A 288,358-nucleotide genomic window follows, 5' to 3' on the forward strand; every position below is an offset into this window, starting at 1 on the left:
GCCAGCAAAGTGGTAGTAGGAGGGTGTGGGCAGGTGCCCACCAGCTCAGCGACAGGGGAGGAGGCTATGACCAGGGCAGAGGCTCTGGGTCAGTGGGTGCACATTGACAGGGGCCAGTATGCTGGAGCTCTTCAAAGGCTGGGTGTGGCCTGACAGTGAAGGAGCTATTGTGACGGCCCTCAGGAAGCACTGTGTTTTTCCATCTGAGGCTGTGCTACAAGAAGCTGTGGCCAGGGTGGGGCTCTAGGAAGGCTAGCAGACATGGGGAACCTAGATCAGACTGACTCCATCGCATAGATAAGACTGTACTGCGGTCACCAAAGGATAAAGCCACCTAGGGAAGCATGGCAAGCCTTGGGAGATAGGCATCCCTGGTCATGCTGTCCTGAAACCATTTCCATTCTAAACCCTCTGGGCTCTATAGAGGCTGGAGTCCTCCCCATGCCACCTCTCCATGTAGTTTAAGTGTCCATGGGAGTTGAGGTTTCCTCAGCCAGAATTTCAGAGGTCCATGGTAAAAGCATGCCATTCCTTGCCTGTTCGATTCAATTCTTCCCCAGTGTCACTGGGGGCCAGGAATGAGTCCCGTTGCTAAGCAGCCTCTTATGGGGTTCCAAGCTTCCTCCCCCTTTAGCCCAGTGTCTGTGTCTTCCTTCCATTCTCTCAAGGTCTTCCCTCCAAAGATCTGCTCAGAGTATGCCAGTCTCCCCAATGTCCTGGTCTCTTGGTGGGAGATGTTCTTTCTGGCTGTGTCTAGTTGGCCATCTTGGCTCCTATACCTCCATTTTTAATTTCGATCATGCAATTCATCATTAAATTGATAACCTGATATGTTGCTTATTACATTAGTTAAGGTAGTTTATATGTGGATCATTATTCAGACTTCTGGGATCTGGTCCTCTTTTACTCTGTGACCCACTTATAAAACACCTAATGAAAACATGTGCAGTATAATTATAACAAAATATTCCCAACATTCTTTATTTGATTGACATTTCATGAATTTAATGAGAGCTCAATGAGGGGAATGATTGGGAACCAAAGCATCTTCTTTCATTTATCTCTGTATTCCAACTCAATAAATATTTGTAAACCAACACTTTATATTGAACACTTTTGCCAGTTCAGGAAAAATTTTGTGATTCTCATGAGAGAAGGGTATGTGTATATAGGAGTGGTTCAGAGAGAATAATTCTGATTAGAATCAGGCTCATGTCCAGGCTCTGAGGCATTTTGGTGGTACATCAGTTTTTTCACATAAAGTAATCACACCAATTTTTGGCTTACCCAATTCCATTCAGCTAAATAGATGAACCAGTCCCAATGGAGTTCCTTGGTGGTAAACAGACACAAAGTCTTTATAGGCTTTGAAGACTTCTTTGTAGAATTTTAATGGGGAATTGGGCATATGGAATTTCTTAGCATAAGTGTCTCTTAAGATTCATAAATAAATTCACATTTTAGTTGCAGGCCACATATCTTGCAGTGGATGTACTTGGGGAGGAAAAATCAGAAATACGCATATGCACCATTTACATAGAAAGGAAGGGACTGTATGCAGAAACATTAGATATTTTCTCTCTAGTCATTTTTGAATTAGTCTAAATTGTTACTTTTGGCCACCAAAGATACTTATTTTTCTCTTTTCTTTTAAAACTGTTGGTATAATGCATTTTAATATGATAATTTAGTGTGTTTTCATTTATTTAAAATAACAAAAAAGATATACTGAGGAAAGCTGTTAAAACATGTTAAAGCATCCGTCATGAGTAGATTATGCCATTTCCACACTTCGTTTCCATTATTGGTTTTATTTATAGACAATAAAACTGATAACCTAAATCTCTGTTTCTAGACAAAATGAATGCATTGAATGTAGAAACTACCTTATTAAGATTTAGTATATGAAAATGGATTTTTTTGCTATTTTCGAAAGTAATTATAGTGAGGCATGCTGGTTTTTTGTCATAATTTGGTGGTGTGAAATCTCAATGTGAATATAAAATCTAAGCAAAAAGAATAAGACAAGGAGACATACAAAAGCTGCTCTGCTGGAATATATAGCATTAGAAGTTGGCCTAGCACTGGTGACAAAGGAATCCAATTCACATAAAAAATAATACTGAAATGAAATACACATCCTACAAAGTATGAGACATGCTATGCAGCATATGTTCACATGCTAAACATCATTGTAAACATTAAAGTTATGTTTAATGAGCAGACACTTGGGAGCAAGGCTGGACTGTTATTTAATCACTTATTCACCCAGCAATCAATCAGTGCAGTGATTTTGGAGACATTATGTGTTTTGAGATTCAGTTAATGCTTTAAGTGGTCTATCGTTAAATATACAAAATGTTCTCTGTTGTGAAAGAACTTTATCTAATTAGTGAATTGAGACTAATGTTTGAAAAGGCAATTAACTTTATGTTTATACTTTAAGTGTCAAATAAATGAAAGGGACAAAGAGGTTAAAAGGGGAAAAGAATTTTCAATTGAACTAATCAGGAAGGCTTAACAGAGGGTTCTCTTAGTTCATCTATAGCTTAAGGATGGCTAGGATTTAGATGTCTTAAGGAAGTCAAGGGAGAAAAAGCACTTTTGAAGAAAATACTGTTGACAGCTAAGGAGCTAACATAGAGAAGCTCAATAAATTTGAGAAAAAAAGACAGGGAAAAAACAATGCTTGAAGGAGAGGCAGTAGCATCAAGGTTTTTATTCTTATTGGCTTCATTTTGAAAGACAGAAACAGAAATATAATGGTAATTTTTTAAAAGACCTTTAACTCTGGCCCATCTCTAATATGCAGCTGATAATAAGGCCAACTCTAGGTAAATTTTGGAAGAAGGGCCCATATCCTTAGTATGTTTCTGAATTCTTAATGCATTAAATTCTTCCCTATATCACCTCAATTAAACTCTTTTGCTTCAAGCTTATTTTTTTTTCCTTTCTCTCTTTTCTCAGATTTTGACCAATCTCTGTTATTTGAGAAAGGAGACAAAACAAGATATGAATGGCTGATATCCCTGCAACTCACTTTAAATTTAAAAACACTCCAGGAAGGGTGTTAATGCCATTTTTTACTTCAGGAAAATGAAAGTTTAATTATTAATTTGAAGGCTCAGGAGGAAGGCCCATCTGCATCATTCATCTCTTTCAGATATTTAGTTTCTTCAAAGGAACCCCATGACTGTTCTGCCCAGTCCACTCATCACATTAGCTTCATTCAGACAAAACCCGATTATGCTTTCTTCACTGAACATTTATAGGCCCCTATCCTGACCCAGAGCCAGGCCTAGGATAGTTTTCTTTTTTTTTAATGAGTTGGGATACAGTGTGTTAGACGATGTATTAGTTTGCTAGGGCTGCCATAAGAAAATGCCATAGACTGGGTAGCTACAACCACAGAAATTTACTTTTTTACTGTTCTAGAGGCTGGAATTGTAAGATTAAGATGCCAGCAGGATTGATTTCTCCTGAGACCTCTCTCCTTGGCTTGTAGATGGCTGCCTTCTTACTACGTCCTGACAGAGCCTTTCTCATGCACACATATCCCTCAGGTCTCTTCCTCTTCTTATTAGGACACTGGTCATATTGGATTACCACCCTTATGATCTCATTTAACCTTAATTACCTCTTTAAAGGCTGTTTCTGCAAGTAAAGTCACATTGGGAGTTACAGCTTCAACATATGAATTTTGGGAGACACAATTCAGTCTATAACAGATGGGAACCTTTCAATGGATAATTTCGAAAGAAACAGTCTTAAGTTTATGCTGTGTAGTAGCCTAGAGAAGTGCACAAACAAGACCCAAAATATTTCAGTTTAATAAATATGTGTTCAGCACTTATTTGGGACAAAGTTCTAGGCTAGACCTTAAACATAAAAAGGCAGTTAAGATACTATCATACCCCTTGCTTCCTCAATTTAACAGGTGAAACAGAAATACAAATACATAATTACAAGATATAATGGTTAACTTTATGTATCAACTTGGTTGGGCCATGACGATGCCCAGATTTTTGGTCAAACTTGATTCTGGATGTTTCTGTGAGGGTTTTTTAGTGGATGAGATTAACATTTTATTTTATTTATTTTTTTTGAGATGAAGTCTCGTGCTTGTCCCCCAGGCTGGAGTGCAATGGCGCTATCTCGGCTCACTGCAACCTCCGTCTCCCGGGTTCAAGCGATTTTCTTGCCTCAGCCTCCCAAGTAGCTGAGATTACAGGCGCCTGCTGCCACACCCAGCTAATTTTTGTATTTTTAATAGAGACGGGTTTTCACCATGTTGGCCAGGCTGGTCTCGAACTCCTGACCTCAGGTGATCTGCTCACCTTGGCCTCCCAAAGTGCTGTGATTACAGGCGTGAGCCACCGCACCGGCCAAGATTAACATTTTAAATTGATGGACTTTGATTAAAGCAGATTGCCCTTCATAAGGTACATGGGCCTCATTCAGACAGTTGAGGTCTTCTTAGAGTAAGACTGACTCCCAGAGGAATTCCACCAGCACAGGGCCTTCAAACTTGGACTGCAGCACCAGCCTCTCCCTGGGTCTTCACAATATTGGCCCACCCTGCAGTTTCTGGACTTACTCATGTGAGCCAATTCCTTAAAATAAATATTTCTCTCTCTATATATATACACATCCTATTGGCTCTGTTTCTCTAACGATCCTTGGCTAATACACAAGTAGCTTTAATAACAGGGTGTACCCTGCTCCTTCAGTCACCTGCCTTTTCTTCTATGGGCTTTACCTGTTCAGAATATGTCTCCTTTGGGAAGTAGGAGAAGATGCAAGGAGCTAGAATGTCAGTTTAATTGAACTCTGTTCAAAGAACCAATGAGAACTGACCCATGTGGCCTGGTTTTCGTATTATGGGATTTGATTTTATGGCCAGCAATTCATAACTTTATGAAAATTAGAATAAATAGATGATCAAATTATTCTTTCTGATCTTAATTGGGCTGACTCTAGTGCAGAGATTTCTCTGTATGAGAGTCTGTTGAAAATTGTGCATATGGACATGGTACAGCACCATAGGGAGAGGGTATATATAATACAGGCTGGGCTAGGGCCTGCACAGTTCTTTGTGTAATTGTGTTCTAAGGGTAGCACGAGGCGCCATATCGCCAGAGCATGTTTTTGGTAAGTCACTAATTTATAGTCTTTTCCAGTTAGCCTCCTAACCTTGCCTGAAGGGAACTGGTGATAAGCATTATTAACTCCTTAGTGGCATCTAGGGACACTGAAATGCAAGGAGGAAGGTGACCTGCCATATTTCATGCTGCAGCCTTGGAGAGAATTTCACTGCACAAAGCAATCTTCTCCTGTGTTAATCCTTTGAAGCCACTGCGGGGTCTGAAAGTTCAGTAATCACAGAAAACAATATGGCCCTTCTTCTGTTCTTTGGGAAATATTGTTTGTTGCAATATTTTATGTAATGAAAGAGAGAAAAAAAACTTCTCAATAAGTACATAAATAGATGTTATACTTTTCATTCCTGAAATGGCAAAGTCAACCAGTATAGGACTGTATTGACTTGAAACAAAATAAAAGGGAACTTTCAGAAAAAAAAAAAAAAAACTTCTCGATGAGTACATCAATAGATGTTATATTTTTCTTTCCTGAAATCGTGAAGTCAACCAGTACAGGACTGTGTTGACTTGAAACAAAATAAAAGAGGGAAATTTAGCAGTTCACATTATTGTGATATTTATTTCTCTACTCTGCATACAGTGCCACATGTATGCGTGTGGCTCCATGGGAGCTGGAAAAAAAAAGATAATTGCCTTATCTAGAGATTGCTTATGGGGGGCAAGGTGCAGTCACCCATATTTTCACTCCTATAAATGAAATATATAATTATTGCCTCTCAAAGTATTTTCTTTCACCTCACTAGAAGCAGGATAAACATATTGCATTTTAATATTTTAGCTTTCACCATCTTTTCCAGCACAACTGCCTTTAAGAAAACTTGAAAATTGTTTTCTTTCTCTTGTATCCCATAATCCTAGCATCTTTCCAAATACTCATGAAGGTTAAATGACCAACCATTTATTACACAGCAGTTTTAATTTTATTTTATTTTGAGTATGTATGTATGTGTGACTGATAAGGCTGCCTAATTTTCATTTCCAGTATAGTGAAAAGATTCCACATGCAAAAGCAAAATATGTTTGCTGCCTTGTGTGTTACTTTCACTTAAACTTCGTCTGCCACAACTCTGTTAAAAATAAAAAGTAATTGGTAGAGCCTAGTTTTGAAAGTGACTACTGTTCTGACTGAAATGAGAGGTGCAATTGAATGCAAGCTAGTGGTTGGAATGGGAATTAGGGGGTATAAAGACTGGAGTGTGCTTTTCCTTTATGAGTGTTCACTCATTACTGAGGGAGTAAAAATGACTCCCAAGCTTCCACACTGTCTTCTCAAACTATTGTACAGTAGATAACAGCAAGAATTTTTGTGTCAAAATAAACCTAAGTTTCAGTTCTTGCTCTCCTATTTTCCTCCTACGTGAGTCTGGGAATGTGAATTAACTTTTTGATGGTATGGTACCTACTTTATAGAGTATTACAGAGATTGAATGGTATAGTGTGTGTAAAGTACTTCCATGGATAGCTTCTAGTTTTTATTTTTATTGTTACAATTATAAACTTATTAATTTTCTTATTTGATCTCTTCTTATATACTTTTTTATTTCATCTCTGTCTTTGTCATAAAACCTAAAATGCCTACTAGCAGACAGAACTGTTATGGTCTATGTAAAAGCCAGGAGATAGGGTATATCCCAGGGAAGATGGAGGAGTCAAAATCCACATTGGTGAAATAAATTATCTCTGTTTACCTTCTTCCAGATAAATGAAAATAATAGCATCATAAAACCACTTGTGTTTATTAAGTAGTTATTCTATGCAATATTCACTGTTAAGTATTTTGGATAAATTAGCTCATTTAATCTCTATTATAAATACTATAAAATTGTTATTCCAATTTTTTAGATAAGAGAATTGAGGCTTAGAGGGTTAGGTAATTTGCTTATGGTAAATTAATTAGCTAATTTCAGAGTTTGAATTCAAATCAGGGTGTGCCTGATTTTAGTACTTTAAATATCTTTAATCATTATCTTGAGTATTCTGGAATAAAAAGATGAGATTGGAAATTTATAAAACTTAGATAATGACGTGCTCAGTTGCATGAAAACCATATTCCTCTGAGTCTTTGCCATACACTTTCATCTTTGCTCTACTGATAAGCTCAGGAAAACATGTAATAACTTGTCAGCAGAAAAATAAGGATTTTTCGATAAGTGAAATGGAGACAAAATAAAATTAAAATAAAAAAGTGTCTATACCTTCCTTTAGAGAAAAAAAGGAAAATCTTTATGACCCTAGAGAGAGAATTTCTAAAGTAAAAACTGACTAAAAAGGAAAGACTAATACTTTTAATTGAATAAAACTAAAATAACTATTACATGAAAAGAAACTATAAGTAAAATAACAAAAGTCACAGAAGTTTTTGTAGCACATATGTAGCCAACAAAGTTTTATATACAGAGCATGTAAAATACTCTTACAAATGAGTAAGACAATGACAAAAACCTAAAAATAACCTGAAAAATAGACAAAATATATCAGAATTACTTTTGGCTACATGTGCCAAAAAGCCTGAAAATAGTCAAGAGAAATTATTTTTTTCCTCACATAAAGGAATAACAAGATAATCAGTCAAGATCATCAGTGAGTAGTTCAAAGGCTCATTGATAATTTCACTGTCATTTCACTATCATGGCTGATAATGATTCTATCATCAGTGATTCTTTTAACCTATTGCTCTGCAATCTTCCACTTGTGACTTCCACCCATTGGCCCAAGATGGCTAGTCCTACTCCAGAAATCATATCCATATTTAAATCCATAAGAAGGGGAAAAGGAGAAGAGATGGGCAAGTTCTCCCACTTTATGGACATTTGCTAGAATTCACACATCATATTTTCTGCTTATATCTCATTGGCCAGAACCGTGGTGCATAACCACACCTAACTTCTATAGAGACTCAGAAATAAAGTCTTTATTTTGGGTGGCGATGTGCTTAATTACAAATAGAAAGTCCCATTTCTCAAGAAGATAGCTATTGAGTGTCCAGTAGTAGGCTTTGCTGAAGACATAAACAAGAAATTCACCAAAGTAGAAACACAAAAGGGCAATACGTATTTTAAAAGGTGATCAACCTCTTCAAAAATCCAGAAATGGAAATGAAAAAAATTGACATATAATTCACACACATTAGATAGGCAAAAATTTAAAAGCCTTAAATATTTATGCAGATATAGAGCAATAGAAATTCTATTTTTTATTATTATTTTACTTTAAGTTCTAGGGTACATGTGCATAATGTGCAGGTTTGTTACATATGTATGCATGTGCCATGTTGGTGTGCTGCACCCATTAACTCGTCATTTACATTAGGTATATCTCCTAATGCTATCTGTCCCCCCTCCCTCTACCCCATGACAGGCCCCGGTGTGTGATGTTCCCCATCCTGTGTCCAAGTGTTCTCATTGTTCAGTTCCCACCTATGAGTGAGAACATGCGGTGTTTGGTTTTCTATCCTTGTGATAGTTTGCTCAGAATGATGATTTCCAGCTTCACCCATGTCCCTGCAAAGGACATGAACTCATCCTTTTATATGGCTGCATAGTATTCCATGGTGTATATGTGCCACATTTTCTATATCCAGTCTATCATTGATGGGCATTTGGGTTGATTCTATGTCTTTGCTATTGTGAATAGTGCTGCAATAAACATACGTGTGCATGTGTCTTTATAACAGCATGATTTATAATCCTCTGGGTATGTACCCAGTAATGAGATGGCTGTGTCAAATGGTATTTCTAGTTCTAGGTCCTTGAGGAATTGCCACACTGTCTTCCACAATGGTTGAACTAGTTTTCAGTCCCACCAAAAGTGTAAAAGTGTTCCTATTTCTCCATATCCTCTCCAGCACCTGTTGTTTCCTGACTTTTTAATGATCACCATTCTAACTGGTGTGAGATGGTATCTCATTGTGGTTTTGATTTTCATTTCTCTGATGGCCAGTGATGATGAGCATTTTTTCATGTGTCTGTTGGCTGCATAAATGTCTTCTTTTGAGAAGCGTCTGTTCATATCCTTCACCCACTTTTTGATGGGGTTGTTTGATTTTTTTCTTGTCAATTTGTTTAAGTTCTTTGCAGATTCTGGATATTAGCCCTTTGTCAGATGAGTAGATTCCAAAAAATTTCTCCCGTTCTGTAGGTTTCCTGTACGCTCTGATGGTAGTTTCTTTTGCTATGCAGAAGCTCTTTAGTTTAATTAGATCCCATTTGTCAATTTTGGCTTTTGTTGCCATGAACAATAGAAATTCTTATAGCATTGCTTATGGAAGTGTGTAAGTTGGTAAAAAAACAATTTGACAGTATTTATAATAGCTAAAGATATATATACCCTTCAACCAAGTATTTCTACTTTTAAATATATTAACCAGTAATACCCTGGCATGGGCTCAAGAAAACATGCTTAAAAATGCCATTGCAATTTGCAATATTATACATATATGTGTGTGTGTGTGTGTGTGTGTGTGTATATATATATATACACACATATATATATGTGTGACATGTATATGTAATAGAGACTAAATAGAAATAATCTAAATTTCATTGTCAGGAGAATGAATAAATTCATTGTGGTGTATCTATAAAATAGAATATATGTGTAATATTGAAAATAAATTAACTAGAGCTAAATGTATGAATGAACATATTTCCCAAACAATGTTGAGTGGAAAAGGTAGTTTTAAAAAAATGTGTATATTGTGATAAAACTATATTAAGTATAAAAAGATATGAAAATGCCAGCTGTTATTTACAGATATACACGCAGATGTAATAAAACTATTTAAAAATGCATGAGAATGATGAACACCAAATTCAAAGTCGTGGTTACCACTACTCAGAGCAGGAGAGGAAGGGGACTGAAGAAGAGGATATGGCCACTTCAATTTTATTTGTAATGTTTTATTTACTAAACTGAGTAGTGGGTACATAAGAATTCATCATATTTTCCTTATATTTCTGTGTGATTGAACTATTTTGTAATAAAAAATACATCTAAACTGAGTAACTTCAATCATTAGGAGAATAATGGATAAAGAAAGGGGAAAAGAATAGCCCGATACCCACCTGGCAAGACATCTTCTACTTGTTTAGAAGATATTAGGGGATTAGTCAAGAGGTAAATTTAAGGAGAGAAAAATATCTGGCTCTTTTTCCTTTTTGTCCTTAAAGTCATCAGCGAAGTGGTGATTATTGCAGTATCTAATACTATTTACAAGAGCTTTCTGACATATTGTGTTTCCTCAACGCAATTTCTAGTAGTTAACTTGGTTACCATACATGATACCTGCAGTCCCTTCTTGAAGGGTGATGGTTGTAAATGTGTAGGGTTGTTGTTTGTCCTGTTGAGGAAGGAATAACACCGTCATTTGGTAGACAAGGACCAGGGATCTCCATGTACTGTGCATACAGCTCAGTACTGCACAAAATGCCAAGAGCTCCTCTAGTGGGCTGAGGTGAGTGACAATACTGGTAGAACTACCTTTAATCTCAAGGTGTATGTTTTGTGTGTGTGTGTGTGTGTGTGTGTGTATGTGTGTGAGAATTACAAGAAATTTATCTCCTTAGAACTTTATTTCCTATCAGAATGACAGGTATTTAAAGAATAAAAACCCCTCCATAACCTCAAGAACCCCTCCATAACCTCCATTCCATTCCCTTCTGCACTAAAGATGTGTACAACTAAACTGTAGTTTGGTTTCACAAAGGGTTTGTTCACCCTAACTTCTTGTTCTATCCTTATAAACTTGAAGTTTCTAGATAGCTAGTTTTTGAATGCTTCTTCCTGTTCAAAATAAAAGATAATGACAATAGAAAAAATCAAGGAAGAATATCCACATAAACCATAATTAACTGAAACCAGGTAGATCTGATTTTGTGTCTCAACCCATCAATAACTCTCTATATTATCTACCATTCTAGTTTTTATACAAGTGATCCTACGGTATTAACCTTTAGACCAATTGTTTAAAAGCTTTGTTTGGGAAAAGCAAGTAATACTTAATATGAAAACTTTGTCTCCTAAGTGTTGCCTGGAAGTGAGTTCTGTATTGTCTAAGTGTCTATTACTGATGTCAGAGAACTTCACATCTGCAGATAGAGCAATTTACATTCACTGTGGCTGCTACCAAACAGGCTGATTCTTAAATTATTTATGCAGAGAAACTAATTGTTCTGTTCTTTATCTGAAATTATGCCAATTGCAAACTTAAGGCTAAACTTTTCACTGAAAATTCAGCTTCATTTTCAAGCTTGTATTTTTTATCTTGTCACAAACTGTTCACCCTTATGAAGATGGATCACGATCACAAGGACAATGCTTTGCCCAGGCTCTTGAGAGGATAACCGAAGCCATGACAGCAGATTCCACAAGCCAAAAGTAACAGGTTTTACTCCAGTTGACAGGCAATTAATGTTTCCTGAAGTTATACTGCTGAATAAACAAGTTTTGAGCATTGTTATTTTTGCTCAGCAGAACGTATTCGTAGTCAAAAAATTGGAGATTAAAAGACTGTCATTCAAAATCCGTTTGCTATAAAGCTAATGAGCTTCATGTGCCAAAGAAAACTCAGATATATCAGAGTAGGGATTTGGTTTACTAAAGAAGTTGAAAAGAACACAGCCCAAGTGATTTATAAGAAATATAACATTTTAGAAAATCAAAATTAGTTTCGACATTAATCAATAAACCCAAAGCAAAACAACACATTGGACATTCATATTAGCTTGATATTATGCCCAATATTTTTTGTGTAAGTGGTCTTATGTGTAGTTTGCAATCCTCTGTGTAATACACATGATTATCCAGACTCTGACAGGAGAAATGGCTTAGTCACAGCCAACAATTAGTAGATCACAGTATAGAACTGGAGTGCTGAAGTTTGATTTTTCACAGTGGGCCTCTGACACATTACTTGAAAATTTGTCATTTTCTAGGTTTTCTGCAGTACAAGCAAGAAGTTTAATATTTTCCTTTGTATTTCTGTGAATCATTAAAAGAATATGAATTGATCCTCATAGATCTTTTTCTTCGGATACCTAAATTGAATGTGGCTAGCTCTTTGTCATAAACCGCATGACCTCTTAACAACATAACTTTGCCTAAGCTCACAACAAGAAGCAAAATTATTTGGAGACAAACCAAAAGCAGCCTCTTTAAGTATGGTTCAACAAACCTAGCTTCATTTTGGTTCTTGCTCCATTGGTCTATCTACTTTTCTCTTTCTAGGCCAGTACCAAACTGTTTTCATTTCAGTGGCTTCAGAGTACTTTTAAATTGTATTTAGAGGTAAAGCTGCTATTTCTTCCTTTCCTCTGTTCTTTTTTCTCTCTTTGAACATTCTTGGCAATTTTTGCTAGATTTATTCTTCTATATTTAATTGAATATTTTTCTAGTTCTGAAAATGAGCAACACATAGCATCGAGTTTTTAATTGAAATTGCATTACTTTAATATTAATTGGAAATTAATATTAAATTGGAAATTAAACTTTTTTTTAAATTGCAGGCCTTCTCATCCAAGAACATATTTCTGATTGTTCAATATATATGACTTTATAGATATTTTTCACCCTTGCAAATTAAATATTTAATAGTATTTCCACTTCTAATTGGTTACTGCCACTAGGAAAGTATTTTGATAATGTATACACTATCACCTTTATTTTCTTACTAAATACAGTAGTTTTAATAGTGACTCATACGACTATAGAGGAAGGAAGGATTTACTGAGAAAGTTCACCTAGGCATTGCAATATGACGAATGAAAGAGAATATTTTAATAAAGAGATTTTGGTCAAGTGTGTTACATATTTTCAAGAAGTGAAGGAAACTGAGGATTAAGAAAACCAGAATAGGATTGTACAACTAGAGTGTAGTTTTAAAATTTATATTAGGAATATCATATGATACCATCCTCTTGATTAGTCCAAAACTAAATTACCTGACCACAATTTTTAACTAGAATATTTGAATTGGAAAACACATCAGTAATATATATATTAAAGTCTTACATCATTTGTTGATTATCTCTTGACCTTTCAAACTGACTTCAATGATGTTTTTAAATAGCAGAATTTTATGCAGGTAATTATTTTTTGGATACAGCTAGCTGAATAATACTTTGATCACACACACACACACATATATATATATATATTTTTGAGATGGAGTTTCACTCTTGTTGCCTAGGCTGGGGTGAAATGGTACGATCTTGGCTCATTGCAACCTCCATCTCCCAGGTTCAAGTGATTCTCCTGCCTCAGCCTTCTGAGTAGCTGGGATTACAGGCATGCACCACCATGCCCAAGTAATTTTGTATTTTTAGTAAAGACAGGGTTTCTCCATGTTGGTCAGGCTGGTCTCGAACTCCTGACCTCAGGTGATCCACCCACCTTGGCCTCCCAAAGTGCTGGGATTACAGGCGTGAGCCACTGCACCTGGCCATATTTTTCATTTTTAATAAATTGTTTTAATATCACACAGGATGTTTCATGTCAACTTTAGGCCATCAACTGAACTTAAATGGGCTTTTCCATGTGCCAAGCATTGTTCTGGTGCTTTTGGTTGTCCTACTTCATTTAAATTTCATAGCAATACTATGAGGAAGATAACATTACTATCCTTGTTTTATAGATGGAAAAACTGAAACACAGAAAAGTTAAGGAATATGCCCAAGATTCTACAGCTAATAAGTAGCAGAGCTGGCATATGAATTGCTTGAGTCTGGCTCCAGTGAATGTACTTTTAACCAATACAATTACCGCCTCATTTTAACTCCTAGCATGTTTATATATAACAAAAGAGAAAATATTCATGATAAAATGGGATAAACATGTTTGGAATTTTGTGGAAGATTGGAACATTTTTATTAAATACAGCCATAGTACACAAGTATCTCTCCAGTTTGTGGGTTTTTTTTTTTTTTTTGGTAGAAAGTTTTTTGGTTTGTAATGATCTACTTTATATAATGTACTACATATTTTATGTACATAAATTTGGTATGTAAACTTAAATTTGGTATTGAAAATGTATGTTTACAAAAACTCAATACAACGTTGCAACACAACAACGTATGGCCATTCACTAGGATGTTTCTATATTACAATTTTTCTCTCTGTAATGTTCCTTCTCCGTGGTGTCCCTATTGTGAGAGAGGATTTTATGTCCCAGCACTACTGAACTCCATGAGTAATCATGAGACTTGCTCTAGCCAAAGAAAGATGGGTGGAGATGACTTGCATAAATTATAAGTAGAAACCTCAAGGGCCTGTATATGATTCTCCATGTTTTGTTTCTCTCTGCCAAAGACCATCAATATTTCAGATACAGAACTTCATCTTAGAAAGAATACAACATGGAACTAAGTTTTAACCACCCTTGACACATATATAGCTTCAGTGAAAATTGACTGTTGTCATAACTCACTGAGATTTTGTGTCACTTGTTATCTAGCACATTTTAGCAAATTCTGACTAATAAAGAGTTACAACTTGTTGATGATATTGCTATGGTTTTGCATTAAAATTACATTTTGTGTCATTACTGAGGATAGTTTTGGAGCTGTCTCAGACTTAGTAACCCAGTTTCTGAGTACATTGAGTTTTAATCAGGCCATTAAGCAGCTTTAAAATTCATAACCAATATCAAGATGATGAAATATCCTAAAGGGGTATGTTTATTTTGTGTGTGTGTGTGTGTGTGTGTGTGTGTTTAATTTCTGGTGTCTTTTAACCTTACTCTGCCAATGAGACTTCAATTTGGTCTACTTCATCTCTGTATTTATTTCTGGTATGAGATAAAATTCATAGTTGATAAAGTTCTCATAAAAACATACATCAATTCACAGATATTGTTTTACTTTCTATCTCAATAACATAATTTGACCCACTTTATTTGCAAAAATTCTTGGTTAATGAATAAACTAGACCCAGTTAGTTTAGGCATGAACTTTGATTGTCCCTAGGCAATTAATATTTGATGACCAGCTGTCTACCCATTGTTTAGAGAAATCATCTGTAATTGTTTGAGTGTAAAAAATTCTGTTGCTATTCACCTTTGAGCAGCTAGCTAGAGCTCCCTATTTGAGAAGTCATTTGGTGGCAAGGCACTCTCAATTTTAAATGTCTACTTTTATAATTTTGACTTGGAGCTTAAATTTTAAACTATCTTGTTTTCTCTGACTTAAAATGTGTGAAATGTATATAGTCATTATCAATTAATATGTGCCTCTCTTGACATATTTAAGTTCCCTGAAGGAGAATGGCTTTTTTGAGGTGGCTGCTAACATGGACATCCTAAAAGAATTTTGCATTTGAAAAAAATATTACCTTATAGAGCCCAATTCACCAACTTGGGTAAAAAAAAAAAAGCTTTTTTTTTTTTTTTTTTTGGCTTTAGGAACTAGCATGAGCTTACTGAAAATAAGCCAGGTCAAAACAAACTCTTGACCAGGTGCAGTGGCTCATACCTGTAATCCCAGCATATTAGGAGACTGAGGTTGGAGGATTTGCTTGAAGCCAGGAGTTTCAGACCACCCTGGGCAACATAGCAAGATCCTTATCTACCTTTTTTAAAAATTTTTTTTAATACTTTAAGTTCTGGGATACATGTGCAGAACGTGCAGGTTTGTTGCATAGGTATACACGTGCCGTGGTGGTTTGCTGCACCCATCAACCCGTCATCTACATCAGGTATTTCTCCTAATGCTGTCCCTCCCCTAGGCTCCCACCCCCTGACAGGCCACAGTGTGTGATGTTCCCTTCCCTGTGTCCATGTGTTCTCATTATTCAGCTCCCACTTATGAGTGAGAACATGCAGTGTTTGATTTTCCGTTCCTGTGTTAGTTTGCTGAGAATGATGGTTTCCAGTTTCATCCATATCCTTGCAAAGACATGAACTCATCCTTTTTTATAGCTGCATAGTATTCCATGGTGTATATGTGCCACATTTTCTATATCCAGTCTATCATTTATGGGCATTTGGGTTGGTTCCAAGTCTTTGCTATTGTGCTGCAATAAACATATGTGTGCATGTGTCTTTATCGTAGAATGATTTCTAATCCTTTGTGTATATACCCAGTAATGGGATTGCTGGGTCAAATGCTATTTCTGGTTTTAGATCCTTGAGGAATTGCCACACTGTATTCCACAACGGTTGAACTAATTTACACTCCCACCAACAGTTTAAAAGCATTCCTATTTCTCCACATCCTCTCCAGCATCTATTGTTTACTGACTTTTTAATGATCGCCATTCTAACTAGTGTGAGATGGTATTTCATTGTGGGTTTGATTTTCATTTCTGTAATGACCAGTGATGATGCTTTTCATATGTTTGTTGTTTTTCATATGTTTGTTGCTTTTCATATGTTTGTTCGCCTCATAAATGTCTTCTTTTGAGAAGTGTCTGTTCATATCCTTTGCCCACTTTTTGATGGGGGGCGTTGTTTTTCCTCTTATAAATTTGTTAAGTTCTTTGTAGATTCTGGATATTAGCCCTTTGTCAGATGGATAGATTGCATAAATTTTCTCCCATCCTGTAGGTTGCCTGTTCACTCTGATGGTAGTTTCTTTTGCCGTGCAGAAGCTGTTTAGTTTAATTAGATACCATTTGTCTCTTGGCTTTTGTTGCCACTGCTTTTGGTGTTTTAGTAATGAAATCTTTGCCCATTCCTATGTCCTGAATGGTATTGCTTGGTTTTCTTCTAGGGTTTTTATGGTTTTAGGTCTTATGTTTAAGTCTTTAATCCACCTTGAGTTAATTTTTGTATAAAGTTTAAGGAGGGGGTCCAGTTTCAGTTTTCTGCATATGGCTAGCCAGTTTTCCCAGTACCATTTACTAAATAGCGAATCCTTTCCCCAATGCTTTTTTCAGGTTTGTCAAACATCAGATGATTGTAGATGTGTGGTGTTATTTCTGAGGCCTCTGTTCTGTTCCACTGGTCTATACCTCTGTTTTGGTTACCAGTACCATGCTGTTTTGGTTACTGTAGCCTTGTAGTATAGTTTGAAGTCAGGTAACATGATGCCTCCAGTTTTTATTGAGATGGAGTCTTGCTCTGTCACCAGGCTGGAGCGCAGTGGCATGATCTCGGCTCACTGCAAACTCTACTTCCTGGGTTCAAGCAATTCCCCTGCCTCAGCCTCCCTAGTAGCTGGGACTATAGGCATGCACCACCATGCCCAGCAAATTTTTTGTATTTTTGTAGAGACAATGTTTCACCATGTTGGCCAGGATGGTCTCTATCTCCTGACCTCGTGATCTGCCTGCCTCGGTCTCCCAAATTGCTGGGATTACAGGTGTGAGCCACTGCGCCGGGTCTGCTAAATTATTTTTGTTTTTGTGTGTAAAGAATAACAATCAAGACATAATTTTCATTTATTAATGATTTGGATGTAGAGATAGATAGGAAGGTTGGTAGGTAGGTAGATGATTGATCAATAGATTGATCGGTAGTAAATAGTTAATAATGGTATTTATTTCAGATGGAAGTACTATGTTGCCTTGTGAAAGTTTCCAATTAGGACCATCAATTTAAAGCTGCTTAGAATATTTGTCTTGGTTTATACTTTAGGCAAAATAATAATGAAAATTTGTAATTGACAGAGTGGCAGAAAACGTTTTAAATCAGAGGGACATAGTTTTACTAATGACATCCTACTTTTTAACTAATGTAGGCTCTATTTTGTCTATTATTCTTATTTGCAGATTAGTAAATAACATTTATATTCTCCAAACAGTTTTATTTTGTACAATTATAAAATGTTAAAGCTAGAAGGGTTGGTGATTATATGGCTGAATCTGTCTTGTTTATAAGTTAGAAAACAGATGCAGTGAGTGACTTGCTAAATGTCTCCTCGTTAATTCAGGACAGACTGGGAGATCGGACTCTTAGTCCACTTTCTTTCCCCTTTGTTATTAAACTTTGCCTCTGTATAGGTTGAACAATTTGTAGATTATGGATTTTCTATAATTTATAGAGTGATCAATTTATAAATAATGAATTATTACTTGCAATTGAATAGTCACTGGAGGAGAAGTTTTGAAGGAAACTAAAATATGAAGGGAAATAAAGTGAGGAAATTTGGTGTTGCATCTGACTTTCAATGAGAAAAGCAACTTGGTAGAGGGATGTGAGAAATCATCTCATATATATGTAAATCTAATATGTGAGGGACAGAGTCAAGAGGGACAAGTCTGCTCTCTCGGCTTTTAAGAAAACCAGAGTGACTCTGTTTTTCGTTTTGTTTTGTTTTTGTTTTTGTTTTTGTTTTTGGAGATGGAGTCTTGCTCTGTCGCCCAGGCTGGAGTGCAATGGCATGAACTTGGCTCACTGCAACCTCCACCTCCCAGATTCAAGCCATTCTCCTGCCTCAGCCTCCCGAATAATTGGGACTACAGGCTCGCACCACCATGCCCAGCTAATTTTTTGTATTTTTTAGTAGAGACGGGGTTTCACCGTGTTGCCCAGGCTGGTCTCAAACTCCCAAGCTCAGGCAATCCGCCCGTCTTGGCCTCCCAAAGTGCTAGGATTACAGGCGTGAGCCACCACGCCCAGCCCGCAGAGAATCTTTTAAAAATTGCATAAACTGGTATTACAGACTGGGTTGGCTTTTCCCAAAAGGTGGGATTCTTTCCTGTTAAAAACATGTATCTTGAAACCAATACATGAAACCAAAGGTAAACATGAAGCAGTGCAAGCTTTATTCCTTGGCCATTGAATTGAGAAGTGGGAACACAGCTCACAAATCAACTTCTCAGCTCCTGAGAGCTGCGAAGCCACAGACACAGGGCATCTGGTCATTAAAAGCAAGGGAGGAATATTCATGTCTTTTTTGAAAATGACTGGAGAACTTCTTAAAATCAGAGTGCCACCTTCCTTTTTTGTCTTTTTATGGTTTCTTCATGTTGATGTCATGGTGATTGTCAACTGTCATGGTGCTGATGGGAATGTTGTTTAGCATGGAAATTAGATTATAACGAAGTTAGAGGTTCTTCAAAGATCAAGTCAACTGTCCTCTTGGATCCCACCAGTTTTAGATGGTTTGGTCATGAGGGGGAACTTCTGACCTCAGATGTCTTGTTTCTTAAAGATAAGCAGAGTTCAGGTGGGGTAGGAACTCACTTTGGACATGTAGATATTACACTGGGTAACACTGGCATGCAAATACCTACGTTTAGCAAGAATCTTCCCCCAAATATCAGTATGTGTACAGGTTAGAAAGAAAAAAATCAAGATAGGTTTTTCAGATCTTATCAGAAAGAGTAAAAGGCTAGCCAGTTTGATTAGTAGCTCTAGACCAGTAAGGTATATCACACTTCTAAAGCCAGGATACAAAATCACAGGAATCCTTGCATTTGGAAAGACTCTAGATACACAGTGCAGTGATATTTTCCTTATTTGAAGACTAAGTGACCCCTTCTAGACAGTTATAAGGTGAGATGTTTCTCATCCTCTAACACTGAAATAAAAAATATACACTTTACCTACTTTCCAGGGCCCTTGGGAGGTCAGGATGAGCTATAAGATCTGAGGTGGTTTTAAAAAGGTAAAAAGCATGCAAATGTTAAGTCAGTGTTTTGTAAATCACTGAGTTTGGAGTAGTTTATTGCTTCTGTAAAGAATACTCAGTTGCTCTACCAGGAGAAGAAAGTAACACTGGCAGGTGATTTATAGTTTAGGTCAGTAAAGGTAATTTTTGTGCGCTGCACAGCCCTTGACCGTAACAGTAAAAGCTATCTCTGACATATGCTATGAGTTTTTTTATTACACATTTTACATAAGTTTGCAAATAAAATATTTCAATGTGATATGACCACAAGCTAAAGTCTCAGTAGTGAAGCTTATTAAAGAAGCATTTCTTATTAATCTGTAGCCTCATTATTATTGAGTGCATACAAAAGAGAAGAAAGTTTAAAACAGCAATTGGTGCCCATTTAGGAGTAAGAGGCAGAGATTACATTTGCATCCAGTTTTATAAATCGATGGTGATGAAAATTGCTTTTGGATGTAACCTCCTCACATTCAAATACTGCTTTTAGTTTGGTGTTTAATTACTTTTTTAAATTGTTAATAGCCTCGTTCATTTGGAACATGTTTGTTTTTTATAACTCTGTGTATCAATATCATCTATTATATTGTTACAAAAATATGGGTAAAATTCCATAAACTTTTTTTTTATACTTTAAGTTCTGGGATACATGTGCAGAATGTGCAGATTTGTTATGTAGGTATACATGTGCCATGGTGGTTTGCTGCACCCATTAACCCGTCATCTACATTAGATATTTCTCCTAATGCTGTACCTGCCCCTGCCCCTCACTCCCCAACAGGCCCTGATGTGTGATGTTCTCCTCCCTGTGTCCATGTGTTCTCATTGTTCAACTCCCACTTATGAGTGAGAACATATGTTGTTTGGTTTTCTGTTCCTGTGTTAGTTAACAGAATGATGGTTTCCAGCTTCATCCATGTCCCTGGAAAGGACATGAACTCATCCTTTTTTATGGCTGCATAGTATTCCATGGTATATATGTGCCACATTTTCTTAATCCAGCCTATCATTGATGGGCATTTGGGTTGGTTCCAAGTCTTTGCTATTGTGAACAGTGCTGCAGTAAACATACGTGTGCATGTGTCTTTATAGTAGAATGACTTGTAATCCTTTTTGTATATACTGAGTAATGGGATTGCTGGGTCAAATGGTATTTCTAGTTCTAGATCCTTGAGGAATCACCACCACACTGTCTTCCACAATGGTTCAACTAATTTACACTCCCACCAACAGTGTAAAAAGATGCCTATTTCTCCACATCCTCTCCAGCATGTGTTCTTTTCTGACTTTTTAATGATCACCATTCTAACTGATGTGAGAGGGTATCTCATTGTGGTTTTGATTTGCATTTCTCTAATGACCAATGATGATGAGCTTCTTTTCATATGTTTGTTGACTGCATTAATGTCTTCTTTTGAGAAGTGTCTCTTCATATCCTTTGCCCGCTTTTTGATCGGGTTGTTTTTTTGTTGTAAATTTGTTTAAGTTCTTTGCAGATTCTGGATATTAGCCCTTTGTCAGATAAATAGATTGCAAAATTTTTTTCCAATTCTGTAAGTTGCCTGTTCACTCTGATGATAGTTTCTTTTGCTGTGCAGAAGCTCTTTAGTTTAATTAGATTCCATTTGTCAATTTTGGCTTTTGTTGCAATTGCTTTTGGTGTTTTAGTCATGAAGTCTTTGCCCATGCCTATGTCCTGAATGGTACTACCTAGGTTTTCTTCCAGGGTTTTTATGGTTTTAGGTCTTATATTTAAGTCTTAAATCCATCTGGAGTTAATTTTTGTATAAGCCTTAAGGAAGGGATTGAGTTTCAGTTTTCTGCATATGGCTAGCCAGTTTCCCCAACACCATTTATTAAATAGGGTATCCTTTCCCCATTGCTTGTTTCTGTCAGCTTTGTCAAAGATCTGGTTGTAGGTGTGTGGTGTTATTTCTGAGCCCTCGGTTCTATTCCATTGGTCTATATCTCTGTTTTGATACCAGTACCATGCTGTTTTGGTTACTGTAGCCTTTTAGTGTAGTTTGAAGTCAGGTAGCATGATGCCTCTAGCTTTGTTCTTTTTGCTTAGGATTGTCTTGGCAATGCGGGCTCTTTTTTGGTTCCATGTAAAATTTAAAGTAGTTTCTTCTAATTCTGCGAAGAAAGTCAATGGTAGCTTGATGGGGATAGCATTGAATATTGGCTGTGGGTTTGTCATAAATAACTCTTATTATTTTGAGATATGTTCCATCAATACATAGTTTATTGAGAGTTTTTAGCATGAAAGGCTGTTGAATTTTGTCGAAGGCCTTTTCTCCATCTATCAAGATAATCATGTGGTTTTTGTCATTGATTCTGTTTATGTGATGGATTATGCTTATTGATTTGCATATGTTGAACCAGCCTTTCATCCCAGGAGTGAAGCTGGCTTGATTGTGGTTGATAAGCTTTTTAATGTGCTGCTGGATTTGGTTTGCCATTATTTTATTGAGGATTTTCACATCGATGTTCATCAGGGATATTGGCCTGCATTTTTGTTGTTGTTGTTGTGTCTCTGCCAGGTTTCAATATTAGGATGATGCTGGCCTTATAAAATGAGTTAGGGAGGATTTGCTCTTTTTCTGTTGTTTGGAATAGTTTCAGAAGGAATGGTACCAGCTCTTTTTTGTACCTCTGGTAGAATTTGGCTGTGAATCCTTCTGGTCCTGGACTTTTTTTGGTTTGTAGGCTATTAATTACTGCCTCAATTTCCAGAACTTGTTATTGGTCTATTCAGGGATTCGACTTTTTCCTGGTTTAGTCTTGGGAGGTTGTATGTGTCCAGGAATTTATCCATTTCTTCTAGATTTTCTAGTTTATTTGCATAGAGGTGTTTGTAATATTCTCTGATGGTCGTTTGTATTTCTGTGGGATCGGTGGTGATATCCCTTTTATCATTTTTTATTTTTTCTTCTTTATTATCCTGGCTTTATTTGATTCTTCTCTCTTTTCTTCTTTATTATCCTGGCTAGTGGTCTATCTATTTTGTGGATCTTTTAAAAAAACCAGCTTCTGGATTCATTGAATTTTTAAGGGTTTTTTGTGTCTCTGTCTCCTTCAGTTCTGCTCTGATCTTAGTTATTTCTTGTCTTCTGCTAGCTTTTGAATTTGTTTGCTCTTCTTTCTCTAGTTATTTTAATTGTCAGATTAGGGTGTCAATTTTAGTCATTCAGGAGCAGGTTGTTCAGTTTCCATGTAGTTGTGTGGTTTTGAGTGAGTTTGTTAATCCTGAGTTCTCATTTGATTGCACTGTGGTCTGAGAGACTGTTCGTTATGATTTCTGTTCTTTTGCACTTGCTGAGGAATGTTTTACTTCCAATTATGTGGTCAATTTTAGAATAAGTGTGATGTGGTGCTGAAAATAATGTATATTCTGTTGATTTGGGATGGAGAGTTCTGTAGATGTCTATTAGGTCTGCTTGGTTCAGAGCTGAGTTCAAGTCCTGAATATACTTGTTAATTTACTGTCTCATTGATCTGTCTAATATTGATGGTGGGGTGTTAAAGTCTCCCTCTATTATTGTGTGGGAGTCTAAGTCTCTTTGTAGGTCTTTAAGAACTTGCTTTATGAATCTGGGTGCTCCTGTATTGGGTGCATATATATTTAGGGTAGTTAGCTCTTCTTGTTGCATTGATCCCTTTACCATTATATAATGCCCTTCTTTGTCTGTTTCAATCTTTGTTGGTTTAAAGTCTGTTTTATGAGAGACTAGGTGGCAACCCCTGCTTTTTTTTGCTTTCCATTTGCTTGGTAAATATTCCTCCATCCCTTCATTTTGAGCCTATGTGTGTCTTTGCATGTGAGATGGGTCTCCAGCATACTGATGAGTCTTGACTCTTTATCCAATTTTCCAGTCTGTGTCTTTTAACTGGAGCATTTAGCCCATTTACATTTAAGGTTAATATTTTATGTGTGAATTTGATCCTGCCATTATGATGCTAACTGGTTATTTTACCCATTAGTTGATGCAGTTTCCTCATAGCATCGATGGTCTTTACAATTTGGCATGTTTTTGCAGTAGCTGGTACTGGTTGTTTCTTTCCATGTTCAGTGCTTCCTTCAGGAGCTGTTGTACCGCAGGCCTGGCAGTTACAAAATCTCTCAGCATTTGCTTGTCTATAAAGGGTTTTATTTCTCCTTCATTTATGAAGCTTAGTTTGGCTGGATATGAAATTCTGTGTTGAAAATTATTTTGTTTGAGAATGTTGAATATTGGCCCCCACTCTCTTCTGGCTTGTAGAGTTTCATCTGAGAGATCCGCTGTTAGTCTGATGGGCTTCCCTTTGTAGGTAACCCAACCTTTCTTTCTGGCTGTCCTTAACATTTTTTCCTTCATTTGAACCTTGGTGAATCTGACAATTATGTGTCGTGGGGTTGCTCTTTGTGAGGAGTATCTTTGTGGTGTTCTCTGTATTTCCTGAATTTGCATGTTGGCCAGTCTTGCTAGGTTGGGGAAGTTCTCCTGGATAATATCCTGAATAGTATTTTCCAACTGGGTTCCATTCTCCCTGTCCCATTCAGCTACACCAATCAAATGTAGATTTGGTCTTTTCACATAGTCCCATATTTCTTGGAGGCTTTGTTCATTTCTTTTCACTCTTTTGTCTCTAATTTTGTCTTCTCACTTCATTTCATTGAGCTGATCTTCAATCTCTGATATCCTTTCTTCTGCTTGATTGATTTAGCTACTGATACTTGTGTATGCTTCACGAAGCTCTCATACTGTGTTTTTCAGCTCCATCAGGTCATTTATGTTCTTCTCTAAGCTGGCTATTCCAGTTAGCAATTCGTCTAACCTTTTTTCAAGATTCTTAGCTTCCTTGCTTTGGGTTAGAACATGCTCCTTTAGCTTGGAGGAGTTTGTTATTGTCCACCTTCTGCAGCCTACTTTGTCGATTCATCAAACTCATTCTCCGTCCAGTTTTGTTCCCTTGTTGGTGAGCAGTTGTGTTCTTTTGGAGGAGAAGAGACGTTCTGGTGTTTTGGAATTTTCAGCCTTTTTACACTGGTTTCTCCCCATCTTCCTGGATTTATCTACCTTTGGTCTTTGATTATGGTGATATTGATACATTCCTTTGTGTTTGTTAGTTTTTCTTCTACTAGTCATGCCCCTCTGCTGCAGGTCTACTAGAGTTTGCTGGAGGTCCACTGTAGACCCTTTTTGCCTGGGTATCATCAGCAGAGGCTGCAGAACAACAAAGATTGCTGCCTGTTCCTACCTCTGGAAGCTTCGTCCCAGAGGGACACCCGCCAGATGCCAGCCAGAGCGCTTCTGTATGAGGTGTCTATCGGCCCCTACTGGTAGGTGCTTCCCAGTCTGGACACACTGGGAGTCAGGGACCCACTTGAGGAGGTAGTCTTTCCCTTATCAGAGAGAGCTCAAACACTGTGCTGGGAGAACCCAACATTCCTTTAACTTTTATAATATTCTTTTGAGATACACTCATGAGAGAAAAACAATTTGATAGCAACCTTAGTGATTTGAGAAATGTAAATTCTGCCAGTTGTTATGTAGCTATAAAACAAGCACAAACACACTATTATTTTTTCTATTTCTCTGAGGTACTGAATCTTGTGAGTATAAATTTACATATATCCTAGACATAGCATTTTGAAAGAAAATTTTAAAAATTGGTATTTTTTGTATAGAATAGTCACAAATTGTAGACAAAAATTGTTGACCATACCAAAAAGTTATATAATAAAACATGAGAGAAAATAGCTGACTATATAATATTTATAATGGGTGTGTATAATATATAAAAGGGACCATTTTTAGTAGTCCATTGCATACATAGTTTGTAATTATAGCTACCAATAATATATGCATTACATATATCCATTTCTCTCTCTGTGTGCACAGACACATAAACACACACATACATAACATTAAATATTGTGAGAAAAAATTATTCAGTTTTTAGCAAACTGTTATTGAATGTTTATTCATCTATTCATTCAAGCATTAATTTTTCTATTCATTCAATGTATATTTATTAAACAAAAATATTTGCTCTTCAATTTCTAAATTTCACTCACTTTACTGAATTTTTGAGTAAAAAATTTTATTCTCTCTCCATATATTCATGTCTGCATCATTTTCCAAATAATTTAATACATGTAAATTCTAATCTGTAATGAATTTTCATTAAGAAAACATATTAACTCTTGCTTGGCATAGTTCTTCCCTGGTAGGATTGCAGCAAATCAGAGCTTTTTATGGGTGGTCTTTTGCGGGGAGAATCAAACCTAATAAAATATTTGGATACTTTTCCAGAGAGAAAAAAAATAAATCTCAAGATGTGTGATATTCATCCACTGTGTTATATGGCAGTTTTTTAATGGCTCCTACTACAATGTAGTCATTTCACAATTTAACCTGGTATAAGTGTCTTTCATGAAAATATATATTTTAAAGATACGTGCATGTATGTAGTAGTCCCCAAAACACAGCCTATGTATATTTCACCTTTTCTTACAGATTTCCATTTGAAATTTGATGCTTAGATCCTTAATAATTCCCTAAGAACTTTTATTGACAAACTAGTCTGCCATTAGGGTCATTCACTGTAGGTCACTTCTTCCCTCCCCATTTTTTTTTTTTTTTTGCAGGCCTTTTATAAAGCATGTATTTTATAAGTAATACTCATTGAATAGATTCTTCTTTCAATAGGCAGTAAATTCCAGCTGCACATCTACTCTGAAAATAGACTTACTGAGATAACTGTGAAAGTATTCATGAAAAATTCAGCTTTTAAACACTGAAATATCTGAAGTTTTCTAAGAGATAGGCCAAGAAAGGACTGAGAGAATCACGGAATTTAAAAGGCATGATTAACTGAAATTCTAGTAAGAGTCAGTGAGGCTGGGTGTCATCCATCACACTCATTTGACATGAGGGATATGGGATTTCAAGGTTAGGCAAGGTGAGGAGGGAATTTCTTGGAAGCAGTGCTTTTCTTTATTCTCTTCTGAATGAAGATTGTCAACCCATAATAATCAAAAAGAAAAGAGCCCTTAGTGAGACTACACTTTATGACACTAAATTCTGTCTTTGGTTTATGTTTCAAATTTATTCTTATTCTTATTCTACGTAAAAGATTTTTGAACTTTAAACTATGGGTAGAGAAAACAAGATTAGACAAAATCGTTGCTCAAATACCTTAAAGTCAAGCTACTTTCATAAGAGGATGCAGGTAAATACTTACTGATCAAACTATCTTACCCTGTAGTGAATTACAAGAAAAATTGATATGGTTGTTGGTAGGTTGGTAAGTCAAGGTATAACATCAGTCTCTCTCTGCTTGTATTTAAAAGCACCTAAGAAACAGATGTGTGAATTGTGTTTCAAAACTGTATTTGGAGAAGTGTGGCTCAGCCTGTAGCATAGAAGGCCTGTCATTACTTGATGTTTGAATTTAGCCTGCAATGTAGTCACAGGCATTTCTAAAAGCCACTGACCTCCCCTCTAGATACCTGAATGTGTAACATTTAGGGCAAGTTGTGGGGGATAGAGATTATGTGCTTCCTGTGGGCAGCTGCCTCTCACAAAGAGAAAGGAGAGATGAGGGGCATGCTGACTCTTTCCTCTAAACTCACCAATCAGATGAGTGATTAGTCTTCCCTATAAAAGACTGATTAAGGGTGCATGTGGATAAAGGCCAGAATTTTACTTCAGGGAAGTCCCTCTGCATGGAATTCTGAAGAGTGGAGAATGAGAGTACCCTTTTACTGTGGAGAATGTTTGTACTCCTTTACGTCTTGCAGATCTGGAATGATTCAACCCCATTAAACAATTAAATAATGTATCATATTATGTTAGTTAGAGTCACAAGAAAGTATATTAATTTAATTTCTGTTGCAAGAGACCTAGAATTTACTTCCATTGGTTAATATAAAAGTTTTAGCAAAGTTTCAAAAAGGTGAGATTTGCATGATTTCTTAGAGCAAATAAAATATTTTCTTTGTTAATTCTTAGCATGGAAGAAAAATAAACCAAAAATCTCACAAACATTTTAAAAGCATATTTAATTCAAGTATTCAATATGGTGTTTGGCTATGAGTATATCTATCTACCACTTAAGGCAGGTTCAACGAAGATTTTTCTTGCAATGTTTTGTTAGACAAACTAGCGATACTATATAAGAGTAAAAGAAGTCTCCCTTAAAAGTATCCTATAATCCAGATTTAAGTAAATTAACAGTGAGTTCAACTCATCATATAGATCAATTTATTTTACTCCTCAAGTATACTTCCCATGTATTCATGTGGTCAAGATAACGTGTTGGCTTCCTTTTGGAATATTAACAAGATTTCCTCATGTCTCCCTTTATGGTGGGTGACTTTCCATTACCTAAGAAAGACTTGCATTCTTAAAACAAGCGTTCCTGTAGCTTCATTTAAAATGCTGACCACTTTGTTTAAGATGATTTTTGTTTTTTACTTTTTTATAAACTAATTTATTTATTGAATAAGTAATACACACAGATCGTAAAATTTTCAGACGTTCCAAAGTGAAAAAATTTGTTTCCTCACTCTAAGGCCCCCAGTTATTCTCTCCAGGGGGAAAAATTCAGTGGTCTCTTGTGTATCTTTCCAAATGTGTCCTATGCTTATAAAATATTATTCCCCTCCCAAGAAAAATACTAGTCTATTTTCACTATTGTTATGTACCTTTATAGGTAAATCCTGGTCTATCAGAAGAAGAGCATCAAGAGAACTTTTAATTAACTGTCTATTGGTAAATGATACTGTAAAATAAATGCAATAGAACATGAATTTCTCAGGTATAGGCATTGCTGGGAATAGTGATGGTCAAGATAGAAGGGTGTGCCTACAAAGAGTGAACAAATACTTCAGTGGGGGAGTATTTGCTTTCATACATAAGCAAAATTGTACCCTAAAAAGTGAGTTCATTGTGGAAGACAGTGTGGTGACTCCTCAAGGATCTAGAACTGGAAATACCATTTGACCCAGCAATCCCATTACTGGCTATATACCCAAAGGATTATAAATCATTCTACAATAAAGACACATGCACACATATGTTTATTGTGGCAGTATTCACAATAGCAAATGTCCATCAATGATAGACTGGATTAAGAAAATGTGGCACATATACACCATGGAATACTACACAGCCATAAAAAAAGATGAGCTCATGTCCTTTGCAGGGACATGGATGAAGCTGGAAACCATCATTCTCAGCAAATTATCACAAGATCAGAAAATCAAACAATGCATGTTCTCCCTCATAAGGGGGAGTTGAACAATGAGAACACATGGACACAGGGAGGGGAACATCACACACCGAGGCCTGTTGGGGGGATGGGAGGCTAAGGTAGGGATAGTATTAGGAGAAATACCTAATGTATGTGACAGATTGATGGGTGCAGCAAACCACCATGGCACATGTATACCTATGTAACAAACCTGCATGTTCTGCACATGTAACCCAGAACTTAAAGTGTAAATAATAATAATAATAATAATAATAATAATAATAATAATAATAATAATGATAATAATAAAAGTGAGTCTCACAAAATATTTGGGAGCAGATTAAATTGCAAAACACATGATATGCTTACAATCATTAATTCTAATCCTTTCCTTTATATAGTAATCATGGGTCCTTTTAGGCAAAAGCTTCTGTTTACTCTGTGTGTAATTCTCCTCTGCAGAGAACATTATTTTTAGTACTATCTATGGCATGTTTTGCCAAAGTGTTGCTTCAGCATTTAACATCAATAAAAACAGAAGTTTTACACTGTCTGTTGAATACTAGACTGTCTCGGAATTCAATGATTTCATCATATTCTAAAAACGTTTTGGCTACTTGTAAGTCCACAACTAAGGAATGCCTTGCAACAAAGGTGATAAGTCATCTTGGCAACAGTTTTATTTTATAGAGGAAAATACAGTAAAAATAGTGTGTTTCTAGGAAATCTTGAAAATCTTGCTCCATTTTTGTTGCAAAGTAGTTAAAGAAATACTAGTTTGAAATAGTGATATCTCAGTGGTTTAATATTATTTAACTATATTTCTTACTCATATGAAGTCCAAAATGGGTATTTGTATTAGTTAGGGTTCTCCAGAGGGACAAAACTAATAGGATGTATATATAAAGGGGAGTTTATTAAGTTGTATTAACTCACACAATCACAAGGTCCCACAATAGGCCATCTGCAAGCTGAGAAGCAAGGAGACCCAGTCTGAGTCTTAAAGCTGAAAAACTCGGAGTCCAGTGTTCAAGGGCAGGAAGCATCAAGCACAGGAGAAAGACGTAGGCTGGGAGGCTAGGCCAGTCTAGCCTTTTCACGTTTTTCTGCCTGCCTTATATTCTGGCCTTGCTGACAGCTGATTGGATGGTGCCCAGCCAGATTAAGGGTGAGTCTGCCTTTCTCAGCCCACTGACTCAAATGTTAATCTCCTTTGGCTACAGCCTTAAAGACACACCCAGGATCAATATTTTGCATCCATCAATCCAATCAAGTTGAAACTCTGTATTAACCATCACAAGTTCACTCATTGTCAACTTGAACTCATACACATCTCCTGAGATCATACATAATCTTCAAATAAAGACAATAATAAAGTCATAATTATTCCTAACATAATACAACTATCCTTTGTATATCCAGAAACACACCAATTCTCAATCAAGATGCTATTACATAAAGTTAACAATACTTAAATGCTGATATGAAGTCAATAAATCTTACGTCACATGATAAAGGAGAAAGGAAATACAATGAAGATATTTTCTTAGTACAAATGTATATATGCACAAACATGTTTTTAACAAAAGAAAGAAGAAATACTTATAACAATTACAGTCCTCATTTCTGCAACTAGTCATGTGGTCATAGCTGGTATTGATGACTACCTTCTTCTACTACCCATTCTGTATTCCCTTTGCCTTCAGTAAGCACCTCAGCAGGTCATGTTTTTTTTTCCTGGTGGAGTGACCCAAACCTTCATTCCTGAAGGTCTGGGCCATTTGTAATCCTGCCTGGATTGGGCTGTTGTAGTTTCTTGTTGATGTTAATCACAGGGCATGGTAATGCTGAGAGATGCTGTAATGGATCTCCTGTATTCCATGCATGCTCTTCCTTACTTCTGTTGTGGAGTAGTAGACTAATTTCATCTTGACAGTCCAGGCAAAACACCCCAGCCAACACTGTAACTCCCTTCTTAGCCTGTTGACTTAAAGTCGAGAGGAGAACAAAGTGTCCAGGTGTCAATCTTAACTTCCAGTTTAATGTAAACTTTGTTGTGTCTCCTGGTGGCAGCATTACTCCCTCTGGAAATAAAACCTCTAGGCCAGCAGAACATAATGTGTAGGACCAGAAAGCAAAATTTTTGCTAGTGGATCACTAGGGGTGATGGTGAGTGGTGCCACTCCCACTTCCACCCCTTGATTCCTGGACCTGTGAATCCTGGCTGTGGGAGAAACAGTACCATATATTGGATGCTGATTCAGAGCATACATGGTCTTCTGGAGAACTTTGCCCCAGCCCTGCAAAGTATTGTCACCTAGTTGGCATTGTAATTGTGACATCAAAAGGCCATTCCATTGTTCTATCAATCCAGCTGCTTCAGGATGATGGGGAACATGGTAAGACCAGTGATTTCCATGAGCATGAACCCACTGCCACACTTTAGCTGTAAAGTGAGTGCCTTGGTCAGACACAATGCTGTGTGGAATACCATGATGTTGGATAAAGCTTTCCATGAGTCCAGAGATAATAGTCTTGTCAGAAGTATTGCATGCACAATAGGCAAACCTGTATCTGGAGTAAGTGTCTATTCCAGTGAGGACAAACCTCTGCCCTTTCCATGATGGAAGAGGTCCAATATAATCAACCTGCCATAAAGTAGCTGGCTGATCACCCCGAGGAATGGTGCCATATCAGGGGCTCAGTGTTGGCCTCTGATGCTGACAAATTGGGCACTCAGCAGTGGCTGTAGCCAAGGCAGCCTTGGTGAGTGGAAGCTCATGTTGCTGAGCCCATAAGTAACCTCCATCCCTGCCACCATGGCCATTTTGTTCATGGGCCCATCAGGTGATGACAGGGGTGGCTGAGAAAGAGGCTGAGTGGTGTCCACAGAATGGGTCATCCCATCCACTTGATTATTAAAATCCTTCTCTGCTGAGGTCACCCGTTAGTGAGCACTCACATGGGATACAAATATCTTCACAGTTTTTGACCACTCAGAGAGGTCCATCCACATCCATCTTCCCCAAATTTCTGTCACTGATTTTTCAATCATGCTTCTTCCAAGTCCCTGACCATCCAGCCAAACCATTGGCTACAGCCCATGAATCAGTATATAATTGCACATCTAGCAATTTCTCCTTCCATACAAAGTGCACAACCAGGTGCACTGCTCAAAGTTCTGCCCACTGGGAAGATTTCCTTTCAGGACTGTCCTTCAGGGATGTCCTGGAAAGGGGCTATAGTGCTGCCGCTGTCCACTTTTGGGTGGTGTCTGCATATCATGCAGAACTATCTGTTGTGGAAGGGATCCAGAAGGAGGTAATTTTATCATGGGGGCCAGTCTTTCCTATACTGTTCTTGTGATAGTGAATAAGTCTCATGAGATCTGATGGGTTTATCAGAGGTTTATGCTTTTGCTTATACCTCAATTTTCTATTGCTGCTGCCATGTAAGAAGTGCCTTTTGCCTTCTGCCATGATTCTGAGGCCTCCCTAGCCTTGTGGAACTGCAAGTCCAATTAAACCTCTTTTCCTTCCCAGTCTCAGGTATGTCTTTATCAGCAGTAGGAAAACAGACCAATAGAGTAAATTGGTACCAGTAGAGTGGGGCATTGCTGAAAAGATACCCAAAAGTGCAGAAGCGACTTTGGAACTGGGTAACAGGCAGAGACTGGAACAGTTTGAAGGGCTCAGAAGAAGACAGGAAAATGTGGGAAAGTTTGAAACTTCCTAGAGCCTTGTTGAATGGCTTGGCATAAAATGCTGATAGCAATATGGACAATAAAATCCAGGCTGAGGTGGTCTCGGATAGAGATGAGGAGCTTGTTGGGAACTGGAGCAAAGGTTACTCTTGTTATATTTTGGCAAAGAGACTGGTGACATTTTGCCCCGTCCTAGAGACTTGTGGAACTTCGAACTTGAGAAAGATGATTTAGGGTAGCTGGTGGAAGAAATTTCTAAGCAGCAAAGTATTCAAGAGGTGATGTGGGTACTGTTAAAGGCATTCAATTTTGTAAAAGAAGCAGAGCATGAAAGTTTGGAAAATCTGTAGTCTGACTATATGATAGAAAAGAAAGAAATTGTCAAAGTACAGGACTTTGACAATTTATATCAGCTACAATTCAGGAGAAAAAAATACACACAATTCTCAACAAAGAGCAGCCTGACACTGTGAAAAATAGCAACCACTTCCTACAAATATTCTTGTTCTATAAAGTTTTTAAAATATATTCCTAAAAGTCTGATTACAAGCATGTTAATATCACTGCTTTTAAGAACACAGATTGTGTTTTGTGATATATTTGGGTCATTCAACAAAGAAACAAGAAAATAGTTTATGCATTCATTTTAGCATACATTTATCAGGCATGTTATATAACATATGTCTTCTATTGCTAAAATAGTTGTAAAATTTAAATTTTAATGACTTTGTGACTTTTTCTGTAACGTTATTATAGGATATTTTTAATAAAGTGGATATTGGGAAAAAAAAAAGAAAGAAAAGAAAAACCCATTTTCTGGGGAGAAATTCAGGCTGACTGCAATTTGCATAAGTAGCAAGGAGCCTAGTGTTAATTCCCAAGATGGTGGGGAAAATGTCTCCAGGCCATATTAGAGACCTTCATGGCAGCCTCTCCCATCACAGGCCCAGAGGCCCAGGAGGAAAAAGTGGTTTTGTGGGCTGGGCCCAGGGTCTCCCTGCTGTCTGCAGTCTAGGGACTTGGTGCCCTGTGTCCCAGCTGCTCTAGCCATGGCTGAAAGGGGCTAGGATCTACATAACATATTGGAAATTGCAGGACCACAAAATTATGACTTGAAATTATATAAAATCAGCTAGTGAATAACATACAAGAAACTTTCTCAAATAGCTTACTTTCAACAGGATTGAAGAGTTTGCTTCACGCATAACTAGATATGAGTACTTCTGAAATTCAGGTGCTATAATTTCACCAATGCTGGTCTTTCTAAGCCTTATTTACTATTAAGCTTTATTTCCATAACAATTGGACTGATCTTTCAAATTTATGTTTGTTATGAGGACACATTAGATTAAATGTTACTTGCTTTTGTTTATCCCTAAATACCAGAAAAAGTCCCTGCCTTCAAGTTACTTGCATTTTGGTAGAAAGGACACAAAGAAAGGACACAAACAAATACATCACGAATCAAGTAGCAATAAGTGTTGTGAGGAAAATCAAACCTGGCTACAGGGCTAGAAGTTGACAGAGGAGGCTAAATTAGCTTGTCAGATCTTATAAGTCCTCTCCGAGGTGGTGTTTTAGAGATAAGACTTGAGTAAAGCCATGTGAACATCTTTGTAGAAGAGCACTGTAGGCTAAGGAAAGAATGAGTGTCAGATATACTGGGTGTGTCCAAAAAAACAGAGCAAGCCCATGTGGCGGGGATGGGATGAGAAAATCAACCAGAAGGTAATTATGATTGACAGTATCCAGGGTCTACATCACAAATAGCATCATAAGAACTTTGGATTTTAAGTTCAGTAAGAAGTTATTAGAATATTTTGGACTCTAATTATCTGATTTAAATTTAGAGGTATTACTCTGGCTGCTGCATTGAGACTAACTTTTTGGAGGGTAAGGGAGGAAGCAGGAAGAAAATTCATTCAAAATATTTATGTAGTGCTTATTATATTTCTACTTTAGCAGCTGAAGCTACATCCGTGAATAAAATGGAAAAAGTCTCTGCTTTCATGATGCTTACATGAAAATGAATATATGATATATAAAATGACACCATGTAGAGAAATAACACAGGATAAAGGTATAGAAAGTGGTAGTGGAGGTGTATGGGTTATTTTAAATAAAGGTGATATTTGAACAAACACTTGAAAAAATTGAGGATATTTCAGGGAAGAAAGCTTAAGAAGAGGAAGCAGCAAGTGCAAAGGGCCTGGTGAAGCATGTCCCTGGGAAGGGGTTGGATTGGAGTAGATAAAAGGGAAGTGGTTAAATGAAGTCTGAGGGACAGTGAAGGAACAAGTGATGTAGTATCTTCTAGGCCATGGATCTTATGTTGAGTGATATGAGAAATATTGAAGGCTTTTGAGCAGAGGAATGACGTGATCTGACTTACATTTTAAAAGTAACATCTAGCTGCCATGTGTGGAATAGACAGTAGAGAAATAAGAACAGATGGGAAGAAAGGTTTTCTGGCAGAGAAAGACTTGTATCACCTCAATCCCTTTGAAGAAGGGCCTCACTTTCCCAGATGTAAAAAGTGTGGTTAGCTGACTGCCTCCAGTTGTTAGCTTCATGAGGGTTCTACCTTAGTTTTTCAGGTGTAGTCAAACACTTCTTAAAGTGGCTCCAGTCACTTTAAGTGGCTCAGTCAATCATTGAGCAAGTAGAGGTACAACAGGCTAGCCATTTCCTTCAAATGTGGGGTTTTCCAATGGGAAGTCTTTGCTTCAGACTCCTGTTGGCCCAGCAGACACTGTATCAGGTTGGCATCACTGTCTAACAGCAACCTCTGCCCAATCTGGCTTTCTTTTCAAGATCTTACTCCCCAGTAAACTTTTTTCACTTTTTATGCCACGTTAATATCTGCTTCCTTGAGAACCCAACAATAATAGATGGGAAGAGGGAGATGAATTAAGATGCTAATTCAGATGAGAGATGATGGTGCCTTGACTAGGTTAGTGAGAGTAGAGATCTTGGGGAAAAGATTGCAGTTACACTCTGAAGGTGGAATCAATAGTAATTGTTAAGAAGTTGAATTCGGGATGTGATAGAAAGATTAGAGTCAAGGTTGACTTCACATATTTGTCTTGAACATTTGGAAGCATAGAGTTGTTTCTCTTTACCAAAATGAAGAAAATGGTCAAAGGAATAGGCTAGGAGGATCTTAGAAAAAATTGAGCTCAATGGTAGCTTATTAATATTGTCATGTTAAGTTGGATTTTCCAGTCTGGATTTTGGGTGAGTGGTCACTGATGAATGCATACATTTGGAAGTTACCAGCCTACTATAGTATTTAAGCCACACACATGGAAACTCATGTAGGAAATGCAAGTAGATAGAGAAGTATTGCACTTTATGACACTTTAAAGTTAAGAAGTCAGTTAAAAAAACTAGGAGAAGCCAGTTAAAAGAGAAGGCATAACTGCTTGGTTAGTGAAAGAGGCAAGAGAGCTTATACCAAGCAGTAACTGAAGGAAGTGTTTCAAAAAAGAAGGAAAGATCATTTGATTCAAATGTTGCTGAAATATACAGTACAATGAAAACTGATGAATCACTACTGGATTTAAAAAGATGGAATCAGTGACCTTGATAAGGTTGTTTTATTGAGGTGGTGAAGAATGAAAGCTGAGTGATGTGCGTTCAAGAGCAAATGTTAGATATGAAAGTGTACAAATGCAAGCACATAGCACCACTCTTTAGATAAATTGAGCAAGAGCTACAGATAGGTCTAATGCTAAAACAAGGTGTGTTAGGCCATTCTTGCATTGCTATAAAGAAATACCTGAGACTTGGTCATTTATAAAGAAAATATGTCTAATTGACTCACAGTTCTGCAGGCTGTACAGAAGCATAGCAGCATCTGCTTCTAGGGAGGACTCAAGAAGCTTACAATCATGGCGGAAGGCAAAGGTAGAGTAAACACATCACATGGTGAAAACAAGAACTAAGAGAGAGGGAGCAGGGAGATTTCACACTTTTAATTTTTTTTTTTTTTTGAGATGGAGTCTCGGCTAATTTTTTGTTTTCTTTCTTTTCTTTTCTTTTCTTTTCTTTTCTTTTCTTTCTTTCGACAGAGTCTTGCTCTGTCACCCAGGCTGGAGTTCAGTGGTGCGATCTCAGCTCACTGCAACCTGTGTCTCCCAGGTTCACGCCATTCTCCTGCCTCAGCCTCCTGAGTAGCTGGGACTACAGGCACTCTCCACCATGCCTGGCTAATTTTTTTGTATTTTTAGTAGAGATGGGGTTTCACCCTGTTAGCCAGGATGGCCTCAACCTCCTGACCTCGTGATCTGCCCACCTTGGCCTCCCAAAGTGTTGGGATTACAGGTGTGAGCCATGGCGCCCAGCCGTTTCACACACTTTTAAATGACCAGATCTTGATGGAACTCATTTTCACATGGACAGTAGCAAGGAGATGGTACTAAACCATTCGTGAGAAATCTGCCCTATGATCCTATCACTTCCTACCAGGTCCCACCTCCAACACTGGGGATTAGAATTCAACATGAGATTTGGGTGGGGACACACATCCAAATCATAACACAGGGACTTATCTAGGTGATTGCTACAGTTGACGCTTGTACAACATAGGTTTGAACTGCCTGGGTTCACTTATGCATGGATTTTTCTTCTGTCTCTGCCACTCCTGAGAAAACAAGAACAACCCCTCCTTTTTCTTCTCTTCAGCCTACTCAACATAAAGATGACATGAATGAAGACCTTTATAATGATTCACTTCCACTTAATAGTAATTATATTTTATCTCTCTTATAATGTTTAACATTATATTTTCTTTTCTCTAGCTTATTTGATTGTAAGAATGTAGTATATAAGATAACTAATATGCAAAATACATGTTAACCATTTATATTTTTGGTAAGGCCTCCAGTCAACAGCAGACTATTAGTAGTTAAATTTTAGGGGAGTAAAAAGTTATACATGGATTTTCAACTCTGTGCTCCATATCTTCACATTGTTCCAGGGTCAGCTCTATTATCTTAATAAACATTTATATATCAATAACAGTGTTCCAGACATTTTTAATGTACACTAGGACATAATTGATTTAATGCTCATAACTACTCTAGGAGGGATGGACTCCTATTTTAGTTGGGAATTTGAGGAGAGAGGTATTAAGTAATATATATTGCCTAAGGTCACACAACTAGTAATGTGTGAAGATGGTAATTGAACCTATGTCATCAGAATTAAAATCTTCTCAATAATCAATTCTTCTAACTCTAAACCCTATGGCATAGGCAGTTTTTTATATTGGAGTTTAAATACTAATGTGAATATGATTATAAGGAAAATTTGATGATGTGAGAGTGGAAAAAATTATAGGAAAAAATACTTAGGTATTCAGAAGGTATATAAATGCAGTGCATAATTGGAGGATTTGGCTTTAGATAGAAGCAGGAATATCTCATTTATTGTGATTAGTGAGAAGGCTAAATACTTGAGTGCATACACACATACATTTTTATCTTTGGTTTTGAGAGAATGAGAAAGTTCTCTTTTGATTGTTTCTATTTTCTACTTAAATGTGAAGGGAAAGGAGAAGGTATGAAATAGTGCTATTTTTTGGATGGGAGAATAAAATGACTTGGAGAATATGAAAGGACTGCCTTGGACCAGTTACAGCCTACTTGATATTTGTGGTCCTAAAAATAAAGTGATTCATTCAGCACATTTATCATGTTGTTTTTCTATAGCAAGTTCAGCTGCTTATACATATCAATAAAATAGGTGAAGAATTCTATTTAACCAGATTTGAAGTTTTGCCAGATGAGTGTTATAAAGGGAGACAAGGATGAGGGATTTGAGGTTTTATGAAACGGACATGGAGTTTTTGTTTGTTGAGTGAAGAAGGAAGGACATGGGATGAGGAAGCTGATAATGACAAGCATGTAAGGCACTAGATCACAGGCTCTAGTGCTGAAAAATAATTGATGGAAATGAAAGTATTAGAAGGAGTGAACTGGACTCGAAGGTGGCAACATTAAGATTGACAAAGAGCAGACTCACTCTACTTATAAAGTCAAAAGTAACTTCTAAGTTTATTAGAAATTGTTTCTCTATATGAAATGCAGTTATTCAATCTCAATGAACAGCTGTTCTACTAGAGTAAATTACTGTAGTGTTAAATTTGAATAAGACATAAGAATGCCTCTCTGTGTGTTTAAAACATAAAATGATTCTACTAAATGAATATTTGTTACTTAGTAGTGCTGATGGTGTAACAGGCAAAGTCACCATTTGTCTCTATTGGTGTGTGAAATTTAAACATTTAAAAGTAATAAAAGTTATGATTTTATGTAATATTATTAAGCACTTTATTATACACCATCACAGTACTGTGCTTAATAATATTACATATGCTATCTCTGAACTAATTGTTGGTACCAGTGGGATGGGATTCTCTGGTAGCTAGATCTGGGCTTGGAGGGGGTGGTATTAGTCCAATGTGAATTTTATGAGCTGAGTTGAAAAGGGATTGCTCCTTAAATGAAATTTGAGATGTCCTTATTACAAAAAGGGGAGCTGAATGTGAGGTAGGCCCAAACCAAAAAATCCATCATTATTACTGACCACCTTTAGTAATCTCATAAGATCACTTGTAGATTTTCAGATCATCTAAAGCAGCCTAATGAAAGACCACTGAATGTTTGTGTTCTAGACTACAAACTAGGAGAGTCAGCACTATGTATATTCTTACTAGTAGACGATTGGTATCATTTGAACTAAATTGTCAAAATTTTGACTTGTTCTTCCTAACCCTTTTTAGTTAAATCCTAAACGTTTGCCAATGTGCAAGGTTTTGCTCAGTGTACTTTATCAAATTGTGCTCTACTTTTGTTTTATTTATTTATTGAAATGGAGTTTTGCTCTTGTTGCCCAGGCTGGAGTGCAATGGTGTGATCTTGGTTCACCGCAACCTCTGCCTCCCATGTTCAAACTATTCTCCTGCCTCAGCCTCCTGAGTAGCTGAGATTACAGACATGTGCTACCACGCCTGGCTAATTCTTGTATTTTTGGTAGAAACAGGGTTTCTCCATGTTGGTCAGGCTGGTCTCGAACTCCTGACCTCAGGTGATCCGCCCGCCTCAGCCTCCCAAAGTGCTGGGATTACAACTGTGAGCCACTGCGCACGGCCACATTTTTGTTTTATTTAACTACAACTTGCACTTGTATAATGACACCGCTTAAGGAAAAATTTTTAATGGTGCTTGGAATAAATAATAACTGTAATTTCATGCACTGGGAGACTGTTCTGAAAGATTAAATAATTCATTCCCAGATTCACATAAGCTGAGATATAGAAATCAGTACTCAGCTTTGACTTTTCATTTTAATTATTACCTATTCCCATTTTTCCTTCAGTGATTAATTTTTCTCTAGGAAAATGATGAAATTTGATCCACCAATATGAGTGACTGGGATGCCAATAGAAGACTAAACTGGAGGACTAAATTCCTGAATCTGTTTGACTCTAGGCAGAGCCTTTAACATCAATATATATCTGAGAAACATTATAATATGGAATTGTCCCCATCTCATTTTATACTTATGCAGTTTTTGGGAATTATTTTAATGTATATTTTCATATATATATATATGAAAATGCAGATTATAGTATAATAAACTGTAACTTACATATCATCCAGCTTTAAAAATTGTTAACTCAATGGCCATTTCTATCTTTCATATCATAATCAAATTTGCATTTTATAAAAGTAACACTTTTGTGGTGACATTAACACTGGTGGAAATGGTTTGAAATATAGTGAAGCTCATGTCAGAAAACCATTTAGGTAGCTATGGTGTTAATCCAGGTGAGAATCTGAATTTAAGTCAACAAGAGATTGGAGTTATACATACACACACACACACACACACACACACATATACACACATATATGGTATCCAATTCTTATATATATAAAGATCCAGGATCTGGAGAGGAGGTGGAGCAAGATGGGTCAAGAGAAGCCACCACTGATCATCTCCCTGCAAGAACACCATATTTAACAACTATCTACACAACAAATCATCTTCATAAGAACCAAAAATCAGGTGAGCAATCACAGTACCTGGTTTTAACTTTATATCACTGAAGGAGGCACTGAAGAGAACAGGAAAAACAGTTTTGAGTTGCAGACATTACCCCTTCTCCACCCTCTGGCAGTGGCTGTGCAGCACAGAAACTCTGCACTTGGGCGAGGGAGAGTGTAGTGATTGTGGGGCTTTGCATTGGAACTCAGTGCTGCCCTGTCACAACAGAAAGCAGCACTGAGCACTACTCAGTCAGTGCCCATGGAAGGAGCATATAGATCAACTGACCCAGAGGGGAATAATCTGTCCTAGCAGTCAGAACTTAAAGTTCACAAGCCTCGCTACCACGTACTAAAGTGCTCTGGGGTTCTAAATAAACTTAAAACACAGGCTAGGCCACAAGAACTGCAATCCCTGGGAAGAGTAAAGAGGACTTTATCTTGCAACTTGGATACCAGCTCAGCCACAGTAGAATAGGGCATCAGGCAGAGTCCTGAGCCCTCCATTCCATGCCCTAACTCCCAGAAAATATCTCCAGGCATACTCTGGGCCAGAAGGGAACCTACTACCTCGAAGGGAAGGACCAAATCCTAGCAGGATTCATCACCTTCTGACTAAAGAGCTCTTGAGTCCTGAATAATCAGCAGCAATGAGCAGGTAGTACATGCTGTGGGCCTTGGGTGAGACTTTCAGATATGCTGGCTTCAGGTGTGACCCAGCACATTCCTAGCTGTGTTGGACACAGGGAGAGACTCCTGTTGGAAAAAAGGAGAGGGAAGAATAAAGGGAGCTTTGTCTCGCAGCTTATGTACCAGCTCAGCCACAGTGGAGTAGAGCAGCAAGCAGACTCTTGGGGTGTTTGATTTCAGGCCTTGGCTCCTGGATGGAATTTGGACTGTCCCTGGGTCAGAGGGGAACCCACTGCCCTCCTACGCCTGTCAGCATTTACCGTAAGCTTACTGAAGAGCCCTTAGGCCTTGAGTGAACATCAGGCAATACTTGCCGCAGGCCTGGGGTGTTGGTGGCCACAGGAAGAAACTCCTTTGCTTGTGTAAAGGGGAGGAAAGAATGGGAAGGACTTCGTCTTGTGGTTTGGGTGACAGCTCAGCCATAGTAGAATGGAACACCAGATAGATTTCTAAGGTTTAAGAATCTAGGCCCTGGCTCCCTGATAGAAACTCTGGATCCATATGGGGCTTAGGGGGAACATGCTACTCTGAAGGGAAGCACACAAGCCTGGCTGGCTTCACCACCTGCTGATTATAGAGTCCTAGAGTCTTCAGCAAATATAGGCAGTAGCCATGCAGTGGGCTTTGGGTGAGATCAGTGCTTTGTTGGCTTCATGTTTGACCCAGAACAGTCTCAGTGGTGGTGACCACAGGGATGCTTGTTTCACCCCTCCCCCAGCTCCAGGCAGCTCAAGACAGAAAGAGAGACACCCCATTTATTTGGGACAAAGTAAGGGAAGAGAACAAGAGATTCTGCCTGGTGATCCAGAGAATTCTTCTGGGCCTTATCCAAGACCACAAAAGCAGTACCTCTATGAGTCTGTAAGTGCCACAGTGTTACTGGGTTTGGGGTCCCCTCTAATGCAGATATGGCTGCAGTGACCAAAAACTTAGATCAAAACACCCAAGTCCTTTTGAATACCTGGAAATACTTCCCAAGAAGGATGTGTACAAACAAGCCCAGATGTGAAGACTATGATAAATATCTAACTCTTCAATACCTAGACACCGATGAACATCCAAGTGTTAGGCCATTCTCACATTGCTATAATGAAACACCTGAGACTGGGTAATTTATAAAGAAAAGATGTTTAATTGGCTTATGGTTCTGCAGGCTGTCCAGGAAAAACAACGTTGGCATCTGCTCAGCTACTGAAGAGGTCTCAGGGAGCTTTTACTCATGGCAGAAGGCAAAGAAGGAGCAAGCATGTCACATGGCAAAAGAAAGTGCAAGAGAGAGAGCAGGAAATTGCCACAAACTTTTAAATGACAGGATCTTGTGAGAACTCACTCACTATGGTGAGGACAGTACCAAGGGGGTGATACTAAATAATTCATGAAAAACTGCCCCTATGATTCAATCACCTCTCACCATGCCCCGCCTCCAATGTTGGGGATTATATTTTGACATGAGATTTGGGCAGGACACACATCCAAACTATATCAATCCACAAGCACCAAGACGATACAGGAAAACATAACCTCACCAAACAAAGTAAATAAGGCACCAAGGACCAATGCCAGAGAGAGAGATATATGTGAGCTTTGAGACAGTGAATTCAAAATAGCTATTTTGAGGAAAGTCAACAAAACTCAACACAGAAAAGAAATTCAGAATCCTATCCGATACATTTAATAAAGAGATTGAAATAAAAAGAAACAAGCAGTGATTCTGGAGTTGAAAATGTGATGACATACTGAAGAGTGCATTGGAGTCTCTTAATGGTGGAATCAATCAATCAAGTAGAAGAGAGAATTTGTGAGCTTGAAGATAGACTATTTGAAAATACACAGAAGTGATAAAAGAAAAAAGAAAAAAATGCAGAAATGATAAAAGAAAAAAGAAGAAAAAAATGAAGCTTGCTTACAAGATCTGGAAAATAGCCTCAAAGTGGTAAATCTGAGTTACTGGACATAAAGAGGAGGTAAAGAGAGAGATAAAGGTAGAAGACTTCAATGTATGAAACTATTAAAAGAAAACACTGGGCAAAGATTTCTCGAGTAATACTCCACAAGCACAGGCAACCAAAGCAAAAGTGGACAAGTGAGATCACATCAAGTTAAAATGCTTCCACCCAGCAAAAGAAACAATCAACAAAGTGAAAGGACAACCCAAAGAATGAGAGAAAATATTTGCAACTATCCATCTGACAAGGAATTAATAGCTAGAATACATACAGAGCTCAAACAACTCTGTAGGAAAAATCTAATAATCTGATTTAAAATGGGCAAAAGATTTGAGTAGACATTTCTCAAAAGAAGACATACAAATGGCAAACAGACATGAAAAGGTGCTCGACATCATTGATCATCAGAGAAATGCAAACTAAATTACAATGAGCCATCATCTCACCACAGTTAAAATGGCTTATATCCCAAAGATAGGCAATAATAAATGCTGGCAAAGATGTGGAGAAAAGGGAACTCTTGTATAGTGTTGTGGGAATGTACATTAGTACAACCACTATGGAGAACAGTTTGGAGGCTCCTCAGAAAACTGAAAATAGAGGTACCATACAATCCAGCAATCCCACTGCTAGGTATATAACCACAAGACAGCAAGTCAGTATATCAGAGATACCTGCATGCCCATGTTAGTTGCAGTACTGTTCACAATAGCCAAGATTTGCAAGCAACATAAGTCTCCATCAACAGATAAATGGATAATGTGTTACGTATACACAATGGAGTACTATTCAGCCATAAAAAGGATGAGATTCAGTCAGTTGCAACAACATGGATAGAACTGGATTTCATTATGTTAAGTGAATGAAAGAAGCCAGTCATAGACAAACTTTTTATGTTCTCACTTATTTGTGGGAGCTAAAAATTAAACCAATTCAACTCCTGGCGATAGAGAGTAGAATGATGGTTAACAGAGGCTGAGAAAGGTAGTAGGTAGGGAAAGTGACAATTGTTAATGGGTGCAAAAAATAATTAGATATAGTGAGTAAGAGCTCGTACTTGATAGCACAACAGGGACTATAGTCAATAATATATTATACATTCAAAAATAACTAATGGAATATAGTTGTATTGTTTGTAACACAAAGGCTCAATGCTTGACGTGATGGATACCTCATTTACCCTTATGTAATTATTATGTATTGTATGTCTATATCAAAATATCTCATGTACCCCATAATACAGAAAATATCTGTATGTACCCATAAATATTTTCTTTTAAAAAGAGGCAGAATCTACCTGGCCACTGGTTAAAACATTCTGACAAGGGAACCCTTGGTGTCATTTTATTATTTTCTTCTTCAGTTTAAACATTACCAGTATACTATTAACTATTTATAGTACTGTAAAACTTTGTTTTGCAGTCTTAAAAATCACAATAATATATTTGTTTTCTGGTTAAAATTTATAATCAGATTAAAATTTGTTACAAAATTTTGTTGAATGTAAAAATTAATTTTTGTTTGATCTCCTGGTTTTTGAGAAAGTAGAACTAATAGAAATGTACTTGACACAAAACAGAGGATTAATTAATGTGTTTCTGAGACCCAGTAAGTATATTGTCCATAAATACTTCAGAAATGGTTATTTTATTAAACTAAAAAAAATACTCACCAACTTCTAGAAATCGCTTGGATATGTTTATAGTCAGAATACAACAGAATAACACTATTAAAGTAAAACTTAAAAAAGGAAAAGCTAAGTTATAAAAAGAGAAATAAACTAGTAGATAATTCATTGGCTGTTTTAGTTATGTTCCTGCTGAAAGTAAGAAGGTTGGGCTGATTCTATTATTGTATAATGCTATAAGTAAATTGTTTTTTTTTAATTAAATGCAATGTGTGTGTGTGTGCTTGTGTGTATATTAGTATTTAATGACACTGGATAACTTACAACATATTTGGTTTAACACGTAAATATCACAAAGAGAAAAAAATAAACATGACTTTGATTTCTAAAATTTTTATAGAAGACCATATTGTCATTTCAAATACAACAAATCATGAAAAATGACCCCACTTCTACTCTAACTTTACCACTTGTAACAACATTGGGGAGGAAGAGAGAAATCCTGCACTTTGATCATTCATATGTAGTGTCTATATAAATTGAGATCTTACATGATGACATTATGAGAGCTGATACTTGCAAAAACACACTGGGATAGATAAAGTTCAACCTTATCTTTTCATCTAGAAAATTTCATAATTCCCACTTCAAGAAAAGTTCTTCCTACTCATCCTTCTCTGCTTTTCCCACCATCACTAACATGTTCAAAAAATGTAGAACTTTCAGTAATATGTTTTGTCTCCAAACTGCCAGAAGTTGGAGTGCAATATTGTTTATATACAAATCTGATTAGTATTCTTTGGAGAGTTTTTACTTCATTAGTTCTACTTTGTCTGACAGCAGATAGAGCCCTAAAGTGAGACTATTATTATTTTTCAAAAGCATAACCTATTCTGGAAGTGTTCTCTTTTTGATGAAGTGAGCCATCAGAAATAGAGAAGAATCTCTTACTTATCTTATGACAAATATGCATGGATAATTGATTTCCTGGTGTGAAATACATAACCTACTTTGGAAATCATGTTTTTCTCCTTTTTCTCCAAAGCTGTGGACAAGATTTATTTTAAAATTGAAAATATCATCTGGTATTGTCTCCCTTTTAATTATATTAGGATTTTATGAGTCCTTTCAGTCTGGACACTCTGCTGTTTCTGAGTTCATTGTTTTGTTTGCTTTTTGCATCTAAGGAAAAGACAACTTGGGTAAATCATGGAAGAGGTCCTTACCATGCCATCCAATGCAAAAAATCCTTTTCCAATTCCAATAAATTAGCAAAACTTTGAGATTTCCTGTATTCTTAAAACCTTTCAAAAGCCACAAGAACAATGGGCTGATAGCAATGTAATTTCTCACTTGTGTTTGCAAACATTAATAAAAATTGCCATATGATTACTGCCTTTCAGTTTGGTTAATTAAACTATTCTAAGTAGGAAATACGAGCTCTGGGAGAAACATGAGCATTTATTTGTTCACTCCTTCAATATTTAATTCAATAAATATTTATTATCAATAATATGTTGCATACTGTGTTAAGATGCTAAAATTAACATTTTGGGTGAGATACACTTGTACTTTATACCATCTATTTACCATAATGAAGTCTAAAATATGACTCAGTATAATGGCAACCAAGAATTTGGTTTTGTGCTTAAAGTAGAACTCCCCAAAAGTAGAAGCCAACTGACTTTATGAAACACTGTGCCAATAAAATTTATGTAGTAATTTTATAAAAGTGGCAAGTGCTAGTATAAGTATTTTTTTTTTTAAGATGGAGTCTTGCTCTGTTGCCCAGGCTGGAGTGCAGTGGTGCAATCTTGGCTCACTGCAGCCTCTGCCCCCGGGTTTCAGTGATTCTCCTGCCTCAGCCTCCTGGGTAGCTGGGATTACAGGTGCATGCCACCATGCCTGGCTAATTTTTGTATTTTTAGTAGAGATGGGGTTTTGCCATGTTGACAAGGCTGGTCTTGAACTCCTGACCCCAGGTGATCTGCCTGCCTTGGATCACTAATTAGCTTTTGACATTGCCAGGCATTGTACCATTTTACCTCCCAAAGTGCTGGGATTACAGGCATGAGCCACAGCGCCCGGCTGTGGTATAAGCATGTTGAACTCAAAAAGAACTTATGGCAGTACCATACTTAGCTATTGAGAAGATGTTTTTATCACATTCCACTTTCTGTATGTATTTTTTTGCAATAGTTTTAGAACCTAAAACAGAGACTGAAAGTAATAAATATTAAGTGAGTGAATGAAGCAGTAAGTTATCAGTACCTCAGCTTTAGATACCCATTGGAAAATTTGTCATTAGATAGGATTTTTGTTTTGGATAGATGGTCTCTCTTGCCTCAAATTAAAGAATCAAGTTGACAAGCAACCAATTAAACTCATAAATAAAGCTTTCTACTTTAAAATTCAAAATTGATGATGTAGTGTCAGGAATACAACATGATCTATAACAATAAATTATGTTGTCAACTGAATTTTAATGGTTGTATGGTCTTTTCCCACTTAATATATAAATTTGTTTTGGTTTATAGTTATATAGAGTTTCTATAAAGCATTTATAAGTACCTATGGTTGTTAAATATTGTTCTCCTAACCTGTCTAGACTTACTTTTGAAGGTCACTGCAGATTGTAAAGGGCAAAGAGTGACATTTATTGTGAGTGCATGAATGGAGTGGCATAGCCTTCAGAGGCATGAATGAGGATGAAGAAAACTCAGTAAACCATATTGCTGTTTGCATGGTCTGCCTCTGCTTCCTGAAAAGCATTGGAGCATTTCTTTTTTACTTTTCAGAGATTGTATAAACTGAAAGCAGAAGGGAGCATTTTTCCTTATTGTTCTGCTATCATTAGAAATAATCAATTTAGAAATGGAGATTGAAAGCATTAAAAAATCATAATTTAAAGGCAGAAGTATTCATAATAAAAATACAGTAATCCAGAGTATTTTTGAGCACCAAATGTGAGCCTGCTGCTATTGTAGGCACTTGGATCTGGCAGTGTAGACAACAACCCCCCTCACCCTATGGATTAATATTTCTTTCTACCTGAAGAAAGAGAGAAGGGAGGAAAGAATACTCAAATGATAATTTGGAATTGTGCCCACTCTGATGCTAATTAGCTTTTGACATTGTCAGGCATTTTACCTTTGCTTACTCATTAATAGAATGTTTTGAAGTTGTACTTTTTATTTGGAAATAATTTCAAACTTATAGAAAAGTTATAAGAACAGTACAGAGCATTTGCTGGCAAGATGGCCGAATAGGAACAACTCTGATTTGTAGCTCCCAGCTAGATCGATGCAGAAGGTAGATGATTTCTCCATCTCCAATTGAGGCACCTAATTCATCTAACTGGGACTGTTTGGACAGTGGGTGCAGCCCATGGAGGGTGAGCTGAAGCAGGGTAGGGCATTGCCTCACCCAAGAAGTGCAAAGGGTTGGGAGATTTTGCCCCTCTAGCCAAGGGAAGCCGTGAGGGACTTTCCCCTGAGGAATGGTGCACTCTTGCCGAGATACTGCGCTTCTCCCATGGTCTTTGCAGCTTGCAGACCAGGAGATTCCCTCTGGTGCCTACGCCACCAGGGCCCAGGGTTTCAAGCACAAAACTGGGCAGTCCTTTTGGCAGACATGGAGCTAGCTGTAGGAGATTATTTTTGTACCCCAGTGGCACCAGGAACACAAGCAAGACAGAATCGTTCACTCACCTGGAGAGGGGGCTGAAGCCAGGCAGCCAAGTAGTCTGGCTTGGTGGGTCCCACCCCCAGGGAGCCCAGCAAGCTAAGATCCACTGGCTTGAAATTCTCACTGCCAGCATAGCAGTCTGAGGTTGACCTGGGACACTTGAGCTTGGTGAGGGAGGGGTGTCTGCTGTTACTGAGGCTTGAGTAGGCAGTTTTACCCTTACAGTGTAAACAAAGACTTTGGGAAGTTGGAACTGAGTGGAGCCCACCACAGCTCAGCAAGGCCACTGTGCCCAGACTGCCTCTCTAGATTCCTCCTCTCTGAGCAGGGCATCTCTGAAAAAAAGGCAGCAGCCCCAGTCAGGGGCTTATAGATTAAACCCCCAACTCCCTGGGACAGAGCTCCTGGGGGAAGGAGTGGCTGTGGGTGCAGCTTCAACAGACTTAAATGTTCCTGCCTGCTGGCTCTGAAGAGAGCAGTGGATCTCCCAGAACAGCGTTTGAGCCTTGCTAAGGGTCAGACTGCCCCCTCAAGTGGGTCCCTGACCCCCATGTATCCTGACTGGGAGACACCACCCAGTAGGGACCGACAGACACCTCATACAGGAGAGCTCTGGCTGGCCTCTGATGGGTGCCCCCCTGGGATGAAGCTTCCAGAGGAAGGAACAGGCAGCAATCTTTGCTGTTCTGCAGCCTCTGCTGGTGATACCCAGGCAAACAGGGTCTGGAGTGGACCTCCAGCAAACTGTAGCAGACCTGCAGCAGAGGGCCTGACTGGTAGAAGGAAAACTAACAAACAGAAAGGAATAGCATCAACATCAACCAAAAGGACGCCCACTCAGAGAACCCATCTGTAGGTCATGAACATCAAAGACCAAAGGTAGATAAATCCACAAAGATGGGGAGAAACCAGCACAAAAAGGCTGAAAATTCCAAAAACCAGAATGTCTCTTTTCCTTCAAAGGACCACAACTCTTCACCAACAAGGGAACAAAACTGGATGGAGAATGAGTTTGACAAATTGACAGAAGTAGGCTTCAGAAGATGGGTGATAACAAACTCCTCTGAGCTAAAGGAGCATGTTCTAACCCAATGCAAGGAAGCTAAGAATCTGGGAAAAAGGTTAGACGAATTGCTGACTAGAATAACCAGTTTAGAGAAAAACATAAATGACCTGATGGAACTGAAAAACACAGCATGAGAACTTCATGAAGCATACACAAGTATCGATAGGCGAATCGATCAAGCGGAAGAAATAATATCAGAGATTGAAAGTCAACTTACTGAAAGAAAATGAGAAGACAAGACTAGAGAAAAAAGAATGAAATGAACAAAGCCTCCAAGAAATATGGGACTATGTGAAAAGACCAAATCTACATTTGATTGGTGTACTAGAAAGTGATGGGGAGAATGGGACCAAGCTGGAAAACACACTTCAGGATATTATCCAGGAGAACTTCCCCAACCTAGCAAGAGAGGCCAACATTCAAACTCTGGAAATACAGAGAACAGCACAAGGTACTCGTTGAAAAGAGCAACCCAAGACATACTTGTCAAATTCACCAAGGTTGAAATGAGGGAAAAAATGTTAAGGGCACCCAGAGAGAAAGGTCAGGTTACCCACAAAGCCCATTAGACTAACAGTGGATCTCTCAGAAGAAACCCTACAAGCCAGAAGAGAGTGGGGGCCAATATTTAACATGCTTAAAGAAAAGAATTTCCAACCCAGAATTTCATATCCAGCCAAACTAAGCTGCATAAGTGAAGGAGAAATGAAATCCATTACAGACAAGCAAATGCTGAGAGATTGTGCAACCACCAGGCCTGCCTTACAAGAGTTCTTGAAGGAAACACTAAACATGGAAAGGAACAACTGAGACCAGCCACTGCAAAAACATACCAAATTGTAAAGACCATCAACACTATGAAGAAACTGCATCAACTAATGGGCAAAATAATCCGCTAGCATCATAATGACAGGATCAAATTCACACATAACAATATTAACCTTAAATGTAAATGGGCTAAATGCCCCAATGAAAAGACACAGACTGGCAAATTGGATAAGGAGTCAAGACCCGTCGGTGTGCTGGAGACCCATCTCACATGCAAAGACACACATAGGCTCAAAATAAAGAGATGGAGGAATATTTACCAAACAAATGGAAAGCAAAGCAAAAAAAAAAAGAAGAGTTGCAATCCTAGTCTCTGGTAAAACAGACTTTAAACCAACAAAGATCAAAAAAGACAAAAAAGGGCATTACATAATGGTAAAGGAATCAATGCAACAAGAAGAGCTAAATATCCTAAATGTATATGCAACCAATACATTAGAATCCAGATTCATAAAGCAAGTCCTTAGAAACCTACAAAGAGACTTAGGCTCCTGTACAATAATAGTGGGAGACTTTAACACTCCACTGTCAATATTAGACAGACCAACAAGACAGAAAATTAACAAGGATATTCAGGACTTGAACTCAGCTCTGGACCGAGTGGACCTGATAGACATCTACAGATCTCTCCACCCCAATTCAACAGAACATACATCCTTCTCAGCACCACATCACACTTATTCTAAAATTGACCACATAATTGGAAGTAAAACACTCCTCAGCAAATGCAAAAGAATGGAATTCACAACAAACACTCTCTCAGACCACAGGGCAATAAAATTAGAACTCAGGATTAAGAAACTCACTCAAAACCACACAACTACATGGAAACTGAGCAACCTGCTCCTGTATGACTACTGGGTACATAACGAAATGAAGGCAGAAATAAAGATGTTCTTTGAAACCCATGAGGGCAAAGATGCAAAGTACCAGAATCTCTGGGATACATTTAAAGCATTGTGTGGAAAGAAATTTATAGCACTAAATGCTCACAAGAGAAAGTAGGAAAGATCTAAAATTGACACCCTAACATCACAATTAAAAGAACTAGAGAAGGATGAGCAAACAAATTTGAAAGCTAGCAGAAGAGAAGAAATAACTAAGATCAGAGCAGAACTGTAGGAGGTAGAGACACAAAAAACCCTTCAAAAATCAATGAATCCAGGAGCTGGTTTTTTGAAAAGATCAACAAAATAGACCGCTAGCCAGACTAATAAAGAAGAAAAGAGAGAAGAAGCAAATAGATGTAATAAAAAATGAGAAAGGGGATATCACCACTGATTGCACAAAAATACAAACTACCATCAGAGAATACTATAAATACCTCTATGCAAATAAACTAGAAAATCTAGAAGAGATGGATAAATTCCTGGACACATACACCCTCCAAAGTCTAAACCATGAAGAAGTCGAATCCCTGAATAGACCAATAACAAGTTCTGAAATTGAGGCAGTAATTAATAGTCTACCAACCAAAAAAAGTTCAGGACCAGACGGATTGACAGCTGAATTCTACCAGAGGTACAAACAGGAGCTGGTACCATACCTTCCGAGACTATTACAAGCAATAGAAGAAGAGGGAATCCTCCCTGACTCATTTTATGAGGCCAGTATCATCCTGATACCAAAACCTGACAGAGACACAAGAAAAATAAAAATTTCAGGCCAATATCCCTGAAAACGTTGATGTGAAAATCCTCAGTAAAATACTGGCAAATTGAATCCAGCAGCACATCAAAAAGCTTATCTACCACAATCAAGTTGGCTTCATTCCTGGGATGCAAGGCTGGTTCAACATATGCAAATCAATAAACGTAATCTATCACATAAACAGAACCAATGAGAAGAACCACATGATTATCTCAATAGATGCAGAAAATGCCTTGGACAAAATTCAACACCCATTCATGCTAAAAAGTCTCAGTAAACTAGGTATTGATGGAACAAACTTCAAAATAATAAGACCTATTTATGACAAACCCACAGCCAATATCATACTGAATGGGCTAAAATGGGAAACAATCCCTTTGAAAATCGGCACAAGAAAAGAATGCCCTCTCTCACCACTCCTATTCAACATAGTATTGGAAGTTCTGGCCAGGGCAATCAGGCAAGAGTAAGAAATAAAGTGTATTCAATTAGAAAAAGAGGAAATCAAGTTGTCTGTGTTTGCAGATGACATGATTGTGTATTTAGAAAACCCCATCATCTCAGCCCCAAATCTCCTTAAGCTGATAAGCAACTTCAGTGAAGTCTCAGGATACAAAATCAATGTGCAAAAATCACAAGCATTCCTATACACCAGGAACAGACAGAGAGCCAAACAATGAGTGAACTCCCATTCACAATTGCTACAAAGAGAATAAAATACATAGGGATCCAACTTACAAGGGATATGAAGGACCTCTTCAAGGAGAACTACAAACAACTGCTCAACAAAATAAAAGAGGACAAAAACAAATGGAAGAATATTCCATGCTCATGGATAGGAAGAATCAATATCGTGAAAATGGCCATACTGCCCAAAGTAATTTATAGATTCAATGCTATTCCCATCAAGCTACCATTGACTTTTTCACAGAATTTGAAGAAACTACTTTAAAATTCATATGGAACCAAAGAAGAGCCCACATTGCCAAGACAATTCTAAGCAAAAAGAAGAAAGCTGGAGGCATCACACTACCTGAGTTCAAACTATAGTACATGGCTACAATAATCAAAACATCATGGTACTGGTACCAAAACAGATATATAGACCAATGGAACAGAACAGAGGGCTCAGAAATAACACCACACATCTACAACCATCTGATCTTTGACAAACCTGACAAAAACAAGCAATGGGGAAAGGATTCTCTATTTAATAAATTGTGTTGGGAAAACGGGTTAACCAAATGCAGAAAACTGAAAGTGGAACCCTTCCTTACACCTTATACAAAAATTAACTCAAGATGAACTAAAGACTTGAATATATAAGACCCAAAACCATAAAAACCCTGGAAGAAAACCTAGGCAATACCATTCAGGACATAGACTTGGGTAAAGATTTCATGACTAAAACACCGAAAGCATTGGCAACAAAAAGCAAAATTGACAAATAGGTTCTAATTTAACTAAAGCATTTCTGCACACCAAAAGAAACTGTCATCAGAGTGAACAGGCAGACTACAGAATGGGATAATTTTTGCAATCTATCCATCTGACAAAGGACTAATATCCAGAATCTATAAAAAACTTAAACAAATTTACAAGTAAAAAACAACCCTACTGAAAAGTGGGCAAAGGATCTGAACAGACACTTATCAAAAAAAACATTTATGTAGCCAACAAACATATGAAAAAAAGCTCAACATCACTGGTCATTAGAGAAATGCAAGTCAAAATCACAATGAGATACCATCTCATGCCAGTTAGAATGGTGATCATTAAAAACTCAGGAAACAACAGATGCTAGAGAGGATGTGGAGAAATAGGAATGCTTTTACACTGTTGGTTGGAGTGTAAATTAGTTCAATGATTGTGGAAGACAATGTGGCAATTCCTCAAGGATCTAGAACCAGAAATACCATTTGCCCCAGCAATCTCATTACTGGGTATATGCCCAAAGGATTATAAATCATTCTACTATAAAGACATGTGCACATGTATGTTTATTGCAGCACTGTTCACAATAGTAAAGACTTAGAACTTATCCAAATGCCCATCAATGATAGACTGGATAAAGAAAATGTGCCACATATACACCATGGAATACTATGCAGCCATAAAAATGGATGAGTTTATGTCCTTTGCAGGGACATGGGTGAAGTTGGATTCCATCATTCTCTGCAAACCAACACAAGAACCGAAAACCAAACATTGCATGTTCTTTCTTGTAAGTGGGAGGTGAAAAATGAGAACACATGGACACAGGGAGGGGAACATCACACATTGGGGCCTGTTGGGGGTGGGGTGTTAGGGGAGGGATAGCATTAGGATATATACCTAATGTAGATGATGGGTTGATGGGTGCAGCAAACCACCATGGCGTGTGTATACCTATGTAACAAACCTGCACGTTCTGCAGATGTATCCCAGAACTTAAAGTATAATAATAAAAGAACAGTACAGAAAACTCTCATGCCCAAACTTATTTAAAAATGTCTTCACTAACTATTGAAATAATGTCTTTTATAACAAAATGATATAATCCAGGATCTCATGTTGTATGAAGTTGTCATGTCTTTTCAGTACTCTTCTATATAGAACTGTTCTTCAATCCTTCCTTGTCTTTCTTAAGTGATATGGTTTGGCTGTGTCCCCACTCAAATCTCATCTTGATTTGTAGCTCCCATAGTACCCAAGTGTCATAGGAGGAACCCAATGGGAGATAGTTAACCATGAGGACAGTTTCCACCGTGCTGTTCTCATGATAGTGAATTCTCATCTTCTGCCATGATTGTAAGTTTCCTGAGGCCCCCCCAGGCATGCTGAATTGTGAGTCAATTAAACTTCTTTCCTTTATGAAATACCCAGTCTCAGGTATGTCTTTATAGCAGTGTGAGAACAGACTAATACAGTAAATTGGTACCCCAGAGAGTGGGGTGCTGCTATAAGGATACTTGAAAATGTGGAAGTGACTTTGGAACTGCATAACTGGCAGATGTTGGAACAGTTTGGAGGGCTCAGAAGAAGACAGGAAAATGTGGGAACCTTTGAAACTTCTTAGAGACTTGGAGGCCTCAGAAGACAAGAAAATGTTAGAAGGTTTGGAGCTTCCTAGAGACATGTTAAATGGCTTTGAGCAAAATGCTGGTAGTGATATGGACAATGAAGTCCTGGCTGAGATGGTCTCAGACAGAACTTATTGAGGACTGGAGTAAAGGCCACTTTTGATATGCAAAGAGATTGGCAGCATGTTGCCCTTGCCCCAAATTTGTAGAACTTCAAACTTGAGAAAGATGATTTAGGATATCTGGTGGAAGAAATGTCTAAATGGCAAAATGTTCAAGAGGAAGCAGAGTATAAATGTTTGGAAAATTTGCAGCCTGATGATGCAATAGAAAAAATGTCCCATTTTCTGGGGATAAATTCAACCCTGCTGCAGAAATTTGCATAAGTAATGAGAAGCCAAATGTTAACAGGGGAAAATGTCTCCAGGACAGGTCAGAGACCTTCATAGCAGCTCCTCCCATCACAAGCCCAGAGCCCTAGGAGGGTAAAATGATTTCCTGGGCTTCATCCAGGGCCCCCCTGCTGTGTGCAGCCTGGGGACTTGGTGCCCTGCATCCCAGCTGCTCCAGCTGTGGCTAAAAGGGGCTGAGGTACAGCTCAGATCATTGCTTCAGAGGATGCAAGCCCCAAGCCTTGGCAGCTTCCACATGGTGTTGAGCCTGTGGGTCCACAGAAGTCAATAATTGAGGTTTGGGAACCTCCACCTGGATTTCAGAAGATGTATGAAAATGCCTGGATGTCCAAGCAGAAATTTGCTGCAGGGGCAGAGCCCTCATGGCGAACCTCTTCTAGGGCAGTGCAGAAGGGAAATGTGGCATTGGAGTACCCATACAGAGTCCCCACTGGGGCACTGCTTAGTGGAGCTTTGAGAAGTAGGCCACTATCCTTCAGACCCCAGAATGGTACCTCCACCAACAGCTGGCACTGGGTGCCTGGAAAAGCCACAGACACTCAATGCCAGTGTGAAAGCAGCCATGAAGGGGCTATACCTTGCAAAGCCAAAGAGGTGGAGCTGCCCAAGGTGTGGGAACGTACCTCTTGCATCAGCATGACCTGGATGTGAGACATGAAGTCAAAGAAGATCATTTTGGGACTTTAAGGTTTAGTGACTGCCCTACTGGACTTCAAACTTTCATGGGGCCTATAGCCCCTTTGTTTTGGCCAATTTCTCCATTTGGAATGGGTGTATTTACCAATGCATATACCCCTGTTGTACCTAGGAAGTAACTAACTTGCTTTTGATTTTACAGGTTCATAGGCAGAAGGGACTAGCCTTGTCTCAGATGAGACTTTGAACTTGGACTTTGAGTTAATGCTGGAATGAGTTAAGAATTTGGGGGACTGTTGGAAGGGCATGATGTGTCTTGTAATGTGAGGACATGAGATTTGGGAGGGGTTGGGGGTGGGATGATATGGTTTGGCTGTGTCCCCACCCAAATCTCATCTTGAATTGTATTTCCCATAATCTCCTTGTGTCATGGGAGGGACCTGGTGGAAGGTAATTGAATCATGCAGGTGGTTTTCCTCATGCTGCTCATGCTGTTCTCGTTATAGTGAGTGAGTTCTCACAAGATTTGATGGCTTTATAAGGGGCTTCCCACTTCACTTGGCATTCATTTCTCTCCTGCTGCCCTGTGAAGAAGTGCCTTCCACCATGATTGTATGTTTCCCGAGGCCTCACTAGCCACGTGGAACTGTGAGTCAGTCAAACCTCTTTTCTTTAGAAATCATCCAGTCTCAGGTATCTTTTCACAGCAGTGCGAGTCCGGACTAATACAATGACCTTCAGATATTTGAAGATTACAGGCTAATTATTTTGCAGAATTTTGCATTGTCTGGTGTTTCCTCTTATTATATTCAAATTAGGAATGTCATAGGAGTGATTCTGTGCCCTTTTCACTGCATTCCCTCAGGTGGTACATGAGGTTATTTCATTCTGTCACTGGTAATGTTAACTTTGACCACTTGAGGAAGGTCATAATCATCCATGTTTCTCTACTGCAAGGCTGTTCTTTTCTTTTTTAAAAATAAAAAATAAAAATTGACATTTTTTTCTTTTCTTCTTCTTATTTTTTATTTTTATTTTTAAATAGATAGGTGAGACTCCAACTACTGGGCCTAGTGATCATCTCAGCCCTCAGCCTCTTGTGTAGCTGAAACTCCAGGTGCACACCACTGTGCCTGCTTTGTTCTTTTCTCTTTCATAATTTGGTCGTGTTTTGCCGAAAAATACTTTGACACTACATATACATCCCATTCTTCATTCCACCCACTAGTTTTAACACCCACTAGTTTTAACAAGTTTTGTCATGTGAATTATTATGATTGTAGTTGACAAGCAATGATTTTCAAATTTCATCATCTCTTCTACATTAATTAGTTGTCATTTTACTATTTGGTAAACCTTATCCTCCCTTCCTCCCTCCCTCTTTCTTTTATCATTGTAGACTAATAGATTCCTATTTTATTCAGTGGGATATAATATATTATTATCACTAAGTATTTCAATAGTAAATTATCCCAGGTTTGGCCAGTAGAAACCTCCTTCAAGCTGGCTTCTATGTCTGACAGGGTCCTAACATTCTTTATGTATTTCCTTAATATCTGGCATAACACATTCCTGGCTTATTTTGTGATTTTCTTGGTCTCATCCTAAAATTAGCTATTATAATCCAAAGAGCCCTAGCAGGTCTTAGTGATGTGTATACTCATTGCTATGGGGTATCACTGTTCTGCGACCCTTTCAGTGTACAGTGGATCTCTATATCTTATCTGAATTTATATCTATATCTTCTAGGCTTAGGCTTTCATATTTATAACATTTCATTTTCAGTGAGAAAATTGGACTCCATTCTCATTTTTTTTTTATTTGCTCAATTTCAAAATCCTCATGGGTTGCCATCCCACTTGGGGGCCTACCTTCCCTCAATTCCTGCCAGTCCTTGCTTCTTTCTGACTAGGACCTTCTTATGGCTTTTTGACTGCATTATTAAGAAGAAGAGAAGGAAGGAAAAAGAAGGAAGAATGGAGAATACTAATTTTGCATAAGGACAATAGGGGCTGTGAGGATTTTTCCAACTAGGGTAAAAGGTATTTAATTTTGCAGGGTTATATAGTGATAATGGGTTAATAATGTGATGCCATATTAATAAAGTGAAATACAGAATATATTTTCAGTTTCTATATGTGTACCTTCAGCTGCCTTTTTCCTCAAAATCTAACATTCTTTTCTAGCGCCAATAGAAATGTCTTTGGATGCCACATTTTCTGTCCACACTGTTTTTCAGTCTTTAAAGCAGAAATAAATAAATACATGGAATTCTTGATTCCATCTGGCTAACTACTAAGGAATATGCTATCCATTTTTTAAAACATGAACATTTTTAATTAAAAAATGGGTAAATTAAAAATAGACTTCCTAAGAAAAAATGAATCCACAATCTCCTAATAGTTTGTAAGCCTTGAAAGAACTTAAAAATGGAAATGTCTTGACATTTTTATTTTCAAAGGTTGAGCTTAAAGATAAAAGTAACTTGACAAAAATAAATTGTGATTAGACATTGTACTGCAGCATTACAAAAACAAATAGGCTGAAACCAAATAAGTCTGAAAAAGACAGAATAATGCTGAAGGAAATATCCTCCCAAGGGAAAAGTAATGAATAAAATCTAACTGTATTTCACCAGACATTTATGATTCGATAATATTCCGAGTTGGAGTGGGCTGGCATATTTACTGTTTTAAGTAATGAAATAACCACAACTTGAAAAACTTGCTTCTTTGATTTTCTCAGCTATTATTCACTCATGTAATCTTTCTAACACCTGGAAACACACCACTTTGACTTACAGGAGCATTCCATTTTGAGTTTTTCCATAGGCACTTCTAAATCTTCAAAGCCTGGTTCTTATTTTAAAAGAAGCTAGTTTTTAAATAAATAATGAGTTTCTCCAGCTGTTTCCAAGGATCCCCGCTCCTGATTTTCCCTTCTGCCATTATGAAGATGTATCAGAGGCATGTTCTTGCACTGGCTGGTGGGTATCAAGTTTCCTGAGTGAGAACATTTATTCAGTCATTGACAGTGTTTTCAGAGCATCTACTATGTGCAATGACCCCCAGAGACAACATTGCTCCATAAAATTTATTTGCATTTAAGGAAAATTCTGGAAAATACATACTATCTATAGCATCTCAGAATTCTCCTTATTTGATGTCGCTACTTTAATAAGGTTCTTAGTTGCAAGTAACCGAAACTAATTCTACTTAAGTAGAAAAGGAAGAATCCCAGAAAGAATCAGCAGGAAGTTGAGAAAACCCAGCTCAGGAAATCATCAGGAACAAAGGTGGCTCAGCTGCAAGATATACAGCCAAGAATTTGATAGAACTGATCTGGATAATAGACAGCATATACGGAGAGAGCAGGGTTAGGTAATGAAGTGTTGCATGGGGCTTTGTGTTTATAATATGATTATAAGCATCTACAGTGACCGAGCATTCGAGTTTGCTTGAGGCAATCATGGTTTGAGCACTGAAAGTCCTGTATTAGGAAACTCCTTAGTTCTAGGGCAACTGAGATGGTTGGTCACACTTTCGGAAACACTTGCTGGAAATTCTATCCTTATACAAGTAAGAGATTTAATATATCAATATTATAGAAAAGTATTTTTCATAGTCAATATCCAAAATTCTGAAAATATAAGGTGAATTTGACGAAAACAGCAATTCAACCTAATTTACAATAAGTTAGTGCTTTAACTTAATAGGCCACTATAGATAGCCTTATTGATCCATAATTTTATGTAGACACAGCCACATTCGAATTTATATAAAATCTTTCCACATACTTTATGATCTGGATTAAGCTCCTCATTCACGTTAGAATCATTCCTAACAATTCTAGTCTTCCTCCTACTCCAACTTTTGTATTTTTTATCTCAAAATACAGATATTACACTCTTTCTTATTTGTTGACTTCCTTTGGACAGGTGCTTTGCTGAGTATTCTACCTACATTATCATTTCATTTTCACAACTCTATGAGGTATTACGGAATCCGTACTTTACAAATGAAACAATTGAATCAGAAAGGTTTAGCTTGCTCACAGGCACCTACCTATCTAGTAAGCAGCAGAGCCAAAATTTGAATGCACATTTATTTGACTCTAGAACTTAAGAACTTCATCTAAATTGTCTCCCGGTGGTCAGGGAGACAGTGGTCACTGACTTTTTTTTTTTTTTTTTTTTTGAGATGGAGTCTCACTCTGTTGCCCACGCTGGAGTGCAGTGGCACCATCTTGGCTCACTTCAAGCTCCACCTCTGGGTTCACACCATTCTCTTGCCTCAGCCTCCAGAGTAGCTGGGACTACAGGTGCCTGCCACCACACCAGGCTATTTTTTTTTTTTTTTTTTTGTATTTTTAGTAGAGACGGAGTTTCACCATGTTAGCCAGAATGGTCTTGATCTCCTGACATCATGATCTGCCCGCCTCGGCCTCCCAAAGTTCTAGGATTACTAGCATGAGCTACCACGCCCGGCTGGTCACTGAAATTTTTTTTTTTTTTAATTATACTTTAGGTATATCTCCCAATGCTATCCCTCCCCCCTCCCCCCAACCCACAACAGTCCCCAGAGTGTGATGTTCCCCTTCCTGTGTCCATGTGTTCTCACTGTTCACTTCCCACCTATGAGTGAGAATATGCAGTGTTTGGTTTTTTGTTCTTGCGATAGTTTACTGTGAATGATGATTTCCAATTTCATCCATGTGCCTACAAAGGACATGAACTCATCATTTTTTATGGCTGCATAGTATTCCATGGTGTATATGTGCCACATTTTCTTAATCCAGTCTATCATTGTTGGACATTTGGGTTGGTTCCAAGTCTTTGCTGTTGTGAATAATGCCGCAATAAACATATGTGTGCATGTGTCTTTATAGCAGTATGATTTACAGTCCTTTGGGTATATACCCAGTAATCAGATGGCTGGGTCAAATGGTATTTCTAGTTCTAGATCCCTGAGGAATCGTCACACTGACTTCCACAATGGTTGAACTAGTTTACAGTCCCACCAACAGCGTAAAAGTGTTCCTATTTCTTCACATCCTCTCCAGCACCTGTTGTTTCCTGATTTTTTAATGATTGCCATTCTAACTGGTATGAGATGGTATCTCATTGTGGTTTTGATTTGCATTTCTCTGATGGCCAGTGATGGTGAGCATTTTTTCATGTGTTTTTTGGCTGCATAAATGTCTTCTTTTGAGAAGTGTCTGTTCATGTCCTTCACCCACTTTTTGATGGGGTCGTTTGTTTTTTCTTGTCAATTTGTTGGAGTTCATTGTAGATTCTGGATATTAGCCCTTTGTCAGATGAGTAGGTTGCGAAAATTTTCTCCCATTTTGTAGGTTGCCTGTTCACTCTGATGGTAGTTTCTTTTGCTGTGCAGAAGCTCTTTATTTAATTAGATCCCATTTGTCAATTTTGGCTTTTGTTGCCATTGCTTTTGGTGTTTTAGACATGAAGTCCTTGCCCAGGCCTATGTCCTGAATGGTATTGCCTAGGTTTTCTTCTAGGGTTTTTATGGTTTTAGGTCTAATGTTTAAGTCTTTAATCCATCTTGAATTGATTTTTGTATAAGGTATAAGGAAGGGATCCAGTTTCAGCTTTCTCCATATGGCTAGCCAGTTTTCCCAGCACCATTTATTAAATAGGGAATCCTTTCCCCATTGCTTGTTTTTCTCAGGTTTGTCAAAGATCAGACAGTTGTAGATATGCGGCGTTATTTCTGAGGGCTCTGTTCTGTTCCATTGATCTATATCTCTGTTTTTGTACCAGTACCATGCTGTTTTGGTTACTGTAGCCTTGTAGTATAGTTTGAAGTCAGGTAGTGTGATGCCTCCAGCTTTGTTCTTTTGGCTTAGGATTGACTTGGTGATGCGGGCTCTTTTTTGGTTCCATGTGAACTTTAAAGTAGTTTTTTCCAATTCTGTGAAGAAAGTCATTGGTAGCTTGATGGGGATGGCATTGAATTTGTAAATTACCTTGGGCAGTATGGCCATTTTCACGATATTGATTCTTCCTACCCATGAGCATGGAATGTTTTTCCTTTTTTTTTGTATCCTCTTTTATTTCCTTGAGCAGTGGTTTGTAGTTCTCCTTGAAGAGGTCCTTCACGTCCCTTGTAAGTTGGATTCCCAGGTATTTTATTCTCTTTGAAGCAATTGTGAATGGGAGTTCACTCATGATTTTGCTCTCTGTTTGTCTGTTGTTGGTGTATAAGAATGCTTGTGATTTTTGTACATTGATTTTGTATCCTGAGACTTTGCTGAAGTTGCTTATCAGCTTAAGGAGATTTTGGGCTGAAACAATGGGGTTTTCTAGATATACCATCATGTCGTCTGCAAACTGGGACAATTTGACTTCCTCTTTTCCTAATTGAATACCCATTATTTCCTTCTCCTGCCTAATTGCCCTGGCCAGAACTTCCAACACTATGTTGAATAGAAGTGGTGAGAGAGGGCATCCCTGTCTTGTGCCAGTTTTCAAAGGGAATGCTTCCAGTTTTTGCCCATTCAGTATGATATTGGCTGTGGGTTTGTCATAGATAGCTCTTATTATTTTGAGATACGTCCCATCAATACCTCATTTACTGAGACTTTTTAGCATGAAGCGTTGTTGAATTTTGTCAAAGGCCTTTTCTGCATCTATTGAGATAATCATGTGGTTTTTGTCTTTGGTTCTGTTTATATGCTGGATTACATTTATTGATTTGTGTATATTGATCCAGCCTTGCATCCCAGGGATGAAGCCCACTTGATCATGGTGGATAAGCTTTTTGATGTGCTGCTGGATTCAGTTTGCCAGTATTTTATTGAAGATTTTTACATCAATGTTCATCAAGGATATTGGTCTAAAATTCTCTTTTTTGGTTGTGTCTCTGCCCAGCTTTGGTATCAGGATGATGCTGGCTTCATAAAATGAGTTAGGGAGGATTCCCTCTTTTTCTATTGATTGGAATAGTTTCAGAAGGAATGGTACCAGTTCCTCCTTGTACCTCTGGTAGAATTCGGCTGTGAATCCGTCTGGTCCTGGACTCTTTTTGGTTGGTAAGCTGTTGATTATTGCCACAATTTCAGCTCCTGTTATTGGTCTATTGAGAGATTCAACTTCTTCCTGGTTTAGTCTTGGGAGAGTGTATGTGTCGAGGAATTTATCCATTTCTTCTAGATTTTCTAGTTTATTTGCGTAGAGGTGTTTGTAATATTCTCTGCTGGTAGTTTGTATTTCTGTGGGATTGGTGGTGATATCCCCTTTATCATTTTTTGTTGCATCTATTTGATTCTTCTCTCTTTTTTTCTTTATTAGTCTTGCTAGCGGTCTATCAATTTTGTTGATCCTTTCAAAAAACCAGCTCCTGGATTCATTAATTTTTTGAAGGGTTTTTGTGTCTCTATTTCCTTCAGTTCTGCTCTGATTGTAGTTATTTCTTGCCTTCTGCTAGCTTTTGAATGTGTTTGCTCTTGCTTTTCTAGTTCTTTTAATTGTGACGTTAGGGTGTCAATTTTGGATCTTTCCTGCTTTCTCTTGTGGGCATTTAGTGCTATAAATTTCCCTCTACACACTGCTTTGAATGCATCCCAGAGATTCTGGTATGTTGTGTCTTGGTTCTCGTTGGTTTCAAAGAACATCTTTATTTCTGCCTTCATTTCGTTATGTACCCAGTAGTCATTCAGGAGCAGGTTGTTCAGTTTCCATGTAGTTGAGTGGTTTTGAGTGAGATTCTTAATCCTGAGTTCTAGGTTGATTGCACTGTGATCTGAGAGATAGTTTGTTATAATTTCTGTTCTTTTACATTTGCTGAGGAGAGCTTTACTTCCAAGTATGTGGTCTATTTTGGAATAGATGTGGTCTGGTGCTGAAAAAAATGCATATTCTGTTGATTTGGTGTGGAGAGTTCTGTAGGTTTTTATTAGGTCCACTTGGTGCAGAGCTGAGTTCAATTCCTGGGTATCCTTGTTGACTTTCTGTCTCGTTGATCTGTCTAATGTTGACAGTGGGGTGTTAAAGTCTCCCAGTATTAATGTGTGGGAGTCTAAGTCTCTGTGTAGGTCACTCAGGATTTGATTTATGAATCTGGGTTATCTTGTATTGGGTGCATATATATTTAGGATAGTTAGCTCTTTTTGTTGAATTGATCCCTTTACCATTATTTAATGGCCTTCTTTGTCTCTTTTGATCTTTGTTGGTTTAAAGTCTATTTTATCAGAGACTAGGATTGCAACCCCTGCCTTTTTTTGCTTTCCATTTGCTTGGTAGATCTTCCTCCATCCTTTTATTTTGAGTCTATGTGTGTCTCTGCACGTGAGATGAGTTTCCTGAATACAGCACACTGATGGGTCATGACTCTTTATCCAATTTGCCAGTCTGTGTCTTTTAATTAGAGCATTTAGTCCATTTACATTTAAAGTTAATATTGTTATGTGTGAATTTGATCCTGTCATTATGATATTTGCTGGTTATTTTGCTCGTTAGTTGATGCAGTCTCTTCCTAGTCTCAATGGGCTTTACATGTTGGCATGATTTTGCAGCAGCTGGTACCGGTTGTGCCTTTCCATGTTTAGTGCTTCCTTCAGGAGCTCTTTTAGGGCAGGCCTGGTGGTGACAAAATCTCTCAGCATTTTCTTGTCTGTAAAGGATTTTATTTCTCCTTCACTTATGAAGCTTAGTTTGGCTGGATATGAAATTCTGGGTTGAAAATTCTTTTCTTTAAGAATGTTGAATATTGGCCCCCACTCTCTTCTGGCGTGTAGAGTTTCTGCCGAGAGATCTGCTGTTAGTCTGATGGGCCTCCCTTTGAGGGTAACCTGACCTTTCTCTCTGGCTGCCCTTAACATTTTTTCCTTCATTTCAACTTTGGTGAATCTGACAATTATGTGTCTTGGAGTTGCTCTTCTTGAGGAGAATCTTTGTGGTGTTCTCTGTATTTCCTGAATCTGAATGTTGGCCTGCCTTGCTAGATTGGGGAAGTTCTCCTGGATAATATCCTGCAGAGTGTTTTCCAACTTTGTTCCGTTCTCCCCGTCACTTTCAGGTACACCAGTCAGACGTAGATTTGGTCTTTTCACATAGTCCCATATTTCTTGGAGGCTTTGGTCATTTCTTTTTATTCTTTTTTCTCTAAACTTCCCTTCTTGCTTCATTTCATTCATTTTATCTTCCATCACTGATACCCTTTCTTCCATTTGATCGCATTGGCTTCTGAGGCTTCTGCATTCTTCACGTAGTTCTCCAGCCTTGGTTTTCAGTGCCATCAGCTCCTTTAAGCACTTCTCTGTATTGGTTATTCTAGTTATACATTCTTCTAAATTTTTTTCAAAGTTTTCAACTTCTTTGCCTTTGGTTTGAATATCCTCCCATAGCTCGGAGTAATTTGATCGTCTGAAGCCTTCTTCTCTCAGCTCGTCAAAGTCATTCTCCATCCAGCTTTGTTCCGTTGCTGGTGAGGAGCTGTGTTCCTTTGGAGGAGGAGAGGCACTCTGCTTTTTAGAGTTTCCAGTTTTTCTGCTCTGTTTTTTCCCCATCTGTGTGGTTTTATCTACTTTTGGTCTTTGATGATGGTGAAGTACAGATGGGTTTTTGGTGTGGATGTCCTTTCTGTTTGTTAGTTTTCCTTCTAACAGACAGGACCCTCAGCTGCAGGTCTGTTGGAGTACCCGGCCGTTTGAGGTGTCAGTCTGCCCCTGGTGGGGGGTGCCTCCTAGTTAGGCTGCTCAGGGGTCAGGGGTCAGGGACCCACTTGAGGAGGCAGTCTGCCTGTTCTCAGATCTCCAGCTGTGTGCTGGGAGAACCACTGCTCTCTTCAGAGCTGTCAGACAGGGACATTTAAGTCTGCAGAGGTTACTGCTGTCTTTTTGTTTGTCTGTGCCCTGCCCCCAGAGGTGGAGCCTACAGAGGCAGGCAGGCCTTCTTGAGCTGTGGTGGGCTCCACCCAGTTCAAGCTTCCTGGTTGCTTTGTTTACCTAAGCAAGCCTGGGCAATGGTGGGCGCCTCTCCCCCAGCCTCGCTGCCACCTTGCAGGTTGATCTCAGCTGTGCTAGCAATCAGCGAGACTCCGTGGGTGTAGGACCCTCTGAGCCAGGTGCGGGATATAATCTCCTGGTGCGCCATTTTTTAAGTCTGTTGGAAAAGCGCAGTATTCGGGTGGGAGTGACCCGATTTTCCAGGTGCCATCTGTCACCCCTTGCTTTGACCAGGAAAGGGAACTCCCTGACCGCTTGCACTTCCCAAGTGAGGCAATGCCTTGCCCTTCTTCGGCTCGCGCTTGGTGCACGCACCCGCTGACCTGCACCCACTGTCTAGCACTCCCTAGTGATATGAACCCGGTACCTCAGATGGAAATGCAGAAATCACCCGTCTTCTGCATCACTCATGCTGGGAGCTGTAGACTGGAGCTGTTCCTATTCGGCCATCTTGGCTCCTCCCCCCTCACTGAAATTTTTTTAAACTGCATTATCTCTTCAGAGAGATAATAATACTTTTGAGTGCTGGTGACATCTCCTGAAATAGCTGGTATATCTGATAGAATGATGGTTCTCAAACCTAGGGCACTTTTAAAAGTATTGATGCCTAGGTTTTCCCCACAGATACTCTGATTTAACTCACTTGGTGTGGGCCCTGGTCATTTAATATATTAAAAAAAAAAAAAACCTCACCAGATGTTCTTATATACAACCAGTACTGAGAAACCATTGGTATAGCATATTAACTAATATCTCTGTAACCATAGGGCTATAAACCATTGAGAACAAAGAGCTGATCCCAAGGAAGCTGAGGTAGATTTGAAGAATCAGATAAGTATCTAAGCAAACTATTGAGCCTTAATTTTGGTATTCAAGCTACATCAAGACATACACAGAAAATCAGGGCTTAGATAAGCTCAAAGCCACCTGGAGAGGCAATAATCAAGCATATTAATTTCTTCATTCCAATAGATAAGATTCATAATTTTATTCTTAAGATGCTTCAATCAGAAAGAGTTAATATTATCTTTTAGGCTCAATTTACAGCTTAAGTATATATATATATATCAAATAATATGTGTGTATATATATACTTAAGCTGTATACACAAGTATATATACACACACATATATATCTATACTTTATAGATTTATATATACTTAATTATATATGCATATACAAATATATACAATTGAAGATTAAATATCACTGAACTATTAGCGTTTGATTTTATCAAGGTTTTCCTGAAAAATAATGATCTGTCTTTTCATATCAACACCAGCACTGTATTTATTTCAGCTGTTTTCATATTTTATTACATCCATTCTCTTGGTCACCCACTGTTAAAATGAAAATGCATGGAACCACTGAAACAAACAACTTGTTAGCAAATCACCATGTTGGTCCCTTAAATTAGGTATGTTTCCTAAATGAAATTGCATTGCATCTGATGATGAGTGAGTACAGCATAGAGTACATCCCTAATTTTGATTTTTAAATATCCAATTCCAGTTTTGAATTCTTCTCAGGTAAGAGAAATAGACTACTGAGAAAGAACAAGCTGGAGATTCCTAGTCTAGATAGCTGGGAACTGGAAAAGAAATCAAAATTCTGGGCAGATACTTAAGTGACATACAGGCACTGAAAGATAAAGCAAAATAGCCAGGAAGGGAGCAGAGGTAACCGGGGGATTGTCATAACTGGTTCTGTCCTAGAGCAGTAGCATTTCTGGAATCCTGTTAAAGCAGGACTTTATTCTTAGTTTAGCTAGTTTGATTGTCAGGTTGAGTTATTTGAATGTTGTAAACTGAGAGACATACAAGTGAAGTGATTTTTGACAGCATAATGTATGACCATAAATCCTTTTTGATTGAATTATGTCATGGTTAAACATGGTGCCAGTATACTCTCTTGAACAAATTAACCATCTTAAACTAAATTATCTGCATGACCATAGCTATTAGTAGGTTAAAAAAAGGCACATTGGGTTCTTTGCGTGTTTTACTTCTGGATTTGAAATGACCACATTGAAATCTGAGTTGAAAATGCTTTCTTGTAGAGGATTATATTTCTCACTTTATAGGAAAAACACAAACTCAGTTTGAAAGCAGATGTGGTACTTCAGAATAGCACCAACAGTGTAATATAGTTGTTAAATTGGCCCAAAACACCAGCACATATATTTAAAAAAAAAAGTTGACAGAAAAAACATATCTCTTGGGAATGTAGGCTAGACCATCTGTCAAAGGGAGAATTGAAACCATATTTCCATTAGAAGTGGTCATTGATCATTTGGTGAAGATTTCTGTAGACAAATTGTATAGACTATGTCATCTTCTAGTATCTTATCTTATGTGTACAGGCCTCAGACATTCTTCAAGGAAAGGCAATTTGGTGCTTAGAATTTGAGCAGGATTGTTAAAAATGTGATTCCAGGAAAGGGGCTCTACAGACATCAGCTGGAGAAAAACGTAGTTGGAGAAAATGGATACAGGCTATATGTTAGACCTGGGAATCAGTAAATCAGCTATAGTATTCTCAAAGGTCAAATCCCAGAAGTAGCTCTGATTTTAAGAAAAATTTCTTTTGATTTACTTATTTGATATATAAGTGGGAAAAATCTATAAAAGAATTAACTGAAATACTAGTGAAGAAAGATCTGTTTTTTTCTTTCTGGTGGGGATACCTGGAGATAAACATTACCACATTACATAGAAATGCCTTAAATCATCGAGTGGTTTTTTTCCACATATACTTATGCATACAGATAGTGTGTTAATAGCATTAATCTTGAACAATGATAGCGAGTGACAGAAAATTTATATATCCCATCTCAGAAAATAGAGTTATCTGCTAATTTCTACAGTAAGTTTGGGGCATTTTGTTTTTAGCAAACAGGAAATCCTGGCACTTCCTGTGTTTAAATCCCTTATATGTACCATAATACCACCTTAGTGTCTACATAGTATACACATCTTGCAGGTTTGTGTACAGATCAAATAAATACTGTTCACACTCATTATCATTAATATATGATTATTATTTAAGTTTTCCCATGTATGTACATTATTTGTTCCCTGGGAACTCCATGAAGCTGTGGATTGTTAGCTCTACTTCCATATATTCTCTATTGCATTTACCACAGGCCTACACACTTAGTCGATGCATACACTTATTTATTGATCATATGTAATATGCAAGTGAATAATATGTATGAAATTGCCTAATGGAATTTTAAGTATTCAATATACATAAATTATTAATGCACTTATTACTTAACCCCATTTATTCACATCTTCTGCTATGGTCAATACTGTCCAGTTATTAGTAAACTAAATAGACTATGTCATACTTTGGAAGCAGTACACAAACATTTTTTTTCTCTCTCTCACTGTTAGTGTTCACAGATAATGTAAAGCATTTAACAAATGTTAGTTTTTATTTGTCTTGAGAAGTTGTCTCAAAAACTTACGGCAAAGCAATATTTATATCCCACTGTGAATTGACTTGCTGTATGTATGTCACTTGACTACACATATAAAGGAGAGGAACTTTTTACCTGAAAACAATATAACTGGCTAACTTCTGATCCTAAGTGAGGAACACAAGTAGGTTCTTTTGTGGTTGTTCAGCCTGAACAATTTATGTTAACCTATGTTGACATGTACAAGAACAAACAGGGCTATGTGTATTGAACAATGTGGGAGTTGAGGGTGAGGGGGAGGATGAGGTCTGAAAAAGATAGGAAGGTGTGATGATTAATGCTGAGTGTCAACTTGACTGGATTGGAGGATGCAGAGTATTGATCCTGGGTGTGTCTGTGAGGGTGTTGCCAAAGGAGATTAACATGTGAGTCAGTGGGCTGGGAAAGGCAGGCCCACTCTTAATCTGTGTGGGCACCATCTAATCAGTTGCCAGTTTGGCCAGAATACAAAGCAGGCAGAAAAACATGAAAAGGCTAGACTGGCTTAGCCTCCCAGCCTACATCTTTCTCCCATGCTAGGTGCTTCCTGCCTTTGAACATCAGACTTCAAGTTATTCAGCTTTGGGACTCAGACTGGCTCTCCTTGCTCCTGAGTTTGCAGAGGGCCTATTGTGGGACCTTGTGATTGTGTGAGTTAATACTTAATAAACTCCCCTTTATATATGTATATATCTATCCTATTAGTTATATCCCTCTAGAGAACCGTGACTAATACTAAAGGGAGCAGGTACAACATCTTCCTGCGATTGAATAGATGCCCTCTTCTTCTGTCTACCTCTCTGGGAGGTGATTGATAGAACTTTAGCTGCTGTGCAGTGAATATTTTTAATCTTTACTATATTAAGGAGAATCTTAGAGATAAGTTTTTTTTTTCCAATTGTCTCTCAGTGATCATTCTTGCTTGTGTATATTCATTATGTCACTATGCCTTAGTAGACCAGTGTTGTACTTCTCCATTCTTACACTCCCATAAAGAAATACCTGAGACTGGGTAATTTATGAAGAAAAGAGATTTAATCGATTCACAGTTTGGCCAGCTGTACAGGAAGCATGGCTGGGAGGCCTCAGGAAACTTACAATCATGGCAGAAGGCTGAAGGGAAAGCAAGTACATATTCACATGGCGGCAGGAGAGAGAGAGAGCGAAGGGGGAAGTGCTACATACATTCAAACCACTACCTCTTGTGAGAACTCACTAGCACCAGAACAGCAAGAGGGTAATCCAACCTATAATCCAGTCACCTCCTACCAGGTCCCTCCCCCAACATTGAAGATTACAATTCAACATGAGATTTGGGTGGAGACACAGAGCCAAACTATATCAACTCTATTAGGAAAGAAAATAAAGTATATTTAGAGTCAAATATGATGGTAATTTAGAAGCACTTGCCTGATCATGACTTTGACTTAGAGTGTTAGTGTAGGAGGTTTCAAATTATTCAAAACTGAATATTTTAACTCATTATTATCTTCATAAATCTTATAGATGGCTTCCTCATCCCATTATACATAACATTTTAGCAGTCTGCATATCCATGAAGAATAAGAATTTTTGAAATGTTCATATTTTTCAAAATATGAAAATTTGGACAACCATAGTATAAATATTATGGTAACTAGAATTCTTATTTAATCATCAGATATATATATTTTTTCTTTTATATTTAGACATTTATGTAATGGGCAAGCTGATCTTTAAAAATTATAAAAAAAGATTCCATCACATACCCACCTTTCTTACATCTACCTCAGCACAAACTTTAATAATTCTAAAAAATATTTGACAATGTGATAATTTCCATTGTTTCAAAATTTTTATAATTAACCATAGACCTTAGTGATTAATTGGAATATTTTTAAAGCTTATTCTAAGATTACCTATTTTTGTGAAATAAACTCAAATGCTTACTCCTTAAAATGTGTAATTTCTCCCCATCCGATTACAAATAACACATTTTTAATTATGATTACAAATTTCTTTTCACTCATTACTCCTGTTCCTTAACTCCTACTGGCTTTTAGATAAAATCTTATTTTGTAACACACTTTTCTAATATACAGTAATGACGGAATATCATGTTTAATGTCTCTTTTAAGTGCAAAGATGTATTTTACATGGCAATAGATTTTAGTCTTTGCTGGGAATGACTTTCCTACAGACTTAATCAAATCTGACTCAAAGTGTAGCATTTCCCTGATGATCAGTTAATAGAGCTAGGATGCATGAGAATCTATCTGCAGGAAATATAATATGAATTTCATTTACATTTTCATTCAGCTACTCAAACTATACAGTGATTTCAAAATAATGTAAAAAGCCACAGATTTCAGAGTTTTAAAAATTAACCTAACTAAAGAGAGTCATTCAGATATTTAAAAACAAAATCATTTCACTTATATTTTACAGCTCTCCTAAACATGGTTAGTTATAGAAGACTTAGGATAGCATCACATCATTATTATTATTGTTTCCATGATAAACATGTCAAATTGGAAGATATATTCACACGACATATCCAAACAGCATTTCACTGAATGAACAAAGACAAGACTGTCATAGCATTTCTCTTTGGGAGAACTCCTTTCCACTGCTCAGGCAAATGTATCACATTTTGAAGGGCTAGATCCTGAGGATAGACTAAAGCATAAAACATGACTAGGAAGAGCCTTTTTCTCATGCTGTTATTAACATCCATCAAAAACCCAGGGTCTTTTATAATACTGCTTTCAAACTGACTCTTTCCCATCAAAGAAAATTACTTATGACTTCATTCACGAAAACAGGCTTTTGGTTTCCCATTTATAAATGACAACATGTTTTTGCCAACCCAACCAATAACTTGGTCTATTTTACATCAGATGTGATATGAAGTTTCAGTCAGTGAAATCATTTATAGGTATAAAGCAGGAGAAGAAAGCTCAAAGTAGACGGGGACTAAATATATTTAATCCACCATGTGTATTTTGCTATCCCAAAGGAATCAGATGTAAAAGTATTTCCCTCACTAAGCCTTCCTTCACCATTTAGAAATAAACTATGAAGTATGTTTATTATGAACTTTTGAACCATCTGAATTTATTCTATCCACTGAAATATTGCCTTGAAAATACCTTTTTTGTCAGCTAGTGACATGACAGCTAAAGCTGTTATGTGCTGTATTATTCAGCAGGAAACTCTGAAAATTATATTTGTTAGCATTATCCCAAGTTCCCTGAAAATGGTAAGCTGCATAGTGAATAATTAATATTGGCAGAGTCATTATAAACCTCTGCAGATAGACTCCATTGTACTCTACTGGAGTACATCCCAAGTACAAAGCTGCTTTGATTTAATTCATTGTCCATTCCAGATTTGTTTTTCTTTTACTAGCCTGCCCTCTATGCAAGACATCATATAAATAAAATTACTGCTTCTGGCTTGAATCATCACTAGACTTGAGTTAGTGGTTGCATGAAAGGCTAATTTAAACAACAGGCAGGGCCACTGCCTTATACAGAAGACAGGAAGGAGCTCTATCCACGACCATCTTTGGCAGTAAGGCTACGTGCAATTAGAATGAGTCATATTCACATTACGTGTAAAATATATCATACTAAGGTAAACTAAGAATTGCTCTTATGGAGTCAAGAATGAAAGAAAGCTTCAAAGGTCATTAGCCTGTCTTCTGGCTTTCACAGGGCTACAATTAAAAAGTCCTTGAGAATTATCTGCCAAGTCCTTAAAATTATTCAGACAAGTAGGCACCACAATCTCCTTCTGTAAGTCATTACCAGGTCTGCCAGCCTTTATAGTCAATAAGGTCTGCCTGCTATTTAACCCAGCCATGAAAATAGTCTCCGGCCCAAGTACAGGGGTCCCAGAAAAGATAGGCAGTGGATCTAATTTTTAAATGGTATGGAAATATAAAAATTTAATTTTTTTTCTCTCTACCTTCCAGCACTTTTCCTTTTGGTTTTCTTGGTAGTCAGTCTTTTTGAAAAGCTTCAGCGTGTTAATCTGGCGATACAGGCTCTTATTACAATATGGAGCTCTGTCTGGATGTAAATATGCCCCCAATCAAAGTATATTCCTTCAAGAAGAGCGCACAGTGAAGAGAAGCCTGCCTGAAACATGGCCCCTGTTCCATATCCCCAGATACCAGCAAAATAACAATAACATGTAGAGAGTTAACTAGGTATCAGGCATTGATTTAGGATCCTACATTACATAAAATTCTCAAAATATTCTATGAGATCATTCTTTCCATTTAACAAGTAAAAGCATGAGATTCAGAGGTCAGTAACTTGCTTAAGTCATCCACTAATAAATGGCAGAACTTGGGTTTGAACTCAGGCATTTTGGAATCAAAGTCTATTTAACCCCAACAAAGTAAATGCCATTAGATAATTAGGACTTTTCTTGTTTCCAAGTATTTAAAGTGAAGAATGAGATAAGAAGCACAGAATAAAGCAGGGAGGGTCATAGTAAATGTTAGAAAAATTTGAAGAAAAATTACTAACTTTATCATATTTATCATATTAAGAATTATGAGAGAGCTTTCAATATGGTAGGAAGCAACTTGTCACGTGCAGGAGAATTATGAGAAGTATTTCTGGCAAACTGTAACTTGCTATTTATTTTGATTATCATAATTCCTGAGCCACAATGGATAGAAATGGGCTATTCCAAGGTAAATTTTCAGATATGATGATATAACTTTTTGTGGTTTTGAGGAAGATCCCAACAGGGAGTAACTCATTCTTTGATGTAATAATCCCTCTAACCCCTAATCCAATCAGGAGTTACTTTATGTCTCCAAACATTTTTGTTTGCCTATTTGTTTTTCAAGTCTGTAGTCTTTTTCCTGATGTTCATAAAATATGATTTGGAACCTTCTCTTCAAACCCTTGACTTTCCTTTTCTTCCTTCAATTTCAGCAGATGGCTGTATATCTTATTTCAATGAGAACATGATGATGTAAAATCGAAACTATCTCTTTCCCACCACTAAACTGATAAATATGCTTATCTTCTCTGATTTTCACTTCTCCTTTCCAAGATTTATCTTTCCATTTCTACTTGTTTTCCTAGGAATTCCTCCCTCTCTTTTTTCCTTTGCTTCCTCTGTTTCTTTTTCCTTTGCAACAATCTTTAAATAGAACTGTCTCTTATTATCAAACTAAACAAGTAAATTACACAAAGTAAAATAACATTGTCATTCACCTATTGTCTACCACCAGTTACCTTCCTCTTTCTTTCTTGTCCTTTGTGTGCAACTCACTTGAAATAGTTGTCTACTTACTTTCTTAATTTACTAACTTCTGATTCATTTCTTCCTTCTTTCTGGTTTCTAGCCCCCAGCATGCCATTAATATTTCTCTTGACAAGTTTATCACCTCCTTTTTTGAAAATGCAATGGGTGTTTCTCAGCCACCTTTCAGCATCATATACTGCTACTGAGTATTCCCTTCTTGAGGCTTTGCCTCTCCCGCGCTTCTGGGACACCAAACTAGCTTGGTTTGTTTCTTCTTTCTTTACTCTTAAAAATTTTCCTTACCTGTACTCCTTCCACTTCATAATGTAATTTTCATATTTCATTCTCTTCTCTCTTGAGGGAGAAGTCTTCCCAACAAATTGCATCTAACCCAATGACTCTAATCCCAAACTATATGTTAATAATTCCTTAATAAATAATTCTAATCAAATACTCCTCATTAACATCAGATCTACTGATCTAACTTTCTATAGGACGCTATATGTGGTTATTCTGACTCCTCAAATTTAACACACAATTTTCTTTTCACTCTCATTTTTTTAAGAGCAAGTTCTTTACCTAGTTGCCCAACTATAAACTTGAGTGTTAATCTTGACTTCTGACTTCCTCGTCCCTCATATCCATTCAATTTCAGTGTCCTGTCTGTTCAGTCTCTTGCATATCTTACAACTAGTCAGCTTTTCTCCACTACCACTACCCAGATTCAGGCTGCCAACATCTCTCACCTGGATTCCTGAAATGGTCTCCTAATTTGTCTCTTGACCTTTAAAAGTCATACCTGACCATGTCATGCTTTTTTTTTTGGTATTATTATACTTTAAGTTCTGGGATACATGTACAGAATGTGCAGGTTTGTTACATAGGTATACACGTGCCATGGTAGTTTGCTGCACCCATTAACCCGTCATCCACATTAGGTATTTCTCCTAATGCTATCCCTTCCCTAGCACCCCACCCTCCAACAGGCCCCAGTGTGTGATGTTCCCCTCCCTGTGTCCATGTGTTCTCACGGTTCAGCTCCCACTTATGAGTGAGAACATGCGGTGTTTGCTTTTCTGTTCCTGTGTTAGTTTGCTGAGAATGATGGTTTCTAGCTTCATCCATGTCTCTGCAAAGGACATGAACTCATCTTTTTTTATGGCTGCATAGTATTTCATGGTGTATATGTGCCACATTTTCTTTATCCAGTCTATCATTGATGGGCATTTGGGTTGGTTCCAAGTCATTGCTATTGTGAATAATGCTGCAATAAACATACATGTGTATGTGTCTTTATAGTAGAATGATTTATATTCCTTTGGGTATATACCCAGTAATGGGATGGCTGGGTCAAATGGTATTTCTAGTTCTGGATCCTTGAGGAATCACCACACTGTCTTCCACAATGGTTGAACTAATTTACACTCACACCAACAGTGCAAAAGCATTCTAATTTCTCCATATCCTCTCCAGCATCTGTTGTTTCCTGACTTTTTAAAGATCACCATTCTAACTGGCATGAGATGATATCTTATTGTGGTCTTGATTTGCATTTCTCTAATGAACAGTGATGTTGAGCTTTTTTTCATATGTTTGTTGGCCATATAAATTTCTTCTTTTGAGAAGTGTCTATTCATATCATTTGCCCACTTTTTCATGGGGTTGAAATACTTCTCATTTGAAACACCTCTAGTTGTGTGTAGAACTCAAGAACTTCACTTAGTGATGACATCTGTTCTGGGCCAAAAGGACATATCTGACACAGAAAGGAAGTAGCTGAGAAACTGCTTTCAATTTCCTAGGCCTCTGTGCTTCCTCTGAGACTTTTGATATGATTTTATCTGGGAAAGATCTCTGGCTTTTGTAAGTCTGATTTGGCAGTCTGATCATTTGTGTTAGCTTGGATGCAATACTTCTTTAGACTCATTTAACAGTATTCTGTTGATATTTATAATAAAGTATATGACTTTTACCAAGGCAGCTGAATTCATGCCTCTCCCTCTCAATTTCCTTAGGCAGAACACTTTAGAACACTTTATTTTCCATTTGATTATAAAATATTTCAAGGAAAATTCAAGCTCAGCTTTACAATCCATTAGTAACTCAAACTGTTTGCGTTTTAAGCAGATTTAAATTGCATCAGTAACTTTTATTTCAAAAAACATATATATTCTTTTGGAGAACAATGCTAACTAAGGACATAAGTGGGTAATTGTGGAACTTAGCATTATAGACAGATGATTTCATTAGATATTATAATCACATATCTGTGGATAAAGACTCCATCACACATTGCACTTGGCCTTATAGTATAAAAGAGCCAAGTATCCATTTATTACAAATGGACTGTGGTGACATTAGCGTTCTGAGAGTTCCTGGAAATATGGTTATTCTATCTACCTCTTAAGGGAAACAATTGATATTTACTGCCTCAGAGGCTCTGATGAGTAGATGGAGGAAGGCATGGAAGCTGGGTAGTAGAATCGAGTTATGAGAACAAGATGTATTGCCATGTTTGCTGCAAAGGCAGACTGAACACAATGAGTCTCAGAAGATAGCATATAAATCATGATATTCTGACATAAGAATATAGGAGAGATCTTTAATGGAACTGATTTCATAGGCTTGGTGAGTCATAAAAAGTCTACTTGAAAAACTGCAATAATAATTAGACATCTGCCAAGTTTTCAGTGTTGATGTTTGCTGGAGGACTGCAAACTTTCCTGAAATCTGTTTTTTTGAAAACATTTTCTCAGCTAATTACAAAAGTTTTTTTTTTTTTAAATCAGAATATGCTATGTGAATCCTTTCAATAAAAATATAAATATGCTGGGAAGAAGAAACATGGTATAGTTCCCTGTTGGAATTTCTCTTAAGTTAAATATTTCAACTCCATTGAAATGCAAGTTGTAATTTTAAAATATCTAAATTGCTATAAGTGTTTTAAAAGTTCTTGTGACAGTCTTGCTAAAATTTTGCTTTGTAAAAATCAAATAGGAATTTGAATTTCACAAAAATAACTTTTAAGAAAATAGCAAGCAAGAGTGGAAAGGAACATATTTGCTCAATTCATCACACCACAGATAATTTTACGCTAAATGCATTAGGTTTTGAGAAGTGTGAAAATTCCATTTTTTTTGCCACCCATCAGCAGAATTTCTTCATTGCTTTTTTTTTAAAAAAAATGAATAAATTGGGCTTTTCTGAAATAAACTAAAGAAATTTTCTCATAAATTAGAATCCTGTGAAGGATATTTTTTCTCCGCCCACTCATGTGCAATTACCACTTCATTTTAGCAGCATGTTTTGATTTGTTCTTACGTGTGTGTACAACATGTTCAGAAATAGTGAAAGAGATGCCTTTATAGTAGTTTCAGAAAATTCTGTGAATTTAAGAATATTTCTTTACTTCTAACCAAATTCTGGAGAAGTAAGTGTGTACAACTAGTATTCTGGCTTACAAGCAAATCCTAAAATGCTTCTTGTGTGCAGTATAGCTGTTAGGTTCACTTTTTTCCATGCCTTCCATCTAAAAGCAATGCAAGCTATCTAATCATCTGGGAATGAAGACCAGTCAGGTAATTAAAATAAATGATGACAGACAGAAGTCACAGATCCAAGCACTATCTAAGGCGGCAGTCTCTATTCAGTCCCAGCTGATGGTGGCCATGCCTGTATTCAAGCCCAGTCTGGTAGATTCTGGTAGAATCTTTGTTTCAAGGGGATTTGTGAGATATCACTACTGATATGTGAATTCTCTCCAATTTAAATGTTGACCAGGAAAATCATAAATGTGGATTATCTGTGGCCTAAGAACTTCTAGTTTTCCAAATCTCATATAGGGGGTGTTTGTATTATATGTTCCTACCAAGCTGAAAAAAACCCTGAGATGTATAAACCTAAAATTAATTAGCTTATCTTGTTGATGTAGCATCTTCATTAAATTTTATTTAATGTTATATATTTGGTTCCCACTGAGAATTGGTATGCAAAATGACACTATGAAGAATATATTTGAGTATGCTAGAAAGCTTATCAGTAGATGTGGTTTATTAGGTGTTCAGTGTTATTTTTATAAGGATTCATGAGACAAATTCATTTTAGATTTTAATACTAGTAAAAAAAGTTTTTTTAATGTAATGAGAATTACATAATACGTAATTCCCTTTAAAAATGTGCAAATATAAAAGGAAGTGTACTTAAAATTTATTCTGAGTAATTACATGTATTTTAGAGAGTGATAATTTCTGTATTTCTCCATTTACAAGATTTTGGATTTCTTACTCTCTCAACAGCTTAATAGATATAGATATATAGACATAGATACATAGATATAGATATATATGTATTGATATACGTATGTTTGTGTATGTGTTTTAAGTGCTTTAAGTCATTATTTGGGTTGTAATATATAATTTTAAGTAGAAATAAAAATTTTGGAATTTTTTCTGTTACAGTATCTGTAAAATGTTGATACTTTATCAAAATCTTAAGACATCTGAATAAGAACCAAATTTCGTAATAAACTTGGGAAGTGGCAAATTACATTTAAATGCTTTTTCTTTTCTTAACTAATTCACAATAATTTATTAATCAATGATAATGGTTAATATTACCCATCTGGAAAAGGCTTATTATTTTAGCAAGTATACTTCCACAACCTATAGTAATATGAAACAAAAATAACAGTATACATCATCAAAGAAGATATTTGTGGGGTAGTATACTTTTTAATACCATTCTGTTGTATCTCTCTCTCTCTCTGTATGTGTGTATGTATATATATATGTATATCTCACTGGCTTTACTCTGTGTTGTTATTTGTATAAGTTCCCTCTTTAGGTAGGTCAACATACATGATATATAAAATAGTATTTATTGTTGAGGAAATTATGCTAGGTAATTTTAGACGGGAAATAAACCTTCCACGGAAATGTTAGAATTTTTGGATTGCATTAGTTTTAAAATTAGCTTTCTCTGGGCTGGGTGCGGTGGCTCAGGCCTGTAATCACAGCACTTTGGGAGACCAAGGTGAGTGGATCACCTGAAGTCAGGTTGAGACCAGCCTAGCCAACATGGCGAAACCCTGTCTCTACTAAAAAATACAAAATTACCCAGGTGTAGTGGTGCGTGCCTGTAATCCCAGCTACTCGGGAGGCTGAGGCAAGCGAATCGCTTGCCATGAGCCAAGATCGCACCACTGCACTCTTTGTCATAACGAGACTCTTTGTCATAAATAAATAAATATTAGTTTTCTCTGTTTATTAAATTCACTAGATAAACTCCTTATCAAGTTCAATTAGTCCGTATATTTTGTCGGGGATGGTTTTGGGTATGATTACCGGTGGGTTTAAACTTTGTTTTAGAACAGGTTCCATTTCTTTTTAGCTTTTGTATCCTTTTGTAACCTAAGGAAAATAATAGGTGTATTTTATGTTTTCTACAAAGCCTTTTTGAACTCTATTAAAGATATACCATATTTAAATAATTTTGAAAACAGTGACATCAGAAAAATATTTTGCGCATTACTGCATACTTTTGAGTTAAGCTGACATAATTTGTATTGATATACTTATTTCAGGTTAGAAACAAAGCTTTCTGAATTATTATTGAATAACTGCCTTCTTCCTATATTTTGATCATAATAAATGGTATTAAATAAATATTGTTTTAAATTCCCATTTTTAATATAGCCAATATAGGTTCATTGTTGAGATGTTCATAAAGTCCAATGGTAATGCTCTAAATTGGTCTTGAAAAATATTAAGAAATTGCACATTTTCAAATTTGTTTCAAAATTTATGCACTTAAGATACTTTTCATGTAAGGCCTTTATTTTTGCAAATATTTCTGCTGGGATCACACTGATCACATGACCTTTCATTCACTCCAAAGGGGAACATTTTCTTTCAATGATTCAGAGAAAATGCTTTTCCTAGCAATGCTAATTTAACATAGTAAGAAACAGAGTTTTTTTTTTTAATGTCTAAAAGAAGCCTTATGTTCTCTATCAAAGGCTTTTTTCCCTGTCCTAAGTAAATAATGGATTAAAAGATAGAGTTGCCAGCTTCCCCACTTTGCATTTCTAATCTTCACAGTAGAAAAATATATACTTAGTAAAAAAAGGCTCAGTAGTCATAATTTTGTAGTACTTTTCAGAAAGTTAACACAACTTATATTTCTAGGTTTCCAAGTGGCTTCAAACTTGAGTATCTGTAGGGAATTGGTGGAGTGCATATTAATTAATTTGTCCCAAATACTACTTGTAATTAATATATGAGACCTTAGTTTCATATATTAAATTGTGTTGCTACTTCTTTGGTTTGCTTTGCCGCTGAGTCCCTTACTCAGGTTCACACATCATGTGAAGAATATTGCACTTTCAATTCTTGATTCAATTCCATGTTTCTCTGCCAAGTCCCATCTAGGCATCTGACATGTAACAAGCATACATAATTGTACAGACTAATAGCTAACGAATAATTAAATTTTCTCTTTTCAGTTTAATGAGAACATTTCTATGGTAAAAGTATGCTACTGTTACCAGAATGCAATAACATTTTGTGTGGGGAAGGGAACTGAATGCGTGGATTCATCATTAATATCTGGGGATTAATTATTTTCTAGTTAAAGTGTATTAAGAGCTGGCCGATGAGTTTCTAGTATATGGCTTATTTGAGGTTCTCCACTGTTCAGGTCTACTATTCATAAACATGTATAAAAATGTTCACATTTCCATGTGGTATAGTAAAAGAATCAAATTGTCCTGTGAAGGTCTCTATTTTCATGTCAGCTTTGCTATTATTTGCATACTATTTTCATGACTTTGAAGAAGTCGCTAGACTTCTACAAGCTTTTACTTTCTCAGTCATGCTCACCTTCCTTTATGGAACTAATAGGAGATTCAAGTGAGATAATGTATGCAATATTATTTTGTAGTTTAAAAAATATTATGTAAAATGTCAGAGCTTTTGCCACTGTTGTTGGTAATCATTATTTATTTGATTAAACATTCTGTGAGATAGTCAAGGCAAATTCATTCATTTATTGAACAAATAATTATAAATCAATCATAGTGCTTTAGATCTTGATCATTCAACAGTGATTAAGTAAAACAGGAACTCCTGCCTTCCTGGAGTTCCTATCGCAATGCCAGAAATAGAAAATATGTAGTTAAATAGATAACAAATAGTTAAATATATAGTTAAAATAGTTAATACATAGTTTATAGTTAATAAGGAAAGATTACTTCAGTCACTTATACATGTAAAGATGAGACTAAAACAAGGTGATGTGTTTGCGACTGCTTAAGATAAGAATTCAGAAAGCTCTCTTTGAAGCACAAATGTTAATTGAGATTCAATTGATGAAGAGGAGCCACTTACATGAAGAACTAGAACAGGAACACTTCAATAAACAAAGGTCCTGGGTAATCAAGGAATAGAAGGAAGTTCTGTGGAGCTGAACATAATGAGCAAGAGGAGCGGGGAAGGAAATCTTAGATGCCACTTAATTTGTGAAATCTTCCTTGCACTCCAGCTCCTAGATCTTCTTGAGCATCTGTGCTATGCATTCTCACTATAACCCCTACTTCTTCTACAACATCACATTTAATTGTCATTATTCTATTAATTGCCTATTATTTTTATTAAACTGTAAGCTGGGAGGAAGCCAGGGATATTTTTTGTTTCTTGTTATTGTATCCCCAGTACCCAGAAAGACATAGTCTCTAGTAGATACATAAAATTATTTGATGAAATGGAAAAAAAATATTCAACCAGTTAATGAAGTGTTGTCAAGGCCAGTTGTTCATGGGGTCAAGAACATTTACCTTTAAAAATTTTTTAAGAATATATTTTAAAATTTATTTTTATTTTTGTAGAGACAGGGTCTTGCCATGTTGCCCAGATTGGTCTCAAACTCCTACATTCCAGTGATCCTCTCACCTTGGCCTCCCTAAGTGCTAGGATTGCAGGTGTGAGCCACTGTGCCCAGCAAAGAATACTTTCAATATTCTTTCCACTACTCCTCAACTACTGTCTTTGTTTGTGCTGCTATAAAAAATACTTCAGTCTGGGTAATTTATAAAGAACAGAGATTTGTTTCTCATAGTTCTAGAGGCTGGAAAATCCGAAATCAAGGTGCTGCCAGATTCAGTTTTGTTCTTTTTTTTTTGAGACACAGTCTCACTCTGCTGCCCAGGTTGGAGTGCAGTGGCACCATCTTGACTCACTACAACCTCCTCCTCCTGGGTTCGAGCGATTCTCCTGCCTCAGCCTCCAGAGTAGCTGGGATTACAGGCACCTGCCACCATGCCTGGCTAATTTTTGTATTTATAATAGAGATGGGGTTTCACCACGTTGGCCAGGCTGGTCTCGAACTTCTGACCTCAGGTGATCCACCTGCCTCGGCCTCCCAAAGTGCTGGGATTACAGGTGTGAGCCACAGTGCCCAGCAGATTCACTTTTGGGTGAGGGCCCATTCCTCACAGCTGGTGCTGCCTAGGTGTCCTCACATGGTAGAAGAGATGGAAGAGAGCTCCCTAGTCTCTTTTGCCTTTATGCCTTCTGCCATGTAAGGATGCAGCAAGAAGGTACAAGACCTCACCAGACACCAAATCTGCGGGCTCCTTGACCTTAGACTTCCTTGCCTCCAGAGCTCTGAGAAGTACATTTCCATTATTCATAAGTTACACAGACTGTGGTGTTTTGTTATAACAGTGGTATTGGACTAAGACAACCACCTTCACTAAAAGGAAATGATCTCTGTCTTAAAAGTCTGATAAATATCTTCTATTCTCTAATTTAATATATACTAGTGAGGATATGTAATTATTGGTTAGTGAAATATTTGAAATAATGGTATTTTCCATTATTTCAAATATTTTTCCAGTTGGAGTTGCATTTGTGGAGAACTTCAGTGAAACAAAATAAGAGAGATTCCTAGGGTTTGTGTGAATTAACATTTGCTATTGAGATCTTGTGCCTTTATAATATTAATTATATTACTGATATGAATACATATGAGTAATCATATTATACATAACATCCCTTAGTGGCAGATATGCTCATTTTTACAAGGAAATGGAAGTGCACAGTATTTGAGACACTAATTTAAATCAAGTCTTCAAGTTGCCCATGTTAGTTTCAAACTTAGATTTTCTAACTTTGGTAACATTCCTGTTTTTAACCCTACTTACCTATGCTGTCCTTTATATTTGCATAATGCTATATATCGCTACTGAACTATTATCAAAAAGTCTCATGTTTTGAGCCTTTTTTTTCTTTTTAAGATTATAAATGTGTAAATGTTGATTTGTTCACTTACAGTCTCTTGCTGGTTTCTCTGTTTAATTTTACTAAGATACATGTGGCAATATTAGTAGAGGTCCAGGAAAGATTCTAGTCACAAATGCAAACAAGTTTAAGTGGAAATTGACCCTATCATGTTAGATTTATTAACATCAAGTTCTCATTAAAGAAAGTATGGAAGACAACTGATATGGTTTGGCTGTGGTCCCAGCCAAATCTTAACATGAATTGTAATAATCCTCACGGGTCATAGGCAGGGGCAGGTGGAGATAATTGAATCATGGGGTGATTTTCCCTCACACTGTTCTCCTGGTAGTGAATAAGTCTCAGGAGTTCTGTTGGTTTTATAAATGGGAGTTCACCTGCACAGGCTCTGTTGGCTGCCGCCATGTAAGATGTGCCTTTGCTTCTCATTTGCCTTCTGCCTTGATTGTGAGGCCCCCCAGCCATGTGGAACTGTGAGTCCATTAAATCTCTTTCCTTTATAAATTACCCAGTCTTGGGTATGTCTTTATTAGCAGCATGATAACAGACTAATAAAACAACCAAATTTATAGTGTCTATGAATGAAGATGAAAGGAATAGCTGACTTCTATAATTCTCCAAACCAATAAAGAATGGTGCTGAGAATTTGGAAGAAATGCAGAAAATGATAGTGATACGCTACTAATTTGTTTTGTTTTCTGGTTGCTGCCAGGACATTGGCTTAATGTTAATCTTTTAATAATACAATATGAAACAATTATTTTTATAATAAATTCATTATGTTTCAACAATCAACTCTCAATTTTTTTTTTTAGTGCATGTTCATTGTAACAAATTTGAATAAGTCAGAGAGGTATAAAAATGAAGCTTTTATACATTAATTCTAATGGTTTAATTATAAATAATTTCTACTTCTGCATTATTTTTATTATTAGAGAAAGTATTCTATTAATCTGTTTTTAATAGAGAATCATTTAACTAGTCAATTTGAAGAAGGAAAATTGATTTTGGAGAATGCATTGATATTTGAAAAACAAAAATTTGAAATTCAGAGCTGTGAAATGGAATTAGTATCATAAACTACTCTCATTACCTTTTAGAAACTAAAATGAAGAAAGACATATGTAGTAACTCAAAATAACAATATGTTTAAAACATATTTAATAAAAATATTGTTTAACTATTACCTTTCTCGAGAGTGAGATCTATCAAAGTAATTATCAGAGGATAATAACCAATTTGGTCCTTATAGTTTCTAGAAAAGTAAGTTTATTGAGAAAAATTTAACTGTAGCATTATATATGCAATATAATAATTCAGAATTACTGACTTTACTTTGGATAATAACATGACTAATAATTGATATTATAATACAATATAAAAAGTTTTTCTGACAAGTTCTGCTACAAATACTTTCAACCAAAATCTATGAGTCACAAATAATGAGGAAGAAAGAAAGATGAAAGTCTTAACCATCTTGCATTTGAGACAGAGAAATTATACAGTAAACATCAAAGAGGTGGAAGCATACTTATTGAATGGGAATTTTCCAGTTCTTTTTGCTGATTATACTTCAAGAGACAGCCACAAGGTATTTCATCTAATTTAAATTATAGTCACAACTTATAAGCTATCTTTCTGATGATTTTGTTTAAAGTTAACTACAGAAAAAAAAGAGAACGTCTGAAGAATTTTTATAGCATCCAAAAAACTTTGTACAGTGAAAGCCAGCAAGAAAGAAGAACTTTAACTTTCTTTGAAACTAAGTGCATAGATTTTCTGATTTTTCTGTCATAAGGCCTGGATATTGTAAGTGGGAGATCCTATATCCAAGAAACAGAGATCTTTATTTTTTTCTCATCTCATTTACAATGTTGTAGATGAGATACGGACAGAGTTAGTATTTGAACTAAGAAGGCTCATCTTCCATGTTATTGTGCTTATCTGTCCCAGGCCTTCTTGATTAGATCCTGTTCTCAGGCTTACCTGCCCTTTCCCCTGTTCAATTTCATCTTGCCTCTTTTCCCTGTGTCCCTCTTACCTGAAACCACAGTTATCGGCCAGAGATATCTGCTTTGCCAGTATTCGTTCTGCAGCATCTTCACTGACTGGCCACATGATTACCTATCCCATCACAGGCTCTTCATTTAGAAAGGGATGAGGAGGCAGTGACTGGTGTGTTGTGCACATGGATAGGCAATGGTGGGCTGTCAAGTGTTTAACAGCTTGCTCTCTAAAAACCAAAATTCTGATCTGTAGTATTTGCCAGTTTCTGTAGTGTAAACACTCTCACCAGTGTTGATTTCAGACATTACTTAACGCAGTATTGGGAAGAGATATGCAGCAGTCTTTCAATATAATATAATATTTCCATTCTGCAGATACAATTGAGGCAAATAAACCCAAGACCATAAACATAGAAAAATGTAGAAAGTGGTAAGGGATACACAATTGTTACCTTTATTTACAATACAATTTATTTAAGCATAAACTTATATATTTCAATATTTAATAATTACTTTGTTTAAAACCAGCTGGCACAATTCCTGAAAATGTAACAACCTACTCTCACAAACTGGTACAGACTTGCTGCATCACATCACTGGAAGAGGGGCAAATAGTGGGCTAGGAGGCTGTTTCTTCAATTCAGATGTAGAGCCTAGGCCATAATGGTGATGGAGACCAGGAAACGGACGAAAGCTTGAGATGATACTAAGGACAGTGGAGAAAAATGAGAAACTTTTCAAGGCAAGAGAGATCTCTTCTTTAAGAGACGGCAAAACTATAATCAAATGTGAATATGATATCTGGAATTGAGAGCAAAATTGGAAAGTCCATTTGGTCTGGATCAAAGTGCTGCTAAATTTGTAAGAGTTTTGGTAAATTAATAATAGATAAAGATGGTGGTAAAAGAGGGACTCAAAGCTAAATACTTTAACCATATGGGAGTCAAGGCTATGAGAGGGAAGTTAGTGAATATAGACAAGTCTTTTAGAAGAGTGTGCATATTTTGAATGTTGGAGAGACTTGAATTTATTTTAATAAAAAAAGAAACCAGTGTAAGAAGTAAGGTTAAGGTTACTAGAATGGTATAATTTGCTGTGTATTGAATCTAATGTTTCTGTTAAGAACTCAGAAGATAAAAATCAGTGCTTAAAATGAGCTCTTTCCAATATGATGTTGTATCATCTGAAAACGCAATAACTAATAAGAATTTCTTATTAAAAAGACAAGATTAATTCCTAGAGAGTTTGGAAAAGCTGGCCTAATGACCACAATTTCTTCTTCTTCTTCTTCTTCTTCTTCTTCTTCTTCTTCTTCTTCTTCTTCTTTGCTCTTTATACTTTAACCTGGTGAGCCTAAATAGATATTTTAAAATGGGCTCAGTTAAACTTATTGGCTGTTAATTTAGAATCTGTTCAGCATCATACTCTCTTTCTTAAGAGAGTTTTGTTAGGTGAATTTAAAAAGAACTTAGTGTTGTAGAACTGTTTATTGGCCCACACTTCAAAAAACAAAATGCAATTTCTTTTGAGACTCTATTGTTGAAGAGCCCTGGAGGCCTGTTGTGTTGTGAAGTCCTCTGTCTTTTTTCAAAGACTGATGTTCCACATCTTCCATGATTGAGCAAGAAAGTGACAGCAGGCTTGTTGTAAATTTACAGGTCAACAGACACTCAGTAGTGTAAATTACATTACTTTGAAGGGTACATCTATTGCTGATCTCTTTGGAAATCTAATTTTACTCAATAAATTCCTTCCATCTTACAAATATTATTTTCAAAGAAGAGGTGACATGGCTTTAGAGAATAGAAGCATCCATAGCAGGATACACCAAAGGGAAGAAAAATGTAACTTTATTTTAACTATGTGTTTAAGGATCTAAGTCTCTGTTATTGTCACTGAATATCCACATCCAAATTAGCTTATCATTTTCACCTACTGTGAATGAGGGAGGGTACAGAGCAAAGTTAGAGATTCCATTAAAGTGCTGAATAGGATTGGTTATTTAGAAAGCAATATCAAGAAATTACTGAGTTATTTGTATAGACCCAGATTCCATCTTTCTCCTTCCTTTATGTGGTGATTTCATTTAAAAGTGGTGTGGTACATTTCTAATTGATGCATATTTTTGTGGTGAGTGTGTTAAAAAAAAAACGGTAGTTATCTATCTACTAATTTCTAATATGGGAAAGGAGGGTTAAAGAGTTTGTTGGTTGTTCTCTCAAAAGCCTCCACTGGTAATTCTTGCAAACTTTAAGGAAGGAAAGTTCCCTTCTAATGTGAGGAACATTAGACAGGTTAGGAAATATGATAGGCAGCATCTAAGGTGGCCCCCTATGATGTCTGCCTCTTGATGTTAATGCCCATGGGTAATCTTCTGCTCTTGACTGTTGGCTGGACCTATTAACTTCCTTTTAATGAATATAATACAAAAAAATGATGGAATGTCACTTCAGAGATGAGTTACAAAAAGACTCTACTTCTGTCTGTACTATTTGTCCTCTCTTATTATCTCACTTGCCCTAAACAATTAGTTTCCTAGTTATGTGTTGTCCTATGAAGAGGTCCATGAGAAGAAACTGAGGGTGATCTCTGACAGCAGCAAGAAATTAAATTCTGCTGATACTCATATGAGTGAGCCTGGAAGCAGATTCCCCTAGTCGAGCCATAAAAGATGACTGCAGCCCCAGTTGACACTTTGATTATAATCTGTGAATGACCCTGAGCCAAAGGAACCTCCTAAATAGTATCCAAATACCTTACCTGCAGAAACTAAGAGATACTAAATTTTTTAGGCCACTCAGTTTTGGTGAATATGTTATATAGCAATAGATAGCTAATACTGAGTCAATACCTATTTATTTCTAGTTTATGTCCACCATCTTGCACAAATAGGGACCTAGTAATTTTCTGTTGAACCAAATTATTTCCTCAGTAATGATTGTATCAACCAGGGGGTAGGTGGGAAATAGAAGATAACTCAAAATGAATAACTGAGAATGGTTTAATAAAGGGATTAATGAATGAAGAATGGGAAGAGTTATAGAAACTAACAATGGAAAGTGAAATATTCAGAATCTAACCTTAGTGGAAGCTGTCAACAACCTGAAGGCCTAAAGGGGCCAGAGGGAACAGTACTATGGAAGCGGACAAGGATTTCTGTTCTTCTGTGTGTATGTGTGTATTTAAATTAAAGGTGAGAACATTTTGTAAATGTTGTTTTATTTCTTGCTTGTTGCCATTTGACTTTCTACTCTGGATGTGTGAATATGTATATAACAGGAATATATGAGCGATACAGACATATATGCACATACTCCTGTTAAAAGCTTTTAAAATGCCATTTTAATGACTGTATTCACTTCAGATGTTGTTTTACTTGATGTTATTAGCTTGGATTTTGGAGTATAATACATTTACATTAATAATGTTGATGCAGGATTTTTCTTGGCTCCTTTGCCAGAATTGTGACGGGGTGCCCCATTTACTCAGCCCGCCATGCTCAGCCCCTTGCAGGAGCGAGCATGTGGGTGAGTGAGTGTGAGATCCTGCTGGCCATTGCAGGTACTGGCAGAAGCAAGCTCTGTGCAGGGCTCATGGTGGTACCCAGGTTGGGGAGCCTACAACCCCAAAGCCCCAGAGGGGTGTTACAGTGCTCTCTTAGCTCTGCTGTCCATGGATGGCAGTGTGTTAGCAGCTCAGATGGCCCCTTGCCTCATCACATGGGGTGGCTGCCCTCTGCCAGTGAGAGCAAAGGGCTGGTGTGACAGCTTTTTTGGTACCTGCACTTGGTGGTTCCCAAGCTCTTGTCCGGCATCCAAGAAGAATGAGGTTGTGCAGACAATTGAAGGATGGTGAAGGTGGAGAATTTTATTGAGCAACGAAAATGGCTCTCAGCACAGGAGAGCTGGAGAGGGGATGGGAAGGGCAGGTCGTTGTCCTCAAAGTCAGATCATTTCTTTCCCAAAGTCAGTCTGTCTGTCTGTCTGTCTGTCTGTCTTTCTCTCTCTCTCTCTCTCTCTCTCTCTCTCTCTCTAACAATTGAATCTGGGGTCTTTATAGGCACAGGATGGGGGTGAGGTGGGCTGTAGGCAGTTTTGGAAAAGGCAACATTTGATTGGTAAAAAGGCATTATTCAGAAAGAACCAATCAGGAGAGAGTGAGCAAGCCGGATAGAAGTTCTCACTTTGGGCCGCAGGTTTCAGGCTGTTTTTTCTTTTTTTGGCTTGAAGGTGGGGTTTCACCAGGGACCTTCCTTATCTGCCTAGACATTTGGATGCCTCCTGTCATTATCAGTGTGGCTCCATAATCTACTACCTACATGATTTTGAAAAAATTGTCTAAATCCTGGAAATAATAATTGTTCCATTTTATTGAATGCTTGCTATTAGCTGGTCTATTCTAAGTGCTTTACAAGTTTTAAATCAATTTTTCTCTTTTGACAAATAAAAACTCTGAGGCATAAAGAAGTTAATAATTGCTTGAAGGCATAGGATGAGAAAATGGTGAAACCAGGATTAAACTTGAGGCAGTTGGCCTCCACAGCCTGTGCTGTTGACAATGCCATTACACTGCTACATAGTATTAAAATAGCATACTTCTCAGACTGTGAGTATAAGGTTCAAATGAGATAATGTATAGAGTAAGCAAACACTAGATAACATTTTATCAATAGTTTGCTACCTTAAAAATCAATTGTGGTAAAATACACATATTATAACAATAGAATTTTTAAGTGTACAGTTTAGTGGCATTAAGTATATTCACACTGTTGTGCCATCACCACTACCATCCATCTCCAGAACTCTTTTCATTTTGTAAAAGTGAAACTCTGTATCCAATATATAGAGTTTAACAATACCTCCTCATTTTCCTTTATGCCTAGACCCTGGCAACCACTTTTTGTGTCTATGAATTTCATTACTCTAGGTATCTCATCTAAGTGAAATTATATATTAGTTGTTTTTGACTGGCTTATTTCACTTAGCCTAATGTTCTCAAGGTTCATCTGTATTGGAGCATGTGTCAGCATTACTTCCTTTATAAGGCTTAATGACATTCCATTGTTTGTATGTACCACCTTTTAAAAAAATCTATTCTTCCATCAGTGGACACTGGGTTTCTTCTATCTTTTGGCTATTGTGTACTCCTCTTTTGAATATGGGTGTACAGATATCTTTTTGAGATCTCATAATTGCTGAACTGTATAATTCTATTTTTAATTTCTTGAGGAAACAGCATACTGTTTTCTATAGTGGCTGCACCATTTTACATTCCCACCAGCAATAAACAAGTGTTCTAATTTTTCCATTTCCTTGTCAACACTTGTTATTTCCTAATTTTTTGATAGTTGCCATTCTAGTGGGTGTGAAGTAGTATCTCATTGTGGTTTTCATTTGCATTTCTTAATAAGCACCTTTTCATATGCTTATTAGCCATTTGTAGATCTTTTTTTTTTTTTTGAGAAATGTCTATTCAAGTCCTTTCCCCATTTTTTAATTGGGTTGTTTTTGTGTGTGTGTATGTGTGTTGAGTTGTTGGACTTACTTACGTATCCTGGGTATTAAGCCTTATTATATATATGATTTGCAAATATTTTCTCCCATTACATGTTTTGCCTTTTTATTCTGTTGATTGTGTCCTTTGATCTACAGAAGTTTTTAATACCGATGTAGTCCAACTTATCTATGTTGTCTTTTGTTACCTGTACTTTTGGTGTCGTGTTTAAGAAATTGTGCCATATTTAATGTAACAAAGCTTTCCTCTATTTTTATTTTAAGAGTTTTATACTTTTGGCTCTTAAACTTACATCATTAATTAATTTTAAATTAATTTTTGTATATGATATAAAATAAATATCCAACTTTATTTTTATTATTTTTGTTGTTTTCATAATGGAATTGTTTTCTTAATTACTTTTGGGATTGTTCATAGTTAGCATATTGAAACACAACTGATTTTTGGGTGTTGATTTTGTGTATTATAACTTTCCTGAATTTGTTTATTAATGGTCTACTTCATTTATGATTTTTAATGTATGATAATACTTTATTCAATAACTTAAACAACTTTAAACATATCTAAAAATTTTTGTCATTGTATATAATGGTGAAATGAATATCATTGTACATATAAATCTTACTATATCTTTAGGACAAATTCCTAGAGGTGAAATTATTTGAACACAAGACTTGAACATTTTTACAACTATTGGTAACTACTGACAAATAACTTTTCAGAAAGGTTTGTTGAGATAATTTTTAGAAAAGGTAAAATCATAGGTCTTAATGCAGATAAAAAATGAACACCTATTAAAGAATTTATTTTACTTATAAGATATTAGGGAATCAGGAAAATGTTATAACCAATTCAAATGAAAAGTCAAAATAGGACAAATTCATATGGAGTAATGGAATACTGAGAACAGCACATGGAGACAAGACTGGTTTTTCATGGTGCAGTGGTGGTGAAGAAGCCAATTAAAATCACTAGCAGGCAGGATAGCACTTGTATATCTATTAGTTACCTACACTTTTTTAAAAAGTTGTTTTTTTGCTTCAAGACAACAAACAGGATTAGAATGTGATAACTCAGAAAAATGTAGTACAAAAGATGCAATTTTTACTGAAATACAAAAAAAAACTCAGCAGGTCGTTCATACAAATTTATGCTTTTGGTAGCAGTTTATAATAGTTTCTGTCTCACTTTATTCTTGGCATTAAATATTATTTTAAAAATCTATGAATAGAAGAAAAGGGGTTATATAATTTTTGATTTAATTTATACTTTTAATTTAATTTAATGACTACTATAAAGGGGAGTAAATATTTTTAAGAAGAGAACCTTAAAGTAAGAATAAAATTCTGGATTGAAACTAAAGACTGGAGAGTGGAGCAAAGCAGTGGAATAGAAAGCTCTATCAATCATCCCCTGGGCAAAGACACAAATTCAACTGTCTACACAAAAAAACCACCTACCTAAGAACCAAAAATCAGGTGAGCACTCACAGTACTTTGTTTTAACTTCATATCCCTGAAAGAGGCACTGAAGAGGTAGGAAAATGTCTTGAATTGCCAATGACACACTTCCCCCATCCCCCAGTGGGAGTGGTGTGGTGCTGAGAGCAATTCTGTACTCTGGGGAGAGGGAGAGCCAGCAATTGTGAGGTATGGAACTCAGTGCTGTCCTTGTTATAGTAGAAAGCTAAACCTGATCAAACTTAGCGAACGTCCACCCACCGGAGGAATATTCAAACCAGCTCTTGCCAGAGGGAATCAGCGAACCAAGCAGTCAGAACTTGAGTTTCCACAAGCCTCGCCGTGGTGGGCTAAAATGCTCAGTGGCTCCAAATAAACTTGAAAGGCAGTCAGGGCCACAAGGACTATAACACCTAGACAAACCCTAGTGCTAAACCGGGCCCAGAGCTAGTGGACTGGTAGTGGAGCTGGTGGGGAGGCAGGCAACCTACTCAGATACCAAGTGAGATGGCTAAGGGAGTCCTGGCATCACTTCTCAACCATAACAGTGGGCTGCACAGCTTGTGGATTCAAAAGAGACACTTTCCTTCTGCATTAGAGAGGAAAGGGAAGAGTGATGAGGACTTTGCCTTGCATCTTGCATGCCAGCTCACCCACAGCAGGATGGGGCACTGGTCAGAGTTGTGAGGGTCCATGTCCTGGCCTAGCTCCCAGAAGACAATTCTAGACATACCCTGGGCCAGAAGGGAACCCAATGCCTTGAAAGGAATGATCTTGTCCTGGCAGGATTAAGCACCTGCTAAGTGATGAGCCCTTGGGTCCTGAATAACCAGTAGCCATAGCCAGGTACTATGTTGAAGGCTTTGAGTGAGACACTGAAAGCTGGCTTGAGGTAAAACTCAGCACATTCCAAGCTGTGGTGGCTATGGTGAGAGGCCCCTTCTGCTTGAGAAAAGCAGAGGGAAAAGTAAAGGGAACTTTGTCTTGCACCTTAGGTACCAGCTCAGACACAGCAGGGTAGAGCACCAGGTGGCCTCTTGGGGTCCCCACTTCCAGGACTTGACTCTTGGATGGCATTTCTGGGCCAGCCCTGTACCAAAAAGAGACCACTCCCCTGAAGGGTAAGTCCCATGCCAGGCAGCATTCACCACAAGCAGATTGAAGAAGGCCTTGGGTCATAAAGGAACATTGGTGGTAGTCTGGCAGTATTCTCCATGATCCTGAGGTGGCAGTGGCTATGGGGTGAGGCTCCTCTGCCTTTGGAAAGTGGAGGGAAGATGGGAAAGGACTGAATAGTGTGATTTGAGTGCCAGCTCAGCTGCAGTACAATAGAACAGCAGGTAGACTTCTAAGGGTTTTCTAAGGTTTCTTTTTTTTCTTTTTTTTTTTTTTTTACAGAGTCTTGCTCTGTTGCCAGGCTGGAGTGCAGTGGTGCAATCTCGGCTCAGGTTCAAGTGATTCTCCTGCCTTAGCCTCCTGAGTAGCTGGGACTACAGGTGCGCACCACCACACCCAGCTAATTTTTGTGTTTTTAGTAGAGACTGGGCTTCACCATGTTGGCCAGGATGGTCTCGATCTCTTGACCTCGTGATCCACCTGCCTTGGCCTCCCAAACTGCTGGGATTACAGGCGTGAGCCTCCGCATCTGGCTGACTTCTCAGGTTTTTAACTCTAGTTCTTTGGTTCCAGAAGGCCCCTCGGGACCTTCCAGGGGCTGCGGGGAACTCACTTCCCCAAAGAGAAGGACATACATCTTGCTGACTTTGTCACCTGCTGATTGTAGGTCCTCAGGGCTATGAGTAAACAGAGGTGCTAGCCAGGAAACGGTTAGAGCAGGCCTTGGATGGGACCTAGTGCTGTGCTGGCTTCAGGTCTGATCCAGTGCAATCCTATGTAAGGTGGTGAGAAGGGAGCTTCTGTCAGTATACCCACAGGCTCCAAACGGCTCAGAACAGAAAGAGAGATTCTATTTGTTTGGAAGACAGTAAGGCAAGAGAACAAGAATCTCTGTCTGATAATCCGTAGAATTTTTCCAGTTCTTGTCCAACCAAGACCATGAAGGCAGTGCCCCTACGAGTCTGCAAGAACTACAGCATTACTGAGCTTAGGATCCCCTCTAAAGAAATTACAGCTTAGATTATAACACCGAAGTCCTTTCAAATATCTTGGAAGCCTTTTCAAGGGGGTTGGGTACAAACAAGCCCAGACTGCAAAGACTACAATAAATACCTAACTCTTCAATGCTCAGATACAGACAAACATGTGCAAGTATCAAGTTGATCAAGAAAAACATGGCCTAACCAAATGAATTAAATAAGTCACCAGGGACCAATCCTGGAGAAATAGAGATATGTGATCTTTCAGACAGAGAATTCAAAATAGCTGTTTTGAGGAAACTCAAAGAAATTCAAGATAACACAAGGAAGGAATTCAGAATTCTATCAGATAAATTTAACAAAGAGACTGAAATAATTAAGAAGAAACAAGCAGAAATGCTGAAAAATGCAACTGACATGCTGAAAAATGGGGCTGAAAAATGCAATTGGTATGCTGAAGAATCTTCAGAGTCTTTTAATAGCAGAATTGATTGAGCAGAAGATAGGCTATTTGAAAAATACACAGTCAGGAAGATAAAAGAAAAAAGAATAAGAAACAATGAAGTACACCTATAGGATCTAGAAAATAGCCTCAAATGGCAAATCTAAGAGTTACTGGCCTTAAATAGGAGGTAGAGAAAGAGACCGGGGTAGAAACAAAGAACGTCCCAAACCTAGAGAAATAAGTCAATATCTAAGTACAAGAAGATTATAGAACACTAAGCAGATTTAACCCAAAAAAGACTACCTCAGGCATTTAATGATCAAGCTCGCAAAGGTAAAATATAAAGAAAGAATCCTAAAAACGACATCTTAAAAAAACTAGAAACCAAACCCAACATTAGCAGAAAAAAATAAATAATAAAGATCAGAGCAGAAATAAATGAAAATGAAATGAAGAAAAAAATACAAAAGATCAATGAAAGAAAAAGTTTTTTAAATAAGTTAAACAAAATAAACCTTTAGCCAGACTAAAAAAGAGCCAAGATCCAAATAAATAAAATCAGAGATGAAAAAGGAGACATTACAAGTGATACCATAGATATTCAGAGGTTCATCAGTAGCTACTATGAGCAACTATATGCCAATATAATGAAAAATCTAAAAGAAATGGACAAATTCCTAGATACATACATCCTACCAAAATTGAACAAGGAAGAAATTCAAAACCTGAATAGACCAATAACAGATAACAAGATTGAAGCTTTAATAAAAAGTCTCCCAGTAAAGAAAAGCTGGGAACCCAATGGCTTCACTGATGAATTCTACCAAGCATTTAAAGAACTAGTACCTACCCCACTCAAACTTTTCTGAAAAATCAAAGAGGAGGGAATACTTGCAAACTCATTCTACAAGACCAGAACTACCCTGATACCAAAACCAGACAAAAACATAAAAAAAAAAATACTGTAGGCCAGTATTTCTGATGAACATTGATTCAAAAATCCTCAACAAAATACTAGCAAACTGAATTCAACAACACATTAAAAAGCTAATTAATTATGACCAAGTGGGATTTATTCTAGTGATGCAAGGGTGGTTCAACATATGCAAACCAATTAATGTGATACATCATATGAACAGAAAGACAAAAACCATATGATAATTTCTATTGATGCTGTAAAAGCATTTGACAAAATTCAACATTGCTTTATGATAAAAACCCTACAAAAATTAGTTATAGAAAGAGCATACTTCAACATAATAAAAGGCATATATGACAGACCTACAACTAGTGTCATACTGAATGTAGAAAAACTGAAAGCCTATTCTCTAAGATCTGGAACATGAAAAGAATGCCCACTGTCACCACCATTATTCAATATAGTGCTGAAAGTCATAGCTAGAGCAATCAGACTAGATAAAGAAATGAAGGGCATCCAAATTGGAAAGGGAGATTTCAGGAATTTCCTGGAGACTAGTTGAATAGTTGTGACCAAAATGCTGATAGTGGTATGGGCAATGAAGGCCAGGCTAAGGCCAGGTTCTCAGATGGAAATGAGGAACTTATTGGGTACTGGAGCAAAGGTCACTTTTGTTATGCCTTAACAAAGAACTTAGCTGCACTGTGCCCCTGCCCTAGGGATATGTGGAAGTTTGAACTTGAAAATGATAATGTAGGGCATCTGGCAGAAGAAATTTCTAAGCAGTAAAGCATTCAAGATGTAGCCTGGCTGATTCTAGCAACCTATGCTCTTCTGAGTTGTTGGAACTTACATTTTTTAAAAGAAAAGCAGAGTGTAAAAGTTTACAAAATTTGCAGCATGGCCACATGGTAGAAAAGGAAAGCCCATTTTCAGGGCAGGAATTCAAGCAGGCTGCAGAAAGTTGCATAAGTAAAAAATGAGTCAAGTTCAAAAATCCAAGACAATGAGGAGAAGTCCTTGAAGGAATTTCAGAGACCTCTGGGGGCAGCCCTTCCCGTCACAGGCCCAAAGGTCTAGGAGAACTAAATAATTTCATGGATGAGGCCCAGGGCCCCTCTGCCCTGTACAGCCTCGGGACACAGTTTCCTGCATCTCAGTAGCCCCACTTATAGCTGTGGCTCAAAGGGGTCCAGATACAGTTGAGGATGCTGCTTCAGAGGGTGCAAGCCATAATCCTTGGTGACTTCCACGTGTATGGAAAAGCCTGGATGTCTAAGCAGAAGCTTGCTGCAAGGGAAGAGCCCTCATGGGGAACCTCTATTAGGGCAGTGCAGAGGGGGAAATGTGAGGACCAGCCCCCACACTGAGTCCCCACTGTTTTACTGCCTAGTATACCTGTGAGAAGAAGTCCACTGTCCTGCAGACACTGGAATGGTAGATCCACTGACAACTTGCACTCTATGCCTGGAAAAGCCCCAGGCACTCAACACCAGCCTGTGAGAGAAGCTATGGGGACTGAACCCTGCAAAACCACAGAGATAGAGATGCACAAGGACTTGGGAGTTTACCCCTCACATTAATGTGCTCTGGATGTGGGACATGGAGTCAAAGGAGATTATTTTGGAGCTTTAGGATTTAATGACTTTCTGCTTGGTTTCAGACTTGCATGGATCTTGTCATCCCTTTCTTTTGGCCAACTTCTTTCTTTTGAAATGGGAGTACTTACCCAATGCCTATACACTCATTATATCTTGAAAGTAACTAACTTGTTTTTGATTTTACAGGCTCATAGGCAGAAGGGACTAGCCTTGTCTCAGATGAAACTTTGGACTTTGGACTTTTGAGTTAATGCTGGAATGAGTTAAGACTTTGGGGATTATTGGGAAAGCATGATTGTATTTTGAAATATGAGAAGGACATGAGATTTGGGGGCGGGCAGGGGCAGAATTATATGGTTTGGATTTGTGTCTCTGCACAAATCTCATGTTGAAGTGTAATCCCCAGTGTTGGAACTGAGACCTGGTGGTAGGTGATTGGATCATGGAGGTGTTTTTCATGAATGGTTTAGCATCATCTGCTTGGTGCTGTTCTTTTGATAGTCATTGAGTTCTTGCAAGATTTGGTTGTTTAAAAGTGTGACCTCTCTTGCTTCTGCTCCTTCCATGTAAGACTGACCTTCCATCATGATTGTTAGTTTCCTGAGGCCTCCCAAGAAGCTGAGCATATACCAGCATCATGCTTTTTATAGAGCCTGTGAAATCATGAGTGAATTAAACTTCTTTTCTTTATAAATTACCCAGTCTCAGGTATTTCTCTATAGTAATGCAAGAACAATTTAATATAGGAAGAATCATATTACCAGACTTCAAATTATACCACAAAGTTATAGTAACCCAAACAGCATGCTACTGGCATAAAAACAGACACATAGACCAATGGAACAGAATACAGAACCCAGAAGCAAATCCACACACCTACTGTGAGCTCATTTTTGACAAAGGTGCCAAGAATATACAATGGAGAAAAAACAGTCTCTTTAACAAATGGTGCTGGGTAAACTGGATATCCATATGCAGAAGAATGAAACTAGACCTCTATCTCTCACCATATACAAAAATCAAATCAAAATGGATTAAAGAACTAAATCTAAAACCTCAAATTATGAAACTACTACAAGAAAGCAGTGCAGAAACTCTCCAGAACATCAGTCTAGGCAAAGATTTCTTGAAGAATACCCCACAAACACAGGCAACCAAAGGAAACATGCACAAGTAGGATCACATCAAGTTAAAAAGCTTCTGCACAGAAAAGGAAACAACCATCCAAGTGAAGAAACAACCCACAGAATAAAAGAAAGCATTTGCAAACAAATTATCTGACAAGGTATTAAAAACCAGAATATATTAAAAACCAGAATATATAAGGAACTCAACCCTATAGGAAAAAAATCTAATAATCTGATTTTAAAATGAGCAAAAAGCTTGAATAGACATTTCTCAAAAGAAGACATACAAATGGCAAACAGACATATGAAAAGGTGCTCAGCATCACTGATTATCAGAGAAATGCAAATCAAAACTACAGTGAGATATCATCTCACCACAGTTAAAATGGCTTTTATCCAAAAGACAGGTAGTAACAAATGCTTGCAAGAATGTTGAGAAAATAGAGCTCTTATTTACTGTTGTGGAAATGTAAATTAGTACAACCACCATGGTGAACAGTTTGGAGGTTCCCCAAAAACTAAAAACAGAGGTACCAGATGATCCTATACCCACAATAAAGGAAATCAGTATATCAAAGAGACATCTGCACTCCATATTAGTTGCAGCACTATTCATAATAGCTAGGGTTTGGAAGCAACTTAGTGTTCATCAATAGATTAATGAATTAAGAAAATGTGTTACATATATGGAATGGAGTACTATTCAGCTATAAAAAATGTGAGATATTTTTTTCCATATCATATTTTTTCCATATCATATTCCATAAATATATTTTTTCCATATCATATTCCATAAATATATACACCTACTATGTACCCACAAAAATTAAAAATGACAAACTAAAAAAATTAGGAAACTTTTGTTGCATCTCTTTCTCTTCTCACTATTTGAAAGGTACTGAGAGACATACATTTAGAAGAGAATTGTGTTGAACAATGCTGAATCCTTGTTCATAGTTAAGTGGCTGAGAAAATTTTGAAGATTAAATTAAATACTATAAATTATAAATATCAAATATCCATTTGCAGCCAGTTTTGAAAAACAGTGCAAGGCCAGTTCAATTATTTTTAGCACTACATCCTCATAATTAGAATTCATTTCCCTTTCAGATTATACTTTATCTTGGAAAGTGTGCTTGCTTCAGAATTAGGCAAGGAATACTGAATGTTTAATGAAAAAAATCTGTGTAAACCCATTATTAAGAAATAGTTGTAATAGAAGCCAATTTCATTACTGTGTACTCCTTTTACATATACTAAGTTTGTTAAAGGAGGAGTGCTTTTCCTGATAGTTTAATTTTTTCCTTTTCTATTTCAAGCTTGTTTGACCTTTAGTCAGGACATTGGACCTATCCCTTTATTAGCACAAAACATTGCTATAATTCTATGCAGGGCTGTTTGAGAATCAAATTAATCAACATATATGAAAACATATAAATATATGGTTCTTTAAAATGAGAGTGGAGAAAGATTTTAACATAATACTTTTTCAATTATTTTTACTAACTTCTTTTCCCTTCCTCAGGCAACAGTCTACTCACAAGCCTCCTCTCCCCAATGCCATTTGAGTAGTAATGATGGCTTTCTCTCACTGCCTTTAGACAGAAACACTGGAGAGCCAACAAATAATTAAGGTTTTGACTTTTGACCCCTTAAGAAGATTACTGGAAAACTCTAGAAAAGGCCTTACGCTGACAGCCATGGCATTGGGATGCCATTATTTGTTGGGAAAAAATATGCCTGTTAGTCTGGTTTTAATTCCAAACTCTTTGCTTTAACTTTAAGCATCAAATTCTAGAGAACACAGAGCTTAGAATATACTCTATAAACCTAAGAATGGGAAAAAATTTGGTGTAACTTCTACTTTCCATTAAAAAGCATGTAAGAATGAAAGGAAAAGTAATTGGAGCATGAGTTCTTAAAAAAGATCTAGTGTCCCATTTTCTATGCTAAGTTCTTGAGAGAATGTAGGGTGACACAAAGTTCAATGGAAATGCCAGAGAAGTTGGGAGAGACAAGTTCTTTAGTACACAGGACTGTTGTCTAGCTAGCCTTGGTGTAACCTGGTCACAGCCTTATTGAGAAGGCTGGAGTCTGGCATGTCTGACAGCAGCATTTCAGAGCCCACTCCATATCTCATTACATGCCCTAGGAAGGGGGCAGAAATGGCTAAGAGAGACAGATGCCTGGAAGAGACCCTTCAATGTGTTTGGAGGTTATGGAACTACAAGTGAACATAAATATTTTTAGCTGGGTCAAATGATGCAGCCCAACACACTTGAAGACAAACAACAACTCAGCAGAGGCCTGGAATGGCAGAAAACCACCTTGGGTTAAATGTAGAGATATTCCATATACAAATGGACAATAGCCAGACTATATATAAAAATAGAAATCTGACCCACAACCTTTGTAGCAGCCAGTCTGTGAAGCCAAACCACAACTTCTATAGCAATCAGCCCCCAAAAGTTAGAATTTGGATCAACAACTGCAAACTTCTCTATTTTTTGCGTTGTTGCTCTCCCCACTTCCAACCTAGGATAAAGCTGAATGTGCTCTGCTAACCAATCACATAGGATGCCCTGCTTCTAGTTAGCCTACCTCCAGCTTCCCCATGCCAAAAATGTCTAATCAGGGCATGCCTAAAGCCTTCCTCTTTTTTTTTTCTACTATAAAGCTTTCCCACTCTTCAGCCTGCCTTTGAATTTCTGCCAAACATAAGCAACGGTGACTATCTCCTTTGCTGTAGCAAGCAATCTCTGAATAAACGCCCTTTGCTTGTTCCTGTTTGGGTGTCTTTATTTCCACAATGCACATTTTCCTTCTGATGCCATGAAATCATTTATAGGCCTTTCCCAAGTCTGGATGCCACCTGGAGATATGGCAAGAAGGGGTAAAATAAACCTAAATTGACTGATAATTAACTTACAGAAACTGAGTTTTAAACCAAATGACACTGAGTGTTTTGCACAGGTACGATTCAATTTTCTAAAACTAGGCAGAAATGTGAAGTCATGAGCTAAGTTTAAATTTGAAAAGTTTTTTATTTGCTGTTTTTAAAATTTTCCAATGCTATAAAGTGCGTGGCTCCACACACTAATATGCTGGATGAAATATTAATTATATTTTATTTCTTTTGTCATTTATTTTATACCAAAGAAGATCTAGCATTCGTTCTTCATTCATCCATTCATTCACCAATAATTTATTGAGATTTTACTGTTTTCTGGATACCACAAGCACAAAGAATAATGACGACAGAAACATGGACTAACAGCCCCAGTGGGGACACAGCCTCTGGATACCACAAGCACAAAGAATAATGACGACAGAAACATGGACTAACAGCCCCAGTGGGGACACAGCCTCCTCCCACTATACACATGTGACACAGGGTGTGTGCTAACACAGATGTGCTAACAGTATTATTTTTGTCAGATGTTATTTACTCGGGTCCTCATGGCTATTAGAAGAAATGGTGGGTGGGGGTAGTGGTGCATGTCCAAGTGGACCACTACAGCTCTTCTCTTAAATTCCTAAGCAGCTACAATATTTAAAACTTTTAGAAAATTAACACATGGTCTCATGACATTGTCCCAATAGGTACGATTGAGTGCAACAGAATATCTGAAACTTTTGGTTCCAAATATCTAAATAACTCAGCACTTAAGTTGTCAGTCAGTTCAGCTCACAATCTTATTGGAAGTGAATTTAAGATGAAAAATAATTCAAGGAGTTATAATAATAATAATAATTATCATTGCATTATTATAGGAGTTGAACCTACTGTATTTACTCAAAGGTAGTAGTCAAAATAATTAGGAAACAGATATGTAATTTGCATAAAACCTCTAAAACATGTTTTTTAAAGTGCAATTCACTTTTTATAGGCAATGAGAAATTCAAATTTAAGATTTGGAGAGTCTAGCCCTTTTTACTTCTAACTTATACTTTCTGCGTCAGGTGCACTGGATTGCCTTTCTCTTACAACACTTATTTTCCCTTCTCCTTGGATGGCTTCATGATTTTATCTGTGATGTAATTCTTTACATTGGCAAACTTTGAAGAGATGGGAGCTGTCAGATTTTAATATAAGTAACACATTCTGTAGGGATTGGGAAATAATGGTTAAAATAATATAAAATTATGTAGGTTTAAATGTGATTCACCTGTTTGAGCATCTAATATATGCCAAACATGGTACCAAATCCTGAGGGAATACAAGCTTGAATGACAGCTCTTATTATCAAGGAACTTACAGATATCTCGATATCTATAAGATAATATATGAATGAGAGAAAACCCAATAGTGGTTCTATTTAAAACTTCTTTAATTCCTTTCAAAGTTTTTCACGTATTTTACTATATGTTCTTTACTACGTATTTGATAATATTGTAAATAAGTATCAATTAAAACATTTTATTTTCTATTTGCTTATTTACATAGAAAAACAATTTATTGTTATATATTGGCCTGTTATACAATGACCTTGCTACATTCACTTATTTGTTTTGTAGATTCTTTCGATATACAGTAGTTAAAATTTATATCATCTGTGAATAATGACAGTTTATTTCTTCCTTTCTGATGCATATGCTTTTATGTCTTTTTATTGTCTTATTGAGTTAGCGAGGAATTTTAGTGTCATATTGAATAGAATTGGTGGTGGTTGGCATCTTTACTGATTCCCAGTCTCAAGGGAGTTTACAATGTTTTACCATTATGTTTCTTGAAGTTATTATTTTGATTGGCTTTATTTATCAGGCTAAGAACAATTTGTTATCTTCCTAAGCTTGAAACAATCTAGACATTTTAAGCAAAAAAGACTATAATAATGTGTTTACAAACACTGTGCTTAAGTAATGCTGTATTTACAAAATTGTTGGAAGTCCTAGAGGAGCTGGATTCAGGAGGCTAACACTGGTGCTATTGATTTCAAGAACATGTTGCAATGCCTGTAATACAGGGATCAGGAAATTGTTATTGCTGTACCATCACAAACCACCTCTTAATACTCTTGTCTCTGCTAACTTAATTTCCACAGATTCAGCAGCAGCAGGTCCACTGCCTTACTTCTGCTTTCCAAATGTCCCCTGAGTACTTCTACTTGGCAGAAACAAATTTGCATTCAAATCCAAGGCTGCAAGTAGAGGTGAAAATGCCAGATTTCTGCAATATAGATGTGTGGAGGGAGGTGTAAAATGTTCTGGGTAAACACCATTGACCAATGGACGTAAGATCCAGCACAGTTCTTTGATGTCTCAATATTTACCCATATATACCCCTTTATCTAGTCTAAGTCTTTTAAATAGCAAAAACAACAATCACATGCTTCTGATTAACACAATGTAGCTTTCTGTTATAGGAAGAAAAATGCACTTACCCTTTCCTGCACATAGCCCGTCAGTCACTGTATCTATCTCTAGGTGGGCGATGTTCATTATTTCAGTAGTTTATTTATTGTTCTAACTAGATATCTTTGGTAGAAGTAGTAAATTATTAAGTTAATAGCCATCAACATTTAGTTATGTATTAGTTTCAGCACATGTGCATATGGAAGAATGAAAATATAGGTAGTTACTTCCATCCTCATTTTTAGGGTCATGAGACCCTAGTTATGTTCTATCTTTCTTTCCCCACTACTCATTCCATGTGTCATTTATCATTAGCAATCCCTTTGTTTCTTTAGGTTTCTCTTCTGGTGTGAGGACACATGTCTGCATTCCTCAGAAGTCAGAGCCCTTTTTGAGCTGGATTGCAGTAGCCTCCTGTTAACCTATGATACTGGATGTAAACTCAGGTGGCTTCAGATGTAAACTGCCCTTTCCCCACCCCTTCTTTTGTGGAAGTAATATTTTTCCCGTATGATATTCAGAATCAAATCCACCAGGCACTATAGTCATCTCCTTTACGTGACTGCTGCTTTGATGGCATGAGTAACCAAAATAGGGCTGTCTGAAATTCCAGTTCAGCAGAATAATTGCTCCGTCCCCAGGAGGTAATCAGATTTCTAAAACCTCAAAACTAGCCAACCTGGAGTTCTGTGGTCAGGAAATAAAATTGTTTGCTGGGCTTATTGGGTGCAATAGTAACAGGTAGTACTCTCATCATCTCTACCTCTTGATTCCAAGTTCCATTCATCCTTGCTATGTCAGTAACCCCACCATAAATTGATATGTAGTTCAAAGCAAATTGCAGCATGTAGGGAAGCACCAACCACATGAGGTACTATCTCTCAGGTGTAACTGAATTGTCAATAAGACCTTGAAGTTGAGCTACTTTGGGGTGTTAAGGTATATGCTAACACCATGAATCTTCAGGGCAACAGCCTATTGGCAGATTTATGCTATTTAAGCCCCATATTCAGACACAATATTTTGTTAAATACCGTGAAGATGAATAAGTCATTCATTAAGCCCTCAGTTGTTGATGGTGGTAAGAGCATGGCAGGTAGACTAAACAACATACCTAGAATGTATCTATTCCAATGAGGAAAAAAATGCTTTGTCTTCTGTGAGTTTTGTTTTCTTTTTTGTTTTCTCTTCCCTTTCTCCCTCCCTCCATTCCCTCCTTTGTTTGTCTTTCTTTTGTGCCAAGACTGGAATATATCTGTTTTGTCATAGTATCTAGGGTACTTTCTGATTATTAGATCCATCAGCATGGTGTTATCAATGTAGCTGATCAGTAAGATAATAATGGTTTCTGATGATAACATTATGTTGTCATTGAAGAGAGTTGATGTAATCCTGAGGAAAGAGTGTGGAAACAACCTATTTTTCTTGTCAGGTGAAAATAAACTGATTCTGGTATGTTCTATGTTTGTTGAGAAGGAAAAAGTTGTTTCTGTTGTGTAGCTGCATGCCAGGTTCCAGGGGCTGTTTTGTTTAAAGAGACTATACCTGGAATAGTGGCAGCTGAAATTGGAGTCGCTGAATGGTTAAATATGTAAAATTTGACTGTAATTCTCAAAGATCCACCCATATTCTGTCAGGCCAAACAAGTGAGTTAAGGATATGATAGAAATCACTACTTCTGCATCTTTGAAGTTATTAATAGTGGCAGTATATTCGATTTCACTGAGAATTTTCTATACCTATTTTATTTTAATATTTTGATAGAAAGAGGCACTTGTATGGATTTACATATGATAATTTTGGTTTTCTGATCATGAGAGCTCTCACTCCATGGATCAGAGGGTAAATATAGCAAGTTTTCCAAACGCTGAACAAGTCCTTTCCAGCCATGCACTCTGGTTTTGGAGAAAAATTATGGGGTGACTTTTTAGAATTCTTTAACTTACTGTGAAGAAAACTTAGTTTCAAAATGGCAGTTGTTACCTGATACACATAACCTGTTAGTCTAACCAGTGAATACAGGGTCATTTGTGGTAGAATTACATAATTCTCTTTCTGGTGTAGCTGGAACCACATTCATTCAAATGCAATGTACAATGGCAATGACACAGAAATAAGATTTGGATAAAGGGTTATGATTCCAGATGATGTGGAATCAAATAAACCTCATTTTCTTAAACTCAGACTTTTTGTCTGTTTAGATCAGACAAACCTTTCTTTTTCTGTTTTTTAAAGCTACTCATTTATCTCAGTCTTAGAAATCCTATATTAGTAACTATTATTGCATAATAGTTACTAATGCCACAACCATCCATGTCAGAGAACACAGACGTACTATCTTACAGTCTCTATGGATTGGGAGATGGGGCACTGTTAAGTTGGGTGTGCTGCTCAGGGCTTTGCCAGACTGCCATAAAGGTATCAGCCAGGCCTGTGTTCTATCTAGAGGCTCAACTGGGGCAGAATTAATTTCCAAACTCATTCAAGTTGTTGGCAGAATTTATTTCCTTGTGCCTCTATGGTTGAGATCCTCAGAATGTTTTTCAGGCTATTGGCTGGGGGTTGAAGTTAGTTCCTAAATGCCTCCTGCAGTTTCTTGACATGCAGAGTTCTCTAACATGATTATATATTTCAAGACCTCAAAGAGATTATCTAGCCTGTCTTCTAGCAAGACTCTCTTCTAGCAAGTGTGTGTGTGTATGTGTGTGTGTGTATGTGTTGGTAGTAATTGTGAGAGTGACTTCTCATAACCTTTGCCATATAATATATAATAATGATAGAGACATCCATTACCTTTGCCATATTCTATTGGTTAGAAGCAAGGTCTTACCTGCACTCAAGGGGAAGGAATAAAACTAAGGCATGGAAATCAGAGATAGAGATCGTTGGGGTCCCCTCTAGGTTTCTCTCGCACAGATGTCATATTGATTTAGCCATCACCAAAGATCAGTGCAGATCATATCTAGTTTGTGATCAGTACATAAAGGTGAAATGTCTTCTCTCCCATTGAAAGGTATTATGTTGAATGCAATGATGCTTCACATACCAAAATAATTTGAGATAAAGGTATTGCTCACACAAGGGACTAGGGAGACCAGGGCAGGCACAGGCATGTCCAGGTTAACCAGAGCTTATGTGATTTGAATTTCCTCTGGTGCCAAAGGCAGGAGCACCCAGTCTGTCTTATCAGCTTGCCCAGGTAGGGGGCAGAAAGGAAAGAGGGACAGATGGGCTTAAAAGCAAAGAGGGACAGATGGGCTTAAAAGCTGACAGCAAACATCAATAAATGCAGTCATACTCTTTGTCATAACACCATATTAATTATTGTCTGGATTATATTATAGTAACAGCACTTGACTTGCTCTGGTGGTTAAGAGCTGCTGTTGTCATTCTGGGATTTGATTGTACTTCTCACAGTCAGGGAGCCCATTTCAATAGCATCATTTCTCTCCATGAAGGTCTAATTTATAGAGGACAGTTAACTGCAGTTTTCAGGGGTTTTAGTACTTCCCTTCACAATGAGTTTCTCAATGCTTTGATAAAGAAAGTGCTCTGAGTCATCTCGGGGATGCCTGAATAGGTCTAAAATGGTAAATTCATGTCAACTATCCTATCTTCCTGAATCTTTGAATTATTTCTTCTATGTTTTATCAAAGAAGTTCTAGAACCTCATTACTAAGCCTAGGCCACAGTTGAGTTCAAGTTTTATGCAGCTAATTGAGCAAATATTAGATGCAGTCCCAGTCGCCCTCTTTAATGCTTTCAATTCAGAATTTCTGATCAGTGTATCTGTATGAATAACTTTGGCCTGACCTAAATTTATGTTGTTTATTTCCTGGACTAACATCCTTTGAATCCATTTCCATATACTTTAACCAAGGTTCTACTGATATTGTTAAAGTAATGGAACTCTTCAGTTCATAAGTTTTAGGACAAAATTTGGCTTTTGGTTGAGGCAAATATTCTAAGATTTGCATGGTGAATGTGATAATGTATCAAACAACAGAATACAAATTAAATAAACAGTGACAATATGTAACAGGAAAAGTAGGGACATTTAATTCAACAAAATCAAGTAAAGTTGATTTTACTGCAGAATAATACAAAAGCTTTTTCTTTGCTAACATGCTTAGTGAGTTATCCAAAGTGATTCTGGATAAGTCCCTTTATCTGAATGTGCTTTGTTGTTTTTGATCTGTAAATTAATGAACGTGGGTTACATGGAATCTGAAGTCTCTGCTGAACCAAAGTTATATAATTAGAATGATCCTTAAAGCAGTCGTACAATTATTCATGACATTTCTTGATTTTCATCTATTGTCTTTTTTAGTGAAATATTTCAAAAATAATAAATGAAGATGGATAGAAAAACCTGATATTTTAATTAGTTTTGTATTTTATATATAAGGAACAGAAAAACCTTTCCCCATTTAGAGATAATTCAATTGCAGACAACTAAGGACAAGTAAAATCCTAAATCATTTTTTTCTCTAGCTATTACTGGCTTAATATTTGAACTGTTTATACTCTTACACAATTTAATCCATATGTTAGAATAATAATACTTAAAATCATTGAAATAATTTATAAGAACTGTTTGAAGTCTAATTTATAGAGGACAGCTAAAGCTCTTTGAATTGTCTTTAATCAGTTAAAATTTTCTTTCCTTTAGATACTGAAGAGTATATTTTTGTCAAAATTAAATCAATGTATTTCTAGTCACTTGGCTTAGGAAATAAGACCCTGAGTGATTCTGAATGCCTCTTGTAAATTCTTTTATTTTCCTGCTTGTTTACCAGAATAGGCTTTTCTTTTTATAAACTGCTCAATAAAACTAGTTGTAAAAAACCTTCTCTGATTAATCTGGAATGAGAGTCTTCAACTAGTTAAGGAATTTAGAGATTGCTGAGTATAATAGACTCCTACTAAAGGTAAGGAATTTAAGATTCAAAGAAGGTAAATGAGATTCCAGGTCATGCAGCTAGTTAGTAGTAAAGTTAAAACTAGAATCCGTCTCTTTACCATGGTTTTGTAAATAGGGCCTATTTTAGACAAATAATCCCCTGGCTATTAAAAATCCTCTATTTCTTCCTATAATCTCTTTTTTTTCCTATTTAATGGAAAACTAGAGATTTCAATACAGAAGCTTTCTTATTCTTAAACTTCTGTGTGTATTCTAAAATAGAGCCATATTAATGTTTAATAGTAGCATTTATATATTTCATTAGATTAAGTCATGTATTCACAAAATTTAAAAGACAAATCAAGTTTGTACAAAATCCTCATTCCAACCACTGGAACTTCACCTTGTCTACATTTTGACAGGAAAAGTAGAAATACATTTAATGTGCTTGATGAAGTCCTTGTTTCTTACTACCAATTTTGGTTTCTATTTAGTATGATTGGAAGGAAAAGAAAAATCATTATGGGCCTCCTAAGTAAGTTCTGGCAAAGCTTAACCTCTTCAGAGAGGCACGATTGTGAAAAGAAAAGGCACACTGAGATGCAGTATTTGTTTTCAATTCTCTTGATGTTTGTAAAACACCTATGTTAAGGAAAGGAAATGGCTCTAACTGGTTTTCTAAGTATAGACTAATTAGACTGAAGAAATGAGCTGGACCTGAAATGGAGCTTATTGGAGGGATTTGTTTTTCTAAAACTTTTCTTATAGTAACTACTTATTTGATTACTACTCATAATGTATTCTTTTTTGTTGCATCTTTGTAAGTGAGCAAATAGGACCCAGAAGGCACATAATGGTGTTCACTTGGTCCATTATTATTTTTTAACAAACAAGACATCTAATATTGAAATTAACATTTTAGGAGAAAAGGTTTCTGTTTTTATTGGGAGTCAGAATTGGATGATCTAGGGAAAGTATTTCTCTGGAGATCTTTATTTGAAATGGTCTTTCCTAATCTAGTGAAAGGAAGTGTCAGCCCAGCCTAATTGTTAGTTTGTTAGTATTAGCATCAAGAATGGAACACGGGCAGTTATATTTTCCATTTATCTTTGCAATGGCATTTAAGGCAGAGAGATGTGTTTGTGGCACTGAGGGACCTAGCTGACAATATGCACTTATCCCAAGGTCTCCACCATTTCCTTAAGTTCGCCATATAATTCTCCAATGTTTGAGTTGAAGAACCAAAATTATAGTTCCAAAAGTGTGGTCCAAATGCTACTTGAGGTGTTTTTTGAATGCAGATTACTGAGCTACACTATCAACTTATTCAAACAGAATCTATGAAGTTCAGATCCTGGAATATTCATTTAAAAAAAAAAACCCTGCTATTTATTGTGCTTCCTAAAGTTTGTGATCACTTGTCTAAAGGCCTATCCTGGCATGCTTCTATGAAGAGCTTTTTAAAAGTCCTTCTTTTCTGTAAACAATTATTAGGTTTCTTAGTTAATTTTTTTCTGAATAGGTTATGTTCTCCTTCTAAATTATGATCATCTGGAATTCAAGAAAAAATTTTTCTAATTTCTCACCTGTGGTGTTGAAAACTTATGATGTTATTGATGATGATTTGAAAATTCTATGTGTGTAAAATTTTACCTTAAACCTTGCTTCACCTTTTTTTCTGAAGATTTTATTGATAAGGAGCTAGAAATAAAGACCAAGCATGACAATTCTGCAAACCAATAATGCTTTTGAAAATATTGTTTCAAATAAAAAGAAAAAATATTGAAGTAGTCATTATAAGAAATAGTTTAGTTTATAGGACAGTACTTTTTAAAAAACTATGTTTAGAAATAGTTCATTTTTAAATGTCTTTTTTTTTCTTCTTTTAAAGAAGATAGACAAACTCCATGAACTTAAAACTTGAATATGAAGTTAGCATAACTCTATAATTGAGCATCTGTTGAGTGGAAGTAAGCTAAATTTGAAAAAGTAAACATATTTGAATTTTGGCAAATGAATGTGAATTGCTAATACTCTCAAGCTTAACTACAGATAGTTTAGATTTTTATGAGATTAAACTTTGTTTCTAACTATAGATTCTGAGAACTTTCTTTGAACCCAGAAAACTCAGAGAGAGAGACAGAAAGAGAGAGAGAGAGAGATCGATCTGTGGTTCAAGTATAAAATAATGAAGTGTTAATGAGAAAGCATTTGTCTTACAAATTGGAGAGTGACAATATGAATTGTAGTAAATTTTGTAGTAAATTTGCTACACACTGTAATAAATCTTGTAAGTTTTTGTTCCTCACTCGTCATAACAGACCTGAGAGCAAAAACGGTCTTTTAATTATCACCATTGATTGGTGATGAGACCAAAATAAATGCAACTACCTGATCATTATTGTCTACTGCTCCCCAAACTGGCTTAACTATAATCATCTGGAGTATAGACTTGAAAAATAGATTTTTAGGTTGTTCCCCTGCAGATTCTGATTTATTTGTTCCATGATAGGCTTTAGGAAATCTGATTTAAAAAATTATGCCACTCTTATGATCAGGTAAATCTGGGAAACACTGTTATAGTCTATTTTCTTCTTGGTCAAAATTCATCTTTTTTAAAAAATGCAGATTTACTTCAGAATTGACTAATTCTTATCATTCTGATTTCAGCTTTTTACTTCTTTGTATTATTTAGTTTGCTGTGACTATAAACCAGATTTGTGTTCTACTCCTTACTTTGCCCTTTAGTCTGAATTAAAGCAAGTCACATAAACTCTTGCCTTTAACTTTATTCATTTTATTCCACAAATATTTTTTTATCACCTCTTATGTGCAGGACATTTATAGAAGGATGGAATCAGGGAAGACAATCTTTTAGATCCTTTTCAGCTCAAAGATACTATGAACAGATTTTTTTCTAGCCTTAGAATTAGTTCTAAAGATAGAATGGACTTTTTGTTTTCTTTTACATTGGCAAGGTGTGTCCATAACACACTTTTGGCCTTTGACCTGTGGTTTATTTCAGTGATTCTTATGTCTAAATAATCCAGTAACCTTGAATGGAAGTTCTTCTGAATGTAGGTTAGCTTTTGGACAGCAAACATTTTGTATATCACAAAATCCCTGGCCTTATACAGCAGTTTTAAGAAGTCAGTATGTTGCTAACGTGTTCCTTAGCAGCTGGGATGCCTGTCAGGTATGATTCAGTTTCTGTCACTGACTGAATAAAGGGTAGAACTTGGACTCACAGAATTTCCCAGTCCTGCTTTTGTCATAGAGTATTTTTGGCATTTAAAAATAAAAGTAACTTGGTCTGCAAGATTTGTTAATTTTGGAAGTGAATATAAAGGAATAATTGACAAACTGCACCTTCAGAAGATCTTCGCTTCACAAGAACAAGAAAAATATTTTTGAATCTCAAATTTGTTTTTTTTACTCCACAATCTTCCCAATTCAGCATTCTATAAGATACTTTTCGAGTGTTTTCTCTGTGCCAAATGTGCTGGGGATACAAGAGAGTAAAATGCAGACTTCTCTACTCTTCCCTGAAAAATTGCCATTTTTTAGGAGCTTAAAGTCTAGTGCAAGAGTCAGGCAATAAATTAAAAACAAAGAAAATTATATACTGCAGTAGAGGTGTATTATGCATTAGAGAGAAATAAACAGAAGAGGAGGATAGGGAGTGCTGGGAGGTGGGATAGGTACTTGTGGCTATGGATGGTCTCACTAAGAAAATCTCTTCAGCATACTTGAAGGAGGTGGCTATTTGAGCTATAGTGTTATCTGTAGCAACAATGTTCCAGGCAGAGGGAAGAACACGTGCAAAATCCTGAAGAGGGAGCATCTTTGGTGAGTTCTTAGAACTTCTAGGATTGCAGTGGGACTGGAGTAGAGAAAGCATGTGGAGATTATATGATGTGAGGTCAGAGAAACAACGGGGTCAGATCATGTAGGATGTTGTAGGTCACTGTAAGGATTTTAGCTTTTACTCTAAGGGATATGGGAGCCCATTGGAGGGTTTTGAGTGACATTGACTAAAGCTTGCTAGTCATTTAATAAGATTGCTAGGACTACTGTTTTGCTCTGTGTGCTCCTCACTGCTTTTTGCCCATTTCTGACATACATAACATGTTATACCTTTGGAGAGGATTTGAAGCTCACTAATAACAAAATGTTGCAGGATAGTTTCAGCCATGCCGTAATGGTGAAATCATGTGACAGTGGTGAAACTGGTGACATTAATAAATTGGAGATTTTTTGTTAGCATAAATAACCACTAATGTATTATGTGTACATTTGTGTATTTTATTTCAAAGCATCTATTAAGTTGCCACTAATATAGATGTATGTTTTTGTACTTATATTTTGGTTGTTTTTGGTTGCATTCATGATTAGGAAATGAGATGATTAAAGGAGAAATGAAAAACTAAATTTTATTTTTAAAATAAAAAACATATTCACTTGAATTGCATATTTTAAATTTTAAATGCTTGAACAGTTTTATGGCTATTAAGTTCATTTTTGAATGTGTTTAACACAAGATGTTAATACTAATGGACAATTTAATCAGATTGATTTAGAGAACTCTTAACTGCTAACAGTAATTTAAGAAAATATTCTGTTACATCCATGATATTCAAACTGGGTTAAAAATTTAGCATTAATTTAGAACTGAAGTTTTTCCTTTATTTTTAGAAATATTATAACCACAGTTTTCTTAACCTCTTAGTAAGGATTTGCAAGGGCATACTAAATTTAACATAAGCTACTGGATATACTTAAAAATCTGTAGAGCAATAAAACTTTAATATATTTTCCGACATGAAAAGCAAAGCCGCATATCTATATAAAGTTTAATAAAAAGGATTCTTAGATTGTATAAAATGAATTCACTTCATTACAAGATTTCTTTCATTTTTACTAGAAAAATGTTATATGGGTTGGAATAATGACTCATTTAATTATTAGAAATATCTTTGTTTGTAAAACCATATCCTTTTACCTGAACCACTATGTATACTAACATACAATAAGGCATACAATACTAGTTTTAAATTAAGACAAACATCCAGGTAAACTTAGAAGGTTTATAGGCTTCATTTCCATTGTTTAGTTTTACAAAATAATAGCTTATTTTTTTAATTGACATTAACTCCTCTCATTTTCAGCTTAAACTTTGCCATTCGTTTGGATACCAAAACTAGGTCTAGGAGGTGATATGGTTAGGTTTTGTGTCCCTACCCAAATCTTGAATTATAATCCCCATAATCCCCACATGCCAGGGGAGAGTCCAGATGAAGGTAATTGGATCATGGGGACAGTTTCCCCCATGCTGTTCTCACAAGTAAGTGAGTTCTCACAAGATCTGATTGTTTTATAAGGGGCTCCTTCCCCTTTGCTTGGCACTTCTCCTTCCTGTCGTCTTGTGAAGAAGGTGCCTTGCTTCTCTTTCATCTTCTACCATGATGGTAAGTTTCCTGAGGCCTCCCCAGCCATGCTGAACTGTGAGTCAATTAAACCTCTTTTCTTTATAAATTACCCAGTCATGGGCAGTTCTTTATAGCAGTATGAAAACAGACTAATACAGGAGGTATAAATTAGTAGGGCATATCAGTAAAGTAAACCAAGTTGTGTGTGTGTGTGTGTGTGTGTGTGTGTGTGTGTGTGTGTGTTTATGTGCATATATACAGCCATTTTCTAGGAATACATCTTGTTGCACAAATATTGTCTGATCTCACCATATGTTGTTTTAAATGCAAAGCACATTTTTCTGTCTGATATTTCCTAATCTTACTACAACAAAGTAAAATGCTTCCAATTTTTATGGACTTCAGAGAATGTTTTTTAGAAGCACCCAGTAATTTATTTTTACATTATTTTGCAGCATAGCTAGATTACTTCACCATTGTTAACAGATGCTTTTTCTCCACAACAGTTTGTTGTTGTTTCATCAAACACAAAGATACAAAGAAATGCAGTAAGAAATACATATATTTTTCTTTCATATCATTTATCACAGTCAATACAGTATTGAAGCAATACTAATACTGCTGTGGTCCTTAGAGGCTGGAAACATTTGTAGTGTAGCAGTGGTGCTATGAGCTGGTGCCAGGATAGATTCATGGAAACACTTAACAATAATAATACTGCTTCAGTAGAGGCAGTAATGGTATAAACAGGGCAAAGGAAATACCAGGATTGCAACAGATGCAATTGATTATATGCCTTGGGGAATATTCCACTCATTTATTTTAAGGCCAGTCCATGTACATCAAAAGGCTGTGATGCTGTCAGTAAGACATATCACAGTCATTGTAATATGCAGCGACAGTGCTCCTGCGTTACTGACGCAGCAGCTCATGCCTTTGGACACGAGAAGCCATCTGAAGCATAGCTCTTACGCTGTCAATTGTAGAAAATAATCTGACTTAAGCATCTGAATCACTGCAAATGGTGATATGGCTTGTTCCCAAAATATAAAGTGGTAGAACTGCTTTAGGTAAAGTTTACCTATGTATTTGAACTTGGTCTTACATCTCTTTCTCACTAAGGAAACATAATAATTTTCAATAACACTCATACTTGTCATTCTACATTACAGCAATACATCAGGCAGCAAAATAGTTAACTATGGAAAATAATTCTTAAAATAAAGGTTTCCAATGACATGTTCTCTTGGAGATATGCTTTCAGCACAGGCGAATTTGCTTCCTGAAGACCAAGTGTCTTTTTCTTATTCCTTCATAGTCAACTTAGTGAGCATTTTCAGAGTTAAAAATTTTGCTTGCTCTGTCAGTGTTCATCTTGTAAGTATGAGAATGGCCAACTGGTTCTTTGAAAGCTGGAGCTTAAAGGGGATTGCTAAGCATTTCAATAGATGAAGGAATGGGAAGTCTTGTAATTAATGCTAATTTATGGCCTCACTCCTATGAAATTACACATTACATGCACATTAATTATGATTAGCATTCCTTCAATGAATAGCAAAGGAAATCATAATGATTTGTCACTTATTATACAATGCTGTCACACAATCTTTTGTAAAGATTGGGCTTTACTTGCCCTATGGATAATAAAGGGATGCTAAGTTCTAGTGCGATGACTCCTTTCACTAGATAGTTCATAAAATACACAAGCAGTGAATGATTTAGCTTCAACTCTGAACTTTTTTGTTTTTTAAAAATCACAGTTTGGCAATTTAATTTCTGACTTTTGAAAAGAAACCTATCATTTTCTTTAAGTGGAAAATAGAAGGCAATCATCTTTTTATTATTACCTATATACTACTTTTGATTCAAAGACTTAACATAAGCTGTCATTCAATCTTGAAATAACTTGGGACTCATGGAGATAAAAATTTGAAATTTTGCATATGTGTATATTACGGATACACTTACTTCTGCTCATATACAATAATATATTATTATATTTTAATGTTATACATCATTTTCTATAAATTCAGATTGGCAAGAAATGTCATATATACATCTGTACCCACACACATATACATGACTAGATCTGACTTGGAGCTAATAGGAAATTTTAGTTATTTGATTATTGAGAGCAATAAGCTTCTTGGAGTTGCACAAAAATCTGGCAAACTAAGGTGAGGCGGCTTCTCATTGGAACTTGAATTAATCATCTCTGTTGCTTTTTTTCCCCAAATGTGGGCACAGAAATCTTTTCAGTGTCCGTAATTCCATGTGGTAGGTTCAACGTCCCCAAATGCAACCCACAGCTGAAATCCTGCCACATCATGGGGTGCTTCCAGGGACAGCAAAGAGTAGTGAGTTCCCACTACTCTCAGAATCCAATGACCTCCATCACCCTTAGCTGTGAGGAATCTCAGCTTTTTCCTTATTTTTCCTTGATCCTGTTCCTGTCAAAAGTATTCTCCTCTTCACCCTATTATAGTCCTCTCATCCTTGAAATCTAGTTTTCAAAACACAAAAATTGAGAAAGGAATCACCAGGCAATTATTGCTTTGGGCCCTATAACCACAGCTTTCCCTGAGATAAAGAGGCAGAAAAGACCCAGCACACTCTGTAGAAATGTGGGGAGGGAAAATACAGTAAAAATAAAACACAAATTAATAATTCAGTAAATTATCCTGCCTCACATTGCTTGAAAATTCCACCTGGAATTTTTAATGTATCAGTACTCATAGTTAAATTTGGAATTATTCAAAAGTAGGAATGGAACACACACAAAGGGGAAAATGTGTATTGGTTCAATCATTTCCAATCCAGAGATTCTGTGTCTGATTCACAGAGAAACCTCAGCAGGCAAGTTAACCACAGAGGAGGTGTAGATTATGCAGTTTCTAGTACACATATATTTCCAAATAAGGTCTACCTTTCAGCAATCCTGATTTTATCAGGGATTTTGTGGCTTTTAGAATTTTGAACCACGTATTATGAAATCTGGTAAATAATAGTCCACCATCCAATTTCCATCCTATTCAGACTGTTAAAAAAATTCTTCCTTGGTTACAAATCTAGTTTCACAGAGCATTTAAAATTTAGTTGCCAGTTTGGTCTGACTTTACTTATAGTGCCATTTACCACTGTGACATAATGTTCGTAACACAGTTTCACAACCTAGTATAAAAAGAAAGTGAAGCCCAAGTTTGAAACTAGATGTAGGGAGTTGGAATAAATGACTCCCTGAGGATTCTGTCAATTCAGTAGAGTGGCGTTAGTAGTGATGCTGATAGCCAGCACTTATATGTGCTTGCTATGTGTGAGGATGGTTCTAAAGGTTTTAGAAGTATCAATTACTTTATTCTTTACAACTTAATGAGGTCACTATTATTATTATTCCCACTTATAGGTAGGCGAACTGGGGCAAGAAGTTTAAGTGATTTTCCCAAGCTCATGTAGCTGATAAGAAGTCTGTTGCAATTTGAGCCTAGTAGTTTGATTCCTGACTTGCTCTTCTTAATCATTCTACTATATCATAATTTCTTAGAATGGAAGGAGGATACCACCACTTTTAGTCCCACCATATCTTTATCAGTTCTTCTAATCCCTCATCAATTTTTATAGTTTTTTCACTCTATTCTTGTAGGTTATACAAAGGTTGTAAGTTATTCAAAAATAGAGTCTTGACCATCTAAAAATGAATTTTATTTTCTTTCTTTTTAATTTGTATACATCATTGTTTTGTTTTATAGTATAGGTAGAACTTCCTTTCTTCTTTCTGATAATAATTGTTTTAGTCTTAAGGAGAGTATTTGCTACTCTTGAGATAATTTTAAATATTTATTAAGCAACTAATTTGTGCCGAGTATTCTTACAAATTCTAGAGGAAGAGGCAAAGAATAAACAAGATGAATAAGTAAATTTATTAATTTAGTTAATGACATACGTTAAGGATAAAAAATATACAAGAAAGGGGCTGAGCTGTTTGGGTCAGTTAATTTCAGATAGTATAGCCAGGGAAGAACTCACTGAGAAAATAATTTTTGAGTAAAAACCTTAAACATGTGAAGGAGTGAGTCATGTTAATATCTGGGCAAAGATCCTTCCAGAAAGAAGTAACAGCAAATGCAAAGGGCCAGAGGTAGGAATTTGTCTTGAGTACTTAAAGAATAACATGAGTTCTTTATAGATGCTGGCTATTAGGCCTTTGTTGAATGAATAGTTTGCAAATATTTTCTTCCTTTCTGTAGATTGTCTGTTTACTCTGTTGATAGTTTCTTTTGCTGTGCAGAAGCTCTTAATTTGATCCTATTTGTCAGTTTTCACTTTTTATGCAATTGCTTTTGGTGTATTCGTCATGAAATCTTTGCCAGTTCCTATGTTGAGAATGGTATTGCCTATATAGTACCTGGGTGATGAAATAATCTTTACAACAAATCCTAGTGACACGAGTTTATCTATATAACATACCTGTACATGTACCCCCGAGCCTAAAATAAACATTTAAAGTAAAAGAGTAACATGATGGCCAGTGTGACTGACTCGGAAAATTGAAGATGAGATCTGAAAACGAATGGAACACCAGACCATGGAGCCTTAGAGGTTACAATAAAGTCTACGGCTTTTATACTGAGTGAGGCGGGAAGTTGTTAAGAAAGGACTCTTAGCTAGGTGGTGATGTGTGCTTGTAGTCCCAGCTAAGGGGAAGCCGAGGTGAGAAGATCACTTGAGCTGAGGAATTCGAGGCTGCAGTGAGCTATAATCACACCGCTGCACCCCAATGACACTCCAGTCTGGGTGACAGAGGGAGATCCTGTCTCTTAAAAAAAAATGGGGGTCTTGGCTTATTAAGAAGTTTTTTTTTTTCAATTAGAAAGTGATATTCAATAAACTTTAAATCCAAAGGTTTTATTATGAGAATTTACACAAAATACTCACAGAATCCTCTATATCTGTCTTAGAGTAAAAGCAAAAAGTGAAAGTGAACTTCAAACAGGTTAGTATAAATGAAAGACCTTTCACTACAACAATGTGCTGCACACTTTGGGGAAAACAACAGCACACTCTCCTTAAGGATTGTCACATACTATTAGAATTATTTGTATATAAGTTATATAGCAAGAGCATTGCCATAAGAATATATGCAGTATTGTTTTTTAAAACCCCTAAATTTGACTTTTAACATAGAATTAAACTTTATAATAAAGTCGTAAACATTATTCTTTAAATTTCTAGTCATGTAATTTTAGCATGTTTCCTTAATGATTGCTTTAGCCTTATAGCAAATCTGCCTTTGCTTAAGGGTAAATCCTAGGTACTTTTAAATATTAAAATGTGGGCTGGGAATCTAGTCTCTGGCACTCAAAAACAAGCATGTTAAATCAGGAACACACTAACTCATTATTTTTGAAATCTACCCTTGTATTGCAATATTATGTATCCAAGAGAGAAGATAGCAAGCTTTTCTATCTTGAAAACGTGGAATTTTCCTAAATTTTCTGTGTCTCTTGGAGATGGTAAGAGAGGAATGATAATAATAAAGGTGTGTGTGGGTGTGTTTGTGTGTGTGTGTGTGTGAATGTGCAAAGTCATTTGGGCATTAGATGATTTCTGCATTTGTTGTATGTCCATATATTCCATGAGCTGCATTGCAACCAACTTCACAAAGAAATATTTCAGGATTCATCAGAAAAATGAGAATTAGTAGACTCACTTTTAGAATATCACATTAACAGTTTTCTTTGACAGCATTCTAGCTAGTGGCACCCAAGTCAGCCTGAATCAATGGTTTGTGAAGGTGGTTGCTCACTTTCTGAAGGTCTGCCCTTGATCTGGATTTTATTTTAAAGTGTTTTACATTTTCAAGCATTCTTAATGGGTAACTTACCTTCTAAAGACAAATGAAATAAGAAAAGTCTGTTTTTATTAGCCTTTGTGAGACATAAAACACGATAAAGGATACATGCATTAGCTCTTCTCTCACGTTGGAGGGCTTTTGCTGCAAGTTAGGTCTAAGCTGAAGTGACAAGAGGGTTTATCTCTTGGTCTCTTATCTAACACTAGATAAGAAATATCTTTAGTTGTGCAGGTATATAGCAGTTTCTTGCATTGTACCCTAAAAGGAAAGAGATCTGAGGTAAACAATCCTCTCTTAAGATCAACCTAAAAAAATAAAAAGAACAATTATTTTTCTTATTGCAAAAATTCTAAGGGGAAGATAAATTATATGATCAGAAATATGAGCATTTATGAAATTATATTTATTAATATATTCAAATACTTCAAATTTCGATTGTGTTTGTTCTTGTAAATTTAAGGTGACCAGCTCCATAGATGAGATCCAATTTCTATTCACAGATCACATTCAACTGAACTGTGCTTTAATGTTAATGGAAGTTGGCATCTTGTGATTTTCTGTTGCTCTACTTGCTTTTTGAATAGTTTGAGGTTATTTTCCACATGACTTCTTAGGGTTGTGGACTTTGAACTACTATATAAAGCATTTTCTTTACAATTTAATACTAACAACAAAAGAGACATTCTGAGGTATACATTTACATAATTGATCATATTTTTCCCTTTTCACTTTGATTATCAGGGAGCTTAAATGCAAAAATGAAGCCCAGTTTTATAAACCTTATTACAGTTTACTTACTAGAATACTTTTCAAGTCTTAACTTTCTCTGCTAATAGTTTTTTGGTTTTGATTTTTAAATTGTATTTCTATTTTCTTATGTGTGATGAATTGCTGCCCTAAATTTGTGTAGGTACGTGTGTGTGAGTAAATGTTGTATATAAGTGAATGGATAATAAATGTTGCATGCTCAAATTTTCTAACTTTAGAAACTTTTCAAAATTGCTTCTACTCAGCCAGTAGGATCATCCACAGAAAATTAGACTCGTTGGAGACAGACTAACAATCAGTCCTAATTACCGAAGAATTAAATTAGGAAGCTATACCAAGTAACAGCTGAAGTGCATCAACACTTCAAAATTAGCACACAAAGTAGTTATAAATTGATATAATTAGTCATTTAAAAGGTTTTTCTCAGAATCATATTTTGTAGTAAGCTAGTAAATGATAAGGAATATAGTAATGTGTTACCGTAGGTGTGATACTTGGAAGTACACAACAACCTCTCACGATAACCTCTCAATAACCTTTGAATTTTTGACAACGAATGAGTATCTTAATACATGTCTTTCTTTTAAGATAATCACTATTACTTTAAGATACAAAATTTGTATATATTTTAACAATTTCCAAAAATAGTCATTTTTCCTTCATAAAACACCAATTCCTACAAAATCTTTGAAAAATAATTTTACTTGAATATTGTGTTCAATTTGAAATCATGCTTCTAGAAAAGGGAAAGTCTAGAAAACATTTAACATAATTGAGGGACTGCAGAAATTGAAAGGAGTTGGCATTATTTATTCTAGAAAGATAAATCAGGAGTTAATAACTCTCTTTGGATTTAAAAGAAAAGCTATTTATAAGGTGACATTCTCCCCTGCTTACTTCTGTGTCTTCTCAGGTGTAGACTGAAGAAAGACATGGACTACATTTGTTGTTAAGGAAGACTTCACTCATAGAGAAAATGTTTTTGACTGTAAGGTAGATCAAATGCTGACATAGGTTACCAAGGGTTGTTAGGGTGTTGTGAATTCTTAATCTCTAGGGAATTGCTAAATTTAAACAGACAGCTACGTGATTGAATGATTTAGACAGTGGCGCTTGGTATTGAATTCCTAGATGGGATGAAAATTGTGTGTGTTTTTTAAATCTTATAATTCAATAATTTTATTAAGGCACATAGAGCATATCCAAAGAAGTATTGCTGCTTACTCTTAAATTAAGTACAGAGACAAACACTAAATTTCTAAAACAACTTAATATATTAAAAACAGTCATTTATTTTTTAAAAAACTGTGTCTTCCTCCAACAAGATCCTATACCATGTTGGTTACTCATCTATTGAAGCATTTAATATGTTACATTTGGGGTTATGAATTCCTTTCTTTCACTAGATAGTACTGTTTCTTTCTTTGTCAACTGAAACCATAGTGAACATTATTTGCATTTCCAGAAACTTGCACAATATTTCACATGACACCTGTAAGAAAAATGTGGTAGATGAAAGGGAAAAGTAAAGAAGCAAATAAGGAAAGGAAATAAATTCTCTTTCTGGCTCATATCTTAAAAGGAAAGAAGAAATATAAATTCACTGAGGCCAGGCACAGTAGCTCACGCCTATAATCCCAGCACCTTGGGAGGCCAAGGTGGGTGGGTCACTTGGGGTCAGGAGTTTGAGATCAACTTGGCCAACATGGTGAAACCCTGTATCTACCAAAAAAAAAAAAAATCATTCTCTCATTCTTTCAGTCATCTTATAGGAGCTTTCCCTGTTCCTTTTCCCTAGGGCCATGATCTTTTCAGAGTGCTAGTAACTACAGAAGGTAGTGAATAATCTAAAAAGCATCTAACACAATAAATATTTGTTCACTGAATGACTGAAATCTTAGGAAAATGAAATTATATTGATGCTAAAAATGGAGCATTCTCTTATAATTTTTTCTCTCACATTCTTGCTTTTTAGGTACTGGATGAACTATTTTTCTTGAGAGTCCTAATTTCAAGTTAATCTAATGAAAGTATCCCAGTTTAGCCGAAAATATTCCTTCACTTTCAGTGTTTCTCTGTTTTAAAATTTATGTAAATATTCACTTGGTAGTGAGGCAAAGACACTTCCATTATTGTCACAATGGTTATCATTCATTATGGTCCCATGAGATATCTCTCACTTCATCTCTTGCTTTTTTATTTGATTGAACAGATAAATTCACTTTTATAGATGAGGAAACTGAGTTACGTAATATGTAAAGAACTTGCTCAATGTTACATGTAAAGTTAAGGGAAGAACTAGGGATTTGCACATACTTTGAAGTTCTCACATCTTTGTGCCCACCCATCAGAATGTACTATTCGTATAGAATGTTTTTTAAAAAATTGTATTTGCTTAAGTCACAGATTGTATTTTTATTTCAATGCACAATGTTTTGATGACCCAGTTGAGTACTTAGAGTTCTTATCACAATGTTTTATAATTGTTCATTTACCGGTCTGTTTAATAAAAAAGATTGAGTTCTCTGAGGGCCAAGATTGGAACTTCTATCTTTGTATTTCCAGCATCTGGTAAAGTGTATGATAGGGAGAAAATGCTTGATAAATATTTGTCAAATAATTGAATAAATAAGAGTTCTCTTATAAGCGATTCAGGCTTCTTTCTTTCCTCAAACTCTCCCTTCCACTTAAATGCTCAGAAATATTTTTCTTAAAGTCAGAATATTCCTGCAGCAGACACTGTTGGTTATAAATATTCCTGTCTTTTTTGAATTTTGGTTTGTTTTGGTGTTGGGAAGTTTTGTGTTTCAGGGAAGTATTAATCCGAGAGGGAATGGTTAAGGTAATTCTATCCCCTTGTCAGTGGTTGAGTAAGGAGGATATATGTGCTACAATGCAAATAAGATAAAGCCTGTTGGGAGCTTACTGAAAGAGTTTTGGTTACATTTAAAAAGCAAAAGAAAGGAAAAGATTCAAGTTCTTCTCCTGTGTATTTCAGTAAGAGGATATGATGCTTGAAGCTGTTTCCACTTTTAAGGACAGAAACCAAAATAATGGCAATAGTAGAGCAGAAAGATAAAAAAAAAAACTGACTATATTGTAGATTTCTGAATTAATAGCCTTCAAAATATTCTAATCCTTTCTTTTGAAATGGATCATTTAATCATAAAAATTATCTGGAATTTGTCTATCTCAGTTTATTATACATTTTTCTCTAAGATCAAATGTAGGCACAGCTGTGACATATAGGCACCAAGCCTTAAGAAAAGATTCGTCTTCCTAACTAGCAGTCAGGGACTTCTATCGCTGTTAGAAAAGATTGACATGCTATTCACTTCTGAGAGATAAAGCTGCTCCATATAGCTTTAGAACACACTTTAAACAACTACTTATTCACCTATGTCAGGTCAATATGGTGACATAAAATTTGTGATTTGCTGGTAAAAATTTAACAACTGGCTTTCTAAAAACAAAAATGTGCATATTTATGCATAATGAATTTATTATGAATTGTACTGATATAAAAGATGGGCAGCAAACAATTTACAAATAATAGTAAACATACAATATCCTTTTGTGAGTTCCATGTAGCCAGTTGATTCTCATATAATGCTTGGTTTAATTTTTACCAAATTCACATATTCATAGACAAGCTACAGTTGCTGCTGATGAATAATTCTATTTCCAACAGGACTGTTGGTTGATATTTTCATTTGTGTTAATAAAAATATAAAATGAAGCAAAGACATATGTTGGAACTTCACTCAATTGCCAATGACATGACCAACTTTTTTGCTGAATTGGATAAGTTTTTAAATAATGGAAAAATATTTCCTCAATTTTTTGTGCTATTCACAATGTAACAGATATAACCATAATATACTTCATTTACTCTTTTCTATTAACATTTTTTCTATCCCTTTTGTTAATCTAGACAATTAATAAAACAATCAATTAAGTCCTGATATGCAATGTTTTTCAATTACTGTGGTATAAATATTCTTGTGATAGCTAAATTCAAGCTACCGGCATGATGTCAAAGAATAAGACATTGAGTAGAGTTGTGCAGTGGAACACTATTTTCCTCATATGGAAGCAAGAGAATCAGTAATCTCAAATGTAAAGATAATTGTGAGCTATAATAAAATAAATAAGAAGTGATGAGGTTTGAGTATTCCATATTTACATAATTGATTGAACTGTATATTTATATAATTTAATAATAGCTGTGTTTAACAACTAGCAAAATTCCTGAAATGTAATAATTAGTTCTTGAAAGCTGGTATGGACCAACTCAAGCACATCACTGCACCAAATATTAATACCTCATCCCAGAAACAAGTGATTCATTTTTCTAGTTTAGTTCAGCTAGATTTGAGTAACAAATTGTCTAAAATGTCTTGTTGCTACCCGGTGTATTTTTCTAGGCTAACAATTTTGACAGATTGTCTCCCTCTCCCCAAGAGTTAATACCAGAAGAAACTTGATATATTAATTTGAGGAATAAGATTTAATTTTTAAAAAGCTGCACGGGAGTGCCATATTCCCAAATTTACCTATAGACTTAAATATTATGATTTCTATTGTAAGTAATGGTAGAACTCCTCTTCAAGGAAAATATGCTAATCAAATCAGAATTGAGAATTTATTTTGAGGGTTAAGATTTGGCAAATTATTTTTCTGTGACATTGGAATAAATATAAATCTTACTTAAGTTATATATTATTAATGTCTAAAACTTCATATAATTTCAGTTTTTTTTACAGAGTTAAGGCTTTTGTGGTTAAATTTGATGAATATGTGAAGATAATTTTCTATTAAGCCCAGACAAATTAAGTGATTGAATATTAATATAGCCTTCACTTTTCAGGTTTATTTAAATCAGACAGGGAACAAAGTGAAGGGGTTGCAAAGTGATATCAACATTTTCACAAACTGTCTTATAATTTGTCTTCTTCAAATTTATGTTCAGAAATAACATCTCATTATGTTCCTTCTGTACCATTCCTTTAGAGAATTCTTGATATTTATAAAACATTCTTTCTTGGGGTTGTCTTCTGAAAGTCTTGATGATATGCACCATTTCATTTGTTTTGTTTTAAAATAAATCATTGTAAAGAAAAGAAACTATAGAAATTAGCTCTCACTCTTTAAATTTCATATTCAATAAAAGATGTATTTTTTTAACCTGAGCAACCAGCTGGTATAGATACATAAATTTGGCATTGGATAAAACAATATCTACTTCCACTCCAAACTCTTGAGAAACACAGGGAAATTAAAGAGTCGTTGAAATTGTGCCTTCTCTTATCTCAGTAGGGTAAGGGAACAGATAAATGGCTCTTTTTCCTATAACTTCAGAATGGGATCTAGCTGAATTTTGCCTACCCCAGCTTACTGACTTATGTTCACAGATACAATACAGCTGAATGCATGAGAAGCTGCCTATATGGATTGTCAAACAGGAAAAAATAGTTTGGCTGTACTGTTATAAATGTACTCCAATTCCAATAAGACTGTTAATCTCAGGCAATTTTAGAAAAGTGCTTGGGCAATTCAAGAACAATCTTTCCTATAACCTAATTATTCACATAATTGAGAACAAATGGGGCTATTATGCTGACCTCTGTATCTAAATCCAACTCTACATTTTTGTACTTGCAAAGAATTAACTTGATAATTTATTTTTAATATTAATTGTATACATGTTTTTTCTATTTTTTATCTTTATAAATTTATAAAATAGATTTTCCCCTAAGAATTTATCTGCTTCTAACACCTTGGTACTAAAATCGTTATGAAATGCTTATGCTATTTCCTCAGTAATAATTTGTCAATATCTCTAATTGAGAAACCTTAAATATAAACTAAGATTAAGAAGTCTGTTTTTGAGTATCTCTACTACTTAGAAATTATAAGATAGAAGGAAAATGCTTAATGATTTTTTCAAAAGAGAACTATATTGATACTTTAGAAGTCTTTTTCCACCCAAATCATTCCTTTAGAATATGTCTTGATTGAAAGAATATACATCCTGGATCCATTTTTACTTGTCAAGCTTATGATATATAATGTGCATAAAATTTTTGATAATTTCCAAACACTTAAAACAAAAATTTTATTTATTAATAATGACAATTTGACATAAAATGAAACAGTGAAAATTGGTACACTGAAGAATTATTCACAGATCCAGTATAAAAAAATAGGACATTTTTAAATTTTGTAAAGCTTTCTCTTCTTACTGATAGCTTGATACAAAATAAGCCAAAAACAGACCTAATAATTTAGGAAAACACTCCAAGATATGAGGTTACCGAGCGCCAAACTGCCTTTTCCCTTTTCTTCTCATAAAAAAGCCACAAGACGATAAAATGACCTGATTTCATTTCACTCTTTGGTTAACAGATAACAATTAAATCTAGTTAAGCATTTGTCAGATTTCCAGCACATTTATTGAATAGAGGATCCTTTCCTCATTGCTTGTTTTTGTCAGCTTTGTTGAAGATCAGATGGTTGTAGGTGTATGACCTTATTTCTGGGCTCTCTATTCTGTTCTATTGGTTTATGCACCTGTTTTTGTACCACTACCATGCTGTTTTGGTTACTGTACCCCTGTACTATAGCTTGAAGTAGGGTAACATCATGCCTCCAGCTTTGTTCTTTTTGTTTAGGATTGACTTGGCTTTTTGGGCTCTTTTCAGTTCCATATGAATTTTAAAACAGTTTTTTGCAGTTCTATGAAGAATGTCATTGGTAGTTTGATACTACTAGCATTGAATATGTACATTTCTTTGTACAGTATGGCCATTTTAATGATATTGATTTTTCCTGTCCATGAGGGTACAATGTTTTCCATTTGCTTGTGTCATCTCTGATTTCTTTGAGCAGTGTTTGGAATCCTCATTGTAGATATCTTTCACCTCCCTGGTAAGCTGTGTTCCTAGGTATTTTATTCTTTTTGTGGCAACTGTGAAAGGGATTGTGTTCCTGATTTGGCTCTCGTCTTGGCTGTTGTTGGTTTATAAAAACGCCAGTGATTTTTTTTGTGTGTGTTGATTTTGTATTCTGAAACTTTGATGAAGTTGTTTATCAGCTAAAACAGCTTTTGGGCCGGAACTATGGGGTCTTCCAGATACAGAATCGTGCTTATAGTCAACATGATTTAGTCATGAATAGTCAACATGGTTCTATATCTAGAAAACTCCATAGTCTCAGCCCAAAAGGCAAACTAAGGGATAGTTTGACTTCTTCTCTTTCTATTTGGATGCCCTTTATTTTTTTTTCTCTTACCTGATTGCTCTGGCCAGAACTTCCAATACTATGATGAATACAAGTGGTGAGAGAGGGTATTCTTGATCCAGTTTTCAAGGGGAATGATTCCAGCTTTTGCCCATTCGATATGGTGTTGGCTGTGGGTTTGTCATAGATGGCTCTTATTATTTTGAGGTATATTCCTTCAATACCTATTTTATTGAGAGTTTCTAATATGAAGGTATGTTGGATTTTATCTAAAGTCTTTTTGCATCTTTTGAGATACTCCGGGGTTTTTTGTCTTTAGTTCTGTTTATGTGATGAATCACATTTATTGATTTGCATATGTTGAACCAACCTTGCATCCCAGGGATAAAGCCTACTTGATTGTGGTTGATTAAATTTTTGATGTGCTGCTGGATTCAGTTTGCAAGTATGTTGTTGAGGATTTTTGCATTTACGTTCATCAAGGATATTGGCTTGAAGTTTTCTTTTTTAAAATGTGTCTCTGCCAGGTTTTGGCATCAGGATGATGCTGTCCTCATGGAATGAGCTGGGGAGGAATCCCTCCTCCTCAATTTTTTGGAATAGTTTCAGTAGGAATGGTATCAGCTCTTCTTTGTACATCTGGCAGAATACAGCTGTGAATCTGTATGGTCCTGGGCTTTTTATGGTTGGTAGGCTATATATTACTGATTCACCATCAGAGTACATTATTTGTCTGTTCAGGGAATCAATTTCTTTCTGATTCAGTCTTGGGAGGTATATGTGTCCAGGAATTTGTCAATTTCTTCTAGGTTTACTAGTTTGTGTGCATTGAGATATTTGTAGTAGTCTATGACAGTTGTTTATATATCTGCAATATCAGCAGTAACATCCTCTTTGTTGTTTCTAGGTGCATTTATTTGGATTTTCTCTCTTTTATTCTGTAGTAGTCTAGCTAATGGCTTATCTATCTTATTAATATTTTCAAAAAGCAAACTCCTGGATTCATAGATCTTTTGAATTATTTTTTGTGTCTTAGTCTCCTTTATCAGTTCTGATGTTGATTATTTCTTGTCTCCTGTTAGCTTTGGGGTTGGTTTACTCTTGCTTCTCTAGGTCTTTTGGTTGTGATGTTATGTTAATTTGAGATGTTTCTAACTATTTGATGTGGGTATTTGGTGCTATAAACAATTTTTCTCCTAACACTGCCTTAGCTGTGTCCCAGAGATTCTGATATATTGTATCTTTGTTCACATTAGTTTCAAAGAACTTCTTGATTTATGCCATAATTTTATTATTTACCCAAAGTCATTCAGGAGCAGATTGTTTAATTTCCATATAATTTCATGGTTTGAGCAATATTTAAACACTTGATTTCTATTTTTATTTTTCTGTGATCTGAGAGTGTGTTTGGTATGCTTTTGGTTTTTTTGCATTTGCTAATGATTTAATGATTGTTCTATGTTCAATTGTGTTGTCCATTTTAGAGTATGTGCCATGTGGTAAAGAATAACGTATATTATGTTTTTTTGGGGTGGAGAGCTCTTTAGAGGTCTATCAGATCCATTTGGTCAAGTGTGGAGTTCAGATCCTGACTATCTGTTAATTTCTGCCTCAGTGTTCTATCTAATACTGTCAGTAGGGTGTTGAAGTCTCCTACCATTATTATGTTGGATTCTAAGTCTCTTTGTGGGTCTCTAAGAACTTGCTTTAGGTATCTGGGTGCTCATGTGTTTGGTGCACATATATATTTAGAATAGTTAGGTCTTCTTGTTAAGTTGAACCCATTACCATTATGTAATGCCTTTCCTTTTTTTTGATCTTTGTTAATTTAAAGTCTATTTTGTCTGAAATTAGGATTTCAACACCTACTTTTTTCTGATTTCCATTTTCTTGGTAGATTTTCCTCCATCTCTTTATTTTGAGCCTATTCATGTCATTGCATATCAGGTGGGTCTCTTGAAGACAGAAGACCACTAGGTCTTGCTTTTTTCTTTTTTTTTTTTAATCAGGCTTGCCACTCTTTGCCTTTTAAATGGGGGCATTTAGCCCATTTACATTCAAGGTTAGTATTGATATGTGTGGATTTGATCCTGTCATTGTGTTGTTAGTTGGTTATTACGCTGGTTTTTTTTTGTGTGGTCACTTTGTAGTGTCACTGGTCTGTGTTTTTGTATTGACTGGGACAGTCTTTCTACATTTAGTGCTCCTTTAAAGATCTCTTGCAAAGTGGGTCTGGTGGTAACAAACTCCCTTAGCATTTGCTTATCTGTAAGGGATCTTATTTCTTCTTTAAAGGGGAAGCTTAGTTTGGCTGAATATGAAATTCTTGGTTGAAGATTTTTTCGCTGAGAGTGTTGAATATAATACCCCAATCGCTTGTAGGGTTTCTTCTGAGAGGTCTGCTGTTAGTTAGCCTGATATGGTTTTCTTTGTAGGTGACTTGCTCTTTCTCTCTCACTGCCTTTAACATTATTTTTTCATTTGAACCTTAGAAAATCTGATGATTATTGTCAGGCCTCTGAGCCCAAGCTAAGCCATCATATCCCCTGTGACCTGCAAGTATACATCCAGATGGCCTGAAGCAAGTGAAGAATCACAGAAGAAGTGAAAATGGCCGGTTCCTGTCTTAACTGATGACATTCCACCATTGTGATTTGTTCCTGCCCCACCTTAACTGAGCAGCTAACCTTGTGAAATTCCTTCTCCTGGCTCAGAACCTCCCCCACTGAGCACCTTGTGACCACCGCCCCTGCCTGCGAGAGAAAAACCCCCTTTGACTGTAATTTTCCACTACCCACCCAAATCCTATAAAACGGCCCCACACCTATCTCCCCTCGCTGACTCTCTTTTTGGACTCAGCTCGCCTGCACCCAGGTGATTAAAAAGCTTTATTGCTCACATAAAGCCTGCTTGGTGGTCTCTTCACACAGATGCACATGACAATTATGTGTTTTGGGGATCATCTTATCATGTAGAATATTGCAGGGGTTCTCTGTATTTCCTGATTTTGACTGCTGGCCTCTCTAGTGAGGCTGGGGAAGTTTTCATGAAAAGTATCCTGAAATACGTTTTCCAAGTTGTTTACTTACTCTTTGTCCCTTTCAGGGATGCCAGTTATTCATAGATTTGGCCTCTTTATGTAATCCTGTATTTCACAGAGGTTTTGTTCATTCATTTTCATTCTTTTTTTTTACATTTTTTTAATTTTTTTAATTTTTATTTTATTATTATTATACTTTAAGTTTTAGGGTACATGTGCACAATGTGCAGGTTAGTTACATATGTATACATGTGCCATGATCATGTGCTGCACCCATTAACTCGTCATTTAGCATTAGGTATATCTCCTACAGCTATCCCTCCCCCCTCTCCCCACCCCACAACAGTCCCCGGAGGGTGATGTTCCCCTTCCTGTGTCCATGTGTTCTCATTGTTCGGTTCCCACATACGAGTGAGAATATGTGGTGTTTGGTTTTTTGTTCTTGCGATAGTTTACTGAGAATGATGATTTCCAATTTCATCCATGTCCCTACAAAGGACATGAACTCATCATTTTTTATGGCTGCATAGTATTCCATGGTATATATGTGCCACATTTTCTTAATCCAGTCTATCATTGTTGGACATTTGGGTTGGTTCCAAGTCTTTGCTATTGTGAATAGTGCCGCAATAAACATACGTGTGCATGTGACTTTATAGCAGCATGATTTATAGTCCTTTGGGTATATACCCAGTAACGTGATTATCTCAATAGATGCAGAAAAGGCCTTTGACAAAATTCAACAACCTTCATGCTAAAAACTCTCAATAAATTAGGTATTGATGAGATGTATCTCAAAATAATAAGAGCTATCTATGACAAACCCACAGCCAATATCATACTGAACGGACAAAAACTGGAAGCATTCCCTTTGAAAACTGGCACAAGAGAGGGATGCCCTCCCTCGCCACTCCTATTCAACATAGTGTTGGAAGTTCTGGCCAGGGCAATTAGGCAGGAGAAGGAAATAAAGGGTATTCAATTAGGAAAAGAGGAAGTCAAATTGTCCCTGTTTGCAGATGACATGATTGCATATCTAGAAAACCCCATTGTCTCAGCCCAAAATCTCCTCAAGCTGATAAACAACTTCAGCAAAGTCTCAGGATACAAAATCAATGTACAAAAATCACAAGCATTCTTAAACACCAATAACAGACAAACAGAGAGCCAAATCATGACTGAACTCCCATTCACAATTGCTTCAAAGAGAATAAAATACCTAGGAATCCAACTCACAAGGGACGTGAAGGACCTCTTCAAGGAGAACTACAAACCACTGCTCAATGAAATAAAAGAGGATACAAAGAAATGGAAGAACACTCCATGCTCATGAGTAGGAAGAATCAATATCGTGAAAATGGCCATACTGCCCAAGGTAATTTGTAGATTCAATGCCATCTCCATCAAGCTACCACTGACTTGCTTCACAGAATTGGAAAAAACTACTTTAAAGTTCACATGGAACCAAAAAAGAGCCCGCATCACCAAGTCAATCCTAAGCCAAAAGAACAAAGCTGGAGGCATCACACTACCTGACTTCAAACTATATTACAAGGCTACAGTAACCAAAACAGCATGGTACTGGTACCAAAACAGAAATATAGATCAATGGAACAGAACAGAGCCCTCAGAAATAATGCTGCATATCTACAACTATCTGATCTTTGACAAACCTGAGAAAAACAAGCAATGGGGAAAGGATTCCCTATTTAATAAATGGTGCTGGGAAAACTGGCTAGCCATATGTAGAAAGCTGAAACTGGATCCCTTCCTTACACCTTATACAAAAATTAATTCAAGATGGATTAAAGACTTAAATGTTAGACCTAAAACCATAAAAACCCTAGAAGAAAACCTAGGCATGATCATTCAGGACATAGGCATGGGCAAGGACTTCATGTCTGAAACACCAAAAGCAACGGCAACAAAAGCCAAAATTGACAAATGGGATCTAATTAAACTCAAGAGCTTCTGCACAGCAAAAGAAACTACCATCAGAGTGAACAGGCAACCTACAAAATGGGAGAAAATTTTTTTACATTTTTGTCTGAATGTCTTGTTTCAGAGAGCCAGTCTTCAAGTTCCACTATTCTTTCCTCAGCTTGATTCATTCTGCTGTTAATACTTGTGATTGAATTGTAAAATTCTTGTAGAGAGTTTTTCAGTTCTCTTTGATCAGTTAGGCTTTTTTTTTTTTGTACTGGCTACTTTGTCTGTCAGCTTCTGTATTGTTTTACTGTGACTTTTAGTTTCCTTGGATTGGGTTTTGCCATTCTCCTGAATCATGATGATCTTCATTCCTATCCATATTCCGAATTCTATTTCTGTCACTTCAGCCAGTTCAGCCTGGTTAAGGACCCTTGTTGGAGAACTAGTGCATTCATTTAGAGGACATTAGACATTCCGGCCATTTGAGTTGTCAGAATTCTCGCATTGGTTCTCTCTCATCTCTGTGTGTGGGTGCTCCTTTAACTGCTGGGCTGCCTCTGATTGAAGTGGTCAGGCAGGGGCACTCTGATTGAAGTGGTCAGGCTGGATTCCAGGTCAGCCATCCCTGCCCAGTGAGGAGAGGTAAGAACCAGGACCTGAGTAGAGAACAGTCTGGCTACTTTTCTATGAGGTGAGTGCTCTATGCTAGGGGTCTAGACCAGCCCCTCATCCCCGTGGACTCTCCATAGCCCAGAGGCAGCAAGGGCAAGGGCTGTGAGATAGCACAGATGGTGGCCTGCCTCTCCCACTGGGAGGTCTGTCTTAGAGAGTTGCAGAGCTGCTACTGGCTCAATAACCCTGGCACAAGGTGGCTGGACACCCAGACCAGAAGGGCCTGCCCAGTGAGGAGATATGAGATTGGAGACCCATGTAACAAACAGTCTGGCCACATTTCTGTAGGGCTGCTTCAGTGTGCTGGGGGTCTGCCCCAGTCCTTAGTCACCTCAGATTTTCCGGCACCTGAAGGTATCAATGGTGAATGCTGTGAAACAGCAAAGATGGTGGCTTTCCCCTCCCTATGGGAGCTCTGCCCCAGGGAGGTATGGATCTGTTGCTAGTTCAGTCACACTCGTTGGTTGCAGAACTTGATCAGGAGATTCTGCCCAATAAAGAAATGCCCAATAAAGAAAAATGGGATGTGGAACCCACGTGAACAAGTGGTCTTGCTGCTTCTTCATAGAGCTGCTGTGCTTTGCTGGTGAACCGCTCCAGTCTATAGTCTCCCTGGACTCCCTAAAACCCAAAGGCAACAGCTAAGGCTGTGAAAAAGCCAGTAGGAAAATTCTTAATTGCACTGAGAAAATGTGTTCTGCTATAAAAGAGAGAGAGTATAAGCTTGGAGAGGACATAATTGTAAACACTAAAATAAATGCCAAGGCTGGGGAACTTGTGAGGCAACTATTTTCTTTTTCAGTTAATTATATTTTGGGGGTATATGTGATAATTTAATATATCCATATAATTTGCAAAAGATCAGATCAGGGTAATAGGGATATCCATAAACTTAAATATGTGTCATTTGTTTATGCTAGAAACATTAAAATTATTCTCTTATAGCTATTTTGAAATATATGAGGTTATTGTAAACTATAGCAAACCTACTGATCTATCAGACACTATGTCTTATTTCTTCTATTAAACTGTATATTTGTACCTATTAATCAACTGCTTCTATTTATTTTCCACTGTATTCTATGCCCCTCTCTGATTTTCTTCCCTTAATATTCAAAGGATCTTAATAACATAAAACGGAGGTTCTAAGCTTTTATTGATACTGCTTATTTACAACATATATGGAATAAAAATTCACACATTTAATATTCATTAAATATTAAATATAAACTTTATATTATTAGGGTTATTATTGCAATTTTGTTTTATGTATATAGAATTAGGTCCCATGTGATATAGAAATAAAAGACAATATTTGATGAGTACCTCTATTTCTGGTATAATCCATGATTCATTCTCATTGTTTCACTAAATCAGTTAAGATATCCAGGATTTATCCTCATTTTCTCTGTAGCCATGACCTTAGGGTTTTAAGTTAATATAAATTAAAGCAGAGCCCATTTGGATGAAGAAAATAGGTAATGATGATGACAAGGTCCATGATTTGGTCCCATTTTATATGCTACACTATAAAGCTAAGTGGAGTTTGATTTAATACATTATCACAGTTTTTTTTCAGTTTCCTCCCAATTTTTCCTCCTTTCTTCATAACTACCAGATCCATAAGAATGTAAGGGGAGTGTAGAAGAAAACATTTTAGGGGTTTCTTTCTTTGAATTTTATCTTGTATCCCAAAGAGATTTCAGATTCCCTCTTTTTCAGTGGCCTTGCTCATCCATTGATTTTCCAAATACAACATAACTTTATGCCATATCTCTATAATATGAAACAAATAAAGAACAGCTGACATTCTTCATCTCTCTAAAAAACCAAATGGGCATATTTCTACAATCAGTGGGCCAGTCGGGTCACAGTTTGGAGGCAAATTAGTGTTTCTGGGGAGCTTTAAAAAAATTAGTGTCAGCCAGGTGCCATGGCTCACACCTGTAATCACAGCACTTTGGGAGGCTGAGGCAGGTGGATCACCTGAGGTCAGGAGTTCAAGACAAGCCTGGCCAACATAGTAAAACCCCGTCTCTACTAAAATAAAAACTAGCCAGGCATGGTCGTGGATGCCTGTAATCCCAGATACTTAGGAGGCTGAGGCAGGATAATCACTTGAACCCAGGAGACAGAGGTTGCAGTGAGCCGACACAGTGCCACAGCACTCCAGCCTTGGTGACAGAGTGAGACTCCGTCTCAAAAAAAAAAAAAAAAAAAATTAGTGACTAGGCACAATTGGGATTAAATACAGTCAGAAACCCTGGAGGTTGAACATAGGTATCAACAGTTTAAACCCCCTCTCCCAGTGATTCCTATGTACAGATAATTAGAGATCCAGTGACTCATCCTTGAAGGTACCACTTTATTTCTTGGTTTGTCTGTACTTTCTTCCTTTACCAACACTGTTTCTCCTGACTTGGAGGTCATTCAGTATTCTTGAGGTGACTCTGTATCTCTGTTCCAAGTTACTATTAGTTGATTTATAGGCTTACTTTAAGAAGGGTACCTTGTTTTCTTTAGGCATAGTTGCTGGATAAGGAGAAGAGGATGCATTTATGTTGCCAGTTTTTTTAAAAAATGCAGACAAACAATGATAACAAAAGTTCAACAATATAACCAACTTTTGGTAACAAAAGTTCAACATTTTTAAGTACAGTAATATTTAAATGATACCCAGAACATAGGATCTCATTGAATTTTTATTTTATTTTATTTTTTAGAAACAAAGTCTCACTCTGCCACCCAGGCTGGAGTGCAAGTGGCACCATCTTGGCTCACTGCAAACTCTGCCTCTCAGGGTCAAGTAATTCTACTGTCTCAGCCTCTGGAGTAGCTGGGACTACAGGTGCATGCCGCCATGCCTGGCTAATTTTTTTGTGTGTTTTAGTAGAGACGGAGTTTCACCGTGTTGCCCAGGTTGGTCTCAAACTGCTGAGCTCAGGCAATCCAGCTGCCTTGGCCTCCCAAAGTCCTAGAATTACAGGTGTGAGCCACCATACTCGGCCAAATTTTAATTTTTTTTATTACATCCCAGAAGTGTAATTGGCTGAATAGATTGTGGGAAGAAATTTATCTGGTATTTGTCTCAATAGAATCCTTCAGACTGCTATAAAACATGCTTAACATGTTTTCATGGGGAACTTTTAATGTTTTCTAGAACCTTCAAAAATTGACTGTTTTGTACGAACAAGATACACCTTATACAAAAATTAACTCCAGATGGTTTAAAGACTTAAACGTAAAACCTAAAACTATAAAATCCCTAGAAGAAAACCTAGTCAATACCATTCAGGACACAGGCATGGGCAAAGACTTCATGAATAAAATACCAAAAGCAATTGCAACAAAAGCCAAAATTGACAAATCCGAGCTAATTAAACTAAAGAGCTTCTGCACAGCAAAAGAAACTACCATCAAAGTGTATAGGCAAGCTATAGAATGGGAGAAAAATTTTGCAATCTATTTATCTGACAAAGGGCTAATATCCAGAATCTACAAGGAACTTAAACAAATTTACAAGAAAAAAAGCAACCCCATCAAAAAGTGGGCAAAGGATATGAACAGATACTTCTCAAAAGAAGACATTTATGAGGCCAACAAACATATGAAAAAAAGCTCATCGTCACTGGTTATTAGAGAAATGCAAATCAAAACCACAATGAGATACCGTCTCATGCCAGTTAGAATGGTGATCATTAAAAAGTCTTGGAAACAACAGATGCTGGTGAGGATGTGGAGAAATAGGCACACTTTTATACTGTTGATGGGAGTGTAAATTAGTTCAACCATTGTGGAAGACAGTGTGGTGATTACTCAAGGATCTAGAACCAGAAATACCATTTGACCAGCAATCCTATTACTGGGTATATACTCAAAGGATTATAAATCATTCTGCTATAAAGACATATGCACATGTATGTTTATTGCAGCACTATTTACAATAGCAAGGACTTGGAAGCAACTCAAATGCCCATCAATGATAGACTGGATAAAGAAAATGTGGCACATATATACCACGGAATACTATGCAGCCGTAAAAAATAATGAGTTCACGTTCTTTGAAGGGACATGGATGAAGCTGGAAACCATCATTCTCAGCAAACTAACACAGGAACAGAAGACCAAACACTGCATGTTCTCATTCATAAGTGGGAGCTGAACAATGAGAATACATAGACACAGGGAGGGAAACATCACACACTGAGGCCTGTCAGGGGGTGGGGGGCAGAGAGAGGGAGAGAATTAAGACAAATACCTAATGCATGTGGGACTTAAAACCTAGTTGACGGGTTGATAGGTGCAGCAAACCACCATGGCGCATGTATACCTATGTAACAAACCTGTACGTTCTGCACCTCTATCCCAGAACTTAAAGTAAAAAAACAAAACAAAAAGAAATTTAAAAAAAAGAAAATTGGGATCAAATTGTCTGTAATCTCCCTGCTTGGCCATCTTAAAAATGCATATACCTGTGGAAACAGCTTTGCCACATGGGTAGGTGGCTATGAAGACATTATCTCTCATCGTAGAAGGGAAACTGATCCATTTCTCTCACTAATGAGAAACTGTATGCTCTATTTTTGTTCTTATATCTTTCAGGATGTAATTTTCTTTGATTCTCTTAGATAATGTAGTCTAATAGAAATTTTTATTAATAAGTCGGGGAATTAGGTGGAAAGGTTGTAATATAACATTTTTTGCAAATTATTTGAAGTTTACGGAAAATGCTATACATAATTTATACAGTTCGAAAGTTACTTAAACTTCCATTTAATTTCCAAACCTTTCTATATAGGGGATATTATAATTTTTCTATTTAATAGATGTTCCAGCTTATCTTCAAGCAAAGTTGGCTTTGAGGTACTTTATGCTGCATCTTCAGAAGCACCTTTTTATATGTATTGACTTTGATGTTTAATTATTACAAAGCAATCATAATACAATGAAATTGTGTTGATGCTTTCTTAAATTGCTTATCTGACTTTTTCATTATGGTTTATTTATTTCAATTATTTTTTAGCAAATATCTAGTTATAATATATGCTTTTTACGATTGCCACTGTTGTTGGAGATATATTTTATCACTTAATTGGAGAAGGTTTAGGGTGTTCTTTCATGCCTTTTAAAATTCTTAATTTGAATTATTCATATATATGAGGAATGTGGAAGTTATGTCATTTAGGGTGATTTTAGTGCTGCATATTAACAGATAATTTATTTTATCCTAGATTATGTAATATTTCATTTAACTGGAAAACTCAGAGCTATGCTAGCTTCGAGCAAAGTTGGATCTAGTATCTAGTAATGTTATCAAGGTCCAAGTTTCTCTTTGTCACTCTCATTCTTGGATTCAAGTTCATTTTAAGGTTGGCTCTTTTGTGGTTCCAAGATGCCTACCAGGTACTCCTAGGGTTATATGACTCCTTAAGCATTGTTCATCAACATTCCATGCAATGTCTTAAGATTCACTGTAAATGTGCAGTTTAGGTCACATGTCTAAATTAAACCAATCACCATGTATCTAGAGATGAAATGCACTGATTAACTTTGCCTGCATCATGAACTATATCCGTAGTTCTAATGATGGAATCAACTTTCTCAGAAACTTACTACTCCCTTTATGAGTGCTCTATTGCTACACAACAAAATATCTCAAAACTTAGTGGCTTAAAACAACCACATACATGATTTCACAGTTTCTGTGGGTTAGGGTATAGGTGTGACTTAGCTGGGTCCTCTGTCTCAGGGCCTCTCACAAGCTGCAATCAAGGCGGCAGTGCTGTAATCATCTCAAAGCGGCAAAAGTACCTGCTTTCAAGCTCACTCACATGGTTGCTGGCAGAAGTCAGCTCTTTGTGGATTGTTGAATTTAAGAACTCAGATCCTTGCTTGCTATTGGCTGAAGGCCTCCCTCAGTTCCTCATCACATGGGTTTCTACAATATGGTAGCTTGTTTCATCAAAGCTGCAAGTAAAAAAGGCAATAGAGGAAAAATGCTAGCAAGACGTAATTTATAGTTTTTTTTTTTAAATAACCTAGTCGCAGAAGTAATATTCCATCAATTTTGCTGTGTTCTGTTTATTATAAGCAAGTTGATAGGTCCAGCCCATATGCAAAGGGAGAGGGTTATACAAAGGCATAAATACCAAGAAGCAGGGATCACTGGGAGTCATGTCAGAAACTGTCTACCACATTCCCTGAATTCACTTTTGCTGACTAGACTTTAGCTGTTTTACATATGATTGCCAAAGAATTTTGAAGTTATATCCACTCATAGACTCGTTTATGCTAACTTGAGTTAAAATGTCAGCTATGTGATGCTTTTTAAGCTTAAAATATTTCTCTCCTTTATATCAGGCATTACATTAGCTAACTAGAAATCAATTACAGCACGAAGAAAAGGAATAATCAAATTTCTGAAGGTGGTAGGTTTGGGAAATACACTTTATTTAATTCAGTTTTGCTGTAAGTTTTAAATTGCTAATTGTAGGCATCTAAAGGCCTTTAAGTGGATCCCAGGCAAATATCTTGAAAGTTGGGCATGTTTCTTTTAATCAGTTTAGGGCATCCAAATTATAGCAAAATAAATGGTTGATCTGTGAAATGAAGTAGCCTTGATATCTATCAGTCATTTGCCAACTCTGGCAACATAAATAAGAGACTGTTTCTTCCTTACTTAGCAATAGTTGAAGTTTAAAGGCTGCATTCCATTAGAGAAGTGAGGTAGGATATTTTAATCCTAATATCCTCCTTACCAAGATCAAGAATAAATAATTTAATGATTTTATAGACACACACAAAAATAAAACCATGTGTCAACACTAAATGCCTTACTGTCTATGTTCCCTGACTTTTCTTTTATTGGGACTGATTTTCAGTGGGTACATTGACGTACATAAACTACTCAAATAAAAACAAAAAGGGTCTGGGAATAGTGGCTCATGCTTGTAATCCCCGCAATTTGGGAGGATGAGGAGGGAGGATCACTTGAGCCAAGGATTTTGAGATCAGCCTGTGTAACAAAGTGAGACCCCCATCTCTAAAAAAAATAAAAAATTAGACAGACATGGTGGTACACACCTAGAGTCCCAGCTACTTGGGAGGCTGAGGTGGGAGGATCACCTGAACTTGGGAGGTCAAAGCTGCAGTGAGCTGTTATAGTGCCACTGCAATTGAGACTGAGTTACAGAGAGAGCTTTGTCTCAAAAAATAAAAAAAAAGTATGATGGAAGAGTTCAGAACCACTTTGTTGGAAGCTTAGAAATAGCTTCTTAGAGATATTACAGCTGAGTGAATGAAGCAGGTGATCTGAAAGTTGTCAGCTCTAATTCTACTTTTAACTCTCCCCTGTGACTTGGATAAACCATACAGCCTCTATGCATATATCCTTTCTCATTTATAAAAGAAAGATGCTAAACCCTCAGCACAGCTTGTGGAAGCTTCTGAACCAAATATGAGTGTGTCAAATGAGTTATTATTCCATTCTCTTCAATTTAGCATCGAGATTTATAAGAACTATTTTTTTTCCAGTTTAAGGTCTATCCGGATGTGATATATTTAGATCAAAGTTTAAATAGATGAAATTTTCCAACATCTTAATTACCATTTAATTTCATTGGTATTTTCTAAACAATCATTATGCATAAGGCAGTGATTTTCAAATTCCTTATATTCACTTACAGATGCCTGTGGTTCAAGAAACAAAAATGTCTAAGAAATGAAGACAATTCCGGGCAGCGAGTATTCTGAATATTATTAGGCTTATGAGAGGGTTAGAAATAAGGAACCATAAGAGGGACAGTTTTTAACAGCTAGAGTGATGAAAGAAGGCTTCAAAATGGAAGGTACGTTTCATGTATGACTTTTAAATTGTGGAGATGATGGATCAGAACTTTTACTTTAAAAGGAAAAATAGGGTCAAATATGGATGGCAAAAATGTACAAGCAATGTGGATAGCTAAACGTCTCAGTGTGACTTGATTTGGATGTAAGGTACATATAGTAAATTACAGAAATTTAAAGCTACTAAGTGGGCTTAGAGTCACACTGTGGAGAACCTTAAAGGCCACTTGAAGGATTTTTCATGTTATTTTGTGAGATAAAGATGGTTATTAGGGGTTCTGAGTGACACGACTTATAGGGAGAGGCAGAGTTAGAAAGCGATGCAATGGTCCAGAAATGGTTTACCACATTAAGTATGGTTTCTGTCACAAGCAGCTGCTCAGTAAATATTTGAATGACTAGCCCGAAAAAAGCTTCCAGCTTTAAGTGGCTGACATCATTTGAAATTATTTTCTCATTAAATTTCTAATAGGTCATTTATAGCTTTCAAAATAGATTTTTTTGGAAAAACTCAATATTTTTAAAGAAAATTTACTTTTGGTTGTTTCCTGTATCTTCCTTGCTCCTGCCACAGAATTTTCTTTTCAAATAGGAATTCTTGTTTTTTTTTTCAGGCCAATGTAGATTTTCTTTCTTCTTTGTCTTTCATCAGGCAGCAAATTTATAATCCAGTGACATCTTGTCTGTTTCCATGGGAATGGATATAATAGAGCATATTTAGCACTATGGACTTGATCCAACTAAAAATATTTGTAAGAATCTGAAATGTGAGGCTGTATAAGGCCATGGGTGTTGTTGGCTCTGCCTTGCTCTCAGTGTTGATGTCTTCATTGAAAATGTCAGCTTTTTGTGAAAGTCAGAAAATAATTAAAATGGCACAGAGGTAACAACCCCCAGCCTTGCAGAGGTGGCTTCTCTGCCACCTGATCTAGGTTGGAGGGTTTGTTCCAGGGTTTGTTTGTTAACAAGATTAAGATTAAGTTAAAGATTCTTCAAGATCCCTGTTTCAGTTGGGGTGATTTTTAACTACAGTGGAAATAAAAGTGAAAAATACTTACATGGAGATGTAGCATGCTCCTTCTTTTAAGAAATTCTTTCCTTCAAATTATTTTAAAAGCAAATATGAAATCTACAGAGAAATAGAGTCTTCTGTAGATAACACTTTTCAACATAAACAGTATGAGTTTGGGTGCCCTAATCTATGGTGTATTTAGATGATCTATGAAATTTTGGACAAGAATATGGATCGCAATATTCCTTACGTTTAGTTCAAGTGATTATCCTTAAGAATATCTTTAGGAGTTTTGTAATTATAAATTTAAAAAATTAGAAAAATATTTTTTAAGGACAGCCAAAACTTCATTATGAAATGAACAATGATTTCATTAGTTAGCAATTAATTACAGTGGGCATCTGTGAGTCATTGCTCCTTGCACGTTACCTTTTTTTACCGTGTAGCTATATCTTGAATTTCTTCCCATCTAGTCAGTCATGTGATTTATGTAGGATTGTTTCCATCCCCAAACCTTGATGAGGGCTTTCAATGCTTATTCCAATCTCATTGCTTAGTAATTTAGTGATTGCTTCAGAGATTTACAGAAAAAGGTTAGTAGATTATATTATTTTGACAAATATTTACACACTACTACCCACACATGAAGATACTTCCTCACACCACTGATGTTTGACTTGGCCATGTGATATGTTTTATCCAATGCCAGTGGAATATGAAGAGTGATGATCTATGTCACATTCAAGCAATCAAGTGTAACCTTCTTGTCTACCAGAGAACAGGTGTCAGTCAGGATTCAAAAGGGAAACAGAAACAGTATAAGTTTCACAGAATAAGGTATTTTAGAATTACAATTTATACAAATGTGGAAGGAGATGAAATAATTGAAAGTCTAGAGGAGATCTTGAGGATCAGAAAAGAAGTTACTAGTCACTCTGAGAAGTCAAACACATCTTGCCACAGTGGTGAAAGCTTGTGGGGTGGATTTTCAGCATGTAGATCCACAACCAAACATCTGGTGATGATCCTGAAGCCACTATTGGATAGCATTCAAGAAGGATAATTAAATGCCAAGCAAAAAAGAACATAGATAAATCAGGCGGCATATTCCCTTCTGTCCCTCATAGCATCTTATTTTGATAACCTTCAGAGAGTAATGACCACTGCTTCACTTCTGCCAAATATTCCTCTGGCCAGCTCTAACATGGAGCTTTAGAGGGAAGGGCATTGAATCTAGAAAAGATTTCCCAGCTTTAACAAAGATACATAGCACAAGCTACAAAATGGGCAAGTGCCATATTGGGACTACTCCTTCAACCTGGATTTGAATAAGAAGTACGTGGTGTGGAATCCCAGCTGGAGCAGAGCCCCAGCCAACCAGCAGCTCTTATATAACATGAACAAGAAATAAATATTTGATGTAGTAAACCACTGAGAAGTTGAAGTTGTTTATTATTGCAGTACACTTGACTAATAGTAAAACTGATATTGAAAGTAAGGGGCAGCTCAAATGAAAAGCCAAAAATATCTATCATTTCTTTTGTTGTTGGCTAGGAAGGAAACAGGAATTTGGGGAAAGTGAGCAACCTGTGTTTTCAATGTTTGGGATATTTTGTAAAATGTCAAAATGGATAACTTGGAAGACATACAATTGATACACGAGTGCTGGGAAGGGAAGAGCGTGGTCCCTTTAAATGATACAGAAGGGAGGAAGGGAAGTGTTGGGTAGAGGAGGCGTGGTCCCTGGCTAGGACCTAGGTGAGGACAGGCACTTCTGCATTCGCACCCAAATGTTGCATTTTCCAAGACCACCCTGGCCTGCCATGCCTCCATCCTGGGCCTATAAAAACCCTAGACCCATCATTTAACATTAGGTATATCTCCTAATGCTATCCCTGTTGTGCACATGTACCCTAAAACTTAAAGTATAAAAAAAAAAAACCTAGACCCTAGCAAGGCAGAGAGAGAAGCTGCTGGATGGTGAGAGGAACACATCGGTGGAAAAAGACAAGAGACTAGACCTCAAGAGGACGTGAAAGGGAGCACGCCAGCAGAAGTTCACACCAATAGATGTGGGCATGCCAGCAGGCCATCAACTGTCAGGGCGAGGTGGAGTTTGGCTGGGGCAATCAGAAGAGAACCAGGGCCACCTCGCAGCTCAACTCCAGGGGAAAACCATTTCCCTTCAGGTTCCCCCATCATGGGAGAGCTATTTCCACTCATTAAACTTTGCACTCATTCTCTAAGCCTATGTGTGATCTGATTCTTCTATACACCAAGGCAAGAACCCAGGATATCTTGTGACAAGGTAGAGGGTCTAACTGAACTGGTTAACACAAGCCGCCTATAGATGTCAAACTAAAAAAGCATTCTGTAACACATGCCCATTGGGGCTTCAGGAGCTGTAAACAGTCACCCCTAGACACTGCCATGGGTTCAGATCCTCACAGCCCTCCATCTGTATGCTCCCCTAGAGGTTTGAGCAGTGAGGCACTGAAGAAGCGAGCCACACCCCCATCCCACGCCCTGCGAGGGGGACAAGGGAATCTTTCCTGTTTCACAGTGACATGATGAGTTGAGGCTTTGGTTGAAAACATTTTGAAAAAAGAACGTTATTAGCGTGATCTGGTTATCAGCTGCATTTAATAAGGTTCTATGAGAAAGACGTGCTCATAAAAGAATTGTTTTTTTTAAATGATGGAAAACACAAAAAAGAACTTTTGAGGCTTGCAGATTGGAAATATTTGTATTTAATATTTATGCTTATATTCTGTTATATTTAAAATAAAATATTAATAAATTGTGCCGACAAAAATCTAATTCATACTGAGATTAAAATAGTTTTCTAGCGAAAAAAATCATGTTGTGGCCACCCTACCTTTTATTAAATCTTTAAAATCTTTTTATTAGATTAATGTGACCCTGAGTAACATTATTTGAATTAAACAAAATTGCTTAGGAAAAGAGAATAATAATTTTCTCATGGGACCCTAAATAATGTAGCTATAATTAAGTTGAGAGAGAGAGAGAGAGAGAGGGAACCATATTTTGCAAAATATTATAAGGGTAGCTATTGCTACACAGACCTTAATAGAATCAGACAGATAATGAAGCAACAAATTTTTGAGAGAGCTATATGGCCAAAAGCAACATCAGTCTGAATTAAAACCTGACTTTGACTGAGGTATTAAATAACTTTTAAAGTTCATGATAAGACCAAACAATTCTAAATGTGCGTGGACCTAATAACTGAGCTACAAAATACATGAAGCAAAGCCAGACAGAACTAAGAAAAGACAAAAAAATTACAAACATACTGGCAGAATTCAGTAACCATATTTCACTAACTGAGTGAACAAATAACCACAAAATCAGAGTTAAAAGACAAGATCTGAACGGCACTATCAACCAACTTGACCTAATTGACATTTAACAAACACTACCAACAATGGCATATCCTCTCTTTTTGGTATATAGGAAACATTCATCAAGATAAAACATGTCATACAATAAAATAACTGAATAACTTTCAAAGCATTGAACTCTTTCTTACAGAGTATTTTTTAAACCAATGGAATCAGAGATAAAACTAAATTTGTAGAAAATCTTCAGATATTTAAAAATGAAATACACTCCTAATTAATATGTGTTCCAAAGCAGAAATAAGCATGGATATTACTATATAACATCATTTCAAACTTTATGATAATAATAAAATTCTGTGAGATGCAACTAATTGGTGTTTAGAGGAAAATTTGTAATTTTCAATTATTTTATTGAAAAATAAGAATTTAAGAAGTGTTTAAACTGACCTTTATGTTCACTTTGGAAGCTAGAACAAAAGTAAATTAAACACGGTAAAAGAAATGAATAAGTAAAGATAAGAACAAAAGTAAAAAAAAAGAGAGAAATAAACAATAGAGAACATTAATAAAGTTAAAAATTTGATTGTTGAAAAATATTAATAAAATTGATAAATTCATAACAAAACTAATCAAGGAAATCAGAGAGACAATATAAACGAATAATACTGGGGAGAAAGAGGGAATGTTACTACAGCTTTTACAGATAAGTAACAGATAATAAGGAAATATAATAAACAACTTTATGCCAATAAATTTAAACAGTTAGATAAAGTGTACATGTTCTTAGAAAAGCACAACTTATTAAAACTCATTGCTAAAATTAAATTATGAAACAATATCACAATATCAAGTATGTCAAGTGTTGGTGAGAATGTTGAGCCACTGAGTTTTCATTAATTGGTAGTAGGAGTATAACATGGTGCAAATGCAGTGAAAAATAGTTTGAAAGTTTTTTGGTAAAGTAACAGGTACACTTACCATATGATCCACGAATTCCACTTCTAGGTATTAACCAAGGGAAGTGAAACCATAGATGTGTAGTAGATGTTTATAGCATCCTATTCATATTATGTATAATGTATATACTATATAATGTAATTTTTAATAACCAAAACTTACAGATTTTAATCCACAAGGGAGCTGATAAATTGTTATATTTATACAGTGGAATAAAAGAACAACAACTGCTAGACTGTAGAGCAATGTAAAAACATGGATTAATTTCTAAATCATGCTGAGGGAAAGAAGCCAGATACAATGAATACATGCTGTATGATAAGGGTTGGCAATTTTTTTCTGGAAAGATTGTAAATATTTTAGGTTTTCTAAGCCATATAATCTCTATCACAACGATTCAACTCTGCCACTTTAGCATGAAATCAGCCATAGACAAGATGCAAATGAATGGATGTGGCTGTGTTCTAATACAGCCTTATTTGTGAAAATAGGTGCCAAGCTAGATTTGGCCTATAAGCCATAACCTGCCAACCTCTCCTTTATGATTTTGTTTATTAAAAGTTCTAGAGTAGGGAAACTAATCCACAGTGACAGAATTCAAAATAGTGCTAGCCTAAAGTAGGGTTATGGTGGTAAGTCGATTGCTGAGGAGCAGGAGAGGATTTTCTGGTGTGAAAAAAATGTTCTATATCTTGATTAGAGTTGTGGTTACACAGGATACATATTTGTCAAAACTCATTAACTTATTCTTTGTAAAAAGGAGGCATGTGCACAGGTGTAGAGACAAGAAACAACTTGGAGAGTGTTGGCGTTGCTGGAGCACCAAGTAGAAGGCATGAAGAGTCAGAGTCTAAATTTGGAAAGATTAGGAAAGATTAAGGAACTGGTCATGTGACACGGAGACTATGAAGTAGTGAATGGTGCATATATCATATTAATGTGTATGTGCCATATTATATATCATATTGGTGTTTATTTAAATTTTTATATTTTGGACTTCTGCTTTAGTTAGGTCTCCTATTGAATATTAAATTAGAATTTACTGTTAATTTCTAGAAGATTTGAGACAATTTTTGCCAAATATCTTCACATTTCCAAAAAAGAAAAGTCAACAATACTCATAAAGGAAGAGTGATCTAAAATTTCTTTTTTAATCCTCTGCTTCTTATCTGCGACAAGTATATTAAAGAGTTGTCATGGAAGTGATCAAATTTTAGGGGAAAATTTATTGGAAAGAGTTGCTGTAATGCTGTTGACATTCTTCCCTACCTTGAAAAGGATGTATCCACCTCACTTAAGTCTAAAAGGCTTCAAGGAGACCAGCTGAATAACTTCACTTGTGTCTATGGTAATTTATGGTTTGCAAGGAAGGTAGTTCCCAACTCATACCTGAGAAATCTCAGAAAGAAGAGATTGTGGCTGGGTGGTTGCTCTCATGGTCAAGCAATGAGACAGTTGCTTTGGGATACCTTGATTGTCCAGAGTTATTACAGGCCAAAGATCAGCTGAGGTGGGTCAAGAGGTCAGGAGTTCAAGACCAGCCTGGCCAAGATGGTGAAACCCGTCTCTATTAAAAATACAAAAAATTAGCCGGGCGTGGTGGCAGGCACCTGTAATCCCAGCTCCTCGGGAGGCTGAGGCAGAAGAATTGCTTGAACTCAGAGGGCAGAGGTTGCAGTGAGCCGAGATCATGCCACTGCACTCTAGCCTGGGTGACAGAGTGAGACTCCGTCTGAAAAAAAGAAAAAAAAAAAAAAAAAAAGAAAAAATCTAAGTTGTAATCAAGAAGAGACATGATGTGACCTCAAAATAAAGTGTCAGCGTAGAGTTGCTTAAACAGAAGCTTTAAAACAAAAGACTGAGGGAGCAAGAGCTATTAGCTGTCACCCATTGGAGATAGAGCATGGGCTAAGACAACTGTGAGATATGCTATATATAGATATCTCTATATAGTGCATATATAGATTTCTCTATATATAGCATATATGTATATAGTGCATATATAGATATCTCTATATATAGCATATATATAGTGCATATATAGATATCTCTATATATAGCATATATATAGAGATATCTCTGTATAGCATATACAGATATCTGTATAGCATATATAGGCATCTCTCTATATATGCTCTCTATATAGTATCTTTATATATATATGGCATATATATATCTTTATATATATGCCATCTATCTATCTATCTATATATATGGCATATATATATCTATATATATATGGCATCTATCTATCTATCTATATATATGGCATATATATATATAGCATTAGCAAGCCTAGGAGAAATCAATGCCAAATTATATCTGTGCCAGTCAAGTGAGATTTTCATGTCCTTGCACCTCTTTGTTCCTTCTCATGTTTCAATCCTGAAGGACCTAGACACAGCCCATGGAGTCAAAAAGTAGAAGTGGGAGCCTCAGTGGGGAAAAGAAAAGAAACCTACCAAATTGCCTTCTCCAATGTGGCATCAAGCCTAATAGAAGTCCCAATTTGAAAATTGAAGACATTTATTCAGACCATACACAATTATTCTATGGCATATATGGATTCTTGGACCTCTTGCAAAAACTTTGCCAAGTTTCCAGGATCTATGGCCAAAAGGTTGGGAATCGCCTCTTTGGCAAATCTGTATTTTAATTTAGTCTTAGATTTTTTTTTAACGAATCTGGACTGATTTTAATAAATCTAGACTGATTTTTTGGTAATTTCTTAAATAAATCATAATCCTTTAATGCCTCGTCTCTCCAATGTTATCTCTTACTATGTTTTGTCATCTCTCAGATATATCAGAATAATTCAAGCCCTTCTACGTGCTAGTCTTATCTCTCTCATTATTCTACGTCTTTTGCTCCTGTTAAACAGTTCTTTCCTGTTTCCTGGAATTATCTTGTACTCCTTTTCTTGCCCTTTTGTCATTCCTTTTGTGGCTCTTTGTGTTGAAATACCTTCCTCCCATTTCTACCTTCTGAAATCGTGGTCATCTTTCAAAGCCTATCTCAAAGGCCTCCTCCTTTATAAATGATTTTGTTATTCAGTGAGAATTAATCTTTGCCTTCTTTCAAGTTTCAATTACCACATTATGGCATATATTATTTAATACAATCTGTTTTGTTCTAAAATTATTTTGTACTACTTTCTTTGTTTTTAATTAGCAAGCTAATATATGCATGCTTTTTATTATGAATTCTGATACTATAGTAAAGACAAGACTGTAAATCTATCTTAACTTGGGCACTGATTCTCTTGTCCTTTTGTAGTCCACGTGTAATACTGTTAAAACTTTTATGTTTATCTTCAGTTGCCATATGTCTGAAATAATACTTCATGGTCACAAGATTGCTGTGAGGATTAATTGAGATAATCTATGAAAAACTATATAGCAGAGTAACCGGCATTTAGTGATTACTCAGTATTATTATATAGTGATTACTCCATATTATTAGTTATCTTTATCATTATGCTGACATTATTAACATCCTTTCAGGTCATTCTCTATGCATTTGAAAATCTTTTTACCTACACATCTTTATATATATGCATATAGTATTTAAAAAATATAATAACACAAAATAATTTTCATAGATTATGGGCAAATTCCCGTGTCAAAATTAGAGATTTATAGTTCAGATTCTTCAACTGTAAAAACATACTGTAGTGAATCTACTTTCATATTTTTTAATGCAAAGTTCAAATATTTCTGAAGACTAGGTTCCTAATTATAAAATTACTCTCAACACGAATTTTTTTTTTTGACAGAGTCACGCTTTGTCACTCAGGCTATATATAGTGTAGTAGCATGATATTGGCTCATTGCTGCTTCCTCTTCATGGGTTCAAGTGATTCTCCTGCCTCAGCCTTCTGAGTAGCTGGGATTACAGGCACGCACCACCACCCCAGGTTAATTTTTGTATTTTTAGTAGTGATGGAGTTTCACCATGTTGGCCAGGCTGGTCTGCAACTGCTGGCCTCAAGTGATCCGCCTGCCTCGGCCTCCCGAAGTGCTGAGATTACAGGCGTGAGCCACTGCGCCCAGCCAATAAACATTTTAAATTGGAAAAGGTACTCCAGAACATTTCTCCATTGGAGCCTATTTCACTACACCTCCACCAGCATTGCATATTGTCTTTTTTTTTTTCACTATTGAATGAATAAATGACATCCCATTATTGTTTTAATTTATTATTCTCTAATCACTGGAAAGTGTGAGCATCTTTAAATGTTTGGTTTTTTATATGTTCCTTTTTCTATTGTGCCTCTCTAATTCTTCCAATGTTAAATAACATAGTTATTTTTTTCTTATATCTAGAGTATTCTCCCATGTTATTTAGTAACAGATATGCATCAGTCACATCTTGTAGTTTTATAAGTAAATATCCTTAGGATTTTGATAATAACAGGTAGATTTATAGCATCATGGGCAGAATTAACTTTTACATAATATTGAGTCTTCCCATCCAGGATTCAGAGATTCTCTATCAGTCATCTGTGTTTTTATTTCAACATTTAACTAAGTGCCATAACTATTGTTTGACATTCTTTTTTACTTGAATTGTATGAAGTGATATATTTCCTGGATCCTGTGTTTGTATGCATGTATATATTTCCAATTTAAAACATTCAGTAATTTGAGCCCTCCCATTCTTTTGTTGGGGGAGGAAGGAAGATGAGATACCAAGTTTTAAATTTTGGCATCAGTTCTTTTTTTAGGCCTGGTATTTTTCCCTCCAAAATAAGAATGGGGGAAAAGATAATTGTGATAAATATGAGTATGAAAAAATTTACCGGTATAACAATTTTAACTTTGGCATGATTTAAAATAAAAATATGGCTGTTTCTTAACCTTCTATGTCATTTATATAATAGCAAGAACCAGTGATTCTATGGCTGTATACTACATTTCTTCTTTTCATTATATCTGTGCATGACAAACATGATTAAATTGAGTAAATGTGTAGAAGTGCTATATAAAAACATTATTTTAGCTGTCTTTTTAAGAAAGAACTAGTATAATTTTAGTGATACCTGAACATTTGGAGTCTTTTTCTCTGGAGTTTTGCTGACTGCATGGGGAAAGGATTACAAATAGGGCGATAATTAGCTGCTTCCCATCTTTATTGTGGAGGGCAAAAGACCTAAGCTCAAGATATGGCATAACTAACTTTGAATTGACAACAGAAAGTATTTCTTTACCAATGAAAAGGGTAACCCTCATGAAAAGATTTCTCAGCATCCCTGCTTGTGCAAAAGAGGATGCATATATAATATTTAGAGGCGCAAGTTTCCCCTTATTGATTTCATCATGATCCCTGTAAAGCAAACAATTAGATCAGAACTGAAGGGTAAATCCTCTCACACATACCTCTGGAATTTGGGTATACTGTATTTGGTAACTGGCCTTTCTTTTTCAGATCACCAACTTTAATAAAGCTTGGATAGTTATAGGATACGAAATTTCACAAATATATAAAAGCTGCATCGTACTAACATAGAGTCTGGGATGATTTAAAATATTTCCTTTGATATGATTCCCAAATTCTATATAAAAGTAAAGTAATAGTAGAGAAATAAAATGTGGTGTGGCATGTTTAGAACTTTTATAACTAGCCTGACTTTGAAACTGGGTGAAATCAGTAAGAGATCAAAGTTTTCATGACTTTAGATTTTTTTTTTTCCTCTCTCCTGTTTTTCTCCTTTTGGAAAGGCTGGTGTTCTCTAAGGAGACCAGAATAATCTACACTTCAAAACAAAATAATATATTTAGTCAAGTACATAACATTGGTCATCTTTGTAGTGATGATTCATAGGTACTATGAGAAAAATTTCACTTATTTTTATTGCATTTTTCAAGGTAGTTTAGATAAAGCTGGCTAGACCTGTGCTGAATAAACAGGAGTAGAGCAGATCTAAGTATAATAATAAAAAAGCATACCATTAATGCAATGGTATAGAAGCATATTCTTCAGCTTCAATATTCTGAATCTCTAGGAAATTATTGCTATATGTTATGATGAAGTAAAAAATATATAAAATACCTCTCTTTTCTCTCTTTATATAATTTTTTCTCTCTTTATATAATTTTTTTTCATTTTAATATAGCAGATGGTGTCTTTAAGAAGAGGATCTAGCAAGAGTAATCTCAAATAAAGAGAAATTTAAATCAAAATGACTTGGCTATGTAGAGTACTCCTAATTTTGATTTTTGTAATCATTTCATCTTCCTATATATGTCCTTTTACGGGATCATTTATAATAAAGTTGAATTGTTTGGGCATGTGCAAACTGAATGATTTAATTACCCCTGGGTGATCAAATTTTAATTGTTAACCAGGCCTCCTTTCATTAAGCCCCTGCAGATCTCCATCTGAAACTAATGATTTCTGCTACATCTGTAACTCTGGCTGTATCAGTGGCTCTCAAACTTGAGCCTGCATCCGAATAATCTGGAGAGCTTGTTAAAGCACAGATGGCTGGGCCCAAGCCCCAGAGTACCTGATGTAGTAGGTGTAGGGTAGTGCCCAGTAATTTGGAGATCTAACAGTTTCCAGCTGATGCTGATGGAGCAGCTATAAGAACCATTGGTTTACGTGCTCTGCTTGGTTTCTAGTAACTTCTCCTTCCTCTCTTCAAATTGAAGATGTCTGCTTCAGAACCTAATGCCTTGGAATTTTGTCTTTAGGACCAACTGAAATCTAAGCAAGAGGTAAGTACTAATCCAGTCCTCAAGAAGTCAGCGTCAAGTCTACCATCCTTCTAAATTTTGCTCAACTTGTGCTGCAGCTCTGAGGTAGCTTTATAATTCTTACTTCCTTTCCAGTGTACCCGCCTTTTTCCTTTGAAGTCATCTTCAGTGTTTTACCTTGTTTCTAGTTTTACTATTATGCACCTCCGGTCTCTAATCTTTTCATCTTGTAACAGATTTTGTAAGTCTTATCCAGATGAATTTTCCACAACACTGCTTTGTCTACACCACTCCTTTCTGGTTAAGTGAAATAATATATATGAATGTTTTTGAACTCTAATGTATTATTTAAGTTGTTATTCTTAAATCCTTCACTTCCTTTCAATGCTTAAAAACGTTTCTCAGTTACTGATCTGCACACCAGAGGAGCGCGACTTTTTCCAGTGTGTCCAGTCCTTTACCTTGGAAGCCTGTGGTAGTTGTCGCTAAGATTCCCTCTATCCCTCTGGCATCCATCTAAAGGGATTTAGTTTATATATTTAGTCACAGTGGAGCTAAAGCTGGGAAATGTGAGTGGAAAACAAACCTCTAAATCCTGAATGTGAAATATAAGTCTCCCTCTATTTTGTCTTTTACTTCTCAAATTCCCTTTTATTCTCTAGGCAGGCTGGATTTACATTTTCCACCAACATACTTCTAAGTCTTTGTATACCACCTTTCTGCTGCATAAAGATCACTCTTGAATTTTATTCCTTGATTTACCTAAAGTTCTAAGTTATACTCCTCCTAAGTTCTATTCTTCCTTTGAGTCTCTTCACTATCCTCTACGCTGTGAAATTATTTGCTGAGCAAACCCTGCGGATTTTTTTTTTTCCTGCGCCTGCCCAAACTCCTAAAATATATCCTTCCACAGCTCTGCTGTGGTTTTCTTATGCAATCGTTCAGGACTTATCTTGATGTTCCTATTCTTTGCATACAGTAGACCGCCCAATACAAGTTAGAGCTGTGACTGCTGTCGTAGTCAGCGTGTCCTACAAATTATGTTTGGTAATGATGTTTAATACTGTAAGAAAATAAAGCAGCAAAGACTCAGCACCCTGTTGAAACACGGAAGTGTTTTGGGCTTTTTAATGGAAAGTCAGCTGTAGTAATTTTATTTGAAATGGAAGAAGGCTTAAAGAGAATATTGTATGCAAATATCCTTTATCATTTCCGGAGAATGGTTTCATATTAATGTGGTTTGACCACCCTGATATACAGATATCAAGCTGCTGATACTGGACACACGCCATGATGTCTTACCGCAACCTTCTTAATGACTTTCTCAGGCTAACATTACAGGAGTTAAAAACTTATGAACATAACCTTTGAAATTTCTCCCAATATAATGAAGGTTTGACTTGAGCTGTGCCTAAGCTTCCTTTTTCTTATTAGCTCATCACTTTTTGTTGGGAAACTGCTAATTATATTTTTTAAATAATTATGTATTGCTTTTAGTGTTTATATTCTTAAATATGTATAGACCATTAGATCATTAAAAAACACAATACGTATTTCGTTCATTTAATTTAAACTCATAAGTTCTAAGGCCTTAGTGAGTTCTGTTTTTTCCCTCCTCAATTTTGTATTTATCTTTAAAAAAAAATCAGTTTGGGGCCGGGCCCTTCTGCCATTACAGTGTTTTCACAAAAAATTTACCTAGAAATTTTGCTAAAGTAGTTGCCTAAGTGTGGACTATCATCTTACTACCTTTTTACCTCATAACAATAATGAGAAAAAAGAGAAGCAAGTAAGAGGAAAATAGGGCAGTTTTCTAACAGATTGCATCTTGGGAGGCATCTATGCTCGCAAATGGTTTAACTAATTTGACTTGATTAGTCAAATTAATTGGTCAAAGGAAGAAGAAAATTGCATGTAGGGCTGGTTTGAGCAGTGTTTTTGTTTTGCTTTTAATTTTTTTTTTTTTTGGTACCAAATCTAACAGCAAAGCTATAAAGTACAAAGCTCAATCACTGTGAAAGTGGCAAAGCCCCAATGTGTGAATGCTATGGTAGCTTGACTATATTTAGGGATGTCATTTTGTGTGTCAAAAAAAAAAAGAAAATCTTCTTTTAAAAACATTCAACATTGTGTGTGTAAAGGCTGCACTTTTGTCACAAATGTCATGATCAGTTTGAATTACTGGCCTGATTCTTATTCTTTCTGCATGTTGAGAAATAGAATAGTTGAGAATTCTGTGGGACTATAAGCCCCATAAGGGAACTAAGAAAAGTGGCAAAATTGCACTGCCCAATTTACCTCACAACCCAGCATTTTAGAGCCACCTCTTCTAAAGTCAGCCATAAGCAAAAAATCTCTAGCCGGTAAGATCCTTCACAATATTGCATATTCTAAGATATAAACAGAAATACTTAAAGGTTTTATGATCATTTCATTGTTTGAGATGTGCTTGAATATCTGCATAGAAAATGACCTGGCAACGTTACTTCTTTGACCAACTGTGTCCTTGGGCACTGCCTGTCTGGTTCACTACTCCTGTAACTGCTTGGCAAGACTTGCAAAGCACTGTATTAAATGGATGTACAACACATGACCAATGTTCATGGACTTCAACTTTTTTTTAAATTTTTTTTTATTATACTTTAAGTTCTAGGATACATGTGCACAACATGCAGGTTTGTTACATACGTACACATATGCCATGTTTGTGTGCTGTACCCATTAACTCGTCATTTACATTAGATATATCTCCTAATGCTATCCCTCCCCGCTCCCCCTACCCCACAACAGGCCCTGGTGTGTGATGTTCCCCTTCCTGTGACCATGTGTTCTAACTGTTCAATTCCCACCTATGAGTGAGAACATGTGGTGTTTGGTTTTTTGTCCTTGCGATAGTTTGCTGAGAATGATGGTTTCCAGCTTCATCTATGTCCCTACAAAGGACATGAACTCATCCTTTTTTATGGCTGCGTAGTATTCCATGGTGTATATGTGCCACATTTTCTATATCTAGTCTATCATTGATGGATATTTGGGTTGGTTCCAAGTCTTTGCTATTGTGAATAGTGCCGCAATAAACATATGTGTGCATGTGTCTTTATAGAAGCATAATTTATATTCCTTTGGGTATATACCCAGTAATGGGATGGCTGGGTCAAATGGTATTTCTAGTTCTAGATCCCTAAGGAATTGCCACACTGTCTTCCACTATGGTTGAACTAGTTTACAGTCCCACCAACAGTTTAAAAGTGTTCCTATTTCTCCACATCCTCTCCAGCACCTGTTGTTTCCTGACTCTTTAATGATCGCCATTCTAACGTGTGAGATGATACCCCATTGTGGTTTTGATTTGCATTTCTCTGATGGCCAGTGATGATGAGCATTTTTTCATGTGTCTTTTGGCTGCATAAATGTCTTCTTTTGAGAAGTGTCTGTTCATATCCGTTGCCCACTTTTTCATGGGGTTGTTTGTTTTTTTCTTGTAAATTTGTTGGAGTTCTTTGTAGATTCTGGATATCAGCCATTTGTCAGATGAGTAGATTGCAAAAATTTTCTCCCATTCCGTAGGTTGCCTGTTCACTCTGATGGTAGTTTCTTTTGCTGTGCAGAAGCTCTTGAGTTTAATTAGATCCCATTTGTCAATTTTGGCTTTTGTTGCCATTGCTTTTGGTGTTTTAGACATGAAGTCCTTGCCCATGCCTATGTCCTGAATGGTATTGCCCAGGTTTTCTTCTAGAGTTTTTATTGTTTTAGGTCTAACATTTAAGTCTTTAATCCATCTTGAATTAATTTTTGTATAAGGTGTGAGGAAGGGATCCAGTTTCAGGTTTCTACATATGGCTAGCCAGTTTTCCCAGCACCATTTGTTAAATAGGGAATCCTTTCCCCATTGCTTGTTTTTCTCAGGTTTGTCAAAGATCAGATAGTTGTAGATGTGTGGTATTGTTTGTGAGGGCTCTGTTCTGTTCCCTTGGTCTATATATCTGTTTTGGTACCAGTACCATGCTGTTTCGGTTACTGTAGCCTTGTAGTATAGTTTGAAGTCAGGTAGCGTGATGCCTCCAGCTTTGTTCTTTTGGCTTAGGATTGACTTGGCAATGCGGGCTCTTTTTTGGTTCCATATGAACTTTAAAGTAGTTTTTTCCAATCCTGTGAAGAAAGTCATTGGTAGCTTGATGGAGATGGCATTGAATCTATAAATTACCTTGGGCAGTATGGACATTTTCACAATATTGATTCTTTCTATCCATGAGCATGGAATGTTCTTCCATTTGTTTGTGTCCTCTTTAGAAAAACCCATTGTCTCAGCCCAAAATCTCCTTAAGCTGATAAGCAACTTCGGCAAAGTCTCGGGATACAAAATCAATGTGCAAAACTCACAAGCATTCTTATACACCAATAACAGACAGAGAGCCAAATCATGAGTGAACTCCCATTCACAATTGCTTCAAAGAGAATAAAATACCTAAGAATCCAACTTACAAGGGATGTGAAGGACCTCTTCAAGAAGAACTGTTTTTTTTTTTCTTTTTGAGATGAAGTCTCGCTCTGTCGCCCAGGCTGGAGTTCAGTGGTGTGATCTTGGCTCACTACAACCTCCACCTCCAGGGTTCAAGCTATTCTCCTCCCTCAGTGCTGGGATTACAGGCATGCGCCACCATGCCTGGCTAAGTTTTGTATTTTAGTAGAGACTGAGTTTCACCATGTTGACCAGGCTGGTCTCATACTCCCGACCTCAGGTGATCCACCGACCTCGGCCTCCCAAAGTGCTGGGATTACAGGTGTGACCCACCATACCTGGCCAGACTTCGCTTTTATGTGGTATCTTTTATGTGAATCTGACAGGCTCAAACTCAGCTTACTAGTTTCATGAACAACTTCAAGGTAGCATTGGTTAAAGATCAAACAAGGTTCCAGTTAGCCCATTTCCAGTAAACCCTACCTAGGTAATTCCCTACTCCCTTCCAAGCTGTTCCAGTGTTGTTTCCATGGTTAGCATACTTCTAGGGTGAGACAGAAATATAGGGAAGAGTAAAATCAGAACAATTAGGGTTATTGGGCTAAAAGACTCTTTTTATCCTTTTTATGAACCCTGTTTCTTCAGTAATAAATAAAAACATTTGGAAAATACAGCATTTTGAGTCTCCTGGTTCTGCAGTTCTGATTTGATGACATATTTTGAGAGGTGTTCTGAATGTTAAATACTTGGTTTTGAAAACAAATTTATTCATACCAAGAAAGTGATTCACTCATGAATATAGTGAGTGAACTGCGAAGACATGAAATTTATTTTTTAGAGAAACTTCAATTCTTAGTTTGAAAATTCCAGTAAGTTTGATCACATTGAATAAATGCATTCTAATTAAGTTACCTGCAAAGTGAACACGTAGAAATGTATTGACTAATATGGTTGATTCATATATACATATTATGTATTAGGAACCTGTAAGGATGATTACAAATATTTACAAAATACTTGTTAATTTTTCCAAGTCAATTTTATTACAAAAGAGAAAAAGTATTCATCTATTAATACAGAGACTGTTTCCATAGTGATATCTCTAAAAGTGTATATACAAAAGAATAAATTGACTCATTGACCTGGCATTAGATTTGGCTGAGTAGCATGATCATAGGAATGCAGTGGCCAACGGAACTTTCAGATCTCTAAAGAACCCATGCGAATCTAATGCCTTGCTTTGGCTCTTAGTTCTTTTCCTCTTACCTTTGTCCCTTCTGCTTCTATATTAGTCCGTCCTGGCTGCTATAACAAAATGCCATAGATGGGCTAGCTTAAAAAACAAAATTTATTTTCTCATAGTTCTGGAGGCTAAAAAGTCAAGATCAGGGTTCTAGAAGATTCAGTTTCTGATGTGGGCTCTCTTCCTGGCTTGTAGATGGCCACTTTCTTACTATGTCCACACGTGGCCCTTCCTCAGTGCATGTGTGGCTCTGTACAAAGAGTGTGCACATATGCACATGCACCATGGGAGTTCTGTGGTGTGTCATCTTATAAAGACACTAATCCTATCAGAGCAGGACCCTACCCTTATAATCTCATTTAACCTCAATTCCTTAGAGGCCCCATCTTCGAATATAGGAGGTTAGGGCTTCCACATATGGATCTTTAAGGGGACACAAATATAACACTCTTTTATCTCCTATTTCTCTGATAATAGCTTTTTCTCTCCTGCTCTGTGACCACCTACATTTCCTTGTAGCTATATGTGATGTGTTTTTCTTTCTTCTGGTTTTTTCACTGTTGAATTTCACCAGGCTGCAACTAACATTTCATTGTATAGGTGCTGCTTTTGATGCTGCCTTCAATAGCCTTAACATTCCCAGGAGCCTTGTCTCACTTTGTCTTCTCCTGAGTCACCATTTTCTTATGGTTAAAGAGAGCTTCTCTGTGGGTATAGCAGGTGGAATAATGGGCACCCCTCACCCCGCAAATATCTAGGTGCTAAATAAGTTGATTATCTTTTAAAGCCTCCAGAAGGAACACAACCTTCTTAACACCTTGTGAGACCCATTTCAGACTTCTGACATCTAGAACTGTAACATAGTAAACTGTGTTGTATTTTAAGCCACTAAATTTGAGGTAATTTGTTATAGCAGCAACAGGAAACTTACACAGTGGGAGACCCAGTAGGCAAGTAGAAATGGTTGCCAAATGACCAGAACCCTGAACTGACCAGATGAGAACTCCCTGGATGGGAGCACCTTCTTTACATCTAACTGCTAAACACAGAATTTCCCTGAAAAGTCTTTATCAAGAAACATCGCATCCTAGAAGGTAACCAGACTTCTTTTCAAGTCTCAGACCTAATTGTTGACTATACTTGGTGGTCAGTAGAACCCACTCTCTGCTTCCTGGAGTCTCCTTGCTGTTTGGTATAACACATGACATACATGTAATTATTGCTTTAGTTGAGAATTGCTCATTTATGTTTCTGGACTATCCTCATGAGAATACCTTGGGGTGCCCCACCCACGACTTACTGAGTCATTATCTTTGGGGATGGACTATGGTATCAACTCATTTTTAATGAGCATTTTAAGGGCTTTTAATATATGCTAAAATTTGAAATCAATTGCTCTAAAATATAGATTGTATATGAGAACAGTTTTCGTAGATTTCATAGAAGTTAAAATATGTTTAAGAATAAAATAATCCTATGGGGATACATACCTAGAAACAAAAATTAATGATTTCTAACTTCCACGTGGTTATAAACTAGCAGCCACATGTTTCTCAGAAACCATTTCCATCAAGTTTCTATCTTTATATAATATCCCACAAGTTACCCGCCTAATAGCAGTTTCCTTTTTTTTGATGTCTTCATAAAGCTAAGAATTTTCACATTTGCCTTAAGGATTCACTTGTATTTTTATTTTCCTCTTGTACCTATATGTCTTTATGTTTTGGATTATAAGGCTTGAAATATTATGCATCTCAATGGTTCTTTCTAATATTCTTTATAGTCATGAATTTCTAGTCCTTAGTCCAGGAGTCACCCACTGTCTGTTTTTGTAAATAAGGTTTTAATGGAACACAGCCATATTAATTGATTTATGTCTTGCATTTGGCTGACTTATTGCTGTAACAGCAGAATCGGGTAGTTGTGAGAGAGACTTTATGATCTACAAAGTTCAAAATATTTACTAAAGAAGTGACTGATTTCAGTATGAAGGCAAGGGGAATCCAAGATATGCCTTTAACATCTTGTGCTGAAAACGTAAGGAAATACTCAAATAATAAATGGTACAGAAGGGGAAAGCTCTTCCTCACAGAACGGTTTCAAATAATGTTAGATAAAGAGAATCACCATTGACTGTCATCAGAGGAGTTTGATTCAGTTGGGAGTTGTCCACGGGTGCTAAGGCTGGTGGGCATAATTTGAGGAACAGGATATTACTGTACTCTTGGGGTAGCTTCCCACTAAAGAACTAAGTCTGATCATGAGGACTCTTGAGATGGACCCTAGGATAAAGGCCATCCTACAAACTCTAAGGCCTGTTGTCTTTGTAACTATCAAGAACATGAAAGACAGAAAAAGACTGAAGAATTGTTCCAGATTGAAGGAGTCTGTAATATATGATAACTGAATGTAATATCTATTTCTAGGAAATTTGGAAATAAAAAATGAGACATTGTGAGGTGTTTTATCTATTCTTGGGTAAAAGAGTATTCCATAGTGATGCAAATTAATAGCCATTGAATTACGTTTCATAATATTTTAGGTTAAGAATTTGAGCAAGCATTAATTGAACAGTTCTATCCAACTTGGTGTTTACCATTGGCAGGCAGGAGGATCTGGAGGCCCCAATATGGTTTCAATCACATTGCTAAAGAGTTGGCAAAGATGGTTGGAAGGCTGGGCTCAGTAGGGTGTATCAAAAAGAGTGCTTACATGTGAGTTCTTCAGCATGGTGTTCTTAAGGAATCAGCCTTCTTAAGTGAAATGTCAGGGCTCCATGCCTTGTATAGGTAAGCAATCATATTGGCTCAAATTTAAGGGGAGAGTAGCAAAGTTATTGCACACATTTTTCCTGTACCACTGTGGGACAGTAGGCAAATTTGGAATTGGATCTGAGAAGCTGATAGCAGTGCTATACCAATGTTCAATACCTGGTTTAGAGGCTTATGAGGTAGTTATGTAGTAGTATGTTCTAGTTTGGGGGAGATATACATTAGAATGCTTGGAATATACAGGCGTAATGAGACATCACATTTGCAGATTCCTCTCAAAAGGTTCTGTAAAGGAATAATGTGTATGTGTATTCTGCATGTGTATATATATATCAAGGGAGAGAGGGTTGGAGGGGGAATGGTGATGTGACAAATGTAAAATGTTAACCATTGGGTATTCTGGTTGAATGGGACATGAGAGTTTTGGCTACTTTATTACAGATCTGAAAGTATTTCAAAATTTTGAAACATATTTAAATGTAAAGGAAATAAGACAAATGATGGTAGTCTGAAGTAAAGAAGCTGCAGTGGACGTGAAAGACGAAGATAGATTTATGATGAATAGGATTGAGTGGCCAAATAGACATGGCATTGAGAGGTGGGCTGCTTGGAACACTGTCATCAGCACAGAAGTTCCATTGGCTGCTCACTTACAGAGAGAAGCAAACAGGCAAAGCTTGCCAATAATGCTGCAGCTCTAACGTTCTGCTTTGTCCTTTAACGATCACCCTGGAAAACTAACGATCAGCCAAGTTTCATTTTACAAAGCATCAAGACTATTTGAATAGAGTCAAATTTACTCCAATGTATAACAGATTTCTTAGTTCAGAGCAAAATCTGTGACTCTTCTCTATTTGTTGGAAAAATTCTTCTATATAAGCTTATTCTAAGTGGATAAATAGACTAAGAGTGAGTAATGTGGTTTATTTTGTGCATTGTGTACACTTTCACAAGAGAAGAAATTCTTCCAGGATAAAAGCAGCATATTAAAATGGAAATAAAGTATATCTTAGGATTTAAAACAATTTTATTGTATCAAATACAGTATAGAATCTGTGGTGGACTCCATACAAGACACTCAAATATGAGATATTTAAATGTAAAAGGAGCAAGGTACAAAGCAAAATTTTAGACCAAGCAACTCAAGGACAGTATTATAAAATGGTTTAAATATATGAATAAATAAAACTATTCTTTAAGTGAATGATATATGTGGTAGGAAAGTAATCTTACAATATTTTGAAACCTTAAAGTAAATAATTCAATAATTTTCAGTGTCTATGCTCAGGATATAATGCTGACATCTATCTCCATGGGAGGTGCTGACATTTTGCTGAAACCTTACAAAAAGATGACTCCTGATGTGGATAGGAAATGTTATTCCATTGAGAAGGAGAAATACGCTGTAAGGAAGTTCTTATCAACTTCACTATTACTCTGTGGTTATTGAACTCTGAATAAATTCTTAAGACTACAAATGTGTAATTTTACTTCACAGATACAAAAATTTGTGGAATTGTGACAGGAACTAATTTTTATATTAGCTTCCATGAGTCAAGGTAGTTACAAAAAATAAAATAGTCATTCTTTTTTGCTAAGTTTTAATTATAGTGTGAATCATCAAGTGTTTTAACCTGTATCCCCCAACAATAGTGAATCTGGTTAGTGATACAAGAAGTTTCTCCTGTGTGTGCACATGTGTGTGTGCACATCTATCAGTATGTGTCCATGCAGGTACTTGTGTCTGCGGTGTGGAGAATGAAAGTGGAGATGTAGCTAAAAAAGAAATGAAATGAAGATGAGTAAACATGACATACTGAAAACTGGAAAGTCTGATCAGAGAGTACGGCTCTGAGTTCATTTTATTTTGTGTATATATTATATATATATATATATATAATGCATGCATGTGTGTGTGTGTGTGTGTGTGTGTGTGTATATATATATATATTATAATCTTGAGATTTCCCATTCTGATTCTTAAAGAGCTCTGAACCTGTATTTTAATGAGTAATAGGCACATAGTGAGCACCTAAACAACTTACAACATTAGATAATCATGTCCGTATGATCCATTGCTGCATAATAAATAATCTCTAAATTTAGCATCTTAAAATAATGAACATTTATTACTTCACAGTTTTTGGGGTCAGAAATCCAGGCATACAATTTAGCTGTGTGCTTCTGACTCAGCCTTGTACAAGGCTGCAATCAAGGTAAGGGGTGAGGCTTCAGTCATGTCAGTAAGCGGGGCTCTAAGCCCACTCACGTGGCTGTTGGCAGGTCTCAGGTTCTTGCTGGTTTTTGGTGAAAGACCTGGCCTTCTCTTGAGGGCCTCTCCCTGGGGCTACTCACAACATGCCAGCTTTTTTCACCCAGAGTGAGGTGAGAGAGAGAAGTCTTTTTGTAATCTAATTTAGGAAGTGACATCTACTCACCTCTACAGTATTATTTGTTAGAAGCAAGTCACAGCCCAGATAACATTACACATAGTGGCATGGACACCAGGAGGCAGGGATCTTTGGGAGCCCTCTCTGAGGTCTATCCCAATGACTTCAACAGTTCTTTGGTCATGATTTTATCATAAATTTCTCCCTGTCCAGCTTTCTATTAGACTCTGGCTTAATGCCAAGTTAAACCAATTGCTGCTTCTCTTTCTGTTCCTCTTCTCCCCCATCTTTTCTTTTTTTCCCATTCCCCAAATTCATGGTTTAACTCAGTGGTCAAGAAATTGAGAATTTCCAATGATACACGGGCCAATTTCTAGATGTTCAACTTTGTTTTCTTTCCTAAAGTTGCTTTGCCTGAGATATTCCTGAACTCAATCTAGCCTCTTACTTTACAAAACCAAGACATGTGCTTTTGTTGATCTCCGATCTAGCTATGGCACATTTCTTCTGTGTGTAAAAACCTTTGGACACAAAGAAGGGTCGTGTAATTAAACAAGGAATCATACAGATTGAGTGCTTCCCCACTGTATTAGTCTGTTTTCATGCTGCTGATAAAGACATACCTGAGACTGGGTAATTTATACAGGAAAAAGGGTTTAATGGACTTACAGTTCCATGTGGCTGGGTAAGTCTCACAATCATGGTGGAAGGCAAGGAGGAACAAGTCATGTCTTACATGGATGGCAGCAGGCAAAAAAGAGTTTGTGAAGGAAAACTCACTCTAATAGGACCATCAGAACTTATAAGACTTATTCACTATCACAAGAACAGCAGGAGAAAGACCTGCCCCCATGATTCAGTTACCTCCCACCAGGTCCCTCCCACAACATATGGGAATTCAAGATGAAATTTGGGTGGGAAGGCAGCCAAACTATATCACCCACTTTCCCTTCCTTGTGCATACTACCTTTTAAAAGTGAAGCATAATTTTATAATTTGGATATTTTGATCTTTTGAGATATTTGGAATTCAGATATATGGCAGTGTAGGGCCTTGGATGTCATGACAATTATTTTTTCAATAATTTTGCCTCCTCACACACTCATTTCCACCCCCACCATTAAAAAATATTTCTTTTTCCTGGAAGGAAGAATTCCCTAAGACCCAAAATTACTGACTGTTAAAAGCAGCATTTTCAAGCAGGTAAATGTAAGCAATTATTCTCAGCTATTATAATCCCTCACCTCTGGGATGTGTGATTGGCTGGAAATAAAAGCAGCTACAAAATGCCAAAGTGGAATAGATTAGTGATGCTTATTCTTTTTTAACTAAAATGTTTTCTGGGGTTATAAAACATTGTCAAGCTACAGGACCTTGGACAAATCACAAAGATAAAACTTGTATGCTATTTCTTCCAGATTTAATATGGATTATTTTGAAAAGTACAAACTGATTTTTATTAAATTGTATCATAGAATCTTTGTTCCAATAACAAAGTTTATTTTATTGTCTTCTATAAAATGTTTAATGCTTTATGCTTTCTTTTAACAAAAATATTATAGCTGGACTAAATTTTCTGGCAAATTATACTCTGAATAAACATAGGAAAGTACAATAATAATGTATAATTGATTATATGTATTGATAGTTTTTGTTAACCTTTGTGTTTCTTATTTTATCATTTCCAAAAGCTGAAATTCAGGGTTTTGGGGACTATATGAATTTGCAAACAAATATACATGTAGTCCAAGGAAATTCCTTACCTCATAAATAACTTTTAATATTTGTCATTATATTGAGATATTATAAAATAATAAACAGCATATTTATAATTTATTTTTAATTATAAAAATGAATAAATGAATTAGACTGTAACATTTTACTTTTCATGAAATGACTTTTAGTAATCTTATCTAGCTAAATACTGCTTATCTCAGCATTTTAAAATAAAATTTATTAGAATTGAAAAATGAAGTTAGATTTTTTTTAAACATAAATTAAGATTTTACTGATTCATTTGACAACATGGACTGGTTTTGCCAACTAGCTTATATAGTAAATATTAAACATGAGCTAAATCTGTAGGGGAAAGGTTTTAATTAAAATGTATTTATCATATTACAAATATCATTTTGTAAATACTTGCAAGTTTGTAATTAATAATGTTTTGATTTTTTCAACTGTTTCAGGTATTTGGGTTAAATAAAGTACCACTAAGTGAAAACTAATAGGTAGAAGTAATAATTACTTGCTAAGTCTTGGTAAAGCCTTTTTAGGTTTACTTCCCACGAATGGAGAAGTGAATGACCCTGAACACTGGGTCACAATTCTTTGGCTGATAGGGTTATTTCCAATTCTTTGCTTTTAACAAAATTGAAAGTGGATTTAATGGAAGAGGATGGGTCCTTAAAGAGTAATTTTTGATTACAGATCACTGTGTGGTTTTTGGCACATATATCAAAATGTGTTAAAAGATTGAAAGGCATCTGTGTAACAAAATGCATCTCATTTTCACCTACTTGTTTATATAAACATGATTTATCATTCTTTACATATATTAAAACAAGAATAGGACTGATGCTGAAAGCCATATAATTCTAGGACTAAGCCGCCTTTATCCAAAGATAAAAACTAGTAAAACGTCCCTCATACTACCTTAGGAGGCTAATTTCCATACAGTTTTGTGGTATTTTAATGTTTAAAATTTTAAAAATTTGTTATATTCTGATCAGTTGTGAAATAATAGTAACACCTTATGGCAGAAGGAAAATATTATATTTGGGTAAAATTTCATTGGGGAAGTGGAAAGAAGATAGAAGTAAACTTTTTAATTTTACCTTTGTTTCCAATTTTATTTAGATTCAGGGAGAATTTGTGCCGGTTTCTTACATGGATATGTTGTGTGGTGCTGAGGTTTGGGCTTCTATTCATCACACCACCCAGATAGTGAACGCGGTGTCAACAGGAAGTTTTTCAGCCTATTCCCTTTCTTTCCTCCTGTTCTTCTTTTGGAGTCCCTGCTGTTTATTGTATCAGTCTTGTATTAAGCTGTTCTCGTGCTGCTAATAAAGACACACCTGAGACTGGGTAATCTATAAAGGAAAGAGATTTAATTGAGACAGTTCCACATGGCTGGGGAGGCCTCACAATCATGGTGGAAGGCAAAGGAGAAGCAAAGGCAATGTCTTGTCTTACATGGGGGCAGGCAAGAGGGAACTTGTTCAGGGTAACTCCCATTCATAAGACCCTCAGATCTCATGAGACTTATTCACTACCACAAGAACAGTATAGAGCAAACTGCCACCATGATTCAATTATCTCTACCAGGCCTGTCCTTGACACTTGAGCATTTTTACAATTCAAGGTGAGATTTGGGTGGGGACACAGCCACACCATCAAGTCTTTACATCTGTGTGTACATAGGATTTAGCTCTCAGGTATAAATGAGAAAATGCAATATTTGGTGTTCCGTTTCTTCATTAATTTGCTTGGGATGATAGTCTCCAGTGGCATCTCTGCTGTAAATAAAAAAAAATTTTTTTTCTGTGTGTGGCTGTGCAGTATTTAATGGTGTGTAGTCACCACACTTGTTTTATCCAATCCACCATTGATGGGCACCTAGGTTGACTCTATGTCTTTGCTATTATGAATAGTGCTGTAATGAATGTATGAGTGCATGTGTCTTTAGGAAGGACAATTTATTTTTCTGTGGGTATATACCTAGTAAGGAGATTGCTGGGTTGAATGGTATCTCTGTTTTTAGTTCTTTTTGACGTCTCCCAAATGCTTTTGACAGTGGCTGAACTAATTTACATATCTACCACCAATGCATAAATATTCCCTTTTCTCCACAGCCTTTCCAGCATCTATTTTTTTTTTTTTTTACTTTTTAATAATATCCCTCCTGACCGATATGAGATGGTATCTCATTGTAGTTTTGATTTGTATTTCTCCAATCAGTGATGTTGAGCTAAAATAATTTTTCAAGTTTGTTGGCCACTTGTATGTCTTGAAGTATCTGTTCATGTCCTTTGCCTACTTTTTAATGGAGTTGTTTGTTTTTGCTTGTTGGATTAATTTCCTTAAAGTTTCTGAATATCAGACCTTTGTCAACTGCCTAGTTTGTGAATATTTTCTCCTATTCTGTGGGTTGTGTGTACTCTGTTAATGGATTATTTTGCTGTGCACAAGCTCTTTAGTTTCACTAGGTCCCACTTGCCAATTTTTATTTTTGTTGGAATTGGTTTTGAGGCCTTAGCCATAAATTCTTTTTCAAGGCTGATGTGCAGAAGGTTATTTCCTAGGTTTTCTTGTAGGATTTTTATAGTTTGAGGTCCTACATTTACATCTTTAATCCATCTTGAGTTAATTTTTGTATATGGTAATAGATAGGAATCCAGTTTCATTCTTCTGCATGTGGCTAGCCAGTTATCCCAGTACCATTTATTGAATAGAGAGTTCCTTCCCCAATGCTTATTTTTGGTGACTTTTTTGAAGATCTGATGGCTGCAGGTGTGTGCGGCTTTATTTCTGTGTTGTCTATTCTGTTCCATGGGTCTATGTCTCTGTTTTTGTACCTGTACCATGTTGGTTTGGTTATTGAAGCCTTATAATATAGTTTGAAGTCAAGTAATGTGATGCTTCCAGCTTTATCCTTTTTGCTTAGGATTGCTTTGGCTGTTTGGGCTGGTTTTGGGTTCCATAAGAATTTTAGAATTTTTTTAATTCTGTGAGAAATGATGTTGATAGTTTAATAGATATCGCATTGAATCTACGGGGGGTGCCCAACTTCCATGCTGGCACACAGACCCATGCCACACTCCTCTCTGGGTTCTGAGATCACTCCTCCCTTACTTGAGCTCAGACTACAGATAGCTCCATAACCCTGGGTGATGTGTTCAAATCTTAGGGAGTTGCGTCTGGGCCCAAATATTTGTCCTCTGGCCCCTGGAAGTCCACCACCAGCTGTGCTGGGGGATGCTGAACTGCTCCCATGCTGCCAGCAAAATACTCAGACTGTCAGCAGTGGAGGCCGTGCTGTGGGTACCCTTCTGCAGGAGCAACCAGGCAGGCAATCATGGGAGGTGCCAGCAGGCAAGGGGCTGCATGGCTCAAGTGTGCCCCAGTTCTGCAAGAATGGCCTGGTGACAATGGCAGCCCTGCCCTCTCCTGGCCTGGCAAACTGCAGTCATTTGTGCAAGACAGATCACCTTGGGGGACAGGCTCCTGTGGTCGCATTTTGCTGCAGCTGTATTGCATGGCAGAACTTTCCAAGGTCCTCATGGGTTTGAGCTGTGCTTTTGCCTCATCTCTTGGAGGCAGCTTCTGCCAGTTCAAAGATCTATGGGGGTCATGGGAGCTCCTGTAGCTAGGATCCCAGAAGTCTATGGTGAGAATGTAGTACCCTGGAGTTCCTTAACCCCTTCTTTAGGTCCAGTTCAGGACTAGGGACAGTCCTGGTGCCCAGGGACTCAGAGTAGGCTGTCCAGCTTCCTCCCTCTTCAACCATGGTGTCTGTGTCTCCTCTCTATCAACTTTCAATGTTTTCTCTCAAAAGACCTGTTCAAAGTGTGATGGTTTACTCTATATTTTGGTTCCACTTGGTGGAAGAGGCATCTCCTGGCTGCATGTAGCTGGCTATCTTACCTGGTTCTTGGTAGTGCTTTTTAAAGCCAGAAATGGAAAGAAAACTTAAATTTCCAAATACTATAAAATTTATTATTTAAAATATGTTGATGGTTTTAAATTATTTGTATTTATTGGATTCATTTCTATATTGAATACATTTGGAGCATGATTTTACACTTATACTGCCATGTGTGCTATACTGTCAATTGCACCATTTGCAACTACTTACATTTATGAGGAAAATCTTACATACCAAATTAAGAATGTGGCAGGATTATAAAGTTTTTCAAAATTATTTTTCAATGTAGAACAGCAGATAGAAAGACAACTGTTAGATATCTCAATGCATATTATGCTTGCTTCTCAGAAATACTAGCATGTAACTTGCTAATAAAACTTCTGGCTTATTGTGTTAGAAAGTTTAGTACATTGATAGCATCTTAATAGCATCTTAGGCAAAGAGGCAGGGACAGGGTGTACATGAGATCTTGTGGCTCTAGTTTAAGGCAAATATTTCAATGTGGGGGCTTGATTTGAAATAGGTGCAGTTTATCATATAGCAATTTGGTATTTGTAGACAAAGCAAGACTTTTGTTTTGAGACTGGGGTTTCAAAGTAAGTCTTGCAGAAAAAAACACTCATTTGATGTTATTTACTATGAGGTGAGTCTTCCAATGGTGTCTTAAGTGTGTTTTCAGGAAGTTCCTGAAATGATTAAGGATGTTTGCAAGTTCTATCCTTCTGAGCAATGATTTTTTGAATTAAAGTCATGTTAATGAAACAGTCAATTGTGTGAATGTAGATGGTTTGGTTTCCAGTTGTTTGTGCTTCATTTAATTGGCAAAATTCAATAAATCTAATTCTTCTTCCTTTTCTTCTCATTATCATAGTTATTTGATGCTCTATGTCTGTACCTTTTGGAACTGCTATTTGATATATGTCCCTTTTAAATAGACATATTTGATATATTTTTACTTTTAATCTTTATCTTGCTTTTGTTAGAATATTCTAGAATAATAGCTTATTTTTCTAGTACAGCAGTTACATTTTCTACAAAATTCATTGTTATTCATCTAACTTACTGAGCTTTAAATTTTAGTAATGTTTTTAGATATATAATTTAAAAAAAATCCCTCATTTGTTGATATAATATTCCTTCAAAAATTTGCTCATAATACCAACTTTTTTTTATTTGAAGTTATTTTGTGTTCTATTTTTATCTGAATTGCAGTTTAGTATCTTTTTAATTTTTAACTGCCTTCAGTACTTGGTAATTCTGTTTAATTTTAAATGAGATTCTAGACAAAACTTGCCTAGGTAGTTGGAATATATTTCTTCAGCATGTGTAAAATTTCAGTTGCTTTGGCAGTGAGCACAGATTTGATTATATGCTCCTAACCTCCAGTTTGTTGTTGAGGGCAGTGGTGCATGAATATGTAGCCAGGTGAGATTTACTCAAGGGTGGAAGTCACTGTGTTCCCATTTCTCATGGAGGTTACCAGGCAGACTGCTCAACTTGTCTCTTCCTCACTCTGGGAGTCTCAACACTGGATATATTGCAGTCAGCCCAACTAAGATACCAATCTTGGTTCAGCTGTTTTACAATTCTTTAAGAGTCTCACTGAGAAATCCATAACCATCTGCTTTTCCAACTCCCTGAGATCTCAGATCCTGGATTATTATAGAATTCCACTGGGTATAGTTACTTTCTCAAAGACTCCCAGTTTTTCCTTGACTACGTGATGGCATGTAAAGCTAGATTGACAGAATTTGTAAAGGATGCTGCTGTCCCACTATCAATTGCTGTGTAACAGCTATCCCTAAATGTAGTGGCTTAAAATAACAAACGTTCTATTGTCTTATAACTCTATGGGTCATGCATTTATGTGGAGTTCTTAGCAATTCTGATCCTTATGACAAAGACTAGAGCCACTGGTGGTATTTCACATACAACGGGCCCAGCCTGGAGGGTTCAAGTTAACTCACATGCTTGGTGTTGGCAGGCCCAATTGTAAAGATGTACTCAGCTGGGTCCCTCTCTTTCTGCATGTGTTCTTAGGGTTTCTGCATGTGTTCTCCCCTGTAAGTTGGTTTAACTTCTTATGTGAGGCTGTTTTCTGCTAGAGTGAGCATTCTAAGAAACCAAGGTGATATGGTATGGCTGTGTCCCCACCCAAATCTCATCTGGAATTCCCACATGTCCACATGTGGGAGGAACTGGTGGGAAGTAATTGAATCATGGGGGCATGTCTTTCTCGTGCTGTTCTCATGATACTGAATAAGTGTCACAAGATCTGATGGTTTTGAAACATGGGAGTCTCCCTGCACAAGCTCTTTGCCTGCTGCCATCTATGTAAGACATGACTGGTTCCTTCTTGCCTTCCACTATGATTGTGAGGTTTCCCCAGCCACGTGGAACTGTAAGTCCAGTTAAACCTCTTTCTTTTATAAGTTGCTTAGTCTTCGGTATGTCTTTATCAACAGCATAAAAATGGTCTAAAACAGTAAATTAGTACCAGTAGAATGGGGTGTTGCTGAAAAGATCCCCAAAAATGTGGAAGCAACTTTGGAACTGGGTAACAGGCAGAGGTTGAAACAGATTTTAGGGCTCAGAAGAAGAGAGAAAAATGTGGGAAAATTTGGAACTTCTTAGAGACTTGTTGAATGCCTTTGACAAAAATGCTGATAATGATATGAACAATAAGGTCCAGGCTCAGGTGGTCTCAGATGGAGATGAGGAACTTGTTGGGAACTGGAGCAAAGGTGTGTCTTGTTATGTTTTAGCAAAGACACTGGTGGCATTTTGCCCCTGCCCTAGAGATTTGTGGAACTTTGAACTTGAGAGAGTTGATTTAGGGTATCTGGCAGAAGACATTTCTAAGCAGCAAAGTGTTCAAGAGGTGACATGGATGCTGTTAAAAGCATTCAGTTTTAAAAGGGAAACAGCATAAAAGTTCAGAAGATTTTTAGCCTGACAATACAGTAGAAAAGAAAAACCCATTTTCTGAGGAGAAATCCTAGCTGGCTGCAGAAATTTGCATAAGTAATGAGCCAAATGTTAATCCCCAAAACCATGGGGAAAGTTTCGCCAGGGCATGTCAGATGTCTTCGTGGCAGCCCCTCCCATCACAGGCCCAGAAGCCTAGGAGGAAAAAGTGGTTTAGTTGGTTGGGTCCAGGGTTCCCATGCTGTTTGCAGCCTAGGGATTTGGTGCCTTGTGTCCCAGCTGCCCCAGCCATGGCTGAAAAAGGACCAACATAGAGCTTGGGCCGTGGCTTCATTTGGTGCAATCCCCAAGCCTTGGCAGCTTCCATGTGGTGTTGAGCCTGCAAGTGCACAGAAGTCAAGAATTGAGGTTTGGGAACCTTCGTCTAGATTTCAGAAGATGTATGGAAATGCCTGGATGCCTAGGCAGAAATTTGCTGTAGTGGTGGGGCCCTCATGGAGAACCTGTGCTAGGGGAGTGTGAAAGGGAAATATGGGGCTGAAACCCCCATACAGAGTCCCTACTGGGACACCACCTAGTGGAGCTGTGAGAAGATGGCCTCCATCCTCCAGACCCCAGAATGATAGATCCACCAACAGATTGCACTGTGCCCCTAGAAAAGCTGCAGACACTCACTGCCAGCCCATGAAAGCAGCTGGGAGTGGGGCTATACCCTGAAAAGTCACAGGGGCAGAGCTGCCCAAGGCTGTGGGAACCCATCTCTTGCATCAGCATAACCTGGGTGTGAGACATGGAGTCAAATGAGATCATTTTGGAGCTTTAAGACTTGACTGCCCTGCTGGATTTCGGACTTGCATGGGGCCTGTAAACCCTAAGTTTTGGCCAATTTTTTCCATTTGGAATGGCTGTATTTACCTAATTCTGTACCCCCATTGTATCTAAGAAGTAACTAACTTGCTTTTGATTTTACAGGCTAATAGGTGGAAGGGACTTGCCTTGTCCCAGATGATACTTTGGACTGTGGACTTCTGAATTAATGCTGAAATGAGTTAAGACTTTGGTGGGCTGCCAGGAAAGCATAATTGGCTTTGAAATGTGAGGACATGAGATTCAGAAGTGGCCAGTTGCAGAATAATATAGTTTGGCTGTGTCCCCACCCAAATCTCATTTCGAATTTCCACGTGTTGTGGGAGGGACCTCGTGGGAGGTAATTGATTCATGGCGCAGGTCCTTCTCATGCTGCTCTAGTGATACCAAATAAGTCTCACAAGGTCTGATGGTTTCGAAAAGTGGGAGTCTCCCTGCACAAGCTCTCTTTGGCTGCTACCATTCATGTTAGACGTGACTTTCTCCTCCTTGCCTTCCACCATGATTGTGAGGCTTCTCCAGCCACATGGAACTCTAAGTCCAATTAAATTTCTTTCTTTAGTAAATTTCCCAGTCTCAGGTTTGTCTTTATTGGCAGTTTGAAAATGGACTAATACAAAAGGAAGAAGCTACAAGTATTTTTCTGTCCTAATCTCATATATCACTGTATCGTCGTATTCACCACATTCTACTGGTTAGAAGCAATTTACTAAGGCCCTGCAAGATTCAAGGAAAAGAGAATTTAAATTCACCTCCCAATGGAATGAGTGTCAAAATATGTGTGGTTAGTTTTAATCTGTCACAGATTCTTTTACCGATAAAACTTCTAAGTTGGAATGCATAGTTGAGTGAACAATTTTTACTTTTTTAATTATTTTTTTGACTTTTTAATTTTTTTATTGTACTTTAAGTTCTAGGGTACATAAGCACAACAAGCAGGTTTGTTACATATGTATACATGTGCCATGTTGGTGTGCTGTACCCATTAACTCATCATTTACGTTAGGTATATCTCCCAGTGCTATCCCTCCCCCCTACCCCCTCCCCTGCCCTACAACAGGCATCAGTATGTGATATTCCCCTTTCTGTGTCCAAGTGTTCTCATTGTTCAATTCCCAAGTATGAGTGAGAACACACGGTGTTTTGTTTTTTGTCCTTGCAATAGTTTTCTGAGAATGATGGTTTCCAGCTTCATCCATGTCCCTTCAAAGGACATGAACTCATCATTTTTTATGGCTGCGTAGTATTCCATGGTGTATATGTGCCACATTTTCTTAATCCAGTCTATCATAGATGGACATTTGGGTTGGTTCCAAGTCTTTGTTATTGTGAATAGTGCCACAATAAACATATGTGTGCATGTGTCTTTATAGCAGCATGATTTATAGTCCTTTGGGTATATACCCAGCAATGGGATGGCTTGGGCAAATGGTATTTCTAGTTCTAGATCCCTGAGGAATCACCACACTGACTTCCACAATGGTTGAACTAGTTTACAGTCCCATCAGCAGTGTAAAAGTGTTTCTATTTCTCCACATCCTCTCCAGCACCTGTTGTTTCCTGACTTTTTAATGATCACCATTATAGTGTGAGATGGTATCTCATTGTGGTTTTGATTTTCATTTCTCTGATGGCCAGTGATGATGAGCATTTTTTCATGTGTCTGTTGGCTGCATAAATGTCTTCTTTTGAGAAGTGTCTGTTCATATCCTTCACCCACTTTTTGATGGGGTTGTTTGTTTTTTTCTTGTAAATTTGTTTGAGTTCTTTCTAGATTCTGGATATTAGCCCTTTGTCAGATGAGTAGATAGCAAAAATTTTCTCCCATTCTGTACGTTGCCTGTTCACTCTGATGGTAGTTTCTTTTGCTGTGCAGAAGCTCTTGAGTTTAATTAGATCCCATTTGTCAATTTTGGCTTTTATTGCCATTGCTTTTGGTGTTTTAGACATGAAGTCCTTGCCCATGCCTATGTCCTGAATGGTATTGCCTAGGTTTTCTTCTAGGGCTTTTATTGTTTTAGGTCTAACATTTAAGTCTTTAATCCATCTTGAATTAATTTTTGTATAAGGTGTAAGGAAGAGATCCAGTTTCAGCTTTCTCCATATGACTAGCCAGTTTTCCCAGCACCATTTATTCAATAGGGAATCCTTTCCCCATTTCTTGTTTTTATCAGGTTTGTCAAAGATCAGATGGTTGTAGATTTGTGGTATTATTTCTGAGGGCTCTGTTCTGTTCCATTGATCTATATCTCTGTTTTGGTACCAGTACCATGCTGTTTTGCTTACTGTAGCCTTGTAGTATAGTTTGAAGTCAGGTAGTGTGATGCCTCCAGCTTTGTTCTTTTGACTAAGGATTGATTTGGCAATGCAGGCTCTGTTTTGGTTCCATATGAGCTTTAAAGTAGTTTTTTCCAATTCTGTGAAGAAAGTCATTGATAGCTTGATGGAGATGGCATTGAATCTATAAATTCCCTCAGGCAGTATGGCCATTTTGATGACATTGATTCTTTCTATCCATGAGCATGGAAAGTTATTCCATTTGTGTCCTCTTTTATTTCATTGAGCAGTGGTTTGTAGTTCTTCTTGAAGAGATCCTTCACATCCCTTGTAAGTTGGATTCCTAGGTATTTTATTCTCTTTGAAGCAATTGTGAATGGGAGTTCACTCATGATTTGGCTCTCTGTTTGTCTGTTATTGGTGTATAAGAATGCTTGTGATTTTTGTACATTGATTTTGTATCCTGAGACTTTGCTGAAATTGCTTATAAGCTTAAGGAGATTTTGGGCTGAGATGGGGTTTTCTGAATATACAATCATGTCATCTGCAAACAGGGACAATTTGACTTCTTCTTTTCCTAATTGAATACCCTTTATTTCTTTGTCCTGCCTGATTGCCCTGGCCAGAACTTCCAACACTATGTTGAATAGGAGTGGTGAGAGAGGGCATCCCTGTCTTGTGCCAGTTTTCAAAGGGAATGTTTCCAGTTTTTGCCCATTCAGTATGATATTGGCTGTGGGTTTGTCATAAATAGCTCTTACTATTTTGAGATACATCCCATCAATACCTAATTTATTGAGAGTTTTTAGCATAAAGAGCTGTTGAATTTTGTCAAAGGTCTTTTCTGCATCTGTTGAGATAGTCATGTGGTTTTTGTCTTTGGTTCTGTTTATATGCTGGATTATGTGTATTGATTTGCATATGTTGAGAGTGAATAATTTTTAAATTGATAATAGTGAAGTCATACATGTTCATTTAGTATTAGTGTTCTAGACAGAAATCTTTCTAGATTAAATGTAAGGAATTATGAAATAAGACTTGCATTATATTATTTTATCCATAACACATGAATTACAATGAAATCCATGAAACATTAATATTAGATTATATATTTCTGTCCTCTGTTTTGGTCTGTCCTCTCTGTTGGTAAGGTTTATAAATCAGAACCAGAAGACTCACCAAATAAAAATTTATAGTATATTATAACACAGCAAAATGTGTAGAATTTTGTTCCACCATAAACACGTTCAAATTCTAACCCCCTAGATACTGTAAATGTGACCTTATTTAGAAATAGGATATTGGCAAGTGTAATCAAGTTAAGATGAGGTCTTACTGCATTATAATGGATGGTATTCCAATGATTGATGTCCTTATAAGAAGAAAATTTGAACACAGACGCAGGGAAGAGGGCACAGGAAGACAAGCAGAATTGGATTGATGATACTACAAGCCAAAGATAGTAGCAATCATTGGAAGCTAGGAAAGAGGCATGAAACGGATTCTCCTCTGGAACCTCAGAAAGAGCATGACCCAACTGACACTTTGTTCTCAGACTTTTGTCCTCCAGAACTCTAAGAATAAAATTGTGTTTTGATGCCCAGTTTGGTACTTTGTTATAGTAGCCTTAGGAAGCTAATAGAAAGCATTACCTCATATTAAATCTAAAACTTGGAATAGTATGGACTGAGATGCTTTTATTAAAATGATAATTTTAAGTATATTGATAACTCATCTTTATTCCTGATAATTTAACATAAAGTAAATCTGAATTGATGCCTTCTTAGATCCTTCAAATGCCTCAGTTCTGCAATGATTGGAGAAAGGAGTCAACATTTATTGAAACTCTACCCTACGACAGAGTGTGCTTGGTATTTTGTGCTTATTGTGTCTCAACCTTCACAGTAATCATATGATGTACACATCATTTTCCATGATGATGTAGAAACTTCCCAAGCATAGTATCTTTTTCCCCTCAATTGTAAGTTTATCTGGGTTACGTTCCATTCCTCATGTTTCTATAGTCATCAGTGTTTATAATATTATCTAGTACATAGTATTTAATACATGTTTAATGATTAAAATTTGATACTTGAATATTACAAAATGGAAAAGCATTTGCTTTCTAATTAGAAGTAGAATCGGGACAAAAATCTCCCCATATTGGCTTCTTTTTGTATTAGTTTTTTTTGTAGGGGTTTATGACCCAAATAACTTGTTTTATTTATTAATAAACTTTATTTTTTTTAGAGCAGTTTTAGGTTCCCAGCAAAACTGGGTGGAAAGTAGAGAGTTCTCATTTACTTCCTGTTCTCCTCCCCACAAAACCTCCCCAACTATCAACATCCCATATCACGGTTGTGCCATGGATAACTTCGTAGCCATTTGAGAAACTGTGGCAGAGCTGGATTTTGAATTGGGGTGCATCGGGCCCCTATATCCATGTTCAATCCACTACAATACATCCTATTAGTATAAACATTAAGAGAAGCAGTAGGGAGAGGCAAAGGATTCTCTCATACAGGATCCAGTGATGGTGGACCTCTCAGATCTCACCTCCTGTTTCAAAAGGCACTTACCTCTTTTATAACTGGCTTTACCTGTTCCCATGTAAAAGTTAATCACTCATTCTGAGACAACGTTGAATTTTGTGTATATTTCTATTGATACACGTGCCACATTATAGTAAAATCATTTGTTTATTGTTCAATGATCTCCTTGAAGGGAGGAACCATGTCGTATTTTCCTTTTTATCTCCAATGCATAGCACAATGTTTGGCACATTGAACGTATTCAAGGTATTTATTAACTTAAGTTTAATAAATATTCTCTGTGTGTCAGACCTTGAATAAAGTATTTAATGAATTTTAGCTTTAGTCCTCAAAACAACCACAGATAAATGCTACTCAGTCTTATTTTAGAAGTGTGAAAACAGAAATGGAGTGAAGTTAATTGATTTGTACAAGGTACCATGTATAACTGAGCCGGTATATCCAATAGTCACTATAAATACTGTATCTAGAGCCCAAGATTTATTAATGTGTATGAAATGTTAAAAATGGTGTCTGAAATATAAACAAATTAAAATGAATGTTTAAGTGATCACTAAATTTAACAGCCTTCATACATGTTGTGTTTAGTCTTAATAAAAATTTCCTTATATTTAAACATTATTCATAGATAGATTTCTGGCTTTCTACAATGATTACAAAGAAATCATAGCCCATTTAAATTGAGTTATTAATTATCAATGGGATCAAAAACAAATTAAAAGTTTCAAAATTACAGCAAACATAGTTAATAAGGCATGCACTCAGTTTTATATGCATTTAATAGAATATAAAGGTGGAATGTGCTGAATTTAAGTGATCAGTGTCTAAGAAGTATTATTAAAGTATGGGATGAAACAAATGATAGAATTGGCTTTGACAGTCTCACTATTCTACACTGCCTTCTGCCATGACTATGTTATTTGGCAATTAATCAGTATTTTGATAATTAAATCAAAACTACTTGAAATTTATTAGCAAAAATAAAATTTTTTTTCTTGTATAAGTATTTACTGAAAACATAAAAATTTGCCCACAGCTGTCCAGTTTACAATTAAGCATCTTGGCCTTTGAAGTATAAATATATAAAGCTCAATTATACCTCAAATACTTGTAATGAGAGGATTATTTTACATTAATTTTTATTTCCTGTGTTTTTAACATCTAGCATTCTATTTAAGCTTCTACTTAATTATTAAATGTTCTGATTAAACCGTCTTTCCATAAATTGAGTCAGTTTGTTAAATAAATATAACTTTCATCACTATTAACCTTTATTTGAATTGCCTAGTAATACAAATTGCATTATAATACTAATATTCATTTTTATAGCTTTTTTGAGATATGTTTCATATGCCATAAAATTCACCCATTTAAAGTGTAAAGCTCAGTAGTTTTTAATATGTTCAGAGTTTTGCAACTATCACCACAATTGAAGTTTGCTTAGTATAATGGTCTCCAGCTCCATCCATGTTGCTGCAAAGGACATAATATCATTCGTTTTATGGATGTATAGTATTCCATGGTAGACATGTACCACACTCTTTTATTTTGCTTTTAACTTTATAACTTTAATTAGAAAGTAGATTTAGTGGTTTTCAAAATGCTCTGTGTATTGTGCAGTGTTACAGAGATCAAGAAAGTGATATGTCCATTCAAGGTCTACACATAAGAAGGCAGATATCTATTGAGTTCAATTTTTTTTTTTTTTTTTTTTTTTTTTTACTTTAAGTTCCAGTATGCAAGTGCAGAATCTGTAGGTTTCTTATATAGGTATACATGTGCCATGGTGGTTTGCTGCACCTAGCAACCTGTCAACTAGGTTTTAAACCCTGCATGCATTAGCTATTTGTTCTAATGCTCTCCCAACCCTAATCCCCAACCCCCTGAGTGGCCCCAGTGTGGGTTGTTTCCCTCCCTGTGTCCATGTGTTCTCATTGTTCAACTCCCACTTATGAGGGAGAACGTGTATTGTTTGGTTTTCTGTTTCTGTGTTAGTTTGCTGAGAATGATGGCTTCCAGCTTCATTTATGTCCCTGCAAAAGACATGATCTCATTCCTTTTTATGGCTGCATAGTATTCCATAGTGTATATGTACCACATTTTCTTTATCCAATCTATCACTGATGGGCATTTGGGTTGGTTCCATGTCTTTGTTACTGTGAATGGTGCTGCAATAAACATATGTGTACATGTATCTCTATAATATAATGACTTATAATCCTTTGGGTATATACCCAGTAATGGAATTGCTGGGTCAAATGGTATTTCTGGTTCTAGATCCTTGAGGAATCACCACACTGTCTTCTGCAATGGTTGAACTAATTTACATTCCTACCAACAGTGTAAAAGCATTTCTATTTCTCCACAGCCTTGCCACCATCTGTTGTTTCTTGACATTTTAATAATCAGCATTCTGACTGGCATGAGATGGTATCCCATTGTTGTTTTGATTTTCATTTCTCTAACAATCAGTGATGATGAGCTTTTTTTTTAAATATGTTTGTTGGTCACATAAATGTTGTCTTTTGAGAAATGTCGGTTCATATCCTTTGCCCACTTTTTGATGGGGTTGGTTATTTTTTTTGTAAATTTGTTTAAGTTCTTTGTAAATTCTGAATATTAAACCCTTGTCAGATTGGCAGATTGCAAAAATTTTTCTCTCATTATATAGGTTGCCATTCTCTCTGATCATAGTTTCTTTTGCTGTGCAGAAGCTTTTTAGTTTAATTAGATCCCATTTATCAATTTTGGCTTTTGTTGTATTTGCTTCTGGCATTTTTGTCATGAAGCCTTTGCCCATGCCTGTGTCCTCAATGGTATTGCCTAGATTTTCTTCCAGGATTTTTATGGTTTTGGGTTTTACATTTAAGTCTTTAATCCATCTTGAATTAATTTTTTATAAGGTTTAAGGAAGGGGTCCAGTTTAAATTTTCTGCATTTGGCTAGCCAGTTTTCCCAGCATCATTTTTTAAAAAGGGAAGCTTTTCTCCATTGCTTGTTTTCATCAGGTTTGTCAAAGATCAGATGATTGTAGACTTGTGATCTTGTTTCTGAGTTCTCTGTTCTGTTCCATTGGTCTATATATCTGTTTTGGTACAAGTACCATGCTGTTTTGAATACTGTATTTTTGTAGTATAGCTTGAAGTCAGGGAGCATGATGCCTCCAGCTTTGTTCTTTTTCCTTAAGATTTTTTTTGGCTATAGGGGCTCTTTTTTGGTTCCATATGAATTTGAAAGTAGTTTTTTTTTTTCTAATTCTGTAAAAATGTCAATGGTAGTTTGATGGGAGTAGCATTGAATCTATAAATTACTTTGGGCAGTATGTCCATTTTCACGATATTTTTCCTATCCATGAGGATGGAATGTCTTTCCATTTGTTTGTGTCCTCTCATTTCCTTGAGCAGTGGTTTGTAGTTCTCCTTAAAGATGTCCTTCACATCCCTTGTTAGCTGTATTCCTGGGTGTTTTCAACTCTTTGTAGCAATTGTGAATGGAAGTTCATTCATGATTTGGCTCTCTCCTTGTCTATTGTTGGTGTATAGGAATGCTCGTGATTTTTGCACATTGATTTTGTGTTCTGTGTAAGTTTCTTATCAGCTTAAGGAGTTTTTTGGCTGAGATGATGTTTTCTAAATATTGCATCATGTCATCTGCAAACAGAAACAAATTAACTTCCTCTCTTCCTACTTGAATACCTGTTATTTCTTCCTCTTGCCTGATTGCCCTGGCCAGAACTTCTAGTACTGTGTTGAATAGGAGTGGTGAGAGAAGGCATCCTTGTCTTGTGCCAGTTTTCAAAGGGAATGCTTCCAGCTTTTGCCCATTCAATATGATAATGGCTATGTGTTTGTCATAAATAGCTCTTATTATTTTGAGATGTATTCCATTAATACCTAGTTTATTTTCCATCAATACCTATATTATTTTGAGATATATTCCATCAATACCTAGTTTATTGATATTTTTTAGCATGAGGTGATGTTGAATTTTATCAAAGGCCTTTTCTGCATCTATTGAGATAATCATGTGGCTTTTGTTAGTGGTTCTGTTTATGTGATAGATTACATTTATTGATTTGTGTATGGTGAACCAGGCTTGCATCCCAGAGATGAAGCTGACTTGATTGTGGTGAATAAACTTTTAGATGTGCTGCTGGATTTGGTTTGTCAGTATTTTATTGAGAATTTTTGCATCGCTGTTCATCGGGAATATTGGCCTGAAGTCTTCTTTTTTTGTTGTGTCTTCCTGGTTTTGATATCAAGATGATGATGGCCTCATAAAATGAGTTAGGGAGGAGTCCCTCCTTTTCAGTTGCTTGGAATTGTTTCAGAATGAATGGTACCAGCTCCTCTTTGTACCTCTGGTAGAATTTGTCTGTGAATCCATCTGGTCCTGGGCTTTTTCTGGTTGGTAGGCTATTAATTACTGCTTCAATTTCAGAACTTGTTATTGGTCTATTCAGGGATTTGGTATCTTTCTGGTTTAGTCTTGGGAGGGTGTAGGTGTCCAGGAATTTATCCATTTATTCTAGATTTTCTAGTTTATTTGTGTAGAGGTGTTTTTAGTATTCTGATGGTAGTTTGTATTTCTGTGGGGTCAGTGGTGATAACTCCTTTATCATTTTTCATTGTGTCTACTTGATTCTTCTCTATTTTCTTCTTTATTAGTCTAGCTAGCTATTTTATTTTTTCAAAAACCAGCTTTGGATTCGTTAATTTTTTTCAAAAGATTTTTGTTGTCTCTATCTCCTTCAGTTTGGCTCTGACCTTAGTTATTTATTATCTTCTGCTATCTTCTGGATTTGTTTGCTTCTTGCCTCTCTAGCTCTTTTAATTGTGATGTTAGGGTGTTGTTTTTAGATCTTTCTAGTTTTCTGATGTGGACATTTAGTGCTATAAAGTTTCCCTCTTAACACAGCTTTAGCTGCACCCCAGAGATTCTGGTATGTTGTCTCTTTGTTTTCACTGGTTTCAAAGAACTTCTTGATTTCTGCCCTAATTTCATTATTTACTGAGGAGTCATTGAGGAGCAGGTTCTTCAATTTCCATGTAGTTGTGTGGTTTTGAGTGAATTTCTTAGTCCCGAGTTCTAATCTGATTCCACTGTGGTCTGAGAGACTGTTATGATTTCAGTTCTTTTGTGTTTGCTGAGGAGTGTTTTACTTCCATTTATGTGGTCGATTTTAGAGTAAATGCCATGTGGCACTGAGAAGAATATATATTCTTTTGTTTTGGATAGAGAGTTCTGTAGATGTCTATTAGGTCTGCCTGGTCCAGAGCTGAGTTCAAATCCTGATATCCTTGTTAATTTTCTGTCTCATTGATCTGTTTAATATTGACAGTGGGATGTTAAAGTCTCCCACTATTATTATGTGGGAGTCTTAGTCCCTTTGTACATCTATAAGAACTAGTTTTATGAATCTGGGTGCTCCTGTATTGGGTGCATATATGTTTAGGATAGTTAGCTCTTCTTGTTGCATTGATCCCTTTACCATTATGTAATGCCCTGCTTTTTCTTTTTTGATCTTTTTTGGTTTAAAGCCTGTTTTGTCAAGGACTAGGATTGCAGTCCCTGCTTTTTTCTGGTTTCGCTTGGTAAATTTTCCTCTGTCCCTTTATTTTGAGCCTATGTGTGTCTTTGTATGTGAGATGGGTCTCCTGACTACAGCACACCAATGGGTCTTGACCCTTTATCCAGTTTGCCAGTCTGTGTCTTTTAATTGGGGCATTTAGCCCATTTACATTTAAGATAATATTGTTTTGTGTGAATTTAGTTGTGTCATCATGATCCTAGCTGGTTATTTTGCACACTAGTTGATGCTGTTTCATCATAGTGTCATTGGTCTTTATATTTTCATGTGTTTTTGCCATGGATGGTACTGGTTTTTCCTTTCCATATTTAGTGCTTCCTTCAGGAGCTCTTGCAAGGCAGGCTGGATGGTGATGAATTCCATCGGCATTTGCATTTCTGAAAAGGATTTTTATTCTTCCCTTATGAAGAATAAGAAATTCTGGGTTATGAAATTCTGGGTTAAATTCTTTCCTAAGAATGTAGAATACTGGTCCCCACTCTCTTCTGGCTGGTAGCATTTCTGCTGAGAGATTCACTGTTAGTCTGATGAGCTTCCCTTTGTATAGGCCCTGTCCTTTGTCTTTGGCTGTCCGTAACACTTTTTCCTTCATTTTAACCTTGGAGATTTTGATGGTTATGTGTCTTGGGGTTGATCTTCTCAGGAGTGTCTTAGTGGTGTTCTCTGTATTTCCCAAATTTGAATGTTGTCCTGTCTTGCTGGGTTGGGGAACTTTTTCTGGATAATATCCTGAAGTGTGTTTTCCAACTTGATTCCATTCTCACCATCACTTTCAGGCACTCCAATCAGTTGTAGGTTCAGTCTTCTTACATAGTCCCATATTTCTTGGATGTTTTTTCATTCCTTTTTCTTTTCTTTTTTTCCTCTAACCTTGTCTGCCTGCCTTATTTCAGCTAGATAGTCATCCATCTCTGATATTCATTCTTCTGCTTGATTGATTTGGCTATTGATACTTGTGTATGCTTCACGAAGTTCTCATGCTGTGTTTTTCAGCTCCATCAGGTCATTTATGTTCCTCTTTATACTAGGTATTCTAGTTTGCAGCTCCTGTAACCTTTTATCAAGGTTGTTAGCTTCTTTGCATTGGGTTAGAACATGCTCCTTTACCTTAGTGAAGTTTGTAATTACCCACCTTCTGAAGCCTACTTCTGCCAATTCGTCCATGTTATCTTCTGTCCATTTCTGCACCCTTACTGGAGAGGTGTTGTGATCATCTGGTGGAGAACTGACACTCTGACCTTTTGGGTTTTCAGTGTTTTTTCATTGATTATTTCTCATCTTCGTGAGTTGGTCTAGTTTCAATCTTTGAGGCTGCTGACCCTTGGATGAGGTTTTTATGGGGACTTCTTTTGTTGATGCTCTTGTTGTTGCTTTCTGTTTTTTCTTTCAATAGTCAGCTCCCTCTTCTGTAGGGCTGCTGTGGTTTGCTAGGGGGTTCACTTCAGGCCCTATTCATCTGGTTCACTCCCACACCTGGAGATGTCACTCAAGGAGGCTGGAAAATAGCAAAGATGGGTGCCTGCTCCTTCCTCTGGGATCTCTGACCTCGAGAGGCACTGACCTGATGCCAGTAGAAATGCACCTGGATAGGGTGTCTGACAACCCCTAGTGGTAGTTTTCACCCAGTTGGGTGGCACATGAAGCAGTACTCATTTAACCAAGTACTTTGGCTGCCTGTTGGTGGAGGGTGTATGCTGCACTGGAGGGAAACCCCCTTGTCTGGGCTGCCTGGAATTCTCAGAGCAGGAGGAAAGACTAAGCCTGCTGGTCTGCAGAGACTATGGCCACCTCTCCCCCTAGGGACTCAGGCTCAGGGAGATCAGAGTTCTGTCCTTGAGCCCCTGGCTGGAGTTGGAGTTCCTGCAGGGAAGCCCTGCAGCTGCACTGTTGGCTGCCTCCCCTCCCCCAAGAGATCAGCAGCCTTAGAAGGCAGCTACAGCTGTGGTGATGGCCACTTCTCCCCCAGGAACTCTGCAGGCTTAGGCAGATTCTAGCTTAGTGGCTGTTGAGAATCTGTGTGGCTCCATGTTTGACAGCCAAGGCCCTGGAGGCATGGGCTCACAAGTGGAATTTTCCAATCCATGGATTTCACAGTTTTGTGGGTAAAGCACAGTTTCCCAGGCTGGGTAGCATGCTCACTCACTGCCTCCCTTGGCTGGGGATAGGGGCTCCTCTGCCCTGTGTGGCTCTCAGGTGGACCACCACACCACACTGCTCTTCCTTTCCATCTGTGAGTCATGCTAGCTGCCTAGTCAGTCCTAATGACAGACCTGGATACCTTGGTTGCTGGTGCAGGATTCACACCCTGTTTTGAATCTTTTTGATGGGAGCCTGCAATCACCACTACTTCTGGTTGGTCTTCTTGGCCTCCCTCATCCCCTTATCAATGTTTTACAGTTTTCAGTGTAAAAGTTTTTCACCTCTTTGGGTAAATTTATTTCTTGGCATTTTATTTTTTGTATGGTCATAATGGATTATTATTTTTTTAAAATTTTTGGCTAGGTCATGATTTACGTATAGAAGTCCCACAGATTTTTGTATGCTGATTTTGTATTTTTCAACTTTACTAAATTTATGTATCAGTTTGAATAGATTTTTTAGTGTGGTCTTTGGGATTTATACATGAAAAATCATGCTATCTGCAAGTAGAAATAACTGTTTCTTCCTTTTCAGTTTGAATAATTTTTCTTTTTGTCTGATTGCTCTTGATAGTAATTCAAGTAGTATGTTGTATAAAGTGATGAAAATGGGGCATTCTTACCTTGAACAGTTCTTAAAAGAAAAGCTGTCAGGTGGAGCCAAGATGGCCAAATAGGAACAGCTCCAGTCTACAGCTCCCAGCGTGAGTGACGCAGAAGATGGGAGATTTCTGCATTTCCATCTGAGGTACCAGGTTTATCTCACTAGGGAGTGCCAGACAGTGGGCGCAGGACAGTGGGTGCAGTGCACCATGCATGAGCTGAAGCAGGGTGAGGCGTTGCCTCACTCGGGAAGCACAAGGGGTCAGGGAGTTCCCTTTCCTAGTCAAAGAAAGGGGTGATAGATGGCACCTGGAAAATTGGGTCACTCCCACCCTAATACTGCACTTTTCTGATGGGCTTAAAAAATGGCACACCAGGAGATAATATCCCACACATGGCATGGAGGGTACTATGCCCACGGAGTCTCGCTGATTGCTAGTACAGCAGTCTGAGATCAAACTGCAAGGGGGCAGCGAGGCTGGGGGAGGGGCGCCCACCATTGCCCAGGCTTCCTTAGGTAAACAAAGCAGCCAGGAAGCTCGAACTGGGTGGAGCCCACCACAGCTCAAGGAGGCCTGCCTGCCTCTGTAGGCTCCACCTCTGGGGGCAGGGCACAGACAAGCAAAAAGACAGCAGTAACCTCTGCAGACTTAAGTGTCCCTGTCTGACAGCTTTGAAGAGAGCAGTGGTTCTCCCAGCACGCAGCTGGAGATCTGAGAACAGGCAGACTGCCTCCTCAAGTGAGTCCCTGACCCCTGACCCTCCAGCAGCCTAACTGGGAGACACACACCAGTAGGGGCAGACTGACACCTCACATGGCCGGGTACTCCTCTGAGACAAAACTTCCAGAGGAACGATCAGACAACAGCATTCGTGGTTCATGAAAATCCACTGTTCTGCAGCCACTGCTGCTGATACCCAGGCAAACAGGGTCTGGAGTGGACCTCTAGCAAACTCCAACAGACCTGCTGCTGAGGGTCCTGTCTGTTAGAAGGAAAACTAACAAACAGAAAGGACATCCACACCAAAAACCCATCTGTACATCACCTTCATCAAAGACCAAAAGTAGATAAAACCACAAAGATGGGGAAAAAACAGAGCAGAAAAACTGGAAACTCTAGAAAGCAGAGCGCCTCTCCTCCTCCAAAGGAATGCAGCTCCTCACCAGCAATGGAACAAAGCTGGATGGAGAATGACTTTGATGAGTTGAGAGAAGAAGGCTTCAGATGATCAAACTACTCCGAGCTACGGGAGGAAATTCAAACCAAAGGCAAAGAAGTTGAAAACTTTGAAAAAAAACTTAGATGAATGTATAACTAGAATAACCAATACAGAGAAGTGCTTAAAGGAGCTGATGGAGCTGAAAGCCAAGGCTCGAGAACTACGTGAAAAATGTAGAAACCTCAGGAGCCAATGCGATCAACCGGAAGAAAGGGTATCAGTGGCGGAAGATGAAATGAATGAAAGGAAGCGAGAAGGGAATTTTAGAGAAAAAAGAGTAAAAAGAAATGAACAAAGCCTCCAAGACATATGGGACTATGTGAAAAGACCAAAGCTACGTCTGATTGGTGTACCTGAAAGTGATGGGGAGAATGGAACCAAGTTGGAAAACACTCTGCAGGATATTATCCAGGAAAACTTCCCCAATCTAGCAAGGCAGGCCAACATTCAGATTCAGGAAATACAGAGAACGCCACAAAGATTCTCCTCAAGAAGAGCAACTCCAAGATACATAAATGTCAGATTCACCAAAGTCAAAATGAAAGAAAAAATGTTAAGGGCAGCCAGAGAGAAAGGTCAGGTTACCCACAAAGGGAAGACCATCAGACTAACAGTGGATCTCTCAGCAGAAGCACTACAAGCCAGAAGAGAGTGGGGGCCAATATTCAACATTCTTAAAGAAAAGAATTTTCAACCCAGAATTTCATATCCAGCCAAACTAAGCTTCATAAGTGAAAGAGAAATAAAATCCTTTACAGACAAGCAAATGCTGAGAGATTTTGTCACCACCAGGCCTGCCCTAAAAGAGCTCCGGATGGAAGCACTAAACTTGGAAAGGAACAACTGGTAGCAGCCACTGCAAAATCATGCCAAATTGTAAAGACCATTGAGGCTAAGAAGAAACTGCATCAACTGACGAGCAAAATAACCAGGTAACATCATAGTGACCGCGTCAAATTCACACATAACAATATTAACTTTCAATGTAAATGGACTAAATGCACCAATTAAAAGACACAGACTGGCAAATTGGATAAAGAGTCAAGACCTGTCTGTGTGCTGTATTCAGGAAACCCATCTCATGTGCAGAGACATACATAGGCTCAAAATAAAAGGATAGAGGAAGATCTACCAAGCAAATGGAAAACAAAAAAAGGCAGAGGTTGCAATCCTAGTCTTGGATAAAACAGACTTTAAACCAACAAAGATCAAAAGAGACAGAGAAGGCCATTACATAATGGTAAAGGGATCAATTCAACAAGAAGAGCTAACTATCCTAAATATATATGCACTCAATACAGGAGCACACAGATTCATAAAGCAAGTCCTGAGTGACCTACAAAGAGACTTAGACTCCCACACAATAATAATGGGAGAATTTAACACCCCACTGTCAACATTAGACAGATCAACGAGACAGAAAGTTAACAAGGATACCCAGGAATTGAACTCAGCTCTACACCAAGCAGACCTAATAGACATCTACAGAATTCTCCACCCCAAATCAACAGAATATACATTTTTTTCAGCACCACACCATACCTATTCAAAAATTGACCACATAGTTGGAAGTAAAGCTCTCCTCAGCAAATGTAAAAGAACAGAAATTATAACAAACTGTCTCTCAGACCACAGTGCTATCAAACTAGAACTCAGGATTAAGAATCTCACTAAAAACCACTCAACTACATGGAAACTGGACAACCTGCTCCTGAATGACTACTAGGTACATAACAAAATGAAGGCAGAAATAAATATGTTCTTTGAAACCAACGAAAACAAAGACACAACATACAAGAATCTCTGGGACACATTCAAAGCAGTGTGTAGATGGAAATTTATAGCACTAAATGCCCACAGGAGAAAGCAGGAAAGATCCAAAATTGACACCCTAACATCACAATTAAAAGAACTAGAAAAGCAAGAGCAAACACATTCAAAAGCTAGCAGAAGGCAAGAAATAACTAAAATCAGAGCAGAACTGAGGAAATAGAGACACAAAAAACCCTTCAAAAAATTAATGAATCCAGGAGCTGGTTTTTTGAAAGGAGCAACAAAATTGATAGACCGCTAGCAAGACTAATAAGAAAAGAGAGAAGAATCAAATAGATGCCATAAAAAATGATAAAGGGGATATCACCGCTGATCCCACAGAAATACAAACTACCATCAGAGAATACTACAAATACCTCTATGCAAATAAACTAGAAAATCTAGAAGAAATAGATAAATTCCTCGACACATACACCCTCCCAAGACTAAACCAGGAAGAAGTTGAATCTCTGAATAGACCAATAACAGACTCTGAAATTGTGGCAATAATCAATAGCTTACCAACCAAAAAGAGTCCAGGACCAGATGGATTCACAGCCGAACTCTATCAGAGGTACAAGGAAGAACTGTTACCATTCCTTCTGAAACTATTCCAATCAATGGAAAAAGAGGGAATCCTCCCTAACTCATTTTATGAGGCCAGCATCATCCTGATACCAAAGCCTGGCAGAGACACAACCGAAAAAGAGAATTTTAGACCAATATCCTTGATGAACATTGATGCAAAAATCCTCAATAAAATACTGGGAAACCAAACCCAGCAGCACATCAAAAAGCTTATCTACCATGATCAAGTGGGCTTCATCCCTGGGATGCAAGTCTGGTTCAATATATGCAAATCAATAAACGTAATCCAGCATATAAACAGAACCAAAGACAAAAACCACATGATTATCTCAATAGATGCAGAAAAGGCCTTTGACAAAATTCAACAACGCTTCATGCTAAAAACTCTCAATAAATTAGGTATTGATGGGACGTATCTCAAAATAATAAGAGCTATCTATGACAAACCCACAGCCAATATCATACTGAATGGGCAAAAACTGGAAACATTCCCTTTGAAAACTGGCACAAGACAGGGATGCCCTCTCTCACCACTCCTATTCAACACAGTGTTGGAAGTTCTGGCCAGGGCAATCAGGCAGGACAAAGAAATAAAGGATATTCAATTAGGAAAAGAAGAAGTCAAATTGTCCCTGTTTGCAGATGACATGATTGTATATCTAGAAAACTCCATTGTCTCAGCCCAAAATCTCCTTAAGCTGATAAGCAACTCCAGCAAAGTCTCAGGATACAAAATCAATGTACAAAAATTACAAGCATTCTTATACACCAAGAACAGACAGAGAGCCAAATCATGAGTGAACTCCCATTCACAATTGCTTCAAAGAGAATAAAATACCTAGGAATCCAACTTACAAGGGATGTGAAGGACCTCTTCAAGGAGAACTACAAACCACTGCTCAATGAAATAAGAGGATACAAACAAATGGAAGAACATTCCATGCTCATGGGTAGGAAGAATCAATATTGTGAAAATGGCCATACTGCCCAAAGTAATTTATAGATTCAATGCCATCCCCATCAAGCTACCAATGACTTTCTTCACAGAATTGGAAAAAACTACTTTAAAGTTCATATGGAACCAAAAAAGAGCCCACATCGCCAAGTCAATCCTAAGCCAAAAGAACAAAGCTGGAGGCATCACACTACCTGACTTCAAACTATACTACAAGGCCACGGTAACCAAAACAGCATGGTACTGGTACCAAAACAGAGATATAGATCAATGGAATGGAACAGAGCCCTCAGAAATAATGCCACATATCTACAACTATCTGATCTTTGACAAACCTGAGGAAAACAAGCAATGGGGAAAGGATTCCCTACTTAATAAATGGTGCTGGGAAAACTGGCTAGCCATATGTAGAAAGCTGAAACTGGATCCCTTCCTTACACCTTATACAAAAATCAATTCAAGATGGATTAAAGACTTAAACTTTAGACCTAAAACCATAAAAACCCTAGAAGAAAACCTAGGCATTACCATTCAGGACATAGGCATGGGCAAAGTCTTCATGTCTAAAACACCAAAAGCAATGGCAATAAAAGCCAAAATTGACAAATGGGGTCTAATTAAACTGAAGAGCTTCTGCACAGCAAAAGAAACTACCATCAGAGTGAACAGGCAACCTATAAAATGGGAGAAAATTTTCGCAACCTACTCATCTGACAAAGGGCTACTATCCGGAATCTACAATGAACTCTAACAAATTTACAAGAAAAAAACAAACAACCCCATCAAAAAGTGGGCGAAGGACATGAACAGACACTTCTCAAAAGAAGACATTTATGCAGCCAAAAGACACATGAAAAAATGCTCACTATCACTGGCTATCAGAGAAATGCAAATCAAAACCACAATGAGATACCATCTCCCAGCAGTTAGAATGGGGATCATTAAAAAGTCAGGAAACAACAGGTGCTGGAGAGGATGTGGAGAAATAGGAACACTTTTACACTGCTGGTGGGACTGTAAACTAGTTCAACCATTGTGGAGTTCAGTGTGGTGATTCCTCAGGGATCTAGAGCTAGAAGTACCATTTGACACAGCCATCGCATTACTGGGTATATACCCAAAGGACTATAAATCATGCTGCTATAAAGACACATGCACACATATGTTTATTGCAGCACTATTCACAATAGCAAAGACTTGGAACCAACCCAAATGTCCAACAATGATAGACTGGATTAAGAAAATGTGGCACATACATACCATGGAATACTATGCAGCCATAAAAAATGATGAGTTCATGTCCTTTGTAGGGACATGGGTGAAACTGGAAATCATCATTCTCAGTAAACCATCGCAAGAACAAAAAACAAAACACCGCGTATTCTCACTCATAGGTGGAATTGAACAATGGGAACACATGGACACAGGAAGGGGAACATCACATTCTGGGGACTGTTGTGGGGTGGGGGGAGGGGGAAGGGATAGCTTTAGGAGATATACCTAATGCTAAATGACAACTTAATGGGTGCAGCATACCAGCATGGCACATATATACATATGTAATTAACCTGCACGTTGTGCACTTGTACCCTAAATCTTAAAGTATAATAATAATAATAAACCTTTCAGTTTGTTCCTCCCCAGCTCTTAGAGGAAAAACTTTCCATTTCTACCCATTTGTTATGGTGTTTGCTGTGAATATTTCATAAATATCCTTTATTGTGTTGATGACAGTTAGCTTCTATATCTAAATTGTTAAGAGTTTTTAATCAAGAAAAGATGTTGAACTTTGTTGAATACTTTTTTTTGCACCAATTTAGATAATCATGAGGTTTTTGTCATTCACTCTCAATGTTATCTATCAAATGATTTATTTGCATGTATTAAACTACCCTTGCATGCCAGGGATAAATGACGTGATTATGACGTGTAATCCTTTTGCTATGTTGTTAAATTCAATTGGCTATTTAATTGATAATTTTTGCATTAATATTCAGAGATTTTGACCTGTAGTTTGCTTGTGATGTTTATCTGGCTTAGGTGATACTAGCCTAAGTACTCCTTCCACCAACTCTGTTTTTTTTGTGTGTGGAATTTTGAGAAGTACAGGCACACATTTGAGATACTGTAGGTTTAGTTCTACACCACTGCAAGATAGCAAATATAACAATAAAGTGAGTCATCCTAACTTTTTAGTTTCCCACTGAACATAGAAGATATGTTTCCACTATACTATAGTCTGTTATATGTGCAATACCACTTGTCTAAAAAAAAATTGTTCAAACCTTAATTAGAAAATACTTCATTGCTAAAAAATGTTATCAATCATCTAAACTTTTAGTAAGTCTTTTTTTTTTTTTTTTTTTTTTTTTTTTGCTGTTGGAGGGTCTTGCCTCACTTTTGATGATTGCTGATCTGGGTGGTGGTTGCTGAAGGTTGGGTGGCTGTGGCAATTGTAAAAAAGAAAATAAGAAGAAAACAATGAAGTTTACCGTATTGATCAACTCTTCCTTTAACAAAAGATTTCTCTGTAGCATGCAATGCTGTTTGATCGCATTTTCCCCACAGTAGAACTTATTTCATAATTGGAGTCAGTCCTTTCAAAGCTTGCCACTGCTTTATCAACTAAGTTTATGTATTATTCTAAATCCTTTGCTGTCATCTCTACAACATTCACATCTCCAAGAGTAGATTCCATCCAATAAACCACTTTCTTTGCTTCTCCTTAAAAAGCAACTCCTCATTTTTCAACTTTTATGATGAGATTGCAGCAATTTAGTGACATCTTCAGGCTTCACTTCTAATTGTCTTGCTATTTCCACTACATTTTCAGTAATTTGCTTTATTTAAGTATTGAACTCTTCAAGGCTATCTATGAAGGTTAGTATCAACTTCCTCCAAACTCTTGTTAATATTTTGACCTTCCTCCCATGAATCACAAATGTTCTGAATGGCATCTAGAATAGTGAATCCTTTCCAAAAGGCTTTGAATTTACTTAGCCCAGATACATCAGAAGAATCACTTTCTGTGGTAGTTGTAATCTTATAAATGTATTTAAGTGATGAGATTTGAAAGTCAACATTATTCTTTGATCCATGGGCTGCAGAATGAATGTTGTGTTAGCAGGCATTAAAATATTAATCTCCTTGTACATCTCTATCATAGTTCTTGTGTAACCAGGAGCATGGTCAATGAGCAATATTTTGAAAAGAATATTTTTCTTAGTAGGTTTCAATAGTGGGTTTAAAATATTCAGTAAACCATGCTGTAAATAAATGTGCTATAATCTACTCTTTGTTCCATTTATAGACCACAGGCAGAGCAGATTTAATAAAATTCTTTTTTCCATTTATAGGCCACAGACAGTAGATTTCACATAATTCTTAAGGGCTGTAAGATTTGGAATGGTTATTGAACATTAGCTTAAATTTAGTCATCAGCTGCATTAGTTCTTAAAAAGAGAGTCAGCCTATCTTTTGAAGCTTTGAATCCAGGTGGTAGGGTTTAGCTGTTTCCCCCACCCAAAATCTCATGTTGAATTTTAATCCTCATAATTCCCATGTGTCAAGGGAGAGACCAGGTGGAGATAACTGAATCATGGAGACAGTTTCCCCCATGCTGTTTTCATGATAGTGAGTGAGTACTCATGAGATCTGATGGTTTTATAAGTGTTGAGTAGTTCCTCCTGCATTCATTCCCCCTCCTGCCTCCTGGTGAAGAAGGTGCATGCTTCTCTTTCATCTTCCACCATGATTGTAAGTTTCCTGAAGCCTCCCCAGCCATGTGAAACTGTGAGTCAATTAAACCTCTCTTTTTTAATTTTTTAATTTTTTTATTTTTGTTAATCATATTTTTATTTATTTAATGCATTACTTTACACTCTCACAGAAATGAGAGATGAAAGGGAAAGGGTAAACCCGGGAAAACTTAGCCCAGAGCTCTTCCATCTAACAGGGAGTCTTAGACCTATACCTTCTGCTTTTTAAGAAAAATAACTCACTTACTAAAAATAGAATTTTGAAATTAACATTCTTCTTCAAAATTATCAGATACATTTAAAAAGTTCCATTAAGTAATATCACTTCTCCAAACATGTTTGTATGCATGAACTCTTGAAGCATTTTCTTCTATTCAACTACATTCTTTTTTTTTAAATTATATTTTAAGTTTTAGGGTACATGTGCACAATGTGCAGGTTTGTTACATATGTATACATGTGCCATGTTGGTGTGCTGCACCCATTAACTCGTCATTTAGCATTAGGTATATCTCCTAATGCTATCCCTCCCCCCTTCCCCCATCCCACAACAGGCCCCAGTGTGTGATGTTCCCCTTCCTGTGTCCAAGTGTTCTCATTGTTCAATTCCCACCTATGAGTGAGAATATGCGGTGTTTGGTTTTTCATCCTTGCGATAGTTTGCCGAGAATGATAGTTTCCAGCTTCATCCATGTCCCTAACAAGGACATGAACTCATCATTTTTTATGGCTGCATAGTATTCCATGGTATATATGTGCCACATTTTCTTAATCCAGTCTGTCATTGTTGGACATTTGGGTTGGTTCCAAGTCTTTGCTATTGTGAATAGTGCCGCAATAAACATAACGTGTGCATGTGTCTTTATAGCAGCATGATTTATAATCCTTTGGGTATATACCCAGTAATGCGATGGCTGTGTCAAATGGTATTTCTAGTTCTAGATCCCTGAGGAATCGCCACACTATCTTCCACAATGGTTGAACTAGTTTACAGTCCCACCAACAGTGTAAAAGTGTTCCTATTTCTCCACATCCTCTCCAGCACCTGTTGTTTCCTGACTTTTTAATGATTGCCATTCTAACTGGTGTGAGATAGTATCTCATTGTGGTTTTGATTTGCATTTCTCTGTTGGCCAGTGATAATGAGCACTTTTTCATGTGTTTTTTGGCTGCATAATTTTTTTTTAAATTACCTAGTCTCGGGAAAGTCTTTATAGCCATGTGAGAACAGACTAATAGACCAGGCATTGACTTCTGTCTGACTTTGAAAGTCCTAGGTGACACCTCTTCCAATAGAAGGCTGTTTTTTCCACAACAATAATTTGTTGCTCCGTGTAACTACCTTCATCAATTATTTTAGCTAGATCTTATGGAAACTTGCTCTAGGTTCTATATCAGCACTTGCTTCTTTACCTTACATTTTTATGTTATATAGATGGATTCTTCCTTTAAACATCATAAACTGGTATCTGGTATCTTTAAACTTTTCCTTTTTTTTTTCCTTATTTTTGAAATGATGTTTTGCTCTTGTTGCCCAGGCTGGAGTACAGTGGCATGATCTGGGCTCACTGTAACCTCTGCCTCCTGGGTTCAAGCGATTCTTCTGCCTCAGCCTCCCAAGTAGCTAGGACTACAGGCACCTGCCACCATGCCCGGCTAATTTTTTAAATGTATTTCGGTAGAAATAGGGTTTTGTTATGTTGGCCAGGCTGGTCTCAAACTCCTGGCCTCAATGATCTGCCCACCTCAGCCTCCCAAAGTGCTGGGATTACAGACGAGAGCCACCGTGCCCAGCCAGCTTTAAACTTTTCTTCTGCAGCTTTCTCATTGTAGCCTCACAGAGTTGAAGAGAGTTAGGGCCTTGCTCTAGATGAGGCATTGATTTAATGGAGTGTTGTGGCTGATTTGATCTCTTATTGACTACTAAAACTTTTTCTATATCAACAATAAGGCAGTTTGTCCATCACATAATTCATCTGTTCACTGGAGCGACACTTAGCTTCCTTTAAGAACTTTTCCATTGTGTTCTCAAATTGTCTTAGCTCTTTGGTACAAGAGGCCTGACTTTTGATCTGTCTTAGCTTTTGACATGCCTTCTTCACTAAGCTTAATCATTTCTAGCTTATGATTTAAAGTGAGAGACATGTGACTCTTTCTTTTACTTGAACACTTTCAGGTCATTTAGCTTATCTTAGAGGATTATTTAGCTTAATATTTTTGTAACTCAGGGAATAGGGAGGCCCAAGAAGATGGGGAGAGATGGGAAGATGGCTGGTTAATGGAGCAGTTAGAACACACGCATTTAGTAAGTTTTTCATCTTATATGGGATGGTTCTTGGCATCCCAAAACAATTACAAAAGTAATGTCAAAGATCATGAATCACAGATCTCTATAAATATTTAATAATAAAGTTTAAGATATTGAGATAGTTATCACAATGTGACAGAGACATGAAGTGAGCATATGCTATTGGGAAACGTAGTGACAGCAGACTGAAGCAGGGTTGCACAAACCTTCAATTTGTTAAAAACAACACATTTCCTGTGAAGCACAATAAAGCAAAGTGCAATAAAATGAGATATGCTTGTCTTGATATTAATTTTTCTTTGACAGTTTGATAGAATTCAGCTATGAAGGTATTTGGTCCTGGGCTTTTCTTTTTTGGGAGATTTTAAATTACTGGTTCAATCTCTGCGTTTGTTACTATCTGTTAAGCGTTGTCATTTCTTTCTGATTCAACCTTGGTAGTTGTATTTTTCTAGAAATTTATCTGCATTCTCTAGATTACTATATTTGTTGGCATATAATTGTTCCTATAACCTTTTCAAAACATTTCTGAGATATGTAAAGTAATATCTACACTTTTATTTCTGGTTTTACAGATTTGGGCTTTTTCTTCACCTAGCCAGGGATTTGTCAGTTTTGGTTATTTTTTCAAGAACTCAACTCTAGTTTTATAAATTTTTTCTCTTTTTTTAATTCTCTATTTGTTTTATTTCCATTCTGTATTATTCCTTCTGCAAACTTTGGGTTTATTCTTTTTCTAGCTCCTTGAAGTATAATGTTAGGCTATCTATTTGAGATCTTTCTTTTTTTTTTTATTGTAGGAATTGATTGTTATAAACCTAGAACTTTTTTCTGTATCCCATAGGTTTTGGTATTTTTTTTCCCATTGTTTGTCTTGAGATATTTTTAAAATTTCTCTTTTGATTTTTTAATTTGACCCATTGATTATTCAGGAGCATGTTTAACATTCATATTTGAGAATTTTCCAAATTTGCTTTCATACCATTGTGGTCAAAAACTACACTTGATAAGATTTTGACTTTTGACTTTTGAATTTTTTTTTTTTTTTTACACAGTCTCACTCTGTCACCCAGGCTGGATTGCAGTGGCATGATCTCAGCTCACTGCAACCTCTGCCTCCTGGGTTCAAGTGATTCTCCTGCCTCAGACTCCTGAGTAGCTGGGAGAGTTGGGGTTTCACCATGTTGGCCAGACCACAAGTGATCTGCCTGGCTCAGCCTCCCCAAATGCTGGGATTACTGGGGTGAACCACTGCACCTGGCCGATTTTCATCTTTTTAAATTTGTTAAGACTTATTTTGTAGCCTAACATATGGTCTATTTTGGAAAATGTTCAATGTGCACTAGAGAAGAATGTGTTTCCTGTTGCTGTTGGATGAAAAGTTCTTTACATATTTGTTAGATCTATCTCCTCTGAAGTGCAGTTCAATTATAGTATTTTCTTATTACTTTTTGTGTGGTTGATCTGTTCATTGTTGAAAGTAACATACTGAAGTCCCCTTCTGTTATTATATTGCTATCTATTTCTCTCTTCATGTCCATTAATATTGGCCTTATATATTTACGTGCTCTAATGTTGGATTCATAGATATTTACAATTGCCATGTTCTCTTGGTGAATTGAATTCTTTATCATTAAATAATGAGTTGCTTTGTCTCTTGATCTGAAGTTTATTTTTTCTGATATAAATCAGCATAGCCACCCTGGATCTCTTTTTGTTATAATTTGCATGAAATGTCATTTTCTATCCCTTCGGTTTCATTCTATGTATGTCCTTAAAGCTATAGTGAATGTATTGTAGTTAGCATATAGTTGAATCTTGTTTATTTTTCTATTCATTCTGCCAGTTTATGAATTTTGACTGGATAATTTAATCAGTTTACATTTAAAGTAATTATTGATACATAAGGATTATTCCTGCCATTTTGTTGTTTTCTTGTTTTGTAGATTTTTTGTTTCTTTTTTCTTCTCTTTTTGCTTTGGTGATTTTCTGTAATGCTGAGTTTTTATTTCTTTTGATCATTTGTATATTTGCTATAGTTTTTTTCTTTGTGATTACCGTGAGGCTTACACAAAATATCAGAGTTAAAACAGACTGTTTTACACTGATAACTTGAGTCACATACAAAAGCTCCAGACTTTAACCCTACCCTCTACAATTATATTTTTGATGTCACAATGTACATCTTTTTATGTTGTTCTTATCAACTTATTGTAGCTATACTTATTTCTGACTGTTTTGACTTTAACTTTCATACTAGAGAGATAAAGGAGTTACAGACCACCATTACAGTATTGAAGGATTCTGAATTTTACTACATATTCACCAGTGAATTCCATACTTCCATATGTTTTTATGACAGTAATTATGGTCATTTTATTTCCAGTTGAGATGTTTGGATAAGCATTTCTTATAAAGCAAATCTAGTGCTGATGAATTATCTTTTTAATTTATTGATGGAGTCCTTCAACACAGAAAAGTTTTACAATTTTAGTCATGTCAAATTATTTTGCTGCTGATGTTGCTTATGCTTTTATTGTATCATGTTTAAGGGTCTCATCTAAGGTTACAAAGTTTACTTCTGTTTCTTTTAAGGCTTTCATAATTTTAGCTTTTGCATTTATGTATATTATTCATTTTTAATTTGGCATATAAAGCAAGGTACATTTTAAAATACATTCTTTTGTCATCTAGTTGTCCCAGTACCGATTATTGAAAAGACTATTATTTCCCCCATTGTAATGTCTTGGTATCCTTGTTGAATATCAGTTGACCATAAATTGAGGGTTTGTTCTGAAATTTCAAATCTTTTGAATTAATCTCTGTGCCTATCCTTATGCCAGAACCAACCTGTCATGATTTCTAGTTTTATAGTAAGTTTTGAAACCAGGAAGAATAAAAGAGTAAGACTTCCAAGTTTCCTTTTTTTCTTCTTGAAACTATTTTGGCAATTCAGTTTTCTTTGCATTTCTAATTGAATTCCAGAATCAGTTTGACTAATGCAGCACCCCCTCCACAAAAAAAAAAAGCCAGATGAGATTTTTATGAGAATTTTGCTTAATCTATAGAACAATTCAGATAAGTTGCCATTTTAACAATGTTAATTCATTATGTCTTTCCATTTGTTTAGATATTTATTTTCATAATGTTTTATAGTTTTTAGCATACAAGTCTTGGTTAAATTTGTTCTTAGACATTTCGTTCATTATGCTGCTGTAAAAAATGGAATTTTCTTTATTTAAATTTTAGATTGTTCATTACAATTGCTCATAGAAATTTAATTGATTTTTGTGCATTGATCTTGTGACTTGCTTCATTGCTGAATTTGTCACTTCTCAGTGTTTCTGGTGGATTCCTTAGGATTTTCTGTATACAAGATCATGTCATCTGCAAATGGGGATACAAGTTGAGTATCCCTTATCTAAAATACATGGCACCAGAGTGGTTTGGATGTCTGATTTATTTTTTGGAATTTTGGAATACTTGCAAAATACCTACCAGTGGAGCAATCCACATTGCTAATCTGAAAATCTGAAATTCACAATGATCCAGTGAGCATTTCCTTTGAGCATCATATCAGTGCTCAAAATGTTTCAAATTTTGGAGCTTTTGAGATTTCAAATTTTTGGATTAGTGATGTTCTGTCGTTTCATTTTTTTCTTTATAAGTTTGAATGTTTTTTGTTTGTTTTTCTTGACTAATTTTTCTGGCTAGATCCTCAAGTACAATGTTTAATAGGAATCCTAAGAGTAGTTGTCTGTGTCTTTTTCCTGATTTTAGGCAGAAAACATTGTGTTCATTCATGTGTGGTGTTTGCTCTGGGTTTCGTTTTGTAGAGTCTTTTTATCTGCTTAAGTTTCTTTCTATTCTTAGCTTGAGGTATCTTTTTTTTTAAATTATGCAGGGTATTGGGTTTGGTCAAAGGCTTTTTCTGCATCTATTAAGATGAACGTGTGATTTTTGTTTAGTATATTACATTTTATTACATGTTAATTATTTACTATTTTTAAGACAGTAAATAACCTTGCAGTCCTGAGATAAATCCATATACTAGTTGGTCATGGTAAATTATCCTTTTAAAATGTAGGATTCAGTTTGCTAACACTTTTTTTGGTGGGTATTTAGTTTGTATTCTTAGAGGATCTTGCTCTATAGTGTTCTTTCATTGTGATGCATTTGTATATCGGTGTCATAAAATGAGTTCAGATGTGTTCACTTTTTCTTTGAAAGAATGTGTAAAGAATTGTTAACAATTCTTCTAAGATGTTGCTATAATTCACTTGTGAAGCCATCTGGACCTGGGCTTTATTTGTTGGATGTTTTAATATTACCAATTCAATCTATTCAGTCTCTTTGCTTGTTGTTAGTTTATTAATATTATGTACTTTGAGTCCATTTTTGTAGTTTGATTCTTTCTATGAATTTGTTCATTTCATCTAAGTTGTCTTATTTTTGTAAGAAGTTGCTTAATTTCATTCTTGACTTATTAATTTGAAACTTCTCTATTTTTTTCTTTATTTTTTGGTTAAAGCTGTCTATTTTTATATCTTTTCAAAAAATCAACTTTTGATTTTGTTGCTTATTCTCTATTTTTCTCATCTCTATATTATATCGTTAATTTCACTTTTGACCTTATTTCATTTTTTCTGCTTGACTTAGAGTTAGCTTGTACCTCCTTTTCTATTTTTTAATATTAAAGATTAGTTTAGCCATTTGAGACTTTAAAAAAATATGTATTTGCAGCTGCACCTTTCCCTCTGAGAGCTGCTTTACCTGCCCATAAAGTGTGATATATGTTGTGTTTTCATGTTTATCAGAAAGTAATTTCACTTGTAATTTGAGTCATTGATTATTTAGATGTTGCCAGATTTTCTTCTGTTATTGATTTCTACCTTAATTACATTGCAATTAGAGAACATTATTTGTATGGGTTTAATTCTATGAAATTTATTGAGCCTTGTTGTATGGCCCAGCATATGATCTATCCTGGAGAATTTACACTGTGAGTTTGAGAAAAATATATATTCTGCTGCTGGGTGGAGCATTCTATAGATGTCTGTTAGGGCTCCTTGGTTTACAGTGTTGTTCAAGGCTTTTCTTTCTTTTTTGATCACCTTTCTAATTCTATACAGCATTGAAAGTGAAGTTTTGAAGTCTTCAACTATAATTGTTGAATTGTCTAATTCTCAAATCAGTTATGTTAGTATTGCTTTATATATTTTGAGACTCAGTAAGTGCATATATGTTTATAATAGTATATCTTCCCGATTGATTGAACCTCTGATTATTATAAAATGTTCTTCTTTGCATCTAATAACAATTTTTTCCTTAATGGCTGTCTTGTCTGATATTAGTGTAGCCACTGCCAGTTGCTATTTGATTTCTGTATATCTTATATATTTTTCTCCTCTCTATTCTTCAATTCCCTTTATTTTCAAATAGATATTTTCTTGTATATATCTTAAATTTTCTTGTTTCTTTTATAACTCTGTGGTCATTTTTCTGGTTATTCTCCTTGGGGAATATAATTAGCATCTTAAAAGAATCTAGTTTGAATTAATACTAACATATTTTCAACATTATACAAATCCTTGCTCTAATTCCGCCCTCCTTATGAATTTCATCATTAGATTATAAATAAATGAAAACAAATATATAATTATTTGTGGATTTATAAAGCTATCCATTAAAATAAATAGAAGAAAAAACATACCATTAAAATAAATTTATACTGACTTTTATAATCATAGTATAATTACTTTTACTGGTACATTTTATTTCTTTGTATGAATTTGAATTACCATCAAATGCCCTTTCACCCTGAAGACCTCCCTTAAGTATTTCTTAAAGGGTACATTTGCTAGCAATGAATTCTGTCAGTTTTTGTTTATCTGAAAATGTCTTAATCTATCCATTTTGAATGGTAATTTGGCTAGATATAGAATTCTTGGTTGATAGTCTTTTTCTTGCAAAACGATGAAGATACTATCCCACTGTCCTTTTCGTTCAATGGCTTCTAATAAAAAGTCTATTAATCTTATTGAGTGTTCCTTATGTATGTCATTATTCTCCTGCTGCTTTCAGGATTTTCTGTTTGTGTGTGTGTGTGTGTGTGTGTGTGTGTGTGTGTGTGTGTTTTCCAATTAGCCTAAGATGTGTCTGGGTATAGATTTGAGTATATTCTACTTGAGCTTCTTGAATGAGTAGACTAGTATTTTTCATCAACTTTATCAAGTCTTTGGCTATCATTTCTTCAAATATTTTTCCTGCCTTTTTATCTATTTCTTTTGGAACTTTCATTAAGTACACATTGGTATGCGTGGTGGTGTCCCACAGGTCTGTGAGGCTCTGCAGTCACTTTCTTCATTTTCTTTGATTCTGTTTTTATAGAATATTCTTTTACTGCCAGCTCAAATCAGTTGTTGGTTCCAGCTAGTAAATTTTCATTTCATTGTATTTTTACCTATAGAATTTCTATTTGCTCTTTTAAAATAATTTCATCACTATTGATATTTATATTCTCTATTTTGATGAGATATCATTGTCATACTTTGATTATTTAGGCATGGTTTTATCACTTTAAACAATTATAATTGTTGATAATAGTCTTTGTCTACTAATTCCAATATCTGAGCCTCACTTTGGGACATATTCCATTGCCTGCTTTCCCCACCCCTCACCATCATGCATGAGATGTACTTCCTTGTTTATTTGCATGTCTCATAATTTTTGCTGAAAACTGGACATTTGGATAATGTATCAACTTTGGTATCAGATTTATTCATTCTCTAACATTTGTTTTTGCTATTCCTTTTTTTCTTTTTCCTGTTTATTGTTCAGCAACTTTCCTGAAATAATTCTGTAGCTTCTACATTTTCTGCAGTGTGTGGACTCCAAGTTTTCTAGCAGAGTGATATGGTTCTGCTGTGTCCCCAGCCAAATATCAACTTGAACTGTATCGCCCAGATTCTCATATAATGTGGGAGGGACATAGGAGGAGGTAATTGAATCATGAGGGCTGGTCTTTCCCATGCTATTCTTGTGACAGTGAATAAGCCTCACAAGATCTGATGAGTTTATCAGGGGTTTCCTCTTTTGCTTTTCTCTCATTTTTCTCTTGCTGCCACCATATAAGAAGTGCCTTCTGCCTCCCACCATGATTCTGAGGCCTTGCAAGCCATGTGGAACTGCAAGTCCAATTAAACCTCTTTTTGTTCCCAGTTTCGGGTATGTCTCTATCAGCAGTGTGAAAATGGACTAATACATTGAATTGGTACCAGGAGAGTGGGGTGTTTCTGAAAAGATACCCAAAAATGTGGAAGCAACTTTGAAACTGGGTAACAGGCAGAGATTGGAACACTCTGGAGGGCTCAGAGGAAGACAGGAACATGTGGGGAAACATTGGAACCTCCTAGAGACTTGAATGGCTCTGACAAAAATGATAGTGATATTAACAACAAGGTCCAGGCTGAGGTAGTCTCAGATAGAGATGAGGAACTTGTTGGAAACTGGAGCAAAGGTGACTCTTGTTACATTTTAGCAAAGAGACTCACTTAGCCTCCCAGACTACATCTTTCTCCTGTGCTGGATTCTTCCTGCCCTCAAACATTGCACTCCAAGTTCTTCAGTTTTGGCACTCAGACTGGCTCTTCTTGCTCCTCAGCTTCCAGATAGCCTATTGTGGGACCTTGTGATCCCACAATATATATCTTACTAGTTTTATCCCTCTAGAGAACCCTGATTAATACAAATTTTGATACCAGGATTTTGCCCCTGCCCTAGAGATTTGTGGAACTTTGAAATTGAAAGGGATGATTTAGGGTATTTGAGGAAGAAATTTCTAAGCAGCAGAGCATTGAAAAGGTGACTTGGGTGCTGTTCAAAGCATTCCATTTAAAGAGGGAAACAGAGTATAAATGTTCAGGAAATTTGAAGCCTGATGATGCAGTAGAGAACAAAAACAATTTTTTGAGGAGAAATTCAAGCTGGCTGCAGAAATTTGCATAGGTAGCAAGCAGCCTAATGTTAGTCCCCAAGACCATGGGGAAAATGTCTCCAGGCCATGTCAGAGACCTTCATGGCAGCCCCTCCCATCACAGGTTCAGAGGCCCAGGAGGAAAAAGTGGTTTCATATGCTGGGCCCAGGGTCCACGTGCTGTGTGCTGCCTAGGCACTTGGAGTCCTGTGTCCCAGCTGCTCCAGACGTGGCTGAAAGGGGTCCATGTACAACTCAGCTGTGATTTCAGAGGGTGGAAGCCCCAAGCCTTGGCAGCTTCCACATGGTGTTGAGCCTGCGGGTGCACAGAAGTCAAGAATTGAGGTTTGGGAACCTCCACCAAGATTTCAGAAGATGTATGGAAATGTCTGGATGCTCAGGCAAAGGTTTGCTGTAGGGGTGAGGCCCTTGTGAAGAACCTCAGCTGGGGCAGTGTGGAAGGAAAATGTGGTGTTGGAGCCCCCACACAGACCCTCTACTGGCACACTACCTGGTGTAGCTGTGAGAATACGGCCATCATACTCCCGACCCCAGAATGGTAGATCCACTGGCAGCTTGCACTGTGCACCTGGAAAAGCCGCAGACACTCAATGCCAGCCTGTGAAAGCAGCCAGGAGGGAGGCTGTATCCTGCCAAGCCACAAGGCAGAGCTGCACAGGACCATGGGAACCCACCTTTTGCATCAGCATGACTTGGACATGAGACCTGGAGTCAAAGAAGATCATTTTGGAGCTTTAAAATTTGACTGCCCTGCTGGATTTTGGACTTGCATGGGCCCTGTAACCTCTTTGTTTTGGCCAATTTCTCTCAGTTGGAATGGCTGTATTCACCCAATATCTGTACCCCTGTTTTACCTAGGAAGTAACTAGCTTCCCTTTGATTTTACAGGCTCCCGGGCAGAAAAGACTTGCCCTGTCTCAGATGAAACTTTGGTCTGTAGACTTTTGGGTTAATGCTGAAAGAGTTCAGACTCTAGGGGACTGTTGTGAAAGCATTATTGGTTTTGAAATGTGAGGACGTGAGATTTTGTAGAGGCCAGGGTGGAATGATATAGTTTGGCTGTGTCCCCATCCAAATCTCAACTTGAATCATAGCTCCCAGAATTCCAAGAAGTTGTGGGAGGGATCCACGAGGAGGTAATTGAATCATGGAGGCTGGTCTTTTTCATGCTATTCTTGTGATAGTGAATAAGCCTCACAAGATCTGATGGGTTTATCAGGTGTTTCCTCTTTTGCTTCTCTCTCATTTTTCTCTTGCCGCTGCCATAGAAGTGCCTTCCGCCTCCCGCCATAATTCTGAGGCCTCCCCAGTCATGTGGAACTGTAAGTCTGATTAAACCACTTTTTGTTCCCAGTTTTGGGTATGTCTTTATCAGCAGCATGAACATTGACTAATACAAAGGGTTTTTGTTTTAAGTTATTTTTAAGTTTGTGTTCTAGGTGTCACACCTGGGTCAGTATAATTCAGTAGTCTGCTAATGATCCATCAGATTTTTAAATGCCTTTATGTTTCCTGCTTTTTGCCAGAGGATCTGTGTGAGAAGGTTATTTCAATCTTCATGCATTTTGTACACAACCTTAGATTTTACTTCTGGGTTATGCAGGCTTTAAGGACAATCAAAGGTGTGCAACTGGTGCCTTTTTCTGTTTCATCTTTCTTTAGCATGTACACATTTTTCTAGAGCCTCCAAAATATGACTGATGACCTTTTTTAAAGTTCCCTAGTCATGTAGTTCTCCATGTTATTCTTTTAAATTACTTGCTACACCCCTATTTTTCGTAACTGAAATCATATTCTTAGGTAGCTGAGAACTTGGCAGTGGTTCATTATTGATTCAGTAATGTATTGGAGGTTTGCTTACCTTTCTTCTGACAAATTAATAGATGACTGAATGGTATGACTAAATTACCAGTTATTTCCTAGAATTGTCTATGCTACTATTGCTGTCTATGAGAACTGCTAATTATTGGCTTCCTTTCATATGCATTAAGTTCACGAGATCCTAATTATGATGTTGAAGCATACAGACATTTATCTTGCCAGGCACTGTTCTAGGGACTTGGTACATAAATAATGAAATTTATTTGGAAACTATTAATTAAATTTTGTATATTTAAAAAACTTTTGAGGGTACATAGTAGGTATATGTATTTATGGGGTACATGAGGTATTTTGATACAGGCATGCCATGTGAAATATAGAAGCCATTTATTGAGTATATGTTCAACCCAGTGCTTGCCTGAGGATACAAAAATGACATATATGTCAATTTTAGAAAACATTAATGCATTTTTATTAAAAACTTATTTTAAAAATATTAAACTACACACCATCAGTCCTCATTCGTCTAGTTTGCAACCTCATAACCAGTGGGAGATAGGCAGGGGGACGGACAGAACTTATGGAAAATACCAGGATTTTATCTTATGTTTATTACTCATAGGTAGGCTGAAATCCAGATCCACTAATTACATTGCTTTCTGTGTGTGTGATTTTTAGATTTCTACAGTCTTTCTCTTAAGATTTAGGAATATAGAAACCACGTCTTTGTCACCTCCCTTACTCTCTAGCATAGTTAGTGCTTACTGTAGATTTTGCTCAATGAATGAATGCTACCTTAGAGCTGCCTGCCTTAAGCAGGCACAATAATTTTTTTCGCATATGATAGATTGCAAAAGACTCGCACAGAATAAATCAGTGTAATGTAGAAAACTGCTAAAGCCTTCTTCCTTAGAATATTTGTCACCACTAGTTGTGAATATCTTCTTTTCTATTCAACAATTTGCCATGGTTATTATTCTTTTTAAGGCAAACACCACTTTAAGAATTCAGCCAGATATATGTGGGCCCTTTCCCTAGGGTGGGAGAAGGATTACATTTATTTATCCCTACACAATCTTTTTCAAACAGTTTTGTGGTTATGAGGGAGAACATTAGATCAATAACCCATTAAGCAGTATTAGTTAAGGCTAGTTTTGCTGTAATATTAGAAGTTGTGAAATCATTAAAACAAGCAAAGCTTCTCTTGTATTCACATTTAGATTCAATGCTTAAGAATTAGTCACAGCTCTAGTACCTGTTCCTTTTCACTCTGGGGTTCAGTATGAAGAAGCAGTGTCTTTCTAGGACATGCTATTCATGTGGTAGAGGGAAAATAACATGTTTGCAAATAGCATTGTTCACATCCACTCACTTGTCACTGGCCAAAGGAAGTCACCTTGGAAAGTCTTATGTTAATGGAGTGGGGAGGTACAATTCTCCCATAGGAGGAGGAACCACTGGGTACATAGCTAAGCTGGACTTTGGTAGTCTTCCCAAAGGGCAAGGCAGCAATAATAGAAGTTACTACAAAACCTATCCATAGCCTTAAATAAGAACTTATCACTCTTTTCCCTATGTATATTAGTTAGGGTTCTCCAGAGAAGCAGAACAAATAGGGTATATGTATGCTTTACAGAGAGTAATTTGTTTTAAGGAATTGGTTCATGTGAATGTAGAGACTGATAAGTCCAAACTCTGTAGTTCAAGTCCAAGGGCTGTCAGACTGGAGACGGAAGGAAAAGCTGATATTTGCAACTCAAGTCTGAAGGGTGTCTGCTGGCAGAATATCCTCTTTTTTTATGGGTAGGGTCAGTCTTTTTGTTTGTTCAGGCCTTCACCTGATTGATGAGGCCCACCCACATTGCTCAGGACAATCTGCTGGACTTAAAGTCCATCAACTTAAATATTAATCTCATCTAAAAAAATACCTCATAGAAACGTCCAGAATGTTTGACCACATATCTGGGTACCATGGTCCAGCCAAATAGACAAATAAAATTACCACACAATGTATATAGCTGGTCTAGCTTATTTATGTATCTAAGTCATATAATATGAATAGGTTAGCCCTCACAAGAGATACATTGATCATTTACTTCAATTATGACACTATTCTTAGCACTGGAAGAGATTCAAGATACATAAAAGATACATAAAATTATTCCTACAGTTTCATATGGCCAGAGTCTTGAGTGCTTTTTAAATCGCTATATTCCTAGTATTTAGAACATTTCTCTGCAACATAGAACAAGCTCTTAAATATTTTATTAATGAAAGAAAAATTAAAAACATAAGCTGTTACACCCCAAGGAGAATACAAGTAGCTGCAAAAGAAGCAGGGGTATATTAAGTGTCAAAATAAAGGTCAACCATATTCTAGGGAAAGCCAAAAGAAGAATAAAAATAGAGTTGCAGATATTGGTAATATATAAGATACTCTGACATTTAGATAGAAGTAGAATCATGTAGAGAGAGGGAGAAAACATGTGGAGAACATAATACAAACAGGGCACTAAAGTATAAGGGGTAATACCATATTTGACTTGCTTGAATGAACTTGCAAAAATAATTTGGTGCCTGGGAAATGTGAGAGAAAGTTGGGAAAATAAGTTGGATAGCCATAGTGCGTGGTTCCTCCTAGTAGGAAAATGAATGATGTGATTGATATTATCTTTAAGGAAGGTTTTTCTTACAGTTGTTCAAAGAATAGGCTGTGCCTGAAATTCTTGAAATCAAAAATAGTTATAAGGAAGGAAGCTACTGAACTCCAAGCCTGGCCTGTGTGGTGGTAGGGGAAGAGTAAACATGTCACCAACAGGAGGCACTGCAGTAAGAGTTGCCAAGTCCCAAGAATGCTGAACTAGACAAGGGAGGAGGAATATCCAGTCTTTATTAGCTTTCTAAAACCTATATTGCCCATAATAAATTAAAACAATATATCTGATTAAAAGAGAATGAGAGTTTTGCTCCACTTGGGTACAGTGTTGGGATGCCAGAAAAATGAGACACTGGAGAAACCAATCAAAGACACAAAATGAAAATTTTAAGTGAAACCTTAAAAATAGCTTTGATTGGACATAAAAAAATAACTCTAGGCTTTAAAAATGTTGACATTTCTTTGGATGTCTGAAAAGAAACACAAGGTAATTAGGTTAAAAATTGGTGGTATAGGTACAACTCTTTGGAATAATTCAAATTTAAATGTGAATGTTACATAATCCAGAAGTTCTTCTACTTGGTATCCACTCAAGTAACGAACTTACCATCTACTTCCAAAAGCAGGTAAAAGGGTATTCACTACAGCATTATTGAAATAAACACTTTGAAGAGACAAAAATATGCATTAATGAGAATAATAATCCATTCTGTAGATTACGTAACAGTTGAAAAGAATAAATTGCCATGATGTATTTCTAAGATATTATTTGTAATGTTCATGTTGTAAAGCCTAAGATATTTGTAATATTTATGTTGTAAAACCCTCATATAACAGTAATACATGTTTTCCTATGGGTGCACATATGGATGTAAATGCACAGAAATGCACACAATAGAATAGATACGTAAAAATAACAGTGATTACGTACGTAAAAATAACAATGGTTACATCTGAGGAGTAAAATTAATGATGATGTAAATGAGACTTTAGATTTTCTGTAACATGCTGATTTTTAATAAGATATTCATATATTACTTGGGTAATTAAAAAATAAATGTATAGAGGATAAATGTAATTGAGACAGAAAAATGTTAATCTTGTATGTGCCTTAGCAAAGAGGAAAATACATTATAAATTTAAATCTCTGAGGCAATTAATCAGAGACAGTTTCTATTGTCACTTTGTACTGAGAGTTGTTAAAAAAAAATGCCATGTGAAAGAGCAATCTTGAAATCAAAGTACTGAAATAAAAGCAAATTACAAATATTGGAGAGTTGGCAGGAAAGAAATAGTAAATTATTGGCAAATGCAAATGTGAATTTCTGAATTCTAATTGGGCAGAGTAATTGGCTAGATCAATTAGTTGTCATGGTGGTTTGGAAAGTGGAATGATATTTTAGACTATTCGTGCTAAGGCTAAAAACTACAGATGCCTTTTTTGGGGGATTGCACACATAACTGAAAAATCACACACACTAAAGACTTAATTATGAAATGAAAAACAAACATTTGTTCCATTTTCTGCCAGGTTTTGACCTAGAAAAAACTGCTATGATTTGTGAAATAATCTCAACTCTTTTTTTAAAACATATTAAACATAATGTTTTAAATATGTGGAGGATTATTCCTAAACACAACCTAGGTCAGTAATAGTAAGTTCAAAGTTACTATATAAGAAAATACATCCAGTAGAATATGGTTTACTACAAAAATTAAACATTTGTGACACAAGATGAAAATAACAAAATTGAGTACTATAGGTTTTTTTCCACTTCTCTTGCCCTTTGTTTTTAAGGAGAGTGTTACAGTGTTGTGAAATAAGCAAGAGATGATAGAAGATAATGGAATCACAAAATCTCAGGATCTAAAGGTGATCTAACATACATGACCACTCTATTTCTCTCACCTCTGCAGCCCTGCATCAACTTGAATGCTTTGAGTTCATCTGTACTACGTGCTTGAATAGCTGTAGCCTTGGGGAATTTATTCTCAGTAGCAAGAGTTCTACCCTTGAATTCCATCGTGGAATAGTCTACGTTGTCAGGAACATTTTAATTTCCTTGTGTCCTGGTCTTTATTGAGGAAATAGTGTATTTTACTTCTTTTTTTAGAAATATCATTTTATAAAATTTTTGTGAGTAGCATGTTAAAGAATGACACATAAATACAATAAGTTCGTATTTACATTTTGAATGTAAAGAATTCCGTAGAATTAGATATTTATTTCAGTGACATTATGGAGCCAGTAAGTTGGTAGGAACTCTAATAAAGGATAGTAATGCTGAAGGCATAAATAAATATGACCTTCTGGTGGGGAGTGAACCTGGTTTTTCTAAAGGAAAATCATGCTTCACTTGTAGAGCTTTGAGTGGGTAACTAAAATAGATTAGTGAGGGCTAGGGAATATATGTTGTTTAGCTTTCATTTAAATTTTGGCAAAATTACCTCATCAAAGGCTGTTTCCTTAGCATGTGAATTACAGTGAAAATGAGGTGGGGATGGAGGAGTTGTTTAGTCGTGGATAGAGAATTAGCTTAGTGACAGAAAACAAAGATGAATAGGCACTTTTTACAAGAATAATAATAAATAGTAGAGTCCTCCATAGATTGCTGCTGGGCCTGGATTTATTTAATCTAATCTGGAAAAAGGGCAGTGCCAGAAAAACTCCCAACTTCCATATGTTCTGAAGCTTTTCTGCATAACAAAATGCCACTTTAAGAAGATCTCCTAAGGCAAGATGTGTATAGAGAAGTCACATATGGCTTTATATATAAGCAAGGTTAAGGAAAAGTAATCTAAACTCTTTATATGTTTACAGGAAAGTGGGCCACAAACAAGCTTTTTGACTCAGGAGTGGGATTTGTACTAACTGTGTACAGAAACAAAGTTATTCTTCTGTAGTCAATGAGGTCATTGTGACTGTGAGCATCACCAGAAAGAGTAAAAGAAATAAAACAGAGGTATCTACTTTCATTTGTCATAAACCATATTTCCTCCTAAAATGTTAGGGGAGTTTCCATGTCTTTGACCTAAGGGAAGCAGTCAGAGTCTAAGACTAATGATTTACATCATCAAGGAAAGCAATGAGGAAACATTTTAAAAATGATAAATCAACAAAGCATAAAAATTAAAGATTTGTAAATCTCTAAAGCCTTAAACATTACATATAAAATGTAAACATATACACTGGGTACCTGAACTTTTCTTGAGGCTTGAAAAACAGGAAGAAATGAAAGAAAATTGTGTTTGGATATTGACAGGTAAATTTATGAAACTATTGTAATTAGTACAGGTAGAAATAAATGTATTGAGAAACCATTTTTTCTAGAATGCTTGTGGGACAGGAAGCTGGATGCAATGTATGGAATATTTCTCCCTCCCATGATTCAGCTACTGAAATTCTAACCCCCAAAAGGATGGTATTTGAGAGAAGGGTATTTGGAAGGTGACTAAGCCATGAGGTCAGGAGCCTTCATGAATGGGATTCATGCCCTTATAAAATAGGCTGTGGAGATATACCTTGCCCCTTCTGCCACATGAGGATATGATGAGAAGATGGATGCTTACGAAATAGGAAGTTGTTCACCAGATACAGAATCTGCTAGCAGCTTGATCATGAACTTCCCAGTCTCTAGAACTATGGAAAACAAATTTCTGTTGTTTTTAAGCTACCCACTTCATGATATTTTGTTATAGCATTGAGGTAAACAAAGACAATAGGGATATTGTGGATTTGATTATTTGTGTTTTAATTAATGTTATAATAGAAAACCATGCCTTTTACTAAACTACCTTTTGTGCACTTGTTAGATACGTAGGGACAATTTTTTTTTTTTAATCATGAAGGCTGGTAAGAGGGGTGAAAAGGCTGTATATCAAAACGGAGTTTTGCAATAGCTTCTACATGAAAAAAGTATGGAATATCTATATATGTTATCACCTGCATATAATATCAGATTAGGGTAAGAAGATAATAACCTCACTTTGAAGTTACGAACATTAATGCTATAATTTAAAACTTCTACTGATTTATTGTCGTAGAAGACTCTAGTAGAGTTCCCATGTGCTACTACGGATAGGCACCACCACCACGGCATAGACTGAAAGGTTTATCCAAAGTGGTGTACTGAGTTGAATAGTTTCCCTCTGAAATTCATATCCTTCTCAGACCTTCAGAATATGACCTCATGTGGAAATAGGGTTGTTGCAGACGTAATTTGCTAAGATGAGGTCTTACATCAGATTAGGATAAGAAGGTAATACTGGAGTGGTGGGGGCCCCATATCCAATATGATCAGTGTACTTAAAAGGGGAAGGGACACAAAGACAGACACATACGTATACACCCACATGAAGATGGAGGCAGAGGTCACAGTGATCATCTACAGGTCAAAGAATGCTGAAGTGGCATGGAAGGATCCTTCCCTAGAGGCATCAAAGTGAGCTGGTCTTGCCAACACCTTGATTGTGAATTTCTAGCCTCTAGAACTTTGAGAGAAGAAATTCCATCGTTTTAAGCCACTCAGTTTGTGGTGCTCTGTTATGGCATCCCTAGGACGCCAATACACACAGGTCATGGTGGAGTCTAGATCCTCTCCGCATAATATTGTAGTGATGTTGCAATTGTTGCCTGGAGTGTCTAAGTGTGTTTTCTTCCAAAAATGGACCTTAACTGTTTAGTCTCTGAAAACAGAAAATAAAATTATTTTCTTTGAGAGAAAGGGTATAGTTTCCTTAAACATGGTAGATACTTGACAGAGCTGGTTTGAAGATAAAGCTGAGTAGAATTGACTTGATGAGGAGAGGGAAGCAAGGTTATGGAAATAGGCACAAGGCAATTCCCCTCAGAAGAGTTTAATATTTTGAATAACTTCCCTTTAGACTGAGGTAATCACAGTGTCAAGTCTACAATTTCTCCTTTTTCATGTCTGTGTGGTACTTTTGTGGTAGTAGAAGAAACTGTGTCCTGTCCTACATTAAGCCCTCAGAAGTATAAGCACCATTATTGATAGATATCCTAGTATAGGCTTTCATATTGTGACCAGCAAAAAAAATGAATCTAAGAGTAGATGTGAATCATGTTTTGCACATATTAGCAGTGGACAACACTTTAAAAAGGAAGGGAAAAGCTGATATTTGAGTTTAATATAATTTTTAAACATTTATAAAATATATTTAATACCTACTAGATGGCAGAAATTGATATAGGACAAGGAAATAAAGGGTGAACAAATAGATAAGATCCATTTTGTTAACTTAAATCATAGTACTGTTGAAATAACTCATACAACTTTGCCAAAATGGATATTTTCAGAATGTCTTAAGAGTAATCTTTAGGGAAGGTACAGAAAGAGGTTATCAAAATAACCATTTCAAATGTCAATCAGAACTTTTTTGATTAGCACAAGGCCAAACATTGTTTAGATGCTGGAGACAGAAAATAAATTTCATTAAGAATTTATTGATTGATTTGTACAAGGACGAATATACATACACAGCTAAATGCATTTCAATGGCTTGGGCCATCGTAAAAACATATACTGTCTGGGCACAGAAGCAGGAGTGGTTGATTGTACAGAATGGGCTGATACTTCATGAAATGTTTCATAGAAGGAGTGAAACTTGAACTGAAAATATGAACAAAGAGAAAAGGAAGCAGAAAAAATAGGTTGGTGAAGGACAGAAGAGTGAAATAGCATAGCACATTCATATTTTCTTACTTTGACATCTATATCACCACCATCTCACCTTTGTTCTGACAACTAATTCTCTGTACTACAGCCAGAGCAAATTTTTCCAAACACAAATTTGGTTATATGGATGGCTTTCTCTTAGACTTAGGATAAAGCCTCAATTCCTTAAAATGCTTAGGCAGCCCTGAGAAATTATTTGAAGTATATAGATTATGCTATTTCTATTCCTTATTGTTCTCTTTAAGTACTCTGGACCCTCGAGTAAAGTCTGGTAAAACTCTACAGCCTTTGTACGTATAAATGCTAATACATGAAATATAGCTATTATAGTCACATAAAGCAAAAACTTGAAGTAAATTTTTCTTAAAATACCTAAATAATGGAACAGAAAATTTCACATTTTTGAGCATTAATTATCAAAATAATGAGTCAGTTCTTCATTTCATTCTGGATACTTTTATACACAACATTGGTTTAATTTTTTAAAAAACTGAGTTGTCAGTTTTTTTACTTGGTTGGTTTGCATTCCCCAGGCTAGACTGGCCACTATCTGTTCCACTATTATTGTCATTGGAAACAGGGCATGAATTTTTTTTTTCTTGGCCTGATACTATTCATTCTACAGACTTGGCCTTTATTTTAAAATTTCAAGAGGGTTGATGTAATTATTACATACTTCTTCGTGGGTTTTATTAGACAAACACAAGGTTTATTTCCTTAAGGCTATTTTCTGGTATGTTTTTGTTTTGATTTTAGAAGATCAATAAACTTTCTGTGTATTTTTGCATACATTTTGATATTTTTCTTGCTGTTTAGGTTTAGTTCATGCTTGGAAACTTTTGACCTCTGACTCTGTTACCACTGTGGAAAGAATTGTTCAAATCTCTCATCTACTTGGGCAGACAATTCAAGAAAAAGAAAACATATACAAGCTGTAAGAAAAATAAATTCACAATGAGTGTTTTTGCCACAGTTACTAAAAAGTCTGAGAAGCAATATTTATTTGAAGAAAAATATTTCACATGAAAATATGTGTTTATGTGAGACTTTTATGTGGGTTGATGTGATTAAACTCCATTCAAAATTGGAAAGGATCTCACTTTATATCTTAAATTCAGTGTTTAAGTATGTGTATAGTTTAGAAAATATTAGTCTGGGTTAACACATTCTAAATTTATCTATAAAGAAGTGTATGTTTTTATTGTTTTCTACAGGGAAAGTTTAAATTTCAGGTATGTAGGTACAATCCCCTTTGAAATAATTAAGAACTTCATCTATACATGTTAGGATAGAATATCTCATTAAATTTGCATTATTTATGAGCCAAGGATTGAAATGACTTTTAATGATTTTTCTGCAAACCAAACAATTTTTACATCTTCCTTTGGTGTGACACAAATGTATTTTATCCTCCCCAGGTTACTCAATTTTTGTTTTAAAATGTGTTAAATACCTTTTTGGTAGAAAGGGACTAAGACTTTCTGTTTTGGATTTAAAATTCATTACTGACTATTTTTCAGTAATTTATGTCAGGAGCCTAGCATAGCTAGGTGGGGGTTTTATAATTCTAAAAGGAAAACGTAATTTGTTTTTGCTTTCTTATCTTTCTTCTATTTGTACTATGTTGTAACTTTAAAAAATATTTAGGGGTCTTATATTGAGATGTTTTCAAATGTGTGTAAGGAATATTGTTTATCTGAATACATAAAGAGAAAAGTTATAAAATTTTACATGGAATTTAGAATTCAAGTCATCTGTGTTAGCTTTCTATGCTTTGTAACAAATTATCACAAACTTGGTGGCTTAAAACATTTATTATCTCTCAGTTTCTGTGGGTCAGAAGTCCAGGCATGGCTTAGCTGGTTCTCATCTGGAGGCTCTATGTAGAAACAATCTGCTTCCAAGCTTTCTCTGGTTGTTGGTAAAACTCATTTCCTTGGATTATAGGATTTATGTCAGCTTCCTTTTTCAAAATCCTTGGAAGGGGAGGGGAGACAGAGAAAAAGATTACCCTAGCGTGAGTAGATTGCATTATATACAAGTTATATAATAATATGGAAGTTACATTCTATTACCTTTCCTATATAATGTAAAATAATTACAAGATTGACATCCCATCACATATGCCATATCCTATTGGTTAGAAGCAAGGTTCTACCTACCCTTTCCTATATAATGTAAAATCATTACAAGATTGACATCCCATTACATATGCCATATCCTATTGGTTAGAAGCAAGGTTCCACCTACCCTTAAGGGAAGGAAATTTTACAAAGGAATGAATACCAGGAGGTAGAATCATAGGGGCTACCTTAAAGTCTATTCACTGTGCTGTATCAGTTATGTAGACTATATTAAGAAAAACAAAAATACTTTGGCTTGATGCATTTTTTCTTCATTTCCTATTGATTCATTTCCTATTTCCTTCCTATTGAAGGAAATGAAGAAAAAATGCATCTCTTTCTATTGAAGAAATGAAAAAGAATCAAGAAAAAGTGTCCTATGAAGACATACTTTTCTTCATTCTCTATTTCAATTTGCATCATAGAGTAACAATAGTATAATATACACCATTGATTTATAATCAGAGAAAGAAATTTGAAATGACTTTAGATCATGTTCCATCTTCTATTAAAGACTGATATCACTTTGAGGCTATGAAGAAAAGGTACTTCCATACTTTGCTGCCTCTATTTTTTTAACATAGATTTTTATTAATGTAAATGCAGTACATGTTAATGGTAAAGTATTCAAATAATATAGATGGGTATTAAGTAAAAAATATGTCATTAAATGAGAAATAATGAAAGTAATCACTATTCATTAGTCAATTTTCTATACATGTACAAGTCTACATATATGTCTGGACATTGTATGTGTATGAACATATTTTATTCTTTAAAGGACACTATAATAAACTTTTGTTTCTACAACTTTATTATAGCCTGGATGTCTGTCTATAGCACTGTAGCTCTACCTCATTCTTTCTAATGGCTGTTTTTCCTTTTAACTATGTGTCATAATTGTTATTAAAATTCTCTACAGAGATGACATTTTCCATTTGTATTCTAAAATACCATTTAAAATGTCATAAAATCCAATCAAAACCAGCTTAAATAGAAAAGAAAATTTATTTATTTGCCATCATAGCCCCCCAAAAAATCAGTTTAACTAACTTTGAATATGTTTGGCTCCATGGCCTCAATTAATGTCATCTGTAACTAGTTTCTCTCCATCTTTCGTCCTGACTCGTCTTTGGACCCAATTCTCTCATTAGGCTGATTCTCCTTTCAAGATGGCAGAATGACTGCCAGAATGGCTGCCAGTAGCTCCAGACTTAGTCTAGTCCCAGGGAACCAGCAGAAAAATAGGTTCCTCTCTTCTGTTTCTTTAAGCAAAAATGATAACCTTAATTCCACTTGGGTCTGATTGGGTTCATAAACCTTTATTTTAATCAACTGCTCAAGTTAGGGGAGGTGATATTCTGAGTTTTCAAGTTTGGGTCATGTCTTAGTCCATTCTGGAAGCTATTATAAAATAAAATGTGTGGCTTATTTCGGTTTTAAACAAAAGAAATTTATTTCTTACAGTTCTAGAGGCAGGGAAGTCCAAGATCAAGATGCTGGCAGACTTGGTTTCTAGTGAGGGCTGCTTTCTGGTTAATAGACGGTAGCTTCTAGCTGTGTCCTTACTTGGCAGCAAGGACAAGGGAGCTCACTGGATCCTCTTTTGTAAGCGCACTAATCCCATTCATGAGGACTTCACCCTTATAACCTGATCCTCTCCCAAAGCCCCCACCTTTGAATACTGTCACCTTAGGGGTTAGGATTTCAACATACAGAATTTGGGGTTTCCATATATTTTGGGATATAAACATTCAGATAGCAAGTCACATGCAATGCTTGAAGCATGGGAATCAGCCCCACTAAAAGAACATGAACTAGGAGTGGAAGATGGGTAAATGGATATTGGATAGGTGCACACACACAAAAGCATACTATTTTATCATGATATATCCTTATAAACTTGTGTCCTTTATGTGATACTTAAGTTATTAGAAGTATAAATGCTAGATTAAAATATATATAGGTAGTCTAAATTTTCCTGTGTATTTTCATATTTTCTATATTGATGTACAATGGATACCTCAGTTTTCTGCTGAGATTGTACACTTGATGTCCATTCCAGATCTCATTTACTAATCATTATTTCCAATTAAGTAGGTAAAAAAATAGAATCCCATTGTTTCATTAGACATTCCTGTAATGACTGTAAACATGTTTACTTTTCATATTCTATTTATATTTTTCATGGGTATTTTTATTCCTTTATTGTGAACTCCCTGCTTATGATTTTCTAATTGTACCAAAGCAAACAACATACTGAAGTGTTAAATATATGAAATATTTCTTTAACTTGCAGATACCTTTTTTCATGCATGAGTGAGTCTTATGACGCCGTAGCCATATGAGGCAAAGAGAGACTGAAGAAAGATGCAAATTATGTCTAATGCCACTTTTTAAAAAACAAAACATGACATCTAGCTCCTACTAGTATATTGCTTTATCAAATAAGTAAAATTAAAGATTAGAGTAGACTGATATGGTGTTACATTCTGAGCAGACCTGATGAGTTACTGAGAGGCTTTACTGAGAGGTTTTTTAGGGCTTGGTATGGGGTGACTGCAGCCAATGTTTTCAGGCTGCCCAGAGGAAGAAGGGTCATCCAGTAGACATAAAGCTAAGGGGTTAGTCCTTTTGAAGAGCAGGAACCCTAAGACTTATTTTGGGAGAGGAGATGGTCAAAAGACCAACTTCAAAGTAAATATAGAAGAAAACAAAGAGTAAAAAGCTCTGTGATCTAAAGCCTAAAACATTGTTTTGCAGGCTGAAAGTATGCAGAGGTCGAGAGAGAATGTTGCAATATCAACAGCAACAACAGTAACATAAAACTTTTGTCTTATGAGTTTTGCAGGCACACTGTAATATTGGTGACTCTGAAAGATCAGATGTGGTCTGAAAGCCTACAATGAAAGCCCCTAATGCTATGGAAAAGTGTCAGAAGGCCAATATTAAGAGATGAATTTTTTTGAAGGTGGAAGTAGAAAATAAAAAATTATATACAAATGAATTTAGAAATTTGTGGCTTAAATGTTTTATTTTTAGTAAGAGTGAATTGAGAATTAAAAATGCATTATTACATAATAAATTCCTTACAAATGCATCTATATTTATCAGTGAATGGTTAAAACCCATGGTTAAGGTAATGAATTACTTTTTTGTCCACAGTCAAAGGGAAAAAATCCAGTTAGGTGTGTCTATTAAGTAGGAGCTCTTAAATCCATTCAAACATGATTTGTTTCATAATTATTTATTGTATATCTACCAAGTTCTGGCCATTGTGTTTGTCAGTGTTTTCAATGACATTTAAAAAAACCACACAAATATAACCTGTTTAATAATGTTCTTAATCATCTAGGAGACAAACTGTAAACAAAAACAAAAGCAAATTTATAAATGAGTAATAATAAATTGAGAAGTCCTATGAAGAAAATTATAACACTTATTGAACATTGACAAAATGGTGACAGAGTCAGTTCTATGTGTTTACTCATTTTAATTTTTAATCTTAATAATTTATGAGGTAGGTGTTATTGTTACTGGCACTTTCAGAATGAGGAACCAGAAAGCACAAATAGGTCAAATGAATTTTCCAGTATCATACAGTAGAAGGAGCCAAAACTAAAGCTGGGATGTGAGCCTGGGTAGGGTCTGTGCTCTTGAGTCTTATGCTTTATTGAACAGACAGACAGTATGGACATGGTTAGAGAAGGTTTTACTGAGGAGGTGTTTCAGTTGACAGTGGAAGGAAGTGATAGAGCCAAACATGTTCAGAACCTAGAGACCAGCATTACAGGTAGAGGGAAAATATGTATTACATCTCTAAGCTGGTAGGAAACCTGGCAACTTCTAGGAGATAAAATGATACTAATAGTAATTAAGAGCATATAGAATGTTTAGATGCAGCCAAGAGTCAGTCACACTTTTAAATAACTTGTAGGTTAACATTAGGGGATTTGATTTGAAGTGCAATGGGGAGATATAAGGCATTTTAGAAAGGGGCCTGACCTGATCTGATTCATGTTTAATTGGCTGCTGTATAACACTACACTGAAGACCACAGTAAAATACAGGCGGATAACAGCAAGAAGGCTATTTTAGTAGACTTGGAAAGGGTTTTAACAAAGGTGGTTAGAGAGAAGATAAAAGTAAACATATTCAAGATATATTTTTGAGGCAGAAATCATAGGATATGCTCACAGATTGAATGTGGGTGGTGAGGAAAAGTCTAGGATTACTTCTAGTGTTCTACTATTATTACCTATGTGGTATCACTTTAAGCAATTTGCGTCTATAGTCGTACCACATAAGTGTAGAAAAGACTAGGATAGAACAGTTTGCAGAATTCAGTTTGGAATTTATCTCATTTAATATGCCTGTGGACATTCAGTTAAATATATAGGAAATTGGATGTGAAGGACTGGAATCCAAGGAGAAATACAAGCAGGAGATAGTTTTGGAGCTGTTGACATACAGATAATTAAAGCTATTAAAGGTAATTAAAGTGTAATATCCAGGTAAAGTGTTCAATTTTAAACAGAGAGAAACTCAGCGATGGGAGATGATAGAGGAGGAATAACCAGTAAAGGTGAAACAGAAAAAATTGAAAATGTATCACGCAAGAGACTATAAGAAGTAAGGATTGGTCATTAGTGTCAAAGGGCTTTGAGACATTACATAAACTGAGAACACAATAATCTATTAATAGGTGTATTCTTATAATCCAAGCAGAATCTATTTTATGTTGACTTTATGAGGCCATTAATTAGAAAGCAGTAGGCAGAAAACTGGGAAATGCCTCTGAGGTCACATTCTTTTATTTGTTCAATAGCCAGTTGGTTATTATCTGGTATTTCATTTCTTTCCCTTTGTCTCAAAAATATGAACAAACAAAACCTATGAGCCATTTGTGTTTAATGTAAGCGAAGCCTGTCAAAATATCTGTCATTGAATAATTAGCCTAAGAAGAAAGAGCAAATATTTAGAACCCTTTGGAGAAATGGCCAAGGAATTGGCTTAGATACTTAGGATTCACATTCAAGAATGATACTGATAGAATCAAACAAAAAGGGGCCAGTACTTTCTGAGCTAATTGTTTAGAACTAGATTTTTGCTCCAGCTGCAATAAATTGGAAGATGGATGATGTGAGAATTTGTAATTTGTAATTTAAAACTTCACGAACCATGAAACTTTCTGGAGACTTTGGTCAGTCAGTTGATTTACTAGAAATGATGAGACCACCAAAATTCATAAACTGTCTATTTTCCCACCACATGGCAATGAAATAGAGGAGAAAAACATGCAAATTGCTCATTTATGGTTTTTTTATTTTGCTTTCCTAAATTGCTTCTAAGCTCACTGAGTCGAATTTCTATAACATCTTTAATTATGATGAAGTCTTGGCTTAAAAAAAGAAAAGTTGTTTAGTTAGAACTTCATAATTGGCAATGAAACATTTAACCAAAGTGCCAGCTTTCAAATTTGTTAAATTTTGTTTTTTTATTTGAACTATGAGAACAGCATCATGGTGATCTGCAGAATTTGATATTGGGAACTTAAAATGTTAGGATGGAGATTTGTAAAATAATTCCAAACAAAACCAACCCCATTATGAATTACTTTTAAAATTGCAAAACAGATAAGATTCTGAACATGTTTGGATAATACAACAAATTATAAAATATGAAAAAAAGTGGATGACACAGGTTTTTCTCTTTTGTGATTTGTGAAGCAAGAATCAGCCACTAAATTAGGAACTGGCAAGTCCGTAAATTATCTATGGGAATTCTTTTGCATAACTGAATTGACTAGTATATGCAGCCGTAAAGCAGTATTTTAAAATCTGATTTTTTTTGATCACAGAATTCTCAAAAATAACGCTGTTAGCAATCCATACAATGTTCTCACAACTAACATTTGATATAACTGATTTTTATTTAAATAAATATCACACATTTAAAAAGAAGAACTTAATTTCTGAAAAGAAATCATTCAGGTGAGAAGTTTTAATGTTTCAATTGGGACTGTAGTAAAATTAAAGAGATAATTGCTTCAATTTTTTTTTCACTTTACCTCAAAAGATTTACCAAAATTTAGTTTCAAATGCTGCAGGTAAAAAAATTACACGTTAATCTTTTCTTTCAATCATTTAAGATTAAAAGTGCTATAAATTTTTTATAATTCTGCTTCCTATTTAAGCAGAATGCTTTTCTTCAATCTGAGATCCCATTATGCTGTTTTCTAAAATATTAATTCTACTTCTGAGGAGAATCACATTAATGTCCTAATGATTAGGTTTTTGCTTCAAAAGATTAAGGCACAATTCAAGGTTCAAAGTAGCTTGTGACATTTTTCCATTGCCCTCTCTGTCCTTTCTCCTTGCTTGCCTCTCTTTCATTCTCCTCCTTTCTTTTGTTTTTAAACAGTTAACACAATCCATTACAAACATCAGAAGTGGTTTACCAGGAAAGCGTTTCTAATTACATATTGATTAATAAATGCAGATTAGGTTTCTCTAAAAAGAAATGAAGTCTTAAGACACACAGTAATTACCTTTGGGGACTGACAGGATTGGCATGTTTGCTCTTGTTTAAAAAACAAAGGAGTTTTCTTTCTCTGAGAAATACTCTTTCGGTCCTTGCATTTCTTAAGCACGTTTCTTCTGCAAGTGCTCTCATAGGTTGCTGACATAGGAGGCTCATCACAGAAGGTGATATCTTGGATCTTGTATTGACTAAAGCATAAAATTCTAGGCAGATCATCTTATGTTAGCTATAAAAGCTTTGTGGTTCAAAGCCTGAGAAGTGGCTAGGAAATAATTTGATTGTAAAGGTAATCTCAAAGTAAATAGCAGTATTTATTCAAGCTTATCCCTAGTAAGGGTTTATAATCTTAGTTTCTTAAATTCAGGTTTTATTTTTTGGAAAATTGTGCATGTTCAACACTTATTCTAAGAATCAGTGCTTATTTTCTTCTATCTTTTCTCTGTCATATAAAGGTTTACTTTGATTCTGAGTTTGTAGGTGAGTGATATATCTTCAAAGATATGTTTAACTCCTTCATTTCATACTGAATATTTACAGTAATTTTTGATTTGTACTTATGCTATCTGAAGAGTATGTTGGTTTTTACCTGAACCTGTTTAATAATCTTTTAATAAATTTGGCCTCTTACATAATATAAAACTGTCTTGTCATTTAGTTGGATTTTAGAATTATAAAGATTAAAGGATAACAGATCTTGTATATACACTGGTGTATATACAACATACTGTATTATGAATTATAACAAAGGCACCATAACTTCATTTTATAGTAAATTTATTGCTCTCTATGCCATTTTATGTTTTTCTCTTATGGGGAAAAAACAGAAGATGACTCCTAGTTTTTTGCAATTCAAAATCAATAATTAAGAATTATTTCAAGTATGTCTGACCTTAAAGTCATGAATGTTGAGCATTGCAGATTATTTTATCCTGGATATAAAAGGCTTCTGGAAAATTATGGATTTTTATGGTTTTAAATTAATGTTTCTTTCAATCTTAAATGATTGATGCCAAAGTATAATTTCATAACAAAAATAATTATAAAGGAAGTAAACAGATTTATTCTCAGAGGTTCATTAATTTGCATAAATATGTACCTATATTTTGGTAAAATGCAATCATACATTAAATACTCTATTAATGCCGACCCTCTTAATAGATTCTGATGTGACTATTTTAATTTTTTTATAATACATATGTATAAATTTTTTTTTTTTCTAAAATAGGCATTACTTTTAACTAACTTGGATAAAAGCCAAAATGAATGAAAAAATGTTCTACACATATAGTAGTAGAGATACTAAAACAAACTTCTTATTCATTTCATTAATCAAATGAAAGAAATCTTAGCCAATGAAAATAAAAACATCTCAAACACAGAAAAGATAAAAGAATTTAAAGAAATAACTACATGCAAATCTATTGGAATGAATTTTGTAGCCTGAAAGAGGTTGATGGTTTCTCCTCAAAGTACAAAATACCAAGATTTCCCAAGAAGACACAGAAGACTTCAGTAAATAATTTAACCTAGGTAATAATGGAAGGATAATTCAAGATCAACCATTAACAAATGATTAGGTTAACTGCTGAGTTTTATCTACTATTAAAAGTCAGAGAAATTCATACATGTATAAACATACCTATGTTTATTTTGAATGTTCATGGTGTACATATGGTTATTCCAACAAGAGAAAAATAAAGAAGGGTTCATGCTGGTAGAGTCCTTGGAGAAGATTATGTGACAGGAGAAGAAAATATAAATAATACACAAAAGTCAAGGTAATTTTGGAGGGTGATTTTTAAAAAGTGCAAAGGGTAAAGGCAGTGTGATATTTAAAAGTAATGTGGGTTATACTGGCATGTGTTTAAGACCATAAGTTTCTATGGGACATGTGAACAAATAAAAAATGAAAGAAGGAAGGCAAGAAGGGGAAAAGAAAGAAGAAAATGAAAACATGACTACATCAATACTTCTTTTTCTGGAATGAGGCCCACATAAGGTTTTCTTTTTAACAGTGGCAGAAGATAATAAATAAAAGATCTTTTTTTTTTTTTTTAGTCAAATGATCTCTAGATGTAAAAAGTCTGAGATTCACTTATATATACTTGAACTATTCACCTTTCTCTTTGGAGTGGGGGACCGTCACCTATACAAAAATGTAGTGGAGGTAGTCTAAGTCCTCTCCCTTTTTGAACATTCCAGGATTTTCATTCCTGTGTCATGCTTTGTCATGGAGTGGGCAGAAGGGAGGAGAACATATGATTAGCACAAGTCGCTGTTACTCTTATCCTTGTAGCTCTTGTTATACATCTCTTTATCTTTTCATGGTTTTAATTGTTTTAACATTTTGATCTCTACACATCTTCACTGATAATCATGGACAATATGAGAAACAACTAAAACATGTCTTAAATCAGCCATCAATATTTCATAAATTTTAGCATATCTTTAAAATGCTCATATTATAAGTAATAACTTTTGAAAGACAAAGCCACTTGTAAGTAAAGGTAATTAAATTTATTCCTGAAAGAAAAAGATATTGTCAACACTTGGAAATGTCTGGGAAAGAAAAAGCTCTAAATGGCCTAAAAATAGTGAATTACATGAAAATCTTATACATTTTGATTTAAACATGCAAAAAATACTCATTTTACAAACTACATTGAAAATTCAAACTAAATTGAAGAAATAAGCATAAGAAAACTGAATTAAGAAAGGATCTTACAATTTGTAAAAATTGAATATCATTAAAAGATTTATATGATGTAAGTGGTGTTTGATTCTGTCTCCTAGAACAGTGTTATAACATAATTTAGACACAACTTTCCCAAGCATTTTATATATATATATAAATCTTTTTTCTTCACAACTGATCATTCAATTGAGAAGTTTAGTCTAATAGTCACCTGATTATAGTCGGTTTCGGCCAACCTACTAAATCTTTTCTCAATAGTAGTAGTACTTTCATTTCTCCATTTATGTTTAGTTTAATAAAATTTTATATCTTAATAATATAGTTTTATATCTTAATACTAGCTAATCCTTGGAGGACATTATGCTAAATGAAATAAGCCAGGCATTGAAAGACAGATACTGCACGATCTCACTTACATGTGGAGTCTAAAAAAGTCAAAGAAGCAGAGTTTGAATGGTGGTTACCAGAGGGTGGGGGTCAGTGGTGGCGATTGGGAAGATGTTGCTCAAGAGATTAAAAAACTTCAGTTAGACAGGAGGAATAAATTAAGAGATCTATTGTACAACATGGTGAATATAGTTAATAAGCTTGATTTAGTCATTCCATGATGTATACATATTTCAGAACATGCTATATACCATAAACCTATACAATTCTTGTGAATTAAATAGTAATTATTATAAAATAGCTAATTCTTTATGAATGCTTATGTGTAAGACATGGTTCTAAGAAGTTGATCTATATTAATTTATTTAATTTTTACATCAACTGTATGAGTTATTGCCCATTTTACAGATAAGGAAACTGAAGCACAGAGAAAGTAACCTAGTAAAGCACAGAACTGGAATTAATATCCAGCCACAAACTGCACCTTCTTAGTCATATACTGTTTCACATTGAAGTAATGACAAAATTCCACAAATTATTTAAAGACTTATACTCCTTGATTAGCAGAAAGAATCATCATTTACTAGCTTAGGATATAATAAATATATTATTTATATTTAATAATATAAGATATTCTTCAGAGTCTGAATAATGCATTTTTCAATGTATTTAAGGTATTAGAATACATAATGTTAAAAAACAGGTGTCCAAACAGTAATATGACTCAAATACACAAAACAATCAAAACTGCTCATAGACCATACTCTAGGACTTTGTTCCAAAGACAAAAATTTCCCCAAGTTTTCAAGCCACTAATTAAATTTAGATATTTATTCACTAAAAATTGAATCTAGCCTTTTTAACAAGGTCATTTAAATAGGGTTGCCGAATACAATACAAATCTTACACATTTCAGCTAGATTTTTATTCCTCATGAGGCTTTAAATATCCCTCAGTCTGTTTGCTCTCAGCAACAGACATTTCACAGATGAGTTCCAGTATATCACAGGAAACCATGAATTATTGTTATTTTGGATTCATAGAGCACATTTTCTCAGAGAAAGTGTGAGTGAGTGACGCATATGACATAATGCAGCGAGTCAGTGCCAGACGGGAAAAAAAGAAATTATGTATTTTGAAAAAGTGTTAGTTTATAAGGCAGGGAGAAAAATATTAATCCAACAGCAGAATTCCTGTTAAGAACTGATGTTATTAAAAAAAAATACTTTGAAGTACTCTTTAGGAACGCGAAGGAAAAGGCTTCTGTGACACGGCAGCTATGGGGGTCATTGAAACAAAGGTTTCTAAGATGCAGTGTATTTTGCATGCGTAGAATTTAGAGTTTCCTGTGGCAATCCTGTGAGAGGGGCTAAGGTGATACTGAGAAAATAAAGGAGTCAGACTGCAGTGTTGAAGGCTGAAAGGGCAGAATGAGTATTCCCTTCCCTAAGGTTGGAATGACCAAGGTCATTTGGAGCAGGGATGACCATTAAGTTTGAAGTATTAGTGCAATTACTTTTGCACCAACCTAATATTAGTAACTTCAGTATAACCCCTATTTCTTTCCTGCAAAAAACCAGTCTATTACAGTGAGGTGCAACTGTTGGGGGAAGAAAGGCTGGGAGTGCAATTAAAGAAAATTAAGGAAATAGGCTCTTCATTAGGAAATAAAGGAGTCAGAGGATAGATATAAGTGAGACCAAAATTTAGCAAAAGCAGTAAATTAGGGCAAATTTACTTGAAGAAAAGTGCTAATGATTCTCAGGAAGGATTTGAGGTTTTTCTGTTACAGATAGGAGTTGGGTAACTTTTTATGAAAGAGTGTGTGTTCTATTTATACTTGAAGGGAAAGAGTGATTTTAAAAGACTGGTGGACTTGGGAACACCTGGGTGGAATTATTCATTTATAACTTTCTCTTTTAACTACAATTTTATATTTGATAAAAAAATATTGTAACAAAACAGACCAACTGGGTGAAGTTCAGTTTGAACTAGATGTTTTTAAGCTTTAGAGCGTTAAAATCAGATTATTATTTTTAACTACCTATATTGACAATTAGAATTTAAAAGTGTTAGGCAAGTGATTTGGTCTTGATTTGCCTCTCTGAACTCACATAGTATCTTTCTCAGTTTTCGTTACTTTTTTTCCCAAGCTGGTTCTCACCCCTAGGGCCTTTTCTTTGACTGTGCCGTCTACCTGGAAGGCTCCAACCCTGCCTCCTTGAGAAACCTGCCCTGACAACACAATCTAAACTAGAACTACCTCCTGTCCACTCAGACATCTGGGTGCTCTCCATCACATGACTTTGTTTGATCAACATCTGAAATTACCTTAATCTTTCATGTGTTAACTCATTGCTTATCTCCCACTACCACTATGTAGGCTCATTCACAGCACATGCTGATTATCATTGTTATCTCTAGCACCTGAAGTTGTAAAGCAGCTGTAAAGATGTAAATATTTGTGAAATGAATAAGTAAATCAGTGGATACATATTGATAAAGAGAAGAATTATAATTTTAAAAACATTTTTGCTGTAGTTTGGATATTTGACCTTCTAAACCTCATATTGAAAGCTTTTTTTTTTTTTTTCCTTTCTTTCTTTTTGAGACAGGGTCTTGCTTTGTTTCCCAGGCTGGAGTGCAGTGGTGCACAATCATGGCTCACTGCAACCTCCCAGGCTCTAGTGATCCTCCCACTTCAGCTGCCTCAGTGGCTGGGACTACAGGTGTCTTCCACCTCACCTGGCTAGTTTTAAAATCTTTTTGTAGAGTCAATTTCTCACTATGTTGCTCAGGGTGGTCTCAAACTCCTGGGCTCAAGCGATCTTCCCCCTTTGGCCTACCAAAGTGCTGAGCCACTCCAAAGGCCCTCATGTTGAAATTTGATTCCCAGTGTTGGAGGTAGGGGCTTATGCAAAGCGTTTGGATCATGGGGGTAGTTTTCTCATGAATGCTTTGGTGCCGTCCTCACTTTAGTGAGTGAGTTCTCTATTAGTTCTTATAAGAGTCCCCCTGAGAGCCGGTTGTTAAAAATAACCTGGCACCTTCCCCTTCTGTCTTGCTTCTTTTCTCACCATATGATCTGTACATGCCTGATACTCTTTGCCTTCCACCATGAGTAGAAGATTCCTGAGACCCTCATCAGAAGCAGATGTTGTTTCCATGTTTCTTGTACAGCCTGGAGAACTATAAGCAAAATAAATCTGTTTTCTTCATAAATTACCCAGCCTCAGGTATTCCTTTATAGCAACACAAAGACAGGTATGACACATAATTTAAAGATAAACTCAAATTATATGCTTACATAATCTAAATATCATTACAGTCAGGTTGTTAGCATTACTTCAAAAGTACTCAAAACTATTCAAAAGTCAATGGCAGTTATGTATGTTTGTCATAATCTTTAAATTAAGTCCAGAGTAGTAACATTTAATGTCTGCCTATGTCTGTGGTAGGCAGAATCACCCCGCTCACTCCCCACCCCACAAAATGTCCACACTTTCATCACTGGAACCCATGTATATATGTTACATTTTAGGTCAACGAGACTTAAATGTAAACGAGATGTAATTAAGATTGTGGATCTTAAAATAGGAAAATTCTCCTGACTTACCTGGGTGATCCCAACCTAATCACAGAAGTCTTAAAGGCAGATCATTTTCTCAGGCTGGAGTCACATGTGGTAGAAGAAAAGGCAGGAAAGATGTTATAGAAGGGGAAGTCCAAGAGATTCTGAGCATGAGAAAGAGTTGATGCACCTATGCTGGTTCTGAGACATAGGGGGCCAACCGAAGGACCAGAGAGTGGCCTTTAATAGCTAAGACAGCCCATAGCTGACAGCTAGCAAGGAAACAGACCTTTTCCTATAAGCACGAGGAACTGACTTCTGCTAAGCACATATTCTAACAATCAGCCACTAGAAAAGAACAAAGCCCTGTCAACATCTTGATTTTGTTTTTGTGAGACCTGGATCAGAGGAACCAACTAAGCTGCACTGTGCCTAGAGTTACAACTGACGAAAACTGGGAGGAAATAAATAGATGTTGTTTAAGCTGCTAATTTTGTGATAACTTGTAATGGCAGCAGAAAACTAATGTGTAATAACAATCATAAGAAAAGTAACATGAAATTGTCAGTGTGTTACAAACTTTGCTAAGGAGTTTGAGTATCTTATTTAACTTTTGTGATAACCCGTGAAGTAGTGTACTGGACTCATCTTAAGAAATCTGTTCAACCCAAACCACTTATCTCTGAAAACTACCCTTCTGCACTTATAGATAGGAGTGAGCCTTTGGCAACAATGTTAGTATTTTTCATCTTATTGCTCAAAATAGACCAATGGTGAACACTTGACCTAAGACTGACCAAATAGGCTCTATCCCCTTGAGTTTGGAGTTGCAATTGAGAGATGTAAGTTTCTTGAACATTGGAGTATATAAAGTCAGAAACTGTGGAGTGGCATTTACATGGAAAAGGAATCAAATAATGTAAATTGACAGCAAAAAAGAGTTGCTGGAGATTATGCAGCCAGAGATGAGAGACAGAGATTTAAAAAGGGGCTTCCAAGATTCCAAGATTATGCCATTGCACTCCAGCCTGGGCAACAAGAGCAAAACTCCATCTCAAAAAAAAAAAAAAAAAAAAAAAGGTGGAGGGGGCTTCTTGGATTTTAATGGCATTCTTGTTTCTGCTTCCATTGACTCCTGAGGTCCAGCTACATTAGTGGACCACCCTATTAATATGGAAAATTCCTTTATTTAACTTAAACTAGCTAGTGTGGAATTTTGCTACTCCCAACCAAGAGAATGTTAATTAATAGGTAGTATTACTACCCTTTTATTGAGAGAGATGTTGTATTCATTAGGGTCTGCTAAACTGATGTAACAAATAAGTCCCCTAAAGTTCAGTGACAATACATTCAAGAGATGTCTCAAGTTAGCAGGAGGCTCTTCTCTCCCCAGTGATTCAGGAAATCAGGCTTCTCTCAATTTGTTTCTCTACCCTCCACTAGAGTCTGTCTTGGCATCTGAATTTAGCCTGTATTAAAAAAGGAAAATGGAGAAATGTTGGCTTTTAAAAGCTTTAGCCTCAAAGTGCCATCCGTTGCTTTTCTGTTCATGTCCTATTGGAAAGAATTGGTCAGATGGCCGCAATTAACCACAAGAAAGATGGAGAGAGATAGTCTAGTCAGGACCTTGCAAAAGTGAAAGTAATGGTAATGATTAGCTAGCCGCCTCTGTTAACAGATGTTCACTAACTTGTTCAGTATAAGACAGCTAATACTGGCAGAGGTGGGGATTGAAACACAGATCTCTGACTCAGGAAGTTAAAATCTTAACCATTTTTTTCTACTATATTTTTATTTTACCAGATGGCTTCCATCTGTGTAATTAGTTGACTTAAAATTCCACTAAACCTGTTAAATAGTCAGCTTAATCTTCTATCCTTGTTAATTTGCTTTTAACTTAGATGATATCAGAAGAGAAACTCAGTATTCAAAGGGGGTCAGTGACAAATTGCAAGAGCAACTGAGACCTCATTAGGCTACTAACTGCAAAGCTCAGATGTATGACCACCTGCTAGGTTACTTAATAAAAACTAGTAGCCAAAAATTTGTACCTTTATATCATCATTTACATGAGTACTTCTGATTGCTCAATAACCTGAATTCATTTGTTTTTGCTATATTAACATAAAACAATTAAGTGGTAGTGAATAATTAACTTAATTTGCAGTTAATTGACCTAAAATACAAATAGACTCTGAATATATTCTGGCATTCTTGATGTTTGTCCTGTTACTTTTTCTGGGTTCTTTGGTGATGTATTGGTGGGATGGCCAAGCCAGAGTCTGCCGCTAAACCTACAGGAATGGGGTGTGGGTTGAGCATATAGTTATAGTAGGAGTGGAGGTGGAGATGGCCTGCCTGAAAAAGAAGCTTACTTACACAGACATTCTGTTAGAGTTAGATGGGGTGGGATCCCACAATCTACAAGTCATCTAAATTTATTGTCGAGGCAAAATAGTTGGCTAAGGGGTTCCAAGATAAAGAAATGGACCAGGAATTAAAGAAATATGGGTAATCCAGATTGGTATACTGGAGCTGGTTCTATCTGCTAGTGTGAAGCCGACAGTGTATATCTCTTTCAACTCTGCATTCAGTAATAATACATCGGTAGCTCGAAGCTGGCCATGGTACAAATATTTACTTTATCAAGTTGTTATATACAGTTGGCCCTCTGTATCCACGATTCCACATCTAAGGATTCAACAAACTGAGAATCACAAATATTTGGGAAAAAATACCAAATAATACAATAAAAAATGCAAATAAAAAACAATAGAGCATAATGACTACTTACTGTGTTAGTTATAAACTAGAGATTTAAAGTATATTGGGAGGATGTGCATAGGTTGTGTGCAAACATTATACCATTTTACATAAGGCACTGAGCATCTATGGCATTTAGGTTTGATGGGGAGGCTTTGGAACCAATCTTCCACAGATATCGAGGAACTACTGTCCTACAAATCATGGTGCTCTCTGTCCTGCCCCAACCAGAAAGCTGATTGTATAACATTTACCTGCATATCACTGGTAGTGTCTGTTATCCAGGTAGACTAGTAGTAACCATCTGAAAAGGTTGTTCCTAGGTCGTATTCTTACTGACACTGGCTAGCATTCAGAGATATATTTGCTGGTTTTAGAGTAAAGGCCTCACAAAAACAGGTAAGTCTCAGTTAGTGCTTATTAGCATAAGAATGGGCAATCCTTCTGGTAATAGACATTTTCATGTAACAACTGGGAAAGGATGGCTTGTGAACCCTGTAGTCAGAATGTGTATGTGGTAGGATAGTGGCTAATATATATGAACGGACTGTACAGAGGTCTCAGAGTTTATGCTATTATCCGAAGGTAAAGATGATTTAATAATAAATTCGACTTTATGTATTACTTAGGAAGGACGGGGAGAAAGGAAGTCTACCTGCAGAGAAGATGAGAAAACACAGAACAGGGTTATGTATGTGTGATTTTAGATCTTCCCCTCTGTTGTCTCAGTGGCACCTTATGGATCTATTTTTCCCCCTTATTTATCAGCTTGCAACAGCAGATACAGTTCACTATTCAGAAGCAGAAACTAAAAATCCAAGAAAGAAATGATAGAAATATAAGTCAGATTTGGATGCAAATTTGCTCTCATTGAATAAACTTAAAGCTAGGGGATGCAACTCATAGAGGAGAAAAATAACTGGGAGAGCTTCAATTCTCCAAACATGTGTGGGAGGCAAAGGGGAGGTCATAGTGAAAACCACTGGCCATCTTATCATCTGAAGGTCTGGGCACCACTTGTTCTCTGATTAGACTGTGGGATGTGGCTGATTTGTATGGCTATATGGTGACATGAAATAGCCTTGACCTGATTACAGAGCCAGTTGGGGGAAAAACAAATCCTCTATGTGTTGAATCAGCATTATCCCCACTGGTTTTTGGGACCCTTCCATGATACATAGATATAGCCTTGCCATGAATCAGATAAAATCTGTCAATCCTGTCTCTTTCTGTCTACATTTTTATCTTTTTTGTAAGTGACTTACCCATCTACTTACCTTTCAATGTAGCAAATCCCAAGTTAAACCTGAATTACTTTACAGGCATGATAGCACTCCTATGCTAAAGTGAAGTATATCTCTCTTGCCTCTCTAGCATCATTCAGGATAAACCCTAGAGTAAAAGAAGAATAATACAGAGAGATGAAGATCAATTTATAGGTTTTTGGTGGCATAAATAATGACCATCTGCGAATAGGATTTATCAGACCTGGAAAACTTCAATAAGATCATATTAGACATGGGTACTCAGGATGGCTGCACCAGGAGGAGTGGTTTCCCTTCAATTATCTACTTTATGTGCTAGCCTCTTGACAGGAAACAAGTTTGTTGAGAACTAGTCTGGAGCCCCAAAAAAGTTATCAGTTTTTCCTTTTGATGCATCCTTTGAAAAAGAATTGTTTTCTTCTTTGAAGGAGGGCCTGATGGTAGATAACTTTGAGGAGTTGGAGAATATTTCCAGTCAGACTGATGGATGCACCTCAACATCAGGATACATACTTTGAGAAGTCACTTCCTATTTTACTAGAAGAAATTGTGATCAAAAGCTGGGATTGTTTTCAGAAAAACCTTACCCTGGCTTTAGGTCAGAGGCCTTTGAACCATGACTCAGGTATCTGATTGAGTTGTTACTCAACAGAGAAATAGCAGAGACAGAAAGCACTATATTTGAGCAGTCCAGGCCAGACCTAAGCATATTAAAACAAACAAGTCAGTGGCTGTGGAAGAATGTGTAAATGTCCTCAGGCAGGCTTTTTGCTGAGTAAAAAGCTGGAGGGTAGTTCTAGCTAATTTTTAAAATTATTTCCCAGAATGCTAGGAGAAAATGTCTTTACAACCTGAAACATTATGGAATCTGGAAATGAGTTTAACTTTTTTTTTGGATAAGTTTCAGGCTTAAGCTTTTCCAAGAGAATTGCTCTATCTAGGTGAAATTAGAGTATTGCTCCTCCTCCCCACCACAACTTCTTTTATTTTTTAAAGCTGATCAAGGAAGGAGAGAAGGCAGAAATTGAAGGATGTAAGAGAGTAAAATGAAAAAAAATTGCCTAGAAGGGTTCCTGAAAATGACACTGGCCAAGGCTCAAACTCACTAGTGCCAATGAGAATATATCAAAACAGATACAAATTTCAATGATATTTTTATAAGCTTTCAGATAGCCTAGGGGAGATACTGGAGGAATGCCACCTTGATCAGTTGTCATGGCCCCAGATGGTGAAGCAGTGTGGTGACAAGGAGGAATCTGTGGTCTCAGATAGCAGGATTAGTTCTTTGAAAAACGTAAGAGACACCTCCTGGTTTAGATTTTGCCTTTTCTTTCCTTTCATACTTATATTTCTCTCATATATATTTTCCCTTCATTCTTTTTTATTTTTGCTTAGGTTCTGGAACTTATCCATATTTAGGTAATGGTATCATGTAATCATTTAATTGGAATTTCCTTAATGGATAATAGCAGCATTCAGTAGGTAGAAACTGCCACATGTATATGCTCAGACTTGGAAAGAGTTCAGAAAGTGCAGACACTGATTGCAGTGAATTCCAATGTTATTTTTAAAGCGCTGGCTAAACACTATCAGCAGCAGGAAGGCACCCAATAACTGGAGCCCTCCCTTTTCACATTCTGTGTAGTAACGCAAGAGAGGCAGAGCAGTACGATTGACTAGTACTTATCTGCTGTTTCTCTCTCATCAAAAGTGGTAACTTGACTATTCCCTCTATCAAAGCCTAAGAGCTTTGATTTGGGAGTCTCCCCAATATATTCAGAGTAGAAGCAATATCTATGGAAGAAATTCCAAACTAAAAGATGGGTCTTCTTCCATGGAGGACATACAGGATAGAGTTAGTTTTAGGAACTTGCCGCCGTGTCGTTCCTTGGATTCTTAGTATGCACTAGCCAGTCTGCGGCTGCCTCCTTACCTTTTAGAATCTTCTTACACAGATGGTTCTTGATGTATAATTGTTCAACTTATAATTTTTTGGCTTTAGGATGAATTTATCCAGATGATATCCCATCATAAGTTGAGGAGCATCTGAACTTACAATAATTCAACTTAAAATTTTTAAACTTTATCATGGGTTTATCAGTTGCATTTAATTAACTTTTGATTTATATTTTCAACTATGGTGAGTTTATTCAGATGTAACCCCATCATAAGTTGAGGAGTATCTGATTTTGTTTTATATGTAATGTTGGGAGTTTTTAGAATTGCTTAGGAGTAGGAATGAAAAAAAAATATGTCTATTTATCTTCCTGGAAGCAGAAACACAGTTTTTTTTTCTTTTAAATACATTTACATAATGAAAAAATTATGTATTTTTACCTACATAGTATTTGTGATGATCTTCAATATATTGTTTATGTATAGACATTGTCAATTTCACCCTTTTTGTGCTGGAATTTTCTGTTCTTAAAAGTATTCTTGAGCTTTGTTCTGGAACATAGTTGAGCTAATGGAACACTGCTTGGTCCTTTTAGGTATTGCTTCTAAGATTGTTAGATGAAACCCAGAGCAGTGTTTATTCTATGGGTAATTTTCTTTTCTTTGTTTGTTTGTTTGTTTGTTTTGTTACTGATTCTGAATACTCTATGCAATGCTCTTTGAATTAAAGGTTTTTAATTCTGGCTGAGGGACAAGCACTATTGCTGTCTCCATGTGTGCTTTGAGAATGTTTTATCTAATCCTTCTGGGTAGTTCTTTCCTGAATTGGGGCTATTTCCTCACCCACAAGCTGCTCAGTACTCTGCTAAATATTGCAGGGGAGCTGCCACAGTTCTCTGAGGTTCTTATTCTGTATAACTCCTCACCGGTCCTCTCCCCTGTGAATTCTAGTCATTTTGGTCTCCTCGACTCTTAGCTCCATTTCCTCAGTTCAGGAAGACGGTTGGGCCTTATAGGGTTTTTTCTTGTCTGTATAATTGCCTAAAATGTCTCTTAAGATAGTAAGAAGGTCCAATCCTGAAGCTACCTCATTTGTTTCCTGTCTCTCAGAGATCACTGTCTTTGTTGCTTGATATCCAAAGTCTTTAAAAATCTGTTTCTTACATTTTACTTGTAATTTCATGTGATTTTAGGTAGGAAAACTCTGTAAATATTTAGAAAGATATATCAGAACTTGAGTTTTGGGGAATTAGATATAGGTGTGAAAATGAGCACTGTCCTTTAGTGCATGATGTTGAACAATGTACTCAATGTTTTCAGCTGAGTTTTCAATTGTTAAAGAGTAGTATCTTTTATATAATGTGGTAGTGAATATTGAGATGCTTTAGCATATAGTGCCTAGCATGTCATGAGTGCTAAATTAGTGATATCTATTATTAAGCATTGCTTTGTAGCTTCTTTCATACAGCGTAGCACAAATAGACACACTGTCCACAGTACCTGGAACAGGTAGTGCCAGATAGGTTTGATAGTGTCCATTGGAAGCTGTAGTTAGGATTAATTAGTACCCTATAGAACTTTGATGGTTGCTGGACTAGAGGGCATAGAGAAGAAATAGTGGTTTCCAGAAGAGGTAATATTGCCTAGGGGGAACAACTCTACTTGAAGGATTTGCAGTGTACAAAGGAATGCCAGGTAGAGACTTCTGGATTTGTATGCAAGATGGCCTCAGCCATCTCTTATGGATTCACTATAATTAGATATGGAATAAACTAGAGAGGACTGAGAGCCCTACTTTGGCATATGGAGGGAACAAACAATGAACAGAGCTTATTACTCATAATCCTGACATTAAAGTTTGGGCTTGTGTGGCTAGGAATATCAGCTACTTAGGCAATTGGCACATAGTTGATCATTATGCACTTACAAAAAAAGAAGAAGAATCTTTCCAATTAAATTTTGGAAAAGAGTTATCCTAGATATGAAAGTTAGGTGAATTGAAGAAATAGATTATAAAACCGAGAAAGTCTGAAAATACATACCTAGGGTTGGTAAGTATTGAAACACAACACAACTTTATATTCATGTAATTGAGATGCACAGAAACATTCTTCTCAGTAATATTGAACCGTGGAAAGTTTTGCTTGTTTCATTGATCTGAAGGAAAGGGTCCTTCACCTTCACTACACCAGCTAATATAGAAACACATAATGTAGCCATAGAGTAATTATTTTAAGTACAGCCACAGCTTCTACATAACAGTGTCTGGAGAGAAACTATAAAAGTAGATTACTTCTAAAAGCACCCTTCTAAATGTAAACCTTGCTAAAAGAAATGTATATCAGTAGTGAAAGATAACAATGGTTTTCTTATGGTTTAGTTTTCCTTTTACTGTTGAGCTATCCCCTTTGGTTACCTATACCACATATGTATTCATGTATGCAGTTATGTGCTGATGCTTTCCGGATACATACACCAATATGATCCAGAATGCTAAAATAATTAGTAGCATTATTATTAACCAAATTAGCCCCCAAACATATTGTTTTGAAGATAATATTTGACCAGACTATTTACCAGAATTCTTTCAAAGTGAATATTGATTGTGACCATTTACATTTTGCATAATAGCCACAAATTATGAGGGATGGTTATGATGTCCAGATAAGCTCTTGCCACTTCAAAGATATTTTGTGTTTTTATCTCAGGACAATTTTTTTAGGAAAAAATTATAAATTCTGCTTGAAGGCAAAAATAGAGACTCAGGAAAATTAAGTAACCTGTCTACACTCACATAGTGATGTCGCAAGCATTTATACATATATTTAAATTTTGTATACAGGTAATTAGTTTTACATTTTTATTGCTAACTGTTAATGTAAATAAATCTAGATATGTCTTTTATAATCACATTACATTGTCCTGATTGCCAATATCTTCCCCTCTTTTGAGCAAAATAACTTCATCTTGACTTGTGGTTCAAATGACAACTGATAGATTTACTATGGAATTTGCTTTCCAGCCACAGCAATGGATTGAGGTGTCCACTAACCCAAGTACAGCCAGTCATATTCCTTCCCTGAGAAAATTAGAACTACTGGTAAAGGAAGAGCTTCTTCAACTCTGTCACTAATGTGTGCAAATTTAAGCTCAGTAGTTGGTTGTCATCCCCTCTGACTGGCAAGAGATATTTTTTAGCAGCAAGAGAAAATTAAGCCAACATGCAAAGAAATGCAAAGATGAGAATGAAACAGACATTCATTGGATGGTTCCAGAGCCTGAAGTCTGCAAAACTGCCCTGGGCCCTGCCTTTCCAAGAATCCAATTTTGCAGATATGATAACCATTATGTACTAGATACAATTTTATTTTGATCTTTGATATTATGTAAAGATTTTAATTATTTATTTGTTTCAATTTGTCTGGTTTTCTAGCTTGTTTGAAGAATGGGTATTCTTTTTATGAATAATGATTTTTAATCTTTCCTTTTTCATGTATGAAGTTCATGTATATACTCTATTCATATGCCAAAGTGGATAATTATTCTTAACTTTTAGTTTAAGTTTAGGGGTACAAGCACGTGTTTGTTACATAGGTAAACTTGTGCCATGGGGGTTTCTAGTACAGATGATTTCATCACCCAGGTATGAAGTCTGGTTCCCATTAGTTGTTTTTCCTGATCATCTCCCTCCTCCCACCCTCCACCCTCCGAAAGGCCCATGAGTAGTGTTCCCCTCTACGTGTTCACATATTCTCATTTAGCTCCCACTTATAAGTAAGAACATGTGGCATTTGGTTTTCTGTTCCTGCATTATTTGGCTAAGGGTGATGACCTCTGGCTCCATCCATGTCCCTGCAAAGGACATGATGTCATTCTTTTTTATGGCCGCATAGTATTCCATGGTGTATATGTACCATCTTTTCTTTATCCAGTGTATCACTGATGGACATTTAGGTTGATTCCATGCCTTTGCTATTATGAATAGTGCTGCAGTGAACATACATGTGCATGTGTCTTTATTATAGAATGATTTATATTCCTTTGGGTATATACCCAGAAAGAGATTGCTGAGTTGAATGGTATTTCTGTCTTTAGGTCTTTGAGGAATCACCACACTGTCTTTCACAACGGCTGAACTAATTTACACTCCTAGTAATAGTATATAAGCATTCCTTTCTCTCCACAACCTCACCAGCATCTATTATTTTTTCTTTTGATTTTTTAAATAGTAGCCATTCTGACTGGTGTGAGATGGTATCATTGTGGTTTTGATTTGCATTTTTGTAATCAGCGATGTTGAGCTTTTTTTCATATGCTTCTTGGCCACATGTATGTCTTCTTTTGAAAAGTGACTGTTCATATTCTTTGCCCACAAAGCGGATAATTTTAAAACTACTTTATACCAAAAGGGAAGACAATGATGAAGGATCATCTCAAGGTACGGAATGAATCACATCATTGCCCTCCACTAGAGAATGATGATGGTGATGTTTACAAGGTTTATAAGGACACCGAAAGACTAATTTTGGAAGACAATATTAGAATTGGGTATTGAGCAGGTCAAGGAATGGAAATTAATAGAAGCTGACATATTTTGTGTAGATCTCAGACTTTGAAATTTATAATGAAACTCATCTCATTTTCTGTTTTTAGGTCTTGGGTTTACTGTGTTTTTTAGACACAGTCCATGGACATTTTGTTTTATTTGTTTGATGGAAGAACTTCCGAATTGCTTAAGAATGGTGGTTGATGTACTTGTCTCTCTCTTTAGGATTTTTCCATATAGTTAAAATGTAATCTGTTATTTCATTCTAGAACTAGTGGTGATAAGAGATAATACTTGTGCAAAAAATTGCAGAGTATATTTATGACATGATTTCCTACTTCATTTAAACTTTTGTATGAATCATATAATTTCCTCATCTCCATTTTTCCTATTTTTAAAAGTGATTATGGTGATTACCTAAGACCATTAGTGGGATGCAGAAAAACACATTTAAAAGAAATTGATAATTAAGACATATTCTTACATGCATTACAAACTAATGCTTTTGGTACTATGACTAGAGGTTGATAAATAGGAAAACACATTTAGAAATAACCAGTAATACAGTACACTCTTAAATTAAGAACTGACAGATAAATCATACATCACAAAAATTTACTAAATAACATGTTCTGTTATCTAATATCCTTAATGTGTTTTTACCTATATATAAAGGGCATGAAGCTGCCATGTGTAGGTGCCTCTCCTTTTTCTCCTGATAAATTTTATAGTTTCAGAGTTGTCAGGACTTATTCCTCTAAAAACCTATTATTCATGAATATATTCCTTCATTTATTCCTTAATACTTTCCCTTATTCCTTTATTCAAGACAATTAATTTTTTATGCATCAACTATTATTTTAAGCTCTGAATCAATGTGTGTTAGATTTTACATCTGAATAAAGCATTTTAAAATACATTTACTCTGAAATTTAATTATCCTAAACTTTTTTGTATTTGAATAAAAAAAGACTCCTCTAAAATTTATTTTCATTGTTCTTTAGGATAACAGGAAATATTTTTCTTTCCTTAAAAATATTAAAATTTCAGATTGCTAAGGCATGCTAACATTTTTGTGAAACATATGGTTGAGGTAAAAAAATATACTGTAGGAAGATATAGCTTTAGTCAACATAAAATTGAATCTATAGCTTTCTTTGTCAATAAATGTTCTAAATGTCTTTAGCAAGATAATATTTTGTGGCTCATATCAGAATAGGTAGAAAAGTGCACTTAACAGTATTCCAATCCACAGGGTTACTTGTGTCAGCACAATACAAGTGGAAGGTGATCAGCAATTTTGAGGATTCATATAGAACTATGATCACATAGACTGGGTTGTTACCAGATGTCTAGGTACTCAAAGGCTTCTAATTTATAAAAAGATATGATTTTTAGCACATGTACATCAGAGACCATTCTAAGTTAATGTTTATAAAGCTAACCCTGTTTAGGTGACCAAAAGCTGTAGGAAATCATGTTAGGAGAAAATGAGGCAATTTTATCTAGATGATGGTAAATCAGCATTTTAACAATTGTTCTTGATTCTTATGGTAAACTATAATAATAGTTTCTAAATGGAGTCATTTACTTGTCTAAGTAGCAAAGTCCTTCAAACCAGCATAGAAGGATCATAGCTTCCTGAGTTATTTAGTTTTCAGAATTCAACTTTTATATCAATACAACAAATTGAACTGAATCTGTTGACAAGTTAAGGAGAATAATGGCTTTGGAGAATGTCAGATTTGTTTTGTAGCAGGAATACCACTGTAGATTTTCTCTGCCTTAGAGGGCTTTAGTGAAGCAGAGTAAAACCCACAAGACCTGAAATAGACAGTCAAATTCACTACAATAAAAACACAATAAATACTTTGACGTATGTTGAGATGCAGAAAGCTATGGGTATGTTTTCATATTAAGATGATAATGAAAACTAACAACAGTATGTTTTTGTTAAAAATACTTACAGGCAAAATGTGGATTTAGCTATGCATATAATTTATGATTCCTTTCATAAAAAAACACCTTAGTGAATCTTTTGCCTTGCTGATATGGTTTGGCTGTATCCCCCCCAAATCTCATCTTGAATTGTAACTCCCACAATTCCCACTTGTTGTGAGAGGAACCTGTGGGAGGTGATTGAATTATGGGGGCAGGTCTTTCCTGCACTGTTCTACTGATAGTGAATGAGTTTCATGAAATCTGATGGTTTTAAAACTGGAGTTTCCCTGCACAAACTCTTTGCCTGCTGTCATCCATGTAAGACATAACTTGCTCCTCCTTGCCTTTCACCTTCTGCCATGATTGTGAGGCCTCCCCAGCCACATGGAATTGTAAGTCCAATAAACCTCTTTCTTTTGTAAATTGCCCAGTCTAGGGTATGTCTTTATCAGCAGTGTGAAAATGGACTAGTACACTTGCTTAAAATATAATTCAACAAAAAGTTTAAATGGTTAAAGAACTCTCTCAGTAAATATTCCCTGAAAGCTTATGTATAGGACACAGTGTTACATTCTGTGGAGTATATATAGTCTGTTGAGCCTGGACCTTGCCTTAAGGAGAGCTTTATTTCCTTAGTGAATTAACCAACCTCACCTCAGTTCTCTGAAAATATGCTGATTTATGTCTGGTAGGCACTAATTGCTCATGGTGACTCTTGAATATTCATGTACTTTGCTCTCAGTAATTGAGTTGTATGCTTACTAAAAATCGGTTAAGAAAGTTCCAAAATCAGCTGTATTTTCTTTAGTAATAAGGTAATTTAATTACATTGTGTTTTGGGTCCCCAGGATTGCTTCCTAGTCCAATAATTTGCTAGAAGTCTCAGTATAAATAGTTGTAATCACAACTAAGATTTATTTATAGAAAAAGGATACAAAGCAAAGTCAGCAAAGGAAGAAGCTGCCAAGTGCAAAGTTAGGAGAAAATCAAGCACAAGCTTCCAAGAGTTCTCTCCCAGTGGTGTCACACAGGGAGGACGCACTTAACTTCTCTAGCAACTAGCTGTGACAACCCACGTAAAATGTTACCTTCCAGGGAAGCTCATATGAGCCTAGGAATCCAAGGTTTTTATGGAGGGTCAGTCATATTGGTACTCCGTCTAGTTTGTACCAAAACTCCTGACTGCAAGAGGAGAGCAGGTATCCATCATAAATGGCATTGTTTGTACAATTTAGGCACAGCAAGCCACTTTTATCATTTAGGGACAATTTTATACCAGTTTAGAGAACTGTTTGCCAGTCAAGTTCCCTAATATCAACAAGGGCCAATTTTGCAAGCCGACCTTCCTCAGGCCTGTTATATGAAGTGTTTTCTGCACATACCTAAACCAGTAGAATATGAATGCATAAGAGAGAGCAAGCAAGGAAGCTATTTTTATGAAAACCAACTTTAATATTTTGAAGAGACTTGGTTAAGGCAATTTGTTTTAAAAATTGTAATTGAATTAGACATGTGCTAGACAATTACTTATTCAACTTTCAGGTTTACAAGAATCACTTGGATGTTGTTAAAGTGTGGATTCACATTGAATTAATTCTGGTATAGGGCTTCAGACGGTATTTCTCTTTTGTAAATTAAAAAATATTTTAATTGATATATGTTTGTACGTATTTATGAGGTACATGTGAGATTTCGATACATGTATAGAATTTCTCAAAAGATGATATACAAATAGCCAACAAGTATATTTAAAAATGCTCAACATCACTAATTATCAGGGAAATGCAAATCAAAACCACAATGAAATATCATCTTACCCCAATTAAAACAGCTATTATTAAAAAGATTTAAAAAATAACAGATGCTAGTGAGAATGCAGAGAAAGGGAACTCTAATACATGCATAGAATGTATCAAAATATCACATGTACCTAATAAATATTATAATGGGTATGTAGGATATCCGTTACTAGAACATTTTTCTTTCTGTTGGTAACATTCCCAACGTTCTCTTATAGCTATTTGAAAATATCCATTATATTGTTAATTATACACATATTGTCACTCTACTGTGCTATTGAACACTAGAACTTATTCCTTCTGTCTAAATGTTTGTTTTTATCCACAAACCAATCTCTCTTCATCTCCCTAACCCCACAGACATCCTTTCCAGCCACTGAAAACTATTGTTCTACTCTCTACCTCCATGAGATCAACTTCTTATAGCTCTCACACATATGAGTGAGGACATCTGACATTTGTCTTTCTGTGCCTGGCTTATTTCACTTAACATGATGATCTCAGTTCCATTCATGTTGCTGTGAAGGACCAGATATTCTTTTTCCTGACTAAATGGTATTCTATTCTATATATGTGCATATTTTCTTTATCCATTCACCCGTTGATGGACACAGGTTGATTCCATATCTTAGCTATTGTGAATAATGCTGCAATAAACATGGGGGTGCAGGTATCTTTTTAAAATAGTAATTTCCTGTCTTTTAAATAAATACTCAGTAGTGGGATTTCTGAATCCTATGGTAGTTCTACTTTTACTTTTTTTGAGAAACCTACATACTGTTTTCCATAATGGCTGTACTAATTTACACTCCCACCAGCAGTGCATAAAAGTTCCCTTTCTCTGCATTCTCACAAGTATCTGCTATTTTAAAAAATCTTTTAAAATAATAGACATTTTAATCAGAGTAAGATGATATCTCATGTGGTTTTGATTTGCATTTCCCTGATAATTAGTGATGTTGAGCATATTTTTATAAACCTGTTGGCCATTTGTAAGTCATCTTTTGAGAAATTCGGGGCATTCGCCCACTTTTAAATGGGATTATTTGCTTGTTTTGCTGTTGAATTGTTTGAGTTCCTTGTATATTCTGGATATTTATTAATCACTAGTTGGATGAATAGTTTGTAAATAATTTTTCCCATTGAACAGGTTGTCTCTTCACTCTGTTGATTGTTTCCTTGGCAGTGCAGAATATTTTTAGTTTAATATAGTCCCACTTGCCTATATATATTTTTATTGCCTGCACTTTTGAGGTCTTAACCATAAAATTTTTGCCTAGACTGATGACCTGGAACATTTTCTATATGTTTTCTTTGTAGTATTTTTAGTCTTGGGTCTTATGTATAAATTTTTAATCCATTTTGAGTTGATCTTTGTACACAGTGAGAAACATAGGTCTAGTTTCATTCTTCTGCATATAGATATCCAGTTGAGACTATTTCTGATAAGTTACAAGGTATCATAATGAGGAAGCTGATCCACAGATTATACTTTGAGTAGCAACGTTCTAGGGGACACTAAAAGGCAGAAAAATAAATTCAAGGATTTTACTCTCAGATTTATATAGAGATACCTTTAAGTTGCTGTTCAATATTAAATAACTAAAATTGATATTAATGTGAAAAATGAGTGTTTGGGGGGACAATTTTACAGAACTCTAATCAATACATCCTCAGAGAAAAGGTCTCAATCCTACATTAAAATATTCATGTATAAAAATACAATTACATATTTTAATTTAAATGTTTATTATGTAAAAATCTCTTTGTTAATGATTCCCCATTTTATAGACCATTTTGCTTGTTTGATTACTGGACAATTGTGTTGAATAACAAGACTTCAAGAGAATGACATAGAAATGACTTCTCATGGAGAGAACAAAAGGATGTAGAGAGTGACATAGAAATGACTTCTCATGGAGAGAACAAAAGGATGTAGAGATTTGATAGATGAATTATTTTAATCAGAAATGCCCCTTTTGTGAAAGAGGTGACATATGAACCTTGGAGGCCTTGAAAGATCAGTAAATTTTGATATGCAGTGACAGATGTAATTGGAAATTATGATGGGATTTTTTGCCCTAGAGAATTAGGATTTATGAAAGAATGTAGTTGTGGTAAGTCTGGGAAGGTAAGATTGATTGGTTGTGGATTGTAGAGCTTTGGCAAACATACTAAAAGCATGCATTAATGACAAAAATAATGGATTCGCTATTCCTACACCTTCCTATTCAAAACCATCCAATGGCTTTTCATGACACTTAGAATACAGTCTCCGATCTTGACAAGGCCTCTAATAATTTCCCTATCTGATCTTGGTGCAGGTTACCTCATTGATAGACACACCGATCTTTCTATTCCTGAATGTTTCAAACATATTACCAATTCCAGGCTTTGTATCTGCTGAAAACTTTGCCTGCTGGAGTCCTTTCTCTGATATCTCTTGGCTTTGTCTCTCCTTGTTTAAACAATTTTGTTTTTGTTCAGATGCTGCCCACCCATAGAAGTCTTCCAGAATAGCCTTATTTAAAATAGCAACTATCTATCACAGTCTATCCTTTTATTCTGCTTTTATTTTCTTACATAACACCTATTATAACCTGGCATTATTTTTTATATTTGTGTGCCTGTTTTTGCCTGTAAAAAACACTTGCATGTAAGTTGAGTTCACTCAGGTATCCCTAGAGTATAGAATAGTGAATGAGACATAATAGGAATTCAATAAATATTAGATGAATAAACAAGTATCTCTATTATGCATTGAAATCTGTCCTATGTCAGAGCTGATTGAATATATTTAATATGATAAGATCTACGAAATAAGTAGTGCTTGTGATGTAAGGTTTCTCCCCAGAGTTAGAACGATTCTTGATGTACAATAGGTGTTCAATAAATATTAGATGAATGAAATGTCCTAATATTTTATGCATTGAATTTTTTATTTCTATGTCATAGCTAATTGTAATAAAGTGAAAATACTATATTTATGAACTGGCTAGTATTGACAATATAGACTTGTATCTTATTAAATGGCATTTGGTTTAGGAAACAAGCTGTAAAGCCACCCCCCTTCCTTAAAGAATTACATGACACAGTAACATCTTAATTTGGGATGCTATAACAAAGTTTCATGGACTGGGTGGCTTATAAACCATAGAAACTTATTTCTCTCAGTTTTAGAGGCTGGACGTCTGATATCAGGGTGCCGGCATAGTCAGGTTCTGGTGAGGGCCTTCTTTCTGATTGCAGATGACTGACTTTTCATTGTATCCTCACATGGAGGAAAGAATGGAGAGAGCTCTCTGAGGATCTCTTTTATAAGGGCACTAATCCCATTTATGAGGGTTCCATTCTCGTAACCTAATCACATCTCAAAGGCCCCACCCCCTAATACTGTCACTGGAAGGTTAGAATTTCAATGTAAGAATTTTGAAGAGATACAGACAGACATTCAGTTCACTGCAAACAGTAAGATTATATTTGACATAATGACAAATAAAACAGGTACAACAAATGTGGGCTCAAGATGTAAATAAAGCCTCTCATTTTCCCTAAGCAAAAATAATATATGCAACCAGTTAGGGCTGGCTTCATGGGTTTATGATCTGAGCAATCACACAGAGTCCCATGTTCAGAAGGGCCACAACTTGGTTTAATACTTGGTTGTTGCCTTCTTAAATTCTTAATAATTTTTTCTTTGAACTTACATTTTGCAAATGAAAATTGCTGGGATAATGGAGCATATAATGTGAACAGAAGTGAAATGCACAATATTGCCACTGTCCCACCACTGTTCCTTGCCACCCTATTAGCATATAGCATTTGCAATACTCCGTGAGCACAGAGTTTTGGTGAACTCACAATGTGTGGGAGTTCTGCAAGGCTCAGAGTGAATACAAGATAAATGTGTTATATCTGTGACCGAATAAGCAGAGCATGACAACCTTGAGAGGCCACACTTTGTAGAACCAGAACTTGCTTCAAACGCATACAGGAGGCAGTGGCTTTATAAGATACATGAACTATCAAGAAATCCTGCCACATCCTTTTATATTTGTGTTACTTCCCTGTATTAGCCAAGCACTTACAGTCAAAATAATGACATGGAAAGAAAGGGAAAGATGGGGCAACTTATGCTGTCTATTTGTTTACTCATAGTGAGATAAAGGTAGGGTGTGAGGGTCTAATGTGTACATATCAACATTTAAAATAAGAACAGTTGAATTAGTTTTGTGTAGTCTTTCCATATGTGTGACATAAGAATTGTATAAGTTTAATGGTTCTACATACAAGTTAAATGTTCTTAGTTATATTTTAAACTCTTATTGCATAATATAGGCAGCAGAAATTACGCTAGTAATTAAAATTTTAATTTTTCTTAGAATGACATTGTATAACAAGTAGAAAACATCATGGCAAGTCAATAGATGGAGAAAGAATGGAAAAAAACCCTTTATATTTTAGTATTATCGATGCTTTTTCCACCTGCTTTTTAAATAAGGGGCCCTACATTTTAAATTTGCAATAGACCCTCCAAATTATGTAGTCAACCCTTGAACCAGTTTACAAACAGAGAAGGTTGAGCATGTCTAAGCCTATGTGAAAGATAAAAAATGATAAATAGTATGCCTAGGTAACCCTAGCCATAACATGGGTAAACCCTGTTTACTTACATATTTGGACGCAGGAAGGTAGGCTGCACAACATATGTTTATGTATTCATAACACTTTAAAATAAGTGCCCTAAATGTTTCTACTTGAGAGAAAGAGAATCTATGGGATAAAATACTAATTTTATTCTGTTCTGTAATCAATTCTCCCTCTTCTCACTTTTGGGAGTACTAAAGTGAGGGATTATTTGAGATTTTGTTGTAATCTGTAGAAATTTTATAACTAATAACTAACATTATTGAAAATCTAACCTTTTATAAAAAAAAAGAGGAGGAGAGAGACAATGATGTGAGTAGGTAGATTATTCAAAATAGCAGATGATCTTCTTTATTTCATTACTTTTCAATGTGACTATGTTTTCTTTCAGGGTTCCCAGGTAAGGATATTTATAAAAGATTGCAGTTCTATTCAAAGCCTTCCTATAACAACTAATCATACAAAAATTTCCCAGAGCTTATTCAATTATGTCCTCCTTCAGTCATCACATCTCCATTGTTCAGTATTTAAGGTAATCATGATTTATTTGTTTTGACACCTGTTTATTCAGTTAGATGAAAATAAATGCTTTAGAACCTGGGCCAACCTTTAAATCCTATCAATTAAGGAAAGAATAGAGAGTATTGCCATTTCTAATACATTTTGAAACAGGAATAAAATATGCATTTTTTTTTCTTTTCAGATTTAATGGTTCCTTGAGGCAATTATCTATTTTTTTCTATCAAAATAAGGTAATTATTAGTGGAAAGAATTATTTGCATGTAAGTTTCCCTTTCAAATTTGCCTTGCTTTATCTCACATCAGGTTGGTTCTCAGTACTTGTGCACCTATGAAATCTTCAAACACTCTATTATTTCAATGTACTACTTGTTCCTGGCGGTGACTCCCCAAAACCTTTGGCTCATAGGTCCCCTATGGAAGAGTGCCTCTGTAGTTGTGGATTCCTTTTTATAATGATGTCAGTGTATTTCTCTTTTCATTAAAACACACTTTTGTTTGTAGATACATGTAATATCAATACTTTGCATTCTCTAAAGATCATGAGTTTCACTACTTAGTTTTCTTACAGTTAATGAACTAGGTCTTAACTTTTGTAAGATGCAGAGTCTACAAAGTCTTTGAAAAGCAAGATGGCCAATTTTTCTTGCCATTTGTTTCCTAAAATATATAAGAAGTAAAGCCCCCATATTTTGTTTATAAAACACTGCTTGTGATTTACTAATATTTATTATAAAGATCATTTACAAAAAATAATTTGTCCTCCCTCAGATAAAATTGTGAACTTTTGGCAGGGACAGGTAAAACAGTGTGAGCAGAAATTATGTCTTGTTTATTTTGCATTCTCAGTACTTAGCATGTTATTTTATGTAATAGGCACTTAATGAATGTTTGTTGAATAAATGAAATGATAGAATTGTAACCTAGATTTCCCCCAAGGGGATCACATACACAGTCATAGCTCAGATGTCACTGGCTTGCTGTATTTACTTGCATACTGCAGGAATTCCAGCTTACTATTTTGGTTTGTGGATACATGCAGTGGTGATTTACATGGCCTTATAAACCATGTTGCTGTTGCCGTCTCTATAAAACTATTTGAGATGAAAGCCATGTACTATTGGGATGCATGGATACCATTCACACTACAGTCTTCTTGCTTAGAGTATGGACTTCCCAAGGCTGAAAAACCTTGAGCTGTGAAAACAATATGAGGTTCTCTTTAGTCATTATTGTTCATAGGCTATGTTTTTCAGGTACAAATGGGGACCATGTTTTCTGTCCAAATCTATGATAGACATTGTCACAATTACTTCATTTATTCAGTTAATAAATAGATGTTAAATATGTTCTATATGCCAACTACTGTTCAAGTTCCTGGAGATCAAACAATGAAGAAGATAGTAAAGGTAAAAAAAAAAAAGCAAGATAGCAAAATTCCCTACTAAAATGACATTTACATTTATGTGAGAGGTGAAATAATAAATACTTGACATAATTTTTGATAGTAATATAACACAGCCTGGGTCCTATATCTCAAAGCCTTATTTTTTTTTTCAATCTGAGTCACAAGTTTCTTTCATATTTTATGATTTCTGAAAGCAGGATTTCTGAATCAATTGATACATAAATTTAATGTAGTACATCCTATTGTTTTGTGTTTTTTTTGTGAAAACTTGTTAATGGCATATGTGATGAAGAATGGTTTCTTGGTTTGAAGAAAATAATACTACAGTACCTTGAGAAAACACCACTTTTAAGTTCTGTGTACAATTTCTCATGGAATATTGAAAAACAGTTCATTGGATTGAGCTGAGAATAGATAGTACACTATTCACCAACTGTCTTTCTACTAAAGTGCTATATTCAAACATTCTCTATATAGATCCTATCCCACCCCTTTTAATTAGCTCATGCTATATATGCATGGTAGGTCTGTTTGATCGCTTTGCTAGTTATACTCAGATACGCCTCAGACTTAACCACTGTCTCTGTCTAGGCTCAAATTGTACTATTTTATAGTTGGTAATTATCATATCCATTGTAACTATTTTATAGTTGGTAATTATCATATCCATTGTATCTTTTTTCAGTATGATAACTGAAAGCTCAGAGGTTAAGTGTAAGATGTTCAAAATCTGCTGCTGTTCAGAATTGTAGCATATCTATTCTCAATTTAGAATCCATTTATCTTTCCATAAGACTATGCTACCGCTTACTTTAAATACTTTAAAAATTCTTTTACTTTGCCTCCAGATTCTTTTACTTTGCCTCCAGATTCTCTATTATTCTTTTTAAATAACAAATGTGAAGTCCTCAAAATAAAATATCCAAGACCTTAAAAGAAGCTTTGAAAGATATTATTGAGTGCCTCCTCTGTGGTGGGTCTACAGGATATTGTAAGGTGTATAAGAAGCCATCTAAGACCTGATAATCAGTCTTGTGAACAATTGAGTACCAGGGCATTGTAAATTACAATCTCCTCTAAACACTGCTTGCTCAAGAATATATTAGGGTTATACAAATAATTTCTGTTCAATAATTGCTTAAAATGTTAGTCAATCATTTGTTATTCCTAGATTGGGTCTTGCTAAATACAATGGACAGTAAAAATTCTGAGTAATCTATCAGTGTAGGTTTCATGTTTGATTAAAAAAGTCATTAAAATGCACTTGAGAGGACTTTATCCCATTCTTTCTCTAGAGTTCAGCTTCAGCCAAGCAGTGGTAAAGCTAATAACATTCTCCCTTTATGGAAAAGCCCAGAATCATTTTATTTTCTGTCTCCTAATAAGCTCCTTACATTAAGGTATCAACGGGGAATGATGGTGAAAAATTTTGCTCAAGTAAAAGATAATTTCCTTTTCTTAGACTGCTATGAAAAAAATATGGGAAAGACTTTGGATTTTGTTTTATTTTAAAGTTAGTGAATATGAATAATACTATGTTGTTATAAAAGGTAGAAGGATGAATTATACAGGTTTACCTGGGAGATACTGCAGATATGGTTTTAGATTACTGCAGTAAAGCAAGTATCACAATAAAGCAAGTCACAAAATTTTACTTTCCTAGCACATGTAAAAGTTATGTTTATACTATACTGTAGTCTATTAAGTGTGCAATAGCATTATGTTTAAAAAGTATATATCTTAATTTAAAAATAATTTATTGCCAAAAATGCTAACAATCATCTAAGCCTTCAGCAATTCATTATCTTTTTGCTCATACAGGGTCTTGCCACAATGTTGACGGCTGCTAACTGATCACGGTGGTGGTGGTTGAAGGTTGGGGTGGCTGTGGCAATTTCTTAACATAAGACAACAGTGACGTTTGCCACATTAATTGACTCTTCCTTTGGTGAAAGATTTTGCTATAGCATGTGATACTATTTGATATCATTTTATCCACAGTAAAACTTCTTTCAAAGTTAGAGTCAATCCTCTCAAACCCTGCCACTGCTTTATTGACTAAATTTAATGTTCTAAATCTTTTGTTGTCATTTCAACAATGTTTGCAAACATCTTCACTAGGAGTAGATTCCATCTCAAGAAACCACTTTCTTTGCTCCCCCATAAGAAGTAACTCTTCAGACATTCAAGTTTTATCATGAGTTTGCAGCAGCTCAGTCACATCTTTAGGCTCCACTTCTTATTCTAGTTATTTTGCTCTTTCCATCACTTCTGGATTTATTTTTTCTACTGAAGTCTTTAACCCTTCAAAGCCATCCATAAGGGCTGAAATCAACCTCTTCCAAGCTCCTGTTAATGTTGATATTTTGACCTCGTTTCATGAATCACAAATGGTTTTAGTGGCATCTACAATAATGAATCATTTTCAGATGTTTTTCAATTTACTTTGCTAAGGTTCATCACAAGAATGCCCATCTATGGCAGCAATAGCCTTATAAATGTCAGCCTGTCCTTTGAAGCTTTGAAGCCAGGCATTGACTTCTCTCTAGCTATGAAAGTCCTAGGTGGATTCATCTTCCATTAGAACATTGAAAATCTGTCGTTTAGTGTAGCCACCTTCACAATTGTCTCAGCTAGGCCTTCTGGATACCTTGCTGAGGCATCCACATTAGCAGTTGCTGCTTTACCTTATACTTTTATGTTATGGAGATGGCTTCATACCTTAAATCTCATGAACTAACCTCTGCCAGCTTCAAACTTTTCTTCGGCAGCTTCCTCACCTCTCTTAGGCTTCAGAGAATTGGAGAGAATTTGGACTTTCCTCTGTATTAGGCTTTGGCTAAAAGGAATGTTGTGGCTGTTTTGATCTTCTCTCCAGGCCACTAAAACTCTCTCAGTATCAGCATTAAGGCTATTTTGCTTTCATATGATTTGTGTGTTCACTGGAGTAGCATTTTTAGTTTTCTTGAATAACTTTTCCTTCGCACTTGCAAGTTGACTAACTGGCACACAAGCGACCTAGCTTTCACCTATCTTAGCCATGCCTTCTTCACTAAGCTTACCTTTTTTAGATTTTGATGCAAAGTGAGACACATGTGACTCTTCCTTTCACTTGAACACTCAGAGGCTATTGTAGGGCTATTAACTGGCCCAATTGTGGTACTGTTTGTCCCAGGGAATAAGAATGCCCGTGGAGAGAGAGAGAGATTGGGAAATGGCTGGTTGGTGGAGAAGTCAGCATATACACATTTATTGATTAACTTCACTGTCCTGTACAGTTGAGATTCATTGTACTCCAAAGCATTTACAGTAGTAACATCAAAGATCTTTGACCATAGATCACCACAATATAATAATAATTTAAAAATCTGAAATATGAAAATAAAATATGACACAGTGACATGAAGTGAGAACATGCTGTTAGAGATATGGCACCAATAGACTTGCTCCAGGCAGGGTTGCCACAAACCTTCAATTTTTTTTTTAAATAGCATCCCCATTACCACTTCAAACTGAAGGCCAAAGGAATTATATTAGCCTTGACCTACTACCCAAAGCTGCACCAACTGCAGGATTTTTACATTTTGAATTTATATCCTCAATCTTCAGTTTCTCCTTCCAATAGCAATTATAGGCATTTGTGATGCTGTCTACAGGCTGCCCAAGGGAATCTCTAGTGCATTATATCATGTTTAGCTAGTGCATTGTATCATGTTTAGTTAATGATATAAAAAAAGTGCATGTTGATGGGCATTGAGCTGCAGATATTCTAGATGCATCTGTATATACACACACACCATACATACCCACAAAACACATAGACACTCTACACATTGATAGACAAAAACTTTGACCCCTTCAATGTAACAGATTACCTACCCATCTATTCTCCGATTCTACCTTTTTTAAGTAAAAGTAGTATCTTTCACATCTCCTAGTTAAACATTTTCTATCTGTGAAACACTATACAGTTAAGTACAATAAAACAAGATATGTCTGTACTGAGTATTGAAAGAGTTTTGGAAGAATGCTTCATTCTTACCGACTCCTTAGTCTTGATTTTAAAATAATTGGTTTTGTCAATTAATATCACTCAAGAATTCTATCACAAGGAATTACAAACACCATCAAGTAAGCATTGATACAGATCTTGGAAAAGGAGATCTACATTTGTAGGCCATTTTTGCTTAACTTGGAATTCTGCTTAACACTTTTCTCAAAGATATTAATAAGAGAGCTTGTGTTAAGGAAACAGTAGACCGAATACGTTTGGGAAGTTCTATACTGTAATTTCCTGACAATTCATATACCCATTAGCATGTGTGTTAGAATTGCTATAAAAATATACCACAAGCTGGGTGGCTTAGAATAAAGAAATTTGTCTGACAGTTCTGGAGGTTGGAAGTCTCAAATCAAGATGTCAGCATAATCTTTCTGAAGTTACTAGGGAAGGATCTGTTACAGGCCTGTATTCTAGCTTCTGGTAATTCCTGGCTTAAGAGGGAATAACTCCAGTCTTCACACGGTGTTCTGTCTTTGTGTGTGTCTACATCCATATGTCCCCTTCTTATAAGGACACTTGTCATATTGGAATGAGGCCCTTTGTACTCCAGCGTGACCTTATCCTAACATCACTAATTATATCTGCAATGACCCTATTTCCAAATAAATTCATATTTTGAGGTCCTAGGGGTTCTGACATAAATTTTGGACAGACACAAACTGATAGATAATTGCATATTAAAATCTTTTTTAATACCAGTAAAAATATTTAATTTTGGTTTTATCTAGAAATTTTTTTTTCTTTGAGAATAGAATATTTCTTATGGTCTGATGTTTGTGTTCCCTGAAATCCATATGTGAAATCTTAGCCTCCAAAGTGATGGTATTAGGAGGTGGGGCCTTTGGGAGGTGATTGGGATTAGCTCCCTTATAAAAGCCATCCCAAAGTTCCCTTCTGCCATGTGAGGACACAGTGGGAAGATACTATCTATGAACAAGAAAGTTGGTGCTCACCAGACACTGAATCTGGTGGTTTCTTCATCTTAGACCTCCTAGCTTCTAGAACTGTGAGCAATACTTTTCTGTTGTTTATAACCAAATCCATCTTTGTTGTTTAATACTCAGTTTACGGTATTTTGTTTTAGCAACCTAAACAGACTAAGATGACACTTTATTACTACATTCCTGTTAATATAAATCAATATTTAAGAAAAGGCACAAGAGAATGTATGAAAAAATGCTTAAATTTAAGGTGGTGGTGGTGGTGGGACTTGAGAAGCAAGTTGTGTTATCAACGGACTTTTACTGCATAACAGATCACCCCAGACCCCAATGCCTTAAAACAGTAAACATTTATTTCTCATATCTGTGGCATTCAGCTAATCCATACTGAACTTTGCTGCTGCTGTTTTCTCACTCGTGTGACAATAGTTTGACTCTGCTCCATGTATCTCATTCTGCTCCTGAAACTGGCATGTATGTGCAGCATGTTCTTCTTATAGCAATGTCAAAGGTGCAAGAAAGTGCAAGAAATGCACCTGAGGCCTCTTGAAGCTTGGAATTGCGCAGCTGTCCTTTTACCTGCCCCATTAATCCAAGTAAATCATGTAACAGAACCAAAATAAGAGTAGGAGGGCATTCATCTTCACAACTGAAGGCACTTATCCACTGGCCATCCCCACCACAAACTGAAGGCCAAAGGAATTATCTTAGCCTTGACACATAGCTGCATCAACTGCAGGAGTTTTACATTTTTAATATATATCATCAACCTGCAGTTTCTCCTTTCAATAGCAATTATGGGCTTTTGTGATGCTGTGTAAAGGCTGCCCAAGGGAATATCTAGTGCATTTGCTCATGTTTAGCAGTGATGTATGTTGATGGGCATTGAGCTACAGATATTCTAGATGCATCTCTCTATATATACACACACCATACAAACCCACAAATTACACAGACACTCTACACGTTGGTAGGCTACAATTTGGTACATGTTGTATAGACTAAATTTTGACTCTACACACTGGTAGATTAAAACTTGGACCTCTTCAATGTAACAGATTACCTACCTGTCTATTCTCTGATTGTCTTTTTTAAAGTACAAGTAAGGTCTTTTACATTGCCTTGTTAAACATTTTCTGGTACTCTTCTACTCCAAGAAACAGTTCACTGATCTGAAATATGAAAGCAGAGAGTGTCACTGAAGAGAATTACAACTCTTGTAAACACCATGAATGTCTCCAGTAACTTATTCAGTAATACATCAACATCAGAATAAAGGTCATGAGAGACCACACTCACCTGAGCAATGTAGCAGCATAGGCCAAAGCTTTCCAAAAGGTAAAATCAGGAACATAGATAGATGCTCAATGGATGATATGGTTTGGCTGTGTTCCCACCCAAATCTCAACTTTAATTATATCTCCCAGAAATCCCACCTGTTGTGGCAGGGACCCAGGGGAGGTAACTGAATCATGGGGACTGGCCTCATGTGCTATTCTTGTGATAGTGAATAAGTTTTACGAGATCTGATGGGTTTATTAGGGGTTTCCACTTTTGCTTCCTCCTCATTTTTCTCTTGCTGACACCATGTAAGAAGTGCCTTTCACCTCCTGCCATGATTCTGAGGCCTCCTCAGCCATATGGAACTGTAAGTCCAATTAAACCTCTTTTTGTTCCCAGTTTCGGGTATGTCTTTATCAGCAGTGCGAAGACAAACTAATACAGTAAATTGGTAGCAGTAGAGTGAGGCACTGCTGAAAAGATTCCTGAAAATGTGGAAGTGACTTTGGAACTGGGTATCAGGCAGAGGTTAGAACAGTTTGGAGGACTCAGAAGAAGATGGGAAAATGTGGGAAAGTTTGGAACCTCCTAGAGACGTGTTGAATGGCTTTGACAAAATGCTGGTAGTGATATGAACAATAAAGTCCAGGCTGAGGTGTTCTCACATGGAGATGAAGAACTTGTTGGGAACTGAAGCAAAGGTGACTCTTGTTATGTTTTAGCAAAGAGACTGGAGGCATTTTGCCTCCGCCCTAGAGATTGTTGAAACTTTGAACTTGAGAGAGATGATTTAAGGTATCTGGTGGAAGTAATTTCTAACCAGCAAGGCACTCAAAAGGTGACTTTGATGCTATTAAAAGCATCCCATTTTTAAAAGGGAAACGGAGCATAAAACTTCAGAAAATTTTCAGCCTGATAATACAGTAAAAAAGAAAACCCTATTTTTTGAGGAGAAATTCAAGCTGGCTGTAGAAATTTGCATAAGTAGCAAAAAGCCTAATGTTAATCTCCAAGACCATGGGGAAAATGTCTCCAGGCCCTTCCAGAGACCTTCATGGCAGCCCCTCCCATCACAGGCCTGGAGGTCCAGGAGGAAAAAGTGGTTTTGTGGGTCAGTCCCAGGGCCCCAGTGCTGTGTGCAGCCTAGGGACTTGGTGCCCTGTGTCCCAGCTGCTCCAGCCATGGCTGAAAGGGGCCAATGTGGAGCTTGGGCTGTGGGTTCAGAGGGTGGAAGCCCCAAGCCTTGGCAGCTTCCACATGGTGTTGAGCCTGCAGGTGCACAGAAGTCAAGAATTGAGGTTTGGGAACCTCTGCCTAGATTTCAGATGTATGGAAGTGCCTGGATGCCCAGGCAAAAGTTTGCTACAGGGGCAGGGCCCTCAAGGAGAAACTCTGCTAGGGCAATGTGGAAGGGAAATATGGGGTGGGAACCCCACACAGAGTCCCTACTGGGGCACTGGCTAGTGGAGCTGTGAGAAGAGGGCCACCACCCTCCAGATCCCAGAATGGTAGATCCACTGGCAGCTTGCACCATGGTGCCTGGAAAAGCCACAGACACTCAATGCCAGCCATGAAAGCAGCCAGGAGGGAGGTTGTACCCTGCAAAGCCACAGGGGAAGAGCTTCCCAAGAACATAGAAACCTATCTTTCTCAGCAGCATGACCTGTATGTGAGACCTGGAGTCAAAGAAGATCATTTTGGAGTTTTAAAATTTGATGTCCTGCTGCATTTTGTACTTGCATGGGCCCTGTAACTCCTTTGTTTTGGCCAATATCTCCCGTTTGGAATGGCCATATTTATCCAATAACTGTATGCCCATTGTATCTAGGAAGTAAGTAGCTTGCTTTTGATTTTACAGGTTCTTAGGTGGAAGAGACTTGCCTTGTCTCAGGTGAAACTTTGGACTGTGGACTTTTGGCTTAATGCTAAAATGAGTTAAGAATTTGGGGGACTGTTGAGAAGACATGACTGATTTTGAAATATAAGGACATGAGATTTGGAGGGGCCAGGGATGGAATGATATGGTTTGGCTGTGTCCCCACCCAAATCTCAACTTGAATTTATCTCCCAGAATTCCCACATGTTGTGGGAGGGACCCAGGGGGAGATAATTGAATCATGGGGGCTGGTGTTTCCCGTGCTATTCTTGTGATAGTGAATAAATCTCATGAGATCTGATGGGTTTATCAGGTGTTTCCCCTTTTGCTTCCTCCTCATTTTTCTCTTGCCTCTACCATGTAAGAAGTGCCTTTTTCTTCCCACCATGATTCTGAGGCCTCCCCAACCATGTGGAACTGTAAGCCCAATTAGACCTCTTTTTGTTCCCATTTTCAGGTATGTCTTTATCAGCAGCATGAAAATAAACTAATACATTGGAGGGTAATTGGATCTGTTCAATCCTTGGCTACTGAAATGTAGCTACGTTTCCCACACTGGTCACAGGTATCTTCCCAGATTTCCCTCCTAATGAAATGCTTTTAATGCTATTCATTGATTAAGTTGTCCTGTTTTTTTTTTTTTTTTTCTAACTTGCTATCATCTGTGTCAGTCTCTCCTTGTTTTATAATCATAAGTACTTTTTTTTGCCATCTTTGTGCTACCCATGAGGCTGTGTATGTTTCCTTTGCGTATGTTAGATATTTTCTTTAGATAATCCACAAGAGAAGTATGGTGAGAATTTGATTGACATATAGATCCATGACCGAGGGGTTGGGGAAATAAGGAGTTGGATTAAATAGAGTTAAGGATAATAGAAATACAGAGAGGCACAGGAGATCAAAATGTGGATGAAGATGATCAGATTCTGTGATACTGAAGGACTAGTAAAGAGGAAAGACAGAAAGTTATATTCAGAAAGGGGAAAATCAGTTGGAGATTACAAAAACAAAATGAAGATGTGAGAATGTGGGTAGATTGACTGACCTGTGTTGAAGGGTTGAAGTTGAGTGGGCCAAAGACTTTTGTTTCATTTGATTATTAGAGAATAAAGAGTGCTTTTCAGAAGTTTTAATAATCACTACAGGGTTCTTCAAATCTTTAAATGTTTTTCTTCAAGCATTCAAAAGGTAATTTCGTGCTTAAAAGCTGCCCCATTAAGGGAGCTGTTATCTTACCTTTCTCAATGCCCTAATCACCCACAAATTGAATTAAAAGCACAGGTTTTCAGATTTTCTTTTGGATTAATCACAATTACCCAGCAAATAGTTTTCAAAAATCAGTAGGTTGCAAAAATAGTATTTGGTTGATACAGTATGCTTTAATTCCATCAACATTTAACAGTCAGCTGTATTTCCTACTGACCTCGTGCTGTACTTCAGAGAAACTTGTATAATTAGACTTACAGAGCAAGAATATTTTGAAGCATCCACTGTACCCATGTCTTTTCACATCATAATACTATGTGAAAAGTATAAAAAATTAATTCAACTATTTTTAAACTTTAAGATTTTAAACAATTTTCTTGATATTCTAATTAATTATGTTATGCTTTGCCCTAGAAGCAACTTTCAACACAGACTAATCAAAAAATAAATTTTATAATGTGAGTAGTTTTTCTTACTGAGTTGATCTGATGGTATTTTATCAGATTTCTTTTTGGGAAACAACATTTTTTGTTTTTCTCCAAGGACCCATTCAGAAAAAAACAAAGATGTTTACCAGACATGTTTAAAAAATTAACATAAAATTTTCTTTTAGGGAGTGCCAAAGAAATGCATATTCTAATGAGTTAGATTATTATAAAATAGTGCAATATATTTTGAAAAGTAGCACTCTATTTGAGCCACAAGAAATTTAATATTTGGTATATTTTAGAAGTAACATTAAGGTTATTTTCTAATTTTTAATCCCTCATATTTTTAATACTTAAAAATATGTTCACACTCTGGAGACTGTTGTGAGGTGGGGGGAGTGGGGAGGGATAACTTTAGGAGATATACCTAATGCTGAATGACGAGTTAATGGGTGCAGCACACCAGCATGGCACATGTATACATATGTAACTAACCTGCACATTGTGCACATGTACCCTAAAACTGAAAGTATAATAATAATAAAAAAGTTCACTTAAGGAATTTAACTTTAAGACAACCCTAAATGTAGATATTATTTTCAATCTTAGGTGTAAAACTCCTTAGGGTAGTAAAATAACTCCTTTAAAGCTACATGGGAAATTATATACAGAAGGGGCTTAAAATAATTTATTTCATTAAGTAAAAAGTAAGGAGAGACACAGGGCTGCAGATATAAATTAGGAGTTAGTAGAATATAGATGATATAACATGAGACAAGATGATGAATCCAAAAATGATACCCAAAGACTCTCTCAATTCTCAACTGTTAAAGTGAGGATATTTATTGGAAAAGAATGGAACCCCGCAACTTGGAATGGGGACGTGTGGGAGGACCCTGATGAGGCTGGGAGTACTGAACTCCTAAATTCTGATGAGCCCTTTTTGCCAGAAAAAATGGCCTCCCCCCACCACCCCAGTGCTGGCAACGTCTCCTCCCCTACCCATGCTGCCATCAGCCTTTCCACCTTTGTCTGAGGATATTAACACTGCAAGCCTGAGGCAACAGTGATAGCCTCTCCTGAAGCGGTTGCCAGGTAAGACAATGCTGATTCTCCTCAGGACCCACCCCCAATATCCCTGTTTGTTTCTAGACCTATAACTAGACTAAAGTCGTGGCAAACCCCAAGAGGTGAGGTTTATAGTGTGACCCACAAAGAGCTGTACTACACTCCAAAAGACATGCTAGAGTTTTCTAATTTACATTAGCAGAAATCTGGAGAACAGGCATGGGAATTAATATTAAGGGTGGGGGATAATGGTAGAAAGAACATAAAGTTGGATCAGGCTAAATTTATTGATATGAGCCCACTAAGCAGGGATTCTGCATATAATGTTGTACCTTGGGGAATTAAAAATGGTTCTGATAGTTTATTTGCTTGGTTAGCTGAAACAGGATCAAAAGATGACCCTTCTGAGTGAGCTGGAAATGTCTGATCTCCCTCGGTTTAATGTAGAGGAAGGGATCCAAAGGCTTATGCAGATTGGAATGCTAGAGCAGGTTCGTCACTTTAGACCAATTCATCCCACCTGGGAGGGTGCAGAACACATACCCTTCACCAATACCTTCTGAAACAGATTTGTGAGGGGAGCACCTGCATTCTTGAAGAGCTCTGTGATTGCTCTTCTCTGTATGCCAGATCTTACATTGGGAACCACAGTCACTCAATTGGAAAACTTAAACACTATGGGAATAATTGTATCCCAAGGTGGCAGGGGCCAAGTGGTGGCACTCAACTGTCAAGGGCAAAGTCAGTGTAGCTACTATAGTGGACAGCACAGACAAAGCAGCAATCAGAATAGTCTGACTTGCGTAGAGCTCTGGCACTGGCTAGAGTGTTCCTAGAAGTGAAATTGATAGGAAGTGAATTCTTACTTAATTTATATAAGCAGAAAACTTCCAGGCTGTGTTGAATTATAAAAATACAAGGACTTCAGGTCTAAAACACCAAAAGCAATGGCAACAAAAGCCAAAATTGACAAATGGGATCTAATTAAACTAAAGAGCTTCCGTACAGCAAAAGAAACTACCATCAGAGTTAACAGGCAACCTACAGAATGGGAGAAAATTTTTGCAATCTACTCATCTGACAAAGGGCTAATATCCAGAATCTACAATGAACTCAAACAAATTTACAAGAAAAAAACAAACAACCCCATAAAAAATTGGGCGAAGGATATGAACAGACACTTCTCAAAAGGAAGACATGCAACCAACAGACACATGAAAAATGCTCATCATCACTGGCCATCAGAGAAATGCAAATCAAAACCACAATGAGATACCATCTCACACCAGTTAGAATGGCAATCATTAAAAAGTCAGGAAACAACAGGTGCTGGAGAGGATGTGGAGAAATAGGAACACTTTTACACTGTTGGTGGGACGTAAACTAGTTCAACCATTGTGGAAGTCAGTGTGGCAATTGCTCAGGGATCTAGAACTAGAAATACCATTTGACACAGCCATCCCATTACTGGGTATTTACCCAAAGGATTATAAATCATGCTGCTATAAAGACACATGCACACGTATGTTTATAGCGGCACTATTCACAATAGCAAAGACTTGGAACCAACCCAAATGTCCAACAATGATAGACTGGATTAAGAAAATGTGGCACATACACACCATGGAATACTATGCAGCCATAAAAAATGATGAGTTCACATCCTTTGTAGGGACATGGATGAAGCTGGAAACCATCATTGTCAACAATTTATCACAAGGACAAAAAACCAAACATTGCATGTTCTCACTCATAGGTGGGAATTGAACAGTGAGAACACATGGATACAGGAAGGGGAACATCACACACTGGTGCCTGTTGTGGGGTGGGGGGATGGGGGAGGGATAGCTTTGGGCGATATACCTAATGTTAAAGGACGAGTTAATGGGTGCAGCACACCAACATGACACATGTATACATATATAACTAACCTGCACGTTGTGCGCATGTACCCTAAAACTTAAAGTATAAGAAAAAAAATAGAGAATCATGACCTCTCAATCAACTTCCAGACTTGAACCAGTTTACGGACAAAGAACGCTTTGAATGAAGGGGACATGGGGACCCCTTGAGGAGGGCCCCTACTACACTACTGACAATTTATGCTGTTAATTTTTCTCCCATCTTTCCCCAGGGAGACCTCTGGCCTTTTGTCAGGGTAACTGTGCACTGAGGAAAAGGGAATGATGAGAATTTTTGGGCAATACTAGACACTGGCTCTGAGCTGACGTTGACTCCAGGGGACCCAAAATGTCATTGTTGTCCTCCAGTTAAACTAGGGGCTTATGGAGATCAAGTAATTAATGGAGTTTTAGCTCAGGTCTGACTTACAGTGGGCCCAGTGGGTCCCCGGACTCATCTTGTGGTCATTTTCCCAGTGCCAGAATGCATAATTCGCATAGACATACTTAGCATCTGGCATAACCCCCCACATTGGCTCCTTGACTGGTAGGGTGAGAGCTATTATGATGGGAAAGGCCAAATGAAAGCCATTAGAGGTGCCTCTACCTAGAGAAACAGTAAATCAAAAACAATATCTCATCCCCGGAGGGATTGCAGAGATTAGTGTCACCATCAAGGACTTGAAAGATGCAGGGGTGGTGATTCCCACCGCCTCCCTCTTCAACTCTCCTATTTGGCTTGTGCAGAAGACAAATGGATCTTGGAGAATGACTGTGGATTATCGTAAGCTTAACCAAGTGGTGACTCCAATTGCAGCTGCTGTTGCTGTACCAGATGTGGTTTTGGCAAATTCCTTTTTCTCCATTCCTGTCCATAAGGCCCACAAGAAGCAATTTGTCTTCAGCTGGCAAAGCCAGCAGTATATCTTTATCATTCTACCTCAGGGGTATATCAACTCTCTCTGGCTTTGTGTCAGAATGTTTTTTTTGTTTTGTTTTGTTTTTTTGAGACAGAGTCTCACTCTGTCACTCAGGCTGGAGTACAGTGGCATGATCTCAGCTCACTGCAACCTCCACCTCCCAGGTTTAAGCAATTGTCTGCCTCAGCCTCCCGAGTAGCTGGGATTACAGGTGCATGCCACCACACCCTGCTAATTTTTTGTATTTTTAGTAGAGATGGGGTTTCACCATCTTGGCCTGGCTTGTCTTGAACTCTTGACCTTGTGATCTACCCACCTCGGCCTCCCAAAGTGCTGGGGTTACAGGTGTGAGCCACATAAACTTATTCAGAGAGATCCTGATCGCTTTTTGCTTCTGCAAGATATCATACTGGTGCATGACATTGATGACATTATGCTGATTAGATCCAGTGAGCAAGAAGTAGCAAACACACTAGACTTATTGGTGAGACATTTGCATGCCAGGGGATGGGAAATAAATCTGACTAAAATTCAGGGACACCTGCTACCTCGGTAAAATTTCTAGGGATCCAGTGATGTCAGGCCTGTTGAGATACTCCTTCTAAGGTGAAGGATAAGTTACTGCATTTGACCCCTCCTACAACCAAGAAAGAGACACAATGCCTAGTGGGCCTATTTGGACTTTGGAGGCAACACATTCCTCATCTGGGTGTGTTACCCCGGGCTATTTATTGAGTGATCTGAAAGGCTGCCAGTTTTGTGTGGGGTCTAGAAGAGAAGAAGGCTCTGCAACAGGCCCAGGCTGCTGTGCAAGTTGCCCTGCCACCTGGTCCACATGACCTAGCAGATCCCATGGTGCTTGAAGTGTCAGTGGCAGATAGGGATGCTATTTGGAGCCTTTGGCAGGCCCCCATAGGTGAACCACAGCAGAAGCCTCTTGGATTTTGGAGCAAGGTTCTGCTGTCTTCTGTAAAAAAAAAAACTACTCTCCTTTTGAGAGACAGCTCTTGGCCTGTTACTGGGTTTTGGTAGAAACAGAACGTTTGACCATGGGACATCAAGTCACCATGAGACGTAAACCACCTATCATGAACTGGCTGCTTTCTGACTCATCTAGCCATAAAGTTGGGCATGCACAGCAGCATTCCATCATCAAATGGAAGTGGCATATACGTGATCAGGCTTGGGCAGGTCCTGAAGGCATGAGTAAGTTACATAAGGAAGTGGCTCAAATGCCCATGGTCTCCATTCCTGCCACCCTGCCTTTTCTACCCCAGCCTGCACCAGTGGCCGCATGGGGACTTACCTATGACCAGTTGACAGAGGAACAGAAGACAAGGGTCTGGTTTACAGATGGCTCTGAATGATATTCAGGCACCACCCGAAAGTAGACAGCTGCAGCACTATGGCTTCTTTCTAGGACATCCCTGAAGGACAGCAGTGAAGGGAAATTTTCCCAATAGGCAGAACTTCAAGCAGTGCACCTGGTTGTGCACTTGGCATAGAGGGAGAAATGGCCAGATGTGTGATTATATACTGATTCTTGGGCTGTAGCCAATGGTTTGGCTGGATGGTCAGGGACTTGGAAGAAGCATGATTGGAAAATTGGTGACAAAGAAATTTGGGAAAGAGGTATGTGGAGGGACCTCTTTGGTCAAAAACTGTGAAGATACTTGTATCCTATGTGAGTGCTCACCAATGAGTGACCTCAGCAGAGGGGGATTTTAATAATCAAGTAGATAGGATGACTCAAGTAGATATAATCAAGTAGATAGGCTGAGTGAACACCACTCAGCCTCCTTCCCCAGCCACCACTGTCATTGCCCAATGGGCCTATGAACAAAGTGGCCATGGTGGCAGGGAGGGAGGTTATGGATGGGCTCAGCAATGTGGACTTCCACTCACCAAGGCTGACCTGGCTACGGCCACTGCTGAGTGCCCAATTTGCCAGTAGCGGAGACCAACACTGAGCCCTAGATACAGCAACATTCTTTGGGGTGATCAGCCAACTACTTGGTGGCACGTTTATTATATTGGACTTTTTCATCATGGAAAGGGCAGAAGTTTGTCCTCACTGGAATAGACACTTATTCCAGATATGGGTTTGCCTATCCAATGCTTCTGCCAAGACTACCATCCATGGACTTCCAGAATGCCATATCCACCATCATGTTATTCCACACAGCATTGCCTCTGACCAAGGCACTCACTTTACGGCTAAAGAAGTGCAGCAGTGGGCTCATGCTCATGGAATTCACTTGTTTTACCATGTTCCCTATTATCCTGAAGCAGCTAGATCGATAGAACGTTGGAATGGCCTTTTGAAGTAACAATTACAATGCCAACTAGGTGACAATAGTTTGCAGGTCTGGGGCAAAGTTTCCCAGAAGGCTGTGTGTGCTGTGAATCAGCATCCAATATATGGTACTGTTTCTTCCATAGCCAGGATTTGTGGGTCCAGGAATCAAGGGGTGAAAGTGGAAGTGGTACCACTCACCATCACCCCTAGTGATAAGGGAGAATTCTCTGGTCCCCTTTTCAGGACTTGTGACAGGGGTGTGGCTCGCTTACTTGGCTGTGGCGCTCAAACCCCTGTGGGAGGGGTAGCACACAGATAAGCCGGAGCTGGGGCTGGGACAAGCGCTTTTGGGGTCTGGCCCCATGGATGTATCTATGGGTGTGTTACAATTAATGCTGTTTTAGCAGTTGCTGTCCACGGATGGCTAAGTGGAGAGTCAGAGTGACAGCTCATTGGAGAGTCAGGGTGATAGCCTTTTACACCCTGCCTTTACCGAGCTCAGTGGAGAGTCAGAATGATAGCCTTTTACACCCTGCCCTTTTGGTACCTGGGTCCTTGTCCAGCATCTGGGAAGAATCATGTCACACGGACTTGAAGGATGGTGAATGCAGAGGTTTTATTAAGCTGTGGAAGTGGCTCTCAGAGCAAGGAGAGCTGGAAAGGGGATAGTGCAGGAAGAAGGTAATCTTTCCTTGAAGGCTGGCCATCTCTGGCCAGGCTTCTCACCAAAGTCGTGCTGTCTGATGTTAAGCTGAGTCTATTTGCAGTCCCCAATGCTCAGTTTCTGCTGCTTCTCTTGACATTCAGCTGCTTGTCCCTCTGCAAGCTGAGGTCTGGGGTTTATATGAGCACAGAATGTGGGGGTGTGGTGGGCCAAAAATCAACATTTGGGCACAAAAACTGGAATGCCTATTCCAGTTTAGGGCCGGGGGTCCAGGCTTAAGGGTGAAGCCCTCCCTAGGGACACCACCCTCCTGCCTCCTGTCCCTATCACTAGTGACTCACTAGCAACATTTTTGTTTTCTGTTACTGTGATATTACATTCTGCTGGCCTAGAGGTCTTAGTTCCAGGGCGGGGAATGCTGCCACCAGGAAACACAACAATGATTCCATTAAATTGGAAGTTAAGATTGCCCTGGACCACTTTGGGCTGCTGTTTTCCTCTAAGTCAACAGCTTATGAGGGGAGTTACAGTGTTGGCTGTGGTGATTGACCCGAACTATCAAGATGAAATCGGTCTATTACTCCACAATGGAGGTAAGGAATAGTATGTGTGAAGTACAGGAGATCCAATAGGGCATCTCTCAGTATGACTATGCCCTGATTAAGGTCAAAGGGAAACTTACAATGACCCAATCCAGGAAGGACTACAAATGGCACGGACCCTTCAGGAATGAAGGTTTGGATCCTTACACCAGGTTAAAAAACATGACCCATTGAGGTTTTTGCTTCTAGAAGGCAAAGGGAATACAGAATGGGTAGTAGAAGAAGTAGTCATCAATACCAACTACAACCCGATGACCAGTTGCAGGAATGAGTACTGCAATTGTCATGAGTGTTTCTTCCTTCTTTTGTTAAGAACATATTTGTGCATGTATACACTGGTACTAAGAAAAAATCTTCATTTTACTTGCTTTATTTTTCTGTTCTGTGACATAAGATTTATTGACTTCATATCAGCATTTAAGTGCTGTTAACTTTATGTAATAGCATTTAGGTTAAGGATTAGTGTGCTTCCAGTAGCATGCAACCTATTGACCAGTGGTTGTAGGTCAATAGAATGGTGGTGTGGGAGGCATTGGGAATCACAGTGTGATTGGTAAGGATTTTCTAGGTTTGCTCACAATCTGCCAAGCAAAGTACAGAAGGGGAGAATAAACAGAAAAACAAGTTGTTGAAATAATAGAAATCTGCATTCACTGATGAAGATCAGTGTTCCTTCTCCCACACTTTTCCTTGATGATGTATTTTGAGAGAAGTTGGTGATGGGGAAAATCAAAATAGATACACATGGAATGAATTATTGATACTACCCAGTATCAATAATACTAGCATAACTTATTGATGAAATATTATTGATGAATTATTAGAAAATGAGATTGCTGTATCTTGGGTCTTCTTCTTAAGAATTGATCATCCTTTACTTAGCCTCAGATAGAAGTCTGCATGACCTCAAAGTCCTCAAACTTACATTTCACCCACATTGATTTGGAGGAAAAGCTGCAGCAAGCAGTCTGTGAGGACAAAGGCTGTGAGAATGGCACATCTCAGATTTACGTTATCCCTACATGAGTTTGTTTAACTTAGCTGTCTAGTTAAAGGTATGATAATTTCTCCCCAGTATCTTCCTAATTGCCACGGGCTGCTTTGGGGCTTATGGGCACTCTGAAGGCAACAAAGAAAGGCTTGCACAAGGAATGAAATAAGATAGGGTCAAAATGATGTTTTATGACATGGCTCAGCTTTCTCTACTGGGCAGTCATGGGACGATCTGTGAGGAAGTGGCCAATTTTTTTCCTTCATGAAGATCTAAGGATAGACCTGATGGCAGAGTCTCACTCAAGTAAAGCTAAATTTCAGCTGCTGAGGACTCTGATGTGTTATTTCTAGCACCCAAACTGTGTTCCTTGTGATGGACATTCTCTCGGTTAACTATTTCACATTCAGCTCAAGTTCCTCTCCTCCATTACAAGCACAAGTGTGCATACACACACCCTCACTCACACACACATGCACCCTCCAAACTCTTCTTGTGAGATTCCTTCCCATTCTTTAACTATCTGGAATTCCATCTAGTAACCCTCCTGCTAGGTCCTTCTACCTGTATTTCTCCAGATCCCTTTTATTCCTCTACGTAAGTCTTAGCCTCACATCCTTTCTTATTATAGTTCTTAATGAACTAGTTAAGTCCAAAGCCTGGACTATTAGTAAACAAAAATAAGTTTGCTTTTCCTTGAGGCCAAGGAGATACTTTCTTCAAATGTTCCATCTTATTCATCATAAATGAGCTTGGAGTATTTTCATATTATTCTAAAAGTGATATGAAGACTGGCAATAATACCTTATACTTTATTTCTCTTAGAATGGGTTTAGTCATTCTAAGGCAAACAAAACAAAAGAGTTAAATTTCTTTTATCCAAATAGATTGAATATTTGTTCCTTGCTCTATTTTTATGTCATTAATCTAGAATAGGAATTTTTAGATGCTTTGCTGGGTGACTGAAGGTATTTCTGAAGCCAAACACACCTTGCTGTTCCAGAATAGAGTTAGGATCATCGGAAATAACATTGTCTTCTTCCAAAAAGTTCTAATAAGAAAAGACAGGAAGAATAGGACAAGGAAAAGGAGGAGAGAAAGTAGAGGAGGAGGAGAAAAAAGAAAAAAAAGAAGCATTTACAGTATACATACTGAGATGTACAGCAAAAGAGGAAATCTTTGTCTTTGCTCAGATTTTCTTCTTTAAAATAAGCACCAGGGCTTCTATGGGTGAAAGTCTGATGGAACCTCTGATGAAAGGTACTGACAGAAGTTAAATTCCTTAGGTTAGGGGGAGAGAGTCATCTTGTTCAGATTGAACAAGATACTGCTTACCAGATAGGTTAGTAATTCCAGGCTTCTCCAGCTGAAAATATGTTGCACTGGATAGTCTATTTGCCTATGATTTCATGAAGCTGGGGTGTCACAGTTGGGCTTGGCAGATGAGGGAAGGGACAGGTGTACTGACAGCAGAAATGAGGTGTACAAAAACCGAACTTTTTTTTTTTTATGAGGAGAGTAGAGTGTAGGTCTATGTGATGCTTAATATTGAGTATCAACTTGATTGGATTGGAGGATGCAAAGCATTGTTCCCGGGTGTGTCTGTGAGGGTGTCGCCAAAGGAGATTAACATTTGAGTCAGTGGGCTGGTAGACGCAGACCCACCCTCAATCTAGGTGGGCACAGTCTAATCAGCTGCCAGCAGGGCTATGATAAAAGCAGGCAGAGGAATGTGAAAACATTAGAGTGGCTTTGTCTTCTGGCCTTCATCTTTCTCCTGTGCTGGATGCCTCCAACATCGGACTCCAAGTTCTTCAGCTTTGGGACTCTTAAACCTTCAACCACAGACTGAAGGCTGCACTGTCGAGTTTCCTACTTTTGAGATTTTGGGACTTGGATGGCTTCCTTCCTCCTCAGCTTGCAGATGGCCTATCGTGAGACCTCACCTTGTGATCGTGTGAGTCAATACTCCTTAATAAACTCCCCTTCATATATACATCTGTCCCATTAGTTCTGTCCCTCTAGAGAACCCTGACATACAGTCTGTGACCGGGAAATGTAGAACACTAGGGAGTAGAAACAAAGGAATGGAGCTTAAGGTTATTGATCCTTACCTCCTAATGTCTCTGTGATAGAATGAAGAAAAAGAAGAAAGAGATAAGAATAAATAAGGACAAATAATGATTGCCTACTATAAAGTCAATGCTACTTGTATTACTGTGATTAAAAAAAAAAATGTGTGTGAAGCAGATATTATCCCTACGGTATAGAGAAGAGAATGGATGGTGAGGGAGGTTAAGTAGTTTGCTCAGGTTAAACAGCTGGTGATAGTAGGCCCCAAGTAGTTTTCTAATTTCAAATCTGTGATCTTAACACCTGTTTTCAACTTTGGAGGCTGGGAGAAGAGTGATACCATTAAGAGAAAAACAGAAAAACGAGTGCTGACTGTGATGGGGGAGCGTGGTGGGAGGATGAGAAGAGTAGCCCTGGTTGATTGTTTTTGTTATTGCTATAGTAATGCATTCACCTTTTACAGATCATTACTGCCTTCGTATTACAAATAAGATTACTTTGAGTATGTGTTTGGAAGTACTCTTCATGCATACAAAACAATCGGGAATCTTTCCAAGAAAGCATAAACATCAAGCCTAGAAATTCTTCAAATAAATCCGTCTATTCTTATTTATTTCTCTGAATATAAATTAGTGGCCTGCCACAGCTGACATCTGCAGAAAATCACTATGAAGAAACGCTTCTTCCTTAGAATGATTCGGTAATATTTGTTACTTTTTGTAATAGATTGGGGAAATATGTTTTTCCACATGGCATATTTTTACTTTTCCCTTCATGCTTATTTTTCCTTTTCCCTTCATGCTTATTTTTCTTGCGGATTGTTTTGCTCTACGCCTAACCCATTGTTCTTTTCTTTCAATTTTTCTTCTAAATAAACACTGTTGCTTTTCTGGAGTAGTATTTTCAAATCCAAAATTAATCTCCCGTGTGCCTCAGGGTACCTTTTAAAAGTACACCTCCTGTGAGATATTTTCAGCCAATGCTTATTTGGTTGTCTAGTTCTTTATTTATCTTCTGACTTTGTAACTGAAACGGATGGGGAGACTTGTGCAGATCACAGTCATATGCTTAGGAGATTTAAGAAAAAAACAAGACAAAACAAAAATAACACAGGAGCACTTGGAAAAGTTGGAATGAGGATGAGTATAATAGCCTGGGTGTACGCTAGTGAGATAAAGGCATATATTTCTCTTATTAAACTTTCTGTGACATTACATAGAATGAAAAACAATTTTTTTAAACTTTAAAACAGAGAAGAACGTTTTAAAATAATGCCAAAATAGATTTGAAATCATTTGGTGTCATATAAACATTATATTTTTTATCAGTACTGCAATTATGTTTTATTATTTAAGAGCATATTAAAACTTGCAGTGTGCAAATTTCTAATTGTTCACAAAAATGATGAGCAATCTTTTACCCTCCCCTCATTCTCTTATGGGACTATATATTACTGCTTGAAGTACTTTCATGCTTTCTTCCATTTTGTGACAGTGATCATAGTTGTTATTAATTGTTCAGTGTTTCCTGAGAGCAGCGAACATTTGTGTCTAGTTGTTTGCCTGCCATTAGCAAGAAAAATGTCTGAAATGTATTTAGAGTATTTGTAGAATGAATTAATGAATGTGAAACATTATTTGAGCAGATCATATATACATAAGCACAGTGGCTTTGATTGCAGACAAATAGACAATAAAAATGCTCTGAGTCACTCAAACTGTGGGCTTGAAATATGTGGTTATGCTTCTCACTGTAGTTTACAGGTGAACAGGAAATGAAGTTTCCATTCTGAATTACCTTGTGTTTATTTTATGATACAAAGCCTTCCTAAATCTTTTGAAACACACTTATTATTTGATTTATGACCTATATTTTATAACTTCATATAAAAGATAAGCCATTGAATTGAGGTTGCGATTTCTAATTGTGAGTATTTCTACCTCTAACAATCACTATTTTATTTTTTAAAATTTTAATGTAGCATTTCTGGTAGTGGCTCTTCTGTTTGTAGAAATTCTATTGTGTGTCCTTCCAGTTCTTTCTGCAAAGGAAATATTATTTAGGTAAATATAGCATATGTTATCTGCATATTCATGTGATTAGCCCATGAGAGGTTCATTGTAATTTATTTTATTTCTTATTTTATATAAACCAGTATGCCTAATAAGTACAACTCATGATTTCATCAAGACACAATTGTTTCTAACTTCCACCATTCCTGTAAACCTTTGCTAGTGCACTAATTTTCCTCTGTTGAAAATGCCATTAAACCTTTGTGTTTTCTGCTCAGACCAGTAGCCCCTCCAAATTGCATGTAATCTCAACTCAGAAATTAGAATGTCTCCCATCTGTAATTAAACTTTGAATTTGCATCTATTAAATCTTTTCTCCTCCTTCTATTACCTACCCCTAGGTGCAGGGATCTGTTTTAGAATGGAAATTACAGGAAAAGAGGGGAAAGGGGTGGAAAGAAATAATGACTTCTTCCACATTCCCCTAATAACTGCTGTTTTGACCTCAACAAGGTGGAGGAAGGATTGATCAGGGGCTAGGACAAAATAAACCTTCATTTGGTGTGGTTTGGTAGTAAGCTGTTTCCTGCATTGTGGCCTGGACGACTCTGATTTCTGACTTAGAATTTGCATTTCCAAAAGAAATTTCAGTCATCTGGAGATATTTCTAGGAAATATGTGAATTGTAAATGGGAGAATATACAGTATTCTGACCAAGGTGTCTTTATAACTCAACAATGTGATTACGTTATCATAAGACTTTCATCATAAATTCATTTTATTTCAGAACAAGTATCACAAATTACCACTTTTTCCTGTTTACCAAATATTCTACTATTTCCTAAATATATTTTGACTCCCTTTTAACCTAGATAAATTTATATAAGTAAATTATAGTTAACACAAATGAATAATCAGTATATTTTACCATAAATGGGAGGTGTCCATAAAACACAAGCACAGCACAAGACCAAAACTAAATCAATGTTATCAAATTTTAGCCTAAAGCTTGCCCTTTCTTTGTTAAAATGGGAGCTTAGCCAGCCATAGAAGGAGGTTGAAGACATACTGGCACCAAACTGTGAACTTTTCTTAATGTAATCAAAAGCTTTGGAAGAGGACAATTTTCTCACTGTGTAATCCAGTGTAATTTAAGGCCATGCCTGTATGCCATCTGAAATCAATTTATGTGCTACCAGTGGGTATTTGTCCCACATTGTGGAGAATACTGCTCAACATTTCACCCTGCATGATCACCTCTTAGGATTATAGTGAGTTTCAGAAAATATATGTTAAAGCACTTCAACAGCATTAGCAGTAATTGCTAACTGTGTCAGAACCTATGCTAAGCCATTTACATGTATTATTTTGTTGCATAATATCTACAGTCTTATCGTGTAGGTATTAGTATCTACATTTTAGTGATGAGGAAATGAAAGTTTATAGAGATTAATTTACTAGAGGTTAAATGATTAGTAAATGGCAGTGCTGATATTTGAACCCTGGTTGGCTAACTCCATAGAGCACTCATGCAAACACAATAACATGTATATGATTTACATTTAATATTACATTAAAGCTAATAAGAATATTGTGCTGTTTCTATTTTGTTTTTGGCTACTTCTGCATTCCAAGGGAGATACATATTCTTTTAATTCTTTTAGATTTTGTTTTATAATTTATGCCACCATATTTCTTTTACATAATTTTGTATGTAGATACACGTACACACACAAACATACAGAAAAATGCTCAAATCATAAGGGTACAGAGGTGGATAAATTTTTATTAACCAAACATAGCCATTTAGCAACACTCATATCAAGAAACAGGTCATCAGAAGCACCCAGAAATTTTCTCCTGTACCCCACTAGTTCCAACCTACCCAAGAGTCACTCTTATGTTGACTTCTAACATCATAGGTTAGTTTTGCCTATCTTACATTTGATAACAAAGTCATGCATTGGGTACTCTTCAGTACTTGGTTGCTGCTGCTTAACATTATATTTGTGAAATTCATCTATGTCACTGCATGAAATGCTTATCCATTCTGTTAACGGACATTGCCATAATTACCAGTTTTTATCTACCAAAAATATTTCCCCGAATGTTCTTGTAGATATATTTTGGGAACTTATGTATGCATTTCTTGTCTGGTGATCATCTAGGGGTGGTATTATTGGTTGTAGGAGATGCATATCTATAGTTTAGTGGAAAAAAATTTAGTTTTCTTATCCTCTGTCAACAAATGTTCATTCGTCCTTTGGACCTGCATCCAAATTTCCTTTGAGGGAAAGACTGACCATGACATGTAATCTTAATGCAATAAATCAAGTTTTCCTACTCCAGAAGCAAAAGGGATCCTTGGAGACTTCTTTTACTAGAACTTTACTAGGATTCTTAGGAAAAATATAGAAGTCTATGATCAAAGCTTTTTCAAAAAGATTCTTTTTCGGGAGGAATGTGAATAGTGAATAAAATAATTCAAAACAGAACAAATGGTTGGCATTTGATTCTAGTAGCAGCAGTGGTAACTTAAAGTCTGGTAAGATTTGTTGTTGTCTGCTTCTTGTCAGTTTTAAGCCTGGTGTTTTTTGTTTGTTTGTTTTTGCCTTCCCCTAACCCTGTGAACTCCTCTATATCCTTCCAAACATATATTCCATTAAAAAAAATCCATATTGGTTTTTGTTGACTGCAACCAAAGAAACCTATGTCATACATAACCGCATCCACTATATATCAATGACAACTTTTCTCTTGGTATGCTACAAATAATTGCCCATTTCACTATACTCTGAATGATATGGACAGGAGGCAGGGAAATACAGGGTAGAAGAGGATGATTCCCCAGCAAAGGCCCCACCCTCAAGCTTGGAAACCCGTGGCCGTAAGTGGGAACAGGAATTCCTGTTTTCATGCCCAATGTTGCCTTTTGGCTCAACACACCCCCCTCTCCTGTACCCATATAAACCCCAAACCCCAGGCCCCAAGAGCAGAAGAGCAGCAGAGCGGTGCAGCTGAGGAGAGAAGAGAAAGAGCGTCTGAACATCAAGAGGAATTCAGCTGGGATGGTGGGAGAGGAGAGGTTGTGGGATGGCTGAACTCCAGGGGAAGATCATCTTCTTACTCCATCCCCTTTCCAATTTCCCATTTATCCCGCTGAGAGCCACCTCCATCACTCAATAAAATTCCCTCATTCACCATCCTTTAAGTCCATGTGACCTGGTTTCTCCTGAACACCGGACAAGGACCCCAGGAACCAAGAGGGCAGGGTATAAAAGGCTGTCACCCTGACTCTCTACTGAGCTGGTTTAACACTTATTTATCTGTGCACGGCAAGTGCTAAAGGAGCATTAATTGTAACATATCCCTACATGCTACCATGGGGCTGGAACACTAAAGCGCTTGCCCAGGCTCTGTGTGCTTCCCCTCCCATAAAGGGGTTTGAGCATGGCAGCCAAGCAAGCGAGCCACACCCCTGTTGCAAGTCCCACAAGGGGGTCAGGGAACTCTCTCGTCTCATGAAGAATGTGATGGATTCTGAAATAACCCTGGCAGCTACATATAGATAAGGACATTTATAAAAAGTATGTACTTATGATTTCTGGACAAAGTATAAATGCTTTCTATAAACAAAGCCTGGGGGGAAAAATGGCCAGGATTATGCCCTCTTCCTTACCCACACTAAGAGGTAAATATTAAAGGAGAGAGAATTTGGCAGTAAAGGAAATTTTGCCTTCTATAGTTGACATTTACTGACTATAAAAATCATACACTATTTATAACTGTTACTTTACATTTCAGATTAAGTACATTAAATGGTAGTGTTCATATCACTTTTTATCAGGAGTGATAAGGACAATAAATAAATGGTCATTTGCCATGAAATTAATAGCTTGGGGAGAATTTCTGTCAAGTATCCTGATGTGTGTTTCACCTGGTCAAATTACATTAGATCTGCTTAAAGATTTAACAAAGTGTGTTTTACTTAATTCTTAAATTTTAAACTTGTCTACTTATATTTGGAGTTGACTTTTTAACAATCAGTTTATCCACAAAGAGGAATCATGAGACTGTGATGCCCTTGTTTAATTGCTGTTTGTAAGCTTTAGCTCTTTGGAGCATGCATTTATGGTCTTGAATAAAGATTGTTCTAATGAATAAACAGTGAATCTCAGATACCAGTTCTAAACTGAAAGGGAACTTCAAATGACATTTTGCAGGATAATGTGAGTGGATATGTTAACTACTTGAATCACATTAGCCTCAATTGTCCCTCAGCTGATTGACCATGCCATTAATTGTCAACATTCTCCTGTCCTGCTCTTCCCAATTTCACCTCTGCTTGCAATGAGAAACACTTAGTTGAAAAATTCTGGGGATACTTTTTAGGAGAGTTATGCCCTAGAGTTATGGATACTAGCCCTGGAGTTTTAGGTCTGGCAGATAGATTAGGGTTGAGCTATAGGAGGTGACATAAGCAAAAGCTAACGAGGTAGGTAACGTAGGGAGACTGCTGATTGAAATTCTGATACCACCACTTACTAGCTTTGTGTTCTTGAACAAATTACATAACCCACTAATATTCAGATCCTAATCAGTAAATGTAGATTTGGAATATTATCTGCTTTGATATAAGATTAGTAAAACACTTAGTCTAAGCTACATTGGATATTAACCATTATTATATACAGGTTCCTTCATTGCAGTCTTGGGAGGTGTCAAGAAGTCTGCACTCCAACTTACAAAATGTGAAATCTCAGAAACTAGACAAGATCTTTCTGGTCATCTCTTCTAAAGCCTATTGCATTTATTCTTTAATGTACTTTTCATAATACATATACTTAAAATGTGTGAACTTTTTCTCTATGTCTCTTTTTCTGACTGAGGTTTAAGTTTCACTTGGGCAGGGATTATGTTATTTTGATCATGAATGCATTCTCAATACCTAGGCAAATACTTGGCATATATTAAGTGCCAAATCGGTATTTGTAGAATGAATGTATGGATGAACCAATGGATAGATGGATTGATAATAGTCATTCAGGGCAGTCATAGGGATACTGAACAGCTCCCCAAACTGCAAAGATTACTTTACTTACACATCAGACTTTAGTTGCACTAACATTATATCTTCATTGACTATAACTAATTCTTAAACACAGAAGTGATTTGATGAATATTAAGTTGAACAATATGAAACTGCCAATATTCAACTATTTCTAACCTATAAAAATGACAATTTCCCATAGTCCAATTTAATATTTGAACAGACTAGTAAATAGATATTTTAATGCTAAAGTAATTCTCTATTGTGACTTTGATTTTAAGTATAAATATATATATTTATGTCATTTTGTATCACAAAAAATGGGAACTATGCAATAGACATTAAAGAACTCCATTTTGAGATATAATTATCTCAAAATTTCCAGGATTAAATACTGAAACTTGGTATTACAAATAAAGCTTTCCAGGATCTTTGACTATTTTCAAAACTTTACTACAAATCTTGTCATTTGTGGCTCATTGAAACAAAATTAAACCTCCATCAGCTAGTCTTCTTAAAGGGCATTGCTTACCTGTTTTTTTCAATTCAGTCTGTAATATTTGGGAATGCACAATCTAGCTCATGGAGCTTTGGATAGCAACACCTGGAAAGTGTGACTTTTTTCCTTTTTAAACTTAGGATTTATTGGAGATGACAAAAACATTTGTTGGCAATAACTGAACCTACTAAGGAATGAGAGATATGTATGTTTTCTACTCAGGCATAATGATGAACAACTGTGTATCTATAGACTGGGTTTCTGATATCAATTTCTACTTCCTCTGACATGGAAAGTACTTGTAATCATTGACCTTGGAACTAAGGACTAGGATCTCTTCTGGTGATTGAGATTCTTTATTTAAATTCTGCTTTTCCTCTTCTGAGTCTTATGACAATGATTTTTCTGAGCTATCTGCTTTTGAACTTAGACCATTATCAATCATGCTAAATGCATTATTGTATGCATTTGTTGAAAACACATTTTTTAAAATTAGATTTTTTGTGATTTATATAGAAGAATTTGTCTCTCTTCAATATTATGTCACACAGAGTGGAAGCTTGCTTTTTTAAGGAAAAAAATTAAGTTTACATGTGCAGTCATCCCTCATTATCTTCAGAAGTTGGTTCCAGAACCCCAGCTTTACCAAAATCCACTCATACTCAGTCTTGCAGTTGGCCCTGCAGAACCCTTGTATTTGAAAAACTGGGCATATAGGTGGGTTTCACATACTGTGGATACTGGATTTTCCATCTGTGTTTAGTTAAAAAACAACTCCACGTATAAGTGAACCCGTGTAGTTCAAACCCGTGTTTTTCAAGAGACACCTATATTTATTTTTAATTAGCGGTCATGGCCATGGCTTCTTGAATATATGTCTTTCTCCTTAACATGAGTGCGCATGTCTAGGTTCTTTCTTGCTAACAATTAACTTTATTTTTTTTTGCACTATGGCCATGGTGAGTGCAAAGATTAGTTCATCTGGAAATCAGAATCATGCTCTTTGATTCCAAAACATATTAAGCTCATTAAAACACAAAGCTCATTAAGAATAGTCAAGTACAGTTTGAAATAGATGCCAAGCCAAAGAGTTTTTATTAAATGCCAAGTGATTTGCCTGTTTTTAAATTAAATTTAATAATCATAGGCTTGGAAGATACCTACAACAGTCTGGTGAACATCTTAGTGTTTCTGAAACTGTATACCAGCTGTATCATCAAATAAAGCTGTGTTAAAATATAACAGCTATGTTCAAATCTCTCTAGGTGATTGCACTGTACAACTAAAAGTCAGTCTGGTGTTTACCTATCCTTACTGTCAGAATATTTTGGTATATGATTAGGAATTTTTCATTGTTCATTAATCCTATATTTTGTTCAATTTTGAATATACTTTGGGAATAATTATTCATCATGCTGTGATATATATTAAGTCTTTCTAGCACCTCAAACTTATTCTAGACCTTTGCTTTTAGTATTTCCTAACCCTTGAGTGTTTTTCTTCACTTTGGTAATTTAGAAAGCTTCATCTTCCATCTATGCTGCTATTCTATGTGTAAAAACACCTTAGTAACTCATTAGCTTTAATAGGATCACAGCACTGATTTATATTTCTTTAGCATGTTAATCAGCAAGACCTTCAGGACTTCAGTATCTTTGGGGAGACTTACAATAAAGCATTTACTTTAATTATTTGCTTGAATATTGCATTTGATACTCATTTTCATTTCTGCTATTTATTTCATATTTGTTAATCCAGTTAAATTACAAAAGATCTGCATTTTCACACTGTAATTTAGCATTATGAAGGTAATAAACTGTAGTATAAAATGTGTTGTTAATTTTAATCTTACTCTTTCATTCTTACACTTATGTACCTTTTTTTGACCTTCAAATTTATATATATGTAAACAAATTTAAAAGTTGGAGATAGGCATCAGTGGGCAGTGTATACATTAATGTGGACTATGTCAAGGGTTTTTTATGTATATTATTTTCAAGCAATATATTCAAACATGGAAATAATTGAGTATTGCCTCTTAGTACCTTGTTCTAACTGAATGTTTCAAATGAATTTTCTAAGAGAATTCTTTAACTATAGCAATATGAATTTATACTGGAATATTGCATTTTTAATTTATTAAATAACATATAAATATTTTATTTGCTTTAATTCTGACTCAGCTCAAATCAAGCAGTATAATACAACATAATAGTTCCTACTACATTTTGGGAGAAACTACTTAGCTTCTTTTTTTTTTTTTTTTTTTTTTTAACACACATAACTGCCCTCTCAGAATATTTTTTTAAAAACCAAATGAAACTCATTTTAATAGAAAAATCCTCCTGATTTAATCATGTGAATTATCCAGTATGAGCTTTAGGAACATTAGTTTTAGTGATATATATGGGAATAAATGCAAATAAAGGAGTAAAGGTCCTCTGAAAAATAAAAATAAATAATGTAAACTATAATAAATTTAGATGTTGACATGAGATTGAATTTACTTCTAAGTCCCCCAAACAGAAATGATTCTAAAAAGTGTGGTATATTAATCTATTAGAGTAAATATGCAAGCTTGTAATAGAATACAGTTTAAAATGCATCAAGATCAGACAATAGCAACCAGCAATATGATTTATAAAGCCTGAGTGTAACAGAGAGATAAAAGTACTAGATTTAATATATATAGAGATCTGGCAAGCCGCACAGGTGTGGTTATACCATTCAGTAAGCAGTTAGGGGATGAAAGATAGGCAAGTCCTGGAAGGGTTCCTGAATAGAAAGAGGTTGGCAGATCCCTGAATTCTAGGAAGGCGAACAGAATTCAGAATTTTAGGGGAGATATTCAAGAGTAATATCATAACCAAGTAGGGCTGGCAAGTTCTAATTCTAGTACTACTGATTTCTCATTTTTAAGCCTCATCTAGGTGTACGATGAAATAATTTATAGTGAGAAGGAAGTCAATTTCCCTAGACATATTTTACCTTTCGTTAAGTTAGGGACAAAGCGGAGAGACTTACTGAAATTTATGTGTAATAATAGGCAATAAATTTTGTGTGCAAGTTGGGGAAGGTGTGTTCAAGAAAGGACTTACTGGGTAGGTACATTTGAAAAAAGACATAAATGAAGTGAATGAACAAGGCTTTCAAATATATGGAGGAAAAGAATTTAAGGAAGAGTACACAATAAATACAAATACATTGACTTCAGAAAACAAGGAGATGAGTTTTAGGAGGTATGGTTAAAGAGACAGAAGGGAGATAGATCAGGGAGGACTTACTAGACCATAGTTTAAGGCTCTCATGGTTAACTAGATACTTAGCCATTTGGGGAGGTTTTACGTGAGAAATGTCATAATTGGATTAAAAAAAAAACTGCTCCAGCTACTATGGAGTTAAGGCCTTAGACTAAAAGACTGGAAGTGGAGGTGAAGAGAAGTAGTCAGGTTCAGATACATTCCAAAGGCAGAGCACAATATAGTTGCTCATAATGTAGGATTTCAATTTTGGATACAAGGGAAAGAAAATATGGCTCCAAATTTTTTGGCTTGAGCAATTGGAAGAGTGATAGTGCCAGGTTTGGAGAGGACAGAGAGAATTCAGTTTCTATTTTAGAAACTTTAAATGTGAGAGGTCTATTAAAGATTCAAGTCAGCATACTGAGATTTGGCAGTCAGATGTACAAGTTAAGAGAGAATGAGGAAGTTCTGAATGGAGATACAAATTTAGGAGTTATCAAATTTTATAGATAGTTTCCAAAGCCCTAAGACTAAATAGCACCCCTAGGAAGTGAGGGTTGACAGAGAAAGCAGAGATAAAAAGATTGAGCTTTGGGTTATTCTAGCATTCAAGAGTCAGGAAAGAAAGAAAACACAGAAAATGAGTCAGAAGAATAGGATGAGAAAAACTGGGAGAGTGTAATATATTGGAATTCAAAAGAAAATATTCCAAGAAGAAAGAAATGTCTATATTAAATGCTGCTGAGAAGTAAAGTTAGGACCAAATATAGACCATAAAGCCATAGAATTACCACATGAAGATTATCAATATCGTTGAATAAACCAATTTTAGTGAAATGGTTGTGATTAAAGCCCTAAGAGATGAAATGGAGACAGTAAACATAAACCTTTTGAGAAATTTTGCCAAAATGCAAATAGAGAAATTGGGCAATAACTAGACGGTACACAGAATATTGAGTTTTATTTTTACTTTAGTGAGAGTTATTATACAATGTATGAAAATAGAAGCGATCCAATAATGAGAGAAACAAATTATGCTTGAAAGTGAGGAGTTAACTGAAGGAACAAAATCCTTGAGCTAGAGAGGAAGATGAAATGCATGTAAGTGGATGGGTTGACCTTAGGTGAATGTAGCAACTTTTCATCCCATTTTAACAGGATAGATATTTAGGATACATAGATATAGCTGCAAACATGATATCAGACATGAGGGATGAGAAGAAAATTCTATTTTTACTGCTTCAAATTGCTCAGTGTATTAAGAATGAGGTTTTCACCCAAGGGTGAGGAGGAGAGGTGGGGGCTGGAAATTTGAGAAGTTTCCTCTTTGGGATTGAGTGAAGTCCCTGAGGATATGTATTGGAATCATATCCAGTATGATATGATAGGGAGGAGTACTGCTGAGGTCCCAGTGGAGATAAGCAGTCACAAATGAAAGGAAACTTAGCCAGAGTGGTTGTATATGCTTTCTAGTGTCATTTTGAGCAGCATAGGTGCAAGTATGATGTGGTAAGATAGGTTTAATCATTTTTTTAAGTTGGTAAAGGACAAACTACAAGGGAGTTCAAATTTTATTCAAAGAATACATGAGAGTTATGGGCCAGAAATCTGAACTGGATAAAAAGTAAATGAGAAAATGAAGGGGCTGATGGCCACCAAAAAATGGTGGTATCAATGAATTAGTGGTCTCAATGGGTTGAAGAGTTATTGGTGTGGAGCTAATGATTACAGTAAGTGAGCTGGAAAGTTAGGAATTGGTGTTCAGAGGTCTGAACCTGTCTCAGATATCAGGTCTTTGAAATAAAAGGAAAATATTATAAGTTAGCTATTACAGGCAGGCTACTGAAGTCATAAGCAGCTGGACCTGGTATTGTAGCTGCCTGCACTTAGGGGTAACATTCTTCCTTCCAATATTAATAATTTAAACAGATGGATCTGTAATGTGACCTGATTGAGTGATGGAAAAATTGAACTTGGTTTTTGACATGGCATTTGTAAAATGTATACTCTTCTGTAAAGGCTCTTCATGGAGATATTCTGCAATTATTGTGACTTTAAAAATCTAATCCATTACTCAATTCTGAGTAATTTTTACTTAAGCCATAAAGGTTTAGATTATCATGCAATGTAACCAAGTTGTCTTTATATAAGGGCCTACAAAACCTTAACACACACCTGAAGTCAATCAGGAGATGATTTAACACGTTTCTACAATTTTGAGACAATGGTTTGGTTAATATCTTACTAGCAAAAATTGATTCTTGGAATTGGTTTAATTTTATTTTAGTAATTTTTATAATTTACTCTGTGGCCTTGGATAAAGGCACATAGTTTTTACGCATTTATAAGCTACAAAAGCAGTACATTTTAAGAAAATATTTGCTTCAACTTCTGAATTACTGGAGTTTGAAAATGTTATGGTGTTATCACTTATTTGACCTATGTGTGTATATGTATGTAAGTATGTAAATGGTTCTTTTTACAGAAAATAAATGGTAAATTCATTGAGCTTAGTTATTTTGGAAAAAGATACTGTAGATGTTTTCTCTTGATGCTAGCAAAATTACTTAGTTTTGTTTCAGAGATTAAAAAAACACTAAATGTAAAGTCACATTTATTGTGATTTCCTGAAAGTCATGTGGTTTCATAAAAATAATTTTAAATAATTAGGAATCATAACAGGTTCTTGGCACTAGTTTTTTTCTTGTGATTTAAAGCATATTTTGAATACAACATATCTAACGTTTTTAATATAATGATTGCTTTCCTAGCAATCACACAGTTGGATATTATGTATCTAGTAAGCAAACCTTAACATGGCCAATAGGACCCTGTGAAAGTCTTTTGACTTGAATACATTGTAAGATGGTTTCTATAAAAGAATATAGTCTAGGAATCTATCTATATGTGTATGTGTATATATTTATATGTCAATTTCTGCTGGTTCCATTTTCATTTTATTATTTTTGATCATTTAAAGTAACAATCTAGTAAATCATCATATATAGGCAATGTTAGAAGTCAAGTATTTATACATACTAAAATTTTGTAAGCCTGAATTTTTTTGCATAACAGACGGGAGAACATGAGTAATTTCACTGGAATAATATACATATATATGCATATATACAGTTTAAACGTTTTCTTTCTGACATCACTGATATGGGATATTCTCTCACTCACATGAAAACTCAAACCCAAATGACAAATCTGTGGAAATTTAGCAAAAAAATATTGAGGTAGTAGTCTGGGTTCTCATTCTATGAAGATTTTGCCATAATTTATTTTTATTTTAAATTTTTTTGAGTACGTAGTAGACATATATATTTATGAGGTACATGAGATCTTTTGATATAGAGTTGGCATCATTTTTTACCTAGCTTGATCATTTAGTCTACTATTGGTACTTGTGTGTGCTTCTTAGTATATGTTTGAATTATAGAGTCTTTTTCTTTAACCTTTAAAATTCTTAGAATCCTTCTGTTCTCCAGAGCTGAAAACTGTAGTCCAGATAAACTGAGACTCGCTCAAGGGCTACATATCTAGCCAAGATAAATCTCTGATCTAAAATTCTGCTTCAAATAACGTGTCTTGTCATGTTGAGTTGAAGCAGGCCCTGAAGTATTGGAAGAGTGCAGTGAAGGCCTTGATCGAGAGGAAGTTTATCTATCTGCGAGAAGAAAGCAGGAGCTTTATTGCATGCCGCTAGGGGAAAAGCAAAATAAAATGCAGTGTGACTTGAAGTTTCAAGGAAAAAGAAGTGAATGAAATATGGATAACTTTAAAAGAACATCATATAAGGCTGCTAGCTACATCAATCCTTAGTGTTTACTTGAGCAAGCTGGTGACATTTAGAGAGAAGTGAAAGTTCCAGCCCTTTTCAGTAGGTGGTCAGTTTGACATTTCTGTATAATGTCTCTCTGGGCTAATAAAACTTGTCAATTCCTACTGGTTCCATTTTCATTTTATTCTTTCTTTTCATTTAAAGTAAAATCTAGTAAATCATGGTATATAGGCAAATGTTAGAAGTCAAGTATTTACACATACTAAAATTTTGTAAGCCTGAGATTTTTTGCATAACAGATGGGAGAAGTATGAGTAATTTCACTGGAATATTGTAGCCTCATTAAAAAAAATGTTCATTTAGCAACATTTAAATATTCAGTTTATGTCCAATAAAACAAACCATATTTTTAAATAAGCCCCACAATTATTATCAAAACAGATTCATGTGGCTTGGCAACCAGCAAATTACATGGACATCTGTTACTGGGAAAATAAATTAAACCAAAATAAATGGAACCATAGTGAATGTTGCTATAATTTGGTAATTAATTG

This window comes from Pongo abelii, chromosome 10, assembly GCF_028885655.2.
Source record: "Pongo abelii isolate AG06213 chromosome 10, NHGRI_mPonAbe1-v2.0_pri, whole genome shotgun sequence".
In the NCBI taxonomy this organism is placed as follows: domain Eukaryota; kingdom Metazoa; phylum Chordata; class Mammalia; order Primates; family Hominidae; genus Pongo; species Pongo abelii.